The 225799-nt window shown below is 41.0% G+C and overlaps 6 protein-coding genes and 1 long non-coding RNA gene across 22 annotated transcripts; 3 read left to right on the top strand and 4 right to left on the bottom strand.

Moving 5' to 3' along the window:
* Positions 1–32210: 32210 nt before the first annotated feature.
* Positions 32211–40256, bottom strand: LOC127381559 (transmembrane protein 14C-like). 4 transcript variants are annotated; one of them, XM_051612062.1, is made up of 5 exons: positions 40095–40256; positions 37695–37778; positions 35588–35689; positions 33007–33094; positions 32211–32808 (listed from the first exon to the last, which is right to left on the bottom strand). In XM_051612062.1, exons 2-5 carry the CDS (start codon positions 37768–37770, stop codon positions 32751–32753), a joined length of 324 nt encoding a protein of 107 aa, XP_051468022.1. In that variant the 5' UTR covers positions 37771–37778; positions 40095–40256; the 3' UTR covers positions 32211–32750. The 4 variants fall into 4 exon arrangements, with proteins under 4 accessions (XP_051468022.1, XP_051468021.1, XP_051468019.1 ...); XM_051612061.1 differs by lacking the exon at positions 40095–40256 and adding an exon at positions 38762–38873; XM_051612059.1 differs by lacking the exon at positions 40095–40256 and adding an exon at positions 38278–38383.
* A 1892-nt stretch (positions 40257–42148) lies between these two features.
* Positions 42149–49759, bottom strand: PAK1IP1 (PAK1 interacting protein 1). Its single transcript, XM_051610023.1, has 10 exons — positions 49454–49759; positions 48592–48754; positions 47584–47704; positions 47407–47481; positions 46710–46762; positions 46065–46210; positions 45876–45973; positions 44465–44564; positions 43233–43359; positions 42149–42621 (listed from the first exon to the last, which is right to left on the bottom strand). Exons 1-10 carry the CDS (start codon positions 49514–49516, stop codon positions 42461–42463), a joined length of 1107 nt encoding a protein of 368 aa, XP_051465983.1. The 5' UTR covers positions 49517–49759; the 3' UTR covers positions 42149–42460.
* Positions 49157–62354, top strand: LOC127380675 (tRNA selenocysteine 1-associated protein 1-like). Of its 5 annotated transcripts, XM_051610025.1 has the most exons (10): positions 50840–50858; positions 52252–52331; positions 53317–53393; positions 53494–53630; positions 54240–54371; positions 55251–55370; positions 57198–57396; positions 58036–58081; positions 58865–59033; positions 62103–62354. In XM_051610025.1, exons 3-9 carry the CDS (start codon positions 53364–53366, stop codon positions 58999–59001), a joined length of 801 nt encoding a protein of 266 aa, XP_051465985.1. In that variant the 5' UTR covers positions 50840–50858; positions 52252–52331; positions 53317–53363; the 3' UTR covers positions 59002–59033; positions 62103–62354. The 5 variants fall into 5 exon arrangements, with proteins under 5 accessions (XP_051465987.1, XP_051465986.1, XP_051465988.1 ...); XM_051610027.1 differs by lacking the exons at positions 53317–53393; positions 62103–62354 and adding an exon at positions 49157–49358 and having other exon boundaries at positions 50690–50858; positions 58865–59263; XM_051610026.1 differs by lacking the exons at positions 53317–53393; positions 62103–62354 and adding an exon at positions 49706–49810 and having other exon boundaries at positions 50690–50858; positions 58865–59263.
* A 2123-nt stretch (positions 62355–64477) lies between these two features.
* On the top strand, positions 64478–113266 carry NUP153 (nucleoporin 153). Of its 6 annotated transcripts, none has more exons than XM_051609389.1 (22): positions 64478–64674; positions 80503–80716; positions 82925–83173; positions 84500–84639; positions 84722–84850; positions 86793–86909; positions 87037–87081; positions 87192–87245; positions 92709–92855; positions 93583–93635; positions 95912–96047; positions 97590–97727; positions 98635–98727; positions 98971–99061; positions 99430–99549; positions 102074–102688; positions 105011–105205; positions 105668–106510; positions 107849–108217; positions 109986–110252; positions 111519–111678; positions 112145–113266. In XM_051609389.1, exons 1-22 carry the CDS (start codon positions 64582–64584, stop codon positions 112227–112229), a joined length of 4353 nt encoding a protein of 1450 aa, XP_051465349.1. In that variant the 5' UTR covers positions 64478–64581; the 3' UTR covers positions 112230–113266. The 6 variants fall into 6 exon arrangements, with proteins under 6 accessions (XP_051465349.1, XP_051465348.1, XP_051465346.1 ...); XM_051609388.1 differs by having other exon boundaries at positions 80500–80716; positions 98974–99061; XM_051609386.1 differs by having other exon boundaries at positions 80500–80716.
* Positions 113267–114775: 1509 nt separating this feature from the next.
* On the bottom strand, positions 114776–126245 carry FAM8A1 (family with sequence similarity 8 member A1). Its single transcript, XM_051609393.1, has 5 exons — positions 125656–126245; positions 118733–118853; positions 116728–116851; positions 116355–116494; positions 114776–116031 (listed from the first exon to the last, which is right to left on the bottom strand). Exons 1-5 carry the CDS (start codon positions 126215–126217, stop codon positions 115887–115889), a joined length of 1092 nt encoding a protein of 363 aa, XP_051465353.1. The 5' UTR covers positions 126218–126245; the 3' UTR covers positions 114776–115886.
* Positions 126246–134085: 7840 nt separating this feature from the next.
* On the bottom strand, positions 134086–204528 carry CAP2 (cyclase associated actin cytoskeleton regulatory protein 2). Of its 4 annotated transcripts, none has more exons than XM_051611492.1 (14): positions 204275–204527; positions 198228–198337; positions 193280–193404; positions 189084–189184; positions 169486–169563; positions 157140–157283; positions 156816–156901; positions 154968–155073; positions 142546–142735; positions 141559–141734; positions 140231–140354; positions 139917–139999; positions 137186–137326; positions 134086–135628 (listed from the first exon to the last, which is right to left on the bottom strand). In XM_051611492.1, exons 3-14 carry the CDS (start codon positions 193401–193403, stop codon positions 135545–135547), a joined length of 1437 nt encoding a protein of 478 aa, XP_051467452.1. In that variant the 5' UTR covers position 193404; positions 198228–198337; positions 204275–204527; the 3' UTR covers positions 134086–135544. The 4 variants fall into 4 exon arrangements, with proteins under 4 accessions (XP_051467452.1, XP_051467453.1, XP_051467455.1 ...); XM_051611493.1 differs by lacking the exon at positions 204275–204527 and adding an exon at positions 204167–204255; XM_051611495.1 differs by lacking the exon at positions 198228–198337 and having other exon boundaries at positions 204275–204528.
* Positions 203652–224451, top strand: LOC127381319 (uncharacterized). The gene is made up of 3 exons (XR_007888685.1): positions 203652–203796; positions 210633–210759; positions 224036–224451. It is a non-coding gene; the product is annotated as an uncharacterized LOC127381319 (long non-coding RNA).
* Positions 224452–225799: the final 1348 nt, after the last annotated feature.

Here is a 225799-nt window from a genome sequence, read left to right as displayed (position 1 = left end):
TTTGGGGGTATCGCCCCCTGAGCCGGCGGGCACGGGAGACCCTCCGCCTCACCCCCCACGGGAGGGCCGAGCAGGGGCCGCGGTGACGGGCGCCGTGGGGGTCACGCACAGGAGAGCTGGGGCAGCCACAGCGGCACGCACGGGCATCCAGCGGGTCGTGTCCGCTGGCCCTCGGTCTGACTGCTCCCGGGACAGTTCTCTGGAAATGTGGTGTCCTGAAGCCCCAGGGGAGCTGCCCGGAACCCCCCGGCACTGGGGGGACACTGGTTCACGTTGGAAGAACCGACCTGGGAATCTGGCACTGCGGAAGAGCAAACCCCCCAGCTCAGCTGTGGTGCTCCACGCCAGCTCCAGCTTTTCCCACCTTTTCCCTCAGCCAGGCTGAGCAACGGGCCTCCGGAGCAATGCTCCTACCCACCCAGGGTCTGCCAGGTGGGCCTAGGAGCAGCCAAGGACCCATCACCTTCGGGTCTCGCACAGACCAGGGTTGCAGAGCGCATCCTCAGGGAGGTGAACCTTCACCCCAGCTCTCTGCCCAGGTCAGCAGATCTGAAAGCAGGAGCGCTCCAGTGAGCGCTGCACAGCCACGGTGCTGTCCGTTTCACCCTTCAAAAATAATCGTGCAACTTTCCTGGTCCCAGTTTTCAGACGAGAATAAAGGTGTTGGTTTTCCACATGTTGTCTGTTTCGCCAGTTCCTAGGAGACAGGAAGAGAAGGGTAAGGAAGGTAAGGGAGGAAGGAATGGGAAGAGAGGAAAGGGGAAAGGAAAGCGAAAAGGAAAGGGGAAGAAAAGACAAAAGAAATTGAAATCCTTTCCTATATTAAGACTCCCGGAAACGTGCCAAGGACAACGCTGCAAACGTAGTCCACCAGTGTTCGAAACCTCAGCGCAGGGAGCCAGCACTCCTTTCCCATATTCCGTAGAGAGGTGGTTTGTCTCTTCCTGCCACCATCTCCCAGCCAACACTTCTCAATTACAAAAAGCACAGACGCTGGAAGGATCGCCGCAAGTTTAACGTGTTTTGCTTTATACGCAGCGTTAGCGCTGAAGCGAAGGAGATGGATGGTCTTTGGCTTCTGACAATTGAAACACGATCCAGATCCATTTGTCAAATAACCACGGGGGCATTGCCTTTCTTTAAAATACAAGGATTGTGATGGGGCTCTCCATCAGACACTCAAACCCGCTTATACGGGATGTTCCAATTTGGAACACCTTTCCTGTCTTCTTTGCTCGTCTTTGCATAATAATGAACACTTAGAAAGTAGCCAGGCTACAGAAACAGGGTAAATATGTGAAGGCTGAAAACAAACAGATGCTGTGTGCCTATTTAGTCATCATATAGCTTTTATTATTTTGGTAGGTACAAGCCACTTTATGAAGATCAGTGTAAGGTCTTTGTTTTGAGAAATTTTTGCTAAGTCATAGAAAATGGGAGTTAAAGGCTAAGGGATGTAATTGTTACACTCTGCTAAGTCCTTTTTTTCTTTTTTCTATTTTTTTTTTCCCCTGGGGAGAGTTTTTCCTTGCTTTACTTGTTAAAACATGGGGCTTTTTCTCCACTTGGGTTAGCATAGCTTTGCAGAGTTAAGCTGAGCCAATGGCACCTAGCTCCAAGCACTCCAGTTAGCCAAGTCAACCTCTGAACACACTACAACCCCAAATCTGAATCGCCATCTCTGCAGTAGTGCTGCATTCCTCATCACTTGTTGCAGGGGCTTTTGGGGATGTACCCCATAACCTTACTGGAGTAAGATGTGATTCTTTCTCAACAAATGGTGTGGAAGAGGGCCACCAGGGCTAGGCATGCCTGTCCTTGTGAGCACCCAGAAGGACTGAGCAAAGCTGATGAAGGACAACTGGCCTTTCAGTAATGCAGACCACATCTTCACCACAATGTAGGTGACCGCAAGTGTGAGTGAATATGTAACCTGTGTGTGTGCTCAAATACACATCACTAGTGCTGCCAGTTTCCTGACTTGAAGGACTATCAAATCTGGACAAAAAAAAAGAGGTTCAAGTGGCTGCAAAGTGCTTCACCTTGAAGACACATCTAACCAGGTCTGAGGCTCCCCAGGCTCCTCCTATGGAGCCTCCACCTATGGAGCCTCTGGTGTTCCGTATTTTAGATCTTTCCACTTCTAAGCCTGCTTACCTTGTCAAGGGAACACAAAGATTCATCTCGCAGAGGCAATAATTTTGTTCTTTCTTGAAGTTTTTCTTAGCTTGAAGTAAGTTATTAGTGTAAAGTAACATGTAGAAAAAAACCAAACATAAATGTCTCCTATGTCCTTTTTCTGTTTCTAAATTCTGTAAATGAAACCAACCAGCAGGAAACTAATAAAAGAGTTGCAGTCACAATTCTGTTCCTTCTACATATTTCAGCTTAATTTTGCAGCTCCAGGTCATTATATTGTACAATGTACATATAGGTACATCACCAACTTTATGTGAGAAATCCTAATTTAATAGCTCTTCTACAGTATTCGGATACGATCGTTTGCAGAGCTTTGAAACTGTCTTCTCAGGTGGATTTCATATATTGTATTAAGTTCTTTCTGTAGAACCATACAGGTTTATTCTTAAATAAATGTTGAGATTCTAAAAAAAAAAAAAAAAAATTCATTGATTTTTTTAAATTCAGTTAATTTAATTTAACTTTCATTTAGCTTTGTATTTAGTTTTATCATTGTTAAAGTAGCTAGTCAGTTGAAAGTAATAGATATGAAAGGTTGTATAAGAGGTATAAAAGGATCAATGTAGCATACACGACGTGCAAATACTTGTTATCTGTAGGTGTAAGTAAAATGCAGTTGGTGGTCTTCAAGATACAGATAACACTGAGCAGACAGCAGTCCTCAATTTACTCTCCTAATGTGTGAAGGTGTCTTCCCACATATTGCAGAGGTTTCTATCTAGAGCCCGCTGAACTCAACGGAAAGATGAAGATCCATCTGACAAAGTACCAGGATCCCACACTGTTTCTTTCTTACTTCTCTGTACTTAACAGAAAATCTGGTCTTTTTCAGACTTTTTTGACATCTATGCTGTCAGACTCCACAGCTTCACTTCTCAAACTTCTCATACATCAGTCTGAACAACAATGGAAATAGCTGAATAATACATAGATTCAGTGAAATCCTGAAATGGAGCTCGCTGTCTCTCCAAATACTTCTCAAGTTCCAGGATTTCAAGATTAATTAGCTCATTTCCTTTCACATAAATCACTGTCTTCAAACATGAAGCAGCTGTGAATTTTCATTAACTACTTGGCTCCTTTTGGGGTATAAATTTTGTGATCACCACTTCTGGGCTTTGATGGCTTCGATACTTGAAATTATTTGCATGGAAATAATAGTGCTTCAGAGATGAGGAAAAAGTGGTGATTCAGACCTGTCTGGTTCTCCCACTCAGCTGTACTGACTCATCCACAGCTTTAGCAAGGAGCACAAGAAAGGACGTGTGAGCTGAGTTGTTCAAGTCCCTTTTTACATCTAATGACATACAATTGGCAGTTTCTCAGGCTGACAGGAATTTGTTCTTGTAAAGAGCCGTATGCTTCTTTTTTAGTGTCTTTCTCAATGCATTTCCACTGAGACAACTCACAATAGTTCTTGCTCTGGGATCTAAAGGCAGAACTGCTTTAACACTGGTAGTATTAAATGATCCAAAGCGCAATGCAGAGAACAAGAGAATTAGAGACCACATATGCTAGCAAAGGGTTCATAACAGATTAATCCGTTCTTTGTTCTGGTCAATGAGACCTGTGCTCACACAAACGCTCTCAGAGCCTGTTCAGTACATTTTCTGCATTTATTCTTTCCTGGTTTCCAGAGCCTTACTTTAGGAGATATGTATGCCAAGTGTGGATGGGCTGTAAGGAAACAAGTGAGGCTTCAAGAAACTACATCACCAAAAAGACACTTCTGAAGTGATTTGTCCTCTGCTCACTAAAGCATGGAAAAGGATCTAAATAGGTACAATTTCCACTCTTTGACAATATGGACATTCTGCAAAGGAACACAGGTGTATGTATTCCCACGTTACAAGTGGAGAAATGAGGCTCAGAGAAAACAAGTGCAATGTTCTTCATTGGGTCTGCATTTTGGGGGTGCTTGAGTGCAAGTAGGCACCTAAAATTGGAGCACTCAGCTGGTAGATAGAATTTTGGGGTAGCTGGCTTTCCTAAGCTCCTATCAGTCACAGTTCAATTACGTGAGAAAGCAGGTAGAGCATCTGTTAGCAAAGAAGGACATGGGGATCCCTTAATGAAAGGAAGGAATGGAGTGTCACTGCATGGGTACAACCACACCCCATGAAGGTGTAATACAGGCTTAAAGTTCACATCAGTCATTCCCTCCCAACAGAAGCCTAAGCATACGCACCAGACAGCGCAGACGTGGGCACTGAATCATCAGATATGTTGCCTGCTCCATACCTGCTGATGAAATCCCTGACATGTCTTCAGCAAATCAGACATACCTGAGACATACCTAGAGCACAACACCAGGTACTGGATCTACACAGGAGGCAGGATTTTAGCCCACTATAAATTTAGCTTTCTGTACCTGTGCCTTGGCTGTTTGCTGCTCTGTTTGAGCTCCTGTCAGGCATCTAGAGACCCTGGACAAATGCAATGGACTAGGGAGAAGTAGCTAAGGCTTTCTAAGCCACCTTAGCAAATCTGTGGTTGCTGAAACATGTAAGTAGTCCCATGGAGAAGGGGATTCTCATATTGATATTTGCTGGGGGAAAAAAGTAACAGGGTGAATGAATCTTATAGAAATTCTTAATTCTAAAAAACGGTTTTGAGCCTAAGCAGTAGTTTGTGTCATATCACACTTGTTAAGTGCTGTGCAAATAGCTGTAATATGCTGCCAAAATGGTTATTATTTTAGCAATAGACTTGCAATTGCACATTGCACATAGCTTGCAGGGCAGCTGAGATGTTACTTTAGGATGAAAACAGCAGAGAATCATCACTGTATTAGTCAAGCAGGAGTGCATGAAAGCAAGCACTTGTGATTTCCAGACTTCTAAACCTACTCATGCAGCATGGGTTTTGAAAGGGTTTGGTAGAAACCCCTCTTTTACGTGGGAATGCAGAGCAAGACTGCTGCTTGCTGGAGTGAGTCACCCCCCTCCTCAAGTGTCCTCTCTCTGAAAGCAGCTGGAACTTGAAATAAGCCTTAATGGAGATAGTTATGGAACAGGTTTTAAAGGAAAATACACCTATTGTATGAATATTTTTTGAATGTTAGGTACATTAACTACTGCAAATGTAGACAGCCTACTGCAAACCAGCTATATTTCACAATGGAAAACCTGCTGCTGTTTAACAAAGGCTCAGTGATTTAGGCAGGGCAGGCAGGAATTTCTGCCTATCTGTTGCAACAAGCCCATGTCCTGTGTGTGCTAAGAAGATAATGAGTCCCAGGAGAATCTGTTTCCTGGGAATAGATGAGCCCAGCTAAATGCCTCTGGAGAGTGCTCTCTTCTAATGCCGGCTTCTGTCCTGCTGCAGGTCTTCACACCTTTTTTTTTTTTTTTTAATACTCTGTACAGAGCCTTGCACTTTTCCTATCATCTGTCTGAAACCAGATTTGGTAGCTTCCTGGACACACTGAGATGCCACCCTTCCCTTTCCCTACTGGGCTACTGAAGGGAAAGGTACTGAGGCAGAGTTATTTACTGCTTTACCTGTCGGCGTCCCTGCAAGCCTGGAGTATGATCCTATAATCCTAGGCAGCCTTCCTCATTTGTTTCCACTTCGATTTTGAATTTATGACACATGCATTTAAAGCTCTGGATCAGTACTATGATTATTTTTAATCTGAGCAAATAAATGCAAGTCAACAAGTCATCGTTTTTCATGCACTGAGAAAAAAAAAAAAAAAGAGAGAAAACGTAAGTGAGGTCTATGCCAGTACACAAGCAGGGTTAGTGCAGTTTGCTTTCAGACATTGCCACGTCTCTGCACAGCTATTGCTCCCTTAAAATCATGCACTTTAAGACTTTAATGCTGTTACGCTCAGGCTCTCAGGCTTTTGATTTGCCAAGTGTACTGATGCAAATGTGTTAAAGTCTGCCCTGCATTACCTGCTCTGTGACCTTCTTCAGTAAATCAATAATGGTCAATCATGTGTAGTTTAATTGCACAGAGGGTAAACTCAGTCCAGTCCAGTTTCTAGGCTACTAGCTCTGTGCAAACTGAGCTCTATCTGCAATAGTAAACCCACTATTTTTTGTGCTTTCTGAAGGTTCTTCAATCCAGGTGAGTATTGAACCTGTATAATGTCCATAGTGAAGAAGGTGAGTGTTGTCATCCTCAGGAAGGCAGTAATGTCTTCTGGTGGGAGGAGGGATGGCAGATCGTCCCTGGGGCCCCTCAGGTCCCCATCCACACGGGGCGAGGACACTAGAACACTCTGAAGTGCTTCAGGGGATAGGAAGCTGGCAGCACTGGTTTCCTTACAACAAAGAAACATCAGATGTTTTTTCAATTCTCTCTCTCCTAAGAGCCAAAGGTATTTTTTGGCTTTTTCAAAGCCAAAGACTTCCTTCTTGAAATTAGGCTTAATCACTTCCCCATCCTCTTCTGCCTTGCCCCATGTGTGCCTTCATTTAGAGTAAGTCCTCCCCTTGCGTGCCTGAAGAAACACAGTAAAAGTCAACGATTTCTGGCATCCGTGCCTGAATCATCACTGTCAGAGTAACCGGGAGAGAGCAATGAAATCTGTAAACTGAGGCAGGCAACCAGGCACAGGTTTTAATGAGGTTACATTTTTGAGATGTTCTTTGAAATCATAACAGCTAGAGACTGACTCCCAACTCAAGATAAACAGATAATTTCCACATCAGAAATTCCTGTTAATATTTAAGCAATACTTAATCTTTCTTTTGAAATGAAAATACACCTTTTCGAAGGAACTTTATTTAGGAGGAGAACGTTTCTTCAAAAGTATTTTAACAGCTCTGGTAACTATATATAACATCATCGGGCTTCAGACATTAATCATTAGGAATAATATGGGTACTTACCATTTTAGGAACTGGTGCAGTGACTGCACTTTATTAAATAAGTACTCATGAAAGGACTTTATGATTTCTTATCAGAGTGAGAGCTGCAGCAGGGAGCTCCCAGTTGCCACACATCTCACCTATAATGCACAGGATAGTGTTCCAGCTGCACATGTGCCTTCATGGTGTTTAAGGACACATCACCTTTCAATGAAGTCAAATGACTGAAAGTGGATGAATGAAGATTTCTTAGTAAGAGGATAATATATATAATCTTAATATTAATAAGGCTATGCTATAGCACTCAGCACTTCTAATATTAGAAAAGCAGAGCAACAAAGAAAGTAGGGCAGCTTGATTAAGGACATTATGGAATCATGAATCTAACGCAATACACATCAGGCGGTGTCCCACATTAAATGTCTGTGGGGCGCTGTAAACTGTGGGACTGTGCTCCTATTGTTCCAACAAGAGACAAGACAAAGGAGGGTGATGAACACAGCAACACAATCACTGGCAGTGTTCAGTTGAGTATCTGTCAGATGCATAATTTTTATCATTTACTATGAAAAGCTAGACTGGCTTGAATCTAATTTGCAAACAATTTTACAAACCCAGGGTCAGAGAGCTTGCCCTCAGACTTTAGGCTTAGCCAGAGTCGATCCCACAGAGAAATAGTTCTCAATGTTGTAAATGTTGTGACTGGGCAGAGCTCAAAGAGAAGGGGAAAAAAAAAAAAAGGCATGAAGCACTTACCATGAAATCATGTACATCTTGGAAGGAGAGATGCTTGCATTTTCTTCCATTCATTTCACACTTGAAAAAATGCACATTTCCGATCCCCAGTCGAGGGAAGGAGAAGCTCTGTGAGATGAGTGTTGGAATGTGACTTTTTAATCTTTGCTTTTTTTTTTAATTATTTCAGATAGCTGAGTAAGGAATCACTATGCCATTCATGTGGCATAAAAAATGGCCCAGAAGTAATTGTGACTCATTTTCATGACAATTAAGGAGGGGGGAATATTAAGTAATTTCCCACAGCAAATGCCTTAAGCCTACATTCAAAGCAGTCTCACGTGGATGCAAATCCTGCTCTTCTCTGTGTTAAACTCTCCAAATAAGCACAGTCACAGGGCTTTACAATCCTGCAGTTATGTCTTTCAGTCAAAGTATACAAACCTGCCTTGAGTTGATTCCCCCACATCAGACTTACAGCAGAGCTAACCAGTAGCTAACAAATTTTAGCAGCCCCCAACATCAACCCCTCTTTCTCTTCATCCCCTGGGCAGCACATCATGAAGTGGTATTTGATCTGAATATTGAGGGCTGTCAGTATGCTGCACTCAGCATATTTATTTTGCAAAAAACCCAACCCAAAAGCTAAAGTCTCAGAAGAATTCAGAGGCAATAGCTGGGATCAGGCACTTTGGTAACCTGCACGCACGCACAGCAGCATCCCAGCAGAAGGTCTGGGCTGCCCTTGGAAACACCAGTCCTTCTTCTTCCTGAAAGAGGATGTAATTGCAGCGAGTGGTTGGGTGGGATTTTGAAACTCTCCCCAGACATCCATGGGAGGTACACGGTGTTTGGGCTGGGCTGGTTTACTACAAAATGTGAGCAGGATGTGTGACACTGGAGTGACTCTGAGAGTGAGGCAGAAAGGAGGAAAGGATCCCTTCCCTCCTTGCATGCATTAGAGGGAAGAAGAGTCTCAGATAATAAAGACCATAGTAAATAGCATCTCTTTGCCTGAGCTGAACTGATGCAGCAAGGCTGCTTAGCTTTTCATCTCCTGATTTCACAGGATGTCAAACTCCCTTCAGATGCAGCAGATCACCATTCCCTGTATGCCCTAGAAGTCTCACAGGTTTTCACATGCTGCTTCATAGAAATCCAGGGTGTTTCTGGCAAGACCTACCTGATGGTTTCAGAGGTACTTCTCCATCCCAAGAGATCTGTAGGTAACATAAAAGGGTCAAGGAAAGGGTAAAGAGGTGGGTGTTTGGAGAAGGGAAAGGCCAGGCAGAAAACACAAGTGCCTCACTGTGTAGAAAGGCAGTAGAGAGAAATAATAGGCAAGAAGTTTATTTGCTGGAAGCCCTTTGTGAGGGAGGGCTGGGACCAATGAAGAAGAACCAAAACAGCAACCAGCAGTGACAAGGTTAGCAGCATGATCATCTCCTCTCTTTTGTGACCACAGAGGCTGTAAACTTGCTACCTTCTGTTGTGAAACATCGTCTGGGGGAGCAATCCATATATGTGGGATTTAAACAATTTAATTGTCACATAAAGGAGAAAGCAAGGGACCTTGAATAGTTACCAGGTTTTATTCCTGTTTTGCATTTCTATTAAATCATTTTTCCAAAGAACATTTGGTTGCTAGTAGTTGATAACCAATGTCTTCCATAGCACCGGGACCCTTTTGCTGTGTTTCATACTTTTTTCTAACTTAGCATGTGATATGTATATATAAAAATATTTAATGGAAATTTCAATTCTAATGCTTAATGTTTATCTTTTTATTATATTAAAAAATAATAATATACTCATTTTGCTTGGAAAAACCTTTAGGATCATCAAGTCCAACTGTTAACCCAGGACAGTGCCAAGTCCACCACTAAACCATGTCCCTCAGCCACGCATCTACATGTCACTTAAATACTTCCAGGGATGGTGACTTGACTAGATCCCTGGGCAGCCTATTCCAGTGCCTGACAACCCTTCCAATGAATAATTTTTTTTCCTACTATCCAGTCTAAACTTCCCCTGGCACAACTGAAGGCTATTTCCTCTTGAAGAGACCAAAATCCACCTTGCTATAACCTCCTTTCAGGTAGTTGCAGAGGGTGATAAGGTCTCCCCTGAGACTCCTTTCCTCCAGACAAACAACACCAATTTACCAAGTAATTACTTTTTTTTTTTTTTTTCCTTAGGAATTCTGTTGAATTGCCTTTGGGTAGAAATCAGGATGTAATAACATACAAAAAGGCAGCATTGCTTTTCATGATTAAATAAAGTCACATTAAATTATTTGGATGTGAAAGAAGAGGAAGTTATCACAACACATTTTGTATTTAAAGTTAAGTGAATTATTAAACAAAGTGTCACTTATGACATAAACTGTTAACCAGTGCTTAAACAGCCTAGAACAAATAGATCTCATCCCTGGTGTTGCAGCTTATTCATAGACTAGTGGGTAGGAAAAACTCATTTCCAGATCTTTTAACCTGTAATTAATTTATCATTTCTAACAAATAAGTCATTGACCAAGCTAAAACAAATAAACTGACATAAAGGAAATACTCTTTCTTTGCTCACAGTAAAGTAAAAAAGCTTGTTTATCACTTCAATAAGCAGCTGTTCCAGGAGTTTACTCACTGCCTTGGCTCCCCGTTTCCGTGCTCTGCCTTTCCTTAAAACCTTGTTAGCAAACGTGATACTAAAACACTGAGCTTTTCATTTTAACAAGGACAGGTCCTCAAGCCTTCCCTCCTCCTCACAAGCAAGTGCCCTCAGTTGTGAGCTGCCAGGTCATCCTTGGCCTAGAAAAGCTAGAAACACTTCATAGGGAGTGGGAGGGCTCCACTGGGAGAGGCTAAGGGCTTCCAGGAGCCTGAATGCAAGATCAGCTTCCCAAAAGGTGGGAGATGAGATACCACATTCCCTCACGGCAGAGGCAAGGGGGTGTGTGTTTGAATTTAATTCTTCTACAACTTGAACTAGTGCCTTAACTGCAGAGTTCATACATGTAAGAGGGAAAATACAACTCACCTCCACATTTGCTGGGGGGCAAGTGAGATGAACTTTGACTCCAGATGCAAAACAGCTTTGGAAGCATCATTTTGGCCACTGTGGTGGTATTTAAATGCAAGACATGCTGCTCAACCTTGTCAGAGCTGTGTATGCTTGGCTGCATGGACAACAGCAAAAAGCCATTCAGTGAAAGTGTTGCATTTCAAATCCAGAGCAACTTACATATTTTGGGAAACAAATCTAAAGGCTATTTTTTTTGTGATCACCATAGTGGGTTTTATTTGCAACCAAATACAACTAGAGATGCTCAGTACTTGTATTTTTCCCATTCTGTCTGTTCATTATGTCATTGGTGATAAATTAATTTTGTTTTTCAATTGTAGTGCTTCCACAGATCACCTTCTGATATCTTATACACCATTTGTAGTTTCCAGACTGGAAGTTAAAAAGCTTTGAGCCTGGGGACTCAGCCATTGGAAAGCTAAGTGCACAGAAATGTTGAGAGCACAGAAGAATAAAGCTGGTTTTTGTGACTGCCAAAAATACTAAACTCTCCTAGATCCAGCACAGTGTTTTTTCCCATGTCACAATCAGCACATCCCAAAACAGAAACCAGAGCTCCTGAGTTCCAGCCCAAAACTTCTACCCTGGGCCATGGTTATTGGATCTGCATTAATTTTGCATTCCCACATCTGGTAGAAAATCATAGTTTTAAAGTCTTAAAATCCCAGTGAAACCTTCATTAACAAGAAGCAGCTTCCAAGGCATCCTAAACGCTGCTGACTGACTCCAAGTTTGCTCCTCTTGAATTAGATTTGTCATGCAGCCAGCTTATGTTGATCATTCACAGGAAAGAAGTTTCTCTGTTTTTTGTAACACATTGATTAGAACCACCCTGTTTTCACCACGGAAACTGGATAATTCATACCATGGGACCTTGTTTTCCACATAGTTCAGACACAATGGCTACTTCCTTCTGCTGGAGGCAACCAAGATTAATTTTGGGCAGACAGTCCAAGCTACTGAGAGATCCCTCTGAGGTCAAGGAGGCTCCCAGAGGTGCCAGTCAGGCTGTGTTCAGCACTTGATGCTGTGGAGTGATTCTAAACAGTGAAGTGCACTGAATCAAGAGAGATATACGATTGAGGATTTGGACTATGCAAACCAAGATGCTGAGGTCTCTTAATTTCTAGTTTCCAGAAATGAAGATTTCTGTTCAGTTATTGTGTGAAGATTGAGTCTTGCTGCCCCGGAAAACATTTCCAGCCTTTGTGCTGTGCTTGCTTTCTTGATTAAATACTGAAGTTGCCTGCATGCTCATAAATCTCCAGAGGAGGAGGACTACCACTGAGTTTTTAAAGAGCTTTAAAAGCATAAGATGGCCTCATTTCCTCTTGTGACTCTCAAAAATCTCCTAATTTGCCATCAAACAGCTGCCACATTAATCAAATTGCAGTTTGCATGGCGAAACTGCGATCTTGCTGGTTTCTGTGCTTGTAACTGTTTAGTGCTCCTTCAATTGGCTTCTGAAAGTCTGGTTCAAGTGGATAATTTTTTATATTCAGTTAATCTTCAAGGCTGGGAGTGTTTTGCCTTACACAATAAACTGGTATGGAAAAATCTTCCCAGTAGAAAAAGAGATATATGCCATGTACAGGCGTGATATATTATATATTACCTCTTAATCACACAAGCCTGCTGGATTGTCTGAGACAAACCAGAAATTTCTGGCACTAGAGCATCCGATCAATTTGTGAAGGAAACATCTGTGCTCTTCACAGAAGATGCAAGGTAAGGGGAAGAGACAAGAGAGAAGAGAGAAGCAGAATTTGCTGCCCTAGAAAAGGAAGATGATGATAACAGAAGACTCACGGGTCAAGTTATGGACAGGGAGAGATCCCTCAGCAATTACCCTCACTAGCCAAACAGACTCAACTAGGGGAAATTAGTTTATTTTATTACCAGCCAAATCAGAGTAGGATAATAAGCAATAAAATCAATCAAATCTTAAAAAACCTTCCCTCACCCCACCCTTCTTCGCTGGTTCAACTTGACTCCCAATTTCTCTACCTCCTTCCCTCCAGTGGTATAGACAGGTGGGGAATGGGGGCTGCTGTCAGCTCATCACACATTGTCTCTGCTGCTCCCTCCTGCTCAGGGGGAGGACTCCTCACACTCTTCTCCTGCTCCAACATGGGGTCCCTCCCACAGGAGACATTAACTTCTCCAACATGAGTCCTTGCACGGGCTGCAGTTCTTCAGGAACAGACTGCTCCAGCATGGGTCTCCCACAGGTTCGCAGGTCCTGCCAGCAGACCTGCTCTAGCATGGGATATTCTCTCCATGGGTCCAGAGGTCCTACCAGGAGCCTGTTCCAGCACGGGCTTCCCATGGGACCCAAGACACGGGTCTTCTTTGGGCATCCACCTGCTCCAGTGTGGGGTCATCCACAGGCTGCAGGTGGATGTCTGCTCTATCATGGACCTCCATGGGCCGCAGGGGGACAGCCTGCCTCATCATCAGCTTATCCATGGGCTGCAGGGGATTTCTCTGCTCCAACACCTGGTGCACCTCATACTCATCCTTCTTCATTGACCTTGGTGTCTGCAGAGTTTTTTCTCTCACATATTCTCACTCCTCTCTCCCTCTGCTATTGCACAGGTGTCTTTTTTTTTCTCTCTTACATATGTTAGAGGTGCTACCTTTGTCACTGATGGGCTCAGACTTGGCCAGCAGCGGGTCCATCTTGGAGCCACCTGATGTTACCACTCTTGGACATAGGGGGAGCTTCTGGAAGCTTCTCACAGAAGCCACCCCTGTAGCTCCCTGCTACCAAAAACTTGCCACACAAAGCCAATATAAGGTCCCCAAAAGAGATGGCATAAAACAAGCATTGAACTGTGAGATACTTGAGTGACTACTCTGGCATTTTCTCACTCTTTTGTTTGTAAGGAGCAAAACTCGGAACAGTTTTTGTCAGAAACAAAGCGTTTAGGGTATCTCGTCTCTCTCCAGAAATTCACTGTTGCATCAGAGTTTCACAAGTGGCTCTTCCAGTTACCCAAATAGTCATGGAAAAATGCTAAAAGAGTCCGTCCCTCCCCCATCTTTTTAATAGCTTGCTGGAAACTTTTCACAGTATCCAGCACACAAGGCCTGTCAAACCTCCCTTCCAAACAAAGCTGGACTCCCTGCAGTTCCCCTAGGAAAGAGGTGAGTTTAATGTTTGCTGCCAGCGAGTTGGACTGCAGAGCATTTTGGTAACCTCCCCTCCCTGATGTACTTCCTTTGATCTGCAATGACATCTCCTACACACCTGCACCCTGGGGAAGAACAAAGAAGCTGGAGATTACCTGGTGCCTAGTGACTGCTCTACTCCTTTCCCACTGAAATAAATCCCCAGCTTTTTGGAGCAGCAGAGGCTCCTGAGGGGCAGAGAGGGACCAGTGTTCCTGCCCCTTCATGAAGGGGTTGGGCTATGGTGGCAGAGCCCTGGCAGTGGTGCCTGAGGGCTGTGCAAGGGCTGTGATATGTCCCCGGGGGTGAGCGTGATCTCCCCACTGGCCACGGCCCTGCCCTGATGCAGCAGCCTTTCAGCCCTCTCTGCTGAGGAAAGCTCATGAAGCCCACAAGTCTCCCATACCCCAGAAGAGGTTCAGCCATGCAGCAAAATCCCTTCCGCTTCTCCTCTGGCTGTGAAGCCCAAAATTGTGTGTTTTCCAGGTGGGCAGCTCATAAACACCTAACCAACCTTCCCTTGGAGAGAACTGAGTCCCAAGGGTACCAATATCAAATAAGTGCAGGAGAAGAGGAGCAATGACCCATCATGGTGCCTGGATGTCTCCTGTTGCCTTTGCATGGACACTGGGCTAAATCAGCATTTGAGGGAGGTTTTTACTTTTATCCAGGATCATCTTGCCCAGTTGTCTGGCAGACCAGTTGGTGTTTCTCCATGGGAGCTATATCTGGAAATTTTAGGCATCCCTGGAGAGTAGAAGCTGACCAGACATGCACTGGGTGCTTGGTAAGCACTGCCATTCCCATGTGTGGACATGGCATCACCATGTGGCCACACTGTAGGTCCAACACTTGCTGGTGGCACTGCATGTGCCCCGCACATAAACACCATCTGTACAACACAGACACAACACACTCTTGGCTTTCCAGAAACCTGGGGCTACTGAGGAGGCCTTATGCCACACTTGTGGGCATCTTTGTAACCAGAATCTCCTAGGGAGAAACATGACCTGTCAGTCTGACCTTGGTACCAAGGAAAGTCATGGAGCAGATCATCTTGAGTGTTATTAGAAGACATATAGAGGATAACCAGGGGATCAGGCCCAGTCAGCATGGGTTTATGAAAGGCACGTCCTGTCTGATGAACCTGATCTCCTTTTATGACCTGATGAACCGACTATTGGATGAGGGAAAGGCTGTGGATATTGTCTATCTGGACCTCCAAAAAGCATTTGACACGGTTCCCCATAGAACTCTCATAAAACACCTGGCTGCTCATGGCCTGGATGAGCACACGATCTGTTGGATCAAGCACGGGCTGGACAGTAGGGCCCAGAGAGTGGTGGTCAATGGAGTCAAATCCAGCTGGGGCCAGTCACAAGTGGTGTTCCTTGGAGCTCAGTGTTGAGACCATTTCTGTTTAACATCTTTATTGATGATCTTGATAAGGACACAGGGTGTATCATCAGTAAGCTTGCAGATGGCACCAAGCTAGGCGGGAGTGTTGATCTGCATGAGGACAGGGAGGCTGGAGGTTGGACTGGGTGATCCCAAGGGTATTTTTCAACCTGAACAGTTCTATGAATCTATGACAGCTGTCAGCATGGATCTTCCTTCATCTGCAGAAAGGCTTGGCTGGCCCTCTTGAGTGGCCCCTCTGCACGTCCCTGTATCCGTAATCCATCTGGTGTGCAGGCTGTGCTCCAACAGGCTGCGTGTGACGCCCCTTTTCAGCCAAGCTAGTTGGAGCTGTGTTGATCTCTACTTCTAGCTGCTTCTTCACTTATTTGTTACATATATATTAATGCCTTTTCACTCTGCAGAAATACTTTTTAACATGCCCTTAGAACTGGCCAGATAAGATGGCACTGCATGACAAATAAGGTATTTTGTGTTCACATAATGCCTCCTGCTTTTCATCAACAGGTCCCAAAGCACTTTATGAAGGAGCCTGGCATCTTTATCTCCAATTCACACATGGGACCACTGAGGACCAGGAAGGTGGGAAGTCTATGGTCAGTCTCATTCCAGCAGTGAGTCGAGGGATAAAAATGATTTCTTCTCTATTCAAGTTCAAGACTGTATAACCAAGAGCTGCTGGTTTTGGTTGGTTTAAGCCCATATTTAACCACTTACTTTCATATACCTTACGTATCTTATACCTTTTCTCTTCCTAGATGCAGAAGCCCTGTGTTGTGCACCTCACTCTTCCCTCCATGGCAAAACAGACGGGAGCCAGCTGACAGCAATCCCCTGCTTCTTCCTGGCACACATGTGATTTCTGATCAAAAGCCAGCAGCTTGGTTGGCAGGAAAAGACTGAAAAAATATAATTGCAATTAATGTGGAAAAACTTGAAGCTACAACACTATCAGCAGTTCTGCAGAATGAAACATGAAAGGGCAAATGCTTTTCAAGCCATATGGGTGTTTTCTTTCAGGGAATGCTGGGCAGTTGGACCAGTTGGATGGGCAAATTCCTGTGATTTTAGGGCAGGATATGGAATGACAGAATGTCTGCTGTGTGGGCATCTCTGGTGGGAAGAGGAAAAGTAAAGGCATTTCAGAAGGTGGATATCAGAACCACAGGGGTTTTAATACTGCTGAGTTAATGCAGACAGAAACTCTTTAATGGCATTCTGCCTGGGTTGGGGCTGAAGAAACTCAGTCAAGCTCAGAAGCAGAAGAGTGAGATCAATACAGAGCGGAATACCAATTAACAGCCCTGATTTTCAAGACCATCCTTCATTTGTCCTCTAAAATTAACTTTGTCTCTGTCACAGTTCAATAGACAGCACTGAAATTTCTCTTATAATTTCTGAAGCAGATTGCAGCTAGCAGAAGTGACACCACATACATTAGAAATCTGTGTTAATCATACAAAGAAAAACAACTTCCAAGTTTAAATAGGCATGGTTCCTTGCCTAAGATCAGATATTTACTTGAGAAACAGACATTTGTTAAGTAAATGCTTTTAAAATTCTCATCAGAGATGCATTTCCTTAAAATACAGGTATATCCTTGTATATATAATACAGTCACATGAGTGAAAATACAAACAAACTGCATTGAAAATGCTTAGATCAGTGTCTTCCTCTGAGAGCCAGCCAGCTGCAGCTCCAGCATCTCTATTTGTTCACCTTCCCTCCCACAAGAGCCCAGCAAGCATTTAAAAAGCAAAAAGCTCATCCTGAATGTAGAATTTCATTACTTTACTTGGATGGGTTTAGCTAGTTCCTTTTTCAGGGCAGGTCTCCACTGCACGGCTGAGCTGGCCAGCCAGGGTGGGTTTTATCCCTTGCTCCTTTACCTCCCTCCCTTCCATTTTGATAAAATCTTTTGCATTTTTGCTCCCTATGGGGAACTCTGGAGAAACACTTCAAACCAACAAGCGGAGACGGCAGCGACTGGCCCACCAGCAGGGCAGGAAGCCCAGCTGCACCTCTAACAGGCACCACAGGCTTGTTTTTGCTCAGATCCACTTGCCGTTTCATCACGGGTCCAGTTTCACTCTGCAGCTGTACCCACCAGCCTGGGGGGGTGTGGTACAGCCAGACCAAGCCTCAAACAAGACATCAGCCCCTTCCTACCTCTGCACAATGTGCCCCTGCCTTGGCAGGCTACTGGCAGGCTGCATTTTGCATAGTACTGTGCTTTTTGTCCCCCATCTTCGGTGGAGGAAAGTGTGACTACTTTGAACTGCACAGGTATTCAAAAGAATGGCAAAAATAATGAGGGAAAATGGATGGGAGTACTTAGCAACCTGTTCACTGCCAGAAGCTCCCCAGAAAAATCAGACTGCTTCATAACTGAATGCTCAAAGACTACAAGAGTGATTTCACCTACACTGTGGCCTGCTTTAAATAAGTATCTTTCCCTTCCTCTCCCCTAAGGAGCACAGATCAGTTCAGATCAGTCTGGAAGAAGCAATGTGCTCCCAGGCACTATTTTCCCAGGGGTAGTCGCAGACATTCCGGCCACAGCCAGGTCATGCAACAGCAGGCTTCAAGATGGTGGCAATGCTAATTGCTCTGGATTAATAAAATTAATTTCAGTTACTTGCTCTGGTGAGAGCAGCCTGCTGTCAGCTGAACCTCCTCCCTGTGAGGAGCTGAATCCACTGTTTGTTCTGAGTAGGGACCAAAAAATCAGCTGTCCTGAGCAGGGATGGCCAAGGTGACCAGGGTGACACCAGGGACAGTGGCACACTTCAGGAAGCAGCATGGTGCAGCCAGCCAGTGGTACCCATCCATCCATCCCCCAAGCATTATTGCCCTGGGAAAGTGTTAGGGCTGACACTTTGTCCTGGCCAGTAGTTGCCCACACATGAGGGTTCTGAGCTGCTGCATGCAAGAGCCAACGCGTGGCACGCGAGACTTGCATTCGGGGAGCGAGCTCTGCATCTGCAACTCCATCTCCCCATCCCTCAGTGACCTGCACCACACCAAGGGGCTTGACCACAAGCTCAGCCGGCCCACTGCCATGTTTTGCTGAGAGGGGGTCCTTTGCCTGGCTACTTCCTTGGAAAGGCTCCAGCTCTGCACAACCTTACACACATGTGGTCCTAGTTGCACATCCAGCCAAGTCACCAAACTGCAGATTTGAAAGACTATGTTAGAAAAGCATAAACTTTCAAAGAGCACAAGGCTGATTTTTCTGCAAGCTATCACTTTGCTGCTTCTTTGGGAAAGAGGCCCGTCTACATCAACAAGGGCAACAATTGATTAAAGGGCAGGGACAGGACTGGGGAGAGGTGAGTTACAATCTCCATTTCCAAATTCAACCCATTCTGTCCCACAGTCGGATTCCAATTTGGCTACATTGGATTACATTTTGGGGTCAGCTGTGGTCTCGGTAGCAATGTAGCAGCTTGGTAGCAATTCAGCTGTAAATCTAAAATGTGAGGAGACCTGGTGAAAACAAGCTTATAGCTACCTCTACTTTTTTCCTCACATCACCTCTTGATTAAGTTTGTAGCGTCTTACAGTGAGTGACTCCACCATGCTTCACCCATCACTTCATCTTACAATTCTGAAGAAAGGAATTGTGTTTGATTTTGTCACCTGAATTTCATTTATTGCCAGAGACAGATTGCTGGTGCTTCTGCACTTCATTGTAGGTTTATGAGAGAAAGGCTTTTGAGATGAGGAACAACAAGGGGTCAGGATTTCCACCCAGAGTCATATTTCTAGAGCACTTTACCATTTATAAGAATTCATTCCAACCAAAAAGTAGGCTATTTTTACTGATTGATACAATTGGTAAGTCTTGTATTTCAGAACTGTAAATGAAAACTTTCATCATAGATAGATATATTCTGCTCACATGAATTGCAAGGACACCGATCAGTGAGGTTAGAGAAACAGATAACAGGTTTGGGCACGTAAAACAACAGGAGGGATATTTTCTCTGTGCCCATTGCTCTGGGTGAGCAAGGGACATGAGTTTTGTTTTGGAGTCTGCCTGCTGCACAACTGAAATGCAGCCACTTTGGCCCAAATCCAAAGGTGAGGACCTGCAGCGCCCTGCAGGTACCCTCTAGCAGGGTCACCAGGGTTTAGTTAGGGGCCCAGATCTAGCAGCTCAAGGGAAGAGAAGCCACTGCAGCTCCACTCCCCCAGGCCCAACCTGTAGCACAGCTGAGAATATATTCCCAATAGGCACACACACAAACACAGGCTTATATCATGTACGTGTGTGTGTATATCTATATATCTATATGTGTATATATACATATAGATATCTGGCCAGCCATACAGATCAGTACAGAAACATTCATCATTCATGCAAACACATGCAGCACCAACAGCCTCATCCTATTCACCTGATCAGGATGAAGGTCTAATGGGAAATATATTTTTTACATACATGTGTATATATATATATAAATGTATGGATACAGTGTAGATCCCCCCATTAGCTGCCCACAGACACTCAGCTTGCCCAGCAGCTGCCACTGGATCCTCTCACCTCCAGTTACCTCCTGTGCAGATAGACACACACACAGAGGTCTCCCAGCAGACCACAGCTGGCCAGCATACCTTGGGTCACCAGTACCTTCTGCCTCCTGAAGAACAGGACACATGCACATGCAGTGCAGACTTTCAGCCACCTCCATATCTGGCTCCCCAGCTACTTACCCTTCCAAGCCACCTAGTCCAGCTAAATATTTGCTCCTCCTCACACACCAACATACACATCCAGACTGATTCCACACCCAGAGTGGTTCCAGTTGTTGGCACCAGGGACAACTGGGTGCCTGTGACCCCAGTCCCACTCCAGCAGCTGGCATTTGCACCCCATACACACAGGTTCACCTTGATAGGGAGTCCTCCACTCAGGAAAAAAACAGTTTAACAAGGAGACAAGTCAGATTGCACTGGTCAGGAACAGACAAGCATCCTGGCCAGCCCCTGCTTACCCATGACCTGTGACCTGTCCCTTTTAAACCCTCATCACTCTGTTTTTCCCATGCTCGTTCCTCCCCAGGCCACCTTGATTCCTCCTTGTCCCTGGACCTTTCAATCTTCCCCAGAATCTCCCACATTAACTCTTGTGTGATCCCAAGATGCTCATCCCCTGCATCCCATGATGAGTTACCTAGACCCAGGCAGGAAACCCCTCAGTCTGTGAGATGCCCAAGAGAATGCCCTGGGAGTAGCCAGGTCTGGATGTTTTCTGGATTCCCCTGTGTGGAGATGAACCTTTTATCACCTAACTTAACAAGGTAGAGAGAGCAAAGGGTCAAAAGCACAAGGGGAGAGAGAAAGGGATAAGATAATCTGGAAGCAACACCAATAAAAATAGGAAAGAGCCCTCCAGGCTATGGTGATGAAGTTTTCAGGCTCACAGCCTCCTCCAGTAGTGAAAGGGAGACAAAGCAACCTGTAGTAATAAAGTCTAACGCTTATTTATGACTGCAAAATTCACAGTGAGCCAGGAAATGTGCCTAACTGTGTTGCACCATTTTTCTTTCTGTCCCCAGTTGGGACTCTTTCCATTCAGAAGACCAGAAATGTTCTCTCTTTCCAGGGTTCACTACCTCAACATTTTGCCAGTGTCTCACCCTAAAGTATCCCTGACAAACACCCACAGAAATTAACATCAGAGCATTGTAAATAAATGCTGTATAGCCCTATTCCCTTCTCTGAGACTGCCTCAGAGGAAAGTTAGGGCTTGCACAAAAAAGGTGTCTTTCCCCAGTACACCATGATCATAGTAAGTCCCTTTCCAAAGGCCAATTCTTTCAGCTCAGGTCTCCTTAGGTATCCCCTTGGACTCACCCAAGTGCAAAACTGTGTTTCATTCTTTCTGGATCTGGAAATAAATGCACTAGGAATTATTTCAAAATCAGTCCATAAAGATTTGAACTCCAGGCTGAGGTTTCCATCCCCCAAGTCTCTGCAGGGTGAAAGACCTCTGGGTGAGCTCATACAGCACTGAGCATGTTGGCTCTTCTTCCATCTCCACTAGGAGCTCTAGGCCCTACTCTTGTTGTACATCGTTAACACTGGAGCAACAAAAGATTATATCCTAGCACTGTTATGTCACTTTTCTTGGTATAAATGTGTTGATAATCCTCAAAACCTATCGACAGTCTTTATTCTACTTCTCCATCTGCAGGAGGACTAACAAAGCCTGGTTCCTTGAGTTCCCTGTGGCCCCTTCTTGTGCCTTCATGACCTGCTCCAGATCTCAACAAAACATTCTGCCTCTTCTCTGTCTCTTGCTTCCCACGAGGAGACCACATATGGTGTGACTGATCAGGGGCCACGTGCATGATGTTCGGGTGATCAGCAGATGTCAGAGTCTGCTGTATTTTCCCTCTACTCCTCTATTCAGCTGATGGGTTTAAAAAATCTCAAAGAACTGAAGCTGCTGAAACTTTTACCTCTCTGGGAAATTCATCTGAAAATGACAGAATGTTCAAAACTTTTGGATGGACATGGCATAACAGTATGAACCTCAGTCCTTTGGGAAACTAGATAATAAAAAAAAATAGTGATTTCCCAGAAGAGGCCAGGAGAGTATTACTTTGAAATGACATTTTAAAAAATTTAGTCCAATCCCTCTGTAGAAGACAGGCTGTACAAAGTGAAAGGAGAGCTCCTCTGGCACAAGAAAGACCACAGCTGGTGTCTAGCAGATATGAGGGGCTGAAGAAGATGTATCCAGTGCAGGATGGCAGTTGTGTAAATTCTCAGCTGGCCTTCCAATCCCTGCAAGCTTTGAGTAGCCAACATGCCTTAGAGCAGCTCTACAACATACTCACTTACCTATGTGAGGGTGAACAGCAGTGCTGCCTCTCTTCTAGCTCTGCCATGGGCAATGATGAGTGTGGTTGGGAACTACAGATTAAAATTATTGATGACTTACCCTGTCAATCCTGCTCAGAAGCCAAATCCATGCAGTGCCCCATTTCCCATGCAGAGGGAATGCCTGGGGATTAGGAAACTTTTCTGATGGAGAGGAAAAAAAAAACATAGACTCTGAGATCTCCAGATCCCAGCCTGCTCCAGTTTGGACCCCTTCACTCATGGTGGTTGGGTGTAGGAGTGCCTCAGACCCCTGTGTCTTCAGGGGAGGATCTTATAAGTGCATCTCCTTTAAAAAACAATGTTGAGTCGATTAGTGAATACTAGTTTAGCCAGCCATGGTGATTAAATTAAGCCTGAATCAGAATTGCCTCCAGAGGCACATAAGGAAAGCTTATTGCTTCAGTTTTCTCCTCTTCCAGAAACTTCAGAGCAACCTCGGGAGAAATTAACACTAAAATACTGTCTCCTTATGTTGTCCTCTGTAGGGAAATACTTGGATTTCTGAGAGGGTTTTTTTGTCAAGATCAGCAAATATATTCACTGTTGTCCACAGTCAGATTTCCCTGTTGACAAGCAAAAAAATAAAGACAGAAGGCCAGAAACTCAGGTGGGTCAGCACAGCACAGGTCAGCAATGCTTGGCCCTGCCACACCTCTTGGAAAACTTTGTCCAGGGCAGCATCTTCACAACACTTGAGATGTTTCACTCCCTTTTTTTAGCTAAGAACCTGCCTTCAAATTTTCCACCTTCTTCCCAAAGATGCTGCATAGTCCTATTTTCTCTTAGGTTCAGTGGAAACAGGGGCATATCCCATCTTCACACTTTCTAAATGAAGTTGAAGTGCAGTACCTAGCAATAGGCAGGGATTAATTTATTTGCTTTAACTCTTGGGCAATGTCACAACTGAATTTAAATTGCTGCATATGAAATACATGTTTGATAAAGAATGAGAGACTAATGAAGGCAGCATGATTCTGAGCGTGCACAAATCTTGCCTGGTGTTGCCATTTTGGATTTTAAACTGAGATGTCAATTAAAGATTTGAATGAGGTCAACTGCAGTGTCCCAGCTACACAAGATGCAATTAATAGTAGGCTGACCTCTCTTGCCCTTCTTTCCTCAAACCTCCTCTTCTGTGTACACTTACTGCTCCTTGGGCAAAAAAGAAAAATGGAGATTAGCACTAATTAGGTCTTACTTAAAGCGGTTGTTTAAATAGTTAACTCTTCTCATTCCTGCTGCATTTTTAACATTTGCATCACACCTTGTTTATGGTTGATGAGAAAGGACTTGAATGCTCTAAACATCCTCTTTTTTCCAGGTCTTTTGCTCCATCACTTCAGAGAATGCTGTCTAAAGCAAGCTGAGTGTCTATAGGTGAAACCATACAGTTAATGCTCACACAGAAAGAATACTCTTGAGTAAAGTCCTGATCCTGAAGGTATCCTGTGGGATATATTCTATAAATCAAATGCACCTAACCAAACCAATGTCTATTTTTCTGCTTCCTTGTAACACACCATTCCCTGGAGAAGCCGGGACTTTGATGGTTGGCAGCTAAGAGGAACAGAAATAATTGCAGGCTGCTGCCCCCCTTGTCTTAGTAAGTCTATAGCCTTTTACCACTGACTGTTGGAAATATTTGCTTGCTTGACTGCACGGGCATGGGATATACACAAATAAATATCTACTGATAAATACCAAAATCACACAAACAAAATGCTTTTACAAAGTGTAAATAGTGTACATGCATAAATATATGTGTTGAATGCATACCTGGCTGTGAGAAGGATGTAGCTGAAGTTGGGCTTGTGTTGGTCAGGGACTCTGTGTGGTGCCCAAAGAACTGGCTGTTAAACTGCCTATCTGTTCTTCACATAAATAAATGAATTTAGTAAGGGTCCTGCACTTGGGTCACAATAACCCCATGCAATGCTATAGGCTTGGGGAAGTGTGGCTGGAAAGCTGTCTGGCAGAAAAGGACCTGGGGGTTCTAACTGACAAGCAGCTGAACATGTGCCAGCAGGGTGCCCAGGTGGCCAAGAAAGCCAATGGCATCCTGGCCTGTATTAGAAATAGTGTGACCAGCAGAAGTAGAGAGGTGATTGTCCCCCTGTACTCAGCACTGGTGAGGCCACACCTGGAGTACTGAGTCCAGTTTTGGCACCTTAGTTCAAGAAAGATCTCGAGGTGCTGGACTGAGTACAGAGGAGGGCAACGAAGCTGGTGAAGGGCCTAGAGAATAAATCTTATGAAGAACGCTTGAAGGAGCTGGGAATGTTTAGTATGGGGAAGAGGAGACTGAGGGGAGACCTCATCAGTCTTTACAACCACCTGAAAGGTCATTGTAGAGAGGTTGGTGCTGGTCTCTCTTCACAGGTAACTGGCGACAGAGCAAGAGGGAATGGCTCCAAGCTGCAACAGGGGAGGTTGAGACTGGACATTAGGAAAAAATTTTTCACAGATAGAGTGGTCAGACACTGGGAGGTGGTTGAGTCACCATCCCTGGATGTGTTGAAGGGTTGTTTGGATGTGGTGTTGGTGGATATGGTTTAGGGGAGAACTTTGTAGAGTAGGGATGATGGTTGGACTTGGTGATCCCAAGGGTCTTTTCCAACCTGAATAGTTCTACGATTCTATGAATTAATATAAAAAATAAATTTCCATAGATAATATTTATAAAAATTGAACAGAGAGTCCTTATTGCTTGTCAGGGATGAGACAGCAGTAGTGTGTGGAGGAGAAGAAAACTTGGCAACAGTCCCTCAGCCGATGGAAGCACTGCAGGGATGCCAGGTGAGGTAGTGTCTGGGAACTGAAGGTGCTGTTGGGTATAAGATAGATGCAGTGCAGGAAGGAGCATGTAGATCCTTGTTAAACACTGGGCATATGAAACTGCCCAGAGAATGAGAAAGATAATTTTCCCAACAGCTTTATGGATTAGGATACTTTCAAAGGATTTTAAGGTTGTCACTCTGTGCCCATTGTCATGATTCTTGGGTTCTTAACCCCATCACAAAAAAATTCCCCTATCTCCCTTCATTTTTGTTTTGAAAACAGAAGCTGGGTAAGTGGACCAAGCTTGCTTTCACCTCATAATATTTTAGGTCTTGTCATGACCCCCCAGACCAGAAGGAATCTTAGTGGAAGGAATATTCAGTCCAGAAGCGTTTACTTTGCTCCTGCTGCTTTTCATCTATTTTCATTCCTCCTGGTGTATATTTTTCTGCCCTGCTGGCTGTGGTGCTGCATACTAATAAAGCAATACTTGGCCTATCCCCAGAGGAAGTTCTGCATAGGTTTACCGGGGAGCAGAGGAGTGACAAAGAATTTCAGTGCATCAAATAACTCTCCTACCAATGGGATGCCTTCAGGTAACAGCAGATAATTTGATTCCGGCCGTTTCCTCTTATACCACTGCTGAAAGAGCACAGCCTCCAAATAAATGTAACCAAGATCCTCTCCCTGATTATATATATCCAGCAGCACCTTAGAAAACGATGTGTTTCTCCACAGTGCTCAGAGAAGGATGCCTGTCTTGCTAAACGCCCTTCACTTGTGATTCAGGCTGCCTGAACCTGCAGATTCTTTTTCTCGCTGTGCACACACACGTGAGAAAGGCTGGGCCGGTCTTCCCGTACAGGCAGGATGCCATTTCCTTCAGGGGGTTTAGGAACAGTGGCAGGAGGTTGTTTTCATTCTTCATGCGATTATTACCAGCTCCTTAGCAGCACTAGCTTGGAATTGCGTAGCACGCTTGGCAAGAGAGGCCTTTTTTGCCCCGTGATCACTTCCTTCCATTCCTCAGACTGGTGCAAAGGTAATAAAGAACCGGACGCTCATCCTCGGCTGTGTGTGAGCAAAGGCACGTACCTGGTGTTTCGCGTCACATAGCTGCAAGTGGGTAAATCCCGAAGTTAGTAAACACTGTCTAGGGCTCTTAATCCCCGCACCACCCTCCGGCCTCCCCCCCCACCTGGCAGGGTGGGCTGGCAGCGGGGCGGGCGCGGCGCAACAGCACTGCCCCCTCTGCCGCCCCTGCGCGGCGGCGGAGCCCCGGCGCCCTCCCCTGCCGGCACCCGCAGCCTCTGCGCCCGCGGGTAAGGCTGGGGAGAGGAGGAGAAGGAAAAAAGAAAGATCAAAGGAGAGAGGAGAGGAGGAGAGAGCAGGAGAGGAGAGAGAGGAGGAGAGGAGAGGGGAAAGGAGGAGAGGAGGAGAGAGCAGGAGAGAGCAGGAGAGAGCAGGAGAGAGCAGGAGAGGAGAGGGGAAAGGAGGAGAGGAGAGAGGAGGAGAGGAGAGGAGGAGAGAGCAGGAGAGGAGAGAGGAGGAGAGGAGAGGGGAAAGGAGGAGAGGAGAGAGGAGGAGAGGAGAGGAGGAGAGAGCAGGAGAGGAGAGAGGAGGAGAGGAGAGGGGAAAGGAGGAGAGGAGAGAGGAGGAGAGGACAGGAGGAGAGAGGAGGAGAGAGGAGGAAGAGAGGAGAGAGGAGAGAGCAGGAGAGGAGAGAGAGGAGAGGAGAGGGGAAAGGAGGAGAGGAGAGAGGAGGAGAAAGGAGCAGAGAGGAGAGAGGAGGAGAGGAGAGAGGAGGAGAGAGGAGGAGAAAGGAGAGGAGAGAGGAGGAGAAAGGAGAGGAGAGAGGAAGATAAAGGAGCAGAGAGGAGAGAGGAGGAGAGGAGAGAGGAGGAGAAAGGAGAGGAGAGAGGAGGAGAAAGGAGAGGAGAGAGGAGGAGAAAAGAGGAGAGAGGAGGAGAAAGGAGAGGAGAGAGGAGGAGAGAAGAGAGGAGGAGAGAGGAGGAGAGGAGAAGAAAGGAGGAGAGAAAAGAGAAGGAAGGGAAAGAGGAGCAGAGGACAGCAGAGGAGAGAGGAGGAGAGGAGAGAGGAGGAGAGAGGAGAAAGGAAGAGAGGAGGAGAGGAACTGGAAAATAGAAGAGAGGTGAAGAAAAGGAAAAAATGGGCTGGGGGGGGAGAAACACCTGAAAATAAAGTGATTGCTCTTCACTGAGGGGTCATCAAGCACTGGGACAAGCTCCCAGGGCAGTGGTCATGGCCCCAACCCTGTCCCTGTTCAAAAAGCATTTGTACAACACTCTAGATACATGGTTTTGCTTTTAGACTACCCTGTGTGGAGGCTGGAGCTGGACACCGTGATCTTCATGGGTCCCTTCCAACCAATACTAAGTTTTACTACTAAAACTTAATTCAACTTACAATGCTTGCAGGAGAGAATCTCAAAATACTGTGCAAATGCTCACGTTCAATGAAATATAGAAGGGAAACAGACATTTGTCCTACCATAATTTTTGTCACTAAATATTTATTTTTCAAAAGAGCATAAAATTAAAACATGGACAGACTGTATTAGCCGCTACCAACAAGACAGTATCAGACCTACCAATTCTTGCACCTGGGGCAGAGAACACATTATGCCACACTATGTCAGACAGCAATGTGGAAGACTGATAGAAAAGGCATACACAAAACTTTATCTCCATTTCACAGGTTGAGAAGAGAGGGACAAGAAGACTAAAAGGAACACCCAAAGTCATTTGTGCACTGAAGTGAGCTGGGGATACAGCACTAAACCGTAAAATGGTCTGCGCCAGCGTGGCATTTCAAGGAATCAGGAGAGGAGATGGGTGCAGACATCTCTGTGCCATTAGTGACATAACATTTTGCCATCTCTACTCGTAAGGATTCTGGAGGAACAGAGACTTGCCTACTCTTTCTGTCATAACTGCCTGGAGGTTCTCCTGACCTTTTTTTCCCCTCCCATTTTTCCAGGTGATTAAATTGTGCAGTCAGAAAGCATAACGATAATGCCAAGAAGCCAGCAATTTTAACACCACAAAAGGATAATTGCATAATACTTCAGGCCATTTTAGCTTCAGCTGGACTGACCCTCAGCTGGGGATGACAGAGAGTCAACAGCTCCCAGCACAATGACTGACAGAACTGGGACATGGCAAATTGCACTTTCGAAGCCTGCAGCAGAACAAGAGCTTGGGGATATGCTTTGCATTAAAAGCAGTCACGTACTATATTCTTAGAACAAGGATAAAGTAGGACAGCCCATGACTACCTCCCTTCTAAATGATTTCACTTGAAACATTTTCTACCCTCCTCTCATTCTTCTCCCTTGATAGTCTGTAAAAGACAGTTGTCTGTACTCGTAGGGTAATGCTACTTATATTCTTACACTACACAGTTGTAATAAATTACAGAGATTTTACTACCTGCAAGTGTTGCTTTAATTGAAAGAGCAACTTAAGAGTGTGTCATCTATTGATGGGTGAGTAAAAAAATCCATTTTTCCTCCCCTCAATTCAACACTGCAGTTGAGCCTCAGTACATCAGTGCTGTATTGGAGGTTTCTGGGTTGTACCTGTAAAGACTGAAGTGCAATCGAGACACCCAAGTATACAAGATTTTGACGCCTCCCAAATCTTTGCTCACAGCTCCACTAACTCAGTAGTTTGTAACATTCTCAGCATTTATGTGCCTGGTGCTACCTCAGAGTGAGCAACTGGAAGGCCACAAGTAAACTCTGGAATGGCAAAGAACCTAGAGTTAGCTGGAGGTGAGCTTTGAGCATAGATGAAATTTAGGATGTCCCATGGGTTCTCTACCTGGACAGAGAGGATTCTTGGTTCCATTTCTGAGCTTCAGGATGTTTCTGTATTTTTGCCAGTTACTATTTAGCTTTAGAAGAAGACTAAAAAAATAGCTGCTCCTATTCCCACAAGTCTAAGGAACTTTGTGCTCTTTTCCCTGCTGAAATGTGAGATATCATAGAATCATAGAATGTGTGGGGTTGGAAGGGACCTTTAAAGCTAATCAGGTCCGCCCCCCCCTGCAGTGCACAGGGACATCTTTAACTAGATCAGGTTGCTCAGAGTCCCATCAAGACTGACTTTGAATGTTTCCAGGGATGTGGCCTCCACCACCTCTCTGGGCAACCTGTTCCAGTGCTTCACCACCTTCACTGTAAAGAACTTCTTCCTAATGTCTGCTCTAAATCTACCCTGCTCTAGTTTAAGACCATTGCCCCTCACCCTACCGCTACACACCCTTGTGAACAGTCCCCCAGCTTTCCTGTAGCCCCTTCAGGTACCGGAAGGCCTTGTTCTATAAGGTCTCCCTGGAGCCTTATCTCTTCCTCTCTGAACAACACCAACTCTCTCAGCCTGTCTTCACTGGAGAGGTGCTCTAGTTCTCTGGTAATTTCTGTGTCCCTTCTCTGGACTCGTTCCAACAGGTCCACGTCTCTCTTGTGTTGAAGGCTCCAGAGATAGACACAGTACTCCAAGTGGGGTCTTACAGGAGTTGAGTAGAGGGGCAGAATCACCCTCCTTGACCTGCTGGCCACACTTCTTTTTGGTGCAGCCCAGGATGCAATTGGCCCTCTGGGCTGCCAGTGCACATTGCTGGCTCATCCCATAGAGCCTGAGGTACAGAGCCCTCTTCTAGGAAGGGAGGTTGAACCCATCCAGAGTGGGAACTGAAGGGAGCCCAACATACCTCGTTTTCCAGGACTTAGGGTAAACAACGACTACTATTACATGATAGGTATGCTTATATATCCTCCTTATTTCCACCCAGCTTCCACCAGGCACTGCAGATGTGACAGTAACATGTGGAATAGAGAGCCTGGGTCTTCACACCAAGGTATGAGGGTTTGATAACCCACTTTCTTCTATCATTACTAGAATGTATTTGAGTTCTGGAGGCGTGTTGAATCCTGGTGACCCAGTCTGTGCAGTGTGCAAGTATTTTCCTATTCCTGTGCCTCGTTAAAAAAAAACCCCAAAACCAGCATTTATTTCAGCTAATGCTGAGAGCTGATACCATAAGTGACATTAAACTAACATCTCCGTTTTCAGAGCATGCTTTAAAGAGTGTAGCTTTAACTTTACAATTATATTAATAGTTCACTTCCTGAAAATTACTAAATCACTCTTTTCAAACATTATATCCATATCTAAGCTGACTGATCATAAAGTTTTACTGAAGCAGTGGCACAGCCATAGAGAATTGAAGGCAAAAGTAATCATTTCAGTTTACATAGAGACCACCCACAGTGGAAAAAACCCACCAAAACCACACACAATAAAACAGGAAAGAAAACTTGTAGCATTATCTAGCAATAAGCCTAACAGCACAGGCAGTCTGGAAAAAGGATATTCATGTCTTTAAGTCTCGAATGGCTCTAGAAAATTATACAGCAGGGATGGAATTTTCTAATCAATTATGTAGTGCAATTTAAAATACATAAAGATAATTACAAAATTTCTGTTGAATTTTGCTTACAGAACAGTCAAAACAGACTATGATTTAACCAAGAATAGAATTTCAGACACACTTTTACATGGTTTTAGGTTGCTCCCTGTAGATCCATCCTGTACAGATCAAATTATTTATGGATTAAGTGCCTGGAAATATGAGAGGTTACAACATGAAATATGTTTAAAAATCTGGAATTTATTTTGTAACTTTTGCTAAGAGAATCAATAACATACAGCACCATTGGCCCAACATCTATAGATCTGCTTTCAACTACTACTTTCTACTGTGAAAAATTTTAATCTGATACCACATATGCTTCCATTGGTTCATGACAATGGAAATGTCACTGTGGCTCAATACTGCTAAATGCCTTTTTCAGAACAGGAAATACAAGCTCTGAAGTGACCAATGAAATGGAGTAATTGTGTAGTTTAGTACATAATTACAAATTCCTTTAAGCTCTACAAAATGGCAAGTACTGTGCATAAGATGCAAGTTAATTTAAACCTGCTTTGCCATAATTATGTTACGCAGTTGACAAAATTTTGATATAATCAAGGGTTGCAAAGTAAAATCTTATATAGTCACTACATAAAATATCACTTTAAAATGAGTTACACAGTGTAAGAATCCTAGTATATGAATAATCATATATCACTAAAGAGTTGGTTGATAAAGGATTTTCTTTCACACATTTTTCACATCACTGCTACAGCCATGTTAGCTGTGCCTGTACTAATAGAGCCGGGGGACTGAGGGCAGGAAAAGCAATCAAGATTGGTGTGTCAACAAAGGCATCAGATGCTACTGATGCCTCCTTACACACTACAGTCCTCAGGCACCACAGCAGAACCAGGAACTCTTCCAGCTCCAAGGTTTTCTAGTAAAGACAGATTTGGAGAGGCACAGCCACTTTCCTAATAAATAAAAACAAAACAGTGACACATTCTATTATCAAATAAGCCTGTAAGAACAGAATTACATAGTGCTAATGTTAAGATACTTTATTCTGGTTATATGGTCCTTCGGACTGATCACATTCAACCCTTCATTTAGCCTAGCACAGTTCTCAATCCACAGAGTGAGTTCCTTGCCAACAACTGTTTTAATGCAGTATTAATGAAGGCCCCTAATTTAATCTTCTCCCCTCCATTTTGATGGAGTTAAGCTTTTTTTCAGTGAAGACCAGTGATAGGACAAGGGGTAATGGATACAAGTTGGAGCATAGGAGGTTTAAGATGAATATCAGGAAAAATTTTTTTACTGTAAGAGTGACAGAGCACTGGAACAGGCTGCCCAGAGAGGTTGTGGAGTCTTCTTCACTGGAGACATTCAAAACCCGCCTGGATGCCTTCCTGTGTGATGTACTCTAGGTGACCCTGCTCTGGCAGGGGGGTTGGACTAGATGATCTTTCGAGGTCCCTTCCAACCCCTAGGATTCTATGATTCTATGATTCTATGATTTTAAAAGTGATTTTTAAATATCAAAAGACAGCACTTGGATAACAAGTCACTGCAAAGACTTTCCCTGAGAAGAATGTGAGAAGGTAAAAAAAACCCAAAAACCTCCTACCCCCATACACACAGAAAGGACACAAAACCTTGGCAAATAAAGGTTTATATTTTACTTGTAGAAAAGCAACATTTTAGAATAATTTCACAAGAAAAAGGTAAGACCTGTTTGGTGTTTTACAGACATGGTGTGTCAACTCAGAATGCAACAGGTAAAGCATACTGTACTACTTGGTATGAAACGTATGATATACACTGTTGTATTCAGCCAGTTACTCCTGGTGCTTCTTTATGGATACTTCCTTAATTACAGGTCCTCTTTACTTCATACACATCAGCAGTATATTTTACAATATAAAAACTTGAAATGTTAAAATACACTGAAATATGTTTGGAAAAATCAAACCCAGGACTAATTTCTCACTACACAATAATAGCTCTACCAGATCAGTGAAAAAAATGGCAGCTTGTTATGCAAATTTATCTGTCCCATCATTCTACCCCCCTTTATATAAAAAGAAAAGGAAAAAAAAGTCTTGATATAGAAAACAGTTCTGTCTTCTTGCTTCTGCATTCATACAACTTCATTCTCCGTTTCCTTATCCAGATATTAAACTGTAAAATGAAGAGTTACTTATCATGGGGCTTTTCCACCATCTTCAGTGCTAATCTTCCAACCATTAGCAAACTGTGTATGGGGAAAAACACAGAATTAAACAATAATAATAATAGTTTGTCAATTCATTTTCAAATACTCCGCATGTAACTGGTCTACAGAAACAAAAAAGATACACAAAATATGCTTCACTCCACCTCAGTTTAATAAAGCAAAGAGAAAAATCAATCACACACAGGAGGTTAAAAAAAAAAGTATATTGTGTTGTACCTGACGCCAGCAATTAGCCCTGCAGGCATGAATTTTCCAGAGTTGTAAAATCTTGTACCCATGACAGCAGTCAGTGTTCCAGATGTAACTTAAATGAGAGATTACACAGTCCAGTCAGCAGAGATGCATGTGTGAGAGATGCTACAATTCAGAACTAACAGAACAGAGAGAAGTAGAAGCATCAAGTAAAAAGTGAAACAACGTTATTTCACGTGATGGACAAAAAGAGTCAATAAATGGTGTAAACTTCGGAATGTCTCAGTTTGTGAAGCATAAATATTCTAAATCTAATTCTAGCAGGCAGTGTACTCTATATGCTTCTGCACAAACTCCACCAATTTCTTTGTTAAAATGTGCTTCTTTGGAGACTGGAAATCATCTCTGCTGCAGTGCTCTGGAACTTACTCCTTCCAGGTGCACAGGCAAATGACTAAACCTGTGCACATCATTCTCCCACTGCTTGTAAAAGGGAGACAATCTTGTAGTAATGTTCTGAGAATTAACTCATCTATGTTTGCAAAAGACTTCAAAAGGGATGTGTGCTATGTAAGTGCTAAGCATTATGAATCAGTTTCAGCCCTGCAGCATCTTCCACTAAGATCAGAGAATTAAAGCTACCCAGACCACTAAACAGTGACAAGAACCTAGAAGTTTGGCTGAGCCAGTAGAATAGAAAGGACAATCCCTGAAACACTGCAACTCAAAAAAAAAAGACAAAATACAGGAAAACCATAAGGAACACATACTAATGAAACCCTTAGCCTTAGCATGCATCTGCTACCCAGTTCCAACAAGTCTTTTTATCTTCTACCATTGCTTCTTTGTGATGACTGGTCTTGCAGGACCCAGCTCATCTTCAGTCCTAGCCACAGCATCTTTCCTCCTTAACATCACCCTTAGTATTGGCCTAGACATCAAGGAATCTCCTGTAAGGAGATATGCAAGAGACAAGGCCCACAGCCCAACACACAGGAAAGAACTAAAATATTTCAGTATTCAAATGCCTCAAGCTGTCATCAGTAGACAGTCTTCAAAATACAAACACCTCGATACATGTAATTTTGTCTAAAGCAGCAGAACACACCTTCTTCAAAAACTTTAAAGCATGAAAAGGAGGAAAAGACTCCACACATTTCTATAAATCAATAGCATATCTGACTGTCTCTGACATTTGGGAAAGTACTTTGTCTCACTCCCCTTCAGCTTGCTGTATTTGCAGTTTATTCTAGTTATTTAGGCTTGACCATGCACAGCTTTTGACCTGTCAAGTAGATGTGGAAGTGGACTGCACTCTAAACAATGCTGAAGCAGACAGAAATATTGGACCTTCCTCTTTCGCTTCTGACTTCCACATATCAGTGACCTAGATGCTATGTCACTGCTTCGGTGAACAAGTGCTATTGATAGTGGCAGCTCTTTAAGCACTGAGAAAGCAGTGACCCTCCACAGTTAGCTTCTCAAAGGCGAGGAGAAGGGAAGCTCAAGTTCTGATAAAAAGGAAGAAGAAACTGCATTACTGAAACTTGCTTTTCTGTTAAATCTCTCCAGGCATGCAGTGCCTTTGTAATTCCATGTATTTATCATATATTAAAATAACCCAATCACAATCTCCACCGTTTTCAACAATAATAGAACAACCTGCTAGAGTGACGGGCAGTCTGCAGGGAATCACACTTGAAATGCTCCAGCCTCCTGCAGGATGCTGAAAGTAGGACTGAGCCAAAAAGGGACACAAAGGTCCGACATCAATTTACTAGCACTTCCCTTGCACGGTGATCCTCCAAACACACCAGTACGAAACAGGTGCCTGGCAGCAGTCACCAACTGAGTGAAGCCTGGGAACTGAAACACAGCTAGTGCTAAAGGACTGTCACGCACTGATGTCTTCTAGAGATCAAGAATGGAGAAGAAACTACTAACACAAATACTGGCCAAAGGATTACACAAAACACAAGCTCACAAGTATCTGAGATATAGTAAATGACAGAAAGACAAAAGTTGCATTTTGGAGATTCATACCACATTACATACAAGTTTTTAAACACAAAATGTGTATCTGATTTTTCTTTTACTGAAGGCTGTGAAATAATGGTATTCAGTTTGATTGTAAATGTCATTTAATCCTAGCAGACAATTTCCTGCACAACCTGTAGGTTTTTTGATGTTCAGAAGACAAACTCTAATGATAGATAAGTTATTTCTCTCTCCTGTTGTCGCAGAGGAATAAAAATGTTTGAACTATGTCCCGAAGTACTCCATACTCCTTGCAAAGGGGATGAAATAATGTAGTAAGAAATCACTGAGGAAGACACACCAAGACAAGCAGTTTTTAACATGCATTCTCAATACATCCTTTAAAAAAGTAATGAAGTAATGGTAACAGTTTACATTCCAGGGAGAGCAGTGCAGTTTGGCCACTAATGGAGATTTCCCCCTAAAACACAACTTTACAGAAGGGATTGAGAATAGATTTATAAACCCCTCAGTTTAACTCTTCCACAAAGACTTTTAGGTACTCATTTTAAGTATCCAGTTATTTTAGGGTAAACATGTGTTCTAATTAAAACTTTAGACAACTTACTCAGAGAAATCCAAACATTATTTGGATTACGTGAGAGCTCATAGGCACCCAGTCCAGCCAAACTCCCAAAGAAAAGGCCAGCAGCTAGTGACGGGACGCTACCTGAGTAAGTAAAAGAATGCATTTATTACTAGCTCAGAAATAATCTTGCTCATCAGCTTCTCCATCTGGTAAAACACCACCACCACCAAAAAAAAGATGGGCATTCATTGTTATAAAGCAGATTAGAGAGGCTTTTTTTCTCTTTTAAGATATTAATACCATTCTGATCTGTGCCAAGAAACACTTTCAAATACTCTTGCAAAAGATACAAATAGCATTAGTATTTAATTATTTGACAGAAAAGTCTTTAACATACTTATGATGGAAAGAACAGTGAGAAAAGCAAAATAATTGTTTATTTTGTGCAAATTGAAGCATGTTGTTTCAACACAGTCATACCAGCAATGAGTGGCGAACACCACCAATAAGGCTAATGGAGAATTCAGGACTTAATGCTACTGAGGGCAGTCCTTTATATATTGCTTCCCAGGTCATCTTTAAAAGACCCATGACTGCAAAGCTATGCTGGTAAAGATCTCCTCTCAATGTTACAGGACGATTGCTTATTGCTACCAGAAAGTAATTATTTTTCAGTCATCAACAAAGTAGCTCTAACATTGTTTCATATCCTGCTTTTAGTATAAAAAGCAAATTAACATGATTGAGACCACTAGATATTCCTGTACAAGGAGAAGATGAACACCCTAATAAGCCACTGCTCTTCACAGAATACAGTGTAGCAACCAACATGTGGTAGATACTTTTTTTTTTTTTTCACAAGCCTGTGAGCCAACAAATGGCCATCATATCCTTGCATTCTACCACAAGGCACTGTTTAAGCAGCTATTACACATATACTTTGTAGGAAAACCATATCACCTCTGGTTCAGGAAGTTCAAAACACTGGGAGCCAGAGAACTTGCTAAATTAAGAGAGCAAATCAATCACTCTTTGCTTGCCCTGTTCTCACACTCTTCCCAAGGCACCTCCTTCTGACCACTGTCTGTGTGGGTAGAGACTTGGCTGTAAAAGAACAGATCACCATCTTCACTTTATGGATTAAAATTGCATTTTATTTTAGTTTCTCCAAGTTATTAGTAGGGATACAGTATTTTTTTTTCCTCCCTACAAGTCACCATACACGTTCCTCCTCCCTCTTAAAAAATCCTGTGACTTGGATTCCCTTGCCTCACCATGACCATGTCTTCTCATGTGGAACCAGAGGATAAGAAAGACACCTAGCATTTCATAATGGCCTCAAAGAAATACAGATGCAATTAGTTACTTAAGTTCCTAGTATTGTCTCTCCTGCCCTAAACTCCACTCATAGCCCAAAAGATAAATCAAGCCAACAGAAAACAGACTGGAATAGGCATTAGCATCTATGTAGTCAAATGCACTGGTAGGATTCTTGCTGACTTTAACAATGCACCTTCATCTCACAAGCACTAAAATGGCTTAGGGATGTTTGAAGCTGCAAGAGCAGCATTGCAGCAGTTCTGGTCAGAGGAGGGAAAGCTCAGAAAAAGGCCGGGAAGTGAAAGCAGTAGGTCAGAGGGTAAGCTTATGATGCACAGCCCAGGAAAGGAAGAAGTTTAGGGACCAATATGCATTGTTCAGCTCTACTTGGAGATAGGATCCTTCTGAAGACTCTCTGCAGCTTACAGTGTACTGTTACTATCAAACAGTAACATGAGAATAAATCTCTAAGGAAAAAAAATTGTGGTTGATGTCACTTGAAAATATAAAACATTCATAAAAAGCTGGTATTTACAACAGCATGGAAGAAGCCTTTCTGAAGCAAGCTTTCGTCAGTTCACCCAAAGAGCACAACACAGAAGCAGGATACCAGCACCCAGCACTAAGCAGATTGTGGGCGTATCAGCCCAAAGCACCACACCAAAGAGCAGCAAGTTATCGGTACATGGCATAAACTGATAAAACTTATATCTGTGTGAACGTCAAGGTAACAGGCTTTCGTAAAAAACCGCCCAGCTCACACCAAGTTATTGGGGGGGAGCAGGGGGGTAGAGGGGGGGGATATAAATGCTTTCCCCCAGCGTACCTGCTTTTACATAGCCAATAAGTCCTCCTGAAGCCACCAGGGCAGCGTAGCCAAAGCCGAGCCAGTCCATGGCCATGGTGAACACTGAAAGAGAAGTCAGGGTGAGGGTTGGTATAACTTAATTTTTTAGGGGGGAGGCAGAAAATAGTGTTTTGCCACGGGGGCCTTTTCCTAAAGCCTAAACCCCATCCAAGAGATGAAAACCCATTTCACAGAATCACACAATTTTTTGAGTTGGAAGGGACCTTAAAGATCATCTAGCTCCAAACCCCCACATGGGCAGGGACACCTCCCACTAGAACAGGCTGCTCAGAGCCCCATCCAACCTGGCCTTGAACACCTCCAGGGATGGAGCCCCCACAACATCCCTGGGCAGCCTGTTCCTGTGTCTCACCACCCTCACACTGAAGAATTTACGCCTTATCTCTAACCTAAATCTCTCTTCTTTCAGCTTAAAACCATTACCCCATGTCGTCTCGCTGCAAGCCCCTGTAAGAAGACCCTCCCCAGCTGGGCAGGCAGCCCCGCCGGAAGGGTATGCGGGCGGGCACTGCTCACCTGCGGGCGGACGGGAGGCGCTCACCTGCGGGCGCTGCCGCTCCTCCGCAGCGCGGGGCGGAGCAGCCTGCGGAAGGGGAAGCGCGAGAGCAGCGCACCGCCTCAAGCTTCCCTCTTCCGGCAGGTCACAGAATGAGAGAATGTTGTTGGTTGGAAAAAACCTCCAGGATCATCTAGTCCAAACTCAGACCTAACACCGCAAGCTCACCGCTAAAGCATGTCCCTAAGCACCAGGTGCACATGCCGTTTAAATGCCTGGGCAAAGTATTCCAATGCTTGACGACCCTTTTCAGTGAAGAAATCCTTTCTAATGTCTAACCTAGACCTCCCCTGGCGCAGCTTGCATCTGGTCCTGTCACACGTCATCAGGGAGACGAGGCTGTCCAGAGGCAAGGAAAATAAAGCACCAAAAGCCACCTACTTCCAACAAATAAAAGCAACAGGCAGAGCGGGGTGCGATCCGCAGCCAGGGGCTGCGAAGGAGGAGGCGTTGGTGCCTTCCCACCTACCTGCAGAGCTGCAGGTGGCTCTCCCTGTGGCAGCTATGGAGGGTGCCCGAGCAAGCTCTGGAGCCTACGAACGAGAAAAGACTGTGGTGCAGACAAGGTTTCATGTGCTTGTTCAGTAATGGGCGCAGCTCCCTCCTGACTGGGTCCGTGTGCACCCCAGCCACCCTAGTCCTGTACCAGAAGTGGGGATCATGTGGTACAGCTGAGAATTTGGAGTTGGGTTTTGGTGTTGCATGAGTCACAGCTCTGGGCAGTCTCCAGGCTGCTTCTAGCTTTGATCAGTAATGGCAGCGTAGCCCTTTCGTGGAAGGGAGATGTACAAGATTTCTATAATCTTCAAATTACAAGCAGAGATAGTGCAACAGAAGAAGGAGGCCTCTACTGTCCAGGTTACGTAACAGTAGGAGATGGAAAACATTTTGTAAAGAAAATATTTTGCATGTTATTTTTAATCTGGAAAAAATGTAGCAATTTTTATAACTGTCTACACAGCTAAACACTTTATGTTTACAAGTGCTGAAACTGGTCTTTCCTCACATAAATGGTGCTGAATTTCACAGAACTGTTTTGAGTTGGAAAAGAGCTTTAACATTGAGTCCAACCATAACCTAATTTTTCCAAGTCCAGTGCATAAACCATGTCCCTAAGCACTACATCTATACATCTTTTAAACACCTCCAGGGATGGAGATTCAACCACCTCTCTGGGCAGCCTATTCCAGAGTTTAATTACCCTTTCACTGAAGAAAGTTTCTTCTAACATCCAATCTAAACCTCCCCTGTTGCTACTTGTGGCCATTTCCTCTTGTCCTATCCTCATGTTACTAGGGAGAAGGGATGCACTCCCACCTCACTACAACCTCCTTTCTGGTAGTTGTAGAGAGCAACTACCAGCTGGCTATGCACTTGTCTCCTATGGACATTTAACCATATGAAAAGAAGCACTTCCCCAGCCAGGTCGTTGAGCTGTGGGGCTTCAGTTCCTTTTCAAAACAGAATGCCCAAACCATCAGAGGCCTGTGCTTTTTGCAAAATGGAGCTTTCTGTAGCTGCCATCTCAAATTTTCCCATCTTTATGAATTAGCCTAAAGGTCAGAAAGCAGAGAGTTTCAATTCCCTTGTGCCCCCTAAGTGTTTTAAATAGAGATCTCCCATCTCCCTTTAAAATGCCACAACCAACACAGATTTAAGCTATATTGGACGGAGTTCCCTTTTCTATTCAAGCTGTGTATTGGCTGAGGTTCAAGTTTCACCGGGCTCTGTTTTCTAATCCACCACTGAGATTCCCCTCAGAACTGAAAGAAATGCACTGCTGCTGGAGCTGCTGAACTCACCTGGGCCTCAGCTGAGATGCTGCTCACCCAGCTGTTGTTTCTTGCAGCCATGACTCCATCTACTCTACTGGTGTCATGCACATCCTCCCTTTCTGACACAGGGAGCGCTTTCTTTCTGCTGACATCTCCCTCTCTCTGCACTGCTGCGTCTCCTCCATCATTCTAAGCAGTGCCCTGAAAACTAAAATTGACAATGTGCTGAAAAGGAAGATGTGCACCAGGAAACAACAAAAAAATAAATCCCAATTACTGGTTAGTAGTTCAGCATTCACTCAAGGTACAGAAAATACAAGTTCTCCTCTCAGGACTGCTTCTGTAGTTCACCTTAAAAGCTGCTAGGTCTTGCTTTCTTTGTCTCCACAAATTCTTCAGATTCTCATCTCACGCATGATGAGATGCATAATTCTTTGTTACTACACAGGGACTTTGGATTTTTACAAATGTCTAGTATTTACTTGTGTCCTGGTTTGAGCCAGGATTAAGCCAATTTTCCTTTTACTGATTTTTTTTTTTTCCTTTAGTGAGCTTTCTTTTAACTAGCAACACTCTGTTCTACTAAAGCTGATAAGACAGTGGAATGTTTTTCTAACTGCTGGGGCTTCAAGGTCGCATCTTTACTCTGCCGGCTCAGACACTACGGGGAGATCGAGAGCACTGTTGTCGGACCTGAGTCAAATGCTGACAACTTGCAAGTCTAAACCTTAGAACCAAAATTCTGTGGAATTTTTGCTTTTTAATTCTTAAAATTATGTGCAGGCAGGATTTTTCCTGGTGCTCATAAGAGCTTGTTTCTGTAGTTGTGATGTGCGTGGCCAAAATTCAAACAATAAAAACTGTTTTAGTAGTGGCAGCCATTTTGTCAAGTACAGACATAAGCACTGGAAACAAACATAACACTTTACAAGAGAAAACACTTTACAAGTAAAAACAGTTTACATAATTCTCTTAAGTTTTTAAGTCCTACATTTACTACAGGAGCCTTGTTATAAATAAAAATTTGATTTGGTACCTTTCCTACCAAGTCCTGTATTATTTGCCTGTATTATTTGTGTTTATGTACACACACATTTAGGGTACTATTAAAGTAAAAAGCTGTGTACCTTCAAACTAAAGTACAATTGTAACCCTTTTAATGCTGAATTTAACTAAGCTCATATAAACCAAGTATACTGAATATTTAGACAAGGGGCTATGATAGTTTTTCTAAATAAGGGAAACAGTTACAGAAGATACATTTGTCTGTCTTCAGATTTGGCTCCATCTTTTTTCTGATTTTCTCTACCTTTTCTCTTGCTGCACAAGTAAGGAGGAATGGGTTATTACTACAGTAAATCAGAATAAAGCATAATTTCAATTACTCTTTGAGAAAAGAAGAAATAATCACTGTTCTGCCAGTGCAGAAAACAACACTAAAATGCCTTACTTAAATAAAGAGAACATTAAGTAAAACTATTTGCCCTTGTTTTCTCCAGCTCAACTTTGTTTTTTCCACTGTATATTTGTAGTAAGAATTATGATAAAATCCTGTTCCCACTTACTGAGCTGAGGAATTCACTTTTTGTTTGCATGAGAAACATTTCAAGTTAGATAATTTTTTTCCTTTTTTTTTAAACAATATAGCTCAGATCAAGGACTTGAAAAAACACTATGGAAAAGGGGAAGACAAAGTAAAACCTTATTGATACAAACTCTTTCACCTAAAAACATGAATAATATTCTGAACAAAAGATTTAAATCATGTGAACCTTGGGTGCAAAGACTTAAAAAAAATTACAAGCATGAAGTATGGACACAGTAAGAAACCTAAACATTTTGCTTATAAACTCAATGTACAAACTCGATGTCAAAGAACTAGAAAGTATGATTTTTTGTGAATGTATGAATGGAATGCAATTATCCTATTTTAAGGAATCTTAACATGTTTCTTCTTATACTAGGAAAAATATTGCATGAATAAAGCCCATCATATTTTGAGTTAAATGAACAGTAACTTTTCCAACACTAAAATGAAAAAGTGTGTATGTTTTTAAAACGCATTTTATGACACAAAAATGTAACAGACAGGAGCTATTTTTATTGGTTTTACCTGGGTTTTTCAGAGCCAGTTAAAAGGTGTATGCTATTGTTAATAGAAATATATAAACATTACATGTTATGAATTTATTTTTGCCTCATTTGCTTAGGATAAGTTGCAATCTCTTTTGCTGCTTCCCAGGGTGATCAGTCAATTTATTAGGGTAAAAACATAAATTCTTTTAAACAACAGAGCAGTTCAGAGGTGTATGTCCTGTGAGAGATTTAGGTCCCTGTAAGACCTACAGCAATAACAGTATTTACTTTTTATGCAGGAGAGAAAGTAGCTGCCTTCATGCTGAGCTATTCCTTTTCTTTTTCTTCTTTTGCAGTGGAGCTTCCAATTTTTGTTTCTCTGAAGGAATTTTTCTCTTTAATTTTGGTGGTTTCGCACTTTTATCAGTCCAACGAACTTTTTTTTTCCTGACTATTGATGAAAAATCATCTTCATTTGCTGAAAAGAAGGAAGAAATTATTCACACTGATATTTATGCTCACCAGGCTTTGTGACCTAAAAAGGCAGAGACTTACTTGCATACCATTTTAAAAAAGGGGTTATAAATTATTTTCTATTTAAAGTGGGATGTGCCATTTATGCTAGTTTTGCCTGTGATACAAAAATATCTAATGCTTGAGTATGTAAATAATTATGATACAGGAAAACAACAAGAAAAAAACCTGAGCCAGATTTCTGAAGTTTGTCCAACTATATTGGCCTCAGGCGTAATTTTGGTTATAGGAAGACAAGGCATGCAGTTCTATCAAACTGTTTATGTGTTACTTACCTGTCTCAAAAGCTTCGCATTGGCTTCCTTGGTAAAGATCCAGTAAAAAGAAACAACACTTTCATATAACAGAAGTGAAAAGAGGCTTGTCCTCCAACATACATGCAGGCTTGAGACACTCTCAGATTGGTAAGGATATCTGCATCACTTGCCAGCATCATGTTCCCAATTCTTCAAGATACCAAAACTTTTTTCCAATGCACATAGTAAAAACTTCCCACGTAAGAGTATTTAATTTCACAGTCACATAAACGACAGAAAATACACACAGTTCTATTACCTTGAGATGATGCTGCAGCTTTATCAGAATTTTCTTTTGTTTCTGAAGCTGGCTTAAGCCATACTGCAAGACATGTCAGCCTAGCTTTGGTATTGACTTCACCCAGCAAAGATGGCACATCTTTAATCTGAATAGAGAAAAAGATTACTTACAAATTATTTTATTTATTTTTAAATTTATGGAAGTATTTAAAGTGAGAAAGGATCTTACAGGCCATCTTCCACTTAGGCACTTCCTGGTGCCTAACAATGTTTAGAACTAGAGACTATATACCTGTTAACTGCCCCATTGTTACAATCCTATTCCTGATAACAATCCTATTCCTGATAACAATCCTCAAAAAAACCTTCCCAATGGCTTTAAGAATGTACTATGATAAGCAGTTATCAGTGGGTTTAAGGCATATGCGGATAAGCTTAACAGGATGAATAACTAGATGAGTCACAAGCACTCCCAAAAAATCTTTAATGATTTAAGAGGTTTCTCCAGAGTAACAGTTTTTTTTTGTTGTAAATAATTTTGCTAAAATAATTTTAACTAAGTTATTGCATCATATTGCTTTTCTCTGGATTATAGTAGATCCTTTATTACTAGGCATAAAAGAAAAAAAAATCTAATTACGATTTTTAAAGACAAACTCCAGAGCAAACAATACACATGGGAAACTTTAAAGATAAGATGTGATTCTTTGTTGAACTGTGCCCCTGAGAACTGTTTGAAAATACATGAAATAAAAGTACCCAGTACATGAATATGTTTGAATTTTTCAAAAGGACAACTTTTTTCCCCTACATGAATAACCAGTCTCCCCCCAAACCACAGAGTTTGTGTTTTTAAAAGAGTGGCAACAGTCATCAACATTACAAAATCCACAGCAGTCCTTATTACATAAATAACTGGCTAGACAGTCTTAAGTCTGGCCAGGTAGGTTTGAAGGGAAGCATGACTTTACATAAAGGGGAAAAGAGATCTCCATAATATCATCAGATTTTAGAGTTTGTTTAATAACAAATTGAAAAGCTACAAAATATACCAGTGCATAAAAACATGTGCACAGATATATGTGCATCTCTCCTGAACATAACATGGAGGATGATCAAGACATCTGGATTTCAAGTAAAATTTTCTCAGTGATTTAAAATTAATCAAATTGATCTTTATAACACAACTGTCTGCAATTTTGGTTGTCTGATATTTTTCCATAAATATAACAATCAGTGTAATAGACCAACCTTATTAAGATCCAGATTCCACATTTTAATGTAACCATCACTGGATGCAGTAACAATAACATGTTGTCCTTCTCTTTCAAAGCTAAAGATATCTTTTATTCTGTGAAGAAAATGTAATACTTTGTGACTTTATAGCATGGCAGTTCACTTCAGAACAGTAAGCTGACAGTAACTAAAGATGAATACAAAACAGTCTAAAAATAATTTTCAACAGAAAACCCAAAAATGGCAGGCTGAAACTTGGTATGGTACTCTGGTTTGAGTGCTATCGTTTACAGCAGGAACACTTGGCTTTGCTAGGTTTGTTAGGATTCAATTCAGAAGACTTCAGTACTTTTAAGCACACACTATTAACCACACCAATGATACTTTAGATAATGCTTTTGTGTTTTGATTAATTAAAATCAGCATGGGTGGGGGCTCTATTTCAGGTCTTGCAACAGAGATGAGGCTGAACCAGAACTGCCAAGGGGGCAAATGTCAAGACGACTGACCAAAATAAAACAGAATGTAACCAGGTGTCTTACTACTAAATTTGGCTGCCCAATAAAATACAGTTTTTTAAAGGAGTAGTGGGTAAGTTGTACAGCCATTTTCATCTCCTACCTGAGAAGCACTACAGACCCCACTACAGTTCTGATAAAATAAGACTTTGGGGAAGGGAAGGGGGAAAGTAGACTCTCTTCCTGAAATAAAAGATTAACATAGAACCATGCCAATATATGAAGATACTACATTTAAGACACATATCTATAATGATCTTATCTTTACAATCAGAATGGTCTGGGTTGGAAAGGACCTTACAAGCCATCTAGTTCCAGCCCCCCTGCATGGGCAGGGACACCTCCCACTGGACCAGGTTGCTCAGAGCCCCATCCAACCTGTCCTTGAACACTTCCAGGGAGGGGGCATCCACAACTTCCCTAAGCAAGCTGTGCCAGTGTCTCACCACCCTCACGCTAAAGAATTTCTTCCTGATGTCTAACCTTAATCTCCCCTTTTTCAGTTTGAAACCATCCCCCCTTGTCCTATCATTAAACTCCCAGACAAAAAGCCCTTCCCCACCTTTCCTGTAGGCCCCCTTCAGGTACTGGAAGGCCACTATAAATTCTCCCTGGAGCCTTCTCTTCTCTAGGCTCAATTTTGTATGCTGTACTTAGATCACAAATTCAGAACTGTAATATTTCTAACTCTATACCCTGTTGTTATTGTAACATACATGGAAAGCAGAGTACTTGTGCTCATACTAAAAGCCAACAAGTCTGTGCCAAATTTGGAATTTAGCACATAATTTACTTCCTATACTGGAACAAAAACAATAGTAAAATATGTTGAACATTACAAATAATTAAACTTTACTGAGTACTCAGCATCACCATAAATATTTAAGTAGTAAACAAATATAAAATACCTGTTTTCATGAGCTTTAAATTCACACAGGCATTTTTGGGAGTCACAGCTATAGAACCTTATAATTTCATCATCTCCAGCTATGGCCAGGATAGAATCCTTGGAATGGGAAAAAAAGAAATGCAAGTGTGTTTAACTTCATGGGTTTCAAATGAGTTAATTTTCCAGCACCTTTCTTTTTTGTACTTACTGTAACAAATCTAAGTGAAGAAATTCTCTTCTCTGTTGTGATAGTGCCAGTGATTGAAGCTGTATCAAGTTTGTAGATATCCACTTTATTTGTTATCACGGTCACATACTTCTCTCCATCAGGGGACCATTTAATTATGTGGGCATCTGTACATATTGATACATTTGTATATACATGTACACAGTTTTTTGCATTCTATATTTCATGATAATCTAAAAGGAAGAATCTTTAGAAGCTGCTAGACATAATTTTCTACCTAAACCTGAGAAAAATTCAGGAAAAAAATCAAGTAGCCTAGAACAAACAAATAAAATTATGCTCTTAAATGTTTATTTCTGTTTATCACAAGTTTATAAAGTAAAAAAGTACAAGTATAACATGTTTATTTAGATGTTCTGACATCCAATTTCAAGGTAAAAAAAATACTTTAGTGTCACTATGTTTTCCGTTTTCCTTCTGGTAAATTATCATTAAGGACACACGCTTACATATGCTTGCCTGCATGTGTAAAAAAGACATTGTAGAAGTTGCTTGCATCTAACTGACTTGTTGATTAATTCAATCTGCCTTTTTTTTTTTTTTTTACCAAAAAAAACCCCCACTATCTAATTTCACTTTGTAGTGAATTTAGACTGATAAACTTACTTTGCTTTAAGTTTTTGATAAAGGCTGACCGTCCTTCCACAAGATTCCAAGTTCTAAAAGACAACAACAGATAATGTGCATTCCAGTTAAAAACAGCAGAGTGAAACTGCAGTCCTATCTGCTGATGTGAGGCATCCAAAGGAAGCTTTTAAGCATGTCTATGAATTTTGCTCTCTTTTTAATGCAAAAGAAAGTGATGACTTGTTTTATCGCTTGCAGGTTGAATTAGTGATATTTATTTTATAAACCACAGTTTGCAATGCAGAGCCTAAAAGGAGCCAAATACCAGTATGTCCTGTTACAATACTATTTCATATATTAAAAACATATATACAGCAACACGTACACACTACAAGTGAAAAGCTACTCTTCTCACACTGAACAAAACCTGACAGCTTTCAGAAATTCAAACAAATTGTGTTCCAAAATGTAACTGTATTCATACATCTACAAGCAACTACAGAGTCAGAGAATAACAAGGGGCTGGGAACAGCAAGAAGTATTTCTAAAAGACTTTACAACATTGCTACTACCTAGAATCTGAAGACAAACATATGGATCTTTGAACCATTTGATGTCCAAAAATGTTTTGTCAGTGTTGTACAGTCTAGTGCCAAGATGGGACTGTCGCTTGTAACAATCTGCTGAGAGGTACTGAATTATGATTCTCAGCATTTCTCCATCAGTTTAGACTCACCTTAATGTTTTATCTGTTCCTACTGACAAAGCTAATTTCCCAGAAGGATGAATAGAAAGGGATGTCACATGCCCCCTGATTAAAAAAAACAACACACAAACGCATTAGCCACATATATTATTTACAAGGAAAACGAACATGAAAACTCATGTGTATATACAGGTTTAAGAAACTCACTTATGTGCCCTAATGGATTTCAGGCATTCCCATCTCTTTGTGTTCCAGATACAAATTAGTCCATCTTCAGCCCCACTCAGTAGATGTGCAGTACCATAGAACTCCAAACAAGTTATTGTGCCTAAAAATCCAAAGAAGAGCTATTAACAAAGTTTTACACACTCAACACAGAGAATGTATTAATTAGTAGCGAAGCTGCTAGCATCAAAACATGCCAGCTACTACCCTACCCATGGGTAAATCTGAATTACTTCCTAAGTATTTCTTCACAAGCCCCACCCTGGCAACCTTGTTGTTCTGTTCCATCACCCATGTGCTCTGCCAGCCCTCCTAGAGCCATACACGCCTGAACCCATCTAGTCTGTTCCCTGAAACAGCAGTACTTAATCACTGTGCTGCAGGTGACACAGAGCTTCTGTCATTGATAAGGAATGCTCCTATGTCAAAGCTCAGCTTTTGACACAGAGGTGAATTTACTGCTGCTTCCCATAAGCACCAGTTACACACCATGTGAGTTGAACACAGGTACCACATTCAGTCTAGCTCCATGTACTTCTTGGTTAACAGGTGAAAACGGACAATCAGGATTGAGCTACAAACGACCTGCTCTCACACTGACAGACATTATGCGTGGCTCATGTGCGTTTGTGACAGGAAAAGGACATGGGGAAAGATGGTTGTTCAGAGTAGGCGTAGTCTAGATAAACTGCCCAGTAAAACAAAAATGGCTCACGAGCCATTTGTGAGCCGTAAGTTCCTGAACAGTTAAGCCTAAATATGAATGGAAAAACCAGCTATATTTGTGGGCTAATACCCGAATGGATTTTTTGATTTTTACGCTCAAAAGCTTCCCTTCCTTGTATTGTTAGGCCAACACGGCTGCAACAGCATCACTAATAAAGACTTATTTAAAAAATAAATACAAAAATTTCTTCTTCTGGTAAGGACTAGCTTTTCAGCTCTAGATTTCTGTCACTAATGTTTTTCTGTGAAGTAAAGCTCCCCTACCATTGTGCTGCAGCAGTGCCCCATGCTCTATCCTCTTTTTCATGTCATAGATTTGGATGGTCTCATCTCTGCTCCCGGTGACCACGTATCTGCTGTTCACTGCTACCACTGACAACGAGGCCGAGTGGGCATGATGCGTAAAATCAGGAACAACTGTCCAGGCCTGTCGATGAAAAACAACGTAAACGGGTCTTTCTGAAGATGATCATCTTTGTCAGCCCTTTTTTTTTTTTTTTTTTTTTTAAATCGTTTTTAAAAAGCAAAACCTACAGAGGTGCACGTGTAAAACGCACGCAGCTACACCTAGCTGTAAGTATCCTGGGATCTCCTTGCGTCCATGTGCTGCTACAGAGATGAGTCCCCACGAGCTCAGCGCGCCTGGCACTCAGGGCAGCGTTCGGACGCAGCGGCGCCGGAGCAGCATCAACCCCCGGGACCGGGGGGGGCGGGAGGGGACAGATCCCCCCCCCTTTTCCCGGCCCTGCCGGCAGCGGACACGCCCTCCCTCCACCTGCCCGAGGCCCAGCCCCCCGCCAAGGCGGCGTGGCACCCCTGCCCCCCCCGCGCCGCTCGCCTGGGCCTCGCCGCCCCGCAGCCCCCGCAGCTCCCGGCAGCCCGCGTCGCGCCGGGCGGCGGGGTGTGTCCCTGGGCCGCTCCCGCACGCCGCCAGGGGCAGGCAGAGCCTGCGGCTGCGGGAGGCTGTCTCGCCCGCCGCTTTAAAAGCCGCACCGGGCGCCGGGGCCCTGCGGCCGCGGGGAGAGGACTCGGTGAGTACCGGGGGGGGGGGGGAAACGGTCGTAACGGTGCCGCTAACGGCCGGCGCGCGCGCGTTCCCTCCGCCCCCCCCCCGCCCACCCGTTACCTGGCCGGGCCGCGCGGCGAACCCGAAGAGAACCTGCTCGTAGCAACCGGCCACCAGCTCCATCCGCCCCGCCGCGCCCGCCCGGGGCCCTGCCGCCCTCCTTCCGCTCGGCCTGCCCCCGCGCCCGGCCGCGCCGCGCCGCGCCCGGCCAGGCCCGCTGGCTGGCGGCCCCTCGGGGGTGCTCCCTGGGTGAAGTACGAGGCTGCGGCTCCCGGCGAGGGGGGAGGCGTCCGTCCCGGGGGCGGTGCGGGCGCGGTGCGGGGCTCCGCGGGTCAGGCCCCGCGCCGGGCAGCCCGGGCGGGAGGTCCTCGCGGGGCGGAAGCGGGGCTGGCGCGGCTGCCGGTGGCGGCGCGGAGGGTGAGCAGCGTTCGTGCCGGGATCGGGGCCACCCGGGGTGGGCGGTGGGGGACGGCGAGCGGGCGGAGGGGCGCCAGCCGATCCGCTGCGCCCTGGGAGCGGGGCCGGGAGCCCTCCCTTCCCTCCGGGGCCTCCGGGCGGGCCGCCTCGCGGCTGGCTGGGCCTGCGGGGCAGGGAGGCCCGGCCAGGCCTGGCGGCCGTTGGGCCGTGGCGCCCGCGGAACCGGCCCCACTCGGCCCCGGGCGCTGCCGGAGGAGCGCCGCGGCCGCCTTCTGCGCCCGGGGCGTCTTTTTAGCTCTCTCTTTTTTTTTTTTTTTTTAATTATGATTTTATTTTCTTATCGCGTAGCACAGTAAACAGGATCCGCGGCCTTGGCGCCAGTGTGGCCGCCTCGGAGGGCCGCGGCCGGGCGGGGCGCACTTCTTGCTGGGCCCCGTGGCTTTTCCCGTCGTGCCCGCTGCCTTATCAAAATGCGTCACGGCACGGTGCGGCCTGGGCTCGGCGGGGAGCCCCCCCTGCCCCAGCCCCCCGCCCCAGCCCGGCTCCTGGTGTGAGCAGAATGAATGGAGAAGGGGGCGGCTTGTTCTCCGAGTTTTGAGTGAGCTGTGTTCACACAGAAGGTCTTGTAAATAGCGTCATCCACCTTTTTTTTTTTTTTTTTTTGCCAGTACAAACGTCATCATAACAATGTGAAGCACGAAGGGTTGGTAAAAATGTGTGTGTAATCCAATTAAGTAGGTGTTTGAGTTCTGGAGATTAAAGCTGCCCCTATTTTTAAATAATAAGCTAGATATAACTATCTGTGGTTGAGGCAGATGTGAAAAATACAATGTTAATTCGTGGTGTTTTAACTGCTTTTAAAATATGTTTGTTTTCCAGTGAAAAGGTCAAGAGGCAACAGTCAAGGACAGGGAAAGAGAGCAAAAACAACTTTGCATAGAAGTCCATTATAGCTGTGATCGAGAAACTGTTGCATCACTTGCCTTCTGATAGTGTTTTGCAATACAGCTGCTTTGTACTGCCTGCCATCTTCTGCTGAATCCACACGGTAAGCTGAAAAGCTTAAGCAGCTGTGAATTCAGTAATCAGTATTTCAGTGTGGAGGAGTTTGTGGTCCCTTTTGATAGAAGTAATGCTTGAGTTAGAGCAGCATCACTATCTGGATTTTTTTTTTTTTACTAATAGTGACCTTGGATAAAAACTGCTACTGGTGGTTCTTTATAATGAACACAGTAAGGTTTATTAAGAGGGCATAGGCTAACCTTGCTGATATATGCCTATCTTTAAGGGCTTATTTGTGCTTGACTCTTCCCTTGGCTTCAGAATTACTGTGGGGATGAAGTGCATAGTTGCCCTGAATAACACCCGTGCATGATGCTCTGATACTGTATATGGCTATCCTGTGTCAGGTTAGACTGAACGGTTTTCAGAAGCAGTGCTCTGAACTGTTTCCCTGTGTGAGCCTTTAAGGCATTGTGGACACTATTTACCGTGTTACGTGAATGTGGATTTGACCAGCTTGTGTGTAAAACATGACTTAAATTCTTGCATGGAGATGGAGTTAAAACTTCAACACATGAATACCTGCATAGAAGGAACAACATTGGATGCAAAAGATCATCAGTGGTGAAGGAACAGCTGTGTGGAAACAGATGCAAAATATTTTGCAGATGTAACTTTTTCCCCCCAATATAAATCGGTGCCAAAAACAAGCTCAAGGAAAGGTATCAGAATCAAGAAGGGCACATACCCTGGTCAAAAAGTGTATCCACTGGTTTAGTGATAGCAGTAAGAAGTAACTTGTTGTTGCTAACTTGCTAGTAGTGAATGAAATGTGTATATGAACTAGCCAAAAGAGAGAAGACAAACCTAAGAAAAGGTCTAAAGAAAGATCACATTTACCTCTACTGTGTCCTCCTCTTTATTTCTCTTGTTCTTTAGCATGTAGAAAGTGCCACTGTTTGTTTTCAGCTGTATGAATTGTGGTACAAGGAAATCAACTTTTAATTTGCCTAAAAGGGAGGAAAAAAAAACGGGTTGTACAAAACATATAATATATAAGTCTCTCAGCTTTGCTGACTTGTTTTTAACTATTTTAGAACATGGATCTTCTGAATTAACTATATTATTGTATGTAGGTATTTCAGAAGTAAGGGTAAGATATAGGTGACTCAAAAGCTGTCTGTAATTTTCTAGTGCTTTGGACAGTGGGAAGACTTTGTGGGCTATTACAATTTAAGAAAATGAAGATGACTTCTGATCATAACCCTGTTGGCCTTTTATACTTTTTGTCTCCACTGCTTTAGCAGTGACAAGTCAGAACTTAGAAATTTCAGTTCTGGGTTAATAACATTTAAAAGATGAGGTGGGGTGAATATCTTTTGAAAGTAATTAATCTCAAGTTTAAGATTGTTTTTGTTCCTCCATCACATCATTTTCAGCTGAAGGAGGGCGAGAACCGAATCCGCGTGGCCACATTCTTCGAGAAAGGCAGGAGACAGCTTGAACCATGGCAAGCCAGGTAAGATAATTTCAGAAATGCAGGCTTGCAGTGCCTAAATGGATTCCAGAACCATACTCAGAATTCCTAGTAAACGTAAAGCTGAAATAGCTAGCTTGCTCTGAGTTGGGTGTTCTTTTAGACCCACGATTTCTTCCATTAATTTGGTAACTGGTGGCTGTCTTCTGGACACTTAATCATATCAACTGAATCAGGTTGGGGCCATAACATGAAGCTTTGCAGTTTGGATTACTTGAGCATAAGTTCTTCTGAAGGACCTTGCGCATAACACTCTCTATATGAGATATGTAGAGGTGTTCTAGAGGAAGAACGTTAAAGCCTGCGTAAGTAAAAAATGCTGCAAAAAAAACATTCTGATTTTTGGAAATCCTCGTTCTTCAGAGTCTTAAGTGAGAGAGGCAACCTGTGGTAACACAGCTGTTGCTTCCCTCTTCTTTTGTGGACTTGGCCCCACTTCTTTTTTAACTGTGGTTTTTGGGGTTTTGTTTTTTTCTTCTTTTTTTTTCTCAAGAGGCACTTTTTATGCCTCTTTCTTCCTGACCTTGTGTCTGGGTTTGAATTTTCCCTCAGCCGAGCTGGTGCCTGTTCCTGGTCTGTTTTCTCCTTACGTTCTTTTAATCGGCCTCTTGTCTTTGTTCCTGGCCTGGGAGAGTGACTCGTAGTTGGGTAGTCAGGGAAGGCATCTCACAGAAGATTTCCTAGGTGAGGGGAGATAGAGACAGCTGAGATCCCTTCTAGGCAAGAGTGATGATTTCCCTGCCTCTTCATCACTCAGCCTGTGCTGCTGCAGGGTTTTTCGGGCCCTGGAGCTCAAGTGGAACGCAGTCCAGTCCTGAAGCTAATTAACATTTAGGATTGACGAACATCAGAGGGCTGTCTGCTTTTCCCCTAATTCCAAGAGGAAGCTGTCAATCCTTTAGCCAGCTTGACAAGTCAGGGGAATATGGCTGTTCATACAATCCTTTGGCTCTGTTATTTTTGCCAGGCATTTTCCCCAGAGGCTGCTTTCCCTCATGGGAGGCGGAGGGAGAAATGGGACCCCAGGCTTCTTTCAAGGGCAAGGTGAATATGGGGAAATCACCTGTGGTGATGGGGAGTGGGAGGGAGGAATGTAAATGAAGCTAAATACTATAAATGTGATTTTTTCTTTTTCTCCCAATAGGACTTGATGGCAAAAAAAAGAGAATGTCTCCAGGCCTACAGCTGGTGGAGAACACCACAGAAGAAACGGAAGAAAAAGAACAAAATAAAACCAGGAAGAATAGAGTTTGTCCCTAGTAGTACTAATATTTCAGCCAGGTAAAGACCTTTTGAAATGAGAAATGCTGTCTTACCTGTTTAAATTGGTAGTGATGAGTCAATGCAATCACTTACTTTTAAAATTCTGAAGTGGCATATTTGATGTCTATACACTAGGTATTGCTCAGGGCAGTGCATTGCCAAGAGAAAAGTGAGATTTTCTTTGTAGTCCCTCCCATAATCACTGAGAAGTGGCAAAATAGTCATAATCCTTTTAAATAATGGCTTTGGCCTGAGTTAATAGTTTTTCTCGGTATTTTTGTGCCTCCCCCCCATTCAGACAAATATTTTTTTCTTCAATCCAACTTCCTAGAAGTTTTTTATAAAATAGGTCTTTGAAATGCCTTTTTTTTTTTTTTTTTTTAAAAGCAGTAAAATGGATCCAGAGCAATCGGAAGCTTAGTGTTGGAGTGATGGGATTGCAATTTTTTTTGTTGCACTCAACAGAGTGTTGCAGTTATTACTGTATACAGGTTTTGACCCCTTATTTGTCCAGTGATAACTGCCTGCTTACATGTTGGCTGTCCTAATAATGCAGTTGGCTGTCTTAATAATGCAGTTGGCTACCTTAGTCTCAAACTTGACAATTGCTCTTTTATGTTTTTGAAGACCGGATTATTCCATATTTGTTGGGGAGCTTACTCCAGAAGTGGATGATTTCCAGCTCTTTGACTATTTCCTAAAGAGGTATCCCTCATGTATTGACTGCAAAATAGCGACAGACCTGCTGGGATATTCCAGGTAATGCCTATGGAAATGTGTAATGCTGTCAATATGTTTGCTTCTTTAAGTAATGTATTAGAATTTGCATTGCAGCTGGGTCTGAGTTTTCTTCAGGGACAGGAATAGGGGTATATTAGTCTCTAGCATTACTTTTTTTTAATAGCATAGATCCTTGCATTTCCAGAACTTCTGTTTTTCTTAAGCAGTTAATGTGATAAGCTTCAGTTTACCCATATGTATATCTCCATGAAATAAATTAGTTGGGAAGTGGGAGAGCTATGCAAGGAGTTCTGTGTTGCTGTGCTTACGTACAGCAGCATGTCTACTTAGTCATCTGCAGCACTGAAGATAAAATAATTCCCTTTTACATGTGGGAGAAAAGCATAAGGCCTGGGTTGGGAGACTGCACCTATTAATATTAGTAAAAAAGGCCTACCAGAATTTCTACTGGTCAGGCAGCAAGTCAAGCTGGGAGGAATGAGTTTGGTCTTCAGACAATGTTGTAGTAGACTGATTCACGAAAATGTAAAGAAAGCATGTATAGAAAGAATGTTAGTACTGTAGAGTAGTAGGAGTGGGTTAATACTAACTGATAAATAAACTGCTGTAATGCAGAAATGGGAAATCTGGTTACTAGCACAAATGGCAATTAATGTTTCACTGGCTCGCAGCAGCTTGCATCTTAATGCTACCAAAGAACAAGATTTTTGCTTCTGGCCCAAGTTCTTGGTGAAAGCACCTTCTGTGCATGTGCATGATCCAGAGAGGTTGTTTAGGTGGTGATATAAGCTACAGTAGCTACTATCTTGTGCTTTTGTAGAAGACAGAAATTGAATAAAATAGCTTTGTAACTTTTATGCATACTGGAATTTGTTTTCTCCCTTTTGAAAATTGTAGAGGGTATGCCTTTGTCAGATTTGGTGAGCAAGGTGATCAGATGAGGGCACTGCAAGACTGCCAGAATGCACCCGGTCTGGGGGGAAAACGAATACGGCTGAGCATAGGAATTTCTAAAAGGTAACAAATGAGTTGTGCATTGATACAGTAATTCTAAATAAGCAGATTCTTGTGAAGTCTGTGGCCCTTGTAATGGCAGTACACATGATGCAGTCTACAAAACAAACAAAAAAATACTCTTCAGTGGAAAAATACAGAATATAGGGGAGAAGAAGACAAATAAAATCTTGTTTCGGAACAGTTATTTAGAGTACTGTTCTTTCTTTTAAAGTGATTTGAGCAGTAAGGAATTTTAAATTGTTTTTGAGAAGTTTTTTTACTCTGCCAGCTCAGTTCTCTGTCAGTTATTTAAAGCAATTCAAGTCTCTGGACAGTTAGAGAATTGATACCAAATTTGACAAACTTTGATCCAGGATACAGACAAAATAGAACATTCTGAAAATCTTCTCAGTATACTGTTAGCTTGTATGTTCTGTTAAATAGTAAATGTAACTTCTTTTGTTTCTCTTTACCCTGGATAATTCTTCATGTGTTGCCTCTTTGCTTTATAACGGAAATGCTCTTACCCAAGAGAGCACTATCCAGAATTGCTCTCACAAAATTATTTTGAAAGCAAGAAAAGGTCAAAAAGAAACAGATTTCCTCACTTCTGATATTCAGAAGAATGTCAGCAGTATTTTCAGACTTCTCTCCTACCAAAGATGTGTGTAGGAGAGAAGGTGGAAGCAGAAGACTTCGAGATATGATGTAGTCATTTGTTCACTACAGTAGCAAGAGAACAGAATACCTTTGTATGTGTAGCTTTACAGTAATGAAACAAATACAATGTAGAGATAAAAATGCACATGATTGATCTATATCTCTTTATGAATGGCTGAGTACTATGCTATTTGAGCATCAAAATATTCAGCCATCAGTGATCTGACAAGAAGTCAGTTATACTGGAAACTAACTTGAGTTCTTTCAGTTTGTATTCTTGACAAAAAGCCTACATCTGATTTTTCTGTAGTGAGATGAAGATGCAGAGAAGTTGGACTCTGCAAACACAGGGAGTCTGCCTGTACATAATCAGTGAAAAAATGTCATTGCATAGGGGATTTTCTGGAGTATGCAGCTAGGTTATTTTAATATATGTCATGTTGTATATCTCTGGTTTGGAACAGACAACACTTGTGCATTGATTCTTCTCATTAGTGTGAAGTTGCCCCTGAGAAAACATACCTGGGAGAAGGAAAGTAGTGAAAACTAACCAGCTGGCCATTTGATCTTAAGTAGCAGGGAGTTTTGTAATTTTCCTGCCACTTTGGCTTCCTAGTGGGTAATGGCAGTGCTGACTTCACCTGATAGCTGTATTTCAGCAACTGTTAATGGACTAAGAATGGAGCAGGTGAAGATAGACATGGCAAAATGGTAGGCAGTGTCATCATATGCTCCTCTGAAACATAATGTTACTTAAACAGCTTATTTCTGGAAATACTAGGATTTAGGATGAACCAAACAAATTATAGAAAGGCTAATGAAGACTAAATGCAGCTTTAAAGCAGCTGTACTTGGTAAGTGTCTCTGGTGTTAATAAATTAATTTTTATCAGAGTGCAAAGATTTATTAGTAGCTTACTTGTACAGAGACTAAAAATACTCAAAATTAATAGAGATGAGTGTCATTGCTTAAGTTAATTCATTAAAATAATTACTTTTGTTATTGGTGAAGGCAAGACCATTTGTTTTTGTATTAACAAGACAATCTCATGCTGTGACTTACTGTTGCTTTGGCAACTATTCAGAAAAGCTTCTTTTTAAACTTTGAAATATGTAAGCTGGCTAATTGTTCAGATCTGGGTTTGCAGTTTATTGTTCTTAAATCTTCATATAACTTCTCGTGTTTCAGACTGAAAGCAGAATTCCAACGGTACCAGTCCTACAATTACAATGATTATTACCAAGATTACCAGAACTACTACTCCTCACAGTGGAATTACGATCCTTATGCTGACTACAACTACAGCTCCTATGCTCCCTATGATAGCATGCAGGCTGTTGGAGATTGCTCTTTAGGAGATGCTGTTATGGCTCCAGCTGTTTTTGAGGTAAAGATACAACATCCTTGCTTTACAGCAAAAAAAAATAAATAAAATCACAAGTTAGTTGCATGAGTTGTGTAAGTCAGAGCAGAAGGAAGTCCTGAAACTGAAATCGTGCTTTCTGCTAATGTGTAGAGTACCAGCTTCATCCAGAGGTACCTTAGATGTAAGAGCTAAAGTAGTGCATCTATAGAATTAGAGATTTATACACAATGACTTGGTTCACATATGCTAAGTAACAGTTCTGAGAGCATAGTTTCTGATGTACTTTGTTTAAAGCAAATTAAAGAACTAATATAAGGTAGTCTTACCTTAAATAAGCCAATTTACCAATTACAACTTCCAAAAGTCCCTTTCAACCTGAACTATATCATGGTTTTCTTCAAAATCCCAACCAAACACCTCCCTCCCCCAAAAAGCACACCTCTCTCCACTGCAAAAAGAAGAAAAACAACCTTCAACAAATAACCCAAAAACCAAACTAAAAAAACACTCCTCAACAAACACAACCCCCTTCTGAGTCTTTTTTTGTAGTTGCGAGAGGAGGGAATAGTTTGGGATGCAAAAGTATTTTGGATTTGTGATGCTTTCTGAAATGGATTATGTTTAAACTTACGAGATTTTCTTGTTTTCTTCTTTTGTTAGGATACTACAGCTATGACTGAAATCAGTGATGATCTACTAACTGAAGGTAATGATTCTATCACTGCAACTTGAATTTAACCATATTTGTGCCCTTTAGCGATACAGGCTAGTGACTTGGATGAAAAATGTCTTAGAAATTCAGCTGATGTAGTGAGATCCTCTGTGAGTTATACCAAAGATGAGGTAGGATTTTAAAGCTCATAGTATACACCATGTAAAGTAGAATTGGGACCTTGTTAACAATACTTCACAGTAGCATGCTTCTTGTAACTTTGCTTTCATTCTCCTTTAAAAAATGGTCCAATACAGAATTTCTTAAATATTTGTATTGATCCTGCTAAGCATATTCTGTGTTGAACTCATTAATAGGCAAAGGCTTTGTTTTCCAAACCCTAAGATAAAACTTCATGTTGCAAGTCCTAAAAGGAGGTTTCACCTTACACTTAAAAGATTTGGTACAAAACTTGTTTGGCTCAGAAGGTCTGCAGATAGCTCTTCATATATAAATATCTTATGTTGGTGTTCAGAAATTTTATCCTGTCCAACACATTCTAGTAGAAATTCATTAAATGGATTTTGGGAATTTCATACTTAATTATCTTTAAATTTGCTCTTTATCTTGAAATACCAATATAATTCTAGCATTCTAATACACAAATGCTGAAGGAAGCTGGATTTGTCAGGTTCATTAAAATTGTAGGTGAAGAAACATTATATTTATTAAATAATAAATATAGCTAAACCACCTTTTATTAGGCATTTGCTGCATGTTTTTGTGTGCATGTGATCCAAGATCTGACACTTGTACTTACCAGGCTTTTATTTTCAGATCCACAGCTTTACTTTGATGTTGATGAAATGAACAGACAATTTATGGAGACAAGTGAAGAACTGTATGATGCTCTCATGAATTGTCACTGGCAACCTCTGGATACGGTCACTTCTGACATCCCCCCTGCTATTTAAGTGTCTTATATAGCATGACCGTAATGACCAAGGTGCTAAAATTACATTTCTTCTACATTACTCTAGATCATAAGTTTTAAAGCACAATGATAGGTTGGGTTTTTTTGCTATGCTTTTGACAGTTTCTGTACTTTTTTTTTGTTGTTCATCACTCTACTCTTGGAGCATCTTGAAATTGTGTAAATATTCTAGAAATGTAAAGAGTTCAATGGGGTCTAAAGATAGACTTGCCTGTGTAAATAAAATTTTTTGTTTCTGCAAACCTGCCAGCAAGGGATTTTACTTCTATATGTGAAGCACATTCTCTTCTGGCTTGTGAAATTTAGCTGGAGGCAATAGGAGTGTTTCACCTGTCTTTAGTATGGGCATCAGGACACTAGCAAAACCTAGCTGTCACATTTCCAGATTTCCTAGGCAATCTTTTACAAGCTCTTAACATGCTGGCTTTGATTATGTCTATTTGGGAGACGATCCCAGGGCTTGTAATGGGAACACTTTAGGCCCACTCTTTCTCATGCAGTCTGCTGGTGCCAACTGTACTACTGTTCATCTGGATCAGATAGAATTGCTCTATCGATACAGTACTTTAAACATTCAGAAGGGCAAACTTTCAGCTGCCATAGCTGCAAACATTCCAAAGGACTAAGGATGATGCTTGCTTACGATGTTATTCCTGCCCTTCTTACTGTTAGTCTCCTCAACTGACAACTTTACAGTAGAAACTAGTTTAATGTAGTGCTTGTTCTTAAACCTAAGAATCTTTGGAGAAAACTTTCTGGTTAAAAGAAGGAAAAATAACCCCTTGAGAACAAAAAGCTATCCTAGTAACCACTCTTCAGTGAAGTTGCACCCCATCCTAAATATCTCAGTCCTTGTCTTCAGGTGTTTTGTAGTGGTGAGGTTATAAAGCTTTAGTAGGATGGCAATTTCCAGTATTCAAGTCAAAGGAGATTAGGGGAGATAACGAGGAAAGTTCTGCTTTAAGCTAGTAACTTTTGAGTGGCTCTTTCTAAACTGCTTTCATCCTTAAGGGTATTAAGTATTTTCCATTCGTAAGGACTACTTTAAGCCTATGTATATATGAAAGTATTTACTACTTAGTGTACATAATGATAAAGTAAGTTAGACTGGAATCAGAAGAACACTCTTCCAAGAAAAAAAGGTAGCAGAAATTATCACAGCTAATAGCTATTAAAGCTACTCAAGATATTTTGGTACTGTCATATGTGTTTTGGGGACAAACTAAGCCATGATTGCTATGATGGCAGATGGGGATAAGCTTCTCTGGCTTTTTTATGACTTAAAGCAGCAGTCACAACCTACATGCTGTTCTTAAATTTAAAACAAAGACTAAATTGCAGAGTCTCCTTCTTTTCACAGTTTAATTTCAGCTGGGAATGTTTTCTAAGTCCCTTTCATGAAATGCAGCTGCTCTAAAACAGCAGAGGCTTTTGGAGTTTTTTAGAAAGTCCATTCTTTCTGGATTTTATACAGATGTACATGGGGGAAGAGACAAAGCAAAAAAACTTCATCTAGGCAGGGGAAGTGGCGTCACGGTTTTAGCAGCTGTTTCCCTGCTCTGGGGAGAGCTAGTTGCAAGGTAGCTGGCAACATGGTGATGGTAGGAAGATTATTAATGAAAATATGACAAAATGGAATAAATAAAGCAAAAAGAAGCTGGATGGGAAAGCTTGTGCTTGTGTGCCAGTAGAATTATTTCAGGGGTACTGCAGGAGGGAGGAGACTCAAGATGGGCAGATGCAGGCCCCTTGAATTTGGACCAGAGTGTTAAGGCTTCAAAACTGTACATAGTTTGATCCCACTTCAGTTGTCCATAGCTGTTGTGCTGGAGCTTGGGTAGGACAAATTGTTCTGCTGAGCAGAGGATTTTTTTTTTATCTAGGCAGTACCATTGCTACACGCAGCAGGACAGCTTCCAGGTCTGTGCCTGGGTTGTATCCTGTTCAGAAGCAGCTTGCATAGCAGCACCTAGCACTGTACTTCAGTTGCAGCAAGTCATTTATGGAAACCTTTTCTTGTGTATTCCTTAGTCAGACACTGTGTCACCACAGTCCTTTAACCCCCTGGAAGTCAGCATCTGTAGCCACCCCATTTATGCAGATTTTACCTGTTTATAGAGAGTCTCTGCATTCTGCATTAGAGACCGGTTTCAGACATGTGTGCCTTCTGTTCTGGGCTGTAAAGTATGCATACAGTGAAAGTACTGCTTATGTCATGTGATGGAAGGGGTTGGTTGGGCCATTAGTTCTCCAAACCTGAGAAATACTGGTGGTGCATTTTCTTCCAGTCACCATACAAGAAAAATGAGGTGAGGAAGAGAGTGTGTTGGCTGCAGCTCACATGACACTGTTCTAAAATAGCTCTCTGACCTCTTTTTCTGTTTCCTGAGCCTTACTAGCCTCTTCCTCTTTCCAGTTAGGAGTGCATACATGGGAACAAGGTGGTGTGTGCAGTGCATGGTCTTTACTGTAAAGGCACACTGAATGCAAAATTTTTTGTATTGGTGTTACCCATGAGCCCCAAATTCAGGAGAAAAGGAGTGCATCAGAATGGTTAGAATGCATTGCTGAGGCTTTTTACTGAGTAAACTCAGAGCTGTTCTGCAGCCACCAGCCTGCGTTAGCCAGCTTACACAAAGACATGAACACATCCTACAGGTGCCAGCCACCAGTTCTAAGAAGTTGGGAGCATTTTTAAAAGGAGCAACTTCTCCAATACCTCACAATTTCACTACTTCAGTTATGATTTATCTGTTTTACTCAGATGAAATGTAGTTGCTTGGATTTATTTTTTTTCAAGCTTACTGGGTTCTTTGCAAGAATATCTAGCATTGTTTTTTATAAATTCTTCATTGCACCTAGCTGCAGTTGGTAGTGCCTTTACTCAAAACCTGCTGATTTCTTCAAAAAAGAGTTGTGGGTTTTGTTTTTTTTTTTATCAGAAAGGCTTTAGTCTGACGGTTTGAGGGGCTGCCATTCCTGCAATCTGGGAAAGAGTAACAGGCCAAAAAGGGTAAAGAGTACTTAAAAGGGTTCAAAAAAGGTTAAATGGTACTTAAGCCATGATGTTTCTTTTTGCAGGGATGCTCTTGGACCAACAGCTTCTTTCTAGCGCTACCTCAAAGTAACTTGAGATATAACTCACAGGGAAGATTGATCAAATGGTGATGACCCCTATCATTCTGCTGGAGATAAATATATTTGCCTTCTGTTTTGTTTCATTTTTAATAACATTTATTTAACTTCAGTGACTCATGTTAATAGACATTGTTTGACTACATTGACAAGTATTTGAGTCATGAGTGTCATTAAAGGCATGTCATCCTATGGAAATTGTTCTAAATAAGTAAAAGAAGTAAATAAAGCAGCAATTGAATTTACAGAGCAAAAATAGCCTAGCTGCCTTTGACACATGTGGAAGAGAAAATTGTCTTTACAGGTTACCTTAATATACTTTGCATGCACCAGAAAGAGGGAATCTTGTTTTAAATTTGTCCAGTTCTTACGTGGCCTGTGCAGGAATGATTTTATCCAGTTACCTGTGCAGGTAGCTTTTTGAAGTCAGCTGTTACCGTTTGATGTCAGCTGTCAAAGGGCACAGTTTGTATCTCTTTGTAAATCTTGCTCTTCCCATGAAGGGAATACCCTTCATGATACCCTTCCTTCCCCTCCCCTAGGTTGGAATTGAGCATGATAGTTTTTTCCTTTGGACAAAAAGAGTCCAGGCTAAAAGACTATAATTACTATTTTGATGATTATATTGATGTAGCACTTCTCTGATGAGTGTATTGTAGAAGTAGAGCCTCATCCTAAAATTGGTCATATTGTAGAAGCAGAGCCTCATCCTAAAATTAGTCTGTAGATGTGACACACCAGCAGTTTACACACGATGAAATAGTTTTTGCTGGTCACTTTTAAAGCCATGTGTTCCACGGCCTGGAAGGCCTCTTGTTGCAAATCATCCCACTGTAGGTAAAATTGTGTTTATGGTGGTAGGGTAGGAGAGGAAGAGACTGGAGTTCTGGAGGTGCAGTTCAGGAGGAGAAATACCTGTGAAGTAATGACACTGCTGGGATTTTGGAAGGGTTATCTCCTTTCAGTAACCATGAAAGCAGAACAAAGAAATCGAGAAGGAGCAAGTTGTGTAAGAGATCCGAAAGATACAACAGGGTTAAAAAAAGCCACTATGAAACAAGAAACAAAAGACTTGCCAAGACCAGCAAAGCTCCTAAAAGTAGTTTCTTCCCTGCTGTTACTGCTCATTTTTCTTCAGAGTTGCCCTTGCCTGGTCCGAGTTCTCCTAACCCCTGAGTTTGAGACACTTTCTTGGGGTGCGTGCTGTGACGCATGCTGTTATTTCTGGTGGAAGAGGGGTGTATGACATGGCAGCTCTGCCTCGCACAGGTGAGTGCCTGTGTCTCCTTCTGTGTCAGGCGTTTCTTAGGGTGAACATTTTCACTGACTTGTACGGCAGGCAGGTGGTGGTGACTTTCTGCTCTGCTCCATCATTCCCGGGGCAGATCCGTGCTGTAAGCGAGAGGTAAAGCAACAAGATTTTTTTTCTCAGCTTCACTTTTAGTAGAATTAAAAAAAAAATAAATAGAGAAATACATAAATATTTTACGTTTTAAAAACTTGTCACAGAAACGCATTCTGCCTCTGGAGGAAGGAGCAGCCGCGTCGAAGCTTTTTTTTTTCCCCCCCCCACCGGATTCCAACCTTCCAGTGAGCGGTGATTGCTTGTTTCTTACACGAACCCAACTGCCGCCGCCCTCCCTCCCTCCCGCACCGCTGCCGGAACACTTCTGCCGCCCGTCCCCGCGCTCCCCCGGTGCCGGGCGGGGGGCGGGGTGTGTGTCCCGCGGCCTGTCCCGCCTCCCGGTGCCGGCTCTGGGCCGGGGGGGGGGGGTGTGTGTGTGTGTGTGTGTGTCCGTGTGTGTGTCCCCAGGGAGGAGCCGCGGCCCGTCCCGCCTCCCGGCGCCGGGCGGGCGGTGCCGGGGCGCGCGCGGGGGCCGCCGGGCGGCCTGTCGCGCGGGCGTGACGCAGCGGCGCGCGGCGGTGACGCGGGGCGGCGCGGGGCGGGGCGGGCGCCGCCGGGTTGGCCGGGCGGCGGGGGGAGGGGTGCGGCGGCAGGGCCGCGAGCGGGCGGGCGGGCGGGCAGCGCGAGGCCGGCCGGCGCCGGGGCAGCGCGAGCCAGCGGGGCGCGGGCGGAGGGGGGAGAGAGAGAGAGAGAGGGAGGGAGGAGGGGAGGGGAAGCGGGAGCGCGCGCGCGCCCCCCCCCCGCAGGAGAAGGCGCGCGCGCGCGCGGCAGGGAGGGGAGGGGCAGGCCGCGGAGCCCCCGCGCCAAGGCCGCGCGGCGCGTGGCGGGCGGGGAGGCCGGGCCGGGGCGCGTCCCGTCCCGTCCCGGTGGCGGCGGTGACAGCGCGGGCGGGGAGCGCAGCGCAGCGCAGCGCGGGAGGGACGGACGGACGGAGCGCGGCCGCACGGGGCGGCGGGAGCCGGGCCCGGCGCGGGAGCCGGGGCAGCGGTGTGGGGGGCGGCAGAGGGGCCGGATCCCATCATGGCCTCGGGCGGCGGCGGCGGCGGCGGGAAGATCCGCACCCGGCGGTACCACCTGGGCGCCGCGAAGCCTCCCTACAGCAGGAGCAAGCAGGTGAGGCGCGGCGGGCGCGGCGGGCGGGGGGAGGCCCCTTCTCCCTGCCCTGGCCTCCCCCCGGGCGGCCGCTGGGCAGCGGGAGGCGGCCCCGTGCGGCGGAGCCGCTCCTTCCCCCTCCCCCCTCCCACGTGCCGGGATCTGGGCCGGGGTTTCCCGGCGGAGCGGCTCGGGAGGGGCGGGGAAGGGTTTCCCGCCGGGGCCGCGGGGATTGTGGGATTTCCGGGCGCTCGCCCCGCTCCGGCTCAGCCGGCAGCCTCGGCCTGCGGGGGGGGATCCTGCCTTCTTGTTGTCGGCCGGGGGATGCCCCCGCTCGGCCCTGAGGGGAGGCGGCGGCTGGGAAGGGAGGGATGTCCCTTCCCTGGCGGTGTGCTTGGGGTGGGCTGGCTCTCCCCTCCGCGGGGTGAGCGTTTTGTCTCCGGGCTGTCCCACCCCGCAGCGGATCCCGCAGGGGACAGTCTGGGCTTGCTGCCTGAGCCCCCCTGGCTAAACTGGTGGCTGGGTGACCAGGTGTAGTTACTCTTCAGATTCGAGTGCATCCCTTCTGATACTTGCCTTTCTTGACAGGTTTCGAATTGCAAGTGAGCTAGGGAGGGTGCTGTGTGGTTGGGCACCTCTGATCCTTCTTGTGTAGGATGCTGCGTGCAGAACCCTCAGGTCTGCGTCTGGTGGTTTCCTCCGTCTCTTGCCTGTGCCGAAATGTGCTGATGCAGTGCAAGTGAAATGCAGTTAATGAGGCGGTTTTTTCTCCTTTCTGTTCTAGGCTAGAGTAGATTGATAACAACAACAAGAAAATAAAACAGGTTGTAAATGGCAGCGCTAAAGCCCAGTGCCATTTGGAGTGGCTGGAGGGAAAGGAGCAGAGATCTTTCCCAGTTCCTGTTTGCTAAGAAATTCCAAGATGCCCGGAGTCGGTGCTCTGGAAGTGCCTTCCACGTGTATTTATGAACCTGAGGTTGACTGTTCAGCCGAGACCATTATGTTATTAAATCTACAACAGGAGTTAGGGGATTGAATATTACATGCAAAATTGAGGGAGTGTTATGCACGAATTGTTGCTCAGTTGGTTTTTATTGCTTGGGAAGTATTGGACTCAGTCTTTTAGATAGTACACTGATCCAGCAGCATCGTCCTTGTAAAGCTAGCATGGTGAGGCTTCGTACGAAGGATCACTGCACTTGGAGAGCAAATGTTGAAAGCTCTCACGTGAACGATAGAATAAGGTTGAAATGACCATGTTTCTCGTGTTGATACTGTGTACGTAACTGAAACTGTACACATGGATTTAAAATAATTAGCGTAGATGGTTTTGTGACTCTTCTATTGTCTCTTATCTCTGTGTGTTTTCCAGTTGGTTTATTTAAACAATGTGCTAAAGCAAATAGATGCTTGGGGATATATGTGGAATTCTGCCCAGAGAATGGATGCTGGAAATCTAGTATATGGATCAAATTAACAGTAATATATTGGGTAAAAAAAAAGTTAGTGATTAAATAAATAGACAAATTGATGGATGTCAGATATGCATTTGTTATAATGGATAGCTTTTTAACTCTATGCAGTTCACTAATTTGCATTACATGAAAAGGTGGGTTCTGGGTAGATAGCTAACTTAAATTGGAATTCATACAATCATATAATGGTTTGGCTTGGAAGGGACCTTAAATATAATCTAGTTTCACCCTCCTTTCATGGGCAGGGACACCTCTCCAGACCATGTTGCCCAAAGCCCCCATCCAAGCTGGCCTTGAATTAGTTGACAAGTGTTTCTGTTTTCAGAAGTATTCTGTGGTTTAATTGTCTCTCAGTAAGGAATTTGGAAAGACATGAAAGTGCTCAGTGCCATCTTGACATGAGGTTATACCTTTAATTCTGATCCCCTTCACCCTTCATCAGGTTCATAGAAATACTTCAGTAGAACTGTTCTAGATGTTTGCAGTCAAAACTGAAGTCCTGAAAACCCTCAGTCTCTTTATCATCAAGCTCTGAAGGTGCCTAAACCCTGTAAGCAGTATAGCTAATAGCATTAAAGTTCTTAGGATATCTGAACTTGTATCCACCTGTGTGAGAGATGATGAGCATGATGCCTGGCTCATGATTGATTTCTGGATGTTGTTATTTTGCCATAGTCTCCTGGGGAGTTCAGTCAGGTGAGAATTCTCCGATCACGCCCAGCATGTGCTTACAGAGTCAGTCTTCTGTAAAGTACAGCGACAGCTTTGGAAGACAGTTGGAAGAGAAGGTGCTGCTGCTTTTTAAGGACTGTTAGCTAAAGCATTTATTCAGAATGCGGTAGACCCTGCTTCAGATTCCTTTTTTTGCCTGGAGTGATCAACCTACGTCTCTTCCACTTTCCTGGCGAATATCCCAGTTGCCAAGCTGTGTGTTGTCTTCAGTTCTCCTGGCTGAATCTGTGTTACTATCCAGAAAAAGAAGGCATGATTCACTGAGCCAGAAAGAGGGTGTATAAGAAGATGTTGCCCTCAAAAACTGGAGGCAGGCAGACTGATCCTTGATTTCAGAAGCTAATAGCTTTATGTTAGATGTTCCTTGGAGCAAACACACAAAGCCTAATATTTCCTGCCCTTTTCTCCCCTAGTGCCTGATCATTAAATTTTAGAGCCATGCTTCATTATGTTTGTGCACGTGTTTTGTTGCGGGTTTTTTTGTGTATTTTATTTTGGTTTTGTGTTGCTTGTTTTTCAAATCTAGAACCTTTTTTTTTAAAACCAGCTTCAAATAGGAGAGGTGAGCAGACACAGTCTGGAAGATAAGACTGACTTGCAGGTTGAGTATTCTGGAAGGGAGATGTGGGTACAGATTTTCCCACCAGTGAAGGGATGAACTAAACCATAGTGTTTTCCCTTCTGAGCTACCATCCTGTCTTATAAAAAGTGCACTTTCAGCAGCTATATGATGAAACAAAAAGTAGCAGCAGTGCTGAGTAACGCTGGTATAGACTTGCTCACTGTGAAAGTTGGTGGGCAGGAATTGTCAGAAAGAAAAGAGCCTTTTTATTTCTATGTTGGGTGTTCTGGAAGAACTGAGGAGTGCCTCCCCACTGACTGTGCTTCCCTAGTGGCTGAATGTTGACAGCCCCGTGCTGAATGTGTTGACTTTAGATTACACCATGCTTAGCACACTACCTGTTTACTCAGTCCTCTCACGCTGAAATATCCAGCCTCCTTCTGCACCGTGCAAGGAGCTTAGGCACTTGGGTTAAAATTACAGCTTCTTTAAGAGTTAAGCACATGTAAGTGAGGAAGCTGTTGTGTCCAACATCTGGGTTTGTCCTTAGTCATTTAGGTAGAATGATGACTGGAAATACTAGTGCGGATGTGTTAATAGGATGTTTACATTGCTGACTTACTAAACAGTTGCCCACATAGTATCTCTGTTCCTATTGCTAATTTTATGTTTAGTCTTGAGCTTCTGTTTGAGCGTGCATGCTGATTTTCCCTGGAATAATTCTGTTCTCACCCAGGTGACATAGAGATTTCAAGGATTCTAAATGTCAGTTGTAGGGGAAATGACTAAAATAACTTTTTTGTTTGTTTTCTATTTAACAATTAACAATTCAAATTAAAGTGTCAGAGAAGTTTGTCTCTCCTTGGCGTTTAAACTCATACAAGCAGATTTAAGCATAAGAAGAAACTTCTACTGGAGAGCAATATGCTTTTGTCTTTTTCTTACGTGTGTACGTGCCAGTGCATATTTATAATGTAGATGTCCTACAGTGATATACAAGAAAACAGACCAAAAATATTTTCCTTGATTAACCCAGCATAAGTTTCTGCATGTTTGTAGTTAGTCTTGTGCTTATATAGTTAAAATATTACCTGAAATAGGGTACCAAAAGGCTGTTGAAAGGCACGTTTGCTGGTGCTGGTCATGAAAGCCCATCTGGATTGGTGAGTTTCACAAAGTCACTTGAGACATCGTGTAAGATTCTTCTCAGACAGGATAGCTGCAGGATTGGTAACTTAAAATATATACAGCAATGCCTAACTCATTTCATGATCACCTGCTGCTGTCTTGAATGTAGGCCAATTGTAAACTGTTGCTTGATGAACACATGGGGTTTTCCCGGTGAGCAGAGACTGCAGGCAGCAGGCATAAGGAGTCTTTGTAAACCCCTAGGTTAATTTTGGGGAGGAGATTTTGAATCCCATGTTAAAGAGTATCATATTGAGTAATGTAAGCTAGGTATGATTCATAAACCTGAAGCAGGAAAATATTAATTTAAAAAAATTTCTTTATTAAGGATGTCCATAGGGGACCTTCACATGTATAATTACATTGAGTCCTATCAATGGGCTTGCACCTTGAAGCCTGCTTAGGTGGTGTATTTATGTTTGTATGCATCTCTGCTAGTTTTGGTTTAGTAGTAAGATTATCACATACAGATTTGAAGAAATGTTTAATATGTATTTAAAGATGTGTTTTAAAAGAATGGGATAGTAGCTAACATCAGAGAATTTGTCACTGTCCCAGCAATATCAGGTTGCATTAGCAAAGCATATGCTTAAATGTGGTACTTGGCTTTCTACTGCTACTGTAAACAAAGAAGTATCCCAGTTGGGAAGAACTTTTTTTAAACTGAGAAAGGGACATTTTTCTATCGTTAGGCTAACAATACTGTCAGTGGTGGAACAAATTGTCAATTGTGATTGCTATAGCATTTTATTAACATTTTGGGTTTTGTCTTTCCAAGTGTTGTCATGACAGCCTCAGAGGCAGTGAGGTATTGGAGAAAAACAGTATTAGTGAGTGGTATCTTAGGAGAAGAAAAAAGCAGATGAAATAATTGACTGTGTTAGCTGGGACACTGCAAATTGCCTTTGGTTGCTGGCAGCACATCACTTCCTCTGAGTTATTTATTCCTCCAGTTAGTAATTAGAACCAGTTCTTGCTCCCCTGTGAAGACTGAGCTGCTGCTGATTCTAAGGACTGCAAGTAGGCAGAGTTCAAAATCTATTTTGCTTGCCTAAAAAAGTTTGAGCAGAGCCATTTCAGATTGGTGCAGATCTGGGCTACCATAGCATCGTGTAACATTCATAACACGGTGGGATGACTGGCTCAGTGGACATGGGGCAGGCAGTGGATGCTGCTTAGCTGGACTTTAGCAAGGCCTTTAGTATGGTCTCCAGTGTTACCTCTGTAGCTCAACTGGTGAATTACAGACTCATCAGATGGACTGTAAAGTGGCTAGAAAGTTAGCAGGACCATTGACCTCGAAGGGTTATGATCAGCAGTACAAAGTACCAGTGGCAGCCAGTTGCTAACAGAGCCTCTCAGGGATTGATATGGAGGCTGATACTGTTAAATGCCTTTATTAACAACCTGGGATGAAGGAAAGGCATGCATCCTCAACAGGCTCCCAGATTCTACCAAGCCTGGGAGAATGTCAGCCCCATCATACATTGAGGGTTTTCTTCTGAAATGGGCTGTTAGGAGGCAAGTGCTGAGTCCATCTGGGACAAAACAAGCCCATGTACCTGCTGGACAGCAAGTTGAACCTGAGTCGGCAGCGTGCCCTTGAAGTGAAGGTGGCCACCAAAATTATCAGAGGGTTGAGACACATGACTGAGAGAGCTGGTTATGTTCAGCTTAAGAAGGGCAAATACCTAATAAGTATAGAGAAGATGGAGCAAGGCTTTTCCAGGAGGTTCATAGAAATAGGAAAAGAGACAATGGACTCCAGTTGCAAAAATGGAAATTCAGATTTCATATTAGGAAAGATACTTGAACTGTGAGGATAGCCAACATGTTGGAAGAACTGCCCATTGAGGCCTCCATTCCTGGAGATGCTCAAAGCTCAGGTAGACACAGCTGTGGGCAACCTGCCATTCTTGGCTCTTCTCTGAACAGGAGGTTGAAGTAGGTGGCCTCTGGATGCCGTACAGCTTCTCAGTGTTTGCAGTTCTGTCAGTGCTGCTGTTGGACGACAGAGCATGCACTCTGTGGTTTCAGCGTGAAGGTCAACATTACTCTAGGTTGGTAATCCTTTTGTTGGTCCATCCCCTAATTCTGTCTTCAGGGCTGTGCTGCTTTTTGAGGGAAGAAATAATGCCTCCACTCCATCTTTCTCTTGCGTTTTATATAGAGTAAATTGCAAGGTTGCCCTCAAAAAGAATAGCTAAGATGTTTTTCTCTAGGGTTGTTTTTTGCCAGATTTATAAATGTCTGTTTTTTTAGTATCATGTCATACGCTTTTCCATTTTTTGCTGTTAAATTGCAAAAACTCTGGATATTTTGGTGTCTTTTTAGTGTTCTGTGTAATCAATCCAGGGTTTGTTGTGTAGCTATTATGCATCTACAGTATCTTGAATAGTGCTATCTATATGGTCATGAAAGAAGGGGAAGGAAATGTTCCTCAGTATATGCTTCTTGGTATGTACTACTAAGATCATATAATGAAAATTCTCTGCTTTTTTTGAAAGTGTAAGTCCTGAGTGCTGAAGAATTAAGTGCCCACAATATTTTTTAAATGAAGAATTCTAGTCATTAGGCAGAATTTTTTATCACTTTTTAGGGTATTAAATTACTTATCTATGCTGTTTCATGAACGACAGCCCTAAATTTGGACATTTTTCATATTTTTCTTTGTATGGATCTCATGCCAGGTATCTTCCCTTCTTGCCACTGCATTCCATATTTTATTTTTCAATATATTTTTCATATTTTATTTTTCAAGTGCTGCTTGAAAGTCTTGACTTGCTTTCTCCTTATACCTAAACAGGCCTTATCTGCCTGTTAAAACTAATTGAATTTAAATACACCTAAAAAATTTAAAGACACCTTTTAAACTAAATAGATGTTAATTTTACTTGAGCAGCTTGAAGGCAGTGCTATTCACAGCTGTTTATCACCACCTCATATGGGAGATATTTCTACCCCTGTGTTGGTGGAAGGGACAGACTTAAGTACTCTCCAAAGCCCTTAAAGGCCAGTCAGTTGGACCATCTTAAAATTGAGTGAAGGCAAGTGAGAACTAGCTTGCTTGTCTTTGCCTGAAGCATAAGTAGCTTTGCAGTTTGCTGATACAGTATTTGTCATTGTGGTTTTCTAGATTACTCTACAAAAATACTAATTAAAATATCTTCTCGTAATGATGAGATTTACTTTTGTTCGTGTTGGAGAGTTTACATATACATTCCCCTTCTTTTGACAATAAAAGACTTCAGGTGTTTTTTTTCCCCTTGGTCTAGGGAATGCAACAACTAAAGCTTTAATATTGGGGCAGCAGTACCAATATTTTTGAGGAAGGAAGTTTCCTTTGAGTTTCTGTAACTCATCTCATAATTGCATATTTCATTTAATTACACTGTCTTTGTGTTTGACATGGTTGTGACTGCCAAGCTTTTTAAAGTAAGCATATGTTCACCTTTGCATTCACCTTTGCTGGGAAGAAATGTGCCTGCCAACATGTGAACACCAGCATGCTCCCAAGTCCTACAGTTGCAGTTTTTGCTCATGTTAGTTGGTGAATGCCTGTGCCAGTAGAAAATTTTCTTGCTTCTCGCTTAGGTTGTTTATTGTTACTTTCATAGCCCTGCTGTTGGAGAGAGTTGTGTGAGGGTGCTGGAAAGCTGGCTGACTTTGCTTTTAGTTATGGTTGTAATTTGAATCAGACTCTTTTTGAAGCAGATGAGTTTCATGATTCCTTCCCTTATAAAAGCTCAAGGTCTGGTGACCTCCAAGACTAAAGTAAACCAAGGGAAGATGTAAATTGTTCAACTGATGGGTTTGTTTTGAGACTGTATTACTAGTCTAGTAAGGCCCTGGAATGTATAACAAAATACTAAATTGGTGATGAAGAACTACACCAGTATGTTCAAACCTGTAATATAATTGCATTTGTAGTTTTAAGTCATCCTGAGCTAAGCAGTTGTAAACAAGGTTTAAACTGGTTTAAATGAAGCTGTATTAGAGAATTTCTGTGGTGCAACTAGATACATGTTAAATTTAGCTATAACAGAGCACCTGCTTTCATTTCAGCCCCTAGTGTTTGTTACTAAACTTACTTTACAAGTTGTAGAGTATATACAGATATGTGGGTGCCATTACCTTCAATCACTAAAAAAGTAGTCTCTGTGTGCGATGGCAGGTTTTTCTGTTACTAGTAAGAGAACAGTGTTGGGAGATACTTGTTATGTATTTGTGAGAAGCTGTTGGTTCTGTCAATTAAACTGTGATGAAAGACACTACTGCCCTTTATGACTGAAGGTTACTGCCCTGCAGCTGAGGTGACCCTACCTTGGCTTTACAGTTTCAGAATACTACCTTAAATTTTGAAAGAATATATCAGTAATTGCTGCTGCAGCTAAAGCAGCTGTGCCCGAGAGTCAGCGTTTTAAGTTTCTCCTAGGCACAAATTCTTGCATTTTAAAATTATTCAGGAAGTGTATGCAGATGAAATATGTCCTTTTTAAAGTAATTGCAGGTTCTGCTGGTTTAGATGAATGATGAGGTTTAACTTCTATATCATAGAATACATGCTAGATAATGTCTATGTATAACACTTAAAAGGTAGTAAGGCTCTAAGTTTTGGTAAAATATCAATCAGATGATCCCAGAGAATAACTACAGATGTTTCTTGGCTTACTTCATTTTAACATGTGTTCAAGTTTGTGAATAAGATAACATACTGAATGTGCAACAGGATTGACATACTACAAAGCAAAACCAGTAGCATGTTATATTGTCATCTCAGTTTGTGGATCAGCGTAGAGAGAAAAGATTTCAGAGGGAGTTTGAGAGTACTTTGCTCTCTTTTGCTAACGTCACAATTAATTTAAAAATCAAATTCCATTTTTCTTGTTTGAAGATTTTGATCACTCCAAGGTAGCAGGAATGAAATTTTGTAGCAATAAGTACTTTATTTTGTGAAATACCCTTTAAGTTACTTACAAAGTGTTGTCTGCACTAGAGAGCATGAGACACGGGGATGGACCATCGGCAAGCTGTCTGTTGCCCCTGAATGGCATTTAACCATTGCTTCAGGAGTTGTTGCAGCTGTCTGCCCTTCCTTGTATTTTGCATATATAAGGTGTCCTCACTGCTATGTATTGTAGATGATAATACCAAGTTTGTGAGTGCTTTTAGGCAAAGTGGCACCAAAAATGTTGAGTTCATTACTGGGAGTGTAGTGTATTAAAGGAGGTAGCATGGAGTATAATACATTGAAAGCTTTTGTATGCATAAACTTCTTATTTACTGTAAATGCAGGAAGGGAGTGCCATTTCTTCTATCAGTTATCCTTGGTGATGTTGAAATACTGTAATGGATTTGGTCTTACTGTATAGAGAATACCTATAAATAATGCCTAAATGGTTTATTTAAATCCTAAATACAAAATACATGTCATCATCCTTTGCTAAATCTGATAACTTGTATGAATGGCTTTGTAATGATCATCTGGTGCCATGGGAAATGTATTTCTTGATCATTCTAATTTTGAAAACTTTAAACTTGTCCATGTCATTATAACAGTTTGTTATCCTGATGTCATGTTGTTTCAGCTGTTACTAAGTAAAAATAATCAGTTTAGACTATAGAGTTCCCTTACAGAGAAAGAGTCTGAGCAGCATTTCATTTAATGTAATTCTCCATACTCTCTGTGTAACTTAGCTGCAGGCACACTGTATAAGTGCATCAGTCTCTCAGTAAAAAAATATTAACTGTATTTAGAGTCCCTTTTTAGGTTAAGAATTATGTCTAAAACTGCTTGCAAAGGTGTGAGTGGAAATTGTCTCCTTAATATTAAATTATTTTTTATGCTGATTCCTCTATCTAAATGTAGCTGAGTGTAGGCTCAGTGATTTACAGTGCCCATTGCTGATCACTGCTGAGCATTAATATCTTGTTGTTTAATATCTTCATTAGCAATATTGACAGTGGCATTGAGAGCACCCTCAGCAAGTTTGCTGATGACATCAAGCTGGGTGGTGCAGTTGATATGTCCGAGGGACAGGAGGCCATCCAGAGGGACCTGGACAAGCTGGAGAAGTGGGCCCAGGTGAACCTCATGAGGTTCAACAAGGCTGAGTGCAGGGTCCTGCACCTGGGCCAGGGCAACCAGAGCTATCCATACAGGCTGGGGGAAGACATGCTAGAGAGCTGCCCTGTGGAAAAAGACCTGGGGGTACTAGTGGATAAAAATCTGGACATGAGCCACCAATGTGCAGTTGCAGCCCAGAAGGCCAACTGCATCATGGGCTGCATGCATCAAATGAAGCCTGGCCAGCAGATGGAGAGAGGTGGTTCTGCCCTTCTACCCTGCTCTGGTGAGATCTCACCTGGAGTACAGCATCAAGTTCTGGAGCCCCCAACACAAAAAGGACATGGACCTGTTGGAGCATGTCCAGAGGAGGGCAATGAAAATGATCCGAGGGCTGGAGCACCTCTCTTGTGAAGACAGGCTGAGGGAGCTGGGGTTGTTCAGCCTGAAGAAGAGAAGACTCTGGGGGGACCTGATAGCAACCTTCCCATACCTGAAAGGAGCCTATAAGAAGGCTGGGGAAGACCTGTTCACAAGGGTATACAATGATAGGACAAGGGGTAATTGTTTCAAGCTAGAGAAGGGTAGATTTAGGTTGGAAATGAGGAAAAAGTCCTTTACTAGGAGGATGGTGGATCACTGGAACGGGTTGCCTAGAGGTGGTGGGGGGCCCATCCTGGGAGACATTCAGGGTCAGGCTTGATGGAGCTCTGAGCAGTCTGTTCTAGTGTGAGATGTCCCTGCTTATTGTAGGGGGGTTGGACTAGATGACCTTTAGAGGTCCCTTCCAACCCAAGACATTCTATGATTCTATGATTAACTAGAGCCTAAGGTAGTGCTTCCTAAAATGAAGAAAGGAGCCTTGTACTTAGTGCTCTCTTTAGCAATGTCACTGAGTCTGCTAAAGGTGTGGACAAAACTTGAGACAAAACCAATGACATTCCTGTAACATATTGTTCATATTAAGTAATAACTTTTATTGTCTTTTTTCCTAAATGAAATATCAAGCTTTGCTGTCCTATATCCAAATTGAAACCACTCCCTAAATAGCAAAAGCAGAGTTGATTTAAGCCAGTCTATGCTGCTGCAAGAGGAAATCTTGTTGTGTTTCCATTCTATTCCTGCTTTTTTATCAGCACCATGCAGGCACCTGGTGAGCTGGACCAGCAACCTGATGCCCCTGAGGGGTAGTCGATCCTCTCCGTCATAGTCTATAGATGAATTTTTCGCTGGATCTGCTTGGTAGAGCCCTGATACAGTTTGTTACTTGGCTGTGTGTATGTGCTAGCAGCAGCAGCAGGGAAGGATGAGATGAGGGGGACAATCTGTTTAATGGCAGTATGGACACAGGATGGTTAAAATAAGGGAGTTTTGTTTCTCCTTCCTCTAGTCCTGACTGTCCTGAGGTCTTGCTCCCTTCCTTGGGCCAGTTCTGGAGCACTGAGCCAGTTGAACTCATTAGTCCAGCAGAGAAATGTGTACTTCTTGCCAGATTAATGAATTCACATAATATTCACATAATACCCTGCTATTCGCCAGAGCTGGCATGAGGTGACTATGGGGGATGGAGAGAGTACAAAAATTCCTTTTTGATGGTTGGAAGTTATCTTGATCTACTTTGTCTTAGTGAACTTGACTTTTAAGTGCAGGTTTTATTTTTGAGGATTTACTGATTTATATGTTTTAATAACTTAAACCTTGAAATGGGAAGCAAAGAGGCCTGAAAGTAAAAACTCAATGCTTCTCAGAGGTGCCCATATAGTCAAGTAGAAATTAACTCATCAGGTTTTTTTTTACATCTCTGACAAATTCATTTTAGTATATGACCTGTGTTGTATAGTGAGATTTACTTAAGTTTGTCAGACTGAAGTCAACTCAGTTACAAAAATAGGTGTTTTCCAGTAGTGTGTCATTGCTGAGTACTTCTGCCAGCACTTTTCCCCCTCTGTGCTATGGGAAAGACCCCTTACGAACTGGGAAGACTGTCCTATTTGGTAAATATTTTTGGCCAAGAAATAGCCTGTTTTTAAGTTTGGAAGTCAAACTGCAACTGTAACCTACTTTCTTTTTTTACATAAATTCTTTGAAGAAATGGTGTGTTAAAGTAGTAAACTACAGCAGCTGTTTGTTTACTGGTTAGTATCTTCTGCTTAGAGTTGCATCTCCAGGCAATATGCTTTGAGTAACTGCAGCTGTAGTGACTGTTGCTGTGACGTTTGTATACATAGATATATCTGTAAGAGCTGAAGACACTTAGGATGATGCACAGAATTTGTAAAGCTGTTGTAAATATCTAATCCTAAGCTACTGGATATTTTAACTAGATTTTTCTTAGAAATTCTGTTCTGCTTTCCTGCTGATATTTTAGGATAAGAATAAAGTGTGAGTGCATTTAGAGATAAGGAGACAACTTGTTGGTACTGACAGCAGCTCTCAAATAGCTGAAATGAGTCAGTTAAGGACTAAAGCACATTCACTGACTAAAATGCTGCTACATGCAGTCAGGATTGTCCCATGACATCTTCTGCCCTTTCACAATACTGAGTTTAGTGCTTTGAAGGCCTGTAGAAATAAGGAGTTAGGAACGTTAAAGCTGTGTGCCAGCACTGCTTCCTCTGCTCCCAACCTGGGGTTGGAACTAGAAGAGTTTTTGTGCAGTAACGTGTTCGGTATTAACTCTAGTGAATGAAGTTGTTCAGGAAGGGACTGGAATATGATAGTAGCACGAGGAGATTGGGATCTGAGTGAGCACTCTACTCAGATTTTGCTGGGGGAATAAGCCTACTAGAATTGTATCGTGCTGTGTCTTACATAATTCACCTCTGAAGATCTGTCTGGATCAATGGGTTGTGTGGTATGCCTGTCACCTTCTGGAAGGATTAATGATGCCTGTGTGGGGAGATAGTAGTGCCAGGGAACCCACGATAATCAAACCAGAGAGCTGGTAGCACAGGAGCAGTAAAGGGAGAGGGCTCTGCTCCTGACAGGGTAAGCTTGTGTTGCTTGTGCAGGGAAAGAGTGTTCAGACACATGCTGAAGTTGAAGAATAAGAAAACGAAAAGTTAGTGTAAGACTAACATGCCAGCTTTAAAGACAGTATAAGCCATGACACTGCTGAAATGTCCTGGCAAGAATATGGAGTGTTATGTTTAAAAGTGTAATTGGTCAGAGGTACCTCAGCTGCCTGACTGGGACAGGAATCCAGCCATGGTTCTTCTTTATGAATTGTCTTTCAATTGTGATGGACAGATAGTGGATGCCATAAGGGCAGTTTCATTTTCTTGATTTTTATTTTTTGTGTGTGACTTATTTTGAGGGGGGAGTTGGGTTTCTATAGTAAGATCTGTGTTTCATGGTGGCTTGTTCATAATAGTTATTTCATAGTGCCTTTAATGAATACTTTCTTTTTGCAGACAGAAAATGGAGGTGTGTTTCCATGTGTTTTGCTTTGTCATGAAGCCAGCAATATTCTGGAGCATAAAAATGTGCTTCTTGTCTTCCACTGTACCTAAGCCAGATGGAGCGGGCTATTAGTACTGCCTATAGTATGGTTGTGCTGAGTGAGTTCCAGCTCTTGAATTGGTTTGGGAAGTTACCTTGTGTTACCTAGTTTACTCTTAAAGTGCTGATGGTGGGGAGAATGCTAGCATGGCTGCCTTATGCAAGCAAGGGTAAAACCAATCTGGTTTTAGATATGGATGGTAAAATGTCATCTTGGTTAATTATTAGTCTAGCTAGATTCTTCAGTTACTCATTTGGATTACTAATGACTGGGTGTTTACTCTTCTGGATGCCTGCAACTTCTTCCATCTTGATTCTCAGGTAGCTTTCAGTTCCAGGAGGATTTCTTCAGCAAGAGGATCATATAGGCCTGTTTTATGGCAAATAATATCTGTTCTCTGATGGAAAAGAGAACTCCAGTAATACTGAACGTAGTAGTGCTTGGCTTTTTGGAAAGGGTATTGCCTTGGATGGAGTTTGTGTCCTGACCATTTGCTCATTTTGGCAAATTTCAAATCCTGTGAGTTCCTGATACGCTTATTGATAGTTAGCAAAAGATTTGCCCTAAAAAAGGTGGTCAGTGTGTAACAGGGAGAGGTGGAAAAAAGGGGCTGGGGTAAAGCAGGGACTGAATCTTTGCTAGTCCTGTGCATTGGACTGTTTGTGAACTCTAGTATTGTGTGCAGTTAGTATTTTTTATTGGAAAGCTGAGGCTTAAGTGTTGATGCAGAACAGCAGCGATATCCTGAGTATGGCATACTTGTGTGCATCTTAGTGTGGCAGTTGTGGTGGATGTGTTGATTATGCTGTATTCTGTCTGTTTTAAACTGTCCCTGGATATTTATTCTGTCCTTGTGCAAGAAGTAGGAGGTTAAATTACAGATTGTTACGAAAGATGTCAAATTGTAAATTAAGATGACTTTCTTTCTGTGAAAGGCTTTTTGTTTTCTACCTTCCCTTCCTCCTCTTTCCCCGCCCCTCTCTTGCCTCCAGATTCAAGGGTGTCCAATTTGTTTGTAACTCCTGTAAGTTGGTGTTTGCATTATTGTGTATGAAGAATTTGAGTAAGTTATATGGGCTGCTTCTTTAATTTGTGTGCAAAAATTTTTAAGAAAGTTGAATACAGCGGAGTTCTTGTTTCAGAATTGTTTACTAAACTGTAACTCCTACATGCTCAAATAATACTCTCAATTTTCTACACCTGAATAATAATTTTGACTAGAAAAATTTTGTTTCCTAAACCTGGAAGGATATCAAAGTAGCTTGCTAGAGCCTTTGGTAGGTGTGTTAGCAACTGATGATGGAGTTAACACAAAAATCTGTTTTAAGTCTTGCTACTTGTCAGTTTCCAAAGTGTTGAAATTGCTGAATTAGCTTTCACCTTTGCTTGCAGAGTATATCAGCTGGTTCTGTGGCTGCAGTCAGGGAAAGAGGGAAGCTCCATGCTGTACACAGTCTGCTGCACTGGGTTGAGATTTGACAGGAAGGTGTGCTGAAATTTTGAGGGCATGATGGGAAATAAGTGACTGCCTAAAACAAGACTGTGAATGAACATTTCTTAAATGTAGAATGTAAGCATTGCAAATAATTGATAATTGTCAAAACAGAAATGGCTTTTATGTGTTCAGTAGTTGCAGAATATTAAGGTTTGGAGATCCAAAATTTTAACATACCATGAAATTAAATTTGATCAAAATGGATCTAATTAACAGTACTGCAGTGAGGCATTTGTTATTCAACTACAGCTGTTTCTTCTGTGATTTTTTTCAGGATATTCTGATTGTTCAGAGCATAACAATGTGTTGTTTTGTTTTGTTTTTTTTTAATACACATTGTTACTGCAGTTCAGGATTAGAAAAAATAGAAGTATTTAAGTTCTCTGATTTTAGCAGCTGTTACCATCACTGTCACTGTAGATAATTGCTGAGCTTCTGGATTTGTTCAAGTGAAGGCATCTATAAGATGAGTCCTCAGAAAAAGTCCATGCATAAGGTATTATTTAGAAAAAGAATTTCCTGGTGACCTTGTGACTTGACAAGCTTCTGGTGAACTTTGGCTGAAATTAAAGAATTTTGAACATTGCCAAGGTCACTGGAAGGTGTAGAAGCTGATAGGTTATTAGTAAATCAATGTTGGGTGAATTTTTGTCAGGTGTGTCCCAGAGGTATAGAGATCCTATATCAAGGATCTGACTCCTCCATCTTATTCTTGTCCTCATTATTTGCTATTTAATGTCTGTCTCCAGTGTCTGTGCAGGATTGGATGCCAGTGTATGCTGTTGAATGTATTTCTGTAATTAACAAGTGTGTTTTTCTTTCAAGCAGGGAATCATTAGCAGAGTGACAGAATCAGTGAAAAACATTGTACCAGGATGGTTACAGAAGTATTTCAATAAAAGTGAAGATGAATGTGTAGATAGAAATGAATCTACGAACCAAGAAGAGAATCCAGTAAACTATCACCATGATTATGCAAATGAAGATACGATAGTGATTGATGGGAGAGTCACGCCTGAATCAGCAAGAATTAATTTAGAAGGTATGTGAAAAGCCATTTAGTATTCTGGCCATCTGTATTTATTCACAGATTTCTAGTTTCGAATCTAAATTTCCAAGGGAAACTGGAAGGAGCATTTTGACAGAACTAAGAACAATACAAAACAATAACAAAAAACCCCACAACCCCCCCCCCCAAAAAAAAAACCCACAACAAAACCCAACACCAACAAAAACCCAACCCCACAAAAAAACCAAACCAACAAAAAAACACCAAAAAAGCACCCCAAAACCCAAAAAGTCCCTACGCAAAACAAAACAAACCCAAACCAAAAAAACCCACCAAAAACCCAACAACTGCTTGTGAAACTGTCTTGTCTTTAAACTGTAAACGTAATTGCAAGGTTGTCTTACAGCTCTTGGAAGTCATCAGTTAACTTCAGGTAGTCAATTAGCCAGGTGCAAAATATTGATAATATTAATTTGCAAGTATGCAGGGTTTCTTTTGAAAAGGTCTGGCATGAAACTCTAATTGCCTAAGGTAATAAAAACATTAATTTGTTTAGTTGTCCTCAACACAAAAGACCAGATGCTTGAATGCCAGAAGAAATACTGTTCTTTTTGAAATATTTGGTAATGTGAAGGTGTGTGCATGGCTAGCATGGGGTCTTTGAAAACCTATTTGGACCCTTGGAAGAGAAGTTTGCAACCCTTCACTGTACTGTATAGAAGAATAATCTTTTGTATCTGTGCTTCTTGCTGTTTCTGTACTTCTCTGTAAATTTGCATATGTGGTCATTTGGGTTTCTCTTAAACTAGAATTTTTGTGGAACTTAGTTTTTAATAAGGACAGAAATTTAGTTGAGCACACATACATAACCATCTGTGTGAAAAGTCAGTTGCTTCTGTTGGCAGAATGAAAAGTAATGAGGAAATACCTTTGTCACCAATGTCATCTACTTGTAAATAAAGAGCTTTATTGCTTTCTGTGTAGCTGCAGCTTGAGAATAAGTTTGGATAAAGGAATAGAGGAGGTCTTCATGAATGAGGAACACGTGTTGGCTTTCCTGAAGAACTGTGTGAAAGAACCTTTCAGTAAGAACAGCTGCGCAGCAAACTTTCTAGCTCAAAGAAAATCAGGAGCAGATGGACACGCTAGAACTTTTAGTAGCTCGTGTTGCAGTCTGTGGATGTTGTAGGGCCATCTTTTTTTACTGTAGTTAGTAAGACTTTTTGTCATTATTGCTATTACAATTTTAGAAAGCCTGTTTCTTGAGCTCTAAGGTACCACTGTACTAGACCCCATATTCCTTTGCTTGGCCAGCCTTCAGCCTGGTAACACTTCCTGGATCTCAGACAAGATGGTCCTAAAAATCTATCAGTGCTTTGGAGAATTATTTATTAGTAGTGCAGTGGTTTTGAAGACCGAACTAGTTAGTTTAAACTTCAGTGCAGATACCAAGACGATAGTAACTCAAAGTCATGTTCATACCCAGAATTCCTAGGAAGACTGTGGACTTAAATGGGTGTCAGGCAAGATATCCATTAATAGTTGTTGTATTCCTGTGGCAAGTTGAACTGGGAGACCACCTCTGGCAGGACACCAGCAGTGTTTACAGACCCTTTGGTTCATGAGAAAAAAAACACCCATCTTGCACCAGAGGCCGTGATGCTTACTTGTTCTTTGTGCCAAAATCTGAAAACTTAATGGACAGGAGATCATGTTTTGCTTGTAGCATGGCCTGATACGGTAGAATCTGGGAGGCAAGGTGATGACATCAAATCAACCAAAACCTCCAAAAATCTCTGCAAATACGCATTTTCATGTTATGTATTCAGGTTAACTTAATCTTTTTTACAAGTTTATATAAACTGCAGAGTTGACTGTAGCTTGCCGCATAATCTCAAATTTTGGAAAGCTTATTGCAAGCTTTATCTGCATAAGAAGGAATTTCGACATGTTTGGTTTAGTGAAAGACCTACTGTTAGAGCACTTGTGCATGGGGTCAGAATTTGGTGGTGTAAAACCTCCTTGTTAACTACTTCTTAATGTGACATTGGTATTGCAGGCAGTGTTGCTGCTGTAATCAGGCACTTAGATGAAACTCTATCTGGGTGAGGAAGAAGTTAAATTTGTCTTCTCTATTTTTGTGCTTACAACTTGGCAATACCATGGCTGTTGATGAAAACAAGTTTTGGCTTCTGTAAGCTTGCCTATAGGAAGGCTGATTGTCTCCCTCTTCTTGTTTAGAACCATCCACAAGTAGATCTGCATTAAACTTCTCAGATGTGTTAACAAGGCCCTCTCTTCATCGGAGCCATTTGAACTGTACAGTGTTGGATTCCACAGTACCACACTGTCAGCCCTCTACATCTTCTTCACTTGGCATTGGCAGTCCTGGACTGTCTCTTGTAAAAGAAATAAAAGATTCTACCTCTCAGCATGATGATGATAACATCTCAACAACCAGTGGCTTTTCCTCTAGAGCATCTGATAAAGGTAACTTTCATGTTCTTTAATTGTTTGTTTTGGTTTTTGTTTTTTTTTTTTTTTTTGGTGACATGAAGTACTTTGCATTCTTTAATATTCCTCATCACCTTAGTAAATAAAGTGAATGTCACTCTGGATGTCAGACTTAAATTTCATTTTTAGTATTTTAGAAGTATATAATCCTGTCACCTTTTTAATATAACCATTCTTTGGAATACTTGTATGGGACCCTGATGTTACGTGGAGTCGACGCTGATAAACACACTTTTAGCTAGGTTATCTGTAAATCTTGAACTTGTATAATAGGAACTGAAGATGACTCACTGTAGCTTGACAGCTAGCTTGATTGTCTAGAAGGAAGAATGACTCAGAATATCTAACTTTCAGCTGGTCAAAAGTGAGTAAGTACAGATGACAAATAGAAACACAAGTTTTCCAGTGTTTTCACCAGAAGTCAATAAAGGAACTGTTCTGACTGAACAATTTTTTGATTGCTTTTTGGTAGAAGGCATCAGTTGTCAATACTGCTATGTCTTTTGCTGTACTCAGTAAGGAATGTATGCTTTTTAAAAGTAAAAAAACCACACACACAGAAAAAAAACAACCCCAAAAAACCATTCTATTGATGTAGATGAGGACCTATGTGATTTCACAGAAAGGGCAAACAGCAGGTCTGCAGCTTATTCTAGCCCCCGTATTAAGAGGAATTGAGGCACGCTCAGGAAGTTCTCTGGAGAATGTATTTTTACAATTCAGAGTAGATGTCGCCAGAGTTTATCCACATAACTTGAGTTTATTAGAGCTTTCTGGTGTGTCTCCATAAAACATACATGGAAGATAGATTGTTAACTCTGTTAGTTCAGCCTTTGGGAATTTTTTTAGGTTTAAAACAGGTATAGTTCTGACCTGTGCTGGCCTACCAACCCCATACTCATGTAGGATAAGGCTTTGTATCATGATAAATGCACCACTGTTTTTGCAGTTTCCATTTATTTTACCATGAAAGAAGTAAAAAAATTGCTCAGCAGTGGATGCATACTGTTAGGTTGTGCATGCCACTGAAAGGTTACTGAAAGGTAACGGATTTGCAGTTCTGTGAACAGATTACAAGTTCAGAGTTGATACTTGGTTTTCATAGCATATGTCAAATGGATCTGTTTCAAGAAGTCTGAAGGTTTGAAATGAGAAGATGCTGGAGAAATGAATGTTAAGGGACTTACTCATTCTGGATGACTTACTTTTCTGTATTGAAGACTCTGGAGTTAGTGTAATCTTAATATTAAAGTTCTCTGTGTACACAAGGCATTTACTTAGAGCATGTGTAATTTTTTGCAGATATCACAGTTTCAAAAACTACTTCAGCACCACTGCTCTGGTCCTCAGAGGCAGAAAGGTCTCATTCCCTCTCACAGCATCCTGCAGCTAGCTCTAAAAAACCCGCGTTCAATTTATCTGCTTTTGGATCTCCCTCTCCTGTAAGTACCGCATAGTGTTGATTTTAATCAATTTGAATGTGTAGCCATTTTAATAACCACTTATTATAATATTTTTCTGTAGTCACTTGGAAACACTTCTGTCTTTAAGACAAGCCAGCTTGGGGATTCTCCATTTTACCCTGGCAAGACCACTTATGGTGGTGCAGCTGCAGCAGCAAGGGAGACAAAGGCACGAATTGCTCCTTATCAGGTAGGAGAACAGTAGTGCTGGTGTGAGGGGAAGTGTAACTGAAATACAGAAAGGGTAGCTAGCACTATCAAGAGATATGAGCAAGGAGTTGAAAATGTGGCAGCAGTTCCTACTTTTCTCTCTCAGCCTAAAAGAGTAGAAAAGAAAAATTTCTGTTCTTTTTTAAACAGTTTATGTAGAAATACGTGTCACATTGCACAAGAATGACAGTAGCATCTTCTGGCTAGTTGTTTGTAGTTAGGCTTTCCTTTGTTGTTGAGTCTTTAAAAAAAATCAGTTATCTGCCATTGTCTGTCTGTGACTCTGTTATAGCATCACAGAATGGTTTGAATTGGAAAGAACCTAAAAGATCATCTAGTTCAAACCCCCCTGCCATGGACAGGGACACCTCCCACTAGACCACGTTGCTTAGAGCCCCATCCAACCTGGCCTTGAACACTTGTGTTAGAACAACATGTAAATAAAAACAATGATGGTATAACTTGAAAGCTTGTGTTTACACTACGAAAAGCTACCTGCCTGATACTTGTTTGAAGGATCTTATGCAAGCATTCCTACACTCATGCTGTGGATATATATTGTATAAAACTGCCCTTTTCACTATGTAAGTATCTAGAGGTCAGCTTTACTTATCCTTTGCTCTTCTGTTACCCAGGTGGAGGCATGCAGTTCTAAATGTCATCTCAAGATAAACAATAATAAAATGCTTTCTATTTTATTATGATTCAGATAGCTCTTTAAAAAAGTTACTTGCCTCTAAGAGTTCCTAATGTTCTAAAATGAACCAGCAAGTTAAAAATGCTGACAACTCTCAGCAGCTACAGTTGAATCTAAACCAGAACCTAAGAGGAAGTCAATAAAATCTAGTTTGTTTGGAATGTGTTTAAATCAAAATTACCTTTATTTGGAGGAAAAAAAATAATAAAAAAGAACTTTTTTTAAAGGAACTGGAAATAAGAGTTTGCTGGACCTATTCTGGCAGTCTGTTTCTACCATGGAACAAGGGGACCTACAAGTTCCTGACATAGAGGAAACCTCGAGAACTTGTGGTTTGTTCTGTCTTAGTATTAAAACAAATTTCAGAACACTCAAGATTTCCTGTAAGCTAGGAGCCCTCTTTGGTAATCTGTTTTTACTTTTTACAAAATAAATGGGTATCTTGCTTAAAACAGGAACCAAAATACTAGGCTTTTAAAGGAGAGACTCGCTTACTTGTTGCTGCATGCTGTGGGTTACAGAGTCTTGCTCATATTTTTTACGTGCTGTATGGTCTGCTTCCTGTCTTCACATAGCAGCGTGGTAACCATGATGTGGTTACATGAAGGGTTTAACATAACTGAAAAAAAGTCACACTGAAGTAAGTCATGTGGTACAAATAAAACAGTTTACTTTTTCAGTGTAATATGTTCAGATCTAATACAGTTCAAATCAGATCTTTATCTTCTTTTAAGCGCAGTAAAAAGATATCTGCAGTCAACTGTAATTTTGAGGCAAGGGAGAAAACGAGAGAAGTAAAACTAGAAATTCCTGATTATAATTGTGTGTATTGGTTTTAAGATGGTACTCTTACACCATCACGAAAGTCTTGAGATCTGTTTTGTTACTGAAAGTACTTTCTGCAGCACAAGTCTTTGTTTCAGTTCTGTTTTCCTGATTACTACTTCAGACACCCTACAGGCCTGAAATCTCCCTTTTCATGACCTCTTACATTTAAGTATTTCTTTTGTTGCTTTATCCCATGTGCAAGCTGTGTGGAGCCCCACTCGAACTTCTATAAAGTTGGTAGAGTATATTCTTCATGGCCTTAATGCCCAGTTAGTGCATTTTTCTCTGTCAGTACAAGAGTACTGGCTATGTCATCGCTGTATCCATCGGTCATAAAATACACGCATGTTTAATTCAAAATCAAGCATCATAACACTTGCAATGCTGATTTTTTCAGCCACCAGTGAGAAGACAAATGAAAGCTAAACAAGCAAGTGTGCAATCCTATGGTGTGACAAGTTCCACAGCACGGCGCATCTTGCAGTCATTGGAGAAGATGTCAAGTCCGTTGGCGGTAAATGACACACATTTTCATCTGTTGTATTAGATGTGTTTGAAAGACACAGTAAATGAGCCAGTATAGGATGAAAATCTTCCTTATGTAGTGTCTGGTTTAATTGGTTGCACTGTTTTCTCAACAGGATGCTAAAAGGATTCCGTCTTCTGTTTCTAGTCCACTGTCCTCTGTAAGTTGATCACAAAACCCCCACATTTTTGTTGGATGGAACACTCTCTTGGGGGGGGGGGGGGAAAACAAAACAGTTCTCTAATATTTAGGCTTTTATTCCTCCCTTAGCCTGTGGACAGGAGTGTTCTGAATATTGCTAGCTTCCAATCCAAACGAAAACAGGTAAGAACCAGTAACATTTTAAGCTGAGATAGATACCTTTCTGTGCTTTTTAACTGTTAGAAGACATGTCTCAGTGACAGCATACACATGAATTCAACTTAATACCATGTGAATTCTAGTGGTCTTGACTGTGAAGTTGCTAAAAATGTCTTTTCTACCCATACTAGAAACAGGACTGTGAAGATTACTCAAGTTAAGAATTACATTATCTTTATGTGGTGGTGTCTTGAGATGTTAATCAAGAACAACTCTAGAGCACACAATGTAGTTTTATTTTGCCCTGCATGTTAAATCTTTCTGTTTAGTAAAGTTTTCTTTTGCAGAAATGGTAATAATAGGAAAGTACTGATTGAGGGGTCATACAGACCTTGTGCATGTTTCCATGCTCATTTTCAGCAGAAAAATAACACTTAGGGTTTTTATTACTGCTCAAAGTAAAGAGAAGGAAAATCATTAAATGTTGTCATTTCTGTAACCTTATGCTCCTGAATTCCTGTTTGGATTTAGCACTGGATTAGTGATAATGCTGTGATAAATAATTATTTCCTTAATGGTTGTTAAAAAATTTAAACTAGTACTGTTTTTTAATCACTTTAATTTGGAGTATCTTTGAGTTTATTAAACTGTAAAACCCGCAAAAGTCACTTAAAGATCAGGCAACTTAATGAACAAAAGTGTGTTTTTTCTTCCATGCAAACTTCTCATCTGCTGTTTCAATGAGAAAATGGACAGAATGTCTCAAGAAGTTTCTATGCTAATCCCTTGATTAGAAGTATAATTAATATTACAGTTACTTAAGAGTTTACAGACATCTTGGATTTCCTGTAACATATATCCTAAATTACAAGAACGTTGAGAAGCAGGGCATATAATTTCCTTACCATAAATACAATCAAAATAATTGAAAACAAAGCTGATACGGATTCTCAATTGAATTGTGGGGCTACACCTGTGGTGAGGCATTAAGGGAGATCTACCAGATTTGCAGTGTAGGGCCTGACGTCAGTCTGAAAGCGAATGCTGCACGCAGCTGTCACTGGGTAAAAGTAGAGAAATTGTCTGTTCATAACACTAGGATTCACAAAGTTTGGCAGGGCCAGGGTAGCCCTTGATGAGAAGGGGAGGAGAGGATTGTGTTTGCCAAGGAGTGGGTTGTGTGTTATCCTGCTAAAGCAGATGAATGGTTGAAAGAACACTTGAGAACTCAGGCAAAACTTTAGCAGGTTTGTGGGTTGTTGTTTTTTTTTTGTTATTTTGGGGATCTGCACCAGATAGAATAGTGCTCAGTGTAGTAAACATATAACTGGGTGACTCAGTTTTTATATTGTACTTTCCTATCTTAGTCATTTGATATGTTTCTACAACAAGGTCACCTGCCTAGTGGATGAAGGAAAGATGGCAAATCTAGTTTCCTGAATTTAAGTAAGGCTTTTGATCCTGTCCCTCCCACTATCCTTCCACATGGTGTGCTTGGTGAAGAATTGGCTGAATGGCAGAGCACAAAGGGTTGCAGTGAATGAGGCAGCATCTGGTCACTAGTGGTGTTTCTCAGGGCTCAATTTTAGGGCCAGTTCTGTTCAGTATTTTTATCAATGATCTGGAGGTAGGATTTGAATGCACCATTGTCAAGTTTGCTGATGGTACTGAACTGGGAGCTGCTGTTGACTCTCAAGGGACAAGAGGCCTTACAGAGGGATCTAGATAGAATGAAGAATTGGGCAGTCATCAGTGGCATGAAATTGAACAGCTGCCAGATCTTCATTGGTGACATAGACAGTGGGATCTAGTGCATCCTTGGCAGGTTTGCAGATGACACCATGCTGAGTGGTTGACATGCCTGAGGGACGGGATGCCGTCCAGACCTTGTCTGGGACCTGGACAAGCCTGAGAAGTAGGCCCATGTGAACCTCAGGGAGAGTTCAGCAAGGCCAAGAGCAAGGTCCAGTACCGGATCAGGGCAACTCCCAGTATCGGTGCAAACTGTGGGTTGAAGGGATTGGACTGGAAGAGGATTTGTGTTCATCCTTTGGAGAAACAAAGCAGCCTGCTCTGTTAGAAAGAAGCTGTCATGAGAAGGTTGGCCTTAAAAGAATAAAGTGAATAGTGGATGGCTGAACCATGAAGACGTTAGTGTACTCTAAAACATGCTAATTAAACAGAAATGTTCACTCCTATGCATCCAGGATTACAGAGGTCTGGCATAGTGCTGGGAGTATTGGTGGGTGAAAAGCTGGACGTGAGCCAGCAACGTGTGCTTGCAGCCCAGGAAACCAGTTGTATCCCAGGCTGTACCAAAGAGTGACCAGCAGGTCGAGGGAGGTGTTTCTACCTGTCTACTCAGCTCTGGTGAGACCCCACCTGGAGTGCTGTGTCTAGTTCTGGAGTTCTTGGCACAGGAAAGACATGGAGCTGTTGGAGTGGATCCAGAGGAGGGCCACAAAAATTATCAGAAAGTTGAAACACCTTTCCTTTGAGGAAACACTGAGGGGGAGTTGGAGTTGTTCAGATTGGAGAGGAGAAGGCTCAAGGGACACTTTAGTGTGGCCTTTCAGTACTTACAGGGGACTTTTAAGAAAGATAAGGACAGACTTTTTAGATGGGCCTGTCGTGATAGGACAAGGTGTAATGGTTTTAAACTAAAAGAAGGTAGATTTAGACTAGATGCAAGTAAGACATTTTTTACAATCATAGAGTCATAGAATCCTAGGGATTGGAAGGGACCTTGAAAGATCATCTAGTCCAACCCCCCCGCCAGAGCAGGGTCACCTAGACCACATCACACAGGAACGTGTCCAGGCGGGTTTTGAATGTCTCCAGTGAAGAAGACTCCACAACCTCTCTGGGCAGCCTGTTCCAGTGCTCTGTCACTCTCACAGTAAAAAATTTTTTTCTGATATTCACCTTAAACCTCCAATGCTCCAATTTGTATCCATTACTCCTTGTCCTATCACTGGTCATCACTGAAAAAAGCTTAACTCCATCTTCTTGACACTCACCCTTTACGTACTTGTAGACATTGATGAGGTCGCCCCTCAGTCTCCTTTTCTCCAAACTAAAGAGACCCAGCTCCCTCAGCCTTTCCTCACAAGGGAGATGTTCCACTCCATCATCTTTGTGGCTCTGCACTGGACTCTTTCCAGCAGTTCCCTGTCCTTCTTGAACTGAGGGGCCCAGAACTGGACACAATACTCCAGATGCGGCCTCACCAATGCAGAATAGAGGGGGAGGAGAACCTCTCTTGACCGACTAACCACCCCCTTTCTAATACACCCCAGGATGCCACTGGCCTTCTTAGCCACAAGGGCACACTGCTGGCTCATGGTCATCCTCCTGCCCACCAGGACTCCCAGGTCCCTTTCTCCTACACTGCTCTCCAGCAGGTCAGCCCCCAACCTGTACTGGTGCATGGCGTTTTTCTTCCCCAAATGCAAAACTCTACACTTGCCCTTGTTGAACTTCAGGTTTTTCCCCGCCCAAGTCTCCAGCCTGTCTAGGTCTCACTGAATGGCAGCACAGCCTTCTGGTGTGTCAGCCACTCCTCCCAGCTTGGTGTCATCAGCAAACTTGCTGAGGGTACATTCTGTACCCTCATCCAGGTCGTTGAGGTGGTGAACCACCAGTTTGCCCAGAGAGGTGGTAGAAGTCCTATCCCTTGAAACATTTAAGGTCAGGTTGGACAGGGCTTTGAGCAACCTGATCTAGTTGCAGATATACCTGGCCACTGCAGGGGGATTGGACTAGATGACCTTTAAAGGTCCCTGTCAACCCAAACTTTTCTGTTACTGCACCTGGGATTGGGTTGTGCTGGGCACAGTTATAAACTGGGGGAGGGATGGCTGGAGAGCAGCCCTGCAGGAAGGGATCTGGAGGTGCTGGTTGGCAGCAGGGTCAGTGTGAGCCAGCTGGGTGCCCTGGCAGCAAACTGTGTCCTGGGATGCATCAAACAGCATAACCAGCTGGTCAAGAGAGAGGATTATCCTGCTGTACTTGCTGCTGGTGCAGCCTCACCTGGAGCATTCTGTGCAGTTCTGGGCCCTACGATGTAAGAAGGATGTGAAAGTCCTTAAATGTATCCAGAGGAGGGCACCAAAGCTGGTGAAGGGACAGGAAGGCGTGTCCTGTGAGGAGTGGCTGAGGTCTCTGGGTTTGCGTAGCTTGGAGAGAAGGCTGAGGGGCCACCTCACTGCTCTCCACAGCTTCCTGTGGAGGGAAAGTGCAGAGGGAGGTGCTGGCCTCTTCTCCGTGGGATCCACTGACAGGACCTGTGGCTTGCTGCATCCATCAGAAGAGGTTCAGATTTGACATGAGGAAGCATTTCTTTATTGAGAAGGAGGTCACCCAATGCAACAGGGTTCCTAGAGAGGTGGTCGATGCCCAAGCCTGACAGTGCTGAAGAGGCATTTCAACAATGCCCTTAATACAGTACTTAAACTTTGTTCAGCCCTGAAGTGATCAGGCAACTAAATGATGTAGGTCCCTTCCAACTCCACTGCTCTTTTCCAATTCCCGTTCTGTTTACATTTAAAAGCAGCAGTGGGCCATCCTTCACTTGGAAGGAGTTTGTGAACTTAAATCATGTTTTACTCAAGGTTTCAAAATGAGTGTAACCATTTTTAAACTTTATTATTTATGATATACATTATAGATAGTACAGCATTAATTTTGTTACCAAGAGTTGGGAGATACTGTGAAGTTACAGCTGCCTTGTAAACACAGTTTTCTGTTGATACTAATTGAAATAATAGCACACATCCTAAGTCTGATTCTTCTCATCCTTAAGCTCACAGATGGAGCCTTTGGTAAATCTTGTAGCCTTTTGGGGTCTTTTTTGTTTCACATTTCAGTTAAGTCAGTTTTGCAAAATGTACACAGCTTTCTGTTAAAAATTAGTTCTTGTCTTTGAAAATGCTTTGACAAGGGAAGCCAAAACCAGTACTTTTAAGTGCATCTATTGCAAATTTCAAATATGGGAATATATTTTAATCAATGAGACTATTTTAAAAACATTTTACAACTTTTTTTTTTTTAGAGTGTAACTTTGAAGGAGGAAAATGTAGGGAAAAAAAAGCCTGTATAATTAGCTGCTGAACACTTTGAATGTTAAATTAATGGATAAAGACAGTAAAAAATTCTTACAGTGGGGGCAGAGGAGAGGAAAAGATGGGAGCATATTATAGTAACATGAGTTGTTTTGATTATAGTAACGTAGTATTTTGTCTATGAAGCTAACTATTCATTTTTTTAAAGGTATTCAGTCAGACTTTGGCTGCTTCTGTAGCTTTTTTGATTTCATAACTGGTTTTGTGGTGGTTTTCCTCTGCAAGCTAAGTGCTTTCAAGACTTTAAAATACTTGATGCTGAGACTGGTGGGAGGTTTATAGTTGTGTAACTTTTTTCAGCAGTAAACACTGTGGTAATTTGGGTGAGTGCAAAGATTAACTGATTGCTGTTTCCCTCTCAAAGATGGAATCACAGCATCCACCTGTCCAGAAACTTGTGACACCAAAGTCAATCTCTCTGTCAATGGGTCGGACCCAGTACTTTAAACCATCTCTGTCTCCAGCTCCAGATTCCAGCAAAATTCACCAGAGGGTAGATACGAAGCACAAAGTAAGTACATTTTATGGTCCTTACCTGACTGCTTTTTACAAGCTTGGAATGTCTCTTACCAATTACTCTACTAACAGGCTCTTTCTTGGCAAAGAGTACCATTAGTAGGTTTGAGCTTTATTTAGATGGTGGGAACCGTTGTGAAAGAGGTACTTTGAGATTTGATGGACTTAATTTTGAGACAGTGAGTGGCTGGTGTTATTTTCAGAACATGATGATATGCTGTTGGGTCAGACTGTTCTCAGTGAAAGAAAATTAAAATACAGAACCAACATTTTTGTGTGCTCCTGTACCCAAAGCTGTCAGTGCAGAAACATATTGATGTTGCCTATAATAAGCTCTTAAGGTGAGCTGTGGGCTCTCAGTGAGATTTCTGGCACATACCCATACTGATCACTTCGTTGTAGATGCAGTTGTTGATAAAATTTCCTTAAAACAAGATTGGCGTATCTTCCACAAAAAAAAAAACAAACCAACAACTCTCAGGGTTCTATTGTCAATCTGAATGTAAAAATGACCAAGTGTTAAAATCTGTGAGCTTTTTAGGCTGAAGATCAAAGTGGATAGTCATAGTAATTAGGAAAAAGGTTAAGTAGATAGGTATGTATTTAGTGGTATAAATAAAAAAACCCAACACAGAACATGAGTGGTTGTTTGTCTTTTCTTTGTGTGTAGTAAATAAATACGTTCAGATGAAGACTGAAATATATAAAACTTTTAATTGCAGGGCTTGAAAGAGAAGAGTTTTCATGCAGAACAGCGAGTAAAACCATCTGAAAGGTATGACAAATCTATTAATTTGAAACACTTGAAAGAAGAAATCTCTGTTTTATCATTACACTGTGCAGGTCTTTCTTCTTTTGGAAGGGCAGTAAAGGGAATGGAAAATACAGTGAAAAAACTGTATTACGAGAGTGTTGAACCATTTGTGCATATTTATGTTCATTGGGGGGCAGCTCTGTTGGTTTCAGCTCTTTATTCAATTTCTTGGAGTCTGAAAGATTTGTCTAAAGGAATTATTCTTTCTAAAAAAATACAAGGTGAGGTTACGAACTTCTTTAATGGAGAAGTCACTTGTCTGCTCTGTGAGTTTACGTGAAAAACAGGAGCCCTTTAGAATCAACTGAGGCCAAATGCAAACTTGTCTCTAAAACACAAGATTCCAGGAGAGTTAGAAATTCTATCTTTTCTTGAGGAGATTGTCTTGCGTTACACTACTTAGTTGTTTTAGGTAGAATGACTTCACCTCCAGATAATATTGATGGCTTTCACTTCTGTACAACTAGTCTTTTGGGTAATTCTTGAATTAAGATGCTTTGCATTCAAATAATAACTTCTTTCGAGAATCTATCCTTTTCAAAGAACAACAGCAGGGAATTGGGTTTTGTTGTCTCTGTGTTCATCTTCCAAGCATTTGTTATGTTGCCTTGGGACATTCTCTGGCTTGCAAAAAAATCCCAAAGACAGCTCTTCCTTTTGGTATCTAAATAGTTTGACTTCATAGCAACCACTTTTTTGGGGGTATAAGAGATTGGCTCTAAGGTTTTGGTATAGGTGCAAACAGGTGTTAGGTTTTAATTGTGGGATTTCGAAGTGTTTTAAATTTTCTTTAGTAGAACTCCCTTCTTCTCCATGCAGAAGAGAGATCCAGAGAACTGATTTGTATTTGGTTCACAAGTTTTACTGCAATGTTCTGGAGCAGGAAAAAACACTGATAAGGGGCAGCTGGCCAGGGTCTCTTACTGCAGTTAACCTGCAGTACTTTGATACATCTCTGCTCAGTCTACCAAAGGCTATTTAATTTTTAAACCTGGGTCAGAATTGTAGATTAGACTGACCTGCTCGAAGACAGAAAATTGTCTTTGGCCCTTAGAAGCTGGGAGTGTTAACAGAAAAGGGGAATTTGGGCTATTGCAGGCAGTCTGTAATTTTCTGAATAAAGCTCTATTATTTTGACATAAGATTTTTTTTCAGAATTTGAGTTGATTGACAGTTTGGATTAAAGAAATGTTAGTGCATATGGCCTTAAGGATCTGGCTTCCTCTCAGCAGTTAAGGTGCTAAGCAGACTGTTTGCAAGTATCTGACAAGTTTAGACCAATTCTCTTATTCAGTCTTCTGGAAACTTGACCTGATGTCTTCCCTGTGATCAAATGTACATTTGTAATGACTGACTGACTGGAATAAGCTTTGATATGGTAATTTTCCCCAAGGATGCTTCATTTTGATGCCATACAGGCTTTTATTGTTATTCCCTAGTTGGCTTCTGGTTTGGGGTGTGGTGGTGGGGTTTGTTTATTTGTTTGTTTTGAGCTTTTTTTGTTGTGTGTTTTTCTTTTCACTTCCCACTTGGATTAGGAAATCTTTCTGATTTGAATCTAGGCTTCTGTAATGACCAGAGAAGTGCCTTTGTGTGCTTTACAAAAGGGATCTGTATTCATGTCTGAAAAGACTTCTGGAATGTTGGCACACACAGACACCTCTGCTGCTTCTGCTGTTGGCCCCAGGAAAGCCAGAGCTGCTTCTGAAGTGTTTTTGCTGTTATATCTTGCCACACAAGTCTAAGCCTCTCTGTTCCTTAAGAGCTCCTGGTAGTAGTGCATGCGCACACACACGCTGTTTCCCTACATATATATTTTTAGTTGTTCTTTTATATCCCAGCAAAGATACATGTGCATAACAGAATCAGTTGGAATTTCCACTGTCTGGGCTATTAAAAGGAAACATTAGAAAATAACAGTCTAAATCAGTTCTTCTATTTTGGGTCTTCTGACTTAGTCATCTTGCCTTTATTGATGTTGTGACTGTTTCTTGTGTATGTCCTTCTCTTTGCTGCTCTTATTAATGCAGCTTTTGCTGTTTAGAACATCGGATATTTAGCAACTTGTGGAACAGTTTTTTTCCAATTCCAATAAGAAGGTGTCAGTTCTAGGACTAATAGTGGCTATAAATAGCTTGAAACAATTAGTTGAAAAGTTGGTTTTAATTAATTTTTTTTTTCCTTTTATCTCTTTTTTTTTTTCCTTCCTCAACCTATGTATTGTTATTCTGTGCTAGCAATTTGACCTACCCTAAATTCAGTAGTCCTGCATCCAACGGTCTGTCTTCTGGAGTCGGCGTGGGTGGTGGTGGTGGCAAGATGAGAAGGGAAAGAGGAGTACACTATATCTCAAAACCTGGACAAGAACAACAGGTAAGGGACTCTTACATTAATTTTTCCCACAAAAATTACTGAAGTCATTAGTTAAGTATGCCATTTTTATTGTCTCATAGTAATCTATAACAATGTCACTTCAGTTTTGTGTTTGTTTTGGTTTTTTTGCTGTGGGTTTCCAGGCAGTCTCCAACTTAGATATCTGCTTAAGTTCCTCAACTTCTGTTTTATATATTTGAAATCTTCAGTCTATTATCTTGGAGATGCTATATATGATAAAATTTCTCATTAGCAATTGAATGGACATATTTTGGCAGTGGTTTGTAGAGTTTTTATAAAGGACTTATGTTAGAAACAAGTGTCAAGTAAACAAACTTTATTTAATTTGTTTCACATTTAAGTCATGTAGAAAGATACATACCAAGACTCTGAAGCAGAAGACAGTGTTCTTCATGTCTGCTAATTGTTATTCACAATTTTTGGCACTTAATTAAACTCATTTTGAGAAGGTTTTTTTCTTGTTTTAATGGGAAAGGTCCGTTTAATAAGACTATGGTCCTGACTATCCTGAAGATTGTCTCTCTGAATGTTATGTAAGCTGCCTACCACTGGATCTTAAATATAAAAATTTTACATCTGTCTTCTGGCTGATGTAAAATCAAGAAATAGTAAACACTGGCAAATGTCCTTATAATACAAATGATCTGAATATTCAGATGAAATAGACTCTTCAGCTCAAAATTGTGGAATAGATGTAAGCTGTAGGATACATTGCATTTTTGTAGTAGCAACTTATATCTCCACTTAGTCACTTCTGGGTAAATCTTGGTACTATTTTGCAAATTGTTATTAGATTGGCTATTCCCACTACTACCCAAACTAATCTAATATTGGTAATGAAATAGCTGAAAGGGCAACAGTAGGACCAGAAGCTTTTAAGATACACTGGTTTGAGTTTTAAATTTGCGTTCCAATACATGATGTAGACTAGATGTACCAGAGTATGATCTTCCATGCTGCTAGTCAGACTTCTTTTTTTGGCATTTTGTGCTTAGCTTTGGGATTTTTGGTTCTCTAAGGAACCTGCATACCTCAGAAACTTTCACAGCTGTCCTTCCATATTTTGTGAGAGAAATACTTTCCTGTTTGTATTGAGGGTGTACTCTTAATTGAAGGGATGAGAAGATAATTAGATAGGATTAGAAAGGTTTATGTTTATCTAGATCTTTAAAAACTAAAATAGAGAAAAAAACAAATCTTATCTCTACCCCTCTGCTCTGCGCAGGTAACAATTTAGAGGTAACTCAGTATTCTTACTAGGCAGGTGGTGAATACTGTATGACAAGGAAATAGGCCTGCCAGAAATTGAAATGACCTGGCAGACTGAGGCGAGGAGGTTAGGATTCCTTTTGAAAACTTGCTGTGTATTAATCTGTAGATCTCTCTTTTCTAATTAACTTTAAGATATTAAGGATGGGACAGGGTAGGAAGGTAGTATGTCTTGTAAAAGAGAAACTAAAATTTAAATTTTTTAAATAAAGGGAGCAATTAAAAATTACAACAGTTAACATTTACACCTAGGAAGTGGAGGAACCAGTACTACCAAAAGTACCCCTACCCATCAGTACTACATCGCTGCCTTCATTCAACTTCAGTTTTCTTGCCAGTAGTCCTGTCTCACCACCACCAAGCACTGTTTCAATAGCAGTGATGAACAAGGTAAATCTTTTTTGTATATTGTGAATACTTTTTTTAGGATGAGCATACATCTGCTTTGTTGCATGTTAGCTTCTTCCACAGTGCTCACGAAACTAACCAACATTAGTTTATATCCTGCTGAATAAATCAGGTTATATTCCAATTGGGAAGTGAAGGGAGGCATAGAGTTTTGATACAGCCTTTCTCCATCTTACGCTTTGCAGACTTCTGGTTAACATAATTGTGTAACTGCTTCAAATGCTATGGAAGTTTTGTCAGAAATTAGTGTCAAGTTAGGTTATTAAATTAGAGGTAGCATTAATGATCGTAGAAGCCTACAGTAGAGAATGAACCTAGGATGCAAAAGTGGGAATATTATTGCAGTAAGAGATATGTTCATTATTCCAGAGTACTTGAAATACTTTTGTATGTTTTGAAGCAGATAACTGCTTTTACACATTGTGGTATTTGCTGAAGTTCCAACAGCTGAGCTGAGTGAGTTTAAGGTTCTTAAGCTGCTTGGTCTATTTTTCCATAAATTTAATATTATGTATAATATATATAATGTATACAAAGAATATATATTTATATAGAAATTTATTTACATTTTTATATTACATATTTATATATATGAATATATGTTTTTATATATGTTACATATATATAAATATAAAAATAGATAGATGAGTAGCATCTTGGCTTTTTTCCTTGGTGTATGAGGTTTGGTTTTGATGATGCTGTACTATATCCTCACTTGCAAGTTTCGTTTTCTTTTAACTCTTACGTGTGTGTTAGAAATAAATACCAAACATCAGATTTCCCAACTTCGCTGCAGAATGTCAGTTAGACAATGAATTCAGGTAGCTGCTGTTGTTTCACTGGGATGTTTTTCTTTTAGATAGAAACCTTAATTCTTTTGAAAATACAGGTACAATCAGCAAGTAATCCTGGCAGTCCCGTGTTCAGGTTTTCATCTCCAATTGTGAAATCTACTGAGGCAGAAGTGCTACCTCCATTGTCTGTAAGTAAAATAGAATAAAGCTCAACCTTTTCTCAAGCCTTTAGTAGAAAATTGCAGAATAAAGCAGAATTGGCCCTAATAATGGGGAAAACAAATATATACGTTTCTGGCTTACACTTTTGTCATCCAGCATTGTATACCAAAAGTTTGCAGACTGGATTTCAGTTTTTTATTAGTTGTGTAAAATTTGATTAAAGTTTCTTTCATTTCAGAATCTGAAAAATCTCTCTCTTTTTTTCATAGCAGATTGGGTTTACATTTAGTGTTCCTGTTGTAAAATCAGCAGAGCTTTCTGGATCCAGTGACACACCAGTGACATCCTTACTTAATCTAGGTAACAGTTTTTAGCATTTCAGATCTGAAGGGCTGATTTTCTTTTTTGTATACTAAGTATACTGTATCTCTCTCTCTCTCTCTCTCTCTCTCTCTCTATATATATATATATATATATATATATATATATATATATATATATAGTACATTAATCTATCCCTTCTGAGCATATTAGAAATTCCAGGCAAAGTGTGTTTTCAGTGACACATCTGCTTTGAACCAAAATGTAATTACAAACAATGCAGAATTTTGAAGATTCTTGTGTAAGGAGCATGACAGTTTAAAATTCTTGTTTCTAGCAAGTGTGAATGTATTTTAAATGGATTTCTTTGTGAAAGAGTTTGTTGGGTTTTTTTTCTGTTTTTAAAGATACCACCACTGTAAACAGTACCAGCAATAAGAAGGAAGAAAAAGAAGAGTATGATGGACCTGCCAAACCTGCAAAGGTCTTAAAGGAAGGAAGTGTGTTAGACATCCTAAAAAGCCCTGGTGAGAGAATGAACTTCTTTTAAAATGATATTGCAAAAGATATGCTAGCATATAACTGCATTGGTTTTTATTTTATTTTTTTTAAAAACCCACCACAACAGCAACATAAACCCCACTTGAAGAATGCTTGAAGGAGCTGGGGATGTTTAGTATGGGGAAGAGGAGGCTGAGGGGAGACCTCACGAGTCTCTACAACTACCTGAAAGGTCATTGTAGAGAGGTTGGTGCTGGTCTCTTCTCACAGGTAATTAGTGACAGAAAAAGAGGGAATGGCTTCAAGCTGCAGCAGGGGAGGTTGAAACTGGACATTAGGAAGAAAAAATTTCACGGAAGGAGTGGTCAGACCCTGGAATAGGCTGCCCAGGGAGGTGGTTGAGTCACCATCCCTGGATGTGTTGAAGGGTGGTTTGGATGTGGTGTTGGTGGATATGGTTTAGGGGAGAACTTTGTAGAGTAGGGATGATGGTTGGACTCAGTGATCCCAAAGGTCTTTTCCAACCTGAATAGTTCTCTGATTCTAAGGGCAGGGAGCTGCTTGAAAGAGTCCTATGCAGAGCCACAAAAATGATTAATGGAGTGGAACATCTCCCTTGAGATGAAAGGCTGAGGGAGCTGGATCTTTTTAGCTTGGAGGAGACTGAAGGGCAACCTCATTAATGTTTGCAAATATGTAAAGGGTGAGTGTCAGGAGGATGGAGTCAGGCTCTTCTCAGTGATGTCCAATGACAGGACAAGGGGCAGTAGTGCAAGCTGGAGCATAGGACATTCAATGTAAACATGAGGAAAACCTTTTTCACTGTGAGGGTGACAGAGCACTGGAGCAGGCTGCCCAGAGAGGTTGTGGAGTCTCCTTCACTGGAGACATTCAAAACCTACCTGGACATGTTCCTGTGTGATGTGCTCTAGGTGATCCTGCTCTAGCAGGGGGGTTGGACTAGATGATCTTTCGAGGTCCCTTCCAACCCCTAAGATTCTGTGATTCTGTGATGTGTTTATGATTCTTTGTCACAGTCAATCAATATTAGCTATAAATACAAACATAGGAGTGCATCATGTTTAATGCTGTATCTGTGAGTGGGTCTTCCCTTCTATTCTGAGTGGCTTTTATTGCTGAAAGGAATACTCGAACTTGAAATCACATGTCAAGTCACATGTCAAATGCATTGCTTCTCTTACATGTGTCAGGATGTAATTGTAAATGAAGTATAAAGAGAGAAACTGTCATCATCAGCTTTGCATTTTAAATAAATAAAATTTATGTAATTAGAAAAGTAATGTTTGCAAAATGCTTTACAAACATTCTTCTCTCACCTTTACCAACTCTGGAAATTAAGAATAGTAAGGACAGTTTCGTTCCTAAGGATATTTCAAAAGTGGCCAAAGTTTTGGCCTTAAGTGCTGACAGTTACTGTGGATTCCAGTATAAGTTTTAAGTAGAAGTGGGCTGTTTCACTTTAAAAAACCTTTTCTTATTTTTGTTTTTAAGCAATTGCAATTGTTTTCAACTGTTTAATAGTGTGTGTAGATGTTTTTTGTTTTAAGAAAAACAACTGCTGAATTTGGTCTTTTCCCATAAGCCCTCAGCGTTATCAGGACTTTTTAAATAAAGTGACAAACCTATGTACTACCTATGTAGACACCACCTTTTCATACCAGACATAGCTAAGAGAAAAGACATTGTGCGTTTTTGTAAGGAAAGATCTGTGAGTGAAATAACATTCATTTTCTTTGCCAGTTTAAGAGAAGTGGGTCCTAAATCTACTCCCTTCGAAGATTCCACTTCTGAAATAAAAAAAACAACCTCAAACCAACCAACGGAACAAAACAAAAAAAAATTTAAACCCCCTCTTTGTTTTAGCCCTACAAATAATTTGTACTGCTACTTAAGATGCTCTGCTGCAGCATTTTCTTCAGTGTTTCCATATTGGTGGTTCTTGTTTTCAGTTACAGTTGGCACATTTAAATAAGGAGTTAGCCTGTGTCCAGTGCATTTTGTATAAGGATTATAGATAGTGATTGTTCTGTTGCCTTCATTTTTATTACTTAATGCTATTTATCTGTGGGGGATACCATATGCATTCCTGCTCAAAGGATCAACTCCTGTACAGCTACTAAAGTAAATGTGAGTCATCTGCTGTGGCAGAAATAGCTTTGGAAAATTGATTAGAGTGGGCATGATGTCTTGAAATGAAATGGGATTGCCTATAGTCCATGATCAGCAGTCGGCTTTCAGAACTGTTCCCACTTACATCTACCAGTAAAGATTTGTATTTAAAACTTTCTTGGAAATGAAGAGTTAAATCAAGTCTTAAATAAATGTTCTGTTGTGTCCCGGCGCAGCGTATGAAATTTCATCCCTTTAGGTAAGATTTCCAGGGACTTCCTCTTGCAGTTAGTTGGAGTGTATATTTATAACCATTGACACTTGGTTTTATTTATAACCATCTAGTATTCTAAGTAACTTACATGCAGTGAGGGTATTACTTTATCAGTAAGAATCTCTTCCTGTTTATTTTTTTTCTAGGCTTTACGTCTGTGAAAACACTTTCCTCTTCCTCTGCACAGCCTGTTACAAGCACAGTGGTCTATACAAGGCCTGCAATAAGTAGTTTTTCTGCAGGTAAAGACACATCTAAACAAGCATCCTCATTTTGGCAGTCTGACACATACGACCCGTGTCTGCAAAACAAAACTACAGATGGAAAGTGCGTAACATGTCAAGCTGCTAAAGTGTCAACAGTTGAGAGTACAAAACAGACAATAAGCTCAAGTCCATGTGTCACCTCTAAGGCAGCAGTCCCTACAGCAGGGGCATTTGCCTTTGAAGACAAATTTAAAACAGCACCCAACACCTGGGATTGTGATACCTGTCTGGTCCAGAACAAACCTGAAGCGACAAAATGTATAGCATGTGAGACACCAAAGCCTGGAACAGGAGTAATGCCTGCTCTGACATTGCCAGTGGTGACAGACAACTCAGTGACAGTGACATCCTCCTCCAGCAGCACTGACACAACAGCCCCTCTGGGGTTTGGAGACAAATTTAAGAAGCCAAAAGGCTCCTGGGACTGTGCAGTGTGCCTTGTGTCAAATAAGGCAGAAGACAGCAAATGTATAGCTTGTCAGTCCGAGAAACCAGGTATGTTCTTCTCTTTTCTGCTGTTTCAATCACCAACTCTGTGCATTCTTTACAGAATCAAATATGTTGAATATAAAAATTATTTTCAGCAGCCATGGCAGTGTTCCAGACAGGCTGTATTAGTGTCTGTCTGCAGGAATGGTTACAGGCACTGGTGATGTCAGCACAGATTCTGGCCTATCACATGAACTGAACTGATTCTGAACTGTATTAGTGCATAACTGAATTGAAGCAAATATAACCTGCTTTGCAGCTGGTGAGGAAAGATGACTAAACTGGATGCCTTAATTAACTTAAAACAAATTTAGTAATTTTCATTGGGCAACAAAGCTGGTGAAGGGTCTGAAGAAAAAGTCTTGTGAGGAGTGGCTGAGGGAACTGAGGTTGTTCAGTCTGGAGAAATGGAGGCTGAGGGGGGAGACCTCATCGCTCCCTACAGCTGCCTAACAAGAGGGTGTAGCAAGATGGCTGTTGGTCTATTCTCTCTAGTAACAAGCAACAGGACAAGAGGAAATGGTCTTAAGTTGCGCTGGGGGAGGTTTAGGTTGGAAGTTAACTTCTTCACTGGAAGGGCTATCAAACACTGAAATAGGCTATCCAGGGAGGTGGGTGAATCACCATCCCTGAAAATGTTCAAAAGATGTGTAGATGTGGTGCTCAGGACCACAGTTTAAGCACTGGGCTTGGCAGAGTTAGGTTGATGGTTGGTGGCGTTAGGTTATGGTTGGACTCAGTGATCTTAACCAGGATGATTCTGTGAAAACATGAACTCCATAGAAAGTGTTAAAAATTACTGTTTTTTTCCCATTTCAAAAAATCCATAGAAATTATATTTACAGAATATGGCCAAAAATCTCTCCACTCAGCATTTGTGTGGAATTGAGAACTATGAAGCTAGATTTCAAGACGGTGTAGTCTTTAACTAGTCATCTTAAAACAAAAGTGTATATTCAAGTATGCCTAATGTTGTTCTGGGAGGTCAAGGTCCTTCCAGACCTTGGAGGGGTGGGCACGTTCTTCAGTGCAGCACTGTGTTTTTTCTCATTATATGTTCTTGTAATTGATTTTGAGTGTGCCGAGTGTATTGTTTTAAAGCACAAATTTTTATTTTAGTGTTAATTTTCAGTGCCTGTTAGTATAATTGTATAATTTAATACACTATTATGTCAAAAAATACCTTTGCAAACATATCCAGGGGGAGGGTGGCGTGGGAATCCAGGGGTGACTAGATTAGGCTTTTGTAGTCGTCCTTTACAGTAAGAGTGAAATTTCTCCAGCTAAGATAATGCGTTTCAGAGGAAGATTATTCTCATGAACTTTTGGCCTCGGAGTGATCAGCTAGCACTTTTGTCTGAGACTAGCCATTGCAAAGGGGAATTCTGGAAATGTGAGGGGGTTTGCCATGACCATCGTGGTACAGAGAATTGCAGTTATATTACAGCTGTCCAAGGGGAAGAGTGAGGCAAGTAAAACAGGAGGATGAAAGTTCTCTGGATGTGCCGTGAAAGAGAAGAGCCATTCCTGTCTTTACTGTTTTGAATTTGAGACATTATCTTCTGTGTCTCTCTTAAATGCCACCCTTGGTGGTTTAAAGCTGTAGGTGAACGTGACAATTACGTGATGGTTTTGTGCCTTCTGGATGTCCACTTCAGTCCTCCCACTTACGCAGGCTGAAGTTTTCTGTTGGGGTGCAGCATCAAGTGACATCTCTTCCTTTACAGGGAAGAAAAATCAGAAGGCAAGAATTGTTTTTCAGGTATCCTTGTGGAGGTTTCTGCTGCTCTTGAAGACAGTGTAGCTTCTGTAGTGAACACAGAATCGTGAGGTTGGAAGCTTTGAGTTCCTTTCTGTGTTTTTTTTGTTATGGTGTAGTTTTGAACATACAGTTTATGATTTGGTGGTCGGTCATCTGGTAAATTCTCAGCCTCGCATCACTTGACAGTGATCACTAAACTTGAGTGATGCTAACCTGAAGTACGGGTTACTTGTGTAACCAGAAATTTTTAGTAGTCTTAGTTGAGTACAGTATCTCTGATTTACATCTGAAATAGGCTGTGCTGCTCTATTGTATGAACTGCACTTGCTGTTTAAATGTCATTGGTTCAGTTTGTCCTTAAAATGATATATAAATTATAAAGAAGAATTGAGTTGCTTCTGTTGTTTACATTCTTGGGTTAAGTTGGACTGAAATTAATTTGTAGTTTGATTACTGCTAACCTTTGTCTGCTTTGTAGTTTAGTGAGCATTTAAGAATTTCTTAAGAAGTTCATGTTTACTTTACCATTTAAGCAGGATTATTAACTATTCTTGCTTATTTCTTAGGGAGTTCAGTGCCTGTGACCAGTAATAGTATTTCTGCATTTTCTACTTCTTCTGGAGGATTTCTGGATTTAGACAAATTCAAGAAGCCTGAAGGAAGCTGGGATTGTGAGGTCTGCTTGGTCCAAAACAAAGCAGAAGCTACAAAATGTGTAGCCTGTGAGAATGCAAAGCCAGGCACCAAAGCAGAGCTCAAAGGTAATACTTAATGAGAAAAACAAGGGTGTATGTAGTCCAATTTATTTATTTATTTATTTATTAAATTTAAGTACAATTATTTTTCCTTAGAGGTATGACCAAAATTGGTTATTTTTCCTCTAGGCATATTGCTTAAGTAAGCTAATGTGGCCCTGTTTCCACAGCTTTTCCCCAGAAAAAAAGATTACCCTTTCTAGAGAAAAGCTTGTGTTAATGACATACTTGTTCTTTACAAGTCTTAGGTGTTGTTCATTTGGAATTCAGGCTAAAAGCATGATCTTTGAAAGAAGCTAGCATTACACTTTTCAAAGCCAGAAGAATATCATTGCCAGAAGCTGTATGTAGAGTTTTTTAACAGTTTAGACGCTGGGAAGTTCAGCACTAGGATCCCAGCCATGTAGCTAAAGCCTACATGTATTACAGCATCTATTGCAAACTTCACATTATTACTTATTTCTGCAGGTTTTGGTACTGCTGCTGTGTCCACAAATGCTGCAATGCCATCATTTACATTTGGTGTCCCATCGTCCTCCTCTGAATCTTCTCATACACTAGGTAGCACAGGAAATTTTAAATTTGGAGAACAAGGGAGCTTCAAGTTTGGCATTGCATCTGAACCTGCATCCTCCAATACTGTGACTGGAGGATTTAAGTTTCCTACTACTTCAGGGGACTTCAAATTTGGAGTTTCTTCCTCAGACTCTAAATCAGAAGACAGTAAAAAGGAAGGTAAAAGTAACAGTTTTACCTTTGGACTTCCATCTGCAAGCAGTCAGGCTCCTTCGACATTTCAGTTTGGGACAGCGAGCCTGGGACAGCAGGAAAAGAAAGAGGAACCAGTTTTGGGAGGCTTTGGTTTTGGCACGAGTTCTACTTCTTCCATAGCTACCAATGAGAATAAAACTGGTGTCAGTGGCTTCACTTTTGGAACTGTGGCAGAAAAGGAGGTAGCATCACCTGCTCTTGCATTTAAGAAGTCAGATGAGAAAAAGGATGAAACTCTTTCAACAAAGGGAGGCTTCTCCTTCAGCAGTACAGAGTCTGTACCTGCCTCACAGTTTGTTTTGGGAAGGATAGAGGAGAAACAGGACCCTCTCACTTCTGCTGCTCCATTAGCATTTGGAAAGAAAGCTGACAATGAAGAGTTAAAGGCACAACCTGTCTTTTCAGCTGGGACAGCTGAGCATACCAAAGAGGAGAGCACAGCAAAACCTATGTTCAATTTTAGTTTCATTAAACCATCAGAGAAGGAAACTGAGCAGGCAAAGCCATCTTTCACATTTGGAGCACAAACCAGTACTTCAGGTAAGTGGAACATCTTTTGTCTTCACTGGTCTGCTCATGTCCATCAAATAATACCTCCGATGCCATCCTGGGCAAAATCTATGGGATATAGATGCATTAGAGCTTTAGAAAAAGCTTAATTATTACCCACAGCCTGTCTTTAATTCTGGTTGTTGGTGTGTAGACAGTACATAACAAGTCCTTTTAAGATTTCAGTGAGTTTTAACATTAGATTTAGACAAAAAAATTACCACACCTTGAGAAACCTGTATTGTTGCCTGTATGAACACAGAAGTTGTGTTGTCTCAGTGGTAGCACAGCTGGTGATAAAAGCTGCAGTATGGTGCTGTATAGAGGCCTCACAGTAGCCTTGTTTTTCATAGCAAAATGGAATGAGAGAGTGAGTATTGTACTCCCATGTACTTGCAGCTGTGCTGCAGGGTGTACTGCTCTTTTCCTACTGCTAAAAATCACTTCACATGCATCAGACAGTTGTGTATTCCTTTAATTTGTTGAAAGTCTGCAGCGAAAGGTTAAAGTTCTTCAGTGGTGATCCCGGCATGGAAGAACTCTGGTTGTTAAATTCCATCTGTATGGCATAGCAGCTGTTTTAGAGAATAGAATTATTTTCTGACTTCTGAAAGATACAGAAAATTACATTATGAAGTAACCCAATGCCCTGGTTTGAGCCAGGATGAAGCCAGTTTTTCTTTTGCTGATGGTGTAGGTGAAAAGGGGCAAACAAGATCACAAGTTAATAATGAGAGTTAGACCAGCAGCTTAGGGAAAGCTGAAGAACTGCTGACTTTAAAAGACAGCTCTAAGTGTGTAGAACTGCATTTGGTACTTTGTAACACGGTCTTAATCATGGGTTGTTCTCTGTTACTCCTGGAAGCAGGTCTTGCAGGTGCTCAAGTACAACTTAGGCTGGAAGAGAGGCTGGTGGATGGCAAGCCTTGATTGACTTAAAGCTGTAGGCCCAAGGCTATATTTTTGAACAAAGCTTTAAAAGAGTTATAGGCTGACTGATGTTCTTCTAAGAATATCGGAAATATATTTTTGTTTGAAGAGTTAAGAACTACTGGTTAATACTGGTTCAGGTAACAGCAGCCAATGCTCAATGTTTGTAACCAATACCCAGTGAAGCTTAGACTGCAGTGGTGTCCTTGTTCTTCACAATTCTTCCATTCCTCTAATTGTGGATGGCAGCAATCAGCATATTAAATCTGGATTCTATGTTTAATGACAATAGCTGGGATAGTAGTTGAGATGTCTTTGTACAGTGATTTAAACAGGAGTCTACTCGCTGTACTTTGTTTGGCATTTTGGCGGTGATTTATGTACTGCTCTTCCTTTCAGACCAAGGAGCAGCAAAGCCGTCCTTCAGCTTCTTGAGCTCAAGTTCTTCCAGCACAGCCGTACCCACCACTTCAGCCAACAGCAGCAGTGTGTTTGGCAGTGCCATCTCTTCCTCAAATCCTCAGCCAGTTCCCACTCCCTTTGTGTTTGGACAACCCAGCAACACTGTGAGCAGCTCTGTTTTTGGCAATTCTGCAGAATCTGCAGCATCTCAGTCATTTGGCTTCTCTCAAGAAAGCAAACCAGCAACTACATCTTCCAGCACTGGCACGGCTCTTACTTCATTTCTCTTTGGTTCAGGAGCCAACAGTACCAATGCTGCAAATTCAGGCTTTACCTTTGGAGCCACGACCACATCTAGTTCAACAGGTATGTTTTAAATAGATGGTCTTCTGTTTTTGCCACTACATAGAGGACCAAGGAAATGCAGTTTCATCAATATTTTAATACTTCAGAGAATGTGTAGGCCAAATGCATGGAAGCAGGGAAAACTATTTAATATTTATATTCAACAATGGAAATTTGGTCTGAGTTTATGACAGTCTGGAAAACAGAGTTTAGGAATGAACTGGGCAACAGTGTTGTTTTGTGCAAAGGAAAACCCTTACTAGATTTCAATTTTTGTAGGAGCTTTTCATCATGAGAATGATAGTTTCTTTCTTCTTACTAGCAGTCCAGTGCTTATGTTTAGAAGTCAATGAATTACAGCTCTCCTGATTTTTCTCTCTCATACCTAAAACTCTGAAGTGTGCAAAATGCCAAGATTTGCAGAATCCTTCCTTCACAAGTATATATAAGCACAGTACCTCTACATGTGATCACTGCTGCTTAAGAATTGGTTTCTAATAAGCTTGTTAATTCTCTAGGAATTTAGTGGAGACAGAGATAAGAATCTAAACTTCTTCACCTTTTATGTTGCTGTCCCACTGCATGAATTTAGTAGAATCATACTAGACTAAATCTGCCAAATCATCTGTATTCCTGCTAGCCTAGTGATATGTTGGAAATGGAATAGAAACTGTGAGGGAGAGACTTCACCTAGTTTGATCTGATTGCTTGTCACTCACAGAAATTAAATTTGCACATGTTTTTTTGTGTGTCAGAGAAACAGAGAGAAAACAGTCCTCAAATACAACAACCAGCAGATCAGTTTTAACCTGCTTACAAATCAGTAACTTTCAGGGTCTTTTCATTAGTAGGCAAATGCCATGTTCACAAAGGATTTTTTGTGTGGTTTTTTTTGTGTGGTTTTTTGTTTGTTTGTTGTTGTTTTGTTTTTTGTTTTGTTTTTTATGCAGAAGCCTGTATAAACTTTTATTGTGTATCTGTTAATCTTCTTGGAAAGTAAAATAGCCTGCCATTTCAAGTTGTGGTGCAATAGAGAACATTTTCTCTTGCATTTCTTGCTGCTTCAATGGCATTAATAGTGCTGTTTCAAATGTCCCCTTTTGCATAGATCTGCTGTGTATGTTCAGAGTCCCAGTTCAGTCATTATTTTTGTTTCATTATTTCTGCTGGCCATATAGTACCAAAGCAGCTGAATAAATGAGTGGGCTGTTACGTTACACAGAATTACTCTGCTAAACTTTTATGTTTAGAGAGATCATGCAAACTTGATTTGGCCTCCAGAAGCTGGTAATGGTGAACATTTGGGGAGGGAGAGGTGCAGTTGCCAATAGGAAAGATTCGTGTTCTTCTGGTCTTAATAGATCAGGTGCTTTATATTGCATCTTTGAAAAATACAATTTGAATGAATAATCTCTGTGTGTGATACATACAGCTTTTAGGAAATACAAATTAAAATGTACTACTTGTGGGAATCTGAAATGAATATGAACATTAACACAGCTATTTGAGTATAGACAACCAGTGTGTTCGAGATTTAATTTTGTCTGACTCTTGTAAACTTAGTGTTTCTCATGTTTCTTGTGAGAAAGGGTGCAGTTCCTCTTTCGACTGATGTAGTATTTGCTTTAGGTACTCACACAATTAGTTTGAAATTAGGAGGAGTATTCATCTACCAGACTTGGAGAAGAAGGAGGTTTTAGAACCTTTGTTTCTAGATTCATTCTTGGAGGGGTGGGAGGGGGAGAAAAAAAGCCCTGCAAATACTGACATTTCCTTTTCATTCCCCGAGGGTCATCCTCTTCGTTTCCGTTTGGCTCTGGGCCTTCAGCGCCTGCTGCCGGCCCAGCATTTGGCACCAGTCAGCCACCAGCATTTGGCCAGAGCCAAGGCTCCAGCCAGCCAAGTGCTCCAAGTTTTGGATCACTGTCGACATTGTTTTCAGCAGGCACTCAGCCTGCTCCTGCCTTCGGCTCGGTGACGAGCAGTACCCAGCCCTCTGTGTTTGGACAGCAAGCGACCCAGCAGCCAGGGTTTGGCTCTGGTACCCATAGTGCCGGTGAGTACTGGCCATCCTCTTCCCTTTTGATCTCCAAGATGGTATTTTTGTTTCGTATTTCATGAAGTGCACCTTAAATTGTGTGGAGAATGTCCTTCTGCCCAGCACACGTATTTAAGTGGGAAAATTGCCCCTCGTAAAAACAGTGGGCACAGGGTCAAGTCATCTGTCTTGCTCCTGACTGCCGCAGGTGCACCAGCTTCACAGGAAGCCTTCTCCACAAGCAACTTGGTAGACGCTGAGGTTGCACCCCTACTGAGTAAATAATGGAGTTTATTTTCTTGAGAAATGTAGTGATTAAAAAGCAAGGGTTGAAAACCATGGAGTATTCGCTGGAAGACTGTACAAACTAGAGTGGCATAAGCACTGCAAAATTATTTCAGGGTTTGTTAAGAGTAGTTTTTAGTCATCTGACTTCATTAACAGGCTTTGGCAGTTTTAATTGGCTAAAATAAAAGGCTTTGTTGTGTAGGAATATTGTCAGTATTATTTCTAAGCGTTTATGGGTTAAGATTTTATAAAATACCATGGGAAGGGGGGCAGAGAACAATCCTTCTAATTCAATTGTAAGAAAGACCTGTAATTATTAAAAAACACTGCCAGAATGTAGGTATTTTATATCATCGCACCAAATACTTTAACGGAAAAGGGTCCCTTTTTCTCAGAAGGTCAAGAGAACAGCCTCTGTTAAAAGTAACCAATGTTTTTATACGAATCAGTAGATAAGATAGCACACCATGTTACCCAGGCTTTCATTAATCTGGCAACAAAAAGATAAAAAACTCCCTGGATTGTCTGTGTTGCTTATCAGTTACCTTGATGGTAGTATTTTTTTAAGATGAGGTGCTGTGTTAGCACATTAAATTAAGGACTCTCCAGATAGACTACAGTACCACAAGGAAGTTTGCTGAAGTACCATATCTGCATATTATAATATAAGACTTTATTAATATAAACTTCAGTATACATAGGTAGAAACTTAATGGTGGTACATAAGTTTGCAAACCGTTCATTATCAATGTGCCAGCAATGTTACTTCAAGAATCCCTTTATGATTCTCCACTAAAGTGAATGAATTCTTCTATGTACTGTTTCTATAGTAGTCTAGCACTCCTGGTGCATCCCCCTTCCCCAAGTTTGTCTCCTTCACCAACCTGTAAAAAAATTCCTTGAAGATGGTGGCAAGAACACGAGGATTTTGCTGGAAAGGATGAACTCGAGATCTCATCTTTCTTATTCCCTTCTGCTTCCACCCCATCTTCCCAGGTCCTGTATTCCAGTTTGGAAGTAATACTTCTAACTTCAATTTACCAAATAATCCTGGAGTATTTACTTTTGGTGCAAACCCTTCTGCACCAGCAGCACCGGCACAGCCTTCTGGCTCTTCAGGATTTTCATTCAGCCAGCCTCCAACATTTACAGTGGGGTAAGAGACCATATCAGAATTTCACTTGAGCTTCGGGTAATATCAGTGGACAGTGTTCAGCCTCTGCTACTGTTAAATCATGAGGTGTTCAGATGAACCTTGGAGTTTGAAACTAAACTGGGCATCCTTCCGCGTGTTAGCCCAAGTGGCTAACTAAGCACCAGTATCTTTAAAGGAGCCTAGCTGTCAAATATCACACATCAACCTATGTGAAATTGTCTTGTTCTTGAAAGGTAAGATCCGTATCTAGCCATTACACTGCTGCTTACCTTCTGAATAAGAGAGATTTAATTGCTTTTGGTTTCTGGAACTCTCTTCCTCCTGTTCATCATATGCCATTTGTTGCCAGCTGGTAACTAGTGAGACAAGACTATGAAACAGTTGGTTCTGGATTACCTACTCAGTGCTGCTACTGAATTTACAGCTACACTGTCCTAAACTCTGAACTACTAATTTCTTTTGATAGGACTAATGGGAAAAATATTTTCTCTGCCTCTGGATCTTCAGTTCCTGGTCGGAAGATAAAGACTGCAGTTAGACGTAGAAAATAATCGCCTGGTCGGTAAAGCAACTTTTGAAGCAGCTACTACCCTGCATTTTTCAGTCGTTGGGATCGTACCTCATGCTGGGTTAGCTGAAGTCAGAGCTGCCTAAAAGAATATAAAACTCTGCTGCCCTTTCCTTCCCTTCCCTCTCCCCGGTTAGGTTTGTTGGGTTTTTTTTTTTTGGTAACGAATAGAGTTGGCAACAGGGCCGTTCTCAAGCGAAGCTATTTTAGACTCCAGCAAGTTCCTTCTATCACTGACTCGGCGTGGTCTGGCTGTAGCCGTGAGTAGAGCCTGCACAGTGAATGGCTTGTACAATACCTCTTCATCTGCACCACTATGTGCGCTCATCTGCGTTTACTGACGCCTCGGAATTGTAATTATATCAGCGAGGGATGCTGTATAGAGTAGAGAATGTTGGTAACGAATGATTTCTATGCTGAGTTTGTGCCGGTGTATGTGTGAAGTGAGTGAGTTTGGGTGTATCGTGCACTAAAATTTTCTGATAGAGGAAGACTGATTCAAGGATGATCCATGGCTAAGGACTTGTTAGATCTGTAGTTCTTCATTTAATAATTATATGCTATTTCTATATTTTCATTCTTACAGCCCTTTATCACCTGTCTCGCCTTTGTTATTTTATTATGAAATGTGTAAATACAATTTTGTTTCTCTATGTACTTTTTTGGCATAACAAATCTGTGAAATTGAAATTTTAATTTTGTGTGTTATGGCCATTTTTGTTTAGTATTGTCTGAGATTTTATGTAAATCCCATTATTCAAAGTTGCCTAAATCCATTTAGAAAATCTTTAAAATTGGGAATTCTTAAAGTAAGTTTATTGGCTTTTCTGATCCATTTTTGTTTGGACCAAAAACCAGTATTGTACAAAGTATTAAGTATATATTTTTATATTTACTGAAATGGACTGTGGTGACTTTGGATAATAAGGAAAAGTTTAATATTAAAGCCATGTTTATTACAGTATAATTAACATGTTAAACCATGGGATAAATGCCATCAATAAAAACAATGAAAGATTGTCTGGCAGTTTTAACTATATATGAAGGCAGTGGTGACGGTACAGGATGATGCACTTAACCTGAGTGGTGTCCCATACTTTCTGCTTTTTGACAGTGACACTAAAGATGATTTTAAAGGATCTTAAATTAGTTAGAGGTTCCCTGTTAGGAAAGAGTTTTACTGTAGACTTAGGCTTGTAGTGCCAGCTGTTAGGCTCCAGTGGTTGTAGTTAGCTTTCTTTAATAGCTGTGTAAAAATTAATGTTACAAACATTCACCACCATTCTACCTTGAGGAGGAAAAAGTTGCTTTATTCAGTAAGTTACTATTCAGACAGTCATGCCCTGCTGCTGTGGAGGGATTATATGCAGTTACGTATTTCCCAGTGGGCTAAATGCAGAAAGTGCCAAGTACTTATCCTGCAGATGGAAAAAAGTTGCATCTTCAGTGAGCCTTGCATAAGAGACAAATAAAAGCTAGTCTTTAGAACAGTATAATGTATACATATTTTCATGGAGCAGCTCTGTATTCGTCAATTGTAATTATTTTTCTACCTGCTGTGGAAGGTGGTATTTTTCTACAGGGTAGAAGGTACTTTCCCTGATACTTCTATTGGCAGCAAAAAAGTTTCAGCCAGCAGTGTTGCTTTTTCTTTCCTCCCCCTGATCTTGAAGCCTGGTTTCTAGGTCACTGCTACAGTAAATGGAACAAAAGTTCCTTTTGTATTCATAGTGAAAGTGTAAATAGGCAAAACTCACCCTAGAAAGGACTTACGTTATAGTTCCAACAGCTTTAGCTTCTATCAGGTTGATTGCCATATCTGAACTTTTAGCTTCAGTGCTTAAGTCAACAGGACAATTCTTAAAACAGTTAAGTGGTGTCTCTGAAGTGGACGATCTAAACATCTTCAAGTGAGCTAACAGCCTCCAAAGGGTGCTTTATTCAGGCCTGCTTATTGCCAGTTATTGCCAAGACACATTTCAGTGATGCCTGGCCGTAACAATGCTCTAATGCTAATGGTACATTTAAAACACCAAAGTCCTTTGGTTTGGTAATAGAATGTAAAACAATAGTAACCCTCAAAAATACAAGGTGTTTTGATACCCATACACTTCATAATTATGCCCAGACTTTAGCCACGACAATTGTATTTATTTTTTTTACTTCAGAAACATCTAGAAGGTGTGATCTAAAGAGGTAGTGACTTCATTCTGGAGAGGCAACTGGTGGGAAAATGTCACTCCCCCTATTAAAGCAGTGAATCTGGTCCTGAAACATCACTGTAAATGAAGATCAGAATGCATACACAGAACATCATCACTTTTCAAACTAAAGTATTGCAGAATATTAACATGTTACTGGTTAAATTATTTCACTGGAAGACAGGAGAGGTAACCAAGCTTTCAAACATTTCTATTGTCAACTAAACCATTGTCCAAAGGTGAAAGTAGGGTGAGAACTTTTGATGCTCAGTGTCAAATTACACCTGTGGGAGGAACACACAAAAACTGGGCTCTAGAACAATTCCAATTTTTCCAACAATTCTTGAATTTTAATAAAACTTTAACAGTGTTGCTTATATTTCTATTTCGAGATACTAACATGAGAATAAACAAATAAAGTATTTAATCATGCAAAATATTAGGCTTCTTTATTCAGTATTTAAGTTATTCTGAAATACATTTAGCCAGAATTAAAATGTGAAAATAACCAGTATTTGTATTTCTGCAGATTTACACCCATAACATAGTTCATGTTTCCTGCATGCTCCTGAAACACATGGTTGTTTTGCTTGGTAATAGATGCAAGAATAGACAAGTGCTTTCACTCCAAACAGAAGCAAAAAAAGTTATTTACCTCTCATTAGCATGATCTGTACTGCTCATAGTTCCAAAATTATTTACACACATCACTTCACTAACACTGCAGTGTAACATATCCTTCCCAGAGGAAATGCAGCTATTATTTCACCTCTTTATTAGCTTTGACATGTGCAGTAATAGATAGTGCTTGAGACAATCATGCGAAAAACTTTCCACATCAATCTTCTGATAAAATACTTAAAAGAGGTTAAGGGAGTATGATCTGTGAAGCAACAGTAAGGGACAGGGTAAGCACTGCTCATCTCTGCACCCATGGCAATTTAATGAATGTGATTTGCCTTACTGTCTAATACTGCAGTTCTGTTCCCTTCAGAGTTTATCATATGACTTAGGCAACTGCTTGGAAAACAACTCTTATTTTCTAGTTACCTGCCAACATCCAAAACTGTAGGAGTGACATTTCTTTTAAGGTAGCATATTTCTAGGTATCTGCTTTCCACAGAGTCACAAAGAGAAGCTCCTGTCTGCAGTTAATACAGCCACCTTCTTTCTCATCAATCTGAGGTTAATACTTCCAGGTATAATACACGTTGGTTCTCCCAGACTTCTTTGGCATTTATGAAAACTCCAATACTTTGAAGGTAGCTGCTGGCATCACACTGGAGCAAAACATTTTCTTTAGCTTCTAAATCAGTTCCCATTTAATTTGGGCAAAAAATTCTGACAGACACCTCAATTTCAGTTTTGCAGTAGGTCTTTGTTCATTGGGGGTGGGAGGGGGATGTTCCAAACCAGTCTGGAAATCTCATCTCTTGGCATCATCTGACTCCATTTCTTCTTACCACAATAGTCCCTGCTACAATATCATAGGCTGTTCTGTTATGCTGGAAAAACAGCAGTGTAATGAACGCAGGAAAAAATGAAGCAATAGAAAAATTCTTGATCAAAGCTCGTATTGTGGACCTGAAATGAGAATAAAACATTCAGTGTCTTATTTTCACTCTTCTGCTTAGATTAGCAGGTAGTTTACTTTCAAGTTTAATGCTTCAGTTTTGCACATCACAAAAATCAATCTCCAGAGTTCAGAGCAGCTTATTTTACCACCCCACCAGAAAAACAGTGACATGATTGAGTAATTGCTATTTTACTCTTAGATGACAGACTCTACTATATCTTGCAATATAATTATTGCAAGGCCAGTAATAAAGAAATGGTGCATTTCCTTCTAAATCACACACTTTCCATGCTACTAACCTAAAAGCAAGGTCTGAGCTAAGAGCACTTACGTTGTCATACTGACGTTAGAAGATGGAATGACTAACACACGGCTGGGCGCTATAAGTACAGATGTATCACACGTCACAACTCGCAGCCCAAGCAAGAATTTCCCTGGCGTTGCTCCACCTGCTCCCCAAATACAGATTATCTGTGAAAGAGAAGTTATTTCAATTCCATGCAACACCATGTTGCTGATTGGTCTAGCAAACTTAAGTTTTCATCAGAACTATGTCAAAGTCAGAAGCTTCAATACAATCCAAGATACTGTCAACGAGGATTTACTTTATAGGCCAATGCTGACAGAATTTTTTCCAAACATTTATTAAACAACTGACAATTATTAATTACATAAATTAAAAATTAATGTTTACGAGCAATTACCTCATAGAAGCAGACTAGTAACCTGTAGATAAGGGCTACTACCACCATTTTCTGCAAATCTTCCATGGACGTATCTTCATCTATTTCTTCTATGATGTAATGCATGGCAAATTTAGAGATGTCCCTGTACAAAATGAAACTCAACTTTAAAACCATCCTTCCCTCAATACCAATGTTACACCTTTAGTACTAGAACTGCACTCCTTCAGCTCTGGTATTAGTAAAAGAATAAAAGCTCCTTGGCTTCTTTGATCCTAAACAAGCCATTACAATTCAGAACACTAGGCTCCTTTCCAAGTTGCTGCCTAGTTTGTTTTGACATTTTTATTAAGAAAACATCATTCTTTATTAACGCTTTTGCACAATGGTGTCCCTAGGCAGCAAGCTGCAGAACTGTTCTGAAAATTCTCACACTTCTTGAGACATTAACAGGAGATTCTGTGTGTGATCATTAACTCTTTACAAATGGAAGGCATCTGAGTCTCTTCCTTACAGGAACTCAAGAGAAAAGAAAAGGTGGCACTCTTCTCCAGAAATGAAAGGAAGAAGGTGCAAGTCTTTCTAAGCAAGCAAGGGAGACCTCCCTTTGCCCAATCAGGGTTCCCTCATTCTCAATAGTTTTGACTGCTCACCACATTCTAGAGGCAGGCAGCCTGGCATGCAAGAGGAAGGTGTCAGCTTAAAGCAACTGCAACCTTCAACTGTTTGCACTCTGTTTGGAGTCAATTCCGTATTTTCAGAAGATACAGTCTACAGTCAATATTCTCTACTACCTGGAATAAAACATACTTGCAACGTGTCCTTAGTCAAGGGCTTTCCACTCACCCATCTAAATGAGAATTACTACTCACAGAAAAGTGCAGTCCCTCTTCAAAACAGTCCATCTATGTTTGAACTACTTTCCCTCCTCTTTATTCAAATAAGGAATGAAGGAAATACCACAGCACAACCTGCATTTCCCTTCAACCCAACCCTGGCCTGAAGCCTCTGTCCTGAGCCTGTAAGGACACATCTTTTTTTCCATGACAACTCCTCAGCCTAGCCTCAAGCACACCACATCTCATGAGCAAAAAAACCCAGAAAGTTTATTGAAGTTACTTGTAAGCAACTTACTGGCTCTTGCAAAAGTAGTAACATTGAATATACTAAATTAATTGAATAAGAGTCCCCTCCCTTTCCATCACCTTCACTACTCTACAGAAGCAATATACATATAGTATACATATATATATATATATACACACACCAAACTTTCATCTCCTAATCAGAACAAAATAGTCGATTACACCAACCCAACGCAGAGGAACTAAATCAGCTACAGAATAAAGTATCTATAGTTAAAGAAGCAGGTAAGTAAGAAACAGTCTTTGAGGTAAATTATTACATACGAGTACAAAAATGTGAAATGAAGACTTCCAGTCTAGTGTATAGCTGATACACATGATGCTTAATCACGCTTCTTAACAAACCCAACTCAAGCCCAGTAAAGTCTGCAGCAAGGCAGCACTCCTAGCAGTCAGGCTGTATTTTGAAAGTACATATTTATCTGACACACAGTATCTGATTTTGGTGTGTGTGTTGTGGGTTAGCATTTGCATCACAAATCTAAAAGGCAGCAGCACAGGAGAAGCTAAGAAGTAAATTAACTCCATCCCAGCCAGATCTAATAATTTTTAAAGGCTATTTAAAAAAAAAAAAAAAAAAAATTGACAATGTGTTTTTTCTTTGAAATTTTAAGAGCTTTTAAAAAACCTTGCTATTGCCCCCCAGAAATAAGCATGCAAGTCTAATCTGTGCTTAGTGAGGAGCTTGTGAGCCTACAAAGACACTTGTCCAAAGTCTTTGTTTCCACAAGCTGACCCAAAATCATGAAGTATTTAAAAGGAGGCTTCTTCCTCAACTTTTGACAGTTAAGTGCCGTCACACACATAAGCATACCATACACACATGACACCTCAAAGAGCATGAAGCCATATGTAACAAAGCTTTAAATGGTTCAACTTACTTTATTCCACTGAGATGCATAATACTTAAAACAATGGTTGCTTTTATAAAGAACAGAATAAAGAAATCCACCATCTCTGCAATGAACCTGTGTGCCAACGAAGGGATAATGAACTCTCGACCTGGAAGAGAAATAGTTAACATTACCCAGATTTTACTGCACTAACACCAAGTTAACACTGTCATCTAAAGAACATTTCACAATAACCTCACTGCAAGAACATAATAAAGATCTTGACTGCAGCCCACATCAAGAAAACTTGTGAAAGTGTATGAATAAAACATGACCTGAATTGTTTGGAGTAAAAAAAACCTTCATAAACTCTTTCTGAGCTCTGAGTCGCCTCATAAATAGGATTACAGCAAAATCCTACCCCACTAAATAACTGAAATACATTTTTTTTTGTTGTTGTTCTTTTGTCTAAAACAGCCTTATAGAGAAGAGATTTACCGAAATCTGAGAGTTCCGATAAACAGAAAATCAGACCTACCACAACTTTTCCATCACACAGCAGCAAGGCTTTCACAGTAAAACACAGCCTATTTTGTCTCCAGTCAGAGCCAGAAAGAAATGAAAATATCAGTCATACTTGATATAAACATTCCTATAGGCTGCTACTTACAATAAAGCATGGCACGCTGTCCTACCATCAGCCAGGAAGTCTAACACATTTCTCCCATCAAAGTGGTCACGTGCAAACAGACACAAAGTCATAGTTGGGAGCTTTTGTTGCTAATGCTACCCCAGCTAATATCTTCTTTCAGTTTGTTCTATCACCCAGGGGCCCCTTCCCACCCGAGAAGAGGAACTGGGAAGAGGAAAGAAGACCCATGGGCTGAAATGGAAACATTTAATAAAATAGTAACAACAAGCTATATTAATCCCAATACTAACATAAAACCATACATAAAATTATACGCAGCCCATACAGTGATAGCAAACTGGGTGCTGCCAGCAGTGGCTGCCAGACATCCAATACTGCAAGCACCACAGCTCCAGCGAGAGCAGCAGTCACAGGAAACAGGACAAGGGGTTTCAGAGAGGGGACAGAACAACTGCACAAGACCCTCCAGGGACAGTGGCCACTGAGGAAAGAGACCCACCCCCAGCAGACTTCCTAAGTTATAGTGAGTGTGACATTTATGGTATGGAGCACTTCTGTTGGCCAGCTTGGGTCAGCTACCCTAGGCTTCTTTCCTTCCAGACCCAGCAGACAGCTAACTCAAACTGCTGAAGACCTCAAGTGCTGTGGAAACCTGCATGCCCTGGTTGGCCACAAATACAAGTGACTTACCAGCTCTGCTCTCATGGAATTACGTGGTGCAGCCTTCTAAAAAAATACAGCTTTTCTGAATAGAATCATCAAATAGTTTGGGTTGGAAAGGACCTTAAAGATCATCTAGTTCCAACTCCCCTGCATGGGCAGGGACACCTCCCACTAGACCAGGTTAGTCAAAGCCCCATCCAACCTGGCCTTGAACCCTGCCAGGGCTGGGGCATCCACAGCTTCCCTGGGCAACCTGTTCCAGTGTCTCACCACCCTCACACTAAAGAATTTCTTCCTAATGTCTAAACTAAATCTCCCCACCTCCAGTTTGAAAAGTCCCCCCCAAGCTTTCCTGTAGGCTTGCTTCAGATACTGGAAGGCCACTGTGAGGTCTCCTCAAAGCCTTCCCTTCTCCAGGCTGAACCCCAACTCTCTGAGCTTGTCCTCATAGGAGAGGTGCTCCAGCCCTCTGATCATCTTTTGTGGCCCCCTCTGAACTTGCTCCAAGAGCTCCATCTCCTTGTTTGGGAGCTCCAGGTGGGGGTCTCACAAGAGTGGAATAGCGGGGGAAAATACCTCCCTTGATCTCCTGGCCGTGTTTCTTTTGATGCAGCCCAGGATACAGCTAGCTTTCTGGGCTGCAAGCACACATTGCCAACTCATGTCCAGCTTTTCATCCACCAGCACCCCAAAATACTCCTCAGGGCTGTTCTCAATCCACTCTTTTCCTAGCCTGTATTAGTGTTTGGGATTGCCCCAACCCATGTGCAGGACCTTGCACTTGGAATATAAAATTGATTCTATCCCAGAGAAACCAGGGCAGATGATTAAACTGAAGATTAAAGAGTATCTTTGAAAATTTCCAGGGAGTAGTGTTGCAAAATATGGGTCATCTGGATCCATCTACCCCTCTATTTCCCACAGAACAAACATGACTCTCACCTGAAAGCAGCAAGGACTCGCATCAAAACTCCATCTAGAAATACCCTAGTACTACTAGATGTAACTTGTCAAAAACAGTGACTAGGTTTGTTAGTGTTTCTGAGAATGCCAACCTTCGCACACAGGGGAAGAAGAAAAGGAAAGAAGAAAGAAAATTCCTCTCTCCAATCTCAAAAAAATAATTGTATTTCACTTAGAATAAGCCTCCACAGTTTAGCTGCTGAGACTGATACTGCCAGTCCTGGCTTCACAAGCTACGCAATCCAAGCTGAAAGCCCATGGCACTTGGGTGCTTTTTAAATGTGGCAAATATAATCAAACAGTAATTAGGCAGGAGCAAATTCTTATTTAACATACCTTGGTTTATATCTATATATATCTTTGTTCCATATCTGTTTCACCAATAAGTCTACATCAATACTCTCAAGTAGCATGACTGTTACATATAAAATACTAAAATGTATTCACACAGTCATCATGGTTGGAAAGGACCTCTAAGTCCAACCATCAACACAAAAAAACCCACCCCAAACGAACACAAACACCACACACACTCTGCCAAAAAACGCCCACAAAAAAACCCACAACCTCAGCCACTAAAGCATGTCCTGCAGTGCCACATCTACACATTTCTTGAATATCTCCAAAAATGGTAACTCAAACACCTCCCTGGGCAGGCTGTTCCAGTGCCTGACCACTCTTTCAGCACAAAATTATTCTTAATATCCAACTGGACCTGCCCTGCTGCAACTTCAGGCCATTTCCTCTGGTCCTGTCATTACTTACTAGGGAGGAGAGGCCAACACCCACCTCGCTACAACCTCCTATCAGGGAGCTGTAGAGGGCAATGAGGTCTCCCCTCAGCCTCCTCTTCTCCAAACTAAACAAGGCCACTTCCCTCAGCCACTCATCGTAAGACTGGTTCTCCAGACCTTTTACCAGCTTGGCAGCTCTCCTCTGGATACACTCCAGCACCTCAGTGTCCTTCTTGTAGTGAGGGGCCCAGAACTGAACACAGGACTCAAGGTGAGGCCTCACCAGTGCCAAGTGCAGGGGAACAATCACTTCCCTACTCCTGCTGGCCACACCATTCCTGACGCAGGCCAGGATGCCATTTGCCTTCTTGGCCACCTGGGCACACTGCTGGCTCATGTTTATCCATCTGCCCACCAGCAACCCCAGGTCCTTTTCTGCTGGACAGCCCTTGAGCTACTCTTCCCCAAGCCTGTAGCATTGCACGGGGTTGTTGTGACCAAAATGCAGAATCTGACACTTGGCCTTACTGAACCTCATACATTGGCCTTGACCCATTGATCCAGCCTGTCCAAGTTCCTCTGCAGAGCCTTCCTGCCTTCAGGCAGATCAACACTCCCACCCAATTTGTTACCATCTGCAAACTTACTGAGGGTGCACTCAATCCCCTCATCCAGATCATTGATAAAGATACGGAACAAGACTGGCCCCAAAACTGAGACCAGAGGGACACCACTTAGTGACTGGCCACCAACTAGATTTGACCCCATTTACCACAACCCTCTGGGTTGGATCATCTAGCCATTTTTTACCCAGTGAAGAGTACACTTGTCTATGCCATGATTTGCCTGCTTCTCCAGGAGAATGATGTGGGAGACTGTGTCAAAGGCCTTACCAAAGTCTAGATAGACAATGTCCACAGCCTTCCCCTCATCCAATAGGTGGGTCACATGGCCACAGAAAGAGATCAGGTTGGTCAAGCAAGACCTCCCTTTCATAAACCCATGTTGGCTGGCCCTGCACTTGACATGTGAGCTCACTCAAGATGAGCCTCTCCATGATCTTCCCTGGTACCAAGGTCAAACTGACAGGCCTGTAGTTCCCCACATCCTCCTTCCAGCCCTTCTTGTAGATTGGTGTCACATTAGCCACCCTCCAGTCATCTGGGACCTCCCCTGTTGACCGAGATAGCTGACAAATGATGGAGAGAGGCTTAGCAAGCTCCCCTGCCAGCTCCCTCAGCACTCTAGGGTGGATCCCATCAGGCCCCATAGACTTGTGCATGTCCAGGTGCAGAAGCAGATCATTAACTACCACCTCCTGGATTATGGGGGGGTTGTTCTGCTCTCCATCCTTATCTTCCAGCTCAGGAGGCTGAAAACCCTGGGGATAGCTGTTCTGACTATTGAAGATGGAGGCAATTCTCATTGTCAAAGCATGTCCAAGTTGTCAATTAAATTCTAATTAAAGAACTGTAACAGTTTAACACTGGGCCAGCAACGGACTGAGGGAGTCCCTCTTGGATGCCAGCCATGGATGAAAGGGAGCTTCACTTCCATGATCCCTCAATTTATAACCACTATGATGCACATGGGATGGAATACTCTGTTTGGCCAACTTTAGTCTGTCTAGTCTGCTCCTCCCTTCAGGAGGGTTGTGGATGTGATCCCTCTGCTCCTTTAGTGTCTGAAACAGCAGATTTGACAAGCAGAACCAGGTTGCCCTGGCCTCCAGCAGTAATTACACATATTGAGCGCTATCAGACCACTAGCTGGAAAACTTGCTGTTAATTTCAGCAAGTGTGCTGCTTAGAAGAGAGTCTACTGAAAATAAAAAAATCAGTAGAAAGATAACTGGCTTCATCGTGGCCCAAACCAGGACAAGATTCTTCAACTAAGACAGAAGGGAGAATAGCTAGTCACTCAATCCTGACTTGAGGATACAGTACCAGATAAAAGCATTCATTCGTTCTGTTAAAAGGAGCATCTTGAAATTAGTGGTGCAATTTCATTTGAATATATTTGATTCAATGACTGAATAAGGAAGAAGCCAAGTGGGACTAAAAAAATATTCAAACTATTTAAAACTCCATTATATTAAGAAACTTTGGAAACCCTGAGGCTCTGGCAAATTTACAGTGATTTGAGATGTTCCTCACATCAGAAATCCACTATTTTGCCAGAGGTTCCTATTTGTATGGTAGGGACCATCAAATGCAACATCTCAGCTCAAAGTCTAGGATCTCACATTAAACCAGTCATGAAGATGGGCTTGCACCAGTCTGCCACATGACAAGTGAGGCAGACACACTTTTTGCCCTACTGTTCCTAACAGAAAAGCAGTCATCTCCTGGAGTAAGGCCAGAAGGAGTGAGGGGAGGAAGCATCTTAAATCATGATGACCATCTATAGAGAGCATGCAACTGCCCAGAGTCCTGTTACTATTGGCACTCTGACACACACCTGCACAGAGATCGAACTGAAAGAGGCAGCTACCCATTCCATTTTTTGGCATCCCAGTTTAAAATATGCAACACTGACATAAGCTTTCACTTTTCCAGCCTACCTAAGCAAAATGAGCTGTAAACTGCAGTGGGTAGGACTGGAGACACGACCTGCCCTGCCCAGCCTGCTGTGTGTGCAATAATCTGAAGCAGAAAAGGAGCTGTGATTGCTTTAGCTGTTCCAAATACATCCCTGTGCAATCTGGAGCCAAAGCACCAGCTCAGCAGTCTTTGTCAGTAATTGTATCATATGATACCGAACACAGAGTTCCCTTCGGAAGGCCAGGTGTTCTGTGTTCAGCAGCAGGAAATGCTATTCATGGCCTAAATTAGCTTTAACACACGGAATTCTTTCCTGAAGAGCTAGGTAAAAAGCCAAGAATCATTTCGGTTTAGCCTTTGTCCACATTATCGTTCTCAACGACCGGCAGTATCTGTTTGTAAGACATGTGTAACTCAGAAGCAAGGCACAACTACAGAAAACACTACTCTGCCTTAGGACCTTCTTTAGACAACATCCGCTCAAACCACAAGAAGCAAGTTCAGAAGCTGGATTTCCTTCCCTTCCCAAGAAAAAGCAGCTAAAAAATGTTCTCTGCTCACACCCGGCCACCAAGCTTATAAATAACGTTACGAATCAGTAATGCTGTACTTTGCCCTGCAGAAAGACAGGAGATCTGGCTTTCCTCCAAAGCCCTTTGGCAGTGCTCAGCTTCACGCTCTTCTACCATTACTCAAAGCGCTACCAAGCATTCAGGGCACGTCACCTAGGTGCTCCTTGACTTGTGACAAAATACCTGTTCGTGCTGCAAGTTTAATTGCCGACGTGATCAGAGCAAGCTCGTCTTACTCTCGAACAAATATAAACAGAAGCAACGCCACGCAGCACGGTCTGCAGGAACAGAGGTTTGTTCACCTCGGGTCCTGCTGCTAACCTGCTGAATGCAAGCACCTTTCTACTTCAGGTTTACAAAGCTAGACACACTGCAAGCCTGCGACCACAAGTTTCACCGGAAAAAAAATTACAATTTCCATGAAAACCTCTTACGAGCACTCGGGCTATAAGCTGTACACACGTCAAGCCTTCCCAAACCCGCTTACGGATTACGCTCCGGATTTACAGACTCGGTCTCCGGGCCGCCCCCCTTCATAGGGCGCAGCCCCCCGCCCCGACCTGCAGCCCACGGGGGCGCAGCGACCCCCAACGTGGCGAAGCCCCCGCCCAGCTCCCTCCTCCTCCCGGTGCCGCTCCCCAGGACGGCGCCGGAGGGACCCGCGGACACCGAAGGCGTCGGGAAGGGGCGGGCCTGGGACGACGCCTCGGCTCCCAGCGCCCTGAACCGGGGGCCCGGGGGCCGCCAGCCCGACAGCCAGGCCGGCCGCTCCCTCTCACCCCACGCCGAGCGGCCCAGACCGGCCCCCGGGCCGCCTCTCCGAACCCTCCCCTGCCCAACTCACCCGCCGGCCGCCCCGTCTCCCTGGGGGCGCCGCTGCCGCCGGCGCTGCCGCTGCTGGAGGCCGCCCTGGGCAGCGGGGCCAACCTGCCCGCTGCTGCCGGCCAAGCGGGGGTGGCGGGGGCCGCGGTGCGAGGCCCCGGCGGGGCGCTGGCCGTGGGGGCTGGCGCCGGAGCGAAGAGGTAGAAGGGGCTGTAGTAGGCGGCGGCGGCCGGCGGCGGCGGGGAGGCAGTCGGGGGGGAGGGCGGCGGGGCGGCGGGGCGAGGGGGCCCGGCGGCGGAGGCGGCGGCGAGGAGGGCGGGCAGGCAGCCCTGCCAGCCCAGGTACCCGCAGTACGAGTCCCAGAGCCACTGGTGCACCCGCCGCGCGTACTCCGCCGCGCTCAGCGGCTTGGCCCCGCCGCCGCCTCCGCCCTCGCCCTCGCCCCCGGCGGCCGCCGCGGGGGAACGCGGCGGTGCGGACGCAGCGGCGACGGCCTCCCCGCCGGCGACGCGGCCGCTCCTCCTCTCGCTGCCGCCCGCCGCCATCGCCCCGGCGCCGGCCCGGCCCGCGCCCGGCTCCGCCATCTCCTCCGGCCCCCTCTGACGCGGGGCGGCCGCGCCCCACCGCGCATGCGCCGGGGAGACGCTTGGCCTCTCCCACTTCGCGCGGAGGAGGGGGGGGGGAACAGCCGGCCAAGACGGGGCGGAGCCCATGGGGCGCCAGCCTGGCGAGGAGCGTACCACTCCGCGGCACCCCCTTCCTGCTGTTGCGCCGTCAAGAAACGGTTGGCGGGGCCGGTGACGCCCAGCGGCGGGGGGCGGCGCTGGGCGGCTCCGGGCGCTCGGAGGTAACGCGGGGCCGGGGCTCTCCCGGCGGCCTTGCGGGCGTAGGAGGAGGCGTAGAGGCTTTCCGTAGCGACCCGTCCGGCGGGAGCGGGTCCCCCGGTTCCGCCCGCAGCCGCCGCCTCAGCGGGGAGAGGCGGCGGCCCTCGGCCCGGCCCAGGCTCTCGGCCCGGCCCAGGCCCGCGGCCCGGTCCCAGCCCCGGGGTTAAGCCGTCCTTCTCCTCAGCCCAATCCCCGTCCCTGGTTTCCCAGCCGGGCAGCAGCTGTGGGTGCAGCTGGGCAGGGCTGGCGGGCCTGGCCTCCGGCGACTTCCCGCAGCACTTTGCTGATAGGAAGCGGGTTGAAAGGGTTCAGAGGGAGAAAAGGTGCTGAACTGCTCCCCGTGTTGTGTGTGTACTTCTACGGTTTTTTCGCTGTCTAAATGTGGCTTCCTTTTCCGTCCCTCCCTTTTCATCCTGTCTCCTGTAACTTCTATGTTCTTCCTGTGCAGAAGCATCAAGCGAAGAGCCAGGAGCCTTACAGTGACTTAAACACAGTTCTCCAAATTAAGTTTTAAGGTTCCTATGTACTCTTAAGCATCTCAATCAGACAAGAAGTTCTGCAGGGCAGATGTTAGCGTAGCTCCATGCTGAATGAACTAGTAATATGTACTGTAAAAAATGGAGTGTTTCCCTATTTTAATACAGCAAATAGCACAGCTGAAGAAAAAACAAAACCCAAAACAACCCATTAAATTTCTCCTTCTCTCAGTTAAACTAAAAGAGACACATTATTTCCCCATGTAACTGTACCCGATTTAAAAGCTGAAGTAGTCTCTGCAGTGTGTCTCTCTTATATAGATAAACTGAGGCGAATTGACAAAATATTTAGCAAATAACCTGCACCATCTTAATTAAATGCAGTTATTTTAGGTGCTGGGACACATTGCATAGATATGGTTCTAATTACACTGGCAAGTGTTTTGTGAAATCAATATGGGTAAATTATTTGGGAAACGGCAAGTTTTAGCATGATTAGGAGGGACAATGAAGAATGAAAGAGGGAAAGGAAGGAAGGTAGGCAAGTGTACAGAAGAAAACATGGTATTAAGCTAGCTATTAATTCTTAATAGAAAAACTAGCTTGGAAAACTGACAGTAAAAGTAACAGAGCTTCTTCCTTTGTGATATTTCACTTCTTCCTTAATTAGCTACAGTCTATTTAGGTTTTTTTTAAGTTGGGTTTTCACCACAAACCCTTCAGGACCAAATGGTGTCAGGCGTCTTTGGTGAGGTTGTGTGTGTGTCAACAAGGTTTTGCAAGCCAGGTCAGATCCTAAGGTACAATTACAGGATCTCGTAGGCATCACCTAATGCTGCCACTCACGTACATTTTAGGGTCACCAGCAGCATTACACAGGCATAACAAGGTAGAACTCACTGTGCAATTATGCTGGGTACTAGAGGTTGTTTGGAGTCACTGGCAGTAGAGAGAAGGGGACTAACAGGTAGCAGAGACAATGTAGCATTTCTTTATTCCCAAATTTTTCAGTCATTGGTTTTTCATTCTTCTGCCTTAAAAAAATAACCCACCAGTTCTGCAGGCATTCAGATTATTCTGTTCTGGGATGCATATGATAGAGGTGCTTGCCAGGGGTGGGGAACTTGCAGCTTTGGCTTTTGGTGACAAAGGGTCTGTTTCATTGCTGTGTCAGATTGCCACACGTTGTGGGAATACCTAAAATCCTCAGCAGCACTGATTTCTTCCTACTTTACTTGGCTTTCTATTGTGAGCAGAGTCAGAAAGGGAGGTTATTGTGGGTAGTTAATTGTACCAGTTGATGACAGCAAGTGGTTGAATGCATTGGCAGTTAAATACCCTCTTCTCTAGGAATGAGATTTAGGCAAGAGGAGGTGGGAGGTGTTTTAACTGGATCAAAAGAAGGAGGTAAGCACCTAAAAGCTGATACTGCAATAGCTAAGGCTTAAGGGGAATCTAGAATCCCATCTTAAGCTCTTTAAATTTAGGTAATGCTGAAAAGCCTGCTCTGTCACTCTTGCTCAGGGGTTTTTTTGGTAGCTGTAAATCCAACTGTTCAAAGCTACAGAGATATATCTATGCATTCTAGCATCCTGTTTTCAAGTCAGGGTTTTAAACAATTTTTAAAACCATGGAATTGCTGAAGCATTCATCTGGTTGTATGAAACTGAAGTTTAATTCTTTCCTTTGCTTGAGGAATGGAGATCACATCTCCTGCATCATGCTGAAGTGTGCTGATAATAGCTCTTTTAAAAAGTCCTTGGATGAGAGTTGTTGGACATTAATCAACAGCAACTTCTTGTCATTCCAAAGTGGTGAATTGCCGTTGTGCCCAGAAGCCTACATATATTAATGCTATTTACACATTTGTATCAAGTATGTATAAGTACAGAGTGAAATTAAATGCAAATGTTGATTAAAGATATTCTTCACTACTGAAACATACAGACCAGGTCACCAAGGAGTGAGAACTTTCTCCCTTGTTGGAGCAAGTACGGAAGGTGAAATTTGAGCCGAAAAACAAATGTATACATTTACAGAACTATAGAGTAAAACCTATTTCAGTGTAGAAAAATGGCACAACTGTCTCCCAGATTAAATAAATTTTATTCTTTCACTCTGAAAGCAATCTGACTCATCCAGCTGAGGATTTTGAAGAAGAGATGGGCTCTAAAAGCTATCATGGCTCACTGAGAGGCATTTTCTTTCTAATAGATACAACTTCAAGTGTAGTAAGACAGAGAACAGCATCCTAGTGGCCACAGTTGATAAAAAGGCCAAAGCTGGAGAAAAGTGAACTTTTCCACTTTTTTCTTGGGATACATAGATTTTTAGTGTGGTTGCCTGTTTACCACTACTGTCTGTATAGTGAGTTGTGTGTAAATACCTTTATTTGCCTTTTACCTTGACCTTGTTTGAATGTGAAGTGGAACCAGAAAATAACTTGACTCAGCAGTGTGGCACTCAGAAGCCTTACCCATTATCTAATTCCCTGTGTGCCTCCTCCTCAAGCAGCACTGGAACTAGGGGTTTGGAGAAGAAGAGTCTTTGGTGGTCAGTGGGATTACGTAGGGTCCCTGGCATGCAGCATGACTTAGGGAAGCAGGGTTAAGCCTAGAAGATCACTGAGTTTTGGGTGGTGGAGTAGAGAGTGTTCTTTGTTCTTCTGCAAGAATTTGGCACCCAAAAAGCTTTTTCTGGGTTACTTCAACCATAAAGAGGGTACTGGTTCTTGTTTTCTGGTAGTCACAACATTCCTTGGGGAGTGTTATTTGTGATTTTTATCTAATGGCTGTTTCATTTGTCGGGGGCCTGTTTATGGGCAACTCCTGAGGGCGGTAGCTACTGGTGGGCAATATTTTCACAGCAGTGGGCCTAGATCACCTCCAGCAGGGGAACTGAATCTCTCTTGTATGTTCTTGGTAACAGAGCTGCTTGCTAGCATATTGTACAATCCAGTGAAATTCACCTTCATTTGTCTGTGAAAAAAGTGGCAGCTGCTTCCACGTTCTAGGGGGAGCCCAGTCAAATAGCTTGTCAGAAGAGTGCACTAGGGTGTATACTGAGTTGAGCACCTGGAGGATTTCAAGTGGATACATCTTGATCTCTGGGGAAGAAATGTGATGCACAGGTTTATGAAAATGCATTTAGTACATTAACACTGAAGGAAATAATGCAGATCCAGATACACTGAGGACTCAATAATTAGAATGGTTTGTCTGGATAATAACTATGGGACTGGGAAGTGCCCAGTTCCCTAGGACATTGAAAAGGTTTCTGGTTATCAAACACAGTACTGAAGTTAATTACCCCTTTATCTTCAATAGCTCTGTTAAATACCACCTTTGAGTTCAATCAGATACTTGTTTAGAAATATGCTTTTAATGGCGATATGCTTAGCAGTGTTCAAAAAAAGAGAAGAGCAAATTAATCATTGGTAACACGTTGCTGTTTTTTCTTCCTCGTTCACCCCAATATAACCTTCTCATTTTTACCAAGACAATAATTTCATAACCAAAATAACCTTTCGCTGGTTTTGCAGTGCCTTCTAGAGAGCAGTGTCCCAGTGCTGTGACAAACACGTACGCAGCCTCCGCGAACTCTGTCTTCCAGCTCCTGCCACCTGGCGGACACGTGCAGTCACTACCTCATTCCTAATTAGAGGTTACTAATTCTTAGTAAATTCTAAACGACTAAGCAAGTATCACAGAGTGAGGGAAGGGCTGAGGTTGGCAGGGGTGTCTGGAGGCCATCTGCCCCAACCCCTGCTCAAGCAGTGGTGCCTGCAGCTGGTTGCACAAGACTGTCCAGGCACCTTTTGAATGGCTCCAAGGATGGAGATTCCACTGCCTCTCTGGGCAACCCGTGCCAGCGCTTGGTCACTCTCACAGTGCAAAAGTATTTCCTGATGTTCAGAGAGAACCTTCTGTGTTTCAGCTTGTGCCTGTTGTCTCTGGTCCTGTCCCTGGGCACCACTGAGGCGAGCTTGGCTCTGTCCTCTTTGCACCCTCCCTTCAGGTATTTATAGACATTAACAGATCTCCCCTGACTCCAGGCTTCCTCCTGGGAGAGCTGCTCCAGTCCCTTCAGTATTTTCAAGGCTTTTCACTGGTCTCCCTCCAGTAAGTCCATGTCTCTCTTGTACTGGGGAGCCCAGCACTGGACACAGCACTCCAAGCAGTGGCTTCACTAGTGCTGAGACGAGGGGAAGGATCACCTCCCATATGGAGCCAATGGTCCATATGAAGCCAGGATACCATCAGTCTTCTTTGTCTCAGGGGCACATCACTGGGTCATGTTCAACTTGGTGACCACCAGGACCTCCAGATCCTTTTCTGCCAATCTGCTGTCCAGTTGGACAGCCCCCAGCATATCACAAAATCACAGAATCTTAGGGGTTGGAAGGGACCTTGAAAGATCATCTAGTCCAACCCCCCTGCCAGAGCAGGATCACCTAGAGCACATCACACAGGAACGTGTCCAGGCGGGTTTTGAATGTCTCCAGGAAAGGAGACCCCACAACCTCTCTGGGCAGCCTGTTCCAGGGCTCTGTCACTCTCACAGTAAAGAAGTTTTTTCTGATGTTTACCTGGAACCTCCTATGCTCCAGTTTGCACCCATTGCCTTGTCCTATCACTGGAAATCACTGTAAAAAATCTGGCTCCATCCTCCAGACACTCGCCCTTAATGTAGTTGTAAACATTGATGAGGTCGCCCCTCAGTCTCCTCCAAGCTAAAGAGACCCAGCTCCCTCAGCCCTTCCTCATCAGGGAGATGTTCCACTCCCTTCATCAGCTTTGTAGCTCTGTGCTGGACTCTTTCCAGCAGTTCCCTGTCCTTCTGGAACTGAGGGGCCCAGAACTGGACACAATATTCCAGATGCAGCCTCACCAAGGCAGAATAGAGGGGGAGGAGAACCTCTCTTGACCTACTAACCACACCCTTTCTAGTACACCCCAGGATGCCATTGGCCTTCTTAGCCACAAGGGCACACTGCTGGCTCAGGGTCATCCTCCTGTCCACCAGGATCCCCAGGTCCCTTTCTCCTGCACTGCTCTCCAGCAGGTCAGTCTCCAGCCTGTACATGGGGTTGTTTTTCCCCAGATGCAAGACTCTACACTTGCCCTTGTTGAACTTCATCCGATTTCTCCCTGCCCAACTCTCCAGCCTGTCCAGGTCTCTCTGAATGGCAGCACAGCCTTCTGGTGTGTCAGCCACTCCTCCCAGTTTAGTGTCATCAGCAAACTTGCTGAGGGCACACTCTGTTCCCTCATCCAGGTTGTTGATGAAAGTATTGAATAGTACCAGTCCCAGTACTGACCCCGGAGGGAGTCCACTAGTCACAGACCTCCAACTAGATTCTGTCCCATTGACAACACCTGTCTGACTTCTTCCTTTCAACCATGATCCATCTCACTATATACTGGTGCATGGGGTGGTTGTACCCCAGGTGCAGGACTTTGCAGTTCCCCTTGCTGAACTACATGAGGTACTGATACAGAGTACTTCAACAGTACTTTTACAGAGGTTCTATTTAAGAAAGTATGGGATCCATTGAAGCTTTTCATAGGAAAAGGCTTTTTACTTTTGGACACTTAGTAAAAAATCTCTTTCTCTTTTACATGTACTTTATTGGCTGATTCACAGCATCTATGCCAGTGAATATTTGTCCCATTAAGGTTTATAAAAATAAATTGGCTAATTACATCGTATGTGATTGTTCCATACCAATAAATGCGCCAAAAGCACTGATTTCTGTTTTGAGAGTTGCACTGATTTAGTGCATAACCACAATTTTAGTGCAGTATAGAGCTGAAATCAAGGGCCGTATCTTGTGTGATTGCATGCAGTAAAAAAGAAGTGATCAATAGGACCTTAGGAATGCTCAGCATTTAGCAGTTCACTCCTTGCTGGAGTCAACCATTAGGCACAGATCAAACTTGCTGCTTAAGTCTTGGTGGACATAATTGATCATGGTTGAGATGACTCATCAAATCATCACTCTGCAGCTTGTTGTCAACTTCTATCTCGAGATATACTTGATTTTTCAGAAAATGAGTTTTTAACTTTCACTTTTACACAAATTCATGTAGGGTGAATCAGAACCTTAGATTTATTTTTTTTATTTAGCACTCCGTTGTATTTTTGAGGTTAAAACAGGTTGCAGGGGAGAAAAACCGTTCAACCCACTGGAAATGTATGACAAGTATGTTTTATGAGGACCAGAACTGACAAAAACTGGTTATAGATTTTATTTTTTTTTGGTCATATGGCTGACTGAGGGTACTGCATAAAAGCTGATTGCATATTTTGAAAAGTCTGTCTCCTGTTTTTCTTTTTGTTTTTTTCTGAAGTCCAATAATACATGGACTTGTTAGCCTTTTCTCCAGTTGAAGCAATTACCTTGGGTCTGTCCGTGCAACGCCTTCTTCCTTGCTTTTTAAACCTCTGCCTTCTGTCAAAGTTGTTGGGTGTGTTCAGACTGTCAGATGTGCACTGTTACTGCATAAGACTTCCTCCTGTTAAGAAACTAGTGAAAAAAATGTACTTGGGTCTTGCATGTTGCAAGAACAGGAGTGTTAGGAAGGAATTATGATTATGATTTAAGGATTAAACAATCCTTCAACAATTTTTTTATCATGACAAGTAGGCGATTCCCATTTTTCAGATGTGAAGCACATCCAAGTGAAATATGGAGTGGATTGCTTCTGGTTTGTTAATGTAGGAGGGACCCATCCAAAGACATATTGGAAAATTATGGGAGAAGCTAAAATAGAAGGCAAACCTTATAAACTTGCACCAGGTCATGATCATCTCCCTAGATATAATCTATGGAAGATACAGGTGTCCCTGAATCATTAAAAGCTTAATTTTCTGGCTGTCACTGACGTCATATGTGAGAAACTTCAGGCTTATCTGCTGGCATGCAGAATGCCCACTATTCACTGTCAAGTGGACTATAGCAGCAAAAGTGATACTATTTAATGAACTGGGAAGATGAGCTACTTTTTTCCCGATCAATTTTTTCTAACAGCAGTTAAGAAGGAGAAAGCGTAGAGGACAAACACTGCAATGGAGCAAGCTCTGAAAAACTTTGTATTTAAACAAGTACATTTTCCTTTTTATTTCATAAGAAGTTTACTGTTGAAAAAATGGTATATATTAAAGCAAACACATTATACACATAGATTAAACATCAGATAGCAAAACCTTACGGAATGAGCACTACTGGTTGTATTGTATAGGGTTTACAATCAAAGATATACTTAAAAACCCTCAAGAATTCATGTACTTTGAAGGTAAATTAGGCACAAAATTTAGCTTGTAACTAGCTCTGCAAGCATCTCACTGTGATTTCACTGTTACAAAGTATTACAAGTGATCAAAAACCTAAGTCAACTTTTAAAACTTAAAATTTTATTTGTACTATGTGCTGAAATAGTACAAATGTGTATAACACTCCACCTTTGTTAAAAAAACATGTACAATAGGGACTATAAAGTAGAATCAAAGGGCTAAACAGGAAATTACCCCTTTATTTGGGCTCAGAATTAGTATAACATAAATCTATGGCTTTGCTTTGTGCACATATTTGAAATTTAAGAAGTCCTACAAATGTGGGAAAGAAACAGGAAGATATTTTTCATGAATATGAGCTAAAATTAGCAGTATTTTAAAGGAACATTGTTGGTAAGGAAACTAGCTGGTACCTGACATATATGCTTCTCTCCGTTTTTGGAGTAGGATGCAAGATACAATGTGAAATTTTAAAGAATGAGAGACTATTTCACAAAAAAAAAAAAAAGAAATCCAGGGTGCAGAAAACCTTCAAGTGATTTGCTGCAAGGTTTTAGCTTAGAATTACTAATTGGCAAGAAATGAGAGGGTGACAGCAAGTCTGTGGACCATAATAAAATCTTAACTCACAGAAAGCACAGAGATCTTCTAATAATACATATTACAAAAGTGTTTGATTAAAATACCTGTGTGGTTTTTTTTAATCTTATGTTAGCAAAACATATTGCTGAAAGTTGTCCTTTTTTGCTTGTTTAAAACAAAACCCATTATGATTGCCACAGAACTACAAGGAACTGCATACTTTCTAGGGGTACATTTTTACTGCATCATACAGGAATTGTTTTAAAATAAACATCTTAAAGTCTTAATGCTGTTTTTGATTAGCAGAAACAGAAAAAGGAATGCACTGAAGCAAGATGATAACAGAGTGTATCATGCAGTATTTTGGCTTAATGTATACAGTATTTCAAACCAATGATGTGACTAGAGGGTGGGGGCTTAAATCCATTACATTCACATGACATAATTGAGAATTAAAATTGTATGTGAAGGCAAACTGTGGAAAAGTGAAAAATACTGGGATGCCTAACAAAAGCGTGCCAGATGTGTTATTGTTTCTAGCATGCAGAGCTAATGCTTGAAGGCCTATCACAGCAGTATGAACTACTGCTACTTCTAGTTCTTTACATTACTGCTTTGTTTATGCTGGCTGTGGTCTGGTCACGGTCAGCAAGTGCTGTATGGCGTTAGGAAGTTAACCCACAATCTCTGCAGGTTCAGTGACCAATTTAGATCCATCCCATGCTGTCTTGAACTGTTCAGGAACCGGAAATTCTTTCTGGTAAGAGACAAAAGCAACAATGATAGTTAAATAAACAGAAGATACCTTATGAAAACTGGTGGAATACTATTAGTGCTACATGACTGAGAAAGCATTGATAGCTCAGACATGCCAGGATTAGTGAGAAGCCTTCTTCATTACCCTAGGAAGCTATTTTACAATGCCACACAGGAAAAAGCCTTATTGCTGCCCAGTTTCAAATAGCCTTGGTATGCTACTACTTTGCAATAATCCCTCTCACACCATTATTTGGACCAACAAAGTAAATAAGCCCCATGTCAGAAATGACTTCAGATTCCATCAGTGTCTGGGCTGGAAGACAGCAGAAAGGATTTAGATGTAGAGATTTAGTGAGGAGACTAATTTTAAGGACAAAAGCAGTATTAAAATACGGAAGAATAAAATTTTTAAAAGCCCCACCACTATAATTTTAAATGTGGTACCCTTCAGAAGACGCAGCATCCTTTGTGGGGTACAAAAATCAGAGCAGAACATCAAAGAAAGTCTCCTTCCATTCTGTATATTTGGTGAAAGGGTGGGAGATGGTGTTGGGTCTGTCTTTGTTTCCCATAAAAAAAAAAAGATGTGAAGAGAAGGGTTTTTTTGTTGAGACCTCCAGTAAGTGTTTTGCTAGCCAGTAACTTCAGATGATACAGTGACTTGAGGTGAGACTGATAAAAAGGATAGGTTTTTTTTCAGGAATAGTTGACTATGCATCCACTGAATATGATTTCTTTTTTAGTTATCTGAACCTGGGCATCCAGCAGTCACATTTGGAAAGGTGAAGCATGAGAATTCTCTTGTTACATGTTTTCTTTTATAAAGCCTAAACCCCATTACCATACAATAATTCCAGCCCAAAAGAATTTTGAGAAATTTAAGCACTGTCTATGGCCATACAGTGCAATTTCAACACTGCTCTGTTAAGGAAATTAGGAAACTAACATGCTTTCCCTGCATGATCCCTTGCTAGTGTGTGAAGTGACAGAGCACGACTTTACTAGAAATGCTGGTGGTCACGGTGTGAAAGTCTTAGTAGAACAGAAAAAGAGCTAAGAAAATGCACGTTTAAGAAGCTATTAAGGACGTGTTGAAAACACTAGAAAGTACTACAGATGCTACCCAGGTATCAACAGCTTTAGAAAAAGCAAGTATATTATGCTGTATTATTTCAACAGCAGTAGAATTATATTTATCTCAGTTTTAGCATCATCTTCAGGCTTGAGTGCTCTTTTGTGAACTGAATTTCTTTGGAGATTATGTTTAGATATCAAAAAAGAAAATTAAATGGATAGGAGATTAAGCCATTATCTATCAAAATGGAAAGAAATAACCTCGTGTCTGGTCTTTGAAATTACTTTGTGCCCCAGAAAATAAGAGTTCTTCCTACACAGATAGCTGAGATATCGTTACATAGAACTTAAATAGTTTTGGATAATTTTTTGGTGACCTAATATGTGTTGCATGTTAGTTTCTTTCCTAACAGTTTAAATGCTATTAGCTACCAAGACTAGTGGGGAAGTGGAAGCAAAGCTTCAAAAATATCTCACTCACATAATCACCATCTTGGGGGATGAGGATGTTCATCTCGGATGACTTGGCACTCACAATCTCACAGTCTAATGATTCCTCACTGAGGTAGATGTGGCAGCCTTCTGTTTTGTTAATAGAAATGGTTGGCACTTTCCCCATCACCTGCAAAATAAAGTCTGCTTAATATCAAATCTTAAAATGCACACAAAGATACTGTTAATAAAATCCTCATTGCCTGCCAGCTCTAATTTTGGCCACCAACATCTGATCTGTGTGTCAGCTGCCTGCTTGATGCTTATATTTGATTTGTTAGACACTGTGAAAATTCTTGGTGGTGTTAATAAAGTTCTATACACAATAGCAAACTTATACAGCAAACTTTGAAATCCAATTTGATGAAAGTGCTTCCCTGATTCTCTCTAATTTCAGTGACAGTTTTGTGCAGATATTTAGGTGGTGTTCACCTTGTTCATTGGTGAGAACAGGTTAAGAAATCAAACACATCAACTTCAACCCAGTAAGGGCAAATGAAAGAGCCCAAAGTACAGTACTACTCAACGGGTGTTTTGTAATACATTCTGGAGACTTCAAAGCTCTTCCAGGTTTTACAGAGTACAGTAGGAACGGGTTTTTATCCCCTTCAGGCAAGCTACAGTTATACAAAAGTACTGAGCAATTTAATTAAATCTCTAAAGGTATTTCTGATGTCATTTTAAAAGCAGGCACAGGATTTACTTAGGGAGAAAGGGAAATCTTCTCTTATTTACAATTGTAGAAAGTAAAAGATTTCTTCATGGCTACCTGGCTGACTCACTGGTTGTTAGTAGAAATTCCTCCTAATTCTCTAGCAGGGACAGCAATATACTCTGGACAATGTATCAAAAGGGGAGAGGCTATTCTGACCCATAAAACAGTAACAGCATGTGATAGATATGTACTTGTGAATGAAAGAGTGTCTCCCATCACTCAAGTTGAGAATTTATTTTCAGTTTCAATTCCTTTAATGCAACAGCAAAGAACAAGTCTTGCATCCCACTCTGATCCTGAAGTCTGATCTGTGTAGTGATCAAAGCATCTTAAAATCATAATTATTTTTTTAATGGGTTCTTACGCAATAGACAACAAAAGGAGGATGTGTTTAATAAATTTTGCAAACATCTGGCAAGAAAAAACCACCCCAAACACTGGAAAGGAGAGCCAAGCAATGTGGCATTGAAGTAACTATTTGTAGCAAAATCTGTAGGATTGTTTTACTGACATTTGTTCCATTAACATATCATGTATTCGCAAATTATACGCTTGGGTCTTCAAAATACTGAGAAAACTGAAGTGCTCAGCACTTGGCATACTCAAACTCTGCAGAGGCTGCCTCATTCAAGCAGCATACAACGAGACTCTGCCTTCTTAAGTGGAACTACGCTCCGTTTCATGGCATAGAAGCCTTATGAATTATACATATAACCGGCTTAATCAAAAGAACTTTGATTCTTAGAAAAGGTATTTCCCCTTTATTTGAGTATTAACAAGCTGTGGATTCACTGTTCATTACATGTGAATTTTTCAGCTTTAATGAATAGTTCCAGAGATGATAAAAATAATCTAGTTATTGAAAAAAAAAAACCACTCATAAGTGCCTGGGATCTTTTTCTTTAACTAACTACCTCTCCTGTAAGAAGATACGTAGAGATCATGATTAAAACTGCTTGTTACAGATCAGTAGATGATACACAGCTGGTAGAAATGTCAGTCACCTGCATGAGGTTCAAAACATAAAAAACCATCTTGCTATTATTCTCTGTGGTGGCATGGAGCAGAACTGCCTACATTTAATGTCATACAGCAGGCATAGCCTTTTAAGCAAAAGACCCCACCTTCCTTGAAGAATGACAGTTTGGTGTAGTTTAATTAACATTTCATTTCTTTTTAACTTAAAATAATATATCCTAACATCCTTTCTTGAGACTAGGTCGTGTATGTTGGACACAACTGAGAACTAGAGTAGGTATAGGTAGGCCTCTTTCAGCGGGATGAGTCAACTGTTGTAAATGTTAGGGAGATTGTCTATAATTTGAACAGGGCAAGTATGCCAACAAAGAGGGCAATATATGGATTTAAAATACATATATTTTCTTGTCACAAGAACAAGAAGGAAGGTGATCTCTGATGAAGCTTTGCTTACCAGTTACCAAAGGAAAAAACATTTGTAGGCAAGTGACTATATTACTTACTCATGTAATGTGTCATGTTGCTGGCAGGGGACATTTTTGACATCCTGGGACCTACACTAAATGTAATTTAGTTGTCCTTTGACAGTCTATTTTAACATTTCCACTGGCAAAATAAGAAAAAAAGAAGTAACCATTCTCTGGGCTTAGAAATCAACTAGCTAACTGCCAGAATTTCTTCCACAAGCATCACTCTACTTTCAAGTGCCAGGAGCTGTTTACCGTGAAAGCAAGAAAATTAGGGCCAGAAGTAGGAGTTCTTAAAGTGTATAAATCTCTCAGCTTCACGGGAACGAGAAGGGACTGGGCCCAGTGAGGTTTGTTCAGTGAAGCTCAAAAGTTTTCACAGGTATTTTCTAATGCATTTTCTAATGAATTTAGTGCACATAAAGATTCGTTTAGATTAGTCAGTCTCTCATTTTTGTTGTGCTCCTGTGAGTTTTTAAAATCGCTTGTAGTTATACCTTGGGCTTTCCCCCTACACCTCCTGCTTGTTCTCTGTCTTTGTTTCTCAAATAGGTACTTACCTGAATCTGAATATCCCTGGAGTTGATCACTTCCACGATTCCCACAACATTGTCAAACACAAGGCCAAACTTTTTACAGTTGTCTAAAACAAAGCAATAATAAATAAGAAAGGCAAGATAAAAGTAAATATATGCACACCTGCTACGTTAACTATGAGAATTCCCAGTCTTACACTGCATAGCTGAGCAGACTTACTCACACAATCAATTTATTGACGTGAATGGAATGATGGCATGATTCAGATCCATTATTAATCCTGTAAGTCAGTTTTTTCAAGACTGGCATTTAAAGCCCAGCTGAAGTATTCACTCACCAATAGTAATTGAATTGATTTTTCCTTTTATCTGAAGCGTAGATTTGTTACACTTAAAAATGTAGGCCACTTGCTTGAGTTCAGTGTTGTTAATGACCAGGTCATTCTTATCCTCTTGATATTCCTATTTCAAAAGAAAGCTTATTTAATTGGTTGTCCTTTAAATAGCTAACAGTCAGACAGAGTTTAGTACAACTTGTGCTCAAGCTGTTGCATCTTCAGTTACAACAGAGCAATATCCTTCTTGTGGCTTAAAAATCTAACTTGTTTGGTGATGGGATATTTCACCTAATTCACCCTTAGATGACACGTGTTTCTGAGCTGCAGAACTTAAGAACTTAACACAGACCCTGACAAAACCCATTAATTGTATAGAAAAGACATCACAACAATATAAAAATGCACTCAAAAACCTGTTGTTTGGTTCCCATCCAACTTAGACTGGCACCTTGAAGAACAGAGCAAGTTTTTTGCTCCCCTAAATGTTGTAGAATGGTCTATCCAGCACATTATGAATAGGTGCAGCCATTACCATGTACAATAAGGAATAACGGGTGAAGAAATTTCCTTTCATTATGATGTGTGGAAGGACATTTACACTCTGTGGATGTCAAAGAAAGCCTAGCAATCCACAAGGAATGTTCCAGGTACTATAACACTAAAGCAACATAACACAGGCAAACTGTGACTGCACCTTGTGCAAACTCAGATCCACAGTAATGACTGTGTGTATAACCTTCTGCATGACTAAATTGCATATTGTTCCCTCCCTTTTTTAACCAACTCAATCATGTGAATTTTCACTCACATTATTTTTTCATATTTGCCTATATAAATTAACTCCCAAACTTCAAACAAATACCTCTTTTCCATCTGTAGATTGAGCAAAAGGTAACGCTTCTCTACTTTTAAGGCATGGGAGACGTGCTTGTATGGAATGGGAGATGAAAAATAAATGTATAATTCTGTTGATTAACAAAGCTGGAGAAAGTGTTCTGTGATAATACTATTAGCTCTCAATTGCGTTAATGGCCTGCAAGAGGGGATTTTAGCTGGAGTTCTCCACCAGACTTGTTTCTGGGGGACTGTCAGATTTTGCAAGGAATTTATATGTTGCTTCTGACATTTTCCAGTTCAGATGAATTAGTATGTGATTCTCAGAGATAAATTAATTAACTATAGATGCTACAAATTAGTAACAGCTAAATTGTAGCAAGGTGGAGCAATGCAAGACTCAGCCTGTTTTAGTTGCAACTCGAATTTGTTTCACCATGGTCATCAACAGCCTTTTGCAAGATGTTCAGTTCAGAGGTGTGACTGGGACTCACCACTCTCCACTTCTTTCCCTCTAGCTCCAAGACAGGGGCATGGCTCTGCTGTGGGGAATTCTTGGGAGAGTTGGGACTTGGAGTATGACTTTTTGTTGGAGAACGAACAGAAGGACCTTGGGCACGTAGGCTGGGGTTCTTGTGGGTCTTCTGGTCATCAGAGACATGTCGAAGCCCTAAAAAAAAAATAAAGGGTGTTTATGAAAGAGAAGCTGTTTTCCAGTACTAAAGGTGTTAATATCTAAGCAGAAAAGGTTTCCTTTTAGTGGTGTTAAATTTTTATCTGAATTTACATTTTTTTATTCCCTCTAGATTTGCCTGCCTACAAATTTTTAGATGTTAATATAAAACCTCTTTTACTGTGGATGGGCTATCTTAGGATCTTCAAGAGCAAATGCTGTCTTCTAGTTCCTCTCCATCTGTAGCGAGCTCTGAGAGCTTGGTTTATAATATTTTTCCATTCATAAAAATGAGATTCTTTTTCTAATTCAGGACAATATTTGACCTATCCCTGCAGCATGAAGGGCAGATACATCAATCATAGGTATTTAAACTCACAGGCATCCACTTTAATTACAACTGTCCAGTATTAATGCAAGAAGCTTTACTGTTGTACTCCACATTCATCTGTGAGCCAGACCTTTTCACCTATGGGCACACTGAATGTGAATCAGAAAGGGGGTTACATTTTTATTGCAATTGAAACTTAGATGTGCACCAGCTGCTGGGGATTGAAGATGTCCAGCTTGGTTACCTTAAAATTAAATGGATGCCTCTAAATAAAAGGTGGGAATTTCAGGTATGCTGAACATATTTGTGTGCTGTTGCTTCTAAAGGAGGTTTTGGCAAGCAGTCTTGTCCATGAGACTCTCTGTAAGCCTCAGAAAATATGAGCTGCTTAAATGTGGTGGAGCTTAGATTCATACATCTGGCATCTCTTGATGTAGTTTGACTCAAGGACCAAAATGTGATTACTTTCCTCCTGACCTTTGGTTATTGCCTCTCCCTGGTTAAGCTCTGCGAAGAGGGCCGAGCGAGATGCGGTTCCTTCATCCTTGGCGGCTTCTGCCTCAAAGAGGGGGGGAGGTCCCGGCGGCGGCGGCGGCGGCGGGGGTGGGGACAGGCATGACCCGCCGGTAAGAACCGACCGCATAGACACGGGCGATGCAACAGGACCCTGTTTGAGAGGGATGGAAATCATTTTACAGACAGTGCTTCAGGGAACATTGCACTTTGAGAACTCTTACTTATTAGCATCCCCGAATGCCGTGGGTTTGAGTGACTCTAGGCAGCCACAGGCTCAGATGAATTTCTGGCACCATCATTGAATGTAATGCTCTGAATCTTTCCCTGCACCAAAGCAGGCAGGGCTGGAAAGACTGACAGTCCGCACTGCTGTCTTACTGCACCCAAAATATTTCTATCAAGTGCTTGTCAAGACTGGTGCTAAAAATCTTCAAGAGTAGATTCCATAATTTATTCTAGTGTTTACTGACATAAAAGGGGAAACGTCTCCTTTTTTTTCAGGGACCAAATGCAGTTAGCCCTATACTGGTGTGCATTCAGAAACATATAGAAAACGTTTTGATCTAACACAAACAACGAGGAGGGTCACAAACTGTCACATGTATGTGCAAAGTGTTAAATTGTATGCAAGATGTAAAATGCTGTTCTTCAGACTGTTCAAGTAATCTGCAAAGATTCAAATTACAGCAGAATGTAAAACTATGGTGATTCAAGTCTCTTAATTCTGAAATTCAGTATTTGAGTTTTTAGTTCAATTTTTCAATTTTTAAAAAATTTCTTTTTAATTTTTAAATTATTTTTTTTTCAATTGCAGGACATTACAACACACCAGTCATGAGTATGAGGAGCCTTGGAAAAGTAAGTAATCCAGTCTTTCCATTTGCATAATCAGAAGTACATTTTTGGTCTGAATTATAATGCTTACATAGAATATTATCAAACAGACAGAAAATACTACTAATGATCCGATTAAAATTTTATCCTAATAATACATGTTAGAATCTGAGAAACTGAGAATGAGTTTTTCTGTATTGCCACTGAGTGTCACTCTGATCCCACCTCTCTGCAGCAAAGCAGAGACTGTTTTAAAAGAACCATTATGAAAAATTAGATTGGTTCTGATTAATTTAGCTAGCTATACAGATACTGTGCATTGCACCAGTACTTATTTATTAGGTGGGAAGATACAATGGGAAAATGACAGGGATTACAGAGTCACAGCTTCTCTAATGGGCTACCTTTGTTAAGAGATACAGGTTGTTAAAAATGCATCCCTGGTAATCATTACTGAAAATAGATACTCCTTAGCTGGACTCAGAGGATATTTTTAACCACTTATGATGCCACCCCTTTCTGCTAAACTGAAACAGCAAAGTATCCATCTGGTTCCTACATCTCACATGAGTTAAAAATATAGATATTCTTTAAAAAGTAAACTGGTTCTGGTCTGTAATCCCAAATCGATGACGAGATGATGAGAAAGGGACTGACATGCATATGTTTTTTTGGTTGGTTGGTTGTTTTTTTTCCTGTTCAGACATACTTAAAAAAAGAAGCCTGGCACATTGGAGTAACTGCATTCAAACCTCTTAGTCATTATGACCCTAGTTAGAGTAGCATGGAAAGGCAGTAATATTAGTTAACCTCTTAGTGTTCACCCTCTATTGGCATATGCACCTTCAGGATTTAAGTGCTGTTGCATTTGAAGGAGCTGTTTGTGGAATATGTTAGTGATGAAGACACAGTAAGATTCTTTGTCACATTAGTGATATTAAAATTGCATTGCACAAGAGACTGGTTGAATCCTCAGTACTAAGGTGAGTAATGAAACTGAGGCAGTGGCACAGTTTGATTGTTTCTGAAAGGATCCAAGATCTCTTAAGGGAAAGGGCTCTTTTCTATGCTATTAAATCTTTTTGATCAAACAAAAAGAAAGGAAAAGAATCCCCTTTTGGAATTATCACTTATTGTCAAGATATACTGGAATTGATGTAGGCTGCTTTTAGAGACATTTCCTTGTTGCATGGATTCATTTAACTCAAAGCATTTCTGCTTAGATACTTAGTAGTTATAGGTTATTGTTTTAGGCTAGGGACAACTTCTTCACTGGACCTTTGATTTCCATTGCCTGTCTTCCTGCCTCTGCTAATGCCAGTAATGTTACCTGCAGCAGAGTCAGCACAACTGTGAATTATTATAATTAAAACAATGAATGTAAGTGGATTTAGTGGCTCAATCAGTTGTTGCTGCCTGAGGTGCAACAGAGATCTTCCCTGTCTGTTGCCTGCAACCATAGCAACTGAATCCACTCTGTCCTGGTTATCCAGAGTTACGAGCATTGCATTTGCAGGGCTTTTTAAAATACTCAGATACTCAGAAATGGCACTCACCATTCACAGTGCAGTGTGAACTGGCAGTTATTAATAATGTATGCTTTATGGCAGAAGATTAATAGTAATAGTGGTGGTGGTTAATAACTTGTAGTCTGAGATAAGAATTTTTCTAAATTCCAGACCAACATCTGATTTTCAAACATACCTTATTGCTTCCACCTGCACAAATACAGTGCTGTGATTTTCCAGAAATTTGTGTGTGAGTCTCACATGTTCACTTGGAATTAACATCAACTAAATTCTGCACAGGCTGCAAAGATGCATTAGAGTAAAAAGGACGTACAAGCTGTCTGGGTATTCTGCTTGCACTCTGTCAGTCTCCTTCCTTAAAGTGTCAAATTGAAGGCCATTCACAGATCCTGCATCCTTCCATCTGGAGCAATACTGACGAGAAGACAAGTCTAGTAAAAAATCTCAATCCTTGACCTGAGGAGTGAAGACATGCTAGTTCTTTGATTTAGTTTCAAGAGTATGAAAAAAAAATTTCCCTTGCACTCATATTGCCCATCTGCCTGCTGTTCTCTTTACAAGCCTGGCCCCTCCACCAAAGTCAGTGGTTATCTCCACTAAGCTCAAAGATTAGGAGTTAGATTGAATTAAAAAAACAAACAAACAGGAACTGTCACAAGGTCCTGGAAAACACTTGGAGTTCACTCACCCTTCCCACTTTTCCTCTTAATTTTGTGCAGTCACAGAAATAAGAGATGACTGAGCCTCTGTTGTTAACTTTTCACCTGCATGACAAATTCTTGTCTAGTTTACAACCTGAGTTACAGCTATGCAAGCTAACAGAGCATCACGATATTTTCAATTATATCTGAACATCTATGACCATTCTGAAAACTGCCAACACTTTCAATCATAAATTAGGCCACAAAAAAAAATTGAAGGACAAATCAAAAGGAAAAAAAGTCACTAAAGTACAGGGAGGGACTAACTGATCGACTGCATATCTACAGTCTTATGGCATGGACACATTCAATAGGACCATCCCCGATTGAAATTGAACAGCATGGAAAAGAGAGACAAGTCTCACTACTAAGAAAGTGTACATAGACTTGTTGTAAAGAAGGGCTCCCTCTTTTGGCTTGTTTTCTTTGCCATTTTGATTTACCTGACTGAATTAGAACATTGAAGTGCAGTGAAATTCTTCATGGGAAGAGTGGCTCAGGAAAACTCTAACAAAGGAACAGAAAGCACAAAGGTGAACAGCAAATGCAGAAAACATGTTGCACTTCTTGCATTCCCTCCATGCCTGGAAGATGGGACCTGTGCTGCACTCAAACACGCTGATGCAAAGGGCAGTTTTAAAATGAACCTAGTGAAGTGGTTCCAGGAACTTTCTGGTTTTATTAGTTTTGATGCATATTAATACACAGGCCTCCAGGTTACCAACCTAAATCACTGACAATTGGTTTGCCTTCCTTAGTCACACTTCCAAGACCACTTAGACCCTCAGGCTCTAGAATATATCTGAACCAGACTGTTCTGGTGTCTGGCAATACTTGTGTATAGTCCTATCCAATTACAACTAAAGTGTCCTTCACAAAGTCCATTCATTTCTGTTCTGTATAGGGCAGTGGGTGTGAGAGCTTCTGAGAATAAAATATCATGTTATATGCCTGCAAAAGTTCATCTATCCTATAGCAGCAGGTGCTTACCAGCACTGCAATTTGCAAACAACTCCTCAGATTAACTTCAAGCAGATGTTAACAATAGTGTATCTTTATACAAAGAGTATTAAGAGCCATTTTGACTAGCAGAGGCAGTTATTTGCAAGCTGCCTTTCTTCCTCTTTTATTTCAGCTGTTTGCCTCGGTAACAGCTGCTGTTCTCAGTGCTGTGGTGACTATAGACATCACACCAAGTTATGCTGATAGCTGACTGTTCCCATTAGCATGTTGGTGTGGTAATTTTTCCACCATTTGCAAATAAGCCCCTTGTAAGAATTATCAGGGGAATAGACAGCTTCAGCCTTACTTTGTGAAAATGTAACACAAAAATAGGCCATTAACTTTTAACCTGTCAGCTTTGTATCATAGTGAAATTGATATGCTTCAAACCTTGTTCCTGTAGCTTTCTGAAAGGGGGGGGAAACGTAATTCCCTGCGTAAGGTCCTGTTGAGAACAGGAGATGTGGGCCCTGCAGCCGTGTAGTAACAGCTCTGTAGGAGATGGAGCATTCCAGAAATGGTCTTCAATCTCTGACTAAACCATGCTCCAAATGGACTGACAGGAATGGGTCAGGGTTTGCTCCTTGCTGGATAGCCCAGAGCCATCTGCTGAGAGGGGCAAGGGCCTCAGCTTCCTCTAGTGACAGTGCCTGGAGCTGCTGATGGAGTTGGGTCTGCTAAATGTGCATTTTCACTGGGCAAGGGTTTGCAGGATTGCAGTGCAGCCTCAAAGTATGTTGTGCTTCTACCTTTATCTAGTAGGACTGGCAGAAGGGTGAGGTACTCTTCTTTTTCTCTTTGCTGGCTATCTAGCTGGCTCACTGGAAGAAAGGAATTACTGTTTATGTTGAGGCAGCTGGCTGGTTAAAATTAATCTATGTTCAATATAATTTAATTCCCTTGAAATTACAGTAGAGATGAGGCCTTTGCTTCTGAGAAACTGGGCCTTGTTACAGAACATTTCTCCTAAAGGCTTCCCCTGTAGCACAGGGCAACAGCTAGTCTTGTTAGAAAAATAAAATGCTGTTCATGCATAACACAAGTGCTCTGGATGCCACACTGTCAGTAATTTGGGGGGCCAGATGCAGCTTCACTCTTCACTCTTTAGGTTAAACCCAGCTACTGAGAGACAGTAAGAATTTCTTTTTATGTCTTCTCACAGATGTTACTATTTCCTGAGCCATTCTTGCCGAACAATTCCCTGGGTGAGCCTTCCTTGTCACTGTTACTATATTTGTAGCTTTGTAGCAGCAAAGAGCCCTAGTCAGAGGCTCATACCTCTGGGGATCTGAGGGGCTTATGTGCCAGACCCTGTACAAACATGTGTGATGTTCCTCTGTGTTTATCCTGCTTTAGATTGATCCAGTGCTGCACGGAAACTGAGGGGAACAAAGTTCTTATGGTGGCAACCAGCTGCAGAGCATTTGAATGGACATAAATTCCTTGTAGCTGCAGTGGTCAATTTATTCAGGACAAACAGAATATAAACACCTATATAATGCATTTAAATATATTACATGTGGATATGTATAATATATTACCTATTTTATTAGTTGTTAATATTAAGAGGTAAGTATCTATTTGTGTCTGAGGGAACAGGTGCCTTAGACAGAGCCATAAAATCCCTTAGTTTATTGAAAAGCCTTCTTTTCATGGCAGCAAAAAACCCTATGAATCCTAATGGGGACTATATTCTAAAAAAACCCCAACAAAACAAAAAAAAGATGTCTTTGTTTTCTCCCCCTCCTCCTTTATAGTAATCCTAGTTTCAGACCCAAAATGATATCAGCATTCTGTATTGTTCTTTCCATACATATGCACAGCCAAAGACAAGAATCATGAAGTTCCAAATATCATGTATCAACCTCTGGGAACAGGTGGACTGTGACTCAGGGACACAGAGCTCTTGTTAAGGTGTTTTTTGTGTAAAACTAGCTTAGCACAGCAGTTCTATTATCTGCTGTATTTAGGCCACCTGTCTGCAAGGGGTTATGCTGCCTTAAGATCCACAATTTACTAGATGAAACAGCTGATTTACAGGCCCTGTAATCTTTGTGAGTTAAAAAACAAAACACCAAAAGACAGGCCAGCCTCTTTTCTTGTTACCTGACCTCAGCAGAATTATTTATCTGCTGAGTTTTCAAACTTTGAAGCCCTTTTTAATATACTTCTGCCATTTATCACCTGTTCAGGATTTTAAATGGTGCTCCCATCTTCACAGTTATCCTACCAGAAATGTTTTACACAGCCAAGATTTTCTAAATCATTTGAGAACTATATGCTAATGTAATTGTCAACAAGTAACATGCTCCCACAAACATATTAAACCATCTTTTACTTACATAAACATTCAGTTATAAAGATGACCAATCCTTTTAGAGATATAGTAACGTTTTAACAGAAGTGCCTTTTCCTTTTCTCTCCATTTTACATAGTTTCAATTTTTTTTGCTTTCCCTTTTCCACTAGAACTAGACTGCATTATGTTACAGTCTAGGTTGCACTTGATAGCTGCTGTCAAGCAAGCCTCTCATGGGTTCTCCCTTAATATGTCTAAACGGTGTTTGGTCACCAACATTAAAAGGACATCACTGATGCCCAGTAATGACAAATATTGTCAACCATTGTTGGAATAAGGAAGTAAAACTACTTTCTTTCAAAGGGACGTGTATGTAATTAAGGCAGTCTCCACCAATGAGGCAACTATTGTGGACTTGTCATCATGGCAAGTTTTAAGCTGACAGTGTACCAAAACCTGAACATTGCCTGTTCTCTGAGAAAGAAACAGTTGAGATGGAAGGATGCAAATTTTTCAACAAAAAAACCCCTATAAGGATATAGGGAAAAGGAAGGGAAGAGAAAGAAATGGAAGGGGGCAGAAAAGAAGAGGAAAGGCTATGACTGAGAAAGATTAATCACTCTGAAAATACCTACAGTTTATCCAAGATACAAGCGTTTAGATCAGTGTATCTATGCTAACTATACTTATATCTGAATGAGGCCTCTGGGATTGCATTTGTGGCCCTGGCTGGAATTTGGCACTACAGTTTTGAACCTGAGCTTTAGTGAAGTGGCTCAGATGATGGCTGCTTGATAAGTGGGTCAAACTAAACAAGGCACCCAAGAGATACTGGAAAGATAATAGGAGGCTCTTGCCTGCAGAAGTTGGTCTTTTGGAGCTTGTTCACCTCAATATGAAGAGATATTACAGGAAAATGTTTTGACAGTACAGGAGAGAGGCAGGGCCATTTTATAAAAAAATGGCTGCAGGTGGTTATTTCAGACAAGACTGAAATGGCCAAAGTCTGTGCTGAGACTAGGGTAATTATCCTCAATCAGGCTAATGGAGGAATTACAATGCTTTTTCTCAGCCTAAAAGCTGGAGAATTTCAGCTGCACATTTTTAGAGTACTATCTAATGAGTAAAATTCAGTATTAAAACTAAACACTGTAATGTAATTCAATGCTAGTTTGTAAATATTTCCTGTTTGTAAATAATCCTGCTGTCAAATTTGTCCTAAGTGTACATATTCATCTACAGTATACAAAGAACAAAAACTTAACTACAGATCCACCTGCAACTGAGAGAAACATTCAAGACAATCATCCTTGAGCAAGATTCTTTTCTTAACACTTACTGAACATTTGGGAAATGACAGCAATCTTTCATTATTACTGGTTATTTTCTTGCTGCAAAGTTAACCTGCAGAAACAGGAGCAGAAGTTTCACTTCCCCCAGCTTACTCATGCAGTCCTTGTAGCAAACAAACTCTTATGAGGCGTTCTTGTGAGCTTTTATTACAGCTGTTCCTTTCTTTGTATCGCTACAAAAAACCAGAACAAAACTAGAGAATGAAGAAAGATCCATGCTTCAATAGAATCCCTTATTTAGGTGGAAGAAAAAGAAAAAAGGGCGCTCACTGTTTATCAGTAAGAACTGAAAAAATACACAGGTTACTGCTACAGCTGTAGATTTTATGTTACAGTCAGAAAGCTGTAGCAAGCAAAAATGACAGTTGCTGGATGGGTAAAATGCTACACTGGGCATTTAAAACATTTCACTGTAGTAACAGCTTTTGCATAAGACTCATTGACAGCCGAGAATGTCATATCCAGTAGCACATGAAAACTTGCAAATCTCCATTAGGTTGGTAATTACTGTTGTTCCCTTTGTCAAGACGGCTAAATTGAGATCTAGTGAGTACAAAGAACTGCTACTCACCACAGGGTATATGTGACAGAAGGAGGCTCACACTTGACATAAAAAAAATATAACTACAAAATTACACATTTAAGGAAATACTGTAGATCCATCTGACTTTCACTGACAAGCATATTTTGCCAGACATATGCACAATCAATTAATGAAAATGAAAATTCCATATCATGGTGGAAATACAGAGTGGAAAACTGTACTCTGTGGGACAAACCTGCTCACAAACATACATTCTCCAAATATGTAGTTTTCTTCTGTAAGCATGGAACCAACCAATATCCTATCTCTATTTATCATGTCTTGAAATGTCTGTGATTTATTCAGGACCCAGTTTTGTACCACCAGTCAAACAGGGATAGCAAAACAGGCTAAGATACACAATGGTCTCAAGGTCCTCAACTCAGCTGATTTTTTGGCTCTCTCCTCACACAGCCCCATGCATTTCAATAGGATGCCCTCAAGGCATAAAATACTGTCATGCATCTTGGCAGAACCAGAGCCAAAGTGAATAAGGGGAGAGAAGAGAACTGCGTTAGATCAAAAAATCTGTAAGCATTTACTTTTTTTCTCAAATTTATTATAAAGCTGATAGTGGTAACTGTTATTGTGGGAGCTGACTGCTTAGCCATTATTTCAACCTCTTGCACTCATTTTTCTGTCTGTCTTGTAACTTATTTAGATATTTCTCTCTCTTTCATCTAAAATGTCTGCCTGTGTGCTTACTGCCAGAGCCAGGAACACTTTACTGTATCCAGTAGTGATCTTTTCCAAGGTTGGCTGCAGCTGTCCAGTGCAGCTTGATGGAAAGGTCCAGGGGGACTGGAAATGGCACAGCTTTGTGATACTGCCATGCAGAGTGACCAGATATGTGGACACCACAGTATGCAGTACCTGCAGGTACAGGGGCCAACTAAAAAACCTGCCCCCTCCTTTTTTGAAACCCAAGAATAGCTATGAGAATACAGCTCTGAGAAAAGCAGTAGTTAATGTTCTCCCTGACTCTTCAGAAATACCCAAATATATTACTTAATGGCTTTTGATATAAATCTTCAAGCATTGCTTTGTTGACTTCTGCAGATACGAAGGGTAACTTATCGGCATAATGTACTTTTAAATATGTAGATAAACAGGCCAAGAACTTTCTCTCTTTCCCTCTCCCTCTAAGGTTTAAGTTGCCCCAGGGGAGCTTTAGGTTGTGTATCAGGAAAGCTTTCTTTACTGAAAGAGTGGTGAGGCATTGGAACGGGCTGCCCAGGGAGGTGGTGGAGACGCCATCCCTGGAGGTGTTCAAGAACCATTTAGATGTGGTGCTTCAGGATACAGTTTAGTGGTTATGGTAGTTGGATTATGGTTGGACTCCAACCTCAATGATTCTATGTTTCTATAACAAAATAGCATTTCAACATGTCCCTTTCATAAATGTGCCAATTTCTTAGTGCCTAGCCAAAATGCTGCTTTTTCCTTTTTTCCTTTTTTCCTTTAATGCATGTAAGTGGAAGCTGCTGTGTACAGTTAACACATTAACAACTGTGGCTGAATTATATCTACAGCTTTTATATCTATCATATGTTTGTCTGGGCCCTGATTCTGCAGACCTTTTTGCTTAACTTCATACAGCATGAATCAAGTGACTTTCATTCTCACCTTAAAATGTATTAAAAAAAATAAAATTATCACTTGAGTAACTCATTGCTTTCTTGAATGTATTCATTACCAAGCTTCACAGAAATATTTAAACAACGTGTAAGTAACAAGCTATTTACACAACCTGCTAACTTACTGGGTTCTTATTTCCTTACATGAAGTAAAACTTATGAAAATTATACATTCGTAAAAATGTGTTTGTAATTTAATCTTTCTGACACACATTACATGAATGGTAATTTAAATGAGACATACTTCCAAGATAACTTTCAGATCTGAGTGCTATCCAAAGTGAGTGAAATCAATACTTCAGATGCAGTAATGGGCTCCTCACTCATGATGGAATGAGCACTGCTGGCAGGAAACTATGCTTAATCTGAATAAACAAGTCACACCTAGAGAGTTTCTCCTGTTTGATCAAATAGCTGTAACAAATCTTCATCTTCTAACACAATTTCCATACTCATAAAGTTCCATTAAAGGTGAAGATTATTCTTTTTCTATATTAACAAAGCCAAATTTGTCCCAGATTCTCAGACTAATTCTGCTAAGGGAGTAGTACAATTTATTTTCCTTATCTAATAATAATTTAAAAACCATTAGCTATTCTCACATTCACTGGTTATAACAGAGTAGGATGTAGCAAGTGTGAAATTTTGTACTAAATTAAGGAAAAGAATCATGTTTAATATTTTACATTTTTATTACAGAAAACTATGAAGTAGCAGATAATTCCAGTATTCTAATTTATCATGTTTGAATATTTTCCATTGCTTCCAACTAAGAAGTACACACAGATCATGTTCTCTCCTGTGTTTTGACTTGCATTTGAATAGCTGAGTACAGTAAGGTCTTGTACAATGTCTAATGAAGGGTGTGAAGAGAAAGCTGCATAGTCTGTTGCTGAGTACAAGTGACATAGATTATATTACATGGTTATCACCTCCATACAGAGGCAGATAAAGGAACATTTCCAGGCACCATAGAATCATAGAATGGTTTGGGTTGCAGGGGACCTTAAAGATCACCTCGTTCCAACCCCCCTGCATGGGCAGGGACATCTCCCACTAGACCAGGTTAGTCAAAGCCCCATCCAACCTGGCCTTGAACACTTCCAGGGAGGGGCCACCCACAACTTCCCTGGGCAACCCGTGTCCGTGTCTTGCCACCCTCATCATTAAAAATTTCTTCCTTATATTCAGTCTCAATCTTCTTTCTTTTAGTTTATAACTGCTGCACCTTGTCCTGCCACTACAGGCCCTGGTAAAGTGTTTCTCCATCTTTCTTATAGGCCCTCTTTGAAAGGGAGCAACATGGTCTCCCCAATGCTTTCTCTTCTCTTGGCTGAACAACCCTCACTTTCTCAGCCTTTTCTCATAGGAGAGAGGTGTTCCAACCCTTATTCCATGTTAAAATACATTTCATCCAAAAGGTGCACTTTACTTCCCTCTGTTTTTGAGTTCTTACAATAGTTCAGTCTGGGAATTAAATTATCTGATGGCCTAGTCATTCAATTAAAAAAAAAAAATAAATAAAATTGCCTGCCTATACATAAAAAATTACCAACTTGGTGTAAAAGACTGCATGTGCAAGTATGTGAGTGCACCAGTAAGTTTAGGAGATGATAACAGTGAAGAGCTGGTTGATTATATTTTTAATATATTTCAGCAATTCTCCTAACCTAATAATAAACATGAGCACATTATTAGAATAATCTAGAACATTGCATCAATGTAGACAGTGAACATAAACTCTTACATTTATACCCAACAGAAAATTATTTCTTCATATTTATACCTCTTGTACAGAACAATATTCATTGCCATCATTTTTCTACGTATCCTAGATGTGACTTACAGAAAATGCTTATACACATATAAAGAGAAAGCATAAATAGGCACACAGTAGTATTTAATCTTTCCCTCCATATATGTATTTCAGAAATTATTTCCATATGTAAACAGTAACAGTTTATAAAGATAGCTATCTATGAAGTAATAAATTGGTATGTATCCCTTGTGTTTTGTTTTCCTCTTATTAAGTATCTCCCTTAGCTCAGATTCTTTCCACCATTCTTCTCTTTTCCCTGTTATGTTCCCCCAACTTTCCTTTAGTCTGACATGTCTTTCAAAGATTTTGTGTTTGTTTTTGTTCCTGCCTTCTGATTTAGCAGGCTTGGAGAATTGTGTCTGCCCCTCATCACCATCTGCAACTGGGAGTTAATGGCTATAATAATCCCAAATAATCCTTCCCTCTTCCTCCAAACCTGTACCACGGTGGCCTGACACATCTTCTCCACCTGTCTTTCAAAATTCTATTGGCTTGGTTGGGAAGTCCATGGATCATGAATTCTGTTCCTGACCTAGATATTTTTTTTACTGAGCTAATGATCTGCATTAAAAGTCAAATTAGTTACTGGCATTTTATGGTTCTTCACAAGGAAGGAAAGAGTACTTACAGTTTTACTCCAGGTGAGACCTGTGGTGTGATGCTCTTTGATATAAGCTTGAAGCTCAGACCAGATGTTCAGATATGACTTCACCCAATCAACATGGCGTGTGTCACTATAAAAACAGAGACACTATTTACATGTGTGAATGTACTTAAAACCAGAAAGCATAGCTGCTCTTGCTTAAAACAGGTAAATCCCAATGTCTGCCTTAAAGCTATGGATAAATCAGTTAGATGGAAGCCAGCCAGCCCAGTACTGAAAATACTGAGGTCTACTACACTGGAAAGCTTTGAGATCCTTCCAGAGGACACAGAAGGGCAAAGGATGCCCCTAGCACAGAGTGTTTCCTACTGGAAGGGTGTGTCATCATCCTGTTCAGGCTTAAAGTCAACTGGAGAAGTACTGAAAGAATATGGAGCTGTGCAGCAGCTACCGAGACTCAGTTTCATGCTGCTGAATTTTAGAAAATTAAATATCCGTGGGTTCTGTAAGATATTCTAGATTCCAAGTTCAAATGTAGCCAGGGTAATACTGGGTCATGTTATAGTAATCAGACTAAAATATTTATACATGAAGAATTTTTCAAGTACAAGTCACAAGCTGGCTCTGGAATCATTATTTGGAAGGCTAAGTCTTCCAGTGGGACAGTAAGTGAAAACAAGAAATATGTAGAGAGAGAGAAACTGCTTGTAAAATGGAGTCCTTGGTTATGAATAATTATTACTGACTAGTGATGGGTATGGATGCTTACAAGGATTTGGGTGTCTACCTCCCATTTATTTCCTTTGGAGTTGGGTGCTTAATACTTCTGTGGATCTGGATCAACAGGTTTAACTCAAAGCCTGCTGAAGTCAAGGGAGAGCCTTCCACTACTGTGGAAGATACTGTGATCTGATTCAGTGAAAACCAGGAAAATAATTTCTTATTAGGGGAAGAATTAAATACCTAAATAATGTACCCTGTTTATATCCTTCTGTGATACATCTTCTTCTCCAGAACAAGAACTAATGACATATTGTAAAAATCTTCAGTTACCCCAGTAGATATTGCCTTCAGTAGGTAAACTAAGGCTTCAGGAATAGTACAAAATATATGTAATGAGATATTAGATATAGCATTTAATATATATTTATACATATACAATAAATAGAAAGATATACAAAAGGTTCTCTTATATATAACTTTTTCCTCACTTAATAGAAAAAACTCAATAATAAATACTGTTCTTCATGGGGATGTAAAAATCAAAAGTCAAAATCTGGCTTCTCAAAGTACCAAACCAACAGGATTTATACATGACTTTTTAAGAGGACATAGGAGGGACCTGTATTTTTTCTCTTTCTCTTGTCAGCTCATAGATCTCATTCATAGAACCTCTCTGTGAATTCCTTGAGCTCTTTAAGAATAACACAGTGGTACAGAAAAAAAAAAATAAAATTGGGAGCTACAGAATTAGATGCTCAGTTGTATATATCTACAACCTAAATGCACATTTTCCAGCGAAGAGCAAGAACAGCAACAGTATGAGTGCAAGGATGTGCAGCAGCTAGCCAGCCACATGCTGATATTTAAATTTGCATTTGCATATAAGCCTCTGATGCTGGAATGCTGGAAAATAAAACATAATCCTATAATTTGCGGAGAGCGAAGACCAGCTCTGCTGGTGCTGCTGCCATTCTCTCTGCAACATGCTGCAGGTCAAAGATGAGGAGAGGAAAATACACTACTGCAAAGCAGATGTTATCAAATGCTTTTTTAGTTTACAAAATGCTTTCTGTGATGGCACTGTGAACCCTACTGGTATGTTTAATGCTCTGTTCTCTGGCTAGTAGATACTGGGGCTTGGCAACATACCTGTGCTTGTAGTCCTTTAATACCCTGTTAGTATAGAAGGTAGCAGCATCATTCATCTCCTTGACATAAGGGCCTGGTTTAGGAGACTAGGACCATCACCCCATGGTAGCAGGAAACAACAGAAAGGGAAAGGAAGTAAAACATTAGTCAGATACTTTCCCTGATGCATTAGGTATATTACAAAACACCTTCCTAGGTGTAGTAGGCAGAAGAATAATGCAGATAAGACTGCAGAGCTTTGCAAGATTTGAAACTATTCTGGGCCACACCATCCAGAAGCACACTGACCAGCCCTCCCAACCATCCATCCTGTGTGTCACCCACCACTGCTATCCACCCAAGGGCTGGTATGCTCTCACTGACGGCTGAGAGGTGGTTGAACATTTCACTTCCTCTGTTCCTTTCTCTGAAGTTCTGGATTTCCTGAATCTTCTCTGATATTGGCTTGAGAAGCATTGCCACCTCATTCTGAAAAAAATTAAAATAAAATAAAACAAAATAAAATAAAATAAAATAAAGTAAAATATGATGTCGCTGTTACAATGGGTGGTCCAAAAACACCCTGTGGTTTAACATTGTCCTCCCTGCCCGTTGATTTAACAGTTAGAAAGAATGCTCATCATATTTTCTACATTAATTTCATTTAATTACCCTCCTCTGGTTGCAGTGGCAAAATGTGCAGATATTAGTGTTAACGTATTGCAGCAAAAACACTTCTCAACACTTTTTATGTGCTGCTCAGGTTAAGACCCACTGGGACCTCGCAGCTCAGAGTTAGGAGAATGCTTGTACTTTTCATCTGATAATCTCTGGGACTTTTTGAGACTCTTTACACTGGCTTGAGTTTTCCAAGTTATTAACCAAGTTGTTCTTTCTATAAGAAACACCAAGTACTTGTTAGGTTAGTAGCCTCTTATCACCTGGCAACAAGACTGTGAAAGTCATAGACTGAAGGCAATATCAATTTCAACTTTCCCTATTGTTAAGTTGTAATGTTTTCATTTCCTTTGGCTGCAAGTAATGTGGGAAGATTTCATGGGAAACACTGCCTGCAAGCCATGGTTTGGGGAAATTCTCCTGTGTTAATCAGAAACCAATGGTATCCAGGGGAATGACTGTTGAGCAGAAGGGACAGTATCTGGAGTGAAAAGCAGAATGAATGCAGAAGCTATCCAAGCTCTTTCCCATGCAAAGTGAATACTAATCATACTGGCCCAGTGTCTCAGAAAAACTGATTTACAGCACTAACTTACTGGCAAAAATTCTTCCACTAAGAAACAGCACACTGAGGGACAAGAAGGAGTCCTTAGTTTACAAGCAAAACAACTGCTGTACTTTGCAGCCATAAAAATGTTTCTATAAAGCAGTCACATTTGTTATTGCAAAAGCAGGCCTGCAGAGCCCATACTATGTCCCACCAAAGAGAGTGCACCTTTTTGATTTTGCCTGGCACCTCACTCTGAATCACTCAGGCTGTAACAGAACTCTGTGTTTTTTCTCACCTTTTCTCAGGACTACTTGTTTAATGGAGTTAAGTACTTGTTGGAGACAACTCATTCTCATATTCTTGAGGACTGATGCTGTCACGACACACACAAGATGATGTGTACATATGTGCTACTTGTTCTCTGTCATCTGCCATGTAATTCTTTTCACCCTTCTGCCAAGACCTCAGCTTCACAGAATTTTATGTCATCTTAAAATAAGCATATTTGCTATGGATCAACACAGGCCAAAAGACACTCTCAAAAATATGACAAAAATATTACAAAAGTTCGGCCTTGTAAAAAGAATTTTGATCCAACTATGCAGACTTAATATCTCAGTGGTAATGTAATTTTAGTGGTAATGTAAAGGCCTATGCATCTGAAATGCATGGGGATATTTGGTCTCCTCCTTCAACAAAGTGCATTGGGAGAAAACAAATATTTACAGAATTACTGGGAGATGAAAAGATTTCTTGTTGATGGCTTAATGACCAGCATAAGTTATTAAAGCTGAAAAAGCCCTGAAACCTCCATGATTTGTAGTACTTAAAACCTGATTTTGTTGCCATAACATGATAAAATCTGCAGGAATTTTTCTTTCTAATTTTTGCTTGTTTACAACATGCTGCAGCTGGTTGGTTCTTTCTTACATTGCAGGGAAATCTTTCAAGTATGATAGTAGTTAACAAAAGTGAAATTTAAGAAAGTGCTTGTTCTGCTTTGATATTATGCCAGTTTTCCTCCCATAAAGTCTAAGGGATATTTACAGTCCTTAGCTTACTGTGAATCTTTATGGCCCAGTTCCAGCAAAAGAGAATATTAGGCTAAAAATACAGCTTCACAGATGTCTGGTATATCTAGGCAGCACTGGGAGGCAGCACATTTCTGTGGATAGGGCATACAAGTTGGGAGTCCATAAATGGGTGTTCTCTTTGCAGCTCTCCCATCAAATTATCATCAGGTTTCAGGAAAGCTGTGTTACCTTTCTGTCCTTCAACTTCCTGTATATGAAATTATGCTAATATAGCTCTTTAATTTTGTAGGACACTTTAATATGTACGGATAAGAAGGCAAAATTAGGGTCAAACATTTTCTGGAATTGTACCATAGGACCATCTAATCCTACTAATAAAAACTCCCAACCACTTCTGTGAGGGTTTTCTATCATTGCTACAGACAGAATTTCTAACCTGTAGAATACAGACTTAACCTGTGAATCAACTGTTTATAAAAATGTAGTGGATTTATTTCACAGAAGTGCTCTGTGGGAGTTTTAAAGGGGCAACATAAATTGCTAGGGAAAGTTGTTTGAGGTGATCATTCCCTTGGCACTGTAGTGACACCAGGAAGAGCCACAAAGGGCTCAGACCTGTCTCATGTGAGAGATGCTGGGACAGCAGGACCACCTGCATTCCCTTCCCTGTGTGCTTGTCCTGTCCCACAACGCCTACTGGCTGGCTGGACAAACGTGCATGTGTGTGTTTGTGGAAGCTTCTTGTGATCCTACTTTATTTGTAAAGGTTGGACACAATGGAATATAGGCCTGCAGGGAATCACTTAAATGAGCCCTGTCTCGCCGCAGTCAGTTCTGAATTTTTAGTTAGTGATTAAACCGCAGATGAATTATAGTGTATATGCCATACGGGTACAGAAAGGCTCATTAATTCTGGCAGTAATCAGTCTTGTTTGGCTCTACAATGCAGAAACAGTTGTGCTGAGGGTTCTAGAAGAATAATCTCTTTATTGCAATGAATATTAAAACAGCTGGTTGTTAATAAAATGATTGTCTACACCATATCTCTAAGAAAAAATTAATTCATGGAGATGAATCAGAGCTGTTGGAAAAATCTTCAGCATGCCTTTGGCATGTGCTAGATAAAATTTCTTGTCATTTAAGACACAGCACAGTTGTTTAACAGAAATTTAAGAGTCTTTGTATAAACACCATTCCTATTATAATATCAGTTTTGCTGAAATGTTTAAAAATGCAACAGTGGCACAACTTAGAAATATCAAAAATAATTCCCCATATGCCCTTGTCCTTTTAAAATAATTATTAAACCCAGATGGTCTTAGTATCTAAACAACCAGCCATCTTTGATCCATATCTTATACTTCTACAAGGAGGCACATGAAAAGACAGGGGGTAATGGGCACAAGTTGCTCCTGGGGAGATTCCGATTGGACACAAGAGGTAAAATTTTCCCCCATGAGGACAGTCAAACATTGGAATAGTCTCCCAAGGGAAGTGGTAGATTCCCCCACATTGGGCAGTTTTAAGTCTCAGCTTGACAGGGTGCTGAGCCATCTCATGTAAACTATAGTAGTACCTGGAAAAGTTGGACCAGATGATCCCTTCCAATCTGGCATTCTATGATTCTATCATTCTATTAGAAAATCAAGAGTAGTAAGACTACTGAAGTGATTAGCCAAAACACTCCAAAAAAGTTACAGCATGCAACAAGAACTGCCTTAGGCTTTGGCTTCAGAGACTGAAGAGCCTCAGCCTAGCCTCACAGAAAGGCTTGGCACTCCAGTGTTCCAACAGACCCCACCAAATGGACTTTCTTCTTCACATTTTTGTAATACCCTCTCAAGAAGGGCTTAACAAGACTGGGCACATGGATTTAATTCAGGAGAATGTCAGTTCAAAATCTTCATCTTATTTACATTGTACTTTTCATGGGCAAGTTTGAAACACAGAATTGATTTGAATCAGCTGCCTTTGTAATGTTGGCAAGCAGTGTAGCCTGGTAAGAACGGTTCTGTAGAGCAAAACAGTTGGTGCTGAGGACCTGGCATTCACACTGTACGTGTTTGGCGGAGGGGGGGCACAATTTTGGACCAGCTGTAATTCACAGTTTAGATGCTGTCTGGGAGTGCATCTTCCATTTATCTTCATCAGAAAGATAACCATTTTGTTCACCCTAAGACTTCTCTATTGTGTGAATCACAGCCTAGTAAATGGGGCTGATCTGAAGGAAAAATATAGTCCCACTGTGAACTAAAACACTAAAGTCAACACAGCCATTATCTCTGCAAACAGCCAAGTACAGTCTCATCCCACATTTCATCCTTTCAAGGGATGAAAAGATGTCATGGATAGCATCTGCCACACTCAGTGCTAACAATTTAAAAAGTAAGCATCTGCTCTCAGCTTAGACTTGATTCCCTCTATTGTAAATGAAAAGAGAGATGTCCCTGAAGAATTCTTTCTGCCTATTAATAGATGTTAGAAGACTATATATTAGAAGACATTAATAGATGTGATGACTGCACTCTAGAGGTGCTGCTATTTACTCTAAAGAAAACCTAGATAGACACTTTACACAGCATGCCTACTTTTGCACTTAAAGATGAGCAGAATCCCATCCTGTGTCTATAGGAACGAGACACTGGTAGCTTTGGTGATTACGGTGAGATGCATTTCTGCTATGACTGGCTATGATTCTAGAACTAAAATAGTTTTTAATTAACTGTAATTTCCCATACTTTGTATTTTGTAAAGGACAATCGGTAAAGAAGACTTTAGGTTTAAGTTACTCCTTTTTTTTGTATGTATGTGGTTTATGAAGGATCTGTCTTTTTTTGTTGTAGCTGTGTACCAATGATCTGAATGGAATCAGTGTTCAGATTAGGCTGAGGAATAACATCTTTCTTTAAGTATACAGACTTTTTTTTTTTTTTTTCCCAGAGGTGAATCTAAGGTGGTTGGTAACTTTGAGCTTCCCAGTGCTCCATCTGGATTCCTTTTTTTTTTTTTTTTTTTTCTTTTCATTATTACTTCCATGGTGAAATATTACAATTTTTTTTTGGTAGCTGCCAAACTGTTCTTTCAGAACTGCCTATCTCCATCTCTCCTTGCTGAAAATGTTACACATTTGGTACCACAGTTGTACTCTTAAAATTGCAGTATAGCCTACTGCACCTTAAGCCAAGGCTTCCTCTGCAAGCATTTCCAGGTCCCTCTAGTATTCTGATATATTCAGAGTTCAAAGGTCTCCTCCTAGCTAACTACAGAGACACACTAATTTATTCTGGTCTCTATATCTTAGGCTGTAAATCTTCAACATAGTGGTGTAACAAGTGTTTGATTGGTTTGCCAGTAGTACAGATTTTGCCACTTTAACTCACTGCTGTGCAACAGCAGGGCTATGACACAGAGAGACAAATCTGCAGAAATGTCTGGTCAGCTTCATCAGCACAGAAGCTTAGACACATTTGTGTGCTTCCAAAGTGACTTAATTGGTATTTGGCTTTTGTTCCTCTTAGATAGCACATAAATTCTCAATCTAACAGCCAATATTAGATGTAGCGATTTTGTGGGGAAAAAAAGGGAAGACCAAACCATAACGTCGCATGACAGATCACTAGCTTGGTCACTTGTGGGTTTGTTTGAAATGTAAGCTCTGAGGGAGGGCTGATGGAAAGGAACGTGACAGACAAATAGCTTCTAACCAGTGGAGAAGTCCAGAGCCTGATGCAAATGGCATGCATCAGTTTACAGCAGTGTGAAATCACTCTCACTGCATTTGGCCAGGACCCTGGCTGGCTTTTAAATAGACTCGAGCACAATATACATTGTTTTCCTGTCCACTACAGCTCTACATTCAACAAGGAAGGGCCCTCCTGTTTTAGGCACACAGGCAACATCCCACACATAATAAACAAGAACAATTATGCAAGTGAATTGTTTGCAGCCTTTGGATTTACTACTCCTCGATCTCTGCTGCTGTGATCATAGACCATGTTAGTGGGGCCCAGGGCATTCCAGGTAGCAACATTCTGTCAGAAAATGGTGTTCTGTTGAGCCACAATTGTTTTGTTCACAACATCTGAGATCTGACAAGCCTTTGCTAAGGCTAGTTACGTTTCACATAGGATATGTCCCAGGAGAGGTATGTTAGATGATGCAGGCTTCTAGCCTTGGACATTCATGTGTTTCACCTGAGATCTCCCCAGAGACAAACTGTAAGACTGCCAAGTTCAGTAAGAAATCCTGGAGTCTGCATAACTTTTGGAACTCAAACATTGGTTGTGGTCTGATTTAGACCAAAGTAAAATCAGAGAAAAATTAAATAACATGTGACCCAAAAAGCCCTGCTTTTCAGTCAGCTGTATCCCCAAAGATTTCCCTTTAAGAAGATTGTGCACAGTCCAGAAATCTTGGGAAACAATTGTGTAGCACAGAGAAAGGAGTGCACCTGTTTGGATTTGTGTTTAGCAGAAATAAAAAGTATGATACTTAATGGGAAAGGGAGTGTCCCATAGCAGAGCTTAGTAGGACCTCATATGGCGCAGAGTCAACATAAACATTGCTACAGGGACTGAAAACTAGCCTGGTAATTTTAAGCCATTATTTTAGGACACAGCAGAATTCCAGAAAGAGTTTGTAGGATCCACAGAATTGTTTAGCAGGTATGTCAGGTGAGGAGTCAAGACAAGATACAGTGTATTATCTTCCATAATGTCTTTCTTACAGGGTGATGCAACAACCAACTGTTAGAGAGACCAAGTATAGATGTAATGAAGTATACAAGTGCAAGGAGCCTTTGCTTACTAGAGCCTGGTTCTTGCACAGAACGTGAACTGCTGTAGAGTCTGTGCCTCATGGTGTTGATGTGAGCCACTCTAGAGGTGTGGGATAAAGTGCATCTCTGGCTCTGTTTCTCTTTTGTATAGGCTGGGAGACACAGCACTGATCATGCCTTCTGTATTCCCCAAAACCCTAGCTGTCTCTGGGTGTTCTTACAGCTGAGTGCACTGCCCCTTGGGCAGACCTGAATCTCAAATGCATCCACCTTTTCACTGCAGGGGCTATTGACCTGGGAGTTATGGCAACCACAAGTGAGGAAAGAGAGATGGTACAAGGATACCTACAGAAGTTAACTACAAGAAAGACATAGATGTGCTGGAGCATGTCCAAAAAAGAGCAACAAAGTCAGTGAAGGGTCTGGAGAACAAGTCTTATAAGGAGCAGCTGAGTGAACTTTAGTCTGGAGAAAGGAAGGCTTAGGGGAGACATTACTGCTCTCTACAAATACCTGAAAGGAGGTTGTAGCAAGGTGGGTGTTGGTCTCTTTTCCCAGGTTACAAGTGATAGAACACGAGGAAATGGCCTCAGGTTGTGCCAGGCGAAGTTTAGATTTGATATTAGGAAGAATTTTTTCACTAAAAGTGTTATCAAGCATTAGAACAGGCTGCCCAGGGAAGTGGCTGAGTCATCGTCCCTGGAGGGATTAGTGTAGACATGGCACTTAGGGACATAGTTCAGTGACAGACTTGGCAGTGTTAAATTATGGGTGAACTCCATGATCTTGAGGGTCTTTTCCAACATAAATGATTCTCTGATTCTATGATCAGAAAATTGAATGAGCCTGAGGCTAGTTAAATGTAGTCAAATGCAGTTGAGCACCCTTGAGACAAAATTATGAGATAACAGGTGTCAGAGGGCTATCTGGACCTGAAACTGAGTAAGATTTTGCAACAATTATAAAAAAAATGAGCCTGTGAACACTGTAAGGCAGCAGGCTAGTGACTGAAAACTTGTCACTTGGTCCCTCTACTGCGGCTGTGACCATACGTTGCGTGCAGTTGTAGGCTTGCTGATAAGAGAAATATGTCAACAGTTTGGCAAGATTTCAGAGAACAGGAGGGGGAAGGGGTTCCTTTTGGAGCTCAGGACTCTCAGGCTCTGTCCATGTCACTCTTGGCACTTTCTGAAAGTTTGGGACCTGAGGACCTTAAAAGGACTGAACCAAATTCTTCCTTAGGCTATTTCTAGATACAGAGGTGCAGGTTTGCAGCAGTCAACAAGCTCAGTAGAATGGCAGCAAAACTTGGCTCAAGCTTCTTCACATAAGTAAGTAGTAAATTAATGAGGTGAAGAGTATCCTGCTTCTCATATTTTTGGAAAACAAGTAAGGGTGATCCTGGTAAGTATGAGGAAGAGAAGTGGGAAATGGAAACACATAAGCCGGTCAAGTTAGTAAGAAAACAAATCCTTCTAGGATGCAGAATAAGTCCCAAGAGTCCTGTTATTAAAGTACTTTAAAAATAGAAGAGATTAAAAAATCAGCAATGCTACACTGAGAGAAAGTAGGGAACTGTAGATGTTCATCTTTGATTGCTATATTCAAAGAAATTGCCACAACTATGCTACTCCTACAACAGATTTTTTGCTTGACTAAAAAGTTAAAACCTCAGGATTTATTCTCATGGCTCTAACTTCAAATAGAGCTTCCTGGGTTTCAGGGTTTTTTCCTTCCTTTTCTAGGAAAAAAAAGGGAAAGCTCTCCTTAAACTCTCACTTTCTTCTACCCCTCTCCTTCCACCTGTGTGTAGAATCTGGATATTTAAGCTAGGTATTTAATTGGAATGTTTATCTGACAATGTTAGTAATGAAATCCATGAGCTCTGGCAGTCATATGAACTCAGCATTTTATAAAATGGGAAATTACGTAATCATTTCTAGTCTGAACAGCATCTGTCACTGAAATCTGTTTGTAGTACTTCTCACCACGAATACGCTCATCATAGATATGTTTATACTGATTCACAGAAAAATGTATCTCGTTAACTAATTCCCAGTATGGGATCAATAGATCGTTCATGCCCTCAAAGCAACTCTTAAAACTGTCGGAACTCTCTAACTGAAGTGAAACAACTCAGAAAGAGAAGGCAGTCAGTTACCATTCACAAGGAATTCAGTGCAGTGACTTTAAGCAGTAACCTTGTACATTAGTATTTATGATCATATGTTTTTTTTAAAATGGTTAAGTAGTTAAACTTGCTCAGGACCACCAATAACCACAAATAATAATAATAATGTTTCAGTCACAATTATATTTCGCTTTGACTATGGGGAAGAGAAAATAGAGATCCAAACTATTTCGTAATGTTTTGTGGAGGTTTATGTTAAAATCTATCTTTCGCCTTGCTCAAGGAACATGTAAATGTATGGTCTCAGAATACCTTTTTAAACAACTTCTCATAGAATATAGCAATATTCTAATTTATTTTCCCTTCTTCATCTTCACAGTACTATGTCATACATAGCAAACAGTTTATAATAGACATTTTTTTCTTTAATATTTGAAGTTTGGTGTCAGAAAATAATTTCTAATAAGGGGATGAACTGAAGAATCCCATCTTGCTGAATGAGCCTGTATCCAGCAGCCATTAGCTGGGACATACACAAACAAGAATATCAACCGGTGGCTTTGTCATGTGATCTCTTCCACTGCACATACAAATATAGAACATGACCATAAAAAGTAACAGAACATGCTCTCTGTGAAGTAATTTATTGCAGTTGATGCTAGATTGGTATGCCAGCTGGAATTACCTTCTCAGCTCCTATTTTCACATATACAGATAATAAAGGCTGTGCACTTGCAACCCATTCCAAATGAAAAAATATCAACATTATTAACAAGAAGCAAAACTCTGCAAAAGCAACTTCAACACACTTAACTGTTAAATAACGTTTGCTAGAGACTCTTAGCAGGAGTTAAGAGCTAAATGAATGCTAGGGCTTGAACATTTTTATAGAGGGGAAAAATACTGCTTTTTGTACAATATACATTTCTCTCTTTGCTGAGCACAATAACATTTAAGGATTATTGTACATATAGGAGCTTTCTTTTTGTTTGAATTCCTTATTCACTAGTTTGTGAGCTGTAAGAGCTGAGCTAATTTATTTTTCCAGGGCATTTTCCCCTCCCTCATTTTTGTTTTGTTGTTTTTTTTTAAAAGCACCATGTATGACATCCCAACATGACAGGAACTCAGTAAATCCCCTCAGTCTCCACACGGCTGTCTCTGAATGTCTACAAAGCTACTATGCCATAATCGCAACTCGCTGGCTCATTCACAGCTTTACATTATAAAGCAAACAGTCTAGACAGCTGAATGACAGAATTACTCTCTTTTCTCTTGCATTTATAGATATGCTGTCATCTTCATTTGCTTTTCTCTGCTCTGTGCATTCTGATACACTAATGATTAGCTTTCCTGTTTGGATTCCACAGTGACTCTGTGGCTCTAGGCTATAAATACAACCAGAGCCCAGATGACATCACATTAATAAGCTTCTGGGGTGCGTGGGGGAGGACCCCTGCTTCTTTCCTTCCCCTGGGTAAGCTGGTGATAACCAGCTTTTTCAAAATGGCTAACCAATGTGGCTTTACAATAGGATTCCCCCCCCCGCCCCGAGATAGAGATATAAAAAGCCTAGTGCCTGGAACCGTCACTCTCTGCAGTGGAAAATACTATTCAAGTGGCACAGAACAGGCAGCCTTCAATTATTTTCAGGTCTGTTTCCAGTAAAGTTGAAAGTATCATTGCAAAAAATAGATATGCAAAAAAGAGAAAAATAATGAACAACAACTTGTGATAGGATGCCTATAAAAATGTGTACCTAAAAGTCTTTATGTTAAAAAACCTCTTAAGTAACTGGAGTGGGTTTTTTCTCACTGAGAAAGAAACTTTAGTCTGTAATATTCCCATTATTTTAACTTTGGAATGATGGGTACAAACACACCATATGGCATTTCCTTGGTGCTAAAAGATAGATAGATAAATGTTAAAAGTATACTTTTTTGCTTTCCACAAGTTGCAGAAATCTATGCAAGCCTGATAACGTGCAACTAAGACATATGGATACACATGGCCAGTGCTGCTGATGTTTATTTGTTGCTTCTCTTAATGCTTCTCTGTTATTCTGTATTGCTGGAGAATGTCTTTTTACATCTGTTCTTTTCTTTTTTCTTTTCTTTTTTCTTTTTTTTCCTTCTTGTTTTTGTTGCTGTTTTTGCAATGAAAGTTTCTAAACTCTACAGTTGGAAAAAAATCTCAAAGCCTTGACTTGAGGCATGAAAGTTTTAAGGGTAAATGTGGGGAGAAGCCATTGCCGTTCTCACTTGAAAAGCAAATCACACTGATAGCACATTAGCATAGAGGCCCAACAGTGAGCCAGAGCTTCTACTCTTACCAGAGGTGGGACAATACCAACACTTCAGAATGTTGCATTACATTATGGGCCACCAGCAAATGTTCATTGGGGAGTATTTTGCCTGTGAGCACGAAGAGTTTTGTAGGCCACTGGGTGCAATAGTATTCACAGCCAATATGAGTGACTGCTTGAGGCCTGTACCAATGGGAATTTTCCCTGTTCTCTGAGATAAATGACCCACATTTACTCTCTGAGATCAGGAACAGCTGGAAAAACAACGGAACCCTCCTTGCTTGGAACTCTATAAATCTAAATTCTCACCTGGAATATCTGTGTGTGTTTTCTTTTTTCCTTGAATATTCTTGCCAATAAAATAGAAAAACTTACTTTGTGCCTCTAAGCACAACAGTGACAGCAAAATTTGAATGATTTATGCCAGTTACGGGAAGTTTTGACTTGAAAATATGGAGCTTAATGAACTATGGAGCAGGGAGGTAGTGGAATAAGACAATGCCATGGAGAGGCTGTGCTAGTGAGGTCTTCATTCTCTGCACACCTCAAGAAGGAAGGTTTGAGGGTGGTCCCACAGAAGGACTACATGATTGCTATTCCCTGAGGAATGATAGAGGGCTATCGGACTAAACCTTGTGTCTTCTAGAAACTGCAAATGAGATTTCCTAAGAAGTCCACAGCTTCCTTGAGCTTTCTAGTTGTGAGGGGAGGACTTAAATATTTGCCACTAAGTAAGTATATAAATCATCTTGATCAAACTTTTCATTTTCTTGAGAAAATGTTTTGCCTTCCTGCCAGAATTGGCCTAACCTGGACCTCAGCTTGGAGAATACTGAGTCTATGGGCCAGTATTGATTTTTCTCTCACTAGCTTATACCCTGACTTCAAGGTCTGTCATATAGCATCCCTGGTTGGGTAGCAAAAAACCATACTATTCCATGGCATCTCCAGCTTTCAGAGAAAACATTGATCCCACTTACAGCTATAAAGTGGTGACCTCCTTTGGTTTCTTCAATGAACTTATACATATATTAGTACAGGAAAGGTTCTTAACTCTGAACCATGGCTTTCTAATTATTACATCACCCTACTATTAAAACTGAAAGTGCACTGTATAATAACATGACAAATAAAAGAAAATGCAGGGATTGGTAACAACAGGGAACACAGTCTTTTTATTACACTGTATCTTGAAACTCTAGGTCACTTTTCTTACCTCTTGAGGCTCTTGACATTGAGATGCTAATACCAGGAAAGATCTCTGCGCCTGGAAAGCAGCACGTACCATCTCTGCCTGTAACAAAAGGAAGAATATAAATTAAACCTTAGCCTGTAACCTCCAATACCTCTTCTTGGCAGCTCAAAGTCAAGTATGACAGCTCAGATCTTTCTTGCTGCTTCTCATCTAAATCCTAGCAACACTGACTGGAAAAAATCTATTACACTACTTGCTCAGCTATATTTATTTTTAAATCTAAAGTTAAGCTCTCTGTCTTCTTCAGAGAGGAAATGAGTTGACATGCAGCCTTTGGTTATCATTTATAATATTACTCACAGAAAGATTTAATTTTAATACTTCAGAGAATGTTTAGGTATTTTAATGGTGGTATTTATACTCGAGTGCATGATAAGAGCATATTGCCACTGAGAATGGCAACCTGCAAACTTTCTGTTGAACCATAATTTAGGCTGTAGTGCTGTTTAAGAGTTAAGTTTGGCATATTTGCTGAGGGGCTGTGCTGTAATTCACTCCTTGCCTGTCCTCTGTGAGCAGACCCAAAAATCGATGGCCGTGAGAGATGGTGGCTGATGATTTTTTGGCAACTTTCCCCAAAGAATTCTAGAATTTGTGTTAAAGCTGAATATGATAGCATGTTTACATGCCAACAATGTGGATGGGAGGTAAACCTCTACTGTTTCCTACTGTTTAAATTCCTGGTCATTTTTGGTTTTTTGAACATTGCGCATTTTCTGTACATTATGCATTATGTACATTGATTAGAATCTAATCACTATGCCAGTCACACCTATACCTCATTCAAGTGGATGAGTAGTGACTAGGAGAAAGCATTAGTGGTATAGAAAAGAACTATTCACAACTAGTATATACTGCTAAAAAAAACCCAAACCAAACCAAATGCTATTAAGTTAATCTAATATGAATAGGTACATTTATAATGATTTTGTGAAAGGTGGGGAAGCTCATGTTGTTTTTCCTTGGGGTTTCTTCAATCAAAAAAGAAAACAAGGAATTTTTTTGTAGAGGCCCATGTGGATGCAACTTAAAATACTTAAAAGTAGGGAAATTTGAAGTTGTAGCAAAGTAAAACAGCCAAATTATGTTTATTCATCTTAAAATGTGATGGCATGAACAAAACATAATCTGTTAGGAGAAAATTTACTGCAAGGAAGATGACAAAAGAGGCCCAACTTGGACAGTACTTGGGGGGAAGGGGATATTATGGTATGACAGGCTGAGATTTGGAAGAGGGTAATCATCTCTATAAATAGATAAAGAAATAAATAAGAAGGGAAATTGTGTGAGCATAGGGGGCTTATATTTTCCAGACATAGACATAAATATCATGAATAATAGCAAGGTTTAGATATTCTTAGACATTTCAGAAGACTGACTTTTTGGTACAGAAATTCATAAAACAACAAAGTGTGTGCTATTTTAAGCTTAAGTTTTTCTGTGTGTGATGGGGATTTTACAGAACAGCTGACCAAAACCTAATGTTCTAGGAGGAAGTGGTTATGAATGGACTTGATTCTCCTTAAATTGCAAGATCAAAAAAAAAAATAATCTATAGCTAAGGGTTGGTATTTTAGAATGGCAAATTTTTAGAAAACATAAAAATCAATGAATGAATATGACTGGCCTGAGGAACTTAACGATCTAAATGAAGGAAAGGATGGATTTACCTTAAGAATGGAAATAATCTATGCATGCTGTGCAGGAGGGAGAAACTGTAGGAAACGGTTAGAGTCTCTGAATGAACTAACAACTAAAGCAAGACAATAAGAATAGGTACAAAACTCAATGAGTAAGAACAGGCCTTTATTATCAAGGAGGACATTCTTTCAGGTAATATAAGATATGGAATCAAAGGAATGATGGGTACAGACATGTTGAACTGTGCCTTTCACAGCCACACACACAAAGAAAAAAACAAACAAAAAAACCCTCAAACCAAACCAAAAACCCAGAGCTGTATTTTTTAAATTTTTCTTTTAGCTACTGGAACAATAGAGAAATAAAGCAAAGAAGTGAAGCCATGGCAGTGACCTGAAGGGTAAGTTGGGCATACTACATTATTCTTGATGTTTAGCTTACCTGTTGTTGAATAAATGCCTTCCCCCAATTTCAAGGAAGTTGATGTACAGGAAGATATTGAAAGAACAGATAAAGGAGAATGATGATAAATCAATGGGAATTACATAATTTCAAAGGGAAGTAAAATATATGTAGCTTAGTGTGACAAAATCATTGGGTTCATATTATCCTTGTTCTAGAGTACTGAAGAAAATGGTAGATGGAAGCACAAGTAAAGAAGGTTTTAAATATTTATCATTTGGAGTTAGTACCAGATGACAGAAGTATGCACTGATGGAGTAGGCTATAGATTCTATATATATATTCTATATATATATATATTCTATATATATATTCTATATATATATCTATATTCTATATATAGAATCATAGAATCATAGAATCATTAAGTTTGGAAGGGACCTTAAAGATCATTAGGTTCCAACCCCCCTGCCATGAACAGGGAGCCCTACCACTAGATCAGGTTGCACAAAACCTCATCCAACCTGGCCTTGAAAACCTCCAGGGATGGGGCATCAACAGCCTCCCTGGGCAACCCATTCCAGTTCCTCATCACTCTTATAGTTTCTTCCTAATATCTAACCTAAATCTCCCCTCTCTCAGTTTAAAGCCATTACCCCTTGTCCTATCACTACCTTCTCTGATGAAAAGCCCCTCCCCAGCTTTCCTGTAGCCCCTTTCAGGTACTGGGAGGCTGCTATAAGGTCTCCCCAGAGCCTTCTCTTCTCTAGGCTGAACAGCCCCAACTCTCTTAGCCTGTCTTCACAGCAGAGGTGCTCCAGCCCTTTGATCATCTTGGTGGCCCTTCTCTGGATCCTCTCCAAAAGGTCTATATCCTTCTTGTGCTGAGGACACCAGAACTGTACACAGCACTCCAGGTGGGGTCTCACCAGAGCAGAGCAGAGGGGCAGAATCACCTCCATGGCCCTGCTGGCCACACTTCTTTTGATGCAGCCCAGGATGTTTTTGGCTCTCTGGGCTCCAGCACACACTGGTGGTTCATGTCAAGCTTCTCATCACCTACCACCCCCAAGTGCTTCTCCTCAGGACTGCTCTCCAGCCATTCTCCCCCCAGCCTGTATTTGTGCCTGGGGTTGTGCTGACCCAGGTGCAGGACCTTGCACTTGGCCTTGTTGAACTTCATGAGGTTGGCACTGGCCCACCTCTCCAGCCTGTCAAGGTCCCTCTGGATGTCATCCCTTCCCTCTTGGGTGTCAACCCCACCACACAGCTTGGTGTCATCAGCAAACTTGCTGAGGATACACTCAGTTCCACTGTCCATGTCTCCAACAAAGCTGTTAGACAGCACTGGTCCCAATACTGACCCCTGAGGGACACCACTCATCACCTGCCTCCACTTGGATGCTGAACCACTGACCACAACACTCTGGGTGCAGCCATCCAGCCAATTTTTTATCCACCGAGCAGTTCATCTGTCAAATCCATGCCTTGTGTAATCTGGAGACCAGGATGTCATGTGGGACAGTGTCAAATGCTTTGCACAAATCCAGGTAGATGACATCAGTTGCTCTGCCACCATCCACCATCTCTGTAGCCTTGTCACAGAAGGTCACCAGATTGGTCAGGCATGACTTGCCCTTAGTGAAGCCATGTTGGCTGTCACCAATCACATCCTTATTTTCCATGTGCCTTAGCAGACTTTCCAGGAGGATCTGCTCCATGACCTTGCCAGGCACAGAGGTGAGACTGACCGGCCTGTAGTTCCCTGGGTTTTCCTTTTTCCCTTTTAAAAAACAGGGGCTATATTCCCTTTTTTCCAATCAGCAGGAACCTCACCAGACTGCCATGACCTCTCAAATATGATGGACAGAGGCTAAGCAATTTCATCTACCAGCTCCCTCAGGACCCATGGGTGAATCCCATCAGGTCCCATAGATTTATGCATCTTCAGGTTCTTTAGATGGTCACAAACCTGCTTTACTCCTACAGTGGGGGGTAATTCATTCTCCCAGTTCCTGCTTTCACCTGTTGTGGCCTTTGTGTTGAGGCTGGAGCACTTGCCAGAGAAGACTGAAGCAACAAAGTCATTGTGGACCTCAGTCTTCTCAATATCCTGTGTTACTACCTTGCCTCTTTCCTTCAGGAGAGACCCTACACTCTCCTTGGATGTCCTTTTCTCCCCAACATACCTAAAAAAGCTTTTCTTAGTGTTCTTAACATCCCTGGTGAGATTTAATTCTAGCAGGGATCTGGCTTTCCTAACCTGATCCCTAGCTGCCCGAGAAGATGGGGAAAGAGTATGTCAAGTGATTTCATGGCTGTTAGTTTGAATTCATCACTGTGCACATTTGGAATGGATTTGAAACAAGTGATTAAAAGCACATATGAGAATTAAAAATGGGAGAAATTACAATGGGATTATTGGTGGTTAAAATAATTACTTTTTGGGATTGTTTTGAGTTCTCAGTTTCATAGACAAGGAGAATATATCAGATCTAGTATATTTAGATAATATAAGAAATGCTAATTGTGGGTCCTCATAGAAAACTCATTCTTTAAGTGCAAATCATGCAAATTAATATAAAAACTCTTGAACTAGATAAGAAGCTGGATCAATGGAGACAACAATCAGGTGTATTACAGGTGGTGTTATTTGAGAGGAGGAAAGTTGCCAATTGTGTTTCTCAGGGATTAGTTTTAGGAACCATCAATATGCTTATTAGTGTCCCAAGACCAAGAATTAGGTGTGCACTCTTAAAATTAATGGTCAAAGCAAAGATAGGAGGTTTTGATATTGTTGAGAAGGACTCATCTCTTGAGAAGAGCAAGACAACTTTGTTGGCACAGCTAATATGAATAAAATGCGGAGGACTGGAAAATGCAAGTATAAAAGAAGCCAGGAAGGTGCTTTGTGAGAAGCGCTTATGCAGTTCTACAATGGATGTGGTAAAATATTTTTAGCAGAGCTACAGAAGTGTTAGTACTGTGGGAGATGACCTCCTCTGGAATTCTGTGTAAAGCAGGAGTCATCTGTGTAAAATTATGATCAGCATAAATCAGAATCGATGCAGAAAAAACCCTACTCGGATGTTTAGAACCATGAGTATCTGTCATATAAAGATAAAATTTTAAAGTTTCACTTGTTTTGCTTAGCAACACAGTGGGTGAAGCAGATGATGACTTTCTCATGTGGAATGTGCATATAACAGAGAAGGAAGAAAATGGTAGTGTCAGCACATGATCACCAGCCTGTATACTGGGTCATGTGTAATCAGTCTCAAATTTAAAATATTTCCACCTGTCCAAAAAGTAAAGTTCAGAAGGCATTTTCAAAATTCCTACAAAGAACTAGCATTATTTTAAGGCACAGCTTTAAATGCTGATCAAGCATATCATAAAACATGAGCAAAGTGCTCTTAGATATATAAAATTAAGCTTGTTTTGTGTATTCTTGAACATATACTGAGCTGAAAGAATCAATTATGTTTCAAAAATGTGTCTGGTGCTTTGTTTATACTGCATTAAATCTGCACTTTTGGGTTCCAACTGGTCACTCATGGAGGCTCAGGAGGACGTTTTTCTCCACTCAGAGCAGAAAGTAAAAACTGGTTTCTTGTCTGATTTTGAATGTTGCATGATGTACACTGATATTCCTAAAAGACTGACATTCCTTGAGTATGCCTCATATATGCGTCTTGCTCATCTGATCAACGTTAAAACTATTGTTGGATGTGGAATCAGGGTGTACTTCTCCTCCAGACACGTATTACTTGTTTATGTTTATTGCTTCTTCTCCTCTACTGCCAAGTGTGGCAAAGGCCACTTTCTCAAAATGCCTGGGAGCTGTCTTAAAGAAATCTTATGCTACTGAGGGCACTTAATCCATTGGTAAGAGTCTTTGAGTTACTGCTGGTGCATTAAAGGTGTGGGGGTTTGCATTTTCTTGTTGTCCTAAATTTATTATATGATGTTGGAAACATTCAGTGGTCAGTGGACTAGCTATTGATTGCAAGGCTTGTGTTGTATGCCCAAAATTTATCCAGCCTCAAAAGCTTTTGGTTGTGTAAGAATCAGAGCACTTGAATCTCTCACCTTTGAATTTCCATCTTAGCAATGGATCATGATAACATGATTTTTTGCATTCTAAAGGCAGAATTTTATGAGGCAGCTGCCATAGCTACTTCCTCCTTTCTCCAACAGCATTGAAAACGGTTTTGTGAGTCTCGCTATTTCCAAGCAGGTGGTACTTCTTCCCATGCATCCCATCAAAGTAACAGAAGAGCTTCTCTTCATTAAGAATGCATTGGTTCAGTCTATCACCATTCCAGTTCTCTCTTGTAGTCTTTGAAATGTGACACTTCATTGCTACCTCCTTCTATTTAGCAGACAGGCTGTGTAACTAAGCAGACAGGACTATTTTTTACAGGGAGATGACTCTTTCATTAGACCCCCATATCCAGTGAAGACTAATGAGTGAAAATGGACGGGGGGGGGATTTTTCTCAACAACTGGTGTGGCTCAGCCAAAAGATTGCCAGAGAATAAATCAGCTGAAACTCTTTCAGTTAGAATGAATGACAGTAATGAAGCCTGAGTATCCAAATGCAAGGGAAACAGGAGTAAATTTATCAGAGTAGACTTGCACACATCTATCTGCAGATAGAAATGGACATAATTTGCAGCAACAGATAAGTGACATCTAAAATGTTTGGGTAATCCCTTTGGAATTCTTGGGATTATGCATGGGCACAGCAATCATCAGACAGATTCGTCACCTGAGATATGAATATTTTGAAGGAATCAAGTTCCTTAAAGCATTTCCTACTTTGCTTTTAGCAGTTTGTGCTGGAGGTTGGAGGAGACGCTGTGCCTGTGGGCCTGAATGCTGGGATGGTGGCATTCCATTCACCACCTCCGTTTCTCCATCAGTAAAGTGTGGAATAAGGTGTCTTAAGCCCTTATCTCAGGTGTGTTTGATAGCTGATTTAGGTGACTGATATGGTTGGAAGAGCCGAAGTATGACAGGTATGCAATGTCAGCCCAGTTCCATGCCTGTTGAAGCCTGTGGCTACAGTAAGTGACCTCTTTGTCACCAAGGCAGAAACAGCACAGATGGGCTTCTTTGCACTTCAGCCTGCAGAAGTCAGTGGAGGAATCATACATATTTAGAAAACATCTTAATAATAGCAACTGGCTTAACCTTCTCTGTCACAATATAATGCCAACTTTTGATATTTCCCAGGAGCCACTGCTTGAAAATTGCTAGAGGCTCTGTGAGAGATGTCTAATGACCTGTTTGAAGTAGCATGGGCATTGATTCCACCTGAACTTGCACTGTTTCAGACTGAGTAGACATAAATGCACTGAATGTGAAGCTTAAACTACTGGTTTGCTCTGGTGAAGTTCAGCTCTCCAGAGCAGATGTGACTTTAGCATCTGTCTCTTTCTCATTTTAAATGTTTGATTCAATCTAAGTTTTCCATCACTCTGGTATCCAAGCACTAATAAATGTAAGTATAAATATAAATATTATTTATGTGACAACAGTTGGCAAGCTACAAGAAACAGGCACAAGGTTAAAAGTAAATTCAGTCTTTGGAAAAAAACCCAAACACTAAATAGAAGTATGAGGAACAAACATAGGATTTCATAATGAAATTTAGTCAAGAAAATTACCCTATTGACCTGGTAATATTAAATTTGTCAAATTTTATTATACTTAATAACATATTTCCTCAGAGTCATAGCATTGAAAAGCATAATGTAAATATCAGAATCCACTAGACTTCTGTTGTTGGAGAATAATATACATCATATATACACTGCATATATATATATACACATACTCTAACATCAATGATGTTCATTTGCAAATCAAAATACAGATCTATATACAGTTTGGATTTCTAAAATATACCTAATTACTTTATTCTGAACAAAACAGTAAAGAGGACATGAGGGAAAAGAATTGGGATTTAGTAGCCCAGAGTTGTAATCACAAGTTTCTGTGGAAATAATTTCAGGTCCCTTGGGTCTAGCAAAAGACACAATGACTGACAGCAAATGACAACTACAGATGGAGCTTCACTGTTATGAGCAAAGACTCCAGTCTTTCTCTAAAAGGGACAATTCTGCCAGAGGAAGAGAAACAGTTTGTCTTTTACATTATGCTTTCAAGAGCCTCCCCAAAGTGAAGCGGTGAAGTGGCTCGTGGCTTGAAGCAAGAAATGGAAAAGGAATGGAGTTTAGATTAAGTATGGGGCTGCCATAGAAACTATCCAGGCCAGCTGAGAAGACATTATTTATTTTGTGCAGCTAATTGGCTGATAGAGATTTTTTTTAAAACTGGGCCAAATGCTGAAGAGTCAGTGGCAGTTTTCCAAACAGAGCACTTTTTATACTGGAAAAGGAAAAAAAGAAAAAAACCCTGTCACCTTTCCCTTACTGATCCATGCAGAAAACAGGGTTGAAATTCTAGTCAAACTTGAAGTCAATGGGAGATTTGCCATTGATTTTGATAAAGCCAGACACCACCCCAGATATTTCATTTTCTGTTTTCAGACAGATACATTTGACTACCACTAATCAGCTGTCCTCTCTTAGTGGTTTGTTTGTGTGTGTGTTTTCCAGCCTCCATGGCTATGTCTATATTAGGGAGTTTTTGCTAAAATTTCTCAGCACTGCTGCTGCCTGTCCAGTACCAATCTAAGCTTAGATCAGTGCTGGTCTCTCTAGCTGTTTATATCTGCTAGTGTATTAAACATTGTGTCATTTAACTGTGCACAGCGCTAGCCAAAGGTACTTATCTGTTATGTCAGACTAGCATCCATATCTAGGTTCATTAAGTTTACCTTCTAGAAGGCTTGACTGCGACTTAAACCACCCAGAGCTCTTACCTCTGGTGGAGCTCAATCCATATTGGTCTTAAAGATTTTTCAGTGCTGATGGTATAGGACAGATAGAATTGTTGGGGGTAAACTGTTGCTGCCACTTTACTTCTCTGTATGAAACACGAACTGTACAAATGTACTGGAGTAAAGGGGTATTTAAAGCCATGATAATTGCTTTTACATTATTTACAAAATTGCTGCCTTGGATGAAGAATATACAGGTTCTGCATCTTTTGCATCAATAAAATTTGCCCCAATGTTCCAGAATCTCCTCTGAGCTCTGCCAGTTTTGAGTGACATGAGTTGTTCTGATTGATCTAGAGGGATTGTTAACTTTGAAATGTAATTAATACTATTTAAATGTAAGCTTTCTAAAATAATTAATTATTAATGTTGGTAGCGGAAGCAGTCAGTTATTTTGTTAATCTGTCATTGTTTCAAATAGATATGAGTATTTGGCTGGAGGGCCACTGCAGCTACTGATTACTGCCAAGTGAAGCAGTAGGGTATCATATTCTTCCAAAACATCTCTAATAACCTGCACCCACCAGAGAAGAAGAGCAAGCCCAGACCAAAGCTCTTGACTAGCTGATGCTCTCCTAAAGCTTGGGCTGCTTTTGTCTTCCAGATTCACAAATTCTTCATCAATCTCTTCTACAAAAGCCCAAAATCAGCAACTCTCTTGATCTCTGTTAATTTTAAATTTCACATTGATGTTCCAAAAATGGATGCAGTATATTGATAGTTAGGGATTCCAGGAGGTTCAGCATAGAAAAATACTGAGAATTGTGTGCAAAAATAAATAGTCCAGACATTATTGAGATGTGGTTTATTTACAAACTAAAGGGTTGGGTTTTTTTAATACCTTTCTTTTCTGAACAGTTTTGAAAATGTTCAAGAATTCAAGTTTGCCATTTACATTGCAGACTGCTGTTTTCTGCAAAGAGTCAGGGACCTGCTGGAGATTTCAAAGCTGTCTCATTGCACAGTTGTGAATCTACATTTAAAGGCTTCCACATCAGTAGAAGGTGCTATTGGCACACTGAACACATGGTCTTCCAGTCTTTGGGGTTTATCTACAGACTGGGCCTCCCCAGAACTGATGGTCAGCATTTGTGCTGTCATGTTCTGTCTTTATAATAGGTAATTAGTGGTAATCACAGAAACAAACAGCTGATTTAAACAGGCAAACATCCTAAGAACAAAGATAAAATCATCATGAGAACAATCTGCTTCTCTTCAGAGCAGAGGATTCATCACTAAAATCTATACCACCATTGTTGGTTGGAGTGTCTAATAATCAAATATTGTGACAGTATATTCTATGAGCTTTACATATGAGTAACAGCAAATAGTGACCAGTAGGTTTTAACCTGCCCCCAGGTTGTCCCCAGGGCTCCTGAGGTGAAAGGCTAACACTATGAAAGACAACTCTGGAAAGTATTCAGTTTTCCTGGGGAAATTAATCTAACTAATGACATTATGGGAATATCCTTTGTATCACATGTCAAATGTTATGCCATGACAAAGCTGTAATTTTTTTGGAAGCAGCATTAGGGACTGTAGGTAGAAAGCACCCCAACCAGCACAGGCATTTATGGAAGTTAGCTCCAATCTTCCTGGGAGAGCTCTTATAGCTCTTCATCCTGATTAACCTAAAAAAACAAGCATTTTTATGCTTGGGATGGGAAAGGATAAGCAGCGCAGCTCAGGATTTCATTAAAGAGCAGAAGCTGTGGTAAATTAAAGTTTCACAGACTTCCAAAGCTTCTAGTTTATTACTATTACTTGGAGCTACATTTTGTATGTCTGAAAGCATGCATTACTACTTTAAATAAATAGGAACTACATACAATGTAGTGAATAGATGAAAGTCCAAACTTTCGCTACTGTCAAGATCAATCCTTTTTAAAATTCAGGGGGTTTTTTTGTTGGTGTTTTGTTGTTTTGTTTTTTTTCCCCACGGACACGTGAGTTCAGAATTCTTTGGAGGGCCTGGTTGCCCTCCATTTTTATTTGCGGAGAGACCTCATTTCCCTGAGAAAAGGCAAACCTACATTTCCTATCTATAAGCCAGCATATCAAACAACCAGAGAGATCTCAGGGACCTGCAGGTCTTGTAGTCATCTGTATAAACATGCTTTTGCCTGCACCAGCTGCAAACACTCCAGTTGTTTCTCTGAGGGGCTGTTTTGCCCCTGAGGTCTGCTGCTAGGCAGTCCCACTCTGTCCCCAACAACTCCCTCAGAAGCAGTTCCCAGTGAAGGTTCCAATGCATGCTGGGGAAATATCAGAAAAGTCTTTAGGATTTTACAGGCTTTAGGATGTCGTTCATGTGTCCCTGATTTAACAAACAGAAGTTCTACAAATGTCAGATGCTATGTCTGTAAATTACTGTTACAGCACTTGTTGAGGTATGGTGTCAGGTGTTCACTGGGCACCCTACTGAGCAGCTGATTTCTTGACTTTCTTTGTCTGACAAATGCCAAATTCCCTGATATAAAGTCTGGAGAACCATCCATTTCTGAGAAACTGCAGTGTCTTTAGAGAGAGAGCTTGGATAAATAGACTCTTATCTTGAAATGGCTTTGTGTATGTTCTGCCTCTCACACACTTCAGGAAAACTAGTGACGTTGCCCACCTCGTTCTACAAGTAACTACCACTGCCCTCCATGAAAGCAACTCAAAGGCTACTTTCTGGCACTCAAAGTCCCAGAATCTGTCTCCTTTTCAACTTCACTTCCACTTTCATTACCTTGGAAGAATCCCAGACCACAACCAAAATGTGCTAACATGGAAGGAGGTTCAAAGCTTAAAGGTGACAAATATATAATGATATTTAAGGTTTCTTCCCACCTGAACCATACTTTCCTTTTCAGAACTTCTAGATGCCAAAATCCCACATTTACTTGGAGAGGGGGCCTCAGCCTCTCTCAAAGACAAGGTAGTTATCCACATGCAGAAGGATGTGATTGAAAAGTGGATTGGATGTAAGGTGTTTTTTTAAACAGAGTATGTATTAAAACAACAAGAAAGAAATCTTTCAGCATCAAAGATCTACATCAAGATCCTAAACCAGTCTTTTTATTATAGTTCTGGGACTTACAATAAAACATACTATTAAACTTATGAAACAAAATAGCAAAAATGAAACTGCTTTGCAGTTCAGATTAATTATGAAAGTATATGGTTCTATTTGTGGATGTCAGTAGACTAAGAGAAATTAGGAGTGACAGTGACATGGTTTAATCCATCCTAATGGACTCTTCAATATTCAGAAATCTGGCGGTATTGATCACGCAATTCATACTGAATAAAAAGAGGCAGAACACATTTGTGGCCACATTCTACCCTCATCACTCCTGACAGCACTTCCAGCTTATTTAAAACAACATTCAAACTGCACACTGGTTTCCCTTGTGGCTTAATTCTCATTATTCACTGAACTCCTTTTTACTAGAAACTGACTGAAGAGCCAGATTCTGAGCTCATTGTTTGGTTTTTTGCTGACTACAATGAACAGCTTTCTCAGTTTCCAAGCCCAGCATTTCTATACACTCAAAACAGTTGCAACCATCAACTAGCAAAATAAAAGCAAGTTAGGGATGGGGAAGCAGAATGAGTGAAAAGAGTGTGCACGTGCTTTTCAGAAAGAACGGGACTGAAAATTAATGAAAGACTTACTCATAGCCTACAGAAACAAATGACATCAATCCAGCATTGGAGATGTGTGTCCCAAACCAGAAAAAAACGTAATAAGAATAATAATAAAAAAGAACATTAATGGATTTCTCAGCTTGAAATAAATGGGCTTAAATAGTGTTACTAGTCCAACATTCCAGTAAAGAGAATTTTCAGTCACAAGAAGTTCGTGCTAATGACAAAAACAGGGATACTGTCTCTCTGCTCCTCTGTCTTGGTTTTCCTAATGGATCAAGGTAGTTTAATTTGCCAGTGGTTCACTGGAGATTACTGTTGTTAGAACCACAGGCCTCACTGCTCTGAGACTGAGTGCCAGAGATGACTGCCACCTATGCCCTCCCAACCCTGGACTGCTTTGAATCATAGAGGAAAGGAAAAAAGTCCAATGACCTTATCAAGGTTTCCTTGCGGACCTTGGATTGGTGCCAACCCCATGTCTCCAGTACTCCCTAATAAGTTTCTCCCTTCCTCACACTGGCAAGAGACCTATGCCATGACTTTGCAACAGGCTCGCTGAGACACACTGTGTTTGAGGCTGAGTGCACCTGGTCCACACACCAAAGCTCATTGAGCTAGCTGATTTAGCCCTGTAATTTTATCACCTTATGAGTTTTGCTTAAGCTGACACAGTGGTTTTCAACCTGTGGGACAATTATGCCTCTAGGTCTATACACTACTATTTCTGGAAGGCCACCAAGAAAAGCAGGTTTCCTGTCAGGAGCCTCGAATTTGCTCTTAAAGGGTTTTTTAGAGGATAGCAAAATTATCAGGGGTTAGAGCATACGATCAGTTCTGATTTAGACTTCGAATGGCTGAAAATATAATGTATGCCTTAAATTCTCCAATGGACCTTAAATCTAGTCTGAACAATGGATGTTATTCTGAATTCATATACTCAATTAAAGACCCCTTCAACGACTGGATTTTTTTTCATATCAGCAAGTTATCTTTTAACATTTTCTTGGACAAACATGATGGGAGTTTTCTTTGGTTTCCCACTGCATATAAGATTTCCCATTCAAATAATTCTTATACCTTTTTCCTGGCATCCTCTGGAGATCAGAAAATTCCATTGTACTGGGTAACCACATAAAGATATAATCCCTGCTTTTATGAGAAAACAGTTTTAGACCCTTAACCTAAAAACAGTCCCTGATCAACTTGGTTACTTTGAAATCAACATAGCTGCTTATGGGTTTGCTCAGGAACTACTCCATATTCAAAGAAGCCCTATACAAACAGGTTATGAAGAACTGTTGACAGCCTTGACTGCTTGCTTCTGAATTCTTAAGCTTCTGGCTGAGGGAATGCCATATGGAATGTTCTCATTACATGTTCCCACCCCCACCACCCTAAATATACAGGTGGATGTTTCTCGTGCCAGAACAACACAACTGAATGCCCAGTACTGGCCACCATGGCACGTGTTTTTCAATAGAGTCTGTTTGACTTTTGTCTCTTCCTTGCCTTTTTAATTAAGAAGAAAAGCAAGTGGTATTTACTGCAATGTCAGTACCAAGAAAGTAACAGTCTGATCCAGCTCCCATCAAAAGTAATGGAAAAGCTCCCTCTCTTTCGGGGGGTGTAGTTCTGGACTTGCAATGGGCAGGTTCTTCATGCTCAGGAGCCAACCAGGTGTCTTACAGTCAGACAGGTCCAACCACATCTCCACCCCCCTGCACCTGACTCCACAAATCCTGCTTGTTTTGAAAGCCAGATCTAATCCCTAGGCCACAAGTGAAGAGGTCTTTTTTGGAACAGAGCAATCAAAAGCCGTAAAGCTCCAAAAATTTATACTTTTTAATTAATTATCCAGTTGGGTACATTGTATGTATTTCGTTTCCATCCTTCTTGTCATATTAAAGCAAACTTTATTGCTTATGTTACGAAGTATCTCGTAGTATACATGCAGGGGAAGAAATATAGCTGAATTAGCACTATAAAGTCAATCCAAGGTTGCTTTTTTGGTTGATGATTATTTGTTTTGTATTTTTTTACTTTTGGTGGATAGCAGTACTGCTTTCTACACTTAGTCTCTTTCTTTCAGCTGGCCTGGAGGACCTCTGCTATAAAGACAGGCTAAGAGAATTGGGGCTGTTTAGCCTGGAGAAGAGAAGGCTCTGGGGAGACCTTATAGCAGCCTTCCAGTACTTGAAAGGGGCTACAGGAAAGCTGGGGAGGGGCTTTTCATCAGAGAAGATAGTGATAGGACATGGGGTAATGGCTTTAAACTGAGAGAGGGGAGATTTAGGTTAGATATTGGGAAGAAATTATTCACTATAGGGGTGGTGAGGAACTGGAATGGGTTGCCCAGGGAGGTTGTTGATGCCTCATCCCTGGAGGTTTTTAAGGCCAGGTTGGACGAGGTTTTCTGCAACCTGATCTAGTGGCAGTGTTCCCTGCTCATGGCAGGGGGGTTGGAACTTGATGATCTTTAAGGTCCCTTCCAACCTTAATGATTCTATGATTCTGTGAGTGCATTTTGTATGCTATTAAAAATGTTTGTATTTTTATTCTTTTTTATGTATTCTGTTTTTTCCAGTCCTGTGATAGATACTTAGTTTGGTGTTTATTTCATGTAGCACAAAATACCTATCACAGAATGCAAAGGCAGCCTGACAGCAAGCTTCTCTTTGGGCATGTTGACATCATCCTCCTCTCTGAGCTCTAATTCAACTTTCAACACAATGCCTAAAACCACACAGCCTCTGGGCACAAAAGATGGACACGAGAGTACACTTGTGCATTCTGTTGCCCTGTAAGCAAATTGCCTTGTTAATGAGGAATCAGTCAAATAATGGGTTTGATAGTCTGTGTTTAGATTAGGTAAGGTAAAGTGCAGAAGTGTTTTTTGGTGTAGCACAGACAGAAGCACGTCCTGTTCAGAGTTCAGGGCCATGAATGCTATTGACTTCAATATCTCTGACAAGAAAAGACAAAGATACAGCTATTTCATATGTAATAACCACTCTTTGGAAAAAATGAGGAAGGCAGGATTTTTTAACTGCACCGACAGGCCAAAGTGGAGCTGCACTTTGTAAAGTGCATATATACCTCCTAAAAGATAACTCCTGCTTTCAGCTGTCTGTCTGTATTTACATGGATTATGTCTGGAAGGAGGAGAGGAGAATGCTATTTTTTTCATGTAACAGATAAGGAAAAGAAACTGGGGGTATGTGCATACAAACAATGCTTATGGGGTGAATTCCCCTGCTCACAATGATAACAAATCAGTGCATGCACACAGAGAACCTCTGCAGATTTGATAACGTGATGTGTGATGTGAATTGCTGCTTTGTGCTATCTTGTGCCAGTAGTTACACCTGTAATGAACTGTATGTAAACTCTCTCTCAATAAATAGCAAGCTAACCTACAGTGTTTTTTTTTTTTTCTGAATGCAACAAACCCACAATCTAGTTGGTTTTCTGTCTGGGCTCTGCCTTTCAGCAACATCTAAGTTGATGGAAGAGAGAAGGGAAAAGATATCTGTACTTCTACAACTTTCCTTTCCAAGCTAAATAGCTTGGATGAGAGAGGAGGGAACATAACTGAATCACTCAGACAATCTGTTCTTTCAACGGGTGGGGTTAGGAGGTTAAAAGATTTTTACAAATAAACAATTAAAAAAGGCAAGTATTAGTTTACGTATTTGACGGGAAGGCTGTAATTCTGCTCTGCTCTGTACTACATAAAATATGGAAATTTTATGTTATCTGTCCTTCTTTTGAAGAACTAGTACATTCTCTTCTTATCATTATGTCCCATCTGGCACATTATCCAAACTGAAGCTGAAGTATTCCACCATTTGAGTTATCACATAAACAAAAACAACGTGAAGAAGCTCATAATAAACACATCACAAAAACCTGCTTCTTGGCCTTCTAAACTCTTGCTTGCTTTGCTTTGACAGGGCAAAGAGCACATCAAACTTACTGGACCAGCTTCATCACTGGGACACAACCTTAAATCCACAGGCAACTCTTGGTCATCCTCAGCATGTCTTCCGTGGCTGTGGATGCACCTGGGCAAAGTGATGGGACTCATGTCTCTATGATCCAGCAGTCAGCCAGTGCTATCCTATCTGCTGGGCATAAGAGAACTGCCTGTGCTGTAGAACCACGGTCTATTTTATACTGCTTTTGACTTTCCCTTATTCTGACAGAAGAATGGTTGTGTTGGCACACGGTGAGTCAGTTTCAGGGCTGTTATAACCTGTAATAGTTTGTGACAGCCTCCAAGACACTGGTATGTCAGGCTAAAGACAGCTGGTTGGCAGCAGTCCTGGCCATACTCACTCTTTCTCTGATTTCACATGCTCAATAATTATGACAGGGACAGCAGAAAGCGGTTACATAAAATTTATGCCTGTCGGGAACTTTGTATTTCATAGAAATATCCATATAATCCTCAGATTTTTATTCCATAGGACAGTGACAGGACAGGAAAAGGATCTCTTCTTAGTCATTTAGGATAATTTATATTAAACAGACAAACTAAAAAGCCTTGCCATTCTCTCTGTCTTTTAAAAAGTGGTTTCATTAATGCAGTTGACCTCAGAGATTCACCACTGCATGTACTGTACTTTGAATGAGAAATATGCTGCTTTCGAGATTGAGTCTAAGCAGAACTCTTGTTTGATAAACTAATCTTTGTAAAATCCACGGTGCTGCTGTGAGCAGAGCACAGAACCAGGAGCTAGCTACTCTCTTTTATATTTTGCTCTCTTTCAACAGACTATTTAGAGTACAGGATGCTGAAAAAATAGGAATGGGGCTTCTCAACAGATAGTAGTTATAGCTGTATTCTTCCTTTTGCCAGAAACACAAACCACACGATTTTTATGGCAATCAGCATAAAACACATAATGTTAAATCCCTCATTTCTTTAGCATAATATGAAGTCTCTCTTTTTCTCATATTACCATCCTGGTCAGTCAGGTATGTGAGGTTTTTCTAGGCAACAGGTGTTTTTTGAAATAAAATACAACCTTCCCTTGAGCTCATTATGTAAAAGAGACAGCAGCTGCAAGTATAATGCTGAGGACACATGGTCTATAAGACATCCAGAAGAAAAATACTCGTTGTTCCACTTGTTAAGGTAAAGCACAGATGTTGCTTCAGTGATAAGCATGAGCATAAGGCAGCCACAGTCTGCTTCATGTTGTAAATTCAGAAATCTAAGATTTCAGAATATTTAGTAGGCTGCAATCAGAATAACTGGTTTCTTTATGTAAGGGAAAGATATTTATGTCTAATCTCATGGTCCTAACAAATAATCCTCATCACAGCTTGCATTACACTATCAACAACAATATGCTAGGGACTATCCATTGAACTGGCAGAGAAATTATTAATAATCTTTTATATGGACTCAATTATGAGCATCAAATAGCTACAAGTGCATAAATTAATACAATTATGGATTTAAACATTTACAGATTGTATATGTTTACAAGGTTTTAGTAATTTAGAATGTTAAATGCAATTTTTTCCCCTCCCTCCCTGTGGGCACTAAGGCTATTTCTCTGTCTCTCAGATCTAAACTGTTGAGAAACCAACTGCAAAATAATGGTGTCTAATGAATGTAACAAACAAAGCTAGAACAAATCCTTTCCAGGGAGCAATTCTCACTCAGTTAGGTTGATAATCCCCCCCCCCCCCCCCCCGAGTTTATTAATTTTTCCCTAATTGCTTTTAAGAATGAAGTACACACATTGTAGCTTATAACTGTTAAGGTGAAAACGCTTTTTAAAATAAAAAGGAAGCACAGCAGCACAGCATTTCTTCAGAAACACAAAGACCCTCTAGAAATGCCTGATCTCCTTACTCTCTCCAGTTTTCTAGGCCTAACTAGGTCAGAAACTCTACCCTACCAACACGAACATATAACAACACAGAGAAAACACATTTCACAGAACAATCCCAGGGCTCTTGCTCTGTGAGTACACTGGTTACTTTGGCTGTCTTGCAAAATATTTATGCTGGCCTTGCAGCAGAAGTCCCAGTAGCTTGTAGGACTGCATGTTTTTCTGGCTACAGTGGTTGTTATGTAGAGCAGAAGCAGCAATGAACTGGGAAATGTACATATGGAGGAAGGCTGGATGGTGTGGATCTATTAGAAAAAGTCAAAAGCTTCACAGTCCTTCAGATCCAGCTCAAACTGACCCTGGCTCTTTTGTATAAGGGTTTTGGAAAAACTGTATTGCTACACTGTAGGTAAGATTAATCCATCCTTTGTCATTCTATCACCAGTAGTTTTAGAATAGACAGGCTTCAGAAATAACATGAAACAAACTAGCTCTGATCACAAGATACTATAAGGTTACAAAGTAATTTAATAATGAAAATCATAGCATGGTACTTCCTTGCTGTGATGTATATGGTAAAAAAAGATCATTTAAATGTCTGATGTAATAATTTTTTAGTTTGCTATATTGTTCCAAATGAAAGAGATGTGAGTAATCAAACAATCAAAAGAACAAAACCCCTGCACTAACTGGAATGCTGATACATGTGCCTAGAAGGCAACCACAAGAAGTTATTACTGCTTGGACCTACCTATTGTTTGCTACTCATTTCTTGACTCATGTTCTTAATTGTGTTCCTGTCCTGCAAAGTGCTTAGCACCCAAAAGGACAATTCAAATTGCTTGTGACTCAGGATATTTATGTATTTGGTGTAGTACGGTTTTCAACCTTTGGTGCTGTAGAAGGGGAGCAGTCTCTTCTTACAAATCCATACAGCCTTTTACGCTTCCTGAACCAATCATCCTCAGTGTCTTATGCCAGGTTATTACTACTACAAGAGCTAATAATTCAGAGTACTGGTATTAAGATTTTCCTCTACTCAGCAATCAAGGCTGATCACACACATTCCAAGACTTGTACACTTATATCATGGGGAAAAAATTTAAGTAAATACTCACGTGTGTCTTCACATCTCCTTCAAGAATCCTGCTGTACCTGAGAAACTCAGCAACACTTCCATTCAGCAGCCTATCAAAGGCTTCAACATATGGTGCTATGCCTGTAGAAGAAGAGCATTCCATTATAATGTGTTCACAAAGTACACAATGCAGAGGACATTCCTTTGTAGAAGATGGAGGGAAACACCATAGAAAGAGAGAAAATTGCTGTAACTCACTAATTTGTGAAATTAGTGAAAAAAACATGTACAATGTTTTTTTCCTAGCTAGAAAGAAAAAACCCTGCTCTTGGAAGAACGTTGCTAGGAACATGAAGACAATTTACTCTGTATAGTGTAGTGAGAAGCCTCTTTTGTCTTAAAATAACAGGTGCCACAGATAACATTTCTCAGCCCTTCAAAGGCCTAGTGGCCTGGTAAGCATGATTGTCTTAACAAAATTCAACAGTTGAACATAAATCAAATATCATCCTCTAAGAAGAGTCTGCACTGTACTGAATAATTATTTTTATACCACCCACCCATTCCTGAAGATCTTTGTATTGTTTGGTGCCTTTTAATAGCACAGAATTCAATTTCCAGTAAGACAGTCTTTAGAATGGGTTGGCAGTGGATTTATGCATTGAGATCTGGCTTTGTAATCTCCTTATTTTGTTGTCTGACAGTGTGAAATTCTCACTGGATAAAGCAAGCTCAAATGAATCTTCCAGATAACACATCCCATTGACTATACATTCTATACATTCCTCTACATTCTAACAGTGTTAAATGCACTTTAACAAAATGCTATTTTCTACAGGGTATAGAGAGCAGCTTCCTGACAAAAATGAACAATCAGAAAATGCAGATGAGACTCAGTTTCTTATGCATCTGGCTTCTAAATTATTTTATGTGGTACCTTTTAAGACAGCAAAAGTAATCTTGGATGCTTCCCAGCCCTCCCTTTACTCCCTGACATATCCTCATGTTTTGTCTATGCCTAAGAACCTTTGCCAGGTCCAGCACGAGCAACACACATGTGAATTTATGGCATCTGTAGGATCTGAGAGACCAAGGTTAAAATTATTCCCAGCCTCTCTCCCTCATTAATGAAGACTGAAGGTTGCTCTGAAGAGGTACCAGGCTTTCCCTAGAGAGTCGGCTTTCACCTTTTGGCACTATATGGCAATTGTGTCCAAATTCATAACCTTGAAAGCCCTTTTTATTCCACAAGAGTCATCTGGATCCTTGACAGAAAAAAAAGAAAGGCTCTGGCAACTGGAGTTTGCAATGGTTTGTGTGGAAAAAAAAAAAAAAAAAAAAAAGAGTAGTTAGTCAGCTAGGCTGGATTTCAAGGCACCTTTTGTTCTCTTGATGTCACTCACCTTTAATTTTGAGGAATTTCTAGGCTTTCTTCCATATTAAGTGTTTGTGTGTAAACCCCTCAAATGACCTAGTGTACAAAAGGTTGGAGTTGTGGTGATGCTTTCCAAAGCCCATTTATGTTCTTTGACAAAATCTGTGCAGGTCTCCAAGGGAATAATTGTAACCTTCTCCTTTACAGCACAGTTTTAAATAGCAGTTCACCAAATGGCAATTGTTCTGTGCAAAACTAGAAAGCAACCATGCTATTTTTTACTATTCAATCAGCTAACTCCCAGGAGCATTTACTAGAATTTGCTGTGGGCTGTGCAGAGCAATTGAATTATTTATTTGCAATCCTGCCATTGTGATGCCATTTAGGAAAACAGTAAAAGGTACAGTTCCACTATTGTACTGATAATTTTGCTGTTTCTGAAAAAGTATTAAATGAAAAGTCAAGGTTATATTTATAATAATAATTGTGGAATTTTTTTAGGAGAGGGCGTCATGGTGGAAAAAAGCAATATAACTCCATTTATTTCCAATAGAGATTTAAAAAAGGTCACACTGTGGCTGAGTGTCAGTTTTAAAGGAGAAAAAGAGACCTGTTCTGTGAGACTCCTCTGCAGTTGCTGAGGAGATTATGTGAACCTCTGTACGAGGGCAGTAACACAGGCACACAGAATCATGGTTGTGGCACCATGTGTGTATTAGTCACCCGAACTGAAGAACAGTCTTTCCTAGCTACACCAGCATAAGTCAGTTCCTGAGTCCCCATGCAAGACAGCTCAGCCTGGACATGAGATGCAGGCTGGCAAGTGCCCCATGGTGCAGCTCATCTCAGCTCCTCACTGCAGTCTCCTAGTGAGTATGTTAATTTAATTCCAACAAGGTTCATCAGTTGATTTCTTCTAGGAATCTGCAGCAGTTTTAAGGCTCTGCTACACTGGAGGGTGAATCTTTTCACAAGACGGAGCAAGGATATAACAGTATTCATGGAAGTACCCCACGTAGTGAGGTCATCTCCTGTTCTGAAAGCAGCCCTGGTTCTGCAATACTGAACTTTGGATTCATACAGAGATTCATCTAAATGGATTCACTGTAGGATCGAAGCCTGTATTAAAGAAAAAAAAAAAAAAAAGACTTCCTAGCAGTGATTGATTTAATTGTCAGTTTGTGCATGGATTGTGTTCCTCCATGACTTTGCCACAGTCTCCTAGCTGTTCAGGTTTTCTCTGGACCGTACGTTTTTTATTACTGAAGCTTCCTGTGGCTGGGTAACTCATCTGCTGTGGAAGCCTGCTGGAAGATGCTGCCCTCCTGCCATAGAAACATGCTGCTTTCAGTCAGCTGCTCCACAGCAGCTGCCACTGTGCAGGCCCATGGCATACGTGACTGTGGGGAAGGTCCCTCGCGTGTGTTGCTGGGTAAGGGCTGGCATACAGGGACAATAAAGCAGCTGACATACACTGACCTGCTTCTGTGTCAGTAAGGAAGCTGCCTGCAACTTTCTGCTTGTTCTGCAGCTTCTGTCCAGCAACACGTCCATTCTGGGATGTGCTTTTCTCTGGAGAATGCAGGAAAAGACCAAGGAATACAGAAAGCAAAGGGCATGGAGCTAATAAAGGGATATATATCAGGGTTCTGTGTGAAACAATTATGCTCTGGAAAAAGGAAAGGGCACCTCTATTCAATCAGCATTAGGACTGTCATATTTATAAGGTTAATATTTACCCTGTAAATTTCAAGAACAACAACAAAATTAAGGAGTAAAAAAAAAACAATTTGGTGATAGAATCATAGAATCATGGAATCATAGAATCATAGGGGTTGGAAGGGACCTCTGAAGATCATTGAGTCCAACTCTCCTGCAGCAGCAGGAACACCTAGGGCAGATCACACAGGAACACATCCAGATGGGTCCTGAAAGTCTCCAGAGAAGGAGACTCCACAACCTCTCTGGGCAGCCTGTTCCAGTGCTCCATCATTCTAACAGTAAATAAGTTTTTCCTCATGTTGAGGTGGAACTTCTGTGTTGTCACTTGGTGCCGTTTGCCCTCGTCCTATCACAGGGTACCACTAAAAAGAGACTGGCCCATTCTTGACATCCACCCTTCAGACATTTATAGACATTAATGAAGTCACCTCTTAGTATTTTCTTCTCCAGACCCAGGTGTCTCAGCCTTTCCTCATATGACAGATATTCCAGTCCCTTAATCAACCTTGTAGTCCTATGTGATATGATGTGATTAAATGAAAACAGACTTTTTTTGGTGTATTCTCCAATGTAGTGCTTTGGAGATCCACTTGAGAAGCAAGAGCCCTAGAGAGAACAGAAGGTGGCCGGGGGTGTGTGGCAGCCCTTAGTTAGTAAATGCTTATGAACTAACTCGTATTTGATTAAGGATATTAAACAATTAAATGAAGTAGGTCTGCACTGTGAGATTCAGAGAGGTGGCAAATAGACTCAGTGTTTATATTTCTGACTTCTTTAATAATATTAATGTTGTAAATTTTGGGGAAGTCTCATTTCTTTTGCTAATTTGGCTTGAGCATACATTTTCATCTACCTACAACAATACAAATGCTAAAATGAAAAAGCCAAAAAGCTTGAAACACAAACAGTGTATTTAAGAGACTAGTAAAATATTGTATTTTCTAATCTGTATTAATTTAGAAGTATGTGTACACCTCAGCTTGTCACATGACATTTCAAAAGGATTTTTTAAAATATTACATTATTTTGGTAGAGAATTCATCGGGAGTGAGATTGCACACCCTCTTAGAAGACAAACACATGCACTACTTGGAATTTTTTAATAACAGAGAGCTGGTACTTCACAGAAACAGACTTACTTCCATTGACTCCATTGATGGCATCACACTCCATTCCACCAGATCTGTGTGAATCTGAAAATAATGATTCAAGCCGAGTCACTGCTTTCTCCAGTCTCTCCATCAAACCATGAGTCTCTGCCATTCTGAAAACATCATTAAGGAGAGAAACAGAAACAGTGTTAGATCCCTCTGAATAACACCGGTGCTTTACTTCATATTACAGTTCTGTTCACCTTGTGGCTTTATCTGATTTCAGCTCTTGTGGTAAAACTTGTCTTTTTCAAGTATTGCCCTTTGGGCATGAAGCATTTGCAGCAAAGCAGCTGACACACGGTAACTTGTTTCTGTGTCAGCAGGGGAAGATGATCAGTACTCAGCCTGGTTTCTTCCTTGCAAATAGCAGAGTCAAACCACTGTTAGCATGGCTTTGGACAGTCTATTTATGTGTATATATCTGATATCAGATATTGAGATGACCTAAATATTTATAAATGTAATTGGTAAAAACTTACGCCTACAATGATTTGCACCAGCCATTTACAGAGACAAAAATACAGACCCAATTAACACTCAACTGAAAGCCAGACTTTAAATGTGTAATGTGTTTTTTAAAAGGTACATTCTGAAATTTGCTTGTCTTTTATGCTTTATAGTAAGACTCAGCCACTTTACTGAAGTCAAGACAGTCTTCTGTTTGTCAAGAATGTCTTCTGTTTGTTCTTCTGATATGATTTCACATCAGTTAATTTTTTTCTTACCAAATTACCTGATGTGAATCAGTGTTTCCCAAGCTTTTTAAATCAAGCACTAATTAACCTTTGAAAAGAAAAGGGGCCTGCTTGTGCATTACTGCTACTGTGCTTCAGATTTAAAATGAAATAAAAATTAGGTTAACTTTTTAACAACTCACACATTACTTTATTTCCCTGCAATGTGATTATCTGCTTTCTTACATATGAGGAAGTGTAGGCATGGACATTTTTGTATACTGGCCGATGTCTCAGGGAATACAGTGCTATATATACATTACTGACTGAGAAATGGTTATATAAGCAAAGACAAATCTATGTTTAAATCCCCCATCATTTAATATAACAAATTTAAAAAGGTCCTCACTTAAGGTTGTGTTTTATTCTGCTGACACACAGTGAGGTTGGGGGTGGGGAAGTGATCTCTTGATTAACATGATCCTTGTGAACAGCTCCAGCTCAGCTCCCACACCAGATAGCTGCCAGCACTGGGGTGTGCAGAAGTAGGGGCAGTAGGGGAACCCACATCCCCAGCTGAGGAAACCAAGCAGTTTGAGGCTCTCTGGGTCCCTACTCTGTGGCACTCTGCCACGAGACACTGATTGCTGTTCAGCTTGTAGACTAGAAAGGTTAGGCATACCTGGATTATTTGTGTAACTGTATTAATTCCTAATGAACAGCCTGCTAAAAGTGCTAGTATGTCAGAGATACCAAAGCATAACAGTAGATTCCAATACTGTGCAATACTGTGCAACATGAGCAATGAAGCCAAACAACGCTGCTGCAGTGCCCCCGTACTCAGGAGAGAATGCCTAAAGGTTACAATCAAAAAGTAAAGTAGCATGAAAAGAAGGGGGTTGATTTACAAATTAGAAGCAATAATCCTTCTGAATAAAAAGAATAACAGTATTTTTATTTTTAAAATCTAAGTGCCAGAAGTTATTAACTACTAGGACTGTGGAAAGCCATGCAGAGCTCTTGGGCTGAGTCATGCTGGCTGTCAGACAAGGTGGAACCTTCAGACTTTACCCTATAAATATAATGAGGTTTGTGTTGAACCTAAAAGTGAAGCAGAAGATTTTACAGTGAGAAACCATACTCATAAGAAAGTTTTGTCTAGAGTTGACGGGTGTTTCGTATTTACAATAAATACAAAAGCAACCTCCGAAAGAGGATGACATCAGACAGTGTGCATATAAACACTGTCAAAATTCAGAGAGGATCTCTTTGCTTATACTGAAAATGCACACCTATTCTGTTTGAAAAATCAATAATCTCTTAAAAAGAATCTTAACTTTTTGCAAGGCTACAGGTATCTTTGCAGGAATGAGATGAAGGTATAAGGAGAGCTTCTGAAATGTGCAAACTTTTGTAAGAATATTAAACCTTTCTTTAAAGCAAAGCACTGGAAATCTTCAAAAATAATATGGGCATACTCTTCACATTTTACTCCACTACGTAAAAGCCTAAAATGGTGTCTGTTTTAAAAGTTATGTTTTAAGCCTGTCTAAAGTCAGGCTGGTCTAACGTAGCATGCTAACAGTCAACTCATTTCATCAGTATTTTAAAGTATATTTCCAGTATAGGTCTTGTTTGTCTTTATTTGACTACAGAGTCTGGCAGGTTGGTTGGTTGTATTTCTTTTTAATTTCCCTTAAAATTTTCCTTGATGACATATACAAATTTCTTTGGAAGACTTCTTACTTTTCGGCCTTTTCAGTCTGATTTTGTCTGTGGAAGGACCCCATTGACTACAAACCCAGTGTGTTTGACTGCACACACCTGGACATCTGAGGAATCTCTCAATTACATAATCATTATGTTTATATTGAACCTATCTTTTAATCTGTATACTTATATATTAATGACTATGTGGTGTTTGTATCTATATTTATATATATGTGTGCGCATAAGTATACACACATGTATCCCTGTCAGGTATGAATAAAGTGCAAGTATCTTTTTGCTATTACTGCAGATAAAACTACAAGAGAAAATCACTTGTACATATAATAACCTTACATTTATACTTTGATTCACCATCAATTGACAAGGTATTTATTTGGGGGAAAAAAAAAAGACTGGAATTAATGTTATTATCCTGATGTGAAGGCTCCACTGAGCAATAGCATGACAACTCTCTTCAGCTGCTCTCAATCTAAACATTGACATCTTTGCCTATATTTAGTGATTCACATTTTTGGCTTATATTATGACAACCTTCAGCATTTTCTTGGCCTATATTCAGCTATTCACCTGATTACTTATCATTCCACACTGCACCCTGTGTGGTCAAACCAACACTGCAAAGCCACAGCTTAAAACAAGTCAGAACAGAAATGGTACAGCTTGATTCTGTGAAGATCCTGTCTGTGTGATATAGCATCAGAGCTTTTATTATAAATAAATAACAAGACTGGTCTACTTACAGTGCCAAATACAATCTTTGCATGTTAATGAAAAAAAAGGAGGTTGTCTCTATCTCATCTCTACTAGAATTTTACTTAAAGCTTTGATTTGAAGTGGATTATCAGGGCTAATAAATTATCTTTTCCTGGAGTTGATGCTGACTACCTATAAAAACAACTCCCATGTAATCCTATATCCAGTTGCTTTCTTGGTGGAGAAGTACACTGTCCTTCATTGAAAATAAGGTCAACTAAGAGCCAGGAAAGGTGTTAACCCACATCTACTGACAATCATTTAAATGTTGACATGGTTAACTGTCTCTTGTGCACAAAAACAATAAGAGGGAGGAGCCACAGATCTGCCCTGTTTACTGTTAGTGATAACTTTTTTGGGAGTGCAAAAGGTATGTGGTAATACTACCATCTGTTGTTTCTTCTCCAAGAGAAGTGAAGCCAAAACCAGGTAGAACAAGGCATGCTGAAGACCAAAAAACAGAACTCTTTTTATAGACAGGCCTTGGGAAAATATCACGGCTTTTCGCCCCGGTTTGACAGCTGTCTCAAAGCACCATTTATCTATTATCAAGGGAAAAAACAAAACCTGCCTGTATACAAAAATTCCCTGACATACTCATCCCAAATAGCAGTCAAACTGGAAGACAAAACACAGGTACTACTCCTGTTATCATTGTATGTGACTTACAACAGAAGACCATGTTGCTCTATCTCAAGAAGAAACAAGCTGTAATGGGCTCACAGGGAAAAGCAATATAGTAGCATAAGGGGAAAAAAATGAATGCATGATGACTTATCAGGCATGTAAAAATGGCAAGTTTGAACATGGGAATGATGGCACTCTGTATAATATTATATTATTTTGACAAACATGAGCAAGAGATAGTAGGAAGTTCCATAGTTTGTTTTACTTCCTAGCACTCTTTTAATTTAGAAGAAAAATAGGCAACTTGTTAGTTTGTGTTGGCTTTTTTTTTAATCCTAAGTACCAGTCCTTCCAAATCCACTTTGCATCTCAAAAATTAAGCCAAGTCTCACTCAGGCTCATTATCTGAGATACTACAGGTCAGATTTTGCTTTTCCTCTCTGTACAAACAAAGCACATTTGTCTAAAACAGAATACAGGCAGCAATGTGGCATTTTAGTTGTATCTAACATGCCTACACTGCTTGGAAAATCAGTCTCACAGCAGCCAGGACAGGTGCTTTAGTCTTTTGATAAATCGCTGCTGAGGATCAAATAAAATATACAAAAAACTAGATTGCCAGCTGGCACTATCAGAGAGCCAGTCACGAACATTTTATAGATCAAAAGTACCATGTCCTCTAAGAGTTCTGTATAATATATATACAAATATATATCAAAGGATAAGAAATGCATATGCATTCCCAAACATCACCTCAAATTATAAAGGCATCTTATGGTTATTTCATGTCTGAAAAAAAAAAATTACCACAGTGAGCTTGAGCCTGAAATGGCTAGTTGTCCAACATCACCATTCAAATGTGTGTATGAACTCTAAGCTGTGTTGAGCTAGCAGTCTTTTTGCCACCTTCGGCATTAGACCCAAATTCCTGCTGCACCCCATTCTGCTCCAGACAATGAAAACCCACTGGCTTGGAGCCTCAGGGGTTGCTCATTCCCAGGCAGAGGTCAGAAGCAGCCCAGTACTGGCTGAGTGGTGTCCCTGAAGCTATTTGGGTTACTACCATAAAAGATTTTGGGTGGAGAATGCAAAGCAAAGGAGTATTGGTTAGAAGAAAGAGTGTGTTGGTAGACAGACACAAACATTACCTTGTATGGTTTGTGGTTTGTTTCCCATTAGCTGTATGAGAGGAATGTAAGCAGAGGCTTGTCAAACTGATGTCAAGTTGGATTAAACCAGGAGACCTCTCAGTAAAGCCCTGTGTGAGGAAAACGATCCAGTGTTCAAATCAGTCTTTGGTGGCCTTTTTTTCTTGTTTTGCCCCTAGATCTGGTCCAGGCTCCTTGGGAAGCAATGCTCTTTTAAATGTAGAGAAAATAAATAACTTTTTATCCCAGTAAAAGATATAATCTTGTATATCTAAGTATTAGAATTTTGACAAATTGATTGTTTGTTTGTTTGCTTGTTTGTCAAAACGGACAAGTGTTATACCTGGAATAGCAGAAAGACAAAAATGCCTGTGTGACTTCTGCTTTTTGTGCCACTTTGGCTGATAAGTTGGTCTGAAGTCTTGGCTGGCTCCAGTACACTCATCATAAAACATTTCTGTCTATATCTTAATGTCTGTGTTAAAACCATGGATATGCTACAAAGGAGTTCTCTGTTACTGTGTGTAAGAGCAAACTGCCTAAATTACCTTGGCCCGGGTCTTCTCTCTTCTTTCTCTACCCTCAGTGTTTTGAAAGGGTTATTTTTTATAAGCAAAAAAGATTTCTGTGTAGAAAAGGAAAAAGCAGGTTCCTGTTGCACCTCTTCCATTTTACCTACGTTTCTTCCTTTGCCTGGCTTTATGCTGTTGGTATGACAAAGCACACTTTTCTGTTGCTGTTCTGGCTCTTCCTCTGCTTCTCTCCCTCGCCCAATGATCAGGCTGCTGTCTACAAAACATGCAGGAAAGGAATGGAGGCATTTTTGTATCCCACTATTTAAAAAATTTTACAAGACTGCTTTGTAAAACAATCCCTATTTTGACAAGTACCCCTAAGACTGTTGATGCACGTTAGATTTCTTATCACATCCTAGTTTAGTCCCATTATCATGGGTGTGCAACTGCACATGTCAAGCTGTGTGTTTACAAGTCCATGTAGTAACAGCATAGACTGTGGTTAGGCCTCTGATAATTTAACATTAATTGTTTAAAATATATCATGTGTTCATGTATGTGTTTAGTATCTCCTGGAGTATCAACTAACTTCCTAATTATATGTAAGTTCTCTGAAGAGCTCCTATCCCTTGCTGATTAATTTTGACTGTCTTATCAATTTTGTGATCACAAAGAACAAGTTAGTTATTTAATTATATACTGAAGCAGTCAAGACTTGACAGTCTGTGTAAGCATGATTGACTTAAAGTAACCAAGGCAACCCAGTTTCAGAGTACATTCTCCTATTCTTTTAATGTTCCTTTTTTGTGTTGCCACTGCTCACGGTCTTTTGTCTTGGTTTTATTTTCTTCTCTCCCTCCAATGAAGTGTAAGAGTTTTAGGATCTCTCCAATTAACAGAAAGACAATGTTCTTAGCCACCTAATTTACCTTGTATTAGTGTGGTGCTTTGCATGTAAGCAGGAATCCTAAAGGCCTTACAAGCCACTTAATTACCTGTCACAAGTCCAATTACTGTATGTAAGCAGACTGCCTTCCTGAACCAAGAAAATGCTGCATGCAGGCATTGATTTCATTTAAGTGCTTCAATTCAGGCCCTAATAACTGAAGAGTAAGATTCTTTATGCTATGGCTCCAACCAAACTGAATTTGCAATGTCTGAAAGGGTAAACTCCGCAGAGTAGAAACCCTTCTGGAGTGTTTCAGTACTTCTAGGATGTAAAAGGAAAAAAACAATGGGGGGAGCTTAAAACTAAACACTGTTGCAAGCTCTAAAAACACAAGCTATGAAATTACTTCTGCAAAGATGAATCTGTGGAGTTATTCGGTACCAAGGTTAGTAACAGTTTTGTTTGCTGTGAGGGTGGCCTTTCACATTTCCACACCCTGCTTCTCATGCATACTCATACGATGCCAACACCTGAATACTTGGGCTTAATTTCAGCCAAGTTATCTAGTCTTCTTTCTCTTCCCAGAACATCCTGCTGCAATTATGATCTCAGCACTCTGTGTTGGGTGGTCTGAGGCTGCAGCCTGTGACACTTCTTTCAGCATGGCAACGGCCAGGAGGGCTGAAGCAAACTTTTTGCCATTGAGTACTCCCTTCGCTCTGCAGCTCAATTGTGATCTCTATTCATCATAAGACCTTGAGGCTTTGGCCCATCTCCCATCTCCATTCTGCAGTACTGCTGGCATTGCAGTGGGTTGTGCCTTTGCTTCTGATTCAGGATGAAATGGGCCATCTGCTACTAAAGAGACCTTTCTATTTCCTGTTATAACCTGGTTGCTACTTAGAGGTCCTGAGTGTTAATGATAATACATGCAACCTTGCTCACTTGCAAGATCTGAGACATGTGGCTATTTATTCCTCTTCTGTCTTAGTGTGAGGTGTCCTGAAGCCCAGAAAGATCAAGTTGTACCCATCTTAGATACTTATAAAATTAACTTTTTCTACCATGGTTGCTTTAGAGGACCCACATCTGTTAGGTGAATTAGTCTGCAGTTTATTCTCTCTAAACAATGATGGATTACACATGGAAATGTAAATCATTCTTTGAATTCCTTCCAAAAAGCAATTAATCAAGTATTTAAGCTAATACAAAACACATAACTTTAATGCACAGGATCTGAGCATGTATTCTTGGAAAAATACGACACTATTCAATTATGTCCTTCAGCATTTACCTTTTTTTTTTTTTTTTTTTTAATATACACTACAAAAGCATTAAGTCTTTGAATTCCAGCATACTACTACTAGTATTTTGGATTTTAGAAGCAATTTCTTTAGCCTACTATTCTCTGAAAAATTGTGGGTCAGACACAGCAATTTCCATTAGCATATATTCGGAGAAGTAGTCTCAGTGGGACCTTTATTGGTAACAAGAAGTCCCTGAAATTTGACATAGTCAGAATACCTCACATACACAGATGAGACATAGAGAACAGTAACCAGTATGGGTATGGACTAAGGCCATGTCTATGCTACAAAGGCTTGCCAACATGGTGACAAAGTCACAGAGGTTTAAGAAACCCCAAAACCCATACCCTTGCTGAACTAGCTACATCAGCAGAATCTCTGCCGTACCTGCAGATGTGCTTATCTGTGCTTTTGCCATCTCAATGCACACTGCTTAGTAAAGGTGTTGATATTCTGGTATGGTTCTAGCAGTGACATTCTGCCAGAATAGCTGAGCCTTTAGAGTTCAAAGAGTTTCCTATTTGAAGAGTCAGAAACCCGTATCTGCCAAAATGACTCGTTTTTCAAAAATATTCCAGCAATTGGAACTGACTCCATACCTCAGGAAAATGACAAGTTCCCAATTACTCCACCCATTTCAAAAGCTGCACTTAAAATTTTAGAGAAAGGAATTAGGTCTGTTAATATATATTAGAGATGCTTAATCAAGCAAAATCTTTTAACTAGCTCATAATAAAACCCTTGCCTGAATAACTGCAATAATTTATACCTGATTTATATTAGGTGGGTTGTTTGTTTTTCCCCAATAAACATGGTACGTATAGAATACTCTCTTTGATGTAGTCAGATGATCTAGTAAGCAGCAACTGCAACTATTGAGTTCACTGCTGTTCTACATGATGTTCAAACTCATGCAAAACCACAAAGAATATTCCTTTAACATATCTGGCAGCTCACTCTTTTTCTCTCTAGAGTTCAAACCTCTTGGAACCTTATTGTCACTGACAAGCCACAGACTGAAACATGAAAAGATTGCCTGACTTGCTTCAGGTTATGTTGCAAGTCAATGTCAAGGCTTAATATAATTTGGCTGCTTTACACCCCTCCTTGCTCCACTCTACTGCTTTTCTAATACCTCATAATTCAGATTCACATGAATTTTAAACCTGAGGGAATCTTAATTCTTTTTTTTTTCCTTCCTCCCCTCCCCCCTCTTCCCCTATTAACTTAGGGTCTGCAATGTGTTTAAAATGGCTAGTAAAAATTATACACTAGGATTAGAGAAATCTAATGATGGGGGAGTTTAATACATTTAATCTTAGTATCCTTGCTCCTTATGGTATACCCAGAAGCACTTTTCTCCATTAAAGTGAGCACCACAGCTAACTCAGAACAATGAAAACACGTCATAGGTTGGTTCTACTGTAATAGTAAATAATGCACATCCTCTTCATTTTCATTTAATTGAGGAAACATATTTTATTCATTGTATTTGGAGTTGTGCCTGTCCACCTTCCACATCTCAGCAGCATTCATTTGAGGGGGAAGATGCAAATCAATCATAAGAATATTCTGAAGACCAGCATTTTTGTTATGCCCAAGACCTAAAAGGGCCATATTGTTCTATGTTCCAGGCTTTGCTACAGAAGATGTGTTGCCTTTGTTCTTGTGCAAACTTGCTCAAAATAGAATCAGTGTTATGAAGGCCTGGTGTTGAAAATGCATAGTTTCAGAAAAAAAGCTGATTATCATTTGCAGAAATAGTAAGATAAAATTAGGGTATCTGACTTGCAGTAATGTCTTAAAAGGGTTTTGAGAGTACTGTATTGAGCTTCAACGCATTCTATCTATCATTTTGCTATTCTAAATAATTTTTAAGTTACATTTCTGAAGTAGGACTAGTTTCCTGACTACAGATTCACAGGACAATGAACCATGGTAGTCCATGAACCACTGCCACTTTTGCCTGGCTCAGAAACAGAACTAATACAAATGTGCTGTATTGATCCCACACAGCCCCCCTGCTAAACAGACCCCTTCCGACTCTTTCTTAGGGGCCTGGCTTCTGTGTAGGATTTTTTTCTGTAAACATTTTCCATCACTGGAAATCAACCACATGTTGAGTAATGCATTTAAAGAAAGCTTTCTTCCCCAGATAGCCTTTGTTTTTAAGACTGCCTCCATGGATCTGAATTTTACGTGATAAGAAATCCTCACTGCTGATCCTGTCATGCTCAGACACACACCTACAGCAACGGGCTGTAGAAGCGAAGGGCAGGTGCCTGGATTTTAGGTGGGGTAAGTCCTCCTGGGCTTTGTGCTGGCAGTGTCTGGGGGGGAGCAATCCTCTCAGATGCCGAGTTACTGCGGAACGCAGCATCTCAGCTTGGCCCTTCTCCCTCGCTTGCCTTCCTCCTGCTCCCTCGGTTCGTCGCCTCCCGTTTGCAGAAGCCCTGACGTACTCGTTGCACAGAAAGGTGCAGACTGTGTCTCCAGGTCTCTCGCCCTGGGGTGCAGGGTCACCCTGTCCCCGGGGCCCAGCCTGCGGGCTCCGCAGCCCCCCGCACCCCCCGCGCACCTCTGGCTCCAGGCGCGGCGGGAACCCAGGACCGGGACCCGCCACGCCAGCACCACAAGCTGCCTCCCTCCCTGCGAGACCGTCTCAGGCGGATTCAAGAGGATTCGAGACTGGCATCGCTTGGCAAGAGTCAGGTCTGCATGAGCAAGGGGAGGGCACTCCCGAGACCCGGTGGGAAAGCCGGGCCGGGCAGCCCTGGAAGTCCCTTCACCGACCGCGGCCCGGGAGGAGGAGCAGGAGCTCCGGGCTCAGCCCCACAGAGGAGCCCGCATCTGCTGCGGTATTTAGCCCAGGGCTTCCCCCCCCCCCTGCTCCCGACAGCTCCTCGCCCTCCCCGCGGCTCCGGGCGGAGGCGGGAAGGCGGGCGAGGCGCAGGTGACCGGGGGGGAGGGCGGCTGAGGGGCCAGGCGGACCCCGGGCCGCCCTCACCGGCTGCCCCGGCCCAGATGCCGCCCGGGGCGCTCCCCTTCCCACCAGCGACCACCACACACACCCCCCCGTCCCCAGGATGTCCGCGGCCGCCCCGGGCCCCCCGCCACGGGCCCCCCGCCCCGCTGCCGCCGCCAGCCCGGCCGGGCCCGCCCCGAGCCTGCCCGGGCCCGGGGGGTCGGGCCGCTCCCCACCTGCCGCCCCTCCCGCCCTGCAGTTACCTGCTTTTTTTTCTTTCCCCCCCCCCTCCTCCTCTCTGCAAGGAAAATCCGTGGCCGGTCACTCGTTCCCCCCTCCCTTCGCCAAGCCTCGCCTCGCCGCTGCTCTACCTTCTCCTCCTCCTCCTCCGCCTCTTCCTCCTCCTCCTCCTCCTCCTCAGCGGGAGCCGGTGTCAGTCAGTCCGTCAGTCAGTCAGTCCGTCAGTCAGCCCGTCCGTCACACCAGCTGCCCGGGCAGGCAGGGAGAGAAGCGCCCGGCGTCTTCCGGGAGCGCCAAATAAAGACAAGTCCAGGAGAAGAGGGAGAGGGGACGCGGTGGCGGAGATGGAGCAGGAAAGCAAAGCTAGTGGGTGGGGTGTGGAAGTGAAGAGAGAGGGAGAGGTGTCTCTCGGCAGCGGGGCGGCGGCGCGGAGCCCGAGGGAGGAGAGGGCGGCGGGGCTGGAGGGGGCAGAGGAGCGGGAGAGGGCCCAGGCACCCGAGGGCTGTGCTAGCCCGAGCACCGCCGCAGCTGGGCCCACCCTGGGGCGGCTGCCTGCAGCCAGTGTGGCCACCACATCAGGGCTTCTCCCGGGAGGGAAACCCTCCTGCCCGGGCCTCATCTGTCCGGCTCCGCGGGCTTCACGCTAATCCATACCACTGGACAAACGATGAAGGGAGTGGAACATCTCCCTGATGAGGAAAGGCTGAGGGAGCTGGGTCTCTTCAGCTTGGAGAAAAGGAGGCTGAGGGGCGACCTCATCAGTGTTTACAAATACGTAAAGGGTGAGTGTCAGGGAGATGGAGTTAAGCTTTTTTCAGTGATGACCAGGGATAGGACAAGGAGTAATGGATACAAATTGGAGCATAGGAGGTTTAAGGTGAATATCAGAAAAAATTTTTTCACTGTGAGAGTGACAGAGCACTGGAACAGGCTGCCCAGAGAGGCTGTGGAGTCTCCTTCTCTGGAGACATTCAAAACCCACCTGGACGCCTTCCTGTGTGATGTACTCTAGGTGACCCTGCTCTGGCAGGAGGGTTGGACTAGATCGATCTTTCGAGGTCCCTTCCAACCCCTAGGATTCTGTGATTCTATGATTCTATGAAATGGGAGCACGTGTGTTTTGCAATGGCATGATGCTCATCACCGCACGGAACCAAGGGACAGCTGAAGTCTGTTTCGCCTCCCAGTCTCAAATGAGCTGACTTTCTGTGCCAGCCTTCAGAGAAGGCCATGAATTCACAGCCCTTCAAGGAGCGGTTTGCTCTTGAAAAATAATTCATTATTCAGTGATAATAAAATAGATCGCTTCTGTTTTAAAGCCAACCACGTGGTTGACTTAAAACTATTTCCCTATCAAATACACATCTTATTTTAGCAGACTTCATGTTTCTTTTCTGATGGTGTGACAACAACAGTGTAAAATACGGAACACAAGAATTGGTTTTAATTTTGCAGTGGTTGAAATGGATACTGAAGAAAGTAATATTTTAAAAAGGATGCCATGGTTAACAGCAGCTCACAAATCTCATGTGCCTAAAGACAGCATTAAGCAAAAGCAAACTGACTTGCAAGGATCAGTCTGGGATCCAAACCCACTAGCGCAGACATTGTAATTGGTATTAGAAAATGCAAAAAAATCAGTGCCACGCCTTCCTGTGCACTGTGACAAGAGCTGCTTCTCCTTGGCATGTATAAACAGCCAGATTAAATCAACAGAACAGTACAGGTTGTAAATCAGCGGGTCTTGCCAGACCTTCCAGAAGGAAAAAGGGTAGTATGGAATTGGAAGACCTGATTGCAAAAAGGCACAGAACACAGAAACTACTTAAGAGAAGCAAAAAGAAGCCCAGATGATCTATTTCTGAAACAAACAAACAAAAAGCAAAACAAACCCAAAAGGATTAAGAAACTATGAAACTACTACACTGAGATTAAAGCTCAAGGTCCATATTCCATACGACTTGGAGAGAAAAAAATCCCAACAGCTATGTGTCAGCATGATAAGTGTAAGGTTTAGGATGATAAATTCAATTGAATTTCTGTTGAATGTCAATTTAATTTGAGCAAAATGTAATGTAGTTAACATAAGTTTTATAAGCTCTTACTGTAAGAGCACAGCCAGGCACTCCCCACCTTCCTTTTACATCAAAGACATGCGGAAAAGAGGGAAAAACTGTTGGGAATTCCCTTTCCATGGCTAATTTTCCTTACCTTTCCATACCAAACTGGCAGATGGCCTGCATGTCTAAAACAAGTTCCATATAACACAACTTCACTCCCAGCTTCTAGTGCTTTCTTCATGAAACAAACATGTTCTTTTTCTCTTCCCCAGCAGAATGTTGGCAAACTTAAAAGGCTAAGACTAAAGTAAAGGGAACAACAAGAAATAATAAACTTAGTAAGAAGGGAACAAAGGGAGGTTCAGTAATTGCGAATTGACCTCATAATGCAGAGGAAACCCAGTGGCAAGCAAAGATGTCGGATGCCATACCTGAAGCCTTGCAGTTTCTGTATCAATGAAGGCAATCTTAAAAAGCACTTCTATAAAGAACTTGGTGGTTATTAACTCAGGCTGAGCAACAACCTCCTAGACAGAAGAAAGGAATGAGAGATGTGCAAATGTTGGACATTGCAAAATATTGAATGTGCAAAAATATTAACTAGAAGATATGCTATTGTTTCATCTCATCAAGGTAAAATAAGGCTTGGACAGCCATAAAAAAATGTTTTGAAAATGCTTGGCACTGGCATCATGTGCAACACTGAGCAAGGAATGACTGGAAGATCAGGCTTTGGGGCTGAGTACTTTGCCCTCAGTCTATCCATGCATTCACATATTGGTTTAGATTTCTGTGCAGAAAATGCACTGATGCCAGTAATTGCAACAGCATAAGTTAAATGTTTCTATTTGTATACTTTTTTAAAGTGGGGACATGGTCACCAACTTCAGGATCAAAACATTCAAAAACCCATTACAATTCTAACTGATGAGGAGGACTAATTCAGTCCTCCTGAAATTATAATGAGTGATTCTTATGCAAAAACCTGCAGTAGTAGCTCTCTTGCAGGAAGTTACCAAATTAAAATATAGTAGCTCATGGAGCACAGAGTGTGACATTTAATATAACTTTAAAATTACGTTTCATTGTACTTTTTGGCTTTGCTACTGCAGACATCTGTGCCGAGGCTGGCATGTTTTATTCCCTTTTATAGAAGAACGCATTTCTAAAGTTATGCACAGATCCCAAAGTACACATCAGATGCTGTAGAGCCAGGCTATCAAAACCTCTATAGTATGGCAGCATTTTAACCTATCTAGAGGAGAATACTCCGGTGTGTCTTTTATTTGCATACATGTTTTTTCACAGACGGCAACCGTTGAAAATGTTACTGCTTCCCTTCCCAGTATTTGTTGAAAATGGACTTTCAATGTATATGATAGCAAATTTTCCCTACTGATATAAATCGCATCTAAATAATTCATAGATGAGTTTGGAGAAAACCACAAGTATTGTAGCTAATTTCCTTGATTTCATGAAGTCTGTGGTTTCTGGTGCAACCCGGAAAATTTTACTATGAATTAAAATTGCAAAAGCATTTACTGGAGTGAAAATAAGTAGTAATATTATGTGAAAATCTTGGTAGTCTGACTTGCTAGATCTGCTTAAATAACACTGGAGTGCATTCAGGACAAGACACTTTTTGCTTAACAATTCTGCTGTTAAGTCTACAGAATTTTAAGAACAGCATATAGCTAATTAACTGAATGTTAAGGGAAGAGCACTTTGTGGGCATCTTGTACAGATCAAGTGTCAAGACACACAGGAAAAAAATGAAAGATTCCGTCAAAGAAGTGGACTATTCCTCCTCTTTCAAACTAGTGTGAAATAAGGCTGAATCTGTCGTAATTCAATTTGATCATCTGTAAAATAAGATTAAGGCAGATTCAAATTACGTTTAGTTTCACAGATGTCACTGTACTGCATTTTTAACTCTTCTCTGTATTCTCCTTTATGCAGTAAGCTCTAGGGGTGTAGACCTCTCATTTCATAATTGTACATTAATTAGCTGTATGCTTCTCTTTAGGCATGGCAACATAAAAAGTTAAATAACAACCATGTGCTTATCATTAAGTATGTGAGTAATGGCATCCCTGTGTTGTAGAGCACTTAGGCATTCTGGTTGTATTTAAGCAGCTTGTCACACAGGGATGGAATTGCTCACTTGTTTATCGTTCAGTATATGTTTAAAGGCTTTGTTGAGTCCAAGGGGAAAATATCCTGATCTCACAAATGCTAATTTTTGTGACTACTTTTACTAATGGTAGTTTTGTGGTTTAATTCAGTTCTGTGGAGCTGTTCTTTTGGAAGAGCTACTCAGTGAAAATTGTAGGCTTTGGCCCCAGTTCTGCTATTTACTTTGCCCTGTCTATTTATTATTTTGAGATACAGGCATCTGTTGTATTTTTGCTGAAAATCCTATTTTATACAGTACTGGGTTTTGATACGGTTTTCATGCCAAGTTTCATGTTTTTCATTTAATTATGAGCAGAACTTTTGGTGAGGATGATTTAGCTGAGAATCAGAGAATCAGAAAGCAAAATTTTCAAGTATGTGAGTGTAATGTTATCATGTCACCTTGAACTACTCTTTTGCTGTGTATGAAACCAGTGGAAGCAGCAGTCAAAAGGAATGATAAAGTCTTACTCATTGGTCAATATTAGTTTTCCTGGTTTAGAAGTGTTAGAGTTTCTGTTTGAGCTTCTTAGCCCTGTTTTGATCTTTCTTTCAGTTTAGGTTGAGGGGATGCATGAAGAGACTAGCAGTGTCCTTGAGTTATGCATCAGTGCAACTGAACAAAGTGAGGCACTGCTTCCAGATTAGTACTTGAATATACTGTCCTGCTTTGACAGAGTTTCAGCACAGCTTTGCTGTGATCCTGGCCCACCATTCCAGCTCCAGATGTGAGCTGTGAAGCATCTTACTAACATAATTGCAGCTGGTTAAATGTTTGTGCTCTTGACCTTGTCATTGTCAGTGCTTTGTAATCCAGTTGTGCCTGAGGAAAATGCAAGCGTACCCAAATGATGCTTTAAGCCAAAAACTCCTAAAAATGTTTTGTGATCTTCATGCCACAGCTTCTTTGACTCATTCAAAATGTCCCAGAATCCTTAGGAGCTCCAGTCACCTTCAGAATGTGCAAATGGATAAGGCATGAAAGTCTGGTGTTTAAAACCATTTCTTGTGGCTGCAGTTTTCTTTTACTAAGACATTCCTTTCATTATTGTCTGCTGCTGTTTCTTTCATTGCCATGTGTATGATGGCATCAACATCATGATCAGAGCCTGTCAAGACTTTCTGCATCTACATCATCAGTAAAATGCATCAACCTTCTTCATGTACTGTTCTGCTAATGTTTAAAATACCTTGTCTAGGGTTCAGTAAGAGCCATTTCTGCTTATTACTGAGGAGGTTCTGCCATGGCTTACATTTTTCCCAGTGTATCTACATTGCAAATATTTCTTTCAGCCCCTAGAGATAGAAAGCATTGAGCCAGCTCCAAACTTTTTCCTGGGATGCTTTACTAATGATTCCCTGAGATCAATATTCTTGTTGCATAGGAAGGCCCAAACAGTTGGTGCAGCAGAAGTACTGAAAAATCCAGGCACACCAAAAAGGTGTTTGGGGTTTTTTTTCTAAAAAGCTGGGGATATTTGAGGTTCTTTTATTGCTATTTCTGAGGTGTTGGTGAATAATGCAGTAATAGATTCAAGGTTTACTATACTTACCACTGGGCTAGAAACTTAGTTTTTGTTTGAAATAATTACACAATCACCCAATTCTAGAATATGGTGCTTTAAGGAAAACATGAGATTAGGCAAAATTTATGACCAAGTCACATGAATCGATGATGTGGTGACATAATTTTTTACAGGGAGAACATTTTGTATGATATAATGAAATTGCAGTGTGGACAGTTAACCATTGTGTATTGTGATAGTTACATATTTAACGTTTTTCCAAGCTCTTAACTAGACTGTGCCCTTTTTCAGACAGTGGTTCATAAGTAACCCCAACTGCCATCATTGCAGGCCAAGTAAATTACAGAAATCCCAGAGGGATATAATCCCTCTGTTATTTCACAACAGTTAATTTGCTACTGGGTGACATTTGCTACCTACTTCTGCTGATGCTGTACCTAGCTGGTTTTGTCCATCTCCAAGCTCTTTTGTCCTGAAAATGTGAGGGGAAAGTCTGTGTTAGATCAGTCCTGCAGGCAAAAAAAAAGACTTTTACCTTGTCATATTCACCATGCTCAGGCTCGTCCTGTAAGGACCCATTTAGCTATTGGCAGGTATCTTCTGTAAATACACTTACTAGCCTGATACAGACTAGAGGGGAAAAGACCATGAGTTTTGAATGTGAGTCTTTGAAATCTTTTACTTAGTACTTGAAAGATACTGAAGTGATTAATGCTTTTCCAACACAGAACTGAAATGCCAGGGGCAACAGTGGTGTGAATTTTCTTCTGCTCCTTCAGCCCCTCCCTCAGCCAAGAACTTGAGCAGTGAAGATACATCCTTCTGCAAAATGAGACTGCTGGCAAGGATCCTTAGGTACAGTACATTACTTAAATTAATATGCAGTTTTGTCAGCCTAAATTATTATTTTACAAATTCTGACTACCTAGATTATATACAAGGAGCTGGTAGGCAGAGCACCATACACCTTAGCACAACCATTTACTCTACTTTTCATTCTCTCCAGAGCAAACAGAGTGGCATCTTTTTATTTTGCAATATTTTGAGATCTTTTTGAGACTGCCCCCTTTTCTGAAATCTGTCCTTTCAATACTTTTTGTTTTCCTGAACACTGTACCAGAAGGGTTTCCTCTGTTGAGTTCTTTTATGAGAAAGATTCATTTATGACAACCTTGTAAGTATAAAGCCAAAAAAATGTTTTAGGACACATCAAGCCAACTACTAGAGTAGCCAGGTTATCTTCCTGTCTTTGTATTTTATTTTATTTTTTCCAAAAAGGGAAGGAGGAGCAAAGAAAATAAACAAAGCACATTTAAATTTAATGCCTAAAATGGATTAGAAGGAACTATAAATATTTCACACTGATGGGGTCAAATCCTGGTCCCCCTCAAGTCAGTGAGTGTTTTGTCACTAAGATGGTCAGTATTTCCCCCTGCATTTCTGGATTAATGTTTTACTTGAATTAATGTAGGCCAATGGTTTAGATATCAGAAATAATATTTTTGTTTCAGAACTAGTGATTTATTTCATTCTTATTTTCTTGCTTTCCTATATTTATACAGGCTCTGTACATACAGCACTGTATTTCTAAAAGCTATCATATTCTTTAGAAAATAATATTATTTGCTTTCTTTAATAATTGATCTTGGAGTCCTCTTTTAATCCTCCATCAGACATGCCATTCTTGTATCTTCATAAAGACGAGAAAGGCAAACAACACTCTAAGGCTGATTTAGGAATTAGACCACGAACATTAAAAATATATGAAGTGTTGATATAAATAAGAACTTCAGTTTAGATTCTGGTTCAGTTATATCAGCACCTCAGAAAACACTATTGGTTATATACAGATTTCTGTGAAGGTAAATGAAAAAGGAGCACAAGAGAGAAATATGATGAAGATTTGATATTTAGCTTTGAGCTAATATGGCTGACAATATATGTAGCATTTGAAGGAAAACAGAAATGCCTAGAGTACAATTTAAGTTCAACAGTAACTGCAATGCAATTGATAATGTTTTTGAAACAACCAAATAATAGTTGACAAAAGAGCTTTTTATCCAAACTTCTGTATATCCTATTAGGTTAAAATATAAATATTTTAGATGGAAGGGAAAGAACCCAGAAGCACCTTCATAGAAAATCAGTGACCCATAAGGACTTGTAAGGTCTTTCGTTAGATTACTGTCATACATTTGATGTACATGTCAGATTAGTGAGAGATCTTTCAGCATCTCAGTGAGGTTCAGCTCCCTCTTGTCCTTCTTGTCTGTAGGAAGTCATCTGCCTCTACAGCTCAGCTGCTGTGCTATCTCCAAATCTTCGTTGTAAGCAGCTCCACTCATTTTCCCAGTATAAGATAACATCAGATATTGCAGCTGGTATAAAACATTGTTTCCAAGCTGTGGTCTTGTGTTGTTTATAAAACATTAAATGGTAATAAGCAAAATAGTTGTGCATTGCCATAAAGAATGTATGTACAAAGTCAAACCAGTATCATCTATGCCACAGCATATATAATCAGCCAAACCTATTTTGTTTTCCTGTGGTTGGTTGCTTCAGCGTGGTTGAGTGGTTTGTGTATGGCTTCTGTGATCTCAAAGGAGGCTTTTAAGAAAGATGGAGACAAACTTTTTAGCAGAGCCTGTTGCAATAGCACAAGGGGTAATGGTTTTAAAATAAAAAGGGTGGATTTAGACTAGACACCAGGAAGGAAGTTTTTTTTTACAATGAGGATGCTGAAACACTGAAACAGATTGCCCAGAGTGGTGGTAGCTGTCCCTAGAAACATTCAAGGTCATGTTGGCCAGGGCTCTGAGCAACCTGATCTAGTTGAAGATGTTCCTGCTCACTGCAGGGGGGTGGAGTAGGTTATCTTTAAAGGTTCCTTGAAACCCAAACCATGATTTTATCATTTTATGATTTTCTGTCTATGTACCTTAGTGATAAGCAAAGATAGGGACTATAAGGGGGGACCTCAGGGATTACATTTCAGCAGCAGCAAGGAACGAACTGTTGAGAGTTCTTTTGTATAGCACTCAATAAAAGGAAAATAAAATGTGTTAGAGGAACACTGGATTGAATCTTTTGTGAAAACAAAAGAGAAGAGGATCCCCACATTAAAGTTCTTGGAATCACAGGCCTATATCATCATTTGGGGTGAGCAATATGTATTATCCTCTCTTTCTGAGTCATCCATCAGTATTTACAATGGTTCACCAGTGTTAATCTGATAATGTTTAAGAAGTTGAAATAATTCTGAAGTGTAGCTTGTTCTGATTTTTGTGTGGCACAGGTCCCCAGCCAAAAGATCGTATGTCTTATGTGGTCACTTACTGTTCAATTAATAAAAGCAGTGCAGAAGGGACTGTTATTTATTTGCTTTTACTAGTTATTTTGGTATTTGTCACTACCTTTTTCCACTCTCCTGTTGTAATTTTGGATATTAGTTCTAGGTCATTAATCACAACCTTGTTAATGTCTTCGTTTTCTGGAATGCAAATCTTCATATTCAGGAGTACAACCAAAACCTAGATTCAAAGCTGCCATGTCACATTTCTGATTGTTGTCTGGATGCCAATAAATAACAAGCATTAGAACAATTACTTTCATGTATGAGTAAAAATACACATATATATTCATGTTCTCTGATGCAGATAAGGAAGAGGAGGATGAGCAGAGGCTCAGATCCTCAGGTGTTTATGTCTCTTACAAAAATATATTTCAGTAAGGACACTAAATAGAAGATGGGCAGTACCAACATGCATCTGTATGATTCCTGGGGCTGTTTTTAGCAATGAGAAGTTTATACAGGAGCCTTTCTGAGCAAAACACCTGCTGATTGTAGTCCACTTTTGTTTGAGGGAGAGCCTCAGGTTTAAAGGTCTGTCTTTTCCAGGATGATTGAAGTCACCACAAGTTTAGAGCTTGATTTGAAAGAGCAGGTGGCAGTCCTTATGCGTCTGCTCCTGTTCCAGCTGACGTCAGATGTTACCTTTGTTTAATAGGAGATAGCTGTAATTCAGCAAATAATTAGCAAAAACGTCAGTAAAAGCGTCCTTAAACCTTTGTGCAGCTGAATCAGCTCACCTTTGAAGAAAGCTTGTCTCCTTCAGTTGTTGGGGCTATTGACAGGAGCATCAGGAGCAGCTGCTGCGTGGGTGGGTGTGTGTCTTGCCGGGCAACCTCGTTCACTGACTCTGGATTTCAGCTCCCACGCTCCACCTGCACGGGGCATGATTACTCAGTTTCTGTACAGCAGCAGTAGATTCTGCCTGGTGTTAATACTTGGTTGAAAAACAATCACAGTAGTTCTTTTTAAAAATATTTATGTGCAAGGAATGCACTACCAGGCCCCCTTATGCCATACTGATGAATTTCAGAATACCTGGAAAGTTCTGCTTGCATGCAGAATGAAGAGTGCAAATGCATCAGTATTATATATTAGGACTGGTTTGTAATATGTATGTGTATCTAAATACACATACGTGTATGTATATACACATAGAAGGGATCGATTTTGTATAAGGAATTCCAGTACTACTAGTGCTCATAGTTTCTTCTCTGTTGTCTCTGTTATACACATTGAATTGAAGAGTGTGCCATTAAAATATCTGGTCAAGAACATAGAAATATCCCTTTTTCTCGATTACTCTTTTTCTTTGCTAGTACTTTTTTAGTTTGTAACTTTACTTAAAGCAAACAATCAGAATAGCTTTTCTTTAATTTTCTTTTCTTTACACGTTTGCTGTTGTGGGTGTCTACTATAGATCACCAAACCAGGATGAAGATGTCAATGAGGCCTTCTACAGACAACTGGTGGTAACCTCTAGATCACATGCCCTGGTGCTCATGGGTGACATCAATCACCCTGGTATTTGTAGTAAAGCCCACACAGCCAGGCATACTCAGTCCAGAAGGCTCTTGCAGTGCATCAATGGTAACTTCCTGATGCAGGTAGTAGAAGAGGCAATGAGGAGAGGTGCACTGCTGGACTGTTATTTATTTAACAAATAAAGAAGGTCTGGTCGGGGATATTAAGGTTGGGGACAGCCTTGGTGGCAGTGATCACGACATGGTAGAGTTTAGTATTTTACAAGGAAGAAGCAGGGCAATAAGTAGGTTTGCAACCCTGGACTTCCAGAGGGCTAACTTTGAAGGTAGGGGCGCCCAAGAGAGTTGGTTAATTTTCAAATGTCACTTCCTCCAAGCTCAAGATAAGTGCATTCCTTCAGGTAGAAGAGGAAGGAGACCTGCATGGATGGGCTAGGAGCTCCTGAAGAAAGTCCCATGGAAGAAAGAAATTTACAGTTTGTGGAAGTAGAGACTTGTCACTTGGGAGAACTCCAGGAACACTGTCAGGGTACGTAGGAAGGCCACAAGGAAGGCCAAAGCCCTCCTAAAACTAAACCTGGCTAAGGAAGTAAAAGAGCACAAGAAGGGCTCAGTGGTAAAAGGAAGACTAGGGAAAATATGGACCCACTGCTGAATGAGGTGGCAGCCCTGGTGACAGAGGATGCAGAGAAGGCAGAGTTACTGGATACCTTCTTTGCTTCAGTCTTTACTCCTAAGACCAGCCCTCATGAATCCCGGACCCTGGATGTAAGAGAGAAAGCCTGGAGGAAGGCAGACTCTCCACTGGTCAGTGAGGATTGGGTTAGAGGTCAGTTGGGTAAACTGAACATACACAAATCCATGGGCCTCAGTGAGATGCACCCACGTGTGCTGAGAGAGCTGGCTGGTGTTGCTCTACCACTCTCCATCATTTTTGAAAGATCATGGCAAACAGGAGAGGTGCCTGAGGACTGGAGGAAAACTGATGTCTTCAAAAAGGGCAAGGAGGATGATCCAGGAATCTACAGACCAGTCAGCTTCACCTCCATCCCTGGAAAAATGATGGAGCAGCACATTCTAGAGGTCATCTCGAAGCACGTGGAAGAGAAGAAGGTCATCAGGAGTGGGTGTCAAGAAGGAGGGGCCAATCTCTTCTCAGGCGTGCTCTGTGATAAGAGAAGGGACAACACATGCAAATGAGAACACAGGAAGTTCCACCTCAACATGAGGAAAAAAATCTTTACTGCAAGGGTGACAGAGCACTGGAACAGGCTGCCCAGAGAGGCTGTGGAGTCTCCTTCTCTGGAGACTTTCAAGATCTGTCTGGATGCGTATCTGAGTGACCTGCCCTAGATATTGTGGTGGTCCTGCTCTGGCAGGGGTGTTGGACTCAATAATCTCTAGAGGTTCCTGCAAACCCCTAACACTCTGTGAATCTGTGATGTATATAGAATATTTAATATAAAATGCATAGTAATTATATATTGTACAGTATATATAAGACATGGTATATACCATAAGTTTTGTAACGTATGATGTAGAATATGTGTAAGTATCTATCAGAGAATCAAAAAATTCTTCATGTTGGAAGGGACCTCTCAAGGTCATCTAGTCCACACCCCCTGATTTTTTTTCCAAAGTTATTTTTTATTTCAGCTAGAAGATCCTTTTTTTTTTTTTCAGTTTCTTCTGCCTTATTTAAGCTATTTGTATGCTGTACCCTAAACAAAATAAACTAAAGATAAATGTATAAAGTATATAACTACATAAAATAAATGAACCTGGAAGAAAATTTAAAATAATTTCACCGAAAAGAATGATCACAAAGTTCAACATTGTAAGCAGCTATTTCTCATTTGGAATTATTAATAATAATATGATTTATAGCATCTACAGCTCTGTATCTGAGTTATTCTACAATTCTCTATAATCTAATCACTCTAATTATGTGGGGTTTTTTACCTCTAAAAACTGGTTTGATCATTCCATGTGAGCCACACCCTGAAAACTGAAGGCCTTGCACGCCTGATTTAAGATTTAACCTAGTATCAGTGTTAAACCTGTTTCAGTCTGTCATTCTCTTGCTTAAAATGCTGTGGAACACTAGGGTTTCTCTTTGCTTGTTTAGCAGATAGATTATAAGCTGCTGTGGCTTAGAACTTGATTACTGCAGTCCAAGGTGTATAGTACAGTTTTCTTCCACTAAAAATTAACTGGGGGAAAAAAATCAGTGACTTTTTTTTCTTTTCAAGTGCATTGAGTGCAACAAAAAGCCAGTTTGATTAGCACTGTGAGCTAAAATGTCATTATTGTGCGCAGAGCAGACAACAGACAATCAGACCTCCTCACCTACACCCAAAAACCATCCACCTTTCCCTGAAGTGCTGTTGTTTTTATTTGCTCTTGCTGAAGTTCTCAGCAATCGTTGCAGTTGCTGATCACCAAGAACTGGGCTGATACCACCTCTGATTGCTTCTAGACTTCTGAAAAGGTTTTGTGGGAATTTAAAAAAATGGCTGAATATGTCATGTTGCTTTGGGCTATCATGATTCTACAGTCTAAAAGATCCCTAGCAGTAGAGCTGCAGAATCCCTGAGAAGTTCAGGAACCTGACTCTGTGGTGACCTTTTCTGAAAAAAAGGTCAGCATGCCACAGACAGACTTGCCAAGTCAACTGCTTTTCCCTGTAGACTAAAGCTTTGTGGTCTTATCCACAGATCTGTTAGGAACCTTGGCCAAGCGGCTGCTTTTTGTTGTTTCAGGCACTATTTGTGTGTTGAATGAAGTTTCATACTAAGTGAGAGTGACTTCAGCACAATGGAAGTAAACTTAGCATTAAAAGCCCTTAAAATCCATCCTGTGGCTCCCTCTACATTACCTCAACATTTTTATGATTTGAATGCAGATTTCATAGATTCTTCTGTAGGATTTGGTTCTGTATGAATCTCCCTCTCCCATTATTATCCTTGTTGGTAATTTTTTCTCTTAAAGTTGAGGGGGCACTAGGGAGTGATCTTCCAATCATTTGAATTAGCTTGGAATAAAAAAAACCCTCATTACTGCCACCTCATTATTACTACCTCATGATTTCCTATGCCAAAGAGCTTTCAAACACAGGGTTTTATTTCCTTTACTTTATGGGAGCATTTTTGTGGTAAAAAGTATGGACAGGCCATTACCTGTTATTATAAGCACGGTCATAGAAATGCTTTGACAGTTGGGAGTGGCTTGGGGTCACAGTTTTGCTTTGACAGTGGCTTGGGGATTTTTGGTTTTAAGTGAAGATTAAATTTGGTTCAGAACAAATGCATGCTCTTCCCATCCTCTTTCTTCAAATAAACTACCCTTAATGAGATAAAAAGACAGTTATACTGGAAAGACTGGAGAAGCTGAAGATCTTGTATTAAGCTTCTTTGGTATCATGTTTTCCCCTATTTTCCTTTATCTGTTTCTTTGCACCTTGGAGTATCTGTTTAGGGCAAGAACAGTGTCTTTGGGAAGTGTTCATCTGGAGACAATCATGCGATTTCTTCTGTTAATATTTTAGAAGTGGACTCTTACCTGTAACAGTTAGTTTTGTCTATTAAATGTTTCAGGTCAGATTTGCATTTCTTCTGGGTCTCCAGACTTGTACAGGAAGCTGCAGAGATCTGCTGATTTATAGCCATTGCACATCTGACCCAGTATTCATGCAGTCACTTGGCTGAAATATAATCTGAAACTAGGAATGTGTATGCTGCTAATGACTGAAAACTTTATTTATGTGACTGATGTAGCAAAAATAACTGAGAGTTGACAGTGGCTTCTATATTGAATATTGTCAGGTCACTGTCCCTTCATGCCCTCACAGACTCCCTAATAGACATAGAATTCAGATGGTGGGCACAGATATGGCACTGGAAAGTGGGGTCAGTTGCACTGACAGGGATAGATGGATCGTGGGCTGATCCGAGAAAAAGATGTTACTTAATTTTTTATTAACCTCAGAAGCTTCAATCAAGGTACTTACTTTTTAAGTATGAATATGTCAAATTCCTGTGTGAGTCGCTGACCAGATCCTGTGGATCAAAATCTCAGTGGCTGAACTTTGCACTGGACTTCATAAGAATAACTTGTACTTGAGAGTCCCAGTGATACCTGTCACTGCTGCAGGTTCTGCGTTCAGTTAGCTCTCCAGTGTTGCAGCTTAGCACAAGTACATTAATCTAGAGTTTATGTGTGCTCTGAGTAATAACATGTCATCAAACCTGTATATCAGTAGCTACATATGCAGGGAATAAAGATAGATTGTTCTCACCCATGGCAAAAAAGGAGGGGGTCTGTATGTCACTTGGCTGTTTAGTTGTTTTATGATTCCATTGGCTCGATTGACTCAAATCAGGTTTTATGATACAACTGGCTCTTCAGCATTTTATGGTATTTTCCTCATCAAGTTCCATCTGTTTCAGAAGGGTGACAGATCTGAATTTGTGGAACTCCTGTCCTTTGGTATTATCAGAAGGACGCAGTGAGATATTTTGAGTCTGGCAGCACCGGTGGCTATTTTGGCTGGTGTTGTGCAGGATGAAATGGGATTGGCCATTACCAGCTCCATGAGTGTGTTCTAGCAGCAAACATTTGGTTGTCTCTGTGGGCTGTATCTGCTGACAGTACACTTGTAGTCCTGTCCAGAAAAGAGGAGGGAAACTAGTGGTGATGCATAACATAATGCTCAAATTTATACAATTGCTGTGGTTCCGTAATTCAGCAAATGCTGGATTTTACAGCATGATCCCTGATCAGGTGTGAGTTTCTGTTGCAGCTTTATGAAGAGCTGAAACTTTAGCAATCATTTTGCTTATAGGCCACAACTTTTCACACTCCTTCACAACTTCTTAAATAACCCATCTTTCAAAAAAATACAGATTTCCTATGACTACTCATTCACAAAATGCCTGCTGCCTTCTTTTGTCTGAGCAGAAGTTGTTTAACAAACAGACATTCTGTATTGATCCTCTGTCTCAGCCAGGTAAAAATTACCATTAAAACTGCAATAATTCTAGCTCAAGTATTTTGAAAGAACTGATATAGTCTGCTCCTCTCTTTTTAATGTGAAAAAATGTCTGTATTTTTCTAGCAGGTTTGTGGGTGTTGTTTTTTTTTTTTCAAAAATAGCCACGACAGGACAAACTCAGTGAAAGCTACACTAGGATAAAACCTGGTCCACTGATACTGAGTTTATTGGAAACTCCCCTCCTGCAGAGAGTCATCTAAGGTGTTTGGTTCTGCAGCTTTGTGCTACCACACCTGTGTTAGTTACCTGGAGAGTGTATTGTTTACATTCCACACGTTGTCTGACTCTCAGTCCACACACAAATGCATGCACATACATTCACACTGCAGTGAGCAGAAGTGATCCAACCAAACTGATATACTGTACAACAAAACAAAGTAGAAAGGTTGAGGAAAAGGCTTTGCAGAAAAGACTTCTAGACAGCTACGTTCATCCACCTGTGTGTAAGTTAAAGAGGCAACTTTGTCTCAATGCTAAAAGAATTTGTTGATTTAAAGAAGAAAACCAATTTGCAAAAAATACATGCTGTGTGCATAAAATGAATATGTTGCATACTTATCTGGTATTCCATAGCACATGTGAGATAAAATTCAATATGCAGTTATGTTAAATTGTTTACTATATTTGGTTAATTCTTCCCATTCTTTCATATCTCAGTGTTTGATAGTAGTCATTTAAGTCTGTGACATCTGTTCTTGACTTACAGTCTGTGGCTTTTAGAGAGTTACAAATGCTGATTTGCAAAAGCTATATGGAAATATGTATTGTAATATCAACATTATAAAGCATCCACACTGTGTCAGCTCTGTTAACTAGATGCTGACACTAGATTTATTGGAAGATGGGACTTGAGAATTAACCAAAACAAGAATATAGTTCTTGTCTCCAAGCTCTTAGAAGTTCTTGTGCACCTCCATTCATCCTCATAGAAGAACTTATTTAAATGGACTATGTGCTTATGGATTTTTGGTGTAATGATTTTTTCCAGAGAAAATTTTGTTACAAGCTATGAAAAATGTGGTGGAATACTTTCCTTAATTTTTTCCTTCTTCTTAGATGATGTTTTTCTTCTTTAATGAACTGGAGATGCTGCTTTTTACAGGAAATATTTTGAGAGTTTCAAATAGAAATTTTCCCCAAATCAACTTGATTTTCTGAAATGCAAACTTGTTGAAATATAATGTGAACTTTTTCCTCAATGGTGTCAAATGGTCTATCTAAACACAGGCTGTGCTCACTGTTATTCCTTACTGCCTGTATTTGATATCATAATTAAGGTTATATCTTTCCAGCTAATAGGGATTGTTCTGTCAGTTATCAGCAGAGTATCATTGCTGTTGATAGAATACATTAATAATTTATTGTGTTGCCATATTGCTTTGTAATTGTCTCTATGAACTGCCTTCAGGATTTAGTTCAGGTTTAATCAGAGGCTAAACCAGGTAATCCCTCCCTTATATTTCTATTTTAAAAAAATAGTAAATCAGCTGAAAACCTTTTATACAGAAGAAAATAAAACTGGGTGAGGAATCTACAGAAGCAAGCTTTACCTCAGGTGAGCTAGTCCCCCTTGCATCCTTTAACAAGCAGCAGAAAGAGGGTCCTCATTGGAACTTAGGGCATCTATTTGTCTCAAACAGAGAGCAAGAGTAGGGAGATTAATTTTCCTAGAGTAAAGTTAGGCTTGTGGAAATGACTTTCAATTTTCTCTAGTAGAAACAAACCTGCTTTGCACCAGACTACAGAATTCAGCACTGCTAAATGTGAGATAGAGAATGATAGTGTTTGGTATCAGCACATAGGGCTTGTCTAATTCATTGCAGGAGCAGGAGGTTATATATCCTATTGTCTTTTTTTCTTTTTTTTGAAGAAGGAAAGTACTTGAACCCATTCTTGCCATTTAACTTGATGCAACCCCAGATATAGAAAGTGATTCTGTATTTTGTATAGTGAATATACAATCCCATTCTCATTTCTCACTGTCAAAGATATCTAGTGATCTCATGTGGAAAGTTCAGAGTGCTGTGTCACGGTCAGCATATTTGGTTTCTTTGGAGCTAGGCAACCCCAGCTTAGTCTATTCCAAATAACATTTCTTATTAATAGGGTTCTTTTTAGAACATTGATAGTACTTGGCAGGTATGGGGAACTGTGTGTGCTAGATGATGGCCTAGTTAATTGTGGAATTTGATTCTCCTTTATTTCATGAGCTGACTTGCAAATTCTTTCCCCTTTTTATCAGAGAAGCTTTTTGGAACCACCAGAAATCAAACTGGGGAGGAACCTGGGATTGTTATTCTCAGATCTGATAACAATCTCACGTATTGCAAAGATCCCACAGCTGTCTTGACTTTAGGAGTGTTTGAAAACATCTGTTAATGCACCTTATTAATGCCATCTAGTCTGAAGACAAGACCCCATCCAAAGTTCTCTGAAGGTATCTGGAGAGCTTTCAATGACTTCACTGCACTTTTGAGACAGCCACTAGACCCTGAGAGAGGGAAGCAGTTTTCACTCAGTATGAAACTGTCTGTGATTCTGTTTAAAATGCATTTTCCAGCCTCTCCACTACTTAATCCTGCTAATTCTATGCTTGCTTCTCTCCTGACTGCTGTAGTGACCAAATCCATTCTTAAACTCAAACTGGAAGCTCCTTGTGGTCTTTTTCAAAGCCTTGGGATAGACTTCCTTTCTCCTAACAATTTTAGAATGAGCAGGCAGATCCAGAAGGGTTCCTTTCTCAGGCACTTCCAAACATGTGTCCCTTTCTGCAGCCTGATGAAATGTTTATAAATGGATTTTCTGGGTTTGTGATCTATTTCAAAGCAAGTGCTGGATGCCAACACTTTTTGCCATGGCTCATCTGTGGACAGTGGGCACCTGTTCCAGAGAAGGTTTTTCACCCTGGCCTCTCCAGTGGGTAAATCTAAGGTTCTATCTGGATAAGAAAAGGTCTTCAATAAAAAGGAACAGCCTTGGGTGAATCAGACAGAAACTTAGATGATATGCAGAGAAGAACTTTGTGGGTTTTTAAAAAAATATTATTTTCTGAACTCTCAAACATGTTTATTCAAGTGACACTTTAAAAGGGAGCTTGTAGAAAACCCAGTTAAGATTCCATAACTTTTAAGTACCTCACAAGGCCACATTTCATTTTAGTTTTACCAAAATATGGAGAAAAGGGAGGCTAATAACTTTGGAATTTATTTTTTATTACAATTAGTAAGATCACAGTCAGATTTTCCTATAGCCATACAGGTTTGAGACAAAATTTTACATGACCAATGTAACAAGAAAGCATTACAGTGCCAAAATAATGTCTAAGTATAAGCACCAGGTGTGTCTCTAAACTCTCTAAACAGTTAAGAGGAATTTATGGATAAAGTGTTTTCCTTGACCCTGAAAATCAAAGGATTTACATGTACCAAAGTACACTTCTTAAACATACATAGAGCCTTTTCCACGTCAGTCTGCAAGAGCAGTGTAGGGACTGGGGATGCTGTTGGGCTACTGATTACAAATTGTAAGCTGAAATTAGCTGAAATTTCTTCTAAATTTCGGAGCTTTTGCACATAGTGTGGGAGATTGAGCAGTGCTTAGAGAACAAGATACATGAGATCTGTGAAACAGCAAGAGGTGAGACTTGATTATCTGATCACGGACCTTTGTATTTTTACCACCTTGGTGATTTAGCACCATGCTGTTCTCCTGCTCTCAGCTTCCCAGCATTTGCCAGTAGCCAAAGTGAGTTTTCAGTTTGGTGCTTGAAAATCACAAAAGGACTTGAATGACATTCCTACTAGGGCAGAGAGAGGCTGTGGAAATCTGCTGTCATTCCATCAGCCCACAGAAGCACTCCAAAATACCATGTTCTAGGGGAGAGAATGAAAAGTATCTACAACACCAAATGTGGCAGCTGGAAATTATTTAAAAAAACAGACAAGATGGGGTAGGCCAATCATGTTACAAGTGCTAAGAGAGGCAGCTGGGAGATTAAAACGGCCTGAGAGCAGTTGAAAGATGACAGCAGTTTGCTAGCAAGAGTGTCTAAGAGTTAAGTGGCTGTGTGAAAACATGCTGAAGTGATAAGAAAAACAGCTGGAGAAAAACAAAATTTTAAAGCCCATGAAACAGGGATGAATATGCAAATTCTGCTAACACTATTGAATGAGTAAATGAGTTACTTTTTTTGTCTCTCTGCTTTCCTGTGTTCCTCGTGTTTTCACAAATTTCCTCTTTCTGCAGAACCTGCAAGAGTCCTTTTCTGCTGCCATCACCTCCTTCTCTTGATCTTTTGGTTTCTGGTTGTTTCCTCTGCAGAAAACAGGTATCTCTGAACACTACAGTTCACTTATTAATTCTTAAGCCAGTACTTTAACAGCTTCTTTTTTTATTTCCTCAACTTACCAAGACTTTCCTTGCTTATCATCCTGAATGTGAAAACCCCTCAGTGGAATACCATGCTCTGTGAAGAAAACGGGCTGGTAGCCATTGATTTTTATTGTTCCAAATCTCATTCTGTGTAGGACTTAATAGATTTAGATGGCTTTGTATTCCAGAGAGCTAACTGGAGGAGCTGGCAGTCTCTAGAATTTGGCAGGTTATAAAACAAGCTTGTAGTAAGAACATGGTGACTTTGGAAAATAAACTATGAAAATGCACAGTGTGGCAGATTTTCAAGGCTTTAAGCATTACAACTGCACCTGTGTTTTTGCATGTATTTTATTATATATGCAGCTTATAATTTACTTGCATCTGATCCCGTGTTTGAATCTAGTCTGGATGTGTGCATTGGTGATGTAAAGACATGTGCCAACTTCTGTATAAATTAGAATGTTCTTTAACTTTGAACTTGTGGCTCTGCTGGTTTTCAGCTGTGAAATCAAGAGACAGTATGTGCGTTACCTTCTTTTCTGTAGTTCATAAGGAACAAAGAGCTTATGTGGAAAAAAAGAGTACAGGAGAAGTTCTTAATAGATTCTGTACCATCAAAACCTGAAATACAGCAACATGAAAAGAGCAAACATGCTGTCTGGCTTCTCTGAAGCTGTTTGCTAATAACCTCCGATGATCTAGAAAATGTTAGTGAGTGTAGTCTCAGCTTGAAGCCTGAAACAAACAAAAATAGCAGGCAGAGAGAAGGATACAAAGAAGGTGAAAGAGAGAATGGAAATAAATCATTTTTCAACCACAACAAAATCCTAATCAGACAGCAAATTTTGGATTGCTTTTATGCTGCCTGTCCTACACTGTTATGTCCAGGAAGAACAGCAGCATCAGTTTTGGAGGTCATGAAAGTAGACTCATGGAATAATAAAATAATAATGCAAATTGAAAGTGGGAGAAGGGTTTAAAAATGCAGGTTAAAATAGATTGAGCATTTTATGAAAGACATCTGAATGATTATGGCTTATTATTGGTGAAATATAACTCATTATGTAGCATATACTCAATATTTTAAATAAAGAAAATAGTAGAGTCAGGTCAAAAGATTTACAATCCAATCTGATAAAATACCAAATGAGACAGAGAGAGCTGGAACATTTGCAAGGGAAAGTTATGCATGTCTGGCATAGGAAAACTGAGTGAGAAGAAATGTTCATGGTGCAAATTATTTGTTTTTAAAGAGCATTTAAATTAACTTGTCAGATACCTAAAAGCCGTTGACTGTGTATTTTAAAAGAGGATTTTGTTTTGGAAACCCTTGAAATTATATTTCTTTGACAGGAACAATTAACCAAAAGAAAACAATTAGAAGAAATTTTACATATAAGATCTAGTATTGTATTTTTAATGCTTAAGTAAATTTCTCTCTTGGAATAAGAAATTTCAGCTTCCCTTCCTCATTTTCTCCATAATTACCAGCAGGCTGGGCAATTTATTGTTCTACATTCTGGTGTAAATAGAGATGGCCTCTGTGTTTTTTTTTTTTTAAAAGGAGTTTATGGGAAATGAGTACAGGTGCACTGATCTGAGGAGAAGTGAGATAGTGGATTTGAGAAATAATGG

This window comes from Apus apus, chromosome 2, assembly GCF_020740795.1.
Source record: "Apus apus isolate bApuApu2 chromosome 2, bApuApu2.pri.cur, whole genome shotgun sequence".
NCBI lineage: Eukaryota > Metazoa > Chordata > Aves > Apodiformes > Apodidae > Apus > Apus apus.
The sequence above is the reverse complement of the archived record's forward strand: the minus strand, read 5'-3'. Positions and strand labels throughout refer to the sequence as shown.

What these genes read in the sequence shown, in the direction of transcription:
- LOC127381559 (XM_051612062.1), bottom strand. Translation starts at nt 37,770, where the DNA reads ATGGCCATGGACTGGCTCGGCTTTGGCTACGCTGCCCTGGTGGCTTCA. An exon ending in TATTGGCTATGTAAAAGCAG is followed by an intron (nt 35,690 to 37,694) that starts GTACGCTGGGGG and finishes TTACTTACTCAG; the next exon opens with GTAGCGTCCCGTCACTAGCT. An exon ending in TAATGTTTGGATTTCTCTGA is followed by an intron (nt 33,095 to 35,587) that starts GTAAGTTGTCTA and finishes CTCTCATTTAAG; the next exon opens with TTACATCTGGAACACTGACT.
- PAK1IP1 (XM_051610023.1), bottom strand. Translation starts at nt 49,516, where the DNA reads ATGGAGCTGGTGGCCGGTTGCTACGAGCAGGTTCTCTTCGGGTTCGCC. An exon ending in AAATCCATTAGGGCACATAA is followed by an intron (nt 47,482 to 47,583) that starts GTGAGTTTCTTA and finishes TTTTTTAATCAG; the next exon opens with GGGGCATGTGACATCCCTTT. An exon ending in TATCAAAAACTTAAAGCAAA is followed by an intron (nt 46,211 to 46,709) that starts GTAAGTTTATCA and finishes CAATATGTACAG; the next exon opens with ATGCCCACATAATTAAATGG.
- LOC127380675 (XM_051610025.1), top strand. Translation starts at nt 53,364, where the DNA reads ATGGGACCCCAGGCTTCTTTCAAGGGCAAG. An exon ending in AGGCTTCTTTCAAGGGCAAG is followed by an intron (nt 53,394 to 53,493) that starts GTGAATATGGGG and finishes TTCTCCCAATAG; the next exon opens with GACTTGATGGCAAAAAAAAG. An exon ending in TGATGATCTACTAACTGAAG is followed by an intron (nt 58,082 to 58,864) that starts GTAATGATTCTA and finishes TTTTATTTTCAG; the next exon opens with ATCCACAGCTTTACTTTGAT.
- NUP153 (XM_051609386.1), top strand. Translation starts at nt 64,582, where the DNA reads ATGGCCTCGGGCGGCGGCGGCGGCGGCGGGAAGATCCGCACCCGGCGG. An exon ending in CCTACAGCAGGAGCAAGCAG is followed by an intron (nt 64,675 to 80,499) that starts GTGAGGCGCGGC and finishes TTTTCTTTCAAG; the next exon opens with CAGGGAATCATTAGCAGAGT. An exon ending in CTTTTGGATCTCCCTCTCCT is followed by an intron (nt 84,640 to 84,721) that starts GTAAGTACCGCA and finishes ATTTTTCTGTAG; the next exon opens with TCACTTGGAAACACTTCTGT.
- FAM8A1 (XM_051609393.1), bottom strand. Translation starts at nt 126,217, where the DNA reads ATGGCGGAGCCGGGCGCGGGCCGGGCCGGCGCCGGGGCGATGGCGGCG. An exon ending in GGAGACGGGGCGGCCGGCGG is followed by an intron (nt 118,854 to 125,655) that starts GTGAGTTGGGCA and finishes TTTCTCTTCCAG; the next exon opens with GTCGAGAGTTCATTATCCCT. An exon ending in TCTAACGTCAGTATGACAAC is followed by an intron (nt 116,032 to 116,354) that starts GTAAGTGCTCTT and finishes TTCTCATTTCAG; the next exon opens with GTCCACAATACGAGCTTTGA.
- CAP2 (XM_051611495.1), bottom strand. Translation starts at nt 193,403, where the DNA reads ATGGCAGAGACTCATGGTTTGATGGAGAGACTGGAGAAAGCAGTGACT. An exon ending in AAGGAGATGTGAAGACACAC is followed by an intron (nt 169,564 to 189,083) that starts GTGAGTATTTAC and finishes CTTTTGTTACAG; the next exon opens with GCAGAGATGGTACGTGCTGC. An exon ending in AATGTCAAGAGCCTCAAGAG is followed by an intron (nt 157,284 to 169,485) that starts GTAAGAAAAGTG and finishes AATTTTTTTCAG; the next exon opens with AATGAGGTGGCAATGCTTCT.